A 288,358-nucleotide genomic window follows, 5' to 3' on the forward strand; every position below is an offset into this window, starting at 1 on the left:
CGACGAGACATTTGATTTGTCGATATATCCGTTGATACGTGAGCCAAACTGAACAGCTAACATGTGTTTGACAGGCGTTTCCTTGCCGTTGATACCGACGACACTGGTGGAACATCGATTTCGACTAATACCAAGGAGATTAGCCATTGCCTCAGTAATCAGGTGCAGCTGCGATCCGGAATCAAGTAAAACACGGCACAGCTTGCTCTGTCCATGTACATCGAGTATGTTCACGATCGCTGTTGATAGCAGCACTGCTTCTTGTTCGTTAGTACTTGTGGCGCAGTTGAGGGTTACTACGTTGCTCGTATTTGTCGAAGCTTTGCCGGTTTCGGTAGACTGAACATCAGTAGTTTTGCATGTATCATCACTCGGTTTCGGGATGTCAATGTGTAGAACCGTGTGATGTCGTTTGTTGCAGTCACGACAAGAGTGCTTTGATGAACATTTTGCTGTCATGTGCCCTTTTCTCAGACAATTGTAACATACGCCAGCTTGTTTGGCTTTGGCGTTTCTGTCGGTAGCAGAAAGTTTGAGAAGCTCTTCACACTGATGGTTGAAGTGCGCCTTCTCGCAGAACACGCATTTTGTTTCGCTTGTCACCGTAAGCGTCGTAGATTTTGTCTGTAACTTCTGCGCGTGCTCTGGCGCGCTAGGTTTTTGTTTAACCTTCTGCTGACTGGCCTCTACCCGTTCGAGAACCTGAGTGTGTTTTTCCAGGAGGGAAATCGTATCAGCGTATGTGGGAATCACACCGTGCTTGTTTGTAGCTTCCCACATCTTTTTTGTTTCGAAATCGAGTCGAGAGGCAATCACATTTACCAACAGAATGTCTGAGAGGCCTAGTACATCGTACCCGTAGTATCTGAGCGAATCGACATGCCTTACGCATTCTTCGATTAGTTCTCTCAACTGCTTACCACTTTCTTGAGTCATCGGTTTGAGCTGAAGCAACCGAGATGCATGAATGTCTACGATTTTCCGTTTATCTTCGTATCGTTGCTGGAGAAAGTTCCATGCACCGTCAAAATTGTTTGCGTTGATAAACTGCTGGTTAATCGCACCGGCCGCTTTCCCGATTAGACACTTATCCAAGTGGTATAACCTTGTAGCAGCATCCTCGGACGGACACTTCTTCATGATATCTAGAAACATCGACTTAAATTTGAACCAATGCTCTGGTTTCCCGTCGAACATCGGTAGCGGTGTATGTGGTAACACGGACTGTTGTACTCGAATCTGTGGCGCATTGGATACCAGCTGTAGACCGGAATGCACCTGTAGCTCCTGTTTTTTGTGTCTATCCAACTGCCTGCATACTTCCGCTCGCACTTCCGTGTACAATTGTTCGAACTCAAAATACTCCTGTTCTTCTTCCTCCTGCTTGTGTGGCGTAGCAGCAAACAACTTTGCTTGGCAATCGTTCATGTCGAGGTACGCAGCATCAATCGTACGTAGAAATGTATCCAGCACATATTCGTCGACAGGAATCTGCTCATCATCTGCTTTGATGAGGTTTGTTTTGATGCGTGCGATCTTCGCCTTAGTGAATTCGCACCGTCGTTGAAGTGCTTGTAGCTCTTCCGCCATTTTCTTTCGTCGCTCTGCCTCGGCCTTCGCCACTTTCTGCTGCCTCACTGAAGGAAGTATGGGAATTTTCGAGCTGCGACGGGTGTTTACCGGCATCGAAATTACCGACGAAAACGATCGATTTTTCGCGTTATTCCATATCCGTAGTTCGAAGGACCAATTATGTACGGTTTCGGAATGGAATTCGTTGAATGGACTGTAAATTGATCGGAAAAAAGAAACGTGTTTATTTTCTGTTTGATATTGCGTGTTAATTTCGCGACGAACGGCGTACGAATCCCTTTTTGTTACAGGGTTGCCAAATGATATAGAAATACATATGTTATCAATAACATACAAAATAGGGTAATAATAGGAATTTGAAATAACCGTTGCATCCGAACACAGGGTATCATCCAAACAATATGTGGAATCGTTGGACTATATGGGTTAAAGTTTGTGCATAATATTTTTTTTATTTGGTCAGTTTTGCTGCTTGAGAAATTTATTGATTGGGGATCTGTTATTTCGTCGGGAAAACACTGTCTGGTCTGTTATGGCGAACGACAGACAGATTTTTTTTGGTGAAACCAAAAAAAGTTTAGCTAGAACCGTATAATAATGTCCTATTTTTATCAATTGTGAATAAAGAACCACTCTAATCTAGGTCGTGATCTGATTGTGAGCGATTGCTAATTTAAAGCAATTGGTTTTGAATTTGATCATACATTTAAATTTATATTAACATTCTGAGGTCATTATTTTAGCCATTTATTATACGATGGCGCATCGTTTAACTTTTTCCTATTGAAAACAAATTTTAAATTTAGTGGAAACAGCAATGTTTTTTATTAGATAAGGTGTTCCTAAATCATAATTTATGCTGATAATGTTGCGGTGAAAGGAGAAAAGTGAGACTAGTTATGTAAGCTATGCAAGCTAGGCTCAATGGAGATATCCAAGTCAGTTTTGGATCACATACATTTGGAGGAGATGTTGCTTCAAGCTGTCCTCAACTCCTATTTGGCAGTTTTCACTTCGTTTTCTGACGTATTCTTAATGGTCACATCATTAGCGTTTCCGCATTAGAATTGGCAGACAGCCTTTGTTGATTATAAGATTAGGGAATGTGGGGAATAAAGTAATATATAATATCTTTTTTTGCGCCAGTAAAGCTCCTTGAGAGTCTCATGTACGAGTTCCAAAGGAAATTGAGGTTTCGATGAAATGCCGGAAGAGATGAGGAGCAGTAAGCGAGTTTTACAAGAGGGACTGAGACACTTACTACTACTGAAATGAAATCTGTAAGTAGCACTAATACATATATAATTTCAGGAACGGTACGGGATAGCGCTGGACCTGTGGCGTTCGATTGGCATAGTCTGTTCTCATTGGTTCGGAAGTCTTCTTGGCTGGTTTTGGTAGATGTATGCAAGTGGATAGATCAATTATCGACAAATATATGATTACGGCCTAAAAGCCAACTGTCAAAATCTACTTTGAATGGAAATTCCAGACAAACCGTTACTAGTCGAACACAGTTGACAACAGTTTATGAAAGAGAAAACTTTTCTCTTTCATTTACTACCAACATCTGTGATTAGCGTGTAACGGTTTGTCCGGAATTTCCATTCAAAGTGGATTTTGACAGTTGGCTTTTAGGCCGTAATCATATGTTTGTCGAGAATTCACTTGGGTGGGGGACATGTGGATCCTGCTAGTTGTCGACTCTTTTGACCTTTGGTATTAAGCTAAATTAGGAAAGGTTATAGTGCAGCAGCTTCTAGAAATGCTGAGTAGCCTTTTCGGGTCGGTGTCGGTGTGATCTGTTCGAGCCGAACCAGATGGACATTCGGTTCGAGAAAACTTTATGGGGAATTGCGAGTAAATATTATCCAAATTCTTTATGGGCAGAGATTCTTTTTGTGAAACTTTGACATGTCTTCACCCGTTCAGTTAGTCAGAATAATGATAATAGGAAAAAATGAATATTTGCCTGATCTATATCCTGACAATCACCACTATTGACTAGAACAGGGACAATCGAATTCTGGTTTAAGATGAAGGTGAAACAGCACAGTTGTGGGACAAAGTATTCGCGAATAAGGACTAACACTGCTAGTATTTTTACCGCAACCATGAATAGTCGATTGATCCGCTTCGAACCTAGGAAACAAAAAGAAAATTAAGAAGAAACGTAAGTGGATTCAATGCGAAATTCTCACTATTGTTTGTTTTGTTGTATTGGCTACAACGAAAATGTGCAGTTAAGGACGTCCTGAACAGAGTCACAAGGTGGCAGCTAAAATGGCTGCCGTCGTTTCTGCTTCTTTTTATTTCATCGTCAAAATCAAAACATTGCATTGGCTCGCAAGACAAAATCGTTTGAAACTTGAATGTCTTAGCTTAGATTGCTTATAGATTTTATCACTGTATGTACGCATGTTAGAATAAGCAGATGAATAGATTCCCGTCACGAAATTCGTTTTCGTTTAGGAAATTTGTACCTGTTTGTTTTTCAAAACAAATGAAACAGGCGGATAAAAATCAGCCAGCTGATTATTGAACGATACACTTGTGTGCATCCCATCTACTACCGTTATAACACGCTCTAGCTGCACACAGATGTTGTAACGTAAGTCGAACATACCCGAACCTTTGTTGTGATTTTGGCATCGCTTCACCTTAAATAAAATATGCAAAACGAAAAAGTTGTTGCCACTGATATATGTCAACAGAGATATACTTACAGTACAGAGATTTGCGTTCCCACTAAGCAATTACATGTACTTACTATCTCTATGGCAAGCACAGAACATAGCAATGAACCTAAGTAACTATAAGCATTGCACAATATTTTCTATACATTTGCACTAATGTTATTGTTATTTATCAGTGTGCAATCGGGCTGCCTCAATAACCTGTTTTTGCAACCTATGTACATTAAATGTACATCTATCGGCTCACCGTTGCACATATCATTGTGTGCAGTGCTCTGTGCATCTAGAACTTTCCCCCTCCCCTCATGAGCGTTATGGTGGCTCAGAGTTTGTCCTTTCGTGTTGCTCAGGGATACATTGCCCCTATGCACATCCACACATAGGCACACATGCATACAGAATTTGATCATCCCTGTTGCAATCAAAATTCATATTTTGTTACGATCCTTAATTTTTTCTATCATCATTATGCTGAGTAGCCAGATGGGAAAAGTTCTTTTAGGGTTTCACAAAAAGAATGCCCATAAAGGACACAATGCCCATAAAGGACATGAGAAATATTTATCCACCATTCCATATAATTTTCTCGGAACAAATGTCGCTCTGGTTCGACTTAAACAGACCGCATTGACCCGAAAGGGTTGCTTACAATTTCTAAGAGCCGTTGTGCTTGGTCGAGCTAAATGGTCATAAAAAAGTCCTGAATAATTGACTATTTTTTAGGTACCACTCGAGTACTCCTTTCCCGAACTAACCCGTACTCAAGGCCAAAGTCGATAACCAACAGGATCCACATATCCCTGCATCCAAGGGAAATGATATATCGATTTGTAGGTAGAAGCACACGTCTACCAACCAGCCGTGAAGACATTCGAACCAATGAGAATGGACCATGCCAGTCGAAGGTCACAGGCCTAGCGCCATCCCGTACAGTCCCTGAACTGTTTGAGCTGGAATAATAATGTATGTTAGTGCTACTTACAGATTACATTTCAGGGGTAGTGTATCACTTCCTCTTTTAAAACTTACATATAGGATTTTCGATTGATGCGCACCGGTGTAGTGGAGTGCACTGGTTTTGCACTTTCTAGCAGGTGTCAATGGAACATACCCAGTTTTCTGCACTTCTGCTAGAAAGTGCAAAAATGGTGCAGCTCCAGTCATCGAATCCGCCATTGTCTTTGGAACTCAGGAGTAGACCTGTGCGCCGCCGCGCCACGCCGCCGCCGCCGGTAATTTTTAGCGTACGCCGACGCCGAACGGTAGATCGGCGGCGCGCCGCCGATGCATTTTTCCCGCGCCGATAATTCGCAAAATCTAAAATTGTTGACTCTTAATTTTATCCACAAATCTAGGAACATTGTCTATGGACCGAATATACCACGTTAACTGATTGATGATTTATCACATCTTGATCATTATTTGGTATTAGGGGTCGTCAATTGGATTACTAAATTAAAATAATCTTGATATTTTCTCGAAAACCATTACACGACACTTACACGTTATATAATTCAAAGATCCATCCTTGCTTCGTCAACTGGTTATGATTGTGAGCATATAAGTTTCAATTCACCATTCGTGTGCTTGAAATGGTCCACAAATTAAAAAAAACTTCCACTTTCAAGATATATGTGCCTGAAATTTACGATTATGTGCCTGATCCTAATCTTTGCACGTAATTAATTTCACTGGAACGCAGTGTATTATTCATTGATTTTTTAACCGATTCATAATTCCTAATATGCTACACACGATTCACCAGTCGAGTTCGTGAAACTGTTCATGATGTAATCCATGAAGGAATTAATTTTCCACATAATCTTATTATACTTACGTAAACAATAACAAGGAACACATACCTCATCTTCCCCTATTCATGGATTATTCGCTCTGCTTTTTGGTTTTGAAATTTCTATGTGAGCTATTGTGTACAACTGCTAGCAACCAGTCTCATAGGCACGAGCATTAGATACAAAGACATTACTAGCACCTGTAACCCTGTTATTCTTTTGTTAAAATTCAGAGAAATGTTCGGAATTAAACGAAACTGTGCTGAGCAAAATACATTACCTAGCCACAATTCATGTCCGTGAAATAATTTAGAAAACTATAAGACACGTGACTCTGTGTAAAAAATCCAACGGTAAGCTCAAGACTAAAATATCATGATAACACGACGAGAATTTACGAAAATCGTTGCACGTTGTTCAATTCTTGACTGTTTTAGTCAATAAAGTCAATACAAATCAATGTTTCATTTTCAATACGAGGTTTATTTATAATTGATTGAATCGTGACCTATTTTAAAAAAAATTTCTCGAAGAATAGTTGAGCAAAGTGATCTTGACTTTTCGCGACGCTGGTGCACAGATGTGGCGATGCAGAGGGTAAGATTTATAGTCTCATAAATTATTCATCGTGTGATCTAGCCCCACTCAAGAAAGATTTTCAGTGGCAGTTGCACCAGCCCGGTATCACAGACAAATAAGACGTAACACGAGATGAATTTTTATCACTCGTAGAAATAAAAGGTCGATTTCAATTACAAATCGGTGGCGTTATTGAAGAGATTTTGACACAGAGCTAAATGCGTTACTTATTTTCCGCACCCACCCGAAAACGTTACGGTCTTTTTAATCTCACGCAAACCAAAACAAACAATATGGGCCGGAAATGTGAAATAAATTCTAGTCGAAGTGCCCAAGGTGGGAGTTGTTCACAACCATTTCTTAAGTTACAACACGATGCCGATCGGTGAGTAAGCACATAACAGGATGTTAGTAATTTAATTGATTCGGTGTATCGAATGGATTAGAATTTGTTGGTCCCCGGAACTGCTGGAGAAATTGGCGGGGTGCAGGTGCTACGAAAACTAGAGATACGCTCAGACCATTTTCAATCAGACTTGTTTTGTGATCAGTTTCATCCTAACAGGAGCTAACACGTCAAGTCGTGGAATGATTATGATTGATAGTAACTGTATATTTAGGTTTCGTCAGGGTGTAGATCTGTAGGATTCCAGCACATCGAGCATACTTTGCACTCAAGATAGAAGTAGACCGTACGTTGTAAGAAAATGTAGTGCCAGGGAATCGTATTTATTATCATCGTGGCGATTTTGTACTTACAAGAAGTAAAAGTAAACACCAGCCTGTAAAATGAAGTAATGTGTCTACCTTGAAAGGTGTCCTTACACGATCATTAAAAGTGACATTTCTGCGCAGTAATGCCAACAATAATGCCTTGTGTTAGGGTTTCTGATATCTGTGGGATTCTACAAGAGCGACGGTAAACAACCCAGGGACAACTTGACAGATAGTGCTTGTTTCATATATGCACCACCGATTTGATGGTGGCGCTAGTATGCCTTCTCGAAACGAAAAAGTTTCAAGAGAAAGGCGTTTTTCGTTACGTGTGTTATGAACGCCGTCAATGCGGCTAGAACAACATCTAGAAAAAGCCTATTCCAAAATGTGAATAAAGAAAACTATTATTAGAGAATAAATTTATCCCTAACTGATAACCGTCAGCAAAGTTACATAAATCTTATTATATATTTAGCTGGAAGTCGTTGTTTTTAACAACCGGCTTTCTTCCTTCCTAAACATGTTTTGGTTTTCTTGTTGTGAGAAGTTTGAAATCGTTAAATCATTGGTGCTTTTTATCTCGAGCAATGTAAATGAAAAACATTTTGGCCAGTGAGAGTACATCACCACCAAGCTTAACAATTCGTTTTGAATAGAATTTGTGTTTTTATCAGAATTCTTGCAGCAAAAAGAAATGGTAGAAATGCTTAAATTGATTATTTTCCACAGATATGGAAAATAATAAATGGGATGCGCCTTTTTCAAATTTTGCTCCATCCGAGCCGCCATGACATCACCAAATCACCCCAAAATTTGCTTATGAATTCAATATATGGGAGCTGTCAATTGTCTCCGGGCTTACGGTAAAGATGACTAAATAGAAACAAAAAACAATGGAACGACAACAACAATTAATTTCCTCAAACAAAACAAAAACTGTTTTACCGTTGCTTATTTTCCCAAATATAGAACAATAAATAATTATTTTGGGTCATTGAAATACAGTCGTTACTCTGCATTCTTCAAATTTGTCAATTGCAATCATTATTTCATGCAAAGTCGTAGTATGCGACATCGACAATTTTTCTATTTCGTTCTTCAAATTTTACAACTGTAAAAATTGTTCCACCTTTCATTTATTATCTTGCATTTGGCAAGCAGGGTGGGCACTATTGGAGCTTCAGCTGAAAAAAAAATTGATATGGTTGCGAGAATTACATTTTGTGCAATGTGTTCAACAGATGTCGCTAGTACATCGTGGGCGATGATTTTTTTAGATTTTCTTTAAGCTGTAACGTTTGTTTGTATGTGCTGTGAAGTCAGTTACAATAGAAACCGAAAATTTGGGAAAGGAATTGTACTAAGATTTTTTTTAGTTACCTAGGCGTCAATATTCGTCACGCCGACACACGCCGGCGCGCCGCCGCCGATAGGGTCCAACGGCGCCACGCAGCCAACGCCGCCGCCGCCGGGCAAAAATGTCGCTTACGCCGCCGCCGATTAAAAATGCATCGGCGCACACCTCTACTCAGGAGGCGTAAATATCAATTATCTGAAGAAAAAAAGATATTATATGTCAATTCATACATATTCCCTAATTTTAAAATCAGCAAAGGCATGAAACAGTAATGATGTGACCATCAAGAATACGTCAGACAGCCTTAATTGACCCCTTTCGACACCAGCCGTAACGTGGGTGGCGGCGTGAAAGCTGCCAAATCGGGGTTGAGAACATCTTGAAGCAACATCTGATGTTGCTCCAAATGTATGTGATCCAAGACTGACTTGAATAGTTCCATTGAACATAGTTTTCATACCTTACATCATTAGACTCACTGTTCTCCATTCACCCACGATTATACATTTGCACTAATCGGCCCCTTATTATAGCATTTACAATGCAATGAAGCTCAATCGGGATTACACATTCTTATCATAATATGACAATTTTTTTTTATAAAGGTATTCTGAAAATGCGTGCTTGCGTTGAAAAGTTCACGAAATCTCAGAAACCAATTTATCCATAATTCTAAAACTATTCCTGCCAGAAAATCCTATTTGCCAAGAAATATAGTGAGTGCATGAAATTGTTTTCAGCAAACTCACGCTAGAGCTCTCTGCACCCAATTATGCGAAAAGACATGGTTCTTCTACCAGATTTAACGGGAAACATAATTTCCTCAATTATCGTACCGGGCCACTGTAATTGATCGCAATGGTAGTAAAATGCAATCCCAATCGGTGAGGAGATCCACCATATATTTACTAAATGTTAACAACTGTTCAAATCGTTTCAATAGTCCTTCCCAAAATCAATATTTAAATTATAAGCGTAAAATATTCAGTCAGTCAACATAGAATGTCTGAAATAAAGTATCTATTTACTTAATCGGTCGTAGATTTTCATAAAAACACTTTCTCCCAAAGGGTTCGACTAAAATTCCATAGGATCCCCGCAACAATTTATGTTCATGATACTTCTGAAAAATGCGGCAATGAACATATAGAGTAATTACACCAATTATGGATATACTATGTCCGTCATAATAATGTTTTCAATTTGTTAGTAGTCATTATTTTTTCATTTTTTTCAATAGGAACACAATTTCCGAAATACATATGGTGGGATATTGAATTTTTGAACTTCTGAATCAATAGTAGACTATGAAAAATATATTTCATGCATGCTTATATAACACAATAATTTCATAGACTAGCTAGCATGGACTTAAGCTGCCGGTGAACTATATAAGGAGCAACACAGAAGTTACCTGGCACGCCCTAATCAATCCTAGTTCTGAACCTTGAAAGAGACAACAGGCCGTCGTCGCGGGCTACATAGGCCGTGTGTCGGGCAATCTTAGCTTAACACTCTAAACATAAAAGACAATCGCGCGCCTCGATGGCCCGCCGCAGCAGAAGATGTAACGTCAATCTACTTCTATCACTAGATAACACCGCGTGAAAACAACCACTCATTAACAGAAGTAAGCGGATAAATCCAGATCCCAAAACCTTATAACAACAAATCACGTGCCCGATACCCGAAGACCAAAAAGAGGCTTTCCATTCCCACCCCAGAACGTCAATACCAAGCGATGAGAATTAAGCAGGCCCCTTCCGGAATCGCAACGACTATCCCCGGGTGATGAGAGCAGCCGCGAACCCACAAACAGTAACAAAAATAACCAACATCTTACATGTAACGATGAGTTTATTTTCCCCTGGAGCTAGATACTCTTAAAAGATGATCTATGCCGTAATGGAACATGCTTTTAGATCCCATCAAAACATCTCTTCAATTGACTTTCAATACCAAGTAGAGGCGCATTCCCAATCATCTATATTGATTGATGGCCTAAATAAAATATATGTTACAAAATGAAAAAGCTTCTATGTTTATCCCAAAATGATATCCAAAAACAAATTTGTCACACAAGTCGTGTCTAATAAAAATGACTTTTTGTTTGTCAATTATTAGTACTTCTAAAAAACCAATAGCTATGTTGTTGTCATCTTCTATTTCATCAGTGCTTTTATGGTCGTTATCGTAGCTCAGAATAATATAGCGGAGGAGAATAACTCCAAACCTTTAACACATTCCCTCTGATGCAAATATTAATCAAAAAATCGCTGTGCAGCAGAGTTCCATTAGTCGCTCCAGTCGCTGATAAAAGAGGGTGGTGTAAGGGGAAGAGAGGGGGACGATGCTACCTTCCATTTGAGACTTGGTTTGAAAAAATCGGTTTGGTCATCACCGAAGAACCGATGTGACTTTAATTGTGGAATATGTCCCAAATCCGGAACTCCCGAAATTGTCGATAGTGGACAAAATATTTAAAGAATGCTTAATTGACAACTTGTGATCTAGACCTGCGAATCGAAGTAATTTGGTGACCATTTCAACAGATTTTTGCCCTGTGAGGTATTACGATTGTAACGGAACCAAAAGTCATAATCGAATGAAATTCAATTGTAGTCAACAGGATTACTGTATCTTTCATTTGAAATAAAGTTTGTATAAATCCGGGAAGCCGCCAGGCGACCCATCGGCGTACAGACCAATCTGTCTGATCGACATGACTGGCAAATTGCTTGAGAGGATCATCTTCAACAGGCTAACCCCGTAGAAGGCACGGACGGCCTATCAAGCAACCAGTTTGGCTTTCGGAAGGGTAAGTCCACGGTGGACGCTATCAATTCAGTGATAAAGACTGCCGAGATAGCGATCCAACGGAAAAGGCGAGGCATTCGATACTGTGCGTTAGTGACACTTGACGTGAAGAACGCATTCAACAGCGCAAGCTGGGATGCCATCGCGCTCTCGTTACACCGGCTTGGCCTACCGGTGGGTCTGTACCGGATCCTGGAAAGCTACTTCCAGAACCGCGTACTGGTATACGAGACCGATGCCGGTCAGAAAAGGGTTCCGATTACCACTGGAGTCCCGCAGGGCCCGGTGCTAAGGATCCTCATGCATGACGGGGTTCTAAGACTGAAGTTCCTACCCGGGGTCAAGAACGATGACGTTACCTTGGAGGTCTATGGGGAGTCAATCCCTGAGTAGTTATCAAGGTTATTACTCAACCGGCAGCGACGTGTACCGTTCCCGAACAATACTCTACTGGAGCCAAACTTTACGACCCCGTCACCTCGCAAAGGACATACTCGGGCGCAGTAACTCCACAGAGGTTCAGTAGGGTACACGCGATAGGGCTACATGAATCACATGAAGTCCAATCCGGCAGCGATCCAATAGATTCAACACGTGCCCAGCAGGAAGATCAGGAGTGCTAGAAAACCTTCGTCAGGTGAACGCGCTGAAAGGGCGGTTTGAAAGGAGAGAGCAACGTCGACCCTCAAATTCACAAGGATTCGACTCAGGAGCGACGCAGAAAATCGAACACAGTAAGCGTCATACCACAACCACTGTCGCAGAATCAACCGCGGTTGCACCAGCAGACTCCACTCATGTTCAAGAACCACACAGTGAATCAAGGTGCTCAACACTATTATGCTGGAACTGTGATGAAGACGGACATCGATTTATGGATGTTGTTTTGTTACCGTTGCGGTCGGAAACGTTACTGGCTTCGCAGCTGTCCCATCTGTTCTGTGGGGCAGGGAAACACCCAGGCGAGGAGTCAGTAATAGAGGGGCCAGCATCCTCGCAAAACTTTTACAGTCCCTCATTTCCCGAACTACGACACATCAACTGGTTAATCATAAATATGGATGAAGACTCTTCCTCCGGACTCCGCAGATAACATAAACGTTATTCAAAATCACATTCAATCTGCACTCGACATCGCCAATTCGCTAGAACCCCAAACCTCTCATTTGTTATTCGGAGATTACAACCAGCCTGGTCTTATCTGGAAAAGCACTTCCTTCGGCTACGCCTATGCCGACCCCTCTGACTCATCCCTTTCGAGATCTAGCAGTGCTTTACCAGACGGGATGTCTCTACTGAACATGCTGCAAATGTGTACGATTAAGAACGGACGAAATCGCACGTTGGATCTTCTGTTCATAAACGCAGACGCATACATGAACTGTCATGTGTACCAAGCAGATGAACCACTCGTTAATATAGATTCCCATCATCCGCCCCTCTTAGTTGAGCAGACTTGTCCACGACAGGTTATTTTTGATGAGATACTGGAAGATTTCAAATATAACTTTTCAAAAACTGGTTTTCTTGGACTCAACAACTCACTGCAAACTATTGACTGGATTACCTCGCTTAACAGTGCAACCGATGTAAATGACGCAGTAGAAATATTTTCGTCGATACTGATACAACTGTTTGAAATATATGTCCTAGACAGAAACCACTTTGGTCCAATCGACGACTCCGAGAACTTAAACGACTGAGAGCAGCCGCGCTTCGTCACTATACCAATCGACGGAATCCCAATATAAAACGTGAATTCATTTACGCCAGCAACAATTACAAAGCTTATAACCGCTTCCTCTATTCTCGGCACGTGCTACAAATGCAATCTAACCTTGAGCGAAACCCCAAACGTTTCTGGTCTTTTGTTAACGGGAAGCGCAAGGAGAGCGGACTTCCTTCCAGTATGATTTTAGCTAATGAAAGTTCTAATACGACTCGTGGCATTTGTAATCTGTTTGCAAAACATTTTGCGAGTGCATTTGAAACAGTTCCGACTACTCCAGTACAGGTTGAAATCGGACTACGCGATGTTCCCAGTGACGTGATGAATCTAGGTAGCATCCGTTTTTCCGAAGAAGATATTGTTGCTGCCATTGAAAAATTGAAATCCTCGACATCGGCTGGTCCAGATGGGATTCCTGCTATTATTTTAAAAAGATACGCTAGAGCCCTTTCTGCTCCTCTAAAACTGATCTTTAATCAATCGTTGTCGCAAGGGACGTTTCCTCTGTGTTGGAAAAAGTCAGTTATGTTTCCTGTCTTTAAAAAAGGTGATAAGCAGGACATAGCAAATTATCGAGGCATAACCTCTCTCTGTGTGGGGTCTAAGCTGTTCGAAATTCTAGTAAGCAATGTGTTGTTCCGGGAAGCCAAAACATATATATCGACGGATGAACATGAGTTCTTCCCAGGTAGATCAACATCAACGAACTTAGCACAGTTCACTTCACATTGTATTAAAAGTATGGAAGGCGGAGCACAAGTAGATACTATTTATACTGACCTTAAAGCAGCGTTTGATCGTGTTGATCACTCGCTCCTACTGGCGAAAATAGAAAGGCTGGGTGCCTCACTCAACTTCACTAAGTGGCTGGAGTCATACCTTGTTGGCCGTACCCTATCTGTCAAACTAGGAAATATCGAATCACATAACTTCATAAATTTATCAGGTGAACCCCAGCGTAGTAATCTCGGACCCTTGCTGTTCTCCTTATTCTTCAATGACGTTTGTTATATCCTTCCACCAGGATGCAAACTTATCTATGCAGATGACCTTAAACTGTTCCTCATTGTGCGATCTGAATTGGACTGCATCGAACTACAGCGACAACTAGATGAGTTTTGTAACTGGTGTGCTCGAAACCGGTTGACTCTCATGTCGTTTTTCATTGAAAAACACTGGGGCGATGGATTGCACTGGTTTTGCACTTTCTAGCAGAAGTGGGAATGAAACAAGTCTAGTGGCCTGCTCTTCTGCTAGAAAATGCAACACCAGTGCAATCCACCGCCCCGGTGTTTTTCAATGAAAAACCCCATCAGTGTATCTAAATGCTCAGTAATTTCTTTCACGCGTAAAAAATCCAATCTTGTGGTGTTATACTATCTCAGGGAGAATACTTGAAAGAGTGTCAATTGTCAGGGACCTTAGAATACTGCTGGATTCTGAATTGACGTTCAGAGATCACTATTCCCACATCATTGCGAAAGCCAACAGGAACCTTGGTTTTATCATCAGAATAGCCAAAGAGTTTACTGATCCATATTGCCTGAGAGCACTGAATTTCTCTCTCGTTCGCTCTGTCCTGGAAGCTTCAGCTATCATCTGGCGTCCGTATGCGAGTATCTGGATTAACAGGATTGAATCTATACAAGCTAGATTTCTCCGATTTGCTCTTAAATCTCTGCCATGGCGCAACCCGATAGAGCTGCCACCTAACATTGATCGTCGTCGTTTGCTTGATATGGACACACTTTCAAAAAGACGAAATATCTCCAGAGCAGTCTTTGTAGGAAAAGTTCTAACAGGTGAAATAGATGCCCCAAATATACTTTCACAGATAAATGTAAACGCACCCCCTAGAAGCTTAAGATCGTGGGATTTTCTAAGACTCGACTATCAAAGTACTAATTATGGACAGAACGAACCCGTAAGGGCGATGTGTAGTGTTTTTAATAGTGTGTATGAATTTTTTGACTTCTCTGTTTCATGTGATATTTTTAGATGTATTATTAATTAAGTAATATAATGTAATTTAACGTGCAATATTGTTTAATGTGTATGTGTGAAAAGATAATGAGGTTTTTACGCGCATTTGGAGGGTGTCACACTAACTGCAAATGGGCTTTTCCTCATTCCATATTTCATATTTCATGTAGACCTTGTAGGTCAGATGGAAAATCAATAAATAAATAAATAAATAAATAAGACAATAGACCTCACGTAAACATTTCGGTACTCGGAAGCCAGCTGACGGGTTTGCTAGACAGTGCACAGTGGTCGCAATGGTACCAAAACGTGCGTTTAATTAATGGTGATCTAGGAGTTCATTTTAGCGTTTTGGTGTGTTAGGAACACTTTTTCAGAAAGGAAGCCCCCTTCTTTTGATGTATACTGAATTGTGATTAATCCACCTAAAAGTGAGATAGAAAATTTATTTCCACTAACTTTCGAGATAGAGGCATGATGTCAATGACAAAGTTATAGAAAATTATCCTGTGAGAAAACTTGTTGAACATGTAAACTCTCCAAAATGTAATGGTGTTGTTTGTGGGAGGCACCCAAAAATCATTTTTTGATTATAACTTTTTTCTGAGATTTTTGCAATTCTTCAAATGTTCTATGAAGTAGTTGAAATTAAGAAATTACAGATATTTGTCGAAGACGTCAACATTTTTTATTTCAAAACTTAAGAGTTACTAAATAAGGTGGGTTGAAAATACCGCCATTTTGAACGCCAATTACTAAAAGATGTGGAAATATGTGGAAGACATTTTGATTCTATGAGAAAGACAATGACAAGTACTACAAGAAAAAAGACTTCTCACAACGGGCATCCACCGGCCTGTACATAAAAAATACTTTCCGGCAATGTATGTTTTGCATTTTGTAACAAAATAATTACGACATTTTAGGCATAACTTTTTTAGCAATTGTTTCTATGTGTATTTCTATTCTACGAATATTCTAAAAAAACTTTGGAAATGTCAAAGTACACATATGAATCCAAAACTCTTTGCTCTGTAGTCTCCAACTTACAAATTATTTATAAACTAACACATCAACAAAAGTGATCATCTAAAAAATGTGCAAAATTTTTTGACTGTCTTTACAAGAGTAAAAACCATTACATATAGTATTGGGGTAACTGCGCCCTAATTCATCTTAGCTCCTCTATTCATCCCACCCATTTGAACTCATTAGTTGGAGAAGTATCTGCTATCTCTATTCAATGCATTAGCTCAAACGCGAGCATTTTACAATTTTCAGAAAAAAAGTCTAACTGTACTGCTTCCTATAAACGAAGCAAAGATGATGATACTTATTTAAGCGCAATCCAGTCATTCTAAGTCGAGTTATCAACGAAAAAGTGTGACACCCCACTAATGAGATGGATAAGAGCTCGTCTACTCTATATGCCATTTTCATGAAACGATTACGTGGAAGGAATTGTCAATAATTCTTTTGCAAGCAAGCATTGAATGATTAAATATTTGAAATGAACCCTCAAAAAGGCAAGCGAAAATTGTGACTTCATAAAGCAAGAGCCTCTTTTTTGTCGTTTTACCAGGGAGAGAATCGAAAGCCCGAAAACGCTCGATCATTTGTATTTTGAAATACAAGTACATTGAATCTAGAGAACTGTAACTAGCCGAGCCTCTGAGACCCCTTGTCTTTTTGAGGGTTAAATATTAAAAGAGAGTAGAAAATATTTTTCTAAAGATTTTCTAGAAAGTCTGATCCTAAATAGCAACGTTGATATCTAATACTCTTCGCAATGGTTCCTGCTCATGAAAATACAGTAAACCTTTTTAAACGTTTCTAGTGTTAACTTTCCAAATACTGTTAATTTATGAAAAACTCGTAAGTGTCAGATAACAGAAATTCAAAGTTCACGATTTATATGCGTATTTATGATTTTTTAGAATATTCAACATATAGAAAGAAATCACTAAAAAAGTTATGTTTAAAAAGTCGTACTTACTTTGCTACAAAATGCAAAACATACATTGCCGGAAAGCATTTTTTATATACAGGCCGGTGGATGCCCGTTGTGAGAAGTATTTTTTCTTGTAGTATTATTTAGTAACTCTTAAGTTTTGAAATAAAAAATGTTGACGTCTTCGACAAATATCTGTAATTTCTTAATTTCAACTACTTCATAGAACATTTGAAGAATTGCAAAAATCTCAGAAAAAAGTTATAATCAAAAAATGATTTTTGGGTGCCTCCCACAAACAACACCATTACATTTTGGAGAGTTTACATGTTCAACAAGTTTTCTCACAGGATAATTTTCTACAACTTTGTCATTGACATCATGCCTCTATCTCGAAAGTTAGTGGAAATAAATTTTCTATCTCACTTTTAGGTGGATTAATCACAATTCAGTATACATCAAAAGAAGGGGGCTTCCTTTCTGAAAAAGTGTTCCTAACACACCAAAACGCTAAAATGAACTCCTAGATCACCATTAATTAAACGCACGTTTTGGTACCATTGCGACCACTGTGCAACAGCGTGTCTAACGAACCATCTGCGAAACTAGACGACAATCAAGAAGAAGCTGTGACAGCTGGATCGGTGAACTGTGCGACGTCGCTGATGTTGAAACAACAAGCACTACTTTCGACTGCAGAAGTGCTTGTGAGCGGATTTCGAAACACCAGTTCTACGTGTCGTGCTTTGTTAGACTCGGAGTATGACTCAAATCTAATTACCGAGGCGTTTGCTGTTAAACCTAATCATGGAACCTAGGAATGTATAATAAATTTGAATAAAATTAAGTAAAATGCATTTAATTTCAATTTTTGCATCAACTTTGTACTTCCTCGCATAAAAGATTGTTTAACAATCTTCCTACGCTGATCCACTTTGTTCGATGTTTTGTTGAATGTAGGGCTGGTTTTTGTAGGGTTTTGATGTCTTACACGCAACGCAAAATGCATTATGAATTTCTATTTTGATGGAAAGAAATGCATTTAATTTCGCTGATTTTAAAAATGCATCACAAGTGATCTGCCCCTAGATCCAGCCTCTTTCCGAGAAGCGCAGCTAGGCTTAACTTCGTTCTTGAGTTATGAGAGGAACTTAGGATAAAACGGATCCAACATTTCGTGTGAACAGCTATCTTCAATTGGTCGGTGTTAAGTCAGACCGGACTAAGTCGCAAAACATCAAAAAATGAGATAAAGAATTTCGTCAACTACATACATTCGACTTTTGCCAGATTTGATATATGTAACAATAAACAAGAATTATTGCAAAAATTAATTTCCAATCATAATGTTCTGCGGTTCAAACTTTAAACTCGTTTTTCTCGAAATGAATATTTTGTCACTTAGTCCGGTCTGACTTAAGGGGTTATATATGGTGAGATGCTGGAAAAAAGGGTAAAGTTTGAATTTTTATAAAGGTATGTAGCCATATTTTTATGAAATACTTGTTATACGTTTAGCGTAGTACAATGTCCAATTTGCAAAATCCACTTGAGAAAATAAAAAAAATATTAATAAATGTCGAAGCTATAGCAATTTCCGCAAAACGTGTTTTTTTGAAAGAGATTTGCCGTGACTACGATTCCAGCCCAACAGCTCAACAGAAACTATCGAACTAAAAAAAATCATTAGTATATGTACCTGTGGTGTACTTGAACGATCGATTATAAAAAAATCTTCTTTTTGGAAACGGGGACGATTTTTCCAAAAAAAATGATTAAAAAATTCATAACAACAATATGAAAATTTTGACGAAAAAATGGAATCGTTCAAGGACACAGCAGTTAAATTACGAACAAGTCAAAACAAAATTTTTTGAGATCGGTTGAAAACTTTTCCGGTAATCGTAGTCACCGCAAAGACGCTTTTGGGAACAGGCCCGTAGGCAGGATTTTGTTTCGGGAGGGGCTTAAAACTTATTGCATATATGTATTAATTCTGATGACTTGAGATAGTCACTGGAAACTGAACGTAATTATGAAAAGTTCTTAGTGAAAACAATTCCAAAACTAAGACAATAAACACTAAAAAAATATTGAACTCTTGAATATTCAAAAGTTCAAAGTCTTTAGGGCTGCTTGAAAATGCTACACATTCTAGACTACACGTTTACAAGGTTTAGAAGACGCTAAATTTGAATGAGTAGAAAAATATCCAAAAATCCGTCTCACGAAACTTTACACGCATTTGCTAATCAGGAACGAAACCACCGTCAAGGTTGTCTCCATGAATAGGAATATATCACTGTGAAATCCAAATTTACCGTTGCAAAGAATGTCCGAACAAAATGAATCTCTAAATTTGCTTCAAATCTTCTGATAAGGCAGGTGATTTGTAGATGCGGAAAATAGGTTCAACTCCTATTTTCAAGATCAGGCGTCTTGCTACAATTACTAGTTCTGTGACTTCATCCGAAGTTTGCGCTAACTCAACTTTATGAAATTTTCAATTTAAATTATACGTACGTACGTAATCATAACAATCCTAAGAAAAATACATGTTTTTTATGACTCTCGTGGGGGAATGGGTTAAAGAGTATCTTTGACAATATTATTAGGCAACTGAGAATAACTATCTATTTATATATTTAAGCAGATTCTTTTTCGATACTTTTTATATCATTGGACTTACGAATTAAAAATATCGTAGACTGATTTTCCTAGATCCCTGAAACTATAGTAAAAGTCAAAATGTAAAGTGAATGCAAAAACTACTGATTTCACTACAAATCAAGAATAAGAACCTTTGCTCTATTGACTTTCAGCAATCTTGCAAAACTGTTGGAACTTGTGAGGATTACCTAGATTAAGTTAATATTATATTTGAACATTTGAAGGTTTTATTTCGGAATTCATGGATTTTTGAACAATGTTCATTTCTATTTCGCTATTGTACATTTCCGTGTCATCATCGTAGTTGCTGTAGTAGATATCTGATTTCTTCCTTGCTTCTCGCCCTCAATAATTGCCCTTCCGAACGGATTCCATTTCTCCCAAATGTGACATTAATCTGCGAGTAAGCGGTATCCGATCTTGTAGCGGAACATTGATTTTCTCATCGTCCTCAGGATCTTAATTATAGAATTGTCACACACAACCATGTGCTCGAAATGAATGGTTTCTTCTGGGCTAATTTGTTGAGCGCTAAATGCCTGACATGGTAGAACTCGATTAAGGCGGCTTCCGAAAGTCTAACCTCCATTTACACCTTCAGGAAATGTTCCACATTATGAATGCTCGGTCCTATGGGAATAATCAATAATTTTATAATCACCGTATTTGGCTGGAGCACCACTTGTTGCTTCTGCTACTCACTGATCTCGACAGATTACTACAGCAACAATTATAGTAACAGTTTCTTTTATTCTTCAGACAAGGTACACCATATAAAAGTTACTATTTTTGTCGTTCGCTTCGCACTGGCTCGAGCAAAAGCATAAAGCACACTGAATTTCGTGACCATTGCCTTTTGTGGTTAGAAATAGTCTTCTTCAACTTTTTCTCAATAATTTGTTTAAACCAAATGAACAAATTTTGTTAAAAGTCACTGGTTTTTTAATTTTTTTTTAAATTTCGGGAGAGGCTTTAGCCCCCTAGCCCCCCCCCCCTCTGGCTGCGTACCTGTTTGGGAAACATGATTTCGAGATAATCGCGTTTAAAGTTTCAAGTATAAGCAACGTCTCCATAAGGGAGCAAGATGAAAAACGCTACAACTTTGCATCAACTGCTCCGATCTCTTTATAAATTTTAGGTAACATTCTTAAGAACCTTTACGATAGAAGAATAAAAAATTTCGATTTTTTGGGCGACCTCAACATATATAACCCCTTAACACCGACCAATTGATACCCTGGACTATTACCATCAAAAAATCAACTTTTTATTATTCGCTTTCAGCCTCTTTCTGATATGGTGGACGGCGGATGCTACACTTTTTGCAAGTCCTTTGTGCGTGAAAAATAATGTGATCTGTGGGCCGAATCTGGTATTCAGTCGAATATCGAGTAAACAGATTAGTGAAAATGTCAGCATCGGTATTGGTCTGTGGTTTGCAGTCAGACCAGCCACTCGGATCACCAACGATGCCTTCTTCGTCAACTTCATCTGAGATTTTTAATTGTTGCGGTATCCCATCTAAGCGGAATGCTTGGAATAGGTAGCATAACGGTGGTTCCTCAAGCCTGCACCTGTTATAGATCAGCCAAATGAATTTGGTGAGATCAATCTAATTTATAATTAATTTTTATTATCCATTTCCTTGAATATTATATAAATCACTCCAAACTCACATCCCATTTTTGTTCTAACATCCGTAGTGCCTATGGAGATTGTGTGGGTTTCCCGCATCTTCTTAAGTAGGTATTCAACTAACATTTCCTTCCCTTTAGCGATCGTAAGGACATGGCCAGGTGTGCAGTGAGTTCACGTTTCGTGCAGTCATTCTAACTATCTTCAATCGAATCCCCGGATTTTACATAAGAATTGATACTTTTGAAAAGCCGCATTCAGTTTCTTGCCGAGAAGCACAGCCGATCAGCATCAATCAGCCTCCTTCTGAAATGTAGAGACAGAGTTAATTTTATACTTAAGTTACGGGATGAACTGGGGTAAAACGAGTGCACACGTTTCGGGCGATCAGTCGTTTTACTATCAGTCTGACGAGTAGCAAAACCGCCTGCAATTCTGCTCGAGGAGTGGTGATAGCATTGATTTGTTCCCTTTCCATCCATAGTGGGGAGATTTACTGCAAATTAGTTCCAGTTTGATCGGACCGTTTTAGTATATTCATCTTAACAACCGCCACTCGGTTCCAATGAACTGTGAACGAACTGGGTTATCCCAATTGATTTACAACTCTACTACTTTTCGCAATATTAGCTTTGCAGTTGTTACAAGCGCATCGAATACACTAGACAGCTGAATTGGAAGTTTCCTGGGGATTACTTCGTTTAAGTCGTCCTGGTCCGAAACCAACACAAAAACCAGTTCCCTATCGGATTCCACGCCACGCTCAAAATCTTTACGATCATTTTTGAGTTGTCGATAACAATGAAAGAGTTTCCTCGTAGTTTTTCTAAAGTATCCAAGCGGTCAGCACACACCTTGTGAGCACCAAAATAGCCCATAGCTAGTAGGGTCGTCAGTTCGGTCGAGGTTATTAATCATAGCAACCCTGTTTGAATGGCTGCATCTGCCATACGGGAGCGTTAGGTGGTAAGCCTAGTTTACACTTGTATAATGATGGAGCTATTCAAACAGGATTGCTATGATTAATAATAAAATCCACTTGTTTTGAAGTCATGTTGCTTTTTTAGTCAATAACTTTTCTCAGCGAATTTTCACAAACTTACAATGGTCCACGAATGTGTTCAGTAGACGAATAGCTTTAGAAATATATAGTGCTCTCATGAATTGATTGATGAGGTGTTAGAAAATCGGCACCCATCAGGATATTGTCCACGTAAGTTTCCTTGTCAACGATGGTGGCTAAGACACAAAATCAAGATATATTTATTTTGAAGTGGTGAACAGTCTGACAATACTCTCGAGACTTGTACAAGCGGTCGCAGTAACTGGTAAATCTTCGGAGGTTTACCAACAATAAGGTTGCCGAAAGTTGGACAGTAGAGGCAGAAAATATTGAACTAGAGGAGTCGTCGAGAATCTGGTCCAGGAGTTGGATTCGAGAAGCAACAGTCAGGACAATACCTATGGATGAGTACAGTGGCTAATCTGGTTATGTTGTAGAGTAAAGCACCCTCTCTACTACACATAAGGCAGCCAATAAAGATTATTAATAATGAATTAATTTCTATCAACATACTTCGGATATGAAACAGATCGAATTAACGAAAGACAATTTTATTACTGACATAAATATCATGAATATATTTCTACAACTTTTCATTTTTAATAGTATCCTTCCAAGTGTTTTATTGAGAAAAAATCGCGAATTCGCAAAGCTGCGACACGTTACTAGTTTAGTTTGTTTGTTTTTTTTTTCACTATCATAGTACTCTGGAACAGTTTGCATTTAGACTTTTGAAAAGTGAATCCTCATTTGCTTAAATAATTGTTTCCAGTTCGATCTATGTGCTTTCTCTTTAGTTAAGTGTAGCTTTCTTCTGCTGACTAATAATTGGTTTTGTTCTGTTTTGTGTCAGAATGGAATTCATTAAAGTTTTGCTTTGTTTGATTGAACAGTAACTGCTTATCCCGGTTGCCCCGTTAAAATTTAATAATTACACAACTTTGCTGTATTAATCGATCAACATTTACACGACTGGCTGCTTGCAATGAATACAATATAGTTATTGTTCGGCTAGTCGCGGCTGTGGTGGGCAGCAGGATTGATTTGCTTTCTAGATTGTAATCAATAGTATAATCCAAAGTCAATATAAATAATTGCTGTCCGTTCAGCTCGAAACTATTTTGGCTTTCGTATGCTTCACGAGTGTTACTTAATTACCATCATAAGTTATTCTGTTTTTTTTTCAATTACTTAAATTTTTGTGTATCTCAAAAGTTTTTTAAGGTTAGTTCACCTCACTTATCGGCTAGTAACGTAATTGTTTAATTGTACATTTCGCAAATACCTAGCAAACACCTGGCGTCCACTTTGTTACTTTGTTCTTTGTGTGTGTGTGTTGGTTAGGCGTAAAGCTTACCGCAACCCTGCGTTAGTCAATTTATTATTTGTTTTCCGTATCGGACATTTGAGTTTTGTTGATTTAGAAAAATCGTTGTTCTACTACAAATTGTGTTATAATTCTGTTGTTCAAATTTGAGTATGTTTTCCCTGACTCGGCTAAGCCGAGATACGTTTGCGTCGAATGAAAAGAAAAAAATCTTCAAATATCTCAAAACCTCGAGAAAAGAACTTGTCGCTTGATAATCGAAGCAAGCTTTGCTCGATTCGAGAGATGCTCACGTCAATTTTGCTTCGGTACAGTGTGTGTGTGTGTATTATTGATTCATTTGAGTGTTTTCTAATGCTCTGATACGCGATTGGGGCACTGAATTCCGTTGACAGATTGAAGAAAATTCCTTCGCACTGTTTGTTGAGGTTCCAAAAACAAATTGATGGACTGTTGATCACCAGGCAATTGTTTCCTCTTACTAGAGAATTTCAACGATGTCACATTGTTCTACATTAAAATCTGCTCATTTAGCTACAACAAATTATGGGTTTTTGGACAAACCTGATTTTTCTTCTCCTTCTCCCGTAGTACGGTATGTGTAGAGAAAAATTCTCCCTTTCAGATCCCGGCTCCTGCTAAAACCTACTGCTGCTGTTCGGAGGATGGCGACATTTGGCGGTTTTGCGGTTCAATCGAAGACGACTGCAGTTGGATCGGGTCTGGAAGAGTGAATCTTTTCCCTACGGCAAAATCTCATTTGGGCGTGTCACTACTAGGCGTCCAACGGTCGAACTCGATGCCGGAATCGGGCGAGATGCCGCTGCTGAACGGTCCCAGCAGTTCGATGGCTGCCTGGGTACATTTGCACTCGACCTCAAAGCAGGTACAGCTGTACTTGCCCATGTGTGTGCGTGGACCGGAACCACCTCGATCTTGTGATCCAGGCTGATCACCAGATAGGTTACGTTGTAGGCCCAGCCCGCTGGAGGAAGGGAAATCCGCTCTATTGAAAGAGGATGAGGAAGGCGTTGAGGAGGAAGAACAACCACCGGTGCCACCACCACCACCACCACCACTACCACCGCCGCCATTGCCTCCTCCACCACTTGGAAGCAACTTGGACCGTTGGCTCGAATCAATGTTCAGCTGGCGTTCGAAGGTATCCAGCTGCTCCATAAAGTGGAAGTTTGGCGAAACATCTGGTTTGCGAGCTCGAACCAGCGAGAACGCATCGTTTAGACTAAGCGTTCGGGCGAACATGATGTAAGCCAGTGTCACCGTCACCGACCGGGAAACACCCGCTAGGCAATGTACCAGCACACCGACACCTTTCGCACGGGCTTCATCTGTGAAAAAAGAGGAAGATAAGTATTAAGACATCATTGGAATCGGTATCATGCGATGAACTTACCGATAAACTTTATGGCATTGGGGAAATGTCCCGCCAAGTCTTGGGACCAATGATCGGTGATCGGTATCTGCAGATACTTTATATGTCCGTCGCGTTCAAAAACATTTGGCAAATCAGGAGTCACATTTAGAATATACTGTAACGAAAGATTTGAATTAAAATCGCAGGCAGAATTTTCGAAGCAAAAACAAACTCACCTTAATGTTGTACTTTTTCAGCGACTTAATATCCTCGCTGTGGGAAGCGTTTCCGAGGAAGAGGCCAGTCATAATCTCCACCGGTTCGACCTTGACCGGTTCTGCGAGATAGTTCGTTGTACTTTCGCAATCGGATGATTCGGTGCTGCTGCTGCAGGCCGAATCCGAGAACGGAATGGATATGCGGAGCGATCTGCAAAGGGAAAAGAAAGAGATAGGCTTAATAACGTACAACGTACTGCTGGCGGTCGGCAAGGGAGAGGGGGCAGAATATTAAACACAAATGAAGCGGGGCGAGCGGACGACCATGCGTTCACATTATAAGGTCTGAACAGGCAATCGCGCGTCAACATCGAAATTCTAGCAACGTGTTTATGAGTTTTTATCGTAGCAACCTGCGACGATTTAAGTTTTTTTTTGCAAAATAATTCCACTCTTTTGGTGTGTTGTTTATAGGGAGTAACGATTCCGGGGAGTTGAATTTTGAAGTACACATTCTGTCGAAAATGTATTGGAATAAAGTTTGTTTGCAGATTTCGGGTTAAATAGAGCGTATTTCGAATATATTAAAACAAAAAAAAGAGACAATATGTGAGTTCTGCGACTTTTCGTGGTGTATAAATGCGAAATCTCAGTGTACATACTTTGAGCGTCAGATATCTCAATTGTATGAGAAAAGGATAGCAAAATATTCATCAAATTACTCTTGCCGTTATTACAATCAAAACTACCGAAATCGGCAAAGCTTCGACAAACACGTAATAACTATGAACTGCGTCGTGTATACAAAAGAACAGGAAGCAGTGCTACGATCAACAGCGATCGTGAATTTTTCCTGGTTCCGGATCACAGCCAAAGGGCGAACACGAAATTATTGCGACACCGAAAATGTCATGCCAATTTTCTTATAATGTTTAATATCAAACCAAAATTTTAGGGTATTTGTATACATATATTTACCTCAAAAATCAAAAGAAAAGTTAATCGATGGAGCCTTGAGTGTAAATTGAACGCATTTTCGCTTTTTTTTTTTTATTCATTTCGTTTATTTGATAGGCACAAATGCGTTAGCTTGGCGGTGCCAAATTCTTTTGTTTTTACATTTTGTATATTTTAAAACTAGGAGGTTACAATGTTGAAATATTTTTTTAAAAAAGAAAAATTTTACAGCTATCTTAAGACTAGAAATAAGATTCTATATACAAGAGAGGGGGCGAGTTTTTTTTTATGAAAAAATTTTAAAACAAGGAATTCAATAGTAATAATTTTTAGGAAATATTTACACTTATCTTAAAACTAACAATATAGTTTGGTACACAAAAGGGGGAACAAATATTTATGAGAAAATTCGCATGTGTTTTAAGACTAGGGATACAATTCTATTTACAAGATGGGGGACAATAGTTTTAACAAAGAGGTAAAATTACAACTATCTTAAAACTAGGAATACAGAATACAAATTTGAACTTTTTTAGCGGAGACTTATGCTTGGTCAAGATATTCAGAGGGGGGCTGTAGAAGCAGTTGTATCAAGGACAGGGGAGAGAAAGCGTAGATGGTGACCGGGAGAGAAGAGCAAAACTTGCAACTTTCGCTCAAACGGGAGATCAGCGAAAGATTACCGCCTCAGTCTAGTAGGTCGGATTGGCGGATGGTATTCTTCGGACCCGCGGGGAATCCTTCAAAAGTCATCGGACCTTGAGTCGCTCTCGCTTCAGTTTCCGTAGTGGTAAGTGCGACGGCGGTTACATAGTTGCAGTCTGGAGCTGATCGGTCCCACAAGGCAAGAGAAAGCTTCTAAAACGAGAAATAAAAAGAGAGGGGCTAAATTGGGATATTTGTCGTTTTTATGAAAGTATAAATAAGGGACATATAGGGGAAATCACGATTTGCCAGTATATCTCGGACTGGGACATTGGGTGGTCTACCTCGGGCCCGAAGGGAATCCTTTAACTGAGACCTGGCGTCCAAGTACCCGGCGCATACCCAGACAACGTGCTCGATGTCGTGATAGCCCTCGTCACAAGCGCACAGACTACTCTCCGCAAGCCCAATACGCCGCAGATGCGCATCCAAGGTGTAGTGGTTGGACATAAGTCGGGACATTACACGAATAAAATCCCGACCCACATCCATCCCCCTGAACCAAGGCTTCGTTGATACCTTTGGGATAATGGAATGTAGCCATCGTCCAAGTTCACCATTGCTCCACGAGGTTTGCCAACTGTTGAGTGTCCTCTGACGACAAATACTAAAAAATTCGTTGAAGCAGATTGGTCTTTCGTATATGTCACCATTTAATGCGCCCACCTTTGCTAATGAGTCGGCCTTTTCATTGCCCGGGATAGAGCAATGAGAGGGGACCCAAACAAAGGTAATTTGATAAGATTTTTCAGATAACGTACACAAGGACTCCCGTATCTTCCCCAGGAAATATGGGAATTGCTTTTTGGGCTTCATCGCACGAAGAGCCTCGATGGAGCTGAGGCTGTCCGAAATGATGAAGTAGTGATCTGTGGGCAGAGTGTCGATGATCCCAAGGGTGTACTGAATTGCAGCTAACTCTGCGACGTAAACTGAAGCGGGATCATTGAGCTTGAATGAAGCGGTGATAGTATTGTTGAAGATACCGAAGCCAGTGGACCCATCGAGATTTGATCCGTCAGTGTAGAACATTTTGTCACAGTCGACTTCTCGGAATTTATTATAAAATATATTGGGGATCACTTGAGGGCGTATATGGTCCGGGATTCCACGAATCTCTTCCTTCATGGATGTGTCGAAGAATACAGTAGAATCAGAAGTATCTAGGAAACGAACACGGCTGGGAGTATATGAAGAAGGATTAATGCTCTGTGCCATGTAGTCGAAGTACAAGGCCATAAATCGGGTTTGAGAATTAAGCTCGACGAGCCTCTCGAAGTTTTCAATCACCAACGGGTTCAGAATGTCGCATCGGATGAGCAATCGATATGAGAGTTCCCAAAATCGATTTTTTAGCGGAAGAACGCCCGCCAGCACTTCGAGACTCATCGTATGGGTCGAGTGCATGCAACCCAAGACAATGCGCAAGCAACGATGCTGGATTCTCTCCAGTTTGATGAAGTGTATGTTCGCATCGGAGCGGAAACAGAAACACCCGTACTCCATCACCGACAATATCGTTGTTTGGTATAACCTGATCAGGTCTCCTGGGTGAGCACCCCACCATGTTCCAGTTATTGTTCGGAGAAAATTGATCCTTTGTTGGCATTTCTGTTTCAGATACCTAATGTGACATCCCCAGGTACCTTTAGAGTCGAACCAGACCCCGAGATATTTAAATGTGAAAACCTGGTTGATCGTTGCACCCATTAATAGAAGCTGGAGTTGCGCCGGCTCACGCTTCCTAGAAAAAACAACCAACTCAGTTTTCTCCGTGGAGAACTCAATACCCAGCTGAAGAGCCCAAGCAGACAAATTGTCCAAGGTATTTTGTAATGGTCCTTGCAAGTCGGTAGCTTTGGGCCCTGTAACAGAGACCACGCCGTCGTCTGCAAGTTGCCTTAGCGTGCATGAATTGGCAAGACAATCGTCAATGTCATTCACGTAAAAATTGTAGAGTAGGGGACTTAGACATGAACCCTGGAGAAGACCCATGTAGCTAAATCGCGTTGTTGTTAAATCGCCATGCGAAAATTGCATGTGCTTTTCAGACAACAGGTTTAGCAAAAAGTTATTTAAAATTGGCGAAAGACCATGCTGGTGCAGCTTCTCTGACAGAATGTTGATAGAAACTGAGTCAAAAGCCCCCTTAATATCCAAGAAGACTGATGCCATCTGCTCTTTGTTAGCATAGGCCATTTGGATTTCTGTAGAAAGCAACGCAAGGCAATCGTTCGTCCCTTTGCCTTTGCGGAAGCCAAATTGTGTATCTGACAGTAAGCCATTTGCTTCAACCCAATTGTCGAGGCGAAACAAGATCATTTTCTCGAACAACTTCCGAATACAGGACAGCATTGCAATCGGCCGATATGAGTTGTGGTCGGAGGCTGGTTTTCCTGGTTTTTGGATGGCGATGACCTTCACTTGCCTCCAGTCATGAGGGACAATGTTACCCTCAAGAAACTTGTTAAATAAATTCAACAAGCGCCTTTTTGCAGTGTCAGGTAGATTCTTCAGCAAGTTGAATTTGATTCTGTCTAACCCTGGGGCGTTATTGTTGCATGATAAGAGAGCAAGTGAAAACTCCACCATCGAAAACGGTGTTTCGTTCGCGGTATCGTGAGGAGACGCGGCGCGGTACGTTTTCTGTACCGGGACAGAGTCCGGACAGATCTTCTTGTCGAAAGCAAATATCCAACGGTTTGAATATTCCACGTTCTCGTTGGTACTATTACGGTTACGCATACGTCGAGCCGTACCCCAAAGAGTGCTCATCGCTGTTTCTCTCGTTAACCCGTCGACGAACCGGCGCCAATAACTACGTTTTTTGGCTTTCATTAGACTCTTCATTCGCCTTTCTAACGACGCGTACTGTAGATAGCTAGCGGGTAACCCGTCTTCCCGGAAGGCCTTATATGCAGTGGACTTTTCCGCGTACAGCTCTGAGCACTCTTTATCCCACCACAGGGTGGGAGACCGTCCATGGGTATTCGCGCTGGGTACTGGTTTAGACTGAGCTTGATTCGCACTGTCGAGAATCAAGCCAGCCAAAAACCTGTACTCTTCCTCCGGAGGAAGTTCTTGAGTGGATTCGATTTTAACGGATATCGCGGTCGCGTAACTCTTCCAATCAATGTTCCGTGTGAGGTCATACGATACATTGATTGTTTCCGATGGTCTTGAACCGTTAGCAATTGAAATCACGATAGGCAAATGGTCGCTACCGTGGGGATCAGGGATCACCTTCCACGTGCAATCTAACTGTAGCGAAGTCGAGCATAGAGATAAATCCAACGCGCTTGCGCGTGCTGGTGGTGTAGGAATCCGCGTCATTTCTCCCGTGTTTAAGATGGTCATGTTGAAATTATCGCAAAGATCTTGGATTAATGTTGATCTATTATCATCATGAAGGCAGCCCCATACCGTACCGTGCGAGTTAAAGTCTCCCAGAACTAGCCGCGGTGCCGGTAAGGATTCCGTGATATTACAAAGCGTTCGGTGCCCTACCGAGGCTCTAGGAGGAATGTAGATGGAAGCAATGCAAAGGTCTTTACCTTTGATTAAAACTTGACAAGCGACAATTTCAATGCCTGGTGTCGAAGGGAGGTTAATTCGGTTGAAAGAATAGCACTTTTTGATCCCCAAAAGTACTCCTCCATAGGGGTTTTCTCGATCCAGACGAATTATATTAAAGTCGTGGAAGTTGAGATTTATATCGGAAGTTAACCAAGTTTCACATAATGCGAAAGCATCACATTTTAAACTATTTAGTAAAAATTTAAAGGAATCGATTTTCGGGAGGATACTTCTGCTGTTCCACTGTAGAACAGTGATCGAATCGGTGACCTCGTTCGATGACTTAGCCATCGAAGGATACGATCGCTGCAAGGAGGGGCCATTTAGTAGTCAACTGCTTCAAAAATGTTTGCACTATAGGGAGAAAACGTATCAGAAGGCTTTTAAGAGGATCAGTAACATTGAAAGCTGTGAAAATTAAGTCCACTATGTCAGAAAATTTCATTAGTCCGCTACTGGACTGAGTATCTGTTTGAAAAAAGGGGACACTTGGGGTTTTGGATGTCCCTGGAAGTGGTGGGTACTCCTTGTTAGAATTAATATTTCCAAGTCCTGGAGCAAATTGCTTCGGCTTTTGTGCATCACTTCCGTTGGATTTATTGATTGCGGTTGGCGCACTCTGAGTGGACGACACCTTGGCACCCTTACGAGGCAATGTAGGGGAGGCTGGATTTCTCCTCTTCCTGGATTCCCCTGGGTTAACCAATGATGTTCCCTCTTGTGGGTCGTCAGATTCTTGCTCAACGCCAGCCAAAAGAGCAAAGGAATTTTCGGAAGCGACAGATGGCGAAGCATTCTTTAGCATTTCTGCATAAGAGTGCCTCGAGCGATCCTTAAGGGAGCGCTTAATTTTATCCCCGCGCTGCTTGTACGCCGGGCATGACTTAAGAGCATGCGGAGGGCCCCCGCAGTAAATACACTTCTCAGTTTCTCCACCGCAAGCGTCATCCTCATGCTCTCCCTCGCATTTGCCGCACCGTTTTTTATTGCCACAATAAGTGGCTGTGTGGCCCAGTTGCTTGCAATTGCTGCAGTTCATTACCCGCGGTACAAATAGGCGAACAGGTAGGCGAACCTTATCCAGGAGGACATAGTTGGGAAGAGCAGATCCGGAGAAAGTCACCCGAATCGAGTCTGACGGAGAATAAGTTGTCTTATCATCTTCAGTTTTTGCGGAATACAATTGCTTGCATTCCAGAATTTTCACCTTTTGAAGTGAAGGGTCCTTAAAGCAGCCAACCCCGTACTTCAACAGGTCTTCGCACTTTAGACCCGGTTCGGCGACGACCCCATCGATCTCCACAACTCTACAAGGCACATACACTTTGAATTGCTTCGTAAAACGCTCGCTGCGAGCAATCTGGTTTGCCTGGTCGAGGTCATTTACTATAACGCGTATCTTATTAGCTCGAACACGTGTTATCTGAGCCACGGACGGGTAGTTGGCAGTCAGCTCCCGTGAGATTTCTAGAATATTGGGCGATTTCGTGTTGGGCCGGAAATACACCACCCAGGGTCCAGTCGAACTGGCTGGGTATGTTTTAATACGGGGAGGACTGGGGGAATCAGGGGAGGGAGTAATTTCGGGTTTATCCGGTATATCCATGGGAATATCATTCCCATCCAATGTTACTTCGCCCTCGGCCATTTAGGCACGAGGATAACACGTGGTGTAAACGAGAGATGAAACTTATATTCAGGGGAAAGGGCAGAAGTAGAGACCGATCGGGGAAAGGGAAATGAAAGAAAAAAAAATACTTAGCTTATATAGCGGCGATTCCGGCTATTCTGGTATTCACTTCACCAGCCTGGGCACCGGCGAACAAAGACTGCCTCGAACAATGGTTGACCTTCACTGACAATTTATTCTTGTTCACTTTATGCACAGCACCAGAAAACGAACTGCTTCGATCGAGAGCTCGGAGAGTTATGCATTTTCGCTTGATGCCCTCCATCAAAGTCTTTACAGTGTCATCCGGTACCAGTTTCTCAGTTTTTTCCATTTTCTTAACATGTCCTTCTCGTCTTTAACTTTCATCTTGCTCTTCCGAAGTTCCCGCTTCATCATTGCCCAGTACTGCTCCACCGGGCGTAGCTCCGGACAGTTTGGTGGATTCATGTCCTTTGGAATAAAATGGACAGAATTGGCCTCATACCACTCCAGGACACTTTTAGAATAGTGGCATGATGCCAAATCTGACCAAAATAGCGGAGATTCGTCGTGCTGCTGCAAGAACGGCAAAAGGCGCTTCTCGAGGTGCTCAGATTTGTAGATCTCGCCATTTACTGTGCCCTTTGTCACGAAAGGCTCACTCCTCAGTCCGCAAGAGCAGATGGCCTGCCAAATGAGATATTTGGAGGCGAACTTCGACATTTTCTTCTTCTTAAATTTGTCGTCCACATAGAACTTGCTCTTGCCGGTGAAAAACTCCAACCCCGGAATTTGCTTAAAATCGGCTTTTATATAAGTTTTGTCGTCCATCACACAGCAGCCATATTTTGTCAGCATCTTCTCGTAGAGCTTCCGTGCCCGAGTTTTAGCCGTCGATTGTTGCCGCTCATCGCGGTTTGGGAAGTTCTGTACCTTGTATGTATGTAGTCCAGCTCTCTTTCTTTGCATTCTGGACGTAGCTCTGCGACATGCCGATCTTTTTATCCAAATCACGGCTCGAGACGTTGAGATTTGCTTTAATCATCCGCTTCACCTTTCCCTCCGTCTTTTTGCTCTCCGGTCCCGGTTTTCTTCCAGCTCCTTTGCCGTGGTCCAACGTCAACCGCTCCTGGAACCGCTTCAACACTCTGGAGACGGTTGAATGGTGAATGTTCAACATTTTTCCCAACTGCCGGTGCGACAGGTCAGGAAATTCCAGGTGTTTGGAAAGAATTTGTTTCCTCGACTCGCGTTGGTTCACCTCCATATTCTCGTTGAATCGAAAAACACGACTTCGAGTTTGACAGCATGTAAACAATACACATCAACGAGAAAGTGTGCAAAATTTGGTTGATTTTTACCCAATGGTAAAAAAGTTATGCCCTGTTGAATGTGTCGCAATAATTTCGTGTTCGCCCTTTAGGCAGTTGAGCATTAGCATCAGATTATCAATAACTTCTGGGTCTCGACCAGGTTTTAGTACCGGCACTACCTTAATCATGTTCAGTGACTGATCTATTCGTCCTGTCTTCCACATTTTGTTCAGTTCAGAAATAAGCATATCTCGTATGTCCGGTTTTATATATTCCGAAGCATTTCATATGTTATTCCATCTGTGTCCGGTGCTGATTTTTTTCCCCGTGGTCTAGAATTTGGTTCCACTTGCATGTATCCAAAATGTCTTCTGTTATTGGTACCAGCTGATGATCTGGGTATTCTTCTCCTCGCGGGAAATGTTTTTCTAAGAATTGTGTAGCTTCTTGCTGATCCTGGAGGACCGTTTTATTGCTGTTCATTCTTCTTTTTCCGATCCTTTGCCACAAGATTTTGGAACTTGTGTCAGGATCGACAGTTGCTGCGAATTCTTGAAAATTCTTCGTCATAAGCTGCTTTTTTGTTGTTAAATATACATTCTCTTTTTTCAAATCGATTAGGTCGTAGAGTCCACCTGTGCGATTGAACTTTTTCTAGCCACGATCTTACTTTTCCATGCCTCCTCTACGTCAGTGCTCCACCAGTATTTGGGCTGATATCTGTTTTTCTGTTTACATTTCTTGATGATATTTTTTGTCTCGTTCTGCAATTCTTTCAAGCTGCTGACTGTTGTCATATCTAACTCTCGTATTCCTCTAGCAGTTTCTTTTTGTTAATAATTTTATCCTCTGTGTTCCTCACATTCTTCTCGAGGTTTGTTTTTATTGCCATTTGTATTCTCCCGATCCCGTATCCCAAGATCTGCATTTTAATTTGTTGAAAGATTGTTGGGGAGCATAGTACTAAGTCTATGGTCGACGGTCGTTTGTTCAGCTCTGCTTTGATATATGTTGGTTGTCTATCGTTCAGAAGGATAAAGTCCTCGTTTGTTATTATTTCGAATAGTGCTTTTCCTTTGTAATCCGCATGATGCTCATCCCACAGTCTACTGTGTGCGTTCATGTCCCCACCGATTATGTAGTTTTTGACTGCGCTCAGCTCTCTTATGATCTCCTGCATACCTTCCTTAAATTCAACGACACTAGCTCCTGGGGGTGTGTAGATGGAAACTACTGCTAGTTCCAAGTTTGTCACATATCTTCCGAGTGCTTGTATGTTCTTCGAACTTTTCAGCTTGATGCCTCTGCTTTGCAATGATCTGTGTAGGATTATCATTGCTCCTCCATAGCCATCTTCTCGTGATCTGTAATAATTGTTGTAGTTTGGTATTATTTATTTACTATTCTCAAACTCGTTATTGGTCCAACATTCCGATATTAATGCTATTTGATATTTTTCTTGTATTAACACTCGTATCACCTCGTTTTTGATTTTTGACAACTGACTGGCTTACCTGTGAGCGATCTTCGGTTATCTCTATCTCTGTATTTTCCAATCCTTGCTGTGGCTCTACTGTTTTTGCTTCATCTGGCTTAACTCGTTCATTCTATAGCGATTGAATAGTGCTACTCCATTATCCTCTGGCTGATTTTTCCGTTTTTTAGTTTCAGTGTAGGTAGGTCACTTTGCTCCGGTGCTGACTTTTTCTGATGTTCGCTTGTAGTTTGGGCTTCTCGTGCTTCGTTTGTCTGTGGTTTAGGTGTCGGTATGTTCGAGCTCACTTCAGCATACGTCTCTGGTAACATTGGGTATTCCTCAATTGTACTCCTCAATAGTACTAGTTCTCCGTATAGATCGGGTATGCTTCCTTGGCTTCCATCATCATGAGGTTGGCTCTCGACAGAATGATTTTTATGTTATTTTGTCGTTTTCTTTCAAATATCACTCCCGATACCGTGAGAAAATGCTTAGGGATATATGCTGTGTAGTTTTGCTGTTTCAGTGATTTATCCTCCTGCAGCTGATTGGCTGTGTATGCTATTTTCGTAAGTATAATCTGCTTCCTACGATCAAGTTGCTTAATGTTAATCACATTCTGACAGTTTATTTATGAACAACGATGGAAATCATCGTTGTTGTCCGTGAGCTCCATTAGTACTCGGTATGGTCCGCTATCCGTGTCCTTGTATGTGTAGATTGTTTTTGGGTACTACCCGTTCGGCTTTCACCCGCCTCCCGGGTCACCGGGCGGCATCTTTATCCTCCTTTACTTGTCTTCACTCCCAATATCTCAGTCTTTTTTCTTTTCCGACTCTGACGGCCTTTTTTCGTACTCTACGTTGATTTTAATGAAAATTTTCTCCGCGTTGAAAAAAAACCAGTATGACGTCGCTTTTCACTTCCAAAAACTTTAGGACACAATCTCTATCGAGATCCCAGAAAAATACGAGAAATACAGACCGGCTCAATTGTTGTCACATTTGCCAGTTCTTCAGGAAAATACATGTTGTTTATAAACAAACAGGAACGATGAATTTGCTGTTTCCATCGAGGGATTGCTCTTCCTATGATCATTCTCAGGGATAGACCGTTCCAACATCAAATTATGGTCTTGTCAAACTGCAAATGACGTGAAAACCCAAGATGATACCAGATAAGGTATAGGCATACGTAAAGCGAGAGTTTTGGTTTTACGATTGGCAAGATCGACATTGCGTAAATACTGATTCACTTCCCAAAAAAGAGATTAATAAAAACGAAATTAATTAAAACAATTTTTTGAATATAGAAACTAGTGCTTTCAGCCTCTCAAAGCGTTTGCCACCAAAAATATTATTGTACACACATGCATACACCTTATGCAGATTATCTTGAATCTGTTTTGCGTTTGTCAAATCTGCCACTCTTCTTATTCTTATCCGGACACGCTCTTTTTCCCTTTGGGGCAGACCCTCGGTTTCCATGGCTACTATGCTTAAGTTCAAGATATCGCAGTGGATTCGAAATTGTTGCTTTAGAAACAATCAATTTGTGTTTAAATGGTAATTGGGGCGAAACAAGAAGAGATAGGAACGAAGCGCAAAAGAACAGATTGTAGAGACCTTTTAGCGGCATAGTTTGGTGAATTGTAAATATTTTTTCTAAGAAAATCACAGATAATACCAATGAAAACAACCCCTTCAAATTTATTTGGTTCTAACTACTTGCATTAAATGAAAGGTACAAGTACTCAACCCACTAGAAAATTTTCCCAGCTTTCCAATGAATCTAACAGATTGGAGATAAGTAGCATGGTATTGAGATAACGCAGTTTAGAGACAAACATAACCAAAATAAGGAAAAGTTCAAAAAACTTCGTAACGTTTAAGATTTGAAAATGTGTGTGTGTCACGATTTTTCACCAAATTTGATCTTTTATCACCCATTGAGGGATTCCTAACTATGAGCCAAACAACTGGTATGTCACGCTAGTGATTGCGAAAGCAAAAATAGCACCATTGAAGCAAAGATCGATACAATTGTAATCAAACGTTACAGAAATCAATATAAATTTTTGTAGGTATAATAATGAACCAAAAACAAATACTATATACATTGCAAATACACAACAACACCGCTGGGACTCACTGCCACCAAGGCCCAGTGGAGATCGTCAGCAGCCCTACCAGGGTCAAATCATCGGAAACAGTGCAAGAACCGCCATCAAATAGTCGTCGCCGGCCACTTTCATACAGACGAGCGAATGCTTAAGAGGTGTTTCAGTTCAGTCAGTTAGTGAGTTAAACAGAGCGACCGAACATTAACGCCATTCAGGTAATCAGATTCGAATTCCCTAATCCATCCAGTAATTCTGGGATTGCTCTCCACTCACAGGACCGTTTTGATACCTACTATAATTTAGGAAGTTTGCGAACTCCCTGAGACACACCGCACACGCATCCGCCTAGGTGACTTGACGATCACCTACGTCTAACCGTAAAGGAGCAGTCTTCAGTACTCTGGTCTCGGGTAAAGGCCCTAATTACCAAGGAGAGCCACCTTTCTCGGTCTGGCAAAAGTCGGTCTCGTCCATCGCCAACCGATCTCGCCAACGAAGGAAGCGCCTGTTGGAAGCCTCACCCAGAACGCCTTTCTGGGACCGCCATTTTACCCATCACCCCAACATTGAACCCTACACCCAAGGAACAGTCATTGCCATCTTGCAGGAAGTTTATCGCAATTTCGGAACCAAACCGATCAGCGAGCGCTCGCCAGTCCATCTAGCTGCCAACAGTGAACCCACCAGTGATACGCGAAATATCACACACCACCATACAATAAACTTACAGACTTTCAGAATGTTGAGTGTTTTATATACCAACAGATCCGCGAAATCTCTCCAGTTTGCCCAGTACACGGAAAAAAAATCCGTCCCTAAATTCATGAACAAAAGATTATGATTTCGTGAACTGAACGATTTACGAAAATCGTGACCAAATTCCTGAAATTGTGAATAATGAACCTCATATTCATGAAACTATTTGTGTTTCTAAAAACTAGTTCACCCCGAATATATACATGGCGTTACATTCAAATGTTTGTTGGGGGTCCTGTTGTTGTTCCCTAGACATGTTTAGTTTTTGTTATGATTCTTGTTCATAATTTGGGAATACACAGCCGAAAGTCTAACGATGTTCATGATTTCAGGAGTTTATTCGCGAGACTGGCGTATTTACGTTCATGACTTCAGGATCATTGTCGTGCATTTCGTAATATCTATTCACGTTATTGTCATATTTTAGTGATGAGTAGAGTGATTCGTGTTCATGATCTCAGGATCTTAGTCACGATTTTTGTAATTTCGGTTCACGTTATCCTGATATAGTATACTACTTTTCAATTTGAAGCATGAATGGTAAGTCGTGACTATTATACTAGGATTCATGAACCAGTTCACGCATAAATAAAAATATTTTATAATTTTGTAATTTATTTCACGGACACGAACTATTTCACGAGCGCGGATATTTAATCGTGACTAATATGTTAGGAATCATGAATTAGTTCACGAGGACTGAAGGGATTCACGAATAAAACTTCGAATTTCGTGAACTAGTTCACGAGAAAATATCCAGAATGTTTTGATTTAGTGAACTAATGTTCCTAAATCTATGAACTAGTTCACGAGAAAATATCCAGAATGTTTTGATTTAGTGAACTAATGTTCCTAAATCTATGAACAACATCATGAGTTAACCTTTGGTTTGATGAATAATATTCATAAAGTTGTGAACAAGTTCACGTACAGAAAATCGATTTGGTAGTGACATGGCGAAAACTGTGACTGAAGTTCACAAAATAAAAACAAGTGTTTTCACTAATAAAAGCGTTATGCGAGTGTTACTGAAGGAAATTGAGCAAAATTAAAAAACACATGATTTTTGTTCATGGTCCTGTTTTCGTAACGTATAAACGTGATTGTTCCAGAATTCATGGCACTTTATTCACGATTTTGGGAAAAAAAATTGTCCGTGTAGCGCGCCGACCCTGCTAAGTCCGAGTCACGTGCTGCTGAAGCTTGTCGGGAAAACCTTAAGTTACACCATATTACTATGTAGGTCATACACAAATGCTGTACAAATGATAGTAACCGTGAACCGGTTGAACTCAATAACAAATTCAAAAAAATTGTAGTTGATAATACTATGGTTTTGCTACTCCTTCGTTAATAGACGTCGTTGATTACTAGCATGCGTCAACAAATTGCCATGGATGGTTACCAATCAAACATAGAAAATTATCTGCATTACATGCAACAACAGTTTACAACAGGGTGTCAAAATCATCGTGTAGAATCTATAAACATATTCAACTGGCCATTAAAGAGAGTTATTTTCAGGACATCGAATGACGCACTATTGAAGGTTGCACGTAAAAAAAATTCGTCCATAAATTCATGGACAAAAAATCACGATTTCATGAACTAAACGATTGACAAAATTGCTGAAATTTTGGATAACAAACCTCGTATTCGTGAAACTAAGTGTGTTTTCAAAAAAAAACTAGTTCACGCAAAAATGTACATGGCCATGCATTCAATGTGTGGTTGTTCCCTGGACATGTTTAATTTTTGTGATAATTCTTGTTCATAATGGATCGTATAAAGTATATCAACGAAAATGTGAACGATGTTAATGATTTTGGAATTTTCCGAATTTTTCATCACGTTACCGTCATATTTTATTCGTGAGTTTAATATCGTATTTTTCTGGCAGAGTAGCACGAGTAGTGTGACTTATATTCATGATTTCAGTATCTCAGTCACAATTTCTGTAATTTCTATTCACGTTATCGTGATGTTTCAGTCACAAGTAGAGTGATTTGTGTTCATAATTTCAGGTTCATAGTCACGATTTTTGATATTTTAGACATGAGTAGTGTAATTTATGTTCATGATTTCAGCATCTTCGTCACGATTTTCGTAATTTATATGCACGCTGTCGTGATATCTTGTTCATGAGCTCACTTTTGAATTTTACACGTGGTGTAATGTGACTCATATTCATATTAAATCACTATCGAACTTTTTACTCGGAGTAACGTGGCAATATGAATTAGATCATAAAAGTGTATCTTGTTCTGTGAACTACATCTCGAACACGATTTGTGGCTCTATAATATATTTTTGGTGCTTAGCACAGTTTTCGTTTTCTGTCCGGACATCACATTAAATCTTATCAAACGAATAATGATGTTCGAGGACCTAATAGTTTTCTTATATCTGCTGTTCGCACCTATTGCTAGAAGCTGGACAACTATATATTTCACGAAAAAGCCCAAATTTTGTGAAATGGTTCACGTGAAAATTTCAATACCATATGGAAAGTTGCATGAAATATACAATGATTGCGGCTGTCTTCTAAATATCACAAGCATTCAAAATAATTCGTGATCGTATTGATAGTACATACTACGAGTACATTCACGAACACATGAACAATATTTTATGATTTTGTGACCTATTTCACGGGCACGCATGGTCAGGTGTGTATAATACTAGGAATCATGAACCTATTTACGTTTCCATGAATAAGAGTTCATGATTTTGTGAACTATTTCACGAGCACGAATGGCCAGTCGCTAGAAATCATGAAACAGTTTACGGATACATGAATAATATTTTTCGATTGGGTACATCTAAGGAAGGTCCTAGCATGCGTCAAAACTGCTAGTGGTAGTGAACAGAGACAGCCTATAAAACAGGGTATCGATGACGTAGACGCTACCATTCGCCGTAGAAACTGTTACACATCCCGAGCAAAGTCGAACATCAAAATTACAACAAGTAGAAATCATATTTTGATAATAGCATCAAATTGAAATCTTATTTTGCTATCAGTTTTAGATTTTTTTTTAATTATGACATCAAATTATGATCTCATTTTGCTATCCTTGTTTATTAGAAGAATTTTCCATGTTTATATTTTTTTGGTGAAACAGCAAAGTGAATACATATTTTGTTATCAAAAAAAAAATCAACATCTCAACGAGCTTTCAATTTACTCTCACTGATAGCAGAATTAGTTTTCTGTTTGATGTCACAGGACAATTTTGCTGATCTTCATTTTGATCTTTTGATCGTTGAAACGACCAAAATGACAATCATTTGCCGAACATTACAACATCAAGTTTAGTTTTCAATTTGTTGTCAGATTCTGCTCGGGATACCAGCACAGAGGCAGTGTTCGTTTTGACGCATGCTAGAACGTTCATATATAATAAGGGCTTTGCGATTTGGTGAACTATTTCACGAGCTCCAATGGTAAGTCGTGACTATTATACTAGGAATTATGAACTAGTTCACGAATACATAAAAATTATTTTATGAATTTGTGAATTATTTCACGAGCATGAATGGCAAATTGTGACTATTTCGCTAAAAATCATGAATCAGTTCACGTATACATGAATAAAATTACGATCCAATATCCGTGGATGAGGAATAGTTCATAAGGTCATCAAATAGTAGTCATATATTTCAGAACTAGTTCATGCTTTCTAGTATAATAGTTACGACTTTCTAAACTGCGGTACGACGAGTCTGTAGGTAATGTCTTCTCCTCCTTTTGTTATATACAAGCCGGGTCAAGGGGAATTTTTGAAGGTTTTGCGTTCTCATGTCCAAACCGGGCAATAAGCTTCTCGATGTAACCCACCTGACTCAACGTGTAGTGTCCGAGCACATTTTTAATGTGAATTCCCAAAAAATACCGCAACTCGCCGAGGCTGGATATCTTGAACTCTTTCTTCAACATAGTTTCAATCTTGAGAAACTCCTGTTTGGATTTGCAAAAAATGGCCATATCATCTACATAAATCAGGATAAACGTAAATTTTCCTTCTCGTTCCCTCAGGTACAGGCACGAATCCGCCGTTGTTTTCCGGAAGCCCATTTGTTTAAAGAAGCTGTCAATTCTTTGGTTCCACACCCTTGCAGATTGCTTGAGCCCGTAGATGCTTCTTTTTAGGCGATACACCATTGTCTCGTCTTTTGCGAAACCAGGAGGTTGCTTCATGTATAGTTCTTCGTCTAGATTAGCATATAGGTAAGCGGTTTTAATATCCATATGCTTTGCTATCATCCCGTCACGATTTGCAATAGTTAATATCGTTCGTAGGGTCGCTTGGCGTGCAACTGGAGCGAAAACCTCGTCGAAGTCTGTGCCGTATTGTTGCGTGAAGCCTTGTACAACTAATCTCGCCTTGTATCGCACAACGTTACCTGTCTCATCTTCCTTATTTTTGAACATCTATTTGAAACCAACTACTTTTCTTCCGGGTGGTAACTTAACCAGTTCCCACGTTTGGTTTTCAGTAAGTGACTTAATCTCCTCCTCCATCGCTAACTGCCAAGTAGCTCTCTCTGAACTTCGCATCATTTCATTCGAGGTTCGTCTGTTGAATGCTTCATTAAGCTGGTAACCTCTTGATATCGTTCCGGCGGAACTCCCTTCGTAACTCGTTCAGATCCTCTTGGTGTGGTCGGAACTAGATTGGTATCATCCGAAAATGTGATCTGAAGAATTTGGGATCGAATTGTAAACAGAATTATTTTTGGCTTACAACCAAACAACGTTTTTGCTAATGCTACGTTCTCCTTGATTTTATCTGGCACCTCAGATTTCTCTTTTAGCAAATATTGCGTACAATAACGCGAATAATCATCGATGATTGTCAAAAAATGCCTGTATCCGCTTACCGATGGTACCTTTATCGGTCCACATACATCCGTGTGGATCAGATCCATTCTCGCATTCGTCTTCGATTTCGATTCGTTCGGGAAAGGTGTTCTCGAACTTTTACTTTTAAGACAACATTGGTTCAACATCGCCGCACTTTGAAATTTCCAAACCGTTAACCAATTTTTCTTTCTGCATCTTTGTTATCGCATTCATGTCTCGGTGTCCTAACCTTCTATGCCAAACATGTCCGCAGTTCGAATCGTGTTCACATTGCGCCGTCAGTATGGCTTCGTTCTAAATAGTAGAGGCCATGATTTTGCTTCGCAATTGCCATGGTAATATTACCGCTCTTGATCCGACATCCGCTTGATTCGAAAATCACCGTTGCTTTTTTGTGAGTTAGTCCTGACACCGATAGTAGATTCATTGCCAAACTAGGTGCGAATAAAGTAACACTCAGCTTCATTGTTCGTCGTTCGCCGGTTTCATTGGAGCATGTGATCTCTACAGGACCCTCACCTTTTACCTTCGCTAGTTTACCATCAGCTAGTTTTACAAATTTAACGTCGCTTTCGTACAGCTTATTGAAGAATTTTCGCTCAGCAACTATGTGGCTTGTTGCACCCGAATCCACAACCCAGGGTTTGGTTTCGTCCGCGCTTTTCAGTCCTCCAGTTACAAATGCAAATGATACTGTCTCCGCTTTTCGCTGCGATGGTTTCTCAGCTTTAGATTCCTTCGGCGTATCTCGTATAAACTGTCTGCAATCTTTCTGTTTATGTCTTGCTCTTTTACAGTAATGACATATCAAAGTTTTCCTATTCTTCCTGTCATGCCCAACTTTAAGTACCGAATCATTCTCCGGTCCTTGTCGCTTTGCTGCTTCATCAAGCAACTTTCTCTTGACCAACTCCAGTGTGAGGTCTTCGTCTGAACGGCTTTCGAGGGCAGTGGTGAGAGTATCGAAAGAACTGGGGAGGCTTCTCAAGATCATCGCGACCATGAGATTTGCTGCCAATTCTTGGCCGGAGTTTTCAAGTTGAGTGAACAACTACTCCATGACGAACAGGTGTTCCGCCATATCTTCACCTTCTGTGTACCGTTTATCGTAAATACGTTTCAGCAGCGACACCTTCGATGTTAGACTCGCTTTCTGATGATGATTCTTGAGCGCTACCCAAGCTTCTTTCGCCGTCTTCGATGTCCGGATAAGCCCGTGTTGCTTGTTGTCTATGAGTAAACCAACAGTGGCCCTTGCCTTAGCATCCCCAGCATTTCAAATGGCTTCAGCTTCCGTCGCTGGTTTTACTCCTGGCTCGATGAATCGCCAGAGATCTTCACGGATAAGGAGCAGCTCCACCTTGAAACGCCAACTTGAATAGTTGGGGTTATTTAGCTTTTGCAGGCTAAATTTATTTCCTTCCATTATTTCCAACGAGCAGGCCCAAAACCTGTCGGCCTACGTAGAAATCTTATAAAATAGCATAGCTACTAAACTTCGTTGTTATTGTACTCAGCATACGGTTCAACACTTGTGATATTCAGAAGATATCCCTTATGGTGTTTAATTTCATGCAACATGGTAATGAATTTTTCACAAATTTTGGAGCATTTTTCGTAGAATCATTTTTGTTTCATACACTATTCATTGAAATGTCCTACATGTCGAGCTGCTAGCAACCAGAAACACAAGCAGTTTTTCATTCATGAAAGTTCATTGTGATGTCTCAACAGAAAAAGAAAACTGTGCTGAGCACCAAAAATACATTATAGAGCCACAAATCGTGTTCCTGATATAGTTCATAAAACAAGATCCCACTAATCAGTAACAGTTTTATGTCCCTGTTCATATTGTCACGATACTCCGAGTAAAAAAATATAAATAACCAGATTGCGATAAGGCGAAGAGAAATTACGAATATCACAATAAAATCTGCTGATGTAATGGACATGAATCACATCACTCTACGTAATTCAAAGAGTAAGCTCTAGAATAAAATATCAAGACAATGTGCAAGTAAATTGCGAAAATCGTGATTAAGATTCTGATTCATGAACATAAATCGCCCTGCTCGTGACTAAAATAGCACGATAACGTGAATACAAATTACGAAATTCGTGACTAAGAATCTGAAACCATGAATATAAATCACATAACACGTGATTAAAATAATTAAAATTGTGACTAAGATCCTGATTCATAAACATAAATCGCTCTACTCGTGACTAAAATAGCACGATAACATGTATAGAAATTATGATAATCGTAACAAAGATCCTGAAATCATAAATATAAATCATATTATTCGTGATTAAAAATATATATATCAAAAATCATGAATACAATATCACGGTAATCCTGCAATCACGAACATCGTTCAACTGTCGGTTATGTATTCCCAAATTATGAACAAGGATCACAACAAAAACTAAGCATGTTCAGGGAACAACCACAGTAACCCCACCAAACATTCGAATGTAACGCCTTGTTTATATTGGGCGCGAGCTAGTTTTTTGGAAACACGTACAGTTTCATGAATACGAGATTTAATTTTCATAATTTTAGAAACTTGGTCACGATTTTCGTAAATTCTTCTGTTTACGAAATCGTGATCTTATTTTCACGAATTTATGGATGGATTTTTTTTGTGTACTGCGAACAGCTCGGAGGTTGTTGGCTACATCCGCGCCTGGAAGTTAAGGATGCGTTTTGAAAGCACTCATGACGACCTGGCGCATATTCTGAGCCACTATACCGCTTTCAAATGCAGCTTCAAGCGAACAAGCAAACGTTCCGTGAAACGTTTGAGCACAGAATAGACGGCGGCTATGGCTACTTTCGACTCAGATAATACTTGTGTATGGCTTTCCGACGAAGCAGATTAATCTGATTCGTATAACGGATGGGATGGGAAAAAATCAGACCGGAGACTCGTTTGTAATCGGTGGATGGATTGATGCAGACATGCGATGCAGACCCGTGCGCAAAGGGAGGGTTTTAGGGGTTCAAACCCCTCCCATGGGGGTTTTGAATTACTTTCAAAATATTATAAACTTCCTGTTCAGGGATGAAATTATACAGCGAGCCGTGTCATTCGAGTTCGGTCACTCTGGAAACAAGTCGTTGAAAAAAACAAGGAAGAAACCTCGCGAAGGTGGCTGGTAAGGGGTGTTGGTCGGCATCTCTGGATCGGTTCATGTTTCGGCATGTTTCGATATTAGCACTAGTTGTGAGTAGATTAGCTTCACAGCAAAGGTCGGTCAGCGGACTAGCAAAGTTATCTAAGGAAAAAGCATGATGTCAGAGAAAATCAAGATATCGTTATTATTATTTATTGCCGATGATCTCTTCATCGGAGTGACTGACAGCTAAATGGCCCGCGAAAATGGTCATCGGTATCGGGAGGAATACCGCCGCCGAAAAATTCTCAGCAGCAGCTAGCAAATAAATAGGAACGACTAACGCCAAGAAGGATAAGAAACCCTGCGAAGGTGGTTGTAAAGAGATGTAAATCATTATGGTCGACCTCTCTGGATAGGCGCATGTCTCAACAGATGACGACATTTGCAGCAGATCTTTGCAGGTCAGATATACCGAGAAGGTTGGACAGCAAACAAGAAAAAGCATCAATGGAAAAAACATGAACGATTAACACAAAATAAAAAGAGCATGAGTACAACCCCCATTGAAGTAGTGCCTACACGGAAAAAATCCGATCATAAATCCATGAAAAAATGATCGCTATTTCGTGAACTGAACGATTTACGAAAACCGTGACCAAGTTCCTGAAATTATGAATAATAAACCTCGTATCCATGAAACAATTTGTGTTTCCACAAAACTAGATCGTCCCGGCTATATACATGGTGTTACATTCAAATGTTTGGTTGGGTTACTGTTGTTCGCTGGACATGATCAGATTTTGTTATCAGTCTTGTTCATAATTTGGGAATACACATCCGACAGTCAAGCGATTTTGATGATTTCCGGAGCTAATTACCGATTTTTGTGATTTCGTATCACGTTACCGTGCTATTTTATTCATGAGTTTACTATCCGATTTTTATGCCATGGTAGCGGGATCTATGTTCATGATTTCATGATCTTTGTCGCGATTTTCGTAATTTCTAATCACGTTATCGTGAGATTTCAGTCATGAGTAAAGTGATTCATGCTCTTAATTTTAGGATCCTGGTCACGATTTTGAATATTTCATTAACGAGTAATATGATTTATGTGCATGACTGCAGGAACTTTGTCATGGTTTTCATAATTTCTGGTCATGTTGTCGTAATATTTTGGTCATGATTCAATTTTATTTATGTTCATAATTTCAGGATCTTAGAGACAATTTTTGCTATATTTGTCACGAGTTGTGTGATTTATGATTATAATTTCAGGATCTTAGCAACGATTTTTGTAATTTCTGTTTATCTTATCGTGATATTTTATTCTAGAGCTTACTTTCAAATTTGACACGTGGAGTAATGTGACATGATATCAGCAGTTTCATCGTGGTATTCGTAATTTCTTTTCGCCTTGTCGCGATCTGTTATTTTTTGGTTACTATCGGTTTTTACTCGTATTCGTAAATATAATGAAATCGATCATGAAATGCACGAATTCATTCGTCGTTTTCTGCAACGAAGTATTGTAGTGCATTGTAAACAGTAGGTTTCGTTCATTTCAGGAACAAGAATGGCCGCTTGGTGAATTTCGTAAATTTTACACATTTAATGTACACTGCACGAATGTTATCGTTGATAACATTATTTTTCGTGAATGAAACAAAATGCTTCGTTTATTCTAATAAACGGTTGTGTATATTACGAACGATTTCGTTGGTTGCATGAATTCATTCGTTCATCTTAGGAAAGTTGTCGTATTTAATATCATATTATTTTGACAATGTTCCGGTAGAGAAAAACTCAAACTTCTTCATACAAAACCAACGAGCAGTTCGCGATGGCTCAACTAAATCCGTATTGCTCCGGATTCTGGATCAACTGGAAGCGAAAGAGGATCAGGAAAACGCGAGATATTTTTGATAGTCGTTTGTACGTGCGTTCAGTAATTTTTGGTTTGCGGGGAAACGGAAGGTGTTCACCTTATTGGAATTGGAGACGGAAAATGAGACCGGTCCCAAATCGAGTCTAAAGACAACGAAATCCGCAGGCCAGGAAAGTGCCAGCGATTTTTATAAATCAGACGAGATAAGTTGCACATAGGTTGAAAGTAAAGTGACCAGGCGAGCAAATTAAGCCAATTTATCCGGATTTCAACGGTGTAGGTGTCTTCCCAGAAAAAAATCGCCTTCAAGAACCAGGACGAGTATGCTGCTGGAGATACATCGGACGAGAAGGATATAAAGAACACTATGGAACTTATTCCGATGCACTGGTACACACGTTGGATACGATTAAGATACAAACAAATTGACCAAACTGCCAGAGACTGATTCCATCGATTATTTCCTGAAAAAGATGGAAGATCCGAACTTTTGGCGAACAGTTAAGAATCCACAAACTGGTCAAAATATTGTGCTGAGTGACGAAGACGTTCGGCTCATGAAGCGTATTATGTCTGGGAGAAATCCGGATGATCAGTACGACGATTATCAGGTTAATTTTTAAATTATCGCTCGTTAGAGAATTTTCTAATATTAGTTTTTGCAGCCCTGAATTGAGTGGTTCGCATCAGAAGCAGAAAAGATGCACATTCGTAATATTACGGATCAAAAGCGTTCATTTTTGCCAAGTAAATCGGAGAAGCTGAAAGATGGGTTGGATTAAAACACGTGCCGAGGTAGAAAAGCAAGTCGCTTTGAACAAAGGCCCTAAGTTCTACATGGTTTGGGACACCGATCAAGGAAGAAATGCGTCGCATTCATGATCATGTTGTCGCTACTAAGAGACCGCTACCGGGACATGCTGAGTCCTACAATCCACAACTGGAATATTTATTTAACGAACGAAAACTGGCCGAATGGAACAGTCACGGGGAAGAACCGTGGAAAAGAAAATTGCATTATATCCCTCAAAAGTACAATTCGCTCCGAGAAATTCCCTAATTCAGCAAATACAGTCGGGAACGGTTCTTACGGTGCTTGGATCTGTATTTGTGTATTCGTGGTAAATAAACTCGGGTTACTGTTTGTTGTAATATCTAATTCCAAAACTTCCATCTCCGAGGGATTTGTAACCGTTCCCAACGCTGCAGAATTTATTCGTTCCATTAGCATTGTGCCGAAAGGAGAATAACTGGTAACTGGCTAAGACGATCAGACGGTCAAAAGTAAACGTGTTTGCTTTAATCGGGTCTCAGCTATCAATTCCTATCGTTCTCTTTTCAGTATGGGAAGCCTCGACAGAACGTCCCTTCAAACTATTCAAACGAGGGACATCGTTCGCTCGTGGTGTCCTGGTGCCCGAACAGTTAGTAGCAGTGGCATCGGGAAAGCCTAATGTTGGCGATAATTCAATCAATCGAAAAACAGACGATTTGCTGGCGGAGGTACCAAAATCCGAAATAGTTGACAATTAACGTATCGTCACTGCCGTCCAGTGGATGGAAGTTTCGGAAGATGAACGGAAATACGACGTCCGTATTGTTATCAATCATTTCAAGAACATTAAACAGGTTACGGGGCACGGGCGGGGGATTACTTCCCGCTGTCATGCTGGAACCTACCAATCGTTCAGTATTGATTCATCAGTTGTCCAAACGACGGCCACAGTTGCCATTTCCGAAGAGCAAGGGGCTGATTCAGTGTGTGTTGTTCCATCCGGTGAGATCCTGCGACGTATAACAACAAGGAGCCCATATTCTACCTCTATTGAAGCTCTTTTGACGTTGACTGTTTGACGAAAGGTGCTCGTAAATATTATTAAGTTTTTCGTAAATAACAGTGAACAATTCGTTTGCCTAATGAAGCCGTTTTGTAATAAGCCAACGAAAGTCGTTTCGTGGATTTCACGAAAAACTCGTAATAAAAAATAAGTGATTCAATGGAACTACGCATGATTCATAATATGTACGAAAAATTCGTGTATTTTATGAAAATTGTCAGTACGAAACTAATTCGTAGCGATATACGAATATATTCTATCAGTGCACCGGCGATTCCAAGAATGTACCGTCTGCTAGAGCATTGTCTCACTGCCTCTCCAAAAGAAACCTGCAACAAAAGATCAACAATTTTGGATTTTGGGGTTCACTGTTTCCATTTTTCCCTGTACTTTCCGAGTTCCCGTAGGCAGCATTATTTTGGAAGGGTCAAATTATTGAATAGTGTGATGAAAACCTTTCCTGCGTGTCTGAGTTTGAAATTAGAATATTTGTTAGTGATAACAACCGGGACAAAGTCCGGTTTGTACAGCTCACCTGAAGGTTTCGAAGCATCACGTAGTCGAAAAAATCTGGGGCTCGCAGCGTATAGCTAAGAAGGATACAACTGAACACATCTTTGAATCAGAATTATTTTTTTGCATCGGAAACGAAAAATATCGCGTCCAATTGAAATCACTGGTATAAGTACAATGAAAATTTTTCCGGTGGTACCATGGCAGTGCCTGCTACGATTTTGCACGCTATATTTCCGATGTTGTCATAAATTTTCAAATTAAATCATGACGTACTAATTCCGAGCAATGCTCGTGAATGACGACCATCGATTGCAAGTAATTTTACCCACGCCTTCTTAGTCCCATCTCACTATTAGTCAGAAAAATCGGTTTTAAAATGAATGCCAAAATTTGCACTTGAATCGGTGAAACGGGGTTCAAAAACGTACGGCAACGTGAAATGAAATCGGTATAAAACGAAAGCCGGTAGCTAAAAAATAAACAGACACTCTGTCAATATTACGTAAATCAAAAGTTTAAGTAACATTACACGATAGATTGAAACAAGTATATCAACATTCGAAGTCTAGTACATCTGTAGCGTCATGGTTTATACAGATATATTTTCTACGTATCAAATTTCATTAAAAAACACATGGCTCCTCCAAAATGAAACTACCCGGAGCTAAACGAAAGTTTCAAAATTTCAATGCAGCGGATAATACAAGCTTGAAAGCCACTATACTGAAAAACAACAAAATCCAACTACTTAAAACAAACGGCCGGATTATAGCTTACGGATATGCGAACAGCGGCAGCGCAGCGCCAACCGATCTCCGGATCAGCTTCCGATGGTGTTGCACCGGACCGCTTCCAGAGTGGCCGTCGGCTCTTGAATTGAAAAAAGAAGAGTTAATGATGTCAAAAGGAGTGCAGTAATCGAATCATGGTGAAAACTGTCAACACGCGAACACACGTACACACATCGGATTGATCAAAAGGATGCGGATTAATTTGAAATCAAATAGGAACTATCTCTGAGCAACGTTGCCGTAGAACTGTTATATTAACCGATTGAATCTGGTCTGGTATTTTAGAACGTGTTTCTGTGGTGATCTCTTATTTTGTAATTTAATGTTTGAGAGAATAATCAATCAATTTATCAGTTTCACTTCACAGTTTTGGATTCTCTGAAGGAAAAACCTAAATGGCAAACAATCAAAATCAAATAAAATGTCTCTCTATGAAAATTGACATTATGTTCGCCTCTTCTAGATTCCAAAAACTGGAACAGTCACACCATTAGCTGGTTTTATGAAAAACAAAAAAAAACTTTAAAAGGCGTCGAGTGAAATGCATTGGCACGGTGAGCTTTTATTTGCCAATTTTGACACGTGTCTCTATTGCACTCAATACTTCGACAGGACCTTCGCGTGTCCTTGAATTCGTTCCAACAGTGGGCGAACTGAGAGGGAAACACGAGTTTTTTTTGTCCACTGATCTGAGATTCCGTGAAGCCATTGATTTTTATCGATACGTCCGACCATTTCCCTCAAATTTATATATCGTTATTCGGGGTTCAAGCACTTGCATTAAAGGAGAACCGTGTGGGTGAGAGAAATTTGACTCGACGAAAATATGCTAAACATTTTTTTCTGTTCAAATACACAACAGAAATGTGAAACCTTCCAAAAATCGTACCGTTTGTTGAAAAGCCTGCCCGCAGGCGTTTCCTTCGGGTTCTTCTGCCACATAATCGGTTGAACAAATAACAACGCGGGCTCCATTGCGAGCAACCAGCAACGCACAACAACCACCTAGTCCAGTTGGTTTCATTGCGGGGCTACATTTTTCTCCTACTCACTAGTTATACTAATTTTATTGCACTTTTTTCAACACCAAAAAACTATCATAACCGTTCTAAACGAACTTTACAAACTTAATCGAAAAACCGGGTACGGAAAAAACAGCACAGCGCGCACAGCGAACCATCTAAGCGTCTGCTTTCGCTATGCTTAGCTAAACTAAGGTTTCTTACCTCAATCCCATCAGTTGTTCGGTAGCGGCACATCCCGACTGCAGGTTAGCGTTTATGACTTCATCCTCGCACCATTCCGGAAACGACTGCCGAAAGTTCGCATAGCCGCCTACGCGATCGGTTGCCAGTAGTAGCAGTGTATAGGGCAGCCGTGGGCGGCAGTTTTTTCATTGTTGTGTGTTGTTGGCACCACATCGTAGTCAGCAGCGGGTTTTCGTTTCACGTTTCACGCACGTTCACGATGACACACACAGGCACGGGTAACACGGGTAGGCGCCGCAACCGCAGGGCAGGAGGCAGCAGGTCATGTGAAAGAGAAAGTCAAAGAGTGAGAACAAAATGTTGAGTGGTTGGTTGGCATGGTTTTCGTGAAGGGAAGAAATTGACTATAGTAGATCGAAGAAGGCGGCGGGTGGATTTCGTTCTGGAAAATGAGCGCGTGGTGGGATTTTGTTCCTCTCCCCTCCCCGAGGGAACGGGACTTGAGTGGGTAGGAGAGAATCCCCTTCGGAGCTTTTCATTCATTTCTTTCTGGATGAAAGTGTGAGTGCGGCGAACGTTCGCCAGCATGCGGGTGCTTGTTTAATGTAAGATACGGGGGAGGAATACGGCGTCACGTAGGGACTGGAGTTAGACGGAGCTGAATGGCGTGGGTTGATGGTGATGGATGCGAAAGATCCGGTGAGGTTTTTGCAAGTGTCATTATTCTTGGTTAAATTGCGTTCAGAATTATGTAAATCAATGCCGGTTGGCCACGTGTTATTATCACATAAGCCTTTAAATTTTTCACAAAACTTCAAAATCGTGGTAAGATACTGGGGAACTGGACTACTGGAGGCACGTGGTGCAATAGGATTTTTTTCTCGTATACTGGAAATTCGAGAAAAATCTGGTGGGTAATCGTAGCTAGCGATGCAAACCTGCGATTGCAAGTCGGTAGGTTCACATCAATGTTTACGCAGACGAACAGGGCCGGCGGAACACCTTTTTCCCGAGTGGGTAGTAAGATTCGAAGTGATTTCTCCCCGTCTTAACGAAAGTTCAGATATTGCGTGTGTAAGTGAAAATGAAAATTCCCTGATAATATCTGGTGGCTATTTGGAAACACCCTTTGTTAACAGGGCTGCATGTTCGACGGCTCAGCGAAAATGTTCCACAGCTTAGTACCAACTATCAACTCCATTATTTTATATTTCATTGCATTTATTTTCTCTTCCTTGCTATAAAAGCTTCTTTCGCGGGTTCTGAAGCCCCCATGATAGTGTTGACTAATGGGAAGGTATCTCTGACCACCGACATCTTTTCAGGCTTAGAGGAGGTCGATTTGAATATTTCTCCGATTGCAAAGAGAATGCCGATAAGTCTAATTTTCGATACAAATTATATCTAATACAACCGGCCCCTGGATGGTCTACTTCCGCACCAAAGACAAACCATTTAATATCATCGATATATCGCGTGATCTAACTAAACAACACACGACCGTGTACGAAGAAGAATTTTGTCTACGTACCCGCCCGGGAAGTAGAGATTGATGGTGTGTTGTCCGAGAAGGGTCTTAATTGCGAAATAGGGGGTGGCTCCTTCTAGATCCCTGTGCTTCAGACAGTGAAAATTATGGCATGCAAGCAATTGGGTTCAGCAAAAATCGAGGAGTATAAGAAAACTTATTTTCCATCAGCCTCATTTCGAGCCTTTCCGAGCCGGATTTGTTCCTCTAAAATTTGTTCTTTTGAAAGGGGCTTGTCTACTTGTTCGCCGTTTTGTACCGTTGGGCATGAACTGCCGTCGTTGCAAACAATGGGCCCATTGTAGAAACAAGGCACGGTGTAGAAGATGCGGAAAGGATCAAGATTTTTTTTTGATCTGTGGTGAGACTCCGAATTAACCGTCGACATATCCCACATATAAATTATATTAGTTGCGTTAACAGTTTTAAATTAACAACAGTTATATGTATTACGCGTCCAGTATATCCGATACAATCGAATCAAAATAAGAAATACCTCCGGTGGAAGTGTACAACGTTTTGACTGGCTTGTTTTCCTACACTGTGATTAAAGGTCAGGCGAAACAAATACCCGGCGCGAACAACCATGGACGGTTTCACACTCCGTTGTGGGCAGGGAGTTCTCAGATATGCAAAAAGGTCCTATGAGGACTTTTTGAACGTCGGATCGCCCAAATTGTGCTGAATATATGCGATGTTGGATAAGCAAATGAAAAACTTGATGAAAACTGAAAAACGCGGTTATTGGCACCGGTTCGTCAACGGATTAACGAGAGAAACAGTCTTTCATCTGGTAGCTGCGACTTACGTTTTGTAGACAATTCAACCTTTGATCGAAATACACGGAACTAAGAATCCTTTATCGGCGACAACAGCATCCCACGTAGATTCACATTCAAATGATAGACGTTCCCGATTAAATTATAATAATGTATATAAACGTAATAATTGTTCTTCACAGACACAAATTTATCTGACAGCAAAGATACTCGCGCTAAGAGTTCTCCCCACAAAACGTATGGTTTTATATTTTCCTACGACCATATCCACATCGTTACAGTCCCAAGTAGCGCTTCGTTCGATGGAGCACGGAAAGCACTCCTTGTTTTTCCTGGAAAAAATATGGGAGTTCCTAGATTCTTTATGTTAAAATCGTTCCCGATTACCTGATACAAATATTAGTTTGAGTTATTACGCATTGCTCTAGCCCGGGTAGTGAGAAAAGAGGCACTTCAACGAACTTTTCTGTCTTTATTGTCAGAGGACCCTCGAAAATTGGCAAATTTCGTGGGATAATAGACGTTTAACAATCCCAAAAGCATCAATTGGTTAAAAAGGAAGGAGGAAGGTCGTGACTTGCTTCGGGTGGTATCTCGGATCACGTCCAAGCGTTATACGTGTAATGCTTACGTATTGGGGTCATAGAGAGCATTCTCTGCGCTTGCGGTGACGGCTATGGCGACATTAAATATGTTGTCTGGTCGTGCGCCTAGTGTTCTAGCGCTAGATCTCCGTTAAATGAATCCCTTCGGCCTGGTTCCAATCCGAGATGGGCTGGCTACACTCCAAATTTATTTTATCTTCTCTATTGGATGATCCCAACAGTTCCCTGCGGATCCAAGGAGGCCATTTGGCGATCCTGTTCATGATGTCCTGATAATAATCTTCCGTTTGCCACAAGGCTACAAGTTTAATTTCTTTTTTCCCTGTCATTTTTGTCCGCCCTCTCCTTACTTTCTATATGAAATTGTTTTACATCGAGAATTTAAGACGCAAGAATTTTGTGAGCAAGACACATACGCGTGGTTAATCTCAAGTTTTGGTTTGTTCCAGACTTTCGAGTGGGTGATTCCCTTCTCGGTAATTTTCGAGTGGGTAGTACTACCCATACTATGCACGCATTTTGCCGGCCCTGCAGACGAAAGTGACGTTTTCGAGTTCACAGAGTGCTATGATACGTTGCTTCTCTCTTTATGAAAACGTCTCACGACGAAAATATATAACTTGAGTGCGATTTGTTCGAACTGAGATTTGTATAAAGTACTAAAGAAATGATGAAAAACTGTATTCAAAGTTTGTCCCCTGCAAAAATGTTTAATTTATTGTTTAAAATGATGAATAGCACCACTATATTACGAATTTTTTTTCCCCAGAATCGTGAATAATCAATTCTGGAACAATCATATTTTTACGTTAAGGGCCCTGGTCCTGTACAACACTTTTATTAGTCAAGATAGAGTGAAGAGCCAATTTCCGCCATGCCATCACCCTTCCCATTTGAAGCCGTTGGTTTGAGCAGCGTCTGCCATCTTTGTTCAACGCATTGAGTCAAATGGTAGCACAACAATGGCGGCATTCGATTCGAGTTTTCGTTGCGCTCAAACACGAGAATTTCGCCGTTTCCAGGGCATTTGCGTTATTATTTTGATTCCTAATAACGAAGCAAAACTGTTGATGCCAATTTGTACGCATTCCATAGATTGTAGGCCGAGTAATAAATTAATTAGTGAGGCACCCTCCTTAGTATGGTGAAAATAGACACTTTACCCAGTTGTTTTTGTTTTGTGAACTTCAGTCACGGTTTCCGCCGTAGAAAATCAATTTTCTGTGCGTTTCCAATTTTATGAACATACCCAAGTAACCAATAAGCATTATAACGTAGCCTAATATCTGCTTTAGATCCACATATAAAGCTGTCTTAAAGAGCCGTGAAGCCAATACAAATATAATGCTGATACTATGCGAGAAAAGGCGAAATATAGTGCTATTACTGTGCAGAGATGGACAGCTCGTTTCTGCAGTACTAATGCTATTATATAGCACCAGCGTGCAAATGTCAAATTTGAAAGCCCAATATTGGCACTACTAATGCTATTAAAAAGCTTCGGTTGGCTGTCATTGTCCGCCATGGTTTTTAAACCATTTCTTATGTTTCCTTTCGGTATGATGAGCAAAAATTTTAAATATATTATTCGGTTTAAAACCGTAATTGACTCTCTTCTAATGCACTGTAATGAATATCCTTAATGGGTTTTCGTTCTCACATGTTATGAATGTGCTCCCTGGACTATATTGCATATGTTCAAGAAGAGTTGCATAACAATTAAAGCCACAGCTTCTCAATAGCATTATTTCGGCTTTGTATTTGCTCTATAGGGGCACTAAAAGCACTTGTAAAGCTTACATGCTTTAAAGATCCTTGAAGCATGTACGCGTTATATCAGCATTATATACGCATGTAGAGCAAGTGATAATGCTATATGTCGGCTGTGCAGCTATGCATTATTGATGCTTGTATAGAGCTTTATTGCATCGTTAATGCTGTAATAGAGTTTCTGTTCCGGCAGCACTGTACCAGATGGGGTATGTTCGGACTAGCGACAGCGAACTGACGTCTCATCGCGACACGAACCGACTGTCAAGAGGTGATTGGAGATCGAGAAAGGTCGGCGAACACGTGCGGATTCTAGTAATATTTGCCAATTTCATTTTCTAGTATTGAATATTCATTTCATGCAGCCTTCATTGCTGTATACTATTCCATTGAATTAGGTAACATCAGGTACAGGTTATAAGCCATTATATTTGGAGAAAATAGAATTAACTGTAGTCTGGATTATTCAGAAGACTAACGTAAGTCGACAACAATATAATTTCCAAACACTATAATCACTGCAATGAAACTTTTATAGCTTTGAGCTTCTCAAACATAAACGGTTGCTGCAAAGGGCTTCTTTTATTTCAACAGGGTCAATGCAACATTAGTGCAAATGTATAGCCAATATAGTGCAATGGCTTAATGCTTATGGTTACTTGGGTAATCCATAAACCAAAGCTTAACTCGTGATTGTATTCATAGATTTAGGAACATTATTTAGAGTCTGACTATCGGATGGGAACTGAATTGTGATTTATTACATATTAATCATGATTATGAGCTCACAAAATCAAGTCTGGATATTTTATTGTGAACTATTTCACGTCACTTTAGGTATTCTTTTCATCCTCGTAAACTATTTTATAATTCCTAGCGTATAAATCGCGACTTTGCGCGTGCTCGTTAAATAGTTCACAAAATCATAAAATATTATCCATGGATTCATAAATTGATCCTTGATTCATAGTACAATATTCTTATCATATTATATTGTTTGAATGTAAAATAATAAAATTTCTCATTCTTTATTTCATGAGCTGTTCTTCAAGGCAATTATTTTCTTCTTGGATTTAATCGGCGAAAGAGTCATTTTCAAAGATCATAAGAAATAAATTCCTTCTCAGGAGCTTACGATCGTCTAGGACGACCCTTTACCAAGTGGAACGTTCCCCATATGGAACATAACAAATTGTTCGTAGAATATCAGGAGTCTCCACAGCAACCTCAGAAGCCAAGAATCAAGATACTCGGATTATGCGATGAAATCCTAGAAAACGAAATAATTAAATTTTCCTTTTTTATTTCGACTATGTTAGTCACATTTTCATTTTTATATTTTAAAGACATTTATGAAAATTAGCGCCATAGTACTCAAGTAAGAGCAAGGATGTGAAGTATATAGATCGGAAAACTAGAAGTGGCAGGGTCATTAGAACAGGCCGAATATCTTACGGGCTTAACTTTTGTCTTCTACTGATGAGGGTCGAGCTCGACAAAAGTTAAGCCCGTAAGATATTAAGTCTGTTCTAATGAAGTAGTACTATGGCTCTAATTTTAATAACTTTCCCTACCCAGTAATCTATAGTTAATTGAATGTCTTTAAAATGTAAGAAAAAGTTAAGGTTGTACAGTTAATGGGCAAAAATCGAAAACGAAAAAAGCAGTTTTTTCCACACCGTGTGCTAGATCTTTATAAAAATCAATCAGCTTATGTAGAATGTTGTTACAGTACTGCTGATTGATTTTTATAAAGATCTAACACACAGTGTGGAAAAAACTGCTTTTTTCGTTTTCGATTTTTGCCCATTCTCTTTTCAACCTTAATTAATTGTTGTTTGGTTTTTTGACGTAAGTGCCAATGCCTTATTTAAGACTTTGTTTTTGGTGATATCCGACGGGGAAACCAGATTGAAATGATGAGTTAAGCCGAAAAGAAAGCAATTATGTGCGTGTGTGTTCTCCCATCATACCTCTATTAACTGGGTAAGAGACCAGAGATCGATAGTCTCCATTAGCTCTGTCACCCACCGAAGTACGATGGGTAATGAACTAAAATCAGACATCAGATAATATTAAAAAAAAAACTCGGCCTTGGTATCTAGTGGGGAAATTGAAAAGATCAAATGTGCTGAATGGCAGCGGCGGTTTTGTGTGATCTCGCTCTTGAGGCAGTGGTACGATCACTGTCACCAAGGCGATAATCATGTGTTCTTCTTGGAACATCCTCATAGCCCAGGGATAGCATAAGGGTTTGTACCTTGGGCCGGAGTCCCAAGGGTTGCAGGTTCGAATGCTGCCTCTGGGGGGAATTTTTCACACAATTGCTTTCATTTAACTCACCAATTCGATTTGTTTTCCCTGTTGGATACCACCAAAAAATTCTTAATTTTTCAGCATCCATCCAGCATTTCGATTCGGGATGTTAGCAAAAATGGCGAAAATTTCGAATAGTGTTGAACAAAAAATAATGAAAAGTCACCTCCTCTAGAATCAATTTACATTTCAAAGGTGGTTGAGTGGCAAGCCTGAATGTTTCTCAGCTCATTCTGTGTTCAAACGTTGGGATCATATCAAATGTAAAATTTCTGGTTACGTCATCCTTCGTAAGAGAAGTAATGCCGTCGGAACCGATCCATATGTTGATTGACCAATATCTAGGGTCCAGATGGTGGCGTTGCCTTTCTGGCGTCGGTGATAGGCATTTAGTATGGGAAGAGATCGAAGGAAAATTAGTTTGAATAAAAGTAATAAATAACTCGATTCACCAACCGGAAGAAGTCTTAAAAATCTTCATTGTTATGTAAAGTTTGTTTAATAATGCGTTTAAAACGAAACATAAATATTACTCGAACCAACTAATATGAGCGGTAGAATTCATTTTAATGCCCGGCATGTAAAACAGACATTGGAAAACACGTCAAATGTATGTAGCCGTGGCGCACAATATGTTTTTTCGATCGTTATTTATTCATAAACTGAAGTTGTTCATTAAACATTATAAATATAAGTACTACTAGAAGCAGAGCCGTAGCATGGTCTTTTGACGCCCTTGGCGGAGTATCAGCCGCACCCTCGCGTACAAATTCGATTATGCTAAACGACTTAGGATGTAATGAAACATCGAGATCTACTGTCACCCTGAATTTTGTTTTAACACTTTTGTGAAACTTGGAAAATTCTTGATTTTAGTTGATACTGGGGTTTGAAAAGGCTGTTTTTAATTTTTTTCATGCCAAATGTAGTAAATAAAATCATAAAAATCTCATAAAAAATTGTATTGGCAAAAGTTGCCTATCTCGTATTTTTAATTTTTAAACTGAGATAAAAATTTCAAATAAAAATCAAAAAACTTTTCGAATTGACACCAGATTTCAACATTTCATTGATTTCAAAAACATTTCGTGGTTGTTGTGCTATCTTATAACCATTTAGCACTTTTCGAGGAACATTTTTTTAAGTTTGTGATTGGCAATCGATGCCTTTATCTTTTCTGTAGTAATCTCTCGATTTATGCCCAGAGGATTTCATATTAAAAAGAATCATAACTGATTCGACAAGAACCTAGATAATGATTATGGTTGGTCTGTATAGGAATTACGTATGTCATCTGAGACATCTGCTGGCTTGCTATAAACTTTTTGGCTTACAGCAAGCCAACAAGCGAGGATGTTTTTGTGTATTTTTTCGTGTCATAAGATAGCCCAAATCGATTACTCGAGAAATTGGCGCTTGTCATAATCGTGTTTCGCTGTATCTCAGGAACCCAACAGAATTTAAAAATTCTGGAAATGTCACATGGTAGAGATTCAAATTCAGTAACATGGCATATCTAACTCAGTTCACCCCAAAATGGCGTTTGTCATAAGATAGCACAAAAGCTACGATTTGGTATACAAAAAAAAATAAAAACTGCATGGCCAAGCTTAAGTCCCATCTCAATTGAAAAATATTCCTTGTACCATAAAGACATTTTTTCAACATTACACCAGATCTCGACGCTTCATGACATTGTTTTTTGATTGCACTCAAACTTTGCAACTTTTTTCGAGGTACCAATGCTGTTGAGTTGCGTCCGATTTGAAATTTCAGGAATACCATAAATATTGGCACTCTACCGTATATTAAGTGTACTCCTCCATTGACTCAAATGATCCTAAAATGAATGATGAACAAGATTCGTCGCCAAAGATCCGAGCTTCCATTTGAAATCAAACATAATGAACTGGGTTCGACCGTATCCGTTCTTCATTCGGATCAAAGATAGTCTGCGAAGCAGAGCCTAAAATTCTCATACCTATTCAATGACCGACGAAATTCAGAGAATTCATTTTCGTCCTTTCCCTGCCTCTTTCCTCGCTAACTGCATGAAAAAATAAAACAATAAAGACGATGTCCCCTCCTCTCTCGATTCTATGAAAACGAGTAGCAGCAGCAGCGACTTTCGTTTTCCTATGACAATCCGAAGTTGCAATTTCGTTTTGATGTTTGGTCAGTAATTTGCGATTTTCATTCATTAAATGAAATTAATGCAGTGTGCATCTAATAATGCAACTAGAACATAGTTAAAATAAGAAATATGCACACCGATCAGGCTTCCGTCTTACAATACCATCATTAGCTCGCAAATCTACAGAATCGAGCATCGACAAATAAATATCATTGCTAGTGTATGTTCGTTTCCCCAGCAGTAAGTTCAATATCGAATGTACCAATATCATTCTAAATCTCAAAGCGAAAACGAGCGTGAGGAGAGAATAATGAAAACACTCTGCTACATGCTTGCTTTGTCCTAGCCTGTTGTCTCATTTTCGATTTCGCAAAGTGCTAGTGGTATGGAAAGAAACTTCGTTCTTTCGTCATTTTCGCCTGATTTTGGCAAATGAAAAAAACATTTTCCGACTCTGCTGCGAAGTATTCTAATATTCCGCAAGATGCAAAAATGTTCAGCTGTGCCAGATATCTCGAAAGTTCGCCTAGATAAGCTCAGGATTGTGATATTTTGTCTAAAGCTAACAAATGACGTTGCTGGCGACAAGACTTTAATGGAGAACTAACACATGTTTACAAGCCCGCTCACAAAGTTGAGATCGATGGTGTAGTTACCGATTCGGACATGGCATGCGTGGATCTACTAATTGAAGGAATTGGCTGTTTCAAGAACTCCTTGCCCCAGTGAACGAAGATTTTGAGTGACAATCGCATCGGGCGAGACTGCTTTGCGTCTTCTTCGACAAGGATCGTCTGCATGATCGGTTGTTTGTGCCACACGTCATGCCTGCAGTATTGCACTAATTACAAGCAAATCGGTCTTTGTAATAATAATCTCTTGAAAGGCAGCCAAATTTACCAGCAAAATAAAGCTCTGCCACAAATCCGAAGCAAACAGCACCTGGTCTTGGACAATTGAGAAGGAATATTTTCCAACTCTTCCAGGAACAACATTTCATGTGACATTATTCAACTTAGTGCAGGATTCGTTAGACCTAAGTTGGGAACCGGCAACTTTGTGATATTGCGGAGCTCATCCCGGCATCGAGGAGACTTCAATTTTCATGGTACGGCATAGGGTTTTCTTCTCGATGATAATTAATCTAGCTTACTCTACGATCATTGCTGGAGCTTAGAAAGGCGCTTTACTGATCATGACTACATTTCCGTTCCCTTGTTCCTATAAATTGAGAAAACGAGTGGAAAAAGTTTTCAATATTTTTCGCTATGTTTGTTGAAATTTTGAAGTCTTTGTCTTGTTTGTTGTTTATTCTGTCTGCTATGGCTTTCTTTTTCAGTTCGACTTTCAAACAATAATTTTGTGTGTTCCTGGGAATTCTTATCCTGTCTAATTTCATGACTTAACCTCACAAGCAGATCAAGCTTTTAGCGCCCCCCTAAGGTTGGCGCTAAAATCTTGTCTGTCTAAAACTGTTCAGGCGCAATGAAAAAAAAATGTCAGGTTTTCGTTACACCTCGATGTAGTGTCCGGACGAACCAGATACTGAACAAACCTATCGCACAACAGGAGAACTTTATTAAATTTTTTATTCCTTTTAATTCTTGGAGTTTCGGTTTATTCTCTTCACTCTTTTGTGTCCCTTTCATTTTTTTAGTATATCTTTCTCTCGCTCTATCTTAGTCCCTACACTCAAGAAGTGCATAAGTGGCAATTTTAGAGTATTCGTCCTTGTAGATTTCCGTCAATGGTCTCAAATGTGATGAACAACTGAATCATTTTACTCTATCTGCAGATGGCTTTCCAAACAAGAATTTTTGGCGAATGTTGACAGCTATTTTTTTTTATTTTCCTGTATAGTTTTTCCACCGAGTGTTGGTTTTAGCCCAAAACATTTCATTGATTTTTCTCACAATTTATTGAAACTTTAATCAAAATGTTGGAACGACGCACGAACTGGCCAAATATCATCCGCGTTAAAAAGTGGCGAGTGTTTAGTTACTACAATCGCTTGAATGTCTTGATCACATGGGATACGATTCAATATGCGATTCCGGGCTGCTACCGTTTCATTTATACATACGCGCTGGAGATCTACAAATATAGTGCTCTTCTTTTTTAAGAGTTTTTAATAGAATCATATGGCTTCAACATTCCGGAGCATAGCTTAGCGTCCATTATGCCTTTTTCAGTCTTTATCCATTGAACATAATCAAATAGACAATGTATGAAGTGCTAAAATGAGGAAAGATGGGGCATTTCGCTTACTCGAGAGTAATTACTTCGCCCTTACTGTCCACGGAAGTGTTTGAGAATGTCTTTCCAATGACTAGATCTCATGAATCAATAGCAAAGAAAGCCGTCGTAATGTTGAGCAGTTAGCAATAGCAATATGAAGCTTACATTTCAACTCTCCGTGTCCAAATCGTTTCGATCTGCCTACCTTTCTATTGGTTTCCATCTGTAAAATATTTCTGTATTTTCGCTACTATTTCCCAGTCAGTTCGTACTCCGACTGCCGGATCGTTTTTAACCAAATCTAGATCGAAATTTAGCGAAATCGATGATTCGAAAAATTCCTCTAACACAATCTGTTAGAGTACCTATTGCTGAAGCACAGTGGAATTTCGAAATAATGACTGGATTCTGCCGGAATTCAGGTACAACAGGTTTGGAGCGAATTCGTGTACAGCGAATTACACGTAAAGAAGCCGAAAACAGAGTGAATACGCCAGCACTCATCTTGACTTTCTGCAAGACCACATACCCGGAATACATTCAGATCGGTTTGCTTCGCGTCCCTACCCGCCCGTACTTCCCAAACCCGATGCTTTGTTATGGATGCTTCAAATACGGTCATACTCGTTTTCGCTGTCCTGGCCCGCAACGTTGTCCTAATTGCTCTGGAGAACATCAAGGTGAAGAAAAATTTCGAGCAGCCCAGTTCTGCCTAAATTATAAAGGTGATCACCAACCAACAAGCCGCCAATGTCCAAATTACAAAAAGGAAGTAGAGGTCATAAAAATAAAAATCCGCGACAATTTAACATTCCCGGAAGCGCGCAAACGAGCTGAACAGCAAAATCTTGGAAGTTACGCCCAGGCTGCAGCGCAATCAAGCGAGATCCTGAATAAATTGAAAGAACTGGAGCGCAGACAATGAAGAAGAAGGATGAGCAGATCGTTAAACTTCTGGCAGAGAACAAACGCAAGGACGAGAAAATTGAGCAAATGATGGCGTACATCAAACAACAGTCGGCCAGCCAAGAAAAAACATACCATAACAAAGAACAGAAGCAAACGAACCCGCCAATTGGGCCTGTAACGAGATCCAGGAACAACTCACCAGCGATAAATACGAACTCGAGGAAAACGAGGAAGACCACAGAAACAATACACCCCGTTCAGCAAACCAACGACAACCTCACCGGATAACCTAAGCCCACCACCAAAAAGAACCGCTGCCACTACCACCAACGAAACTATGGAATATTCAGACGATGAAATTGAGATTACCGAGACGCCTCCTAGCCAGCCTCTTCGATAATTCTCATTTTCATCAACGTTTGGATACCAACGACAACCCGCGCACGAACACTGACCACGAGATAGATCGGTTTGGAAGAGAGGAAAGTGCAGTACTCCTTCCAACGCAAGCACAGCAGGATGAAGGAACTATCCGGGCCGTCATACCCCAACCCGTTGATAGTGAATTAACTTGTGGGGCCGATAGGAACACCGACTTTACCACTACAACTTGTAAACCAGCAGACCAAAAACCCACGATCGACGAACAGAAGGAGATCAGCAGAACTACACAAAGTCTATCCCCAGTGCCGACCGCAGTCGGTGTTCGTGAGCATAATAGTGTAGTTTGTACGACAGCGGTTGGTACTGTGGGGCTGGACCCTCTACAGGTCAGTTCCGAAATTGTCAATCCCCTTGCAGGTACTGCTTGTTCTGATGTTCTTCCAGGTTTGTCTGACAACATCGACGACACGCTCCTTCCACAACACCACTCGCTGTCGCCCGGAGAAGGTCCATCGAGATATCCGTTTCGAGATGGAACAGCTGTCACCACAACAGTAGCGTCGAAGCGGACAACGAAAACTAACGAAAAGTCTTTCCCCAGTGCCGGTCGCTGTCGGCAATTCTGGAAGTAATCGTGTAGTAGTTTCGACAGCGGCTGGCACTGTGGGGGTAGACGTCCCACAGGTCAGTCCTATTCCACCTCGCTTACGAACGGATTTTGTTGCGGTTTATCCCGTTACAGATATGACCAGCACGCATCGAACGAGTAACCGGTTTGGGAAAGAAGAGAATAAATTAGCTTCCCCACTTCATCATGAAGGGATCGACCGGGGGAAGAGGACTGCCCTTACTTCCCAGATATACAGTCCTCGCAATTCTCCTCCTGGCTTTCCACCGGCGAAGATACACCGCAACAACAGCAGAAGCATCAGAGCACCGATATCACGGTTGAAATCAGCGCAACCACGTCCCGGTACCAACGAAACACACCGGCGAGAACTTGCAGGCAATCACCTTCGCCATCAACATCGTCTTCGTCAGCGACTTTCGCCAATCGAGACAGCAGATGCTTCGCCCTTCAATGGAACATCCGGGGCCTGCGAACCAACATCAGCGAGCTTAAACAGCTGATCTGCGAATACGGACCGAGTCTGATAGCGCTACAGGAAACAAAAGTGGACAACCGAGTAGTTCCAGCAGATTTCATCGGTAACAACTATACTCTGCTGCTGAAAATTGGTAGCTGTTGATACTGGCAACAAGGAGTAGGTCTTGCCATTCGGGATGGTGTTCCATTTGAACGAATTGATATCAACGACAGTATACAAGCTATCGCAGTTCGGATCCAACTGCCACAACAAATGACGGTGGTATCGATCTACGTCCCTCCCAATACTCAACAGTGTCAAGAACAGCTGGGTGACTTCCTCGAAAAGCTTCCACGTCTAGTGCTTGTACTAGGCGACTTTAACGCGCACCATATTTGCTGGGGTTCTACGAAATCTACCGCACTAGGCCACATCATCGCCGAAAAAACGCTATCGGAACGATTACTCATCCTCAACGACAGATCGCACACTCGGATTGATCCAGCTACCGGTATTACTTCGGCTATTGACCTCTCGATCTGCTCAGAATCGGTGGCTTCGAAATTTGTTTGGCGAACACTTCCGGACACCCACAGCAGTGATCACTTTCCCATTCTCGTTTCCATTCCCGGACTGTCGACTATCCCAACGAAAAGACAGAAATGGATTTACGACCAAGCAGATTGGACAACCTACGAGCGATTGACCGCCAACGCTATTCGACCGGGCGTCGAAATATCAATCGACTGTTTCGTTGACCGGTTGATTAGAGCAGCAAACACCGCGATACCTCGCACTACCGGCAGAGTCGGTCCCAAAGCGGTTCCGTGGTGGTGTTCGGAGGTGAAAGCAGCTATCAAAAATCGGAGAAAAGCACTTAGAGCACTGAAGCGTATACCAGCAGAGGACCCACGAAAAGCGGATGCACTGAAAAGCTTCCAGGAATCACGGGCAGCAGCAAGAAAGTCTATCCATGACGCCAAGAAAAAATCATGGGAAGACTTTGTCGCGAAGATATCTCCAAGTTCAACTACGTCGGAGATGTGGCAGACAGTGAACACGTTGAGAGGGAAACGCCAGCACCGCCCAACTGTCATCAAGCGGTCCAATGGTTACACGGATAAGCCAGAAGAAATAGCTGAAGAACTGGCGCAACACTACAGCGAAAGATCCGCAACCTCCAGCTATTCGTCGTTGTTCCAGAGGGAGAAAGAAAAGGCCGAACGAAACCGCATAAACTTCTCGCCAGATAGCGATGATATCTACAATTCGGACTTCACTCTGAATGAATTGCTGTGGGCACTCGACAGAGGAAGAAGTGGCTCTTCAGGACCGGACTGCATCGGCTATCCAATGCTTCAGCGACTGCCATTGTCTGTGAAAACTGCCATGTTGGAACTTTTCAACAGAATATGGCGCAGTGGCGTATTCCCACCCTGTTGGCGAACCGGAATCATCGTACCAATTCCAAAGCCAAGCTCGGATGACGCGGGTCCAGCTGCATTCCGTCCAATCACGTTAACTAGTTGTATGGCGAAGGTGTTCGAGCGAATTGTCAACCGACGGTTAACCACCGAACTAGAGTCGAACGGGCGTCTCGACAAACGACAACATGCCTTTAGATCTGGTCGGGGTACTGACACATACTTTGCGGAGTTGGAGAGGTCATTACCCGACCGTGACGAGCACTGTCTGATAGCGTCGCTAGACTTGGCCAAGGCGTACACTGCAGAAATGGCAAATACGCGGAAGGATGATAAACATTGTCAACAGTTTTCTGGCAGAGAGAACGTTCCAAGTCAACGTAGAGGGGCATTTGTCGCCAGCACATCCGTTGGAAAATGGTGTGCCGCAGGGCTCAGTGCTTTCTGTGACACTATTTCTCGTGGCTATCCAACCCATCTTCCGCGTGGTCCCGAACTCCGTACAAGTGTTGCTGTATCTTCTTGTGTGGGGAAAGAAAGAACAGTCGCTCCTTCGGAAACTTCAGGCCGCAGTAAAAGCCGTCGATAAATGGTCGAGAAGTGTTGGATTTACGATATCTGCAACGAAATCCAGCATCTTCTATTGCAGCCCTAACGTGCGCCGTGAACCCATGCAGGCGATAAAGGTAGATGGTGTAGCCGTTCCGACACTAACGCTGCTGAGAACTCTCGGTGTCACTCTCGACCGATCACTCAATTTTAAAGCGCATTGTAAAATGACGAAGAAGACGTGTGAATCCAGGCTGCGTATCTTGAAGATGATCGGTGCCAAGCTACCCCGTGGTCAACGCGCTTCTTTACTGCAAATCGGGTCCGCAATTGTTACCTCGCGACTCCTCTACGGTATGGGACTTGTAAGCAGAGGAGGAGATGCCGTCATCCAAACGCTCGCTCCTACATACAACAGGATGGTAAGGTTTGCATCCGGTGCATACGTCACGAGCCCAATCGTAGCCATTATGGCAGAAGCTGGAACCCTACCATTCGACCTACTCGTTCTTCAAAATATAGCCAGGTTGGCCATCCATACGATGGGAAAAAGCAAGGATAATGCCGATCTCCCCCTGGTACATCGAGCATCCGAACGTCTGACAGAGGTGATCGGAATCCCTCTTCCAGATATTTGCACTCGTACACGTTTAGCTGCACGAAGATGGTACGAACCCAAGCCCCAGATCGTGTGGGACATAAAGAGACGTGTGAAAGCTGGTGACCCCTCGGAAAATGTTCGGCCTGCTTTTCAGGAGCTCCTAGCAGGTCGTTTCAACCGTTTAACTATCGTCTACACGGACGACTCGAAAGACGACAATGCGGTAGGTGTGGGAGTGTATGGAGAATACTTCCAACAATCGGTTGGTCTTCCCTCGCCATGCAGCGTCTTCTCGGCAGAAGCGTTTGCAATCAAAACAGCGCTAGCAACACATAACACGGTCAGTGATTTGGTGGTTATGTCTGACTCGGCCAGTTGCTTATCGGCATTAGAAGCTGGCACATCGCAACACCCGTGGATTCAGCAGATTGAAAACATGCTACGAGGCCGTCCAATCAAGCTGTGCTGGATTCCGGGTCATGCTGGTATCCATGGCAACGAAGAGGCAGGCCGCCTCGCTGGAGAAGCCAGGGGTAATGCCCCTTTGCAAATAGCCGTTCCGGGAGCAGACGCGAACAACCGAATGAAAACAGCTATCCGAAATCAATGGTTCCGTCGATGGTCTGCGTCCACTGAAGTAAAACTTCGCGAAGTTAAGTTCGACACAGGGAAGTGGACTGACCGCGAGAATTCGGCCGAACAGCGAGTGCTTACCCGGCTTCGAAAAGGGCATACCCGGCTAACACACGACTTTCTTCTAAAGAAAACCTCACCACCAGTGTGCGACTGCTGTGGGACCATTGTAGATGTCCGCCATGTGATCCTCCACTGCAGAAAGTACGACGACGTTAGAAGGAAGCACGACATCGAGTCGACTAGTCTGCGAGCGGCTCTGCGCAACGACAGGAAAAATGAGGAGAGTATGGTAAAATTCCTCAAGGAAACTATCTTGTTTAATATGTTGTAACTTGTATTTTGAATTGTAACTGATAACTGACAACCGCATTGAAACATTTTCCAAGTAAAATATTTTTCTTTCGACACGAATGCACCACTTCTTGGTGTAAAGTGTCGTTAATAAACAACAACAAAAACAACAACTACAACAACAACAAAACTATTTTTTCATAAGATTAATATGAAAACATACGACATTTTATAAGTTATTGCATATGACAATCGTTTGAATTTCATTCGAGCATTCTATGACACTCATATCCATAAGAGAAATATATAATATTACCTTATGGAAAATCAAAGTAGCCATATGGAAAATAAAATCGTAGCAACCCGATTTGACGAAATCAATGCCGTTTCATAAGATAATCTTATTATTTACATACATTCTTTTTGTGGTTAAAAATTGTACGAAAAAAATCATGCGAAATTCACAATTTTTTGCCTGAATGTTAAACACTACACTACCCATGATCGCATATTTATCCCGTTTTCTATGCGGGATTTCCTACCTTTATGGTACTCAGGGCCGTCGAGAGCGGCGGCGGGCCCCAAGGCTAGTGTTACTGACGGGCCCTTCTCAACTTACTTATTTGAATCTTGATTAGAGGACTTGTATATATTCATTCATATATCAAACAAGCAACAGCAACATAGTTGCTAAAATTGCTATGGTTACGAGTTTTTCAATTAGCGGGTTCCTGGGTACTCTTTTGCCCTGTTAAAAATGTACACAATGATTAACAACCTTATTAGAGGTATATGGAGATAATCCGTGTATTCGCACCACGTTTGTGTCATCGCCTTTATATATACAGAGGTACTGACTTCATGTTGCCACATTCAATGATATATTTAATTTTGCGCAATAAACGCTTCTACTTGATTATTAGTTTGAAAAATAATCAGTACACTATGTCCAACTATGAAATTGTAAGGTATAGACATTGATCATCTTTACCTCCATTTGCAAATTTGATATTTTTAACTTCTCCAACAGATGATTTTAAGGGACACCTCGAAAAGTAAACAGGAATACAGTTTGACCACAGTACGGCCATTTTCCGCTTTGATCGTCATTCATTTTTATTCACGTTCGACACAGTAGCTTGAAGTAGGGGAGACTGGGGCTAGTTGGCGGGGTTTTTTGGTTTCAATTTTTATCGCCGATTTTTTTAAAGTGTTTGATGCATTGTCTCCATTTTTAGAGACAAAAATATGTGACGCGGAAAACCCGCTAACTTACATCGGCCCCGGGGTAAGTTGGCGGTATGTGGGTATACGCCAAAAACTAAGCAATCAAATGGAGATTCAATTACTTCAAGGGTCCTTTTGGAACGTGCTGAATGTCTTTTCGAGAAAACTGTATATTAACCGACATTTGCTATTATATTTCAGTTTCAATACCCCGCAATTTTGACTTTGACGCGTACTCCCTATACAAAAGAAAATTTTCGAAATTTTTTATGCAATTGGCCGGAATAAATATCTCCTACATTGGCGAGATACACAAGAAAAAGATTTTCTTACTTTGGAGTGAATTCCAGAAATAAAAATATTTCATGATTTTATTGCACTGTAAATAGTACCGCCAACTTATCCCACGTGCAGCACCGCCAACTTGCCTCAACCGCATATTTTAATAAAAATTATTTAAAAAATTAAAAAAAAAAAATTATTCTGCCTAAGCTCGACCCTCATTATCAGAAGGCAAAAATTAAGCCCGCACGATATTAAGCCTGTTCTAATGACCCTGCCACTTCTAGTTTTCCGATCTGTTTACTTCACATCCTTGCTCTCACTTGAGTACTATGGCTTCAATTTTCATAAATTTCCCTACCCAGTAATCTCTAGCTAATTGAATGTCGTTAAAATGTAAAAAGAAAATGTGACTAACATAGTCGAAATAAAAAAGGAAAAAAGTTAAATATAAAATAAAGCTCTGGTATCCACAATTTCGAATTCTCAAGTTATTAGAAAAAAAGGTCTTTCAAATTTTTCTCCGCTTTCATCATATGACAATTTAATAGGGTGAATAATTACAAAGAAATTACAATTCTTATTTTTCTTGCTCTTCTATGAATACCAGACGTTTTCACCCATCTTCCGGATAAAAATTCGGGCCCCCAAACGCGACCCGGGCCCCAGGGCAATTGCCCCGGCTGACCCCCCCTCTCATCGGGCCTGATGGTACTGACTTGCGATCATAGGCAGTAGTAGCAGTAGTCAATAATATTTAGTATGCCATGCCTGCTCTGGTTATCATGGGCATGGTGTTAGGAACATTGTAGTCTCGTTGCTCTAGATTCATTTAGCTACACTACAAAAGCCTGTTGCCAGCCAACATTAATGGCAAACATTAAATAAAAAAAATCTCTTTAATGAATTGACCATTTTTTATCCCTTCGATGATCAAGATCCTATGGATGAATACACATGCGTAGGTTCAATCGATGACAGCGCTTTAAACTACCCAGTGGAAGAGACACATGGGAACTAATTTGTCCCTGCCCCGTATCGTCACACGTATCTCATACGAATATTGACATAGCCGCACATAATTTATTGCTAATTTTTATTCATTTCCTGAAGGCGTTTCTTTGAGACACTCCGGCGGCGGCATATCCCGTGTCTAAGCGACAAAACCCCTTCCCAATTAGGCGAACGTTTTACGGAATGATTTATATAGGTAGTTCGGTTTTGGATGGCCCCCGAAACCGGTGTGGGCCACCGTATCCGCCGAACGAAAATAGTTCAAGCAGTTTTCGGAGCAGGCGGATCAAGCGAACACCGTCATTCAACTAGGCTAGTTTCCGCTCTTTTCGCCCGGATGGTTACTAGATTGCGTTTTGAGGTGGGCATACAACACAGTGGAAACAAGCAAACAACAACCACTTCTCGATGCATGGCTTGCTGAGGTTCATTATGACACATTTCGCAATGTGCTTTCGTTCTCTCATTTATTTCGGTTAAATACGACCTTCAGCGCCGTGGAACCTATTATTATTGTTATTATTTGTTATACCTCGCTGTGCTTCTATACTCAGTCTGCCAGTTAGCCGGTTCCACGTACCTAAAAGCGCACACAATTTATGCGGCAACGGGATTCGGGTGACGAGTCAGACGGGAAGTCTTCATGGGGTATGAAGCTCCGACTCGTACGAGGTTTCCTTTGTTTAGCTAGTACAGGGAAATGATGTTGAATCTGAATGAATGATAGTTCCCCTTTGGGAATAGTGTATGTGTGTGTACATCACAAATGTATATGCATAACTTCACGCTTCCCTCACGTAATTGGTGGAAAAGAAACGGAAGAACACTGGTATGCAGCTGTTTTTAACTAACTACATTTAACGGTTGAAAAATTGACCGGAACAAAGTAATGCAGTCTGGGAATTCCAATTGGTCAGTCGATATAATAAACGTTGCTAAGTAAAGTGCAGTTTTAATTTCCCTGTTGTCTCTAACTATGTCATTAGGGGTGATGGTAGCAGTTTTAAAAAACAGAAAAGACTCCAAGTTTGACAGTTTGAAATATAATTCATAGGTTTTTAGCTGTTATCACGTAAGCACACATGCTAAAATATATGTTCAAAATTTAAAGGTTATGTATTTCTGCATCATCGAAAAAATACGGTTAGGTATCGGAAACGTGAAACAGTAGGCTATGGTATGAACTATCAAATGAATGGTTCGAATAATTTCATCGAATTCACATCGATTTACTATAAAACAGAAAAAAATCGTTTTTATGGGGTTTTTTTTTAATGAAATTCTGTTGTCGACGCGTCAAAGCCTATGTCATTCCTTTGAAGTAACATCACACATCTTAGATTTTGGCAAATAAATGTGTTTGTATTAATCACGGATAGTTTCTCTGCCCGAAGAGTAACGTTGGATGCATTTTATATGAATTCGACAAATTTAGGAATTTGGTTGTAATCTGAAATTGTATTATCTTTCGCACAGTGTATAGTTAATTTGCCCTTTTGTCTAAAGTGGTATTCGAGTAACCCGCACCAGAAAGAATTAGGTCAGTATTCCAGTTCTCCAGTCTCGTAAATATTTGTGTCGGTTAAAAAGCCTAAGTTAGCAAAGGTTGGATTGCACAATCCAGCAGAACACTAAAAACGAAAATATTACGTAAAATATACCTAATATATAGTCGAATCAAAACAACGTGAAATAAAAAAAAAATTCCCAACACAGTCAAGAATTCAAACTTTGTTCGCATCAAAGCTACCTGGAAATCCCATCACCAAAAATAGCATAAAAGCATTACCACATCAGAGTGCCGTTTCAAATACGCACAATTCTATATAAACCACTTCTGAACCAAAAAAAGAGCCGTTCTCAACACTGCCAGTTACGCAACGCTTCTGAGAAACGAATTGCGTTTGACGGAGTGATTTTCCATTGGCTGTTGGCTGGGCGGACAGAAAAACACGCGTTGGCGTTCCAGGCAGAAGCTTCAGCATCCTTCGTTAGACGACCAAATATTTATATAATGTTCCAAAGCCCTATTCACCCACCACCACCACCACCAGGGTATAGTACCACCTCACAGTAGGCTGTGGGTGATAATAGTCGTCGTCGCATCGCAGCGCAGCCTACTCGAAACACGAAAAAAGATGAAAATACGTCAGACAGATTGTTGGTAGTCATATTCGAGTGGAAAAACCGGAGCTAGAATCAAACTTCGTCAGTTCTTGGAGGAGTGTGGGATGACCGACGAATCCTGACGGCTAGTGTAAGGTTAATTTGGCGTGGGTTTGTATATACAATACATGTGATTTTATGCTAAACAACATACACAGAGCTAGGACGATTGTTTAAGTGTCTGCCGTGTTACCAGCATGCTTTGTCTGAGCAACCATAACGCGCCGCTTGGTTACGTCCCAGTGTCTGGGTCTGGTGGGAGCTTACGAACGCTTATGCTGACAAAGGACACCGACGTAACGGTAACACAATGATACAAAACCTTCTCTTTGTACATAATGTATTCGCAATGGTTCACCCTTATATAGACGCCTGGTCGCCCACGTTCATTTCTATCCGCCCACACCGATGTTGATTCTATACTTACTACCCTTCAGAAGCACAACACTCCCGGCAACCCACGCAGCAATCGGATTTTTCTTTCATTTGTTTTCCGATCCTAGTGTGCTTGGTTTTCCTACCCCCAATAAAACCATCCGCCCGCCTGAGGAGGCAGACGAAGCGGCAACCCACGGAAAGTTCTTTTCGGGGGCGCCATAGCCGGCTCTAACGCTAGCGACGTCTGACGCCTGCCGCACAGTGGGCGCAGGAGAATGAAATCGTGGCAAAAATAGTTGTTCCGTTTTTTTTATTCAATTCGTTTATTTGATAAGGCCCGTTTGCGTTAGCTTAAAGGTGCTAATTTTGTTTTGTTTTACATTTTAAATTACTAAAGGCTAAAGGATTCCATATTGATTTTTTTAATGAAACTAATGAGATTTTATAGGGGGTATAGTTGTTCCGTTATGGAAGTATTGTAGTATTGTTCCCTCTCGCAGGTTGATGGGATTGACGGTATTGTAAACATCATCAAGCCACAATATATTCAATAGAGTTATCTAAATATAAGGACCTTCGCTCTTTTTAGTTTTTATTTGCACCAAGTTCTACTACTAGAGGTTAATTAGTTCTCATGTTAATAATCCACCAAACATTATGACTACTGAGGATTTGATTTATATAAGAAGCCCGCTTCAAGATGTTGATTACAATACGCCTCGATAGTGGTGTGTCGAGGAGGCCGGGAGGGCTGATATGAGCCTTTTGTCTGTTATATACCTTTCCTCTATTCACCAGCTCATAACCAACAATCAACCAATAACAAATAGATAATTGAGAAAGTAGTGTTTGAAGTACTAATGTATGTCTCATGTGATGATCATAACTTCAGCTGTATCTTGTACCTATCTAATCTATTACGTCTCTCATATATTGTCTTTTATTTCTTCTTTTCGAGTCCTATACTGCCATTCTACACCCGCCTTCAGCTGAATCAACAACGATGGTGATAGTGAACGTCTTAACACTCACACATTCTCAAACGCGGTCTCAGCGGGAACCTACAAAAATGCCATCGTGCACGCGATTACGAATCGGTCACGTCCGAAAGTCTATCCTTGATCCTAGAAGCCTAGGTCCATGCCTTCAGCTGGACCAATTAAGAAAATACGCCCATACCTATTAGACAACACGTCTCATGGCGACATGACCGGGAACCCTATCGATATAAACGATCCCACTCTCTGCCAGAATTCAAACCGCGCACTGAAAATTTAATATCAGACTCACGGTTCGCGCAACCATTCAAGAACACACGTTACAAAATCACGTCAGCGCACAAACGTTAGAGCCCCTCGCGATTTTCCAAGCAGCCTACGAACTCGCAAACATGATTACACCCCGGTGATAAGATGAAAATCTCAGCACTCATAAACTTACCAACACGATCTCAAGTGTCAACCTACAAACTCCCGCGCTCGCGCCATCATAAATCGGGATCGTCCGGAAGTATCTATCCTCGGTACAAACAATCTAGGTCCTTGTTAATTATTAAAAAAATAATAAAATTGAAAAATAACTACCATATCCACTAGACAAAACGTTCCATGGCGACATGACCGGAAACTCTAGTGATATGGGGTAACTCTCTCCCTGTCAGAATGTGATCCGTACACCGAAAACTAAAGATCAGAATGACGGTCCGCGAATATATAAATCGCCGCAGGGTTTCAAAATCGAATTTATACACGCGAAGTCACATACACGCGAGCACACAGGACAAACACGTCAACATACGAACGCTTAAGCCCTTCGCGATCATCTACGCACACCTATGCCCGCGATCGCGTAAACTTGATAACACTGCGGCAATTGTGTGAACGTTTTAGTACTTACGAAGTTACAAACGCGATCTCAAACGCCAACCCGCAAATGCGCGATCATGAATCGGTCACGTCCGGAAATCTTTAACCTTTATTCTAGCAATTTAGGTCCATACATTCAGTTGGACCAATCAAAAAAAATAAAGCTCATATCCACTAGACCACGCGTTCTACGACGACATGATTGGGATCTCTAATGATATGGAAGAGCCCACTTCCTTCTGGAATCTGAACCGTACACAAAAAATTAAGTATCAGATTCACGGTCCGCGCGCGATCATTCTAGAACACACGCGAATATGCAAAAGGCACACGGTTATGAAATAGAATTTATGCACGCGAAGTTACACGTTAGCACACGCGACATACAAACGCACACGCGATCGAGCACATTAACGTACAAATATTCGAGCCCTTTGCGATGATACACGCGATTCCGAGTCCCTACGCCCGCACATGCCTGAACCGTACAAAGAATATCACATTCAGAATCACGGCCCGCTACAATTGGCCTATTGCAGTGTTTTATTGGGCGACATTGCCTGTCTCGTCTGCAAATTGTAGTATGTGATTCTGACGGGGAGCCCTTCCGAGAACCTAGCTCTACAGCTCCAGTAGGACAACTCTCGAAAAAAAAAAAAAAGAAAAAAAAAAACTAATGAGATTTTATAGGGGGTATAGTTGTTCCGTTATGGAAGTATTGTAGTATTGTTATTGGAAGTAAGTATTCTGCACAGCGAAAAGAAACTTGAAACGACAAATCTTACTTGACTTTACGTGACTTTCCTACCCTTCCTCCATCCCCTTCTTTTCGTTGCCATTAAATGAGCATCTTACGTCATCTGAAGTGACTCTTCGGAATCGGATGAGAAAATATCGTTTACAGTGAAATGAGACGAATTGTATCATCTCTCAAGTCTCAGAGTCAGTATCATCAGCAACATATGTATGTATGTTGCGATGAAATCTCAAGACATGAAGATTCTCCAGCTGATTAAACTGATTAAACCGATGTTGAGATTCTTCAGGGTGAACTGAACGAAACAAACAGAATGGTATTAAACCTGAGCATATGCAGGAAATTCTCACGTTAAGGATTTCGGAATCATCATTGGGCACTTCCGTTCAAACCACATACCTTACACATAGTGGATAAGGCATCGCTTCTAATATCCAATTAAATCAAAAGCATCTTTTTTGTCGTTTTATCAGTGAGAGAATCGAAAGCACGAAAACGCTCGATCATTTGTATTTCAATTTACAAGTTCGTTAAAACTAGAGAACTGTAACCAGCCGGACCTCTGAGACCCCTTGATTTTTTGAGGTTTAAAAAAAATTGTCGTGGCAATACAGAGAGTGTTAGTATATTCATTCAATTTCCATGTAGTAATGTCACAATTGTGCAATATTTTCTCACAATTGCATTGCAAAATACTGAAACTTGAGCGAGTGACAGTGAATCTCCGGAGGCGCCTCGTTGAGAACTTGTTGTGCGGTGTACATTAGAACTCAAAATCTACTGGACTAATCGTTTTGAAATTTTGCTTAGTTCTTTTTCACATCATTCCTTCGGTAACTACGAGATGTTTTACTTTTTGCTAGATTTTTGAATTTTTCGTGGCACTTTGAAGGCACAAGTCCGACTTCGTCAAAATCTTCCGTAGTTACCTGTTCAATGATGTGAAGCCAAAATGTGCAAAATTTTGGAACGATAAAAAAATCGGTCAAGTTCCCAAATCGCGGCTCTTTAGAACTCGTTTTGAAACCTTTCATATCGCATTCAATCAATAGTTCGAGCTCCTTAGCTTACTAGATTTAAACTGCAATCGAACTATTGTTAAACAAATCATATTTTTTTCCAAACGTTCTCTATCGTAATGTTTCACATTGTCTCAGAAATCTAACAAGGAGAATCGTTGTGGTTCCTTCCTCCGTTCCAGAAAGTAGAACAAAACGAAAGTTCACCTTTTGACAAGAATTGGAGCTGAGGTTCCCAGCAAGCCATAGCCGATCAAGTGTGGCTAGTTGCACGATTCCGACTGGGTGGTCCTGTCAACTCAACCATATTTCGTAGTTTTCTATGGCAGTTGTCAGGGATTCGGTGACCTAGAGGCTACTATGTAGTCAAAGCTTTTCCAGTTTACAAAACTGGCTAAACAAATAATTGATTTGGAAACTACGGAGCACTTTAATAGACTGGGGCGAAGCTCTGTGATAGTTGTACGAGCCCAATCGATCACTGGTGTGATTCTTCCTCCTGGATGGTCGTTGAGCACAGACTAACAGACATAACACTCAAAAACAAAGCTTCGCCCGCTTTAACGGTCATTTTAAATATATTTGTATTTGGGACTGTGGCCACATTTGAAATTATGGCGCCACTGGCATATGCATATGGGGTATAGATCACTAGTGAAAAATTGTTCCCAATCCTGGTAACCCACCAGTACATGAGTGTTTGGGATCGTGAATAAAAGATAAAGCTAGTGGCATGGGAAAATTGTTGGATCCATGTTTTTAGGGGGAATTCCCTCATAGTGTTATGTCTGTTAGTCTGTGGTTGAACCATCGAGTTTAAAAAAAGGGTTTTCCACACCATTTTGACGACATCATCGACTACGTTCAGCATGATGATGATGGTCCCACCTCATACCCCCACAAAGGTGTGAGCTGAACGATTTATCTAAAAGATAATTAATATTTTGATCCATAACAAAACCAGTTAACAAAAAGAAACGGACTGGTTCAATTTGCAGACATAGCTTTCCTTCAAAAGAACGTAACCAGATACATTTCGAATATTCCGCCAACAATCAGGGTCCATCAAGAAAATTTCCATTCCGGGAAGATACTTGATAGAATCGGGAATTGAACCCAATAGCTTCCATTTCCGATAATTCTCTGTAAGACTCCTCCCGCCTGACCAAAACATCGGTACTACCACCTGCTAAGGTGAGCAGTGACGAGCCTAGTGGCAGTGCAGAGTCCGGTCGAGTTATATCATCCACATCAGACCCCTTTATTGAAAGTTTCCTACCATTAACCCAAGGCAATCAAGGGATACTTCTATCCGAGAACATCCTTGATTGATCAGGAATTGAACCCGATATCTAGTAGTTATCAGAAGGAGTCATCAAGCCCCATACTCAACGAGCTAACTCCGTTATTACCACTATCGCAGCAATAACCGAACTTAACTCTATTGTCGAGCAAAGTCAACACAACGCCATCATCAAATCAGACCCTGATCACAACAAAAGTCTAAAAGCTTCGATTCAACCCGATGAGCTTTTAGTGCTGGTCACCATGTTCGATTTCAAGTTAGTCTCTATCTGCTTAGCGCGCGCGTGGCTCAGACTTTTGTAGACATCTCATTATTTTTTAATAGCTTTAATAAACAAGTAACAAAAATCCATCATCATCATAGCGAATATAATAACTTAGTGTGACTAAATGCAAATAATAGAAGAGAAAAAAAAATACAATCTTCGTGGTATTACATAGTTATTCAAATAACTCCAAAATATAAAAATTCAAAAATCTGTCTACAAAGCAGATTTTACGTGTGAAATACATAGTGTTTTGAACTCCGCTAATGTTGCTGCACGTTTAATATGCCTAGGCATCGAATTGAAAAAACTTATTCCTTTGTACAACAAGGAGTTCTGTGATCTACTAAATAAAAAGTTTGGTGTTCTTGGATCCGACGCGTTTCTAGTGTTGTATGCACATCACTTCCTCTTTCAATTCGATCACACAAATATCGAGGCAGCATTCCATTAATAATTTTAAAAATGAACACCATTGTTAAGTAATAAATTCTTTGCTTCACAGAGAGCCATTGTAATGCGCTTAGCATGAAACTAGAGGAAGTGTATCTGTTACATTTTAAAATTAATCGCATGATTCTATTTTGCAATCGCTGTAACCTCAATATTTGTGTTTGATTGGCAAGAAACAAAATGGATGGGCAGAAGTCAATATGTGGTGAAACAATAGATTTATATAATAAAATTTTACTACTAATTGTTAAATCATTTTTCAGACGACACAATATACCATACTTTTTAGCAATCTTTATGATGACATTGTCGATGTGAGACTTAAAGGTTAACTTGTCATCAATGATTATTCCAAGATATTTTAATTCACTAACGCGATCAATAGTCTCACCATTTATTTCAACGTTAACGTCAGGCCTAGTATTAGTCGAAGAGATGATCATATATTTAGTTTTAGCAACATTTAACTTTAATTGTTTAAATTTTAACCAACGAGCAAGGGAATGCAAATCTTCGTTCAAATGCGCCACGGCTTCATCTATATCCTTAGCTGCAATGAACAGAACAGTGTCGTCAGCAAACAAATTTAAGTCACAAAATCGTAAAACTCGCCTCATGTCATTTATATACATAATAAATAAAATAGGACCTAAGACACTACCTTGCGGCACTCCAAGAGGATTGCCGAGAGGACTAGATACAAAATCGTTGAAACTAGTTTTCTGAGTTCTATCACATAAATAGTTTTCGAACCACTTATGCGCTATCCCTCCGATACCAAATCGCTCTAAAGTTTTCAAAAGTAATGGTCTCGAAATTGTCTCAAAAGCGCGTTTCAGATCCAAAAATACAGCAAAAATAGTCTCTTTAACCTCGATTTTCTCTTTCCATTTTGCTAACACTAGATTCAAAGCGGTTTCGCAAGAGTGTCCCTCTCGGTATCCCGATTACTCCGGAATTAGCAAATTATTATTATTCAAATAACTCATCAGCTGGCCCTTAACAACAAGTTCTAAAATTTTCTCTAATGTGTGCAACATGTTAATGGGGCGGTACTCTTCGGCTTTATCCGTCCCAGTAACTTTGGGAATAGGAATCACAAATGATTCCTTCCAAACTGTCGGCACGTGCCCCGTTTGTAGCGATTCATTTACAAGGTCCAGCAGATCGTGTCCGATGACATGAAAGCAATCCTGTATCACTTTTGCATTGACATTATCGATACCAGCCGATTTTCCCAAAGAAAAACAAATATCTTTCAATTGTTCAAAAGTGATTGGGTGAAATCCATCAAATCTACAGTTAATATTTATCGGCTGTGTTATTTCCGCAGGTTCACTGACCAGCTCAATACTTTGATTGATCAGTTGCATGGTGAGTAGCCAGTACCATTAACTTGTCTCCTTAGTTTCAAGAATCTTGCTGACTCGGAACGCCACGTAGTGAGAGTACCGTCAGTGATCACAACTTAGACAGTAAATCACTCCCGCGAAGCGGACCAGAAGACTCGTTAGAAATTGGAAATTAATGGAATTCTGCAAGTGAGTCTCGCATCGATCACAGCTGCCTGCTTTGGGTTGGACGTGAACTTTGGCGGACCCGCCCCCGTTTTGTATGAAACCAGTAATCACTCTATCACTCCACATACTTTAAAGCTTCTTGAAGCATGTTTGTTATATCAGTATTATATACTTTATACAGCTTTATGTTGAGCTGGCGATAATCGAACATGGAAATGAAAATAACCCGGTTTTCTGTTTTTGTTTTATTATTTTGTTTGCGGATCAATATTAGTTAAAGTCCCTTTTATTACGAAACTAGTATGCGTGTGAAATTCCAACATTCGTACGTGCCACGAGAAAAAGAGCACATTGCACATAAATATCTGCTGCGAAGATTCGGCATTTTATTCAAACAATCGCTGGGAAAAATTAACACAGACACGACAGAATACACGAAAAATACACCGCGTGATAAAAAATTGAGCGATTTCGTTTTTTTATTTTTTAAATACTCCTCATTGCCTGCTATCCGGATTTCAAGTTGCTTATGTGGCCAATCGTATTAATGCAACAAATGATAAATTCTCGTCAGCCGCCTGCCCAGGGCAATTCTTACACGATAACGCTGTTGGCACCATTACTTACAAATCTCCCCTTCCCACGATACATGTGGATATGCACAGGATTCCTCGGTCTCTAGCAGCGACATGTATCGGACTAACATTCCTTCCTCAGAAGATATGCATTCGAACGTGGCCGGCGTCGGTATTGATCAGCATGCAGGTATCAATATAGATTGTACAATGTGGTTCATAGTGTTATTCCCAAGCATGTTGTTCCAATTCCAATGCAATCTCAATTGCTTCTGGTCAATAGCGGAGTAGCAACCACGGGCGATCTCTTATGCTTATACTTATGCTTTGTGTAGAGCTGGCGATAATGTTACATTTCGGCGAGCCCTGTATGCATGCATTTACGATGCTAATGTAGAGCTTGTGCAACTGAATAGCCAATATTGTACGGTGGTTTTATGCTTATGGTTCCTTGGGAAGTGTGTAGGGGGTCAATGGTACTCTCGAATTTTGGCTCTTCTAAAAACAAGCCTGGTAAGGTGAAGGGAAGGATGGTTTTATTACTATGACAAATGTGGTATTGTTTTGATCACTTTAAGCATGGTATCCATTGAAGGAAACAAAAACGTCAGATTGTGGTAAGTTTTGGTGTGCAATACCAATCTCACCATTGATTCTTTCTATAGTTTTGTGGTAATCACCTAGTAAGCTGACAAGTTTATGTGAGTAGATAATGAATCCGAAAATAAGTATTATTTATGATTTTCATATTAGGCAATTAAGGGCGATTTAATGGCGTGTTCCGTAGGCGATTTAAGGGCGGGTAGGGCGGCAAAAAATTGTAATTGTATTTGTTTATTGAGGATTTCAACCAAATGGGCATCAAAAAAATGGCGGCGGCAAATCGCCTAAATGTTGCATTTGAGATCGCTTCCTATTTGTCGTCAATTTGCCGGCAAGTAGCGCATCCGAGTTGGCAAATAGCCACCCGTTAGCCAACAAATTGCCCTTTTTGGCTGGGTAAAGTCAATCTAGTAAAGAACAGGGATGCCAGGTAAATTCTTTATAAAATCTGTGCATGCAAATGTAAACATCTGTGTAAAGAAAGACGTAAAAGTTGGTCTCAAAACAAAAAGTCGCGACCTTTTTTTAAGTTTTAGCACAAGGTCAAAAATTAAGCACGAGGTAAAACATTGAAACAATTGAGAAATCTGTGCTAGTCTGTGCATTATAAGCGAAAATTGTGGAAATCTGTGCAGTTTTAACAATTTATGCAGTATATTAATAAGTTGCGAAACAGATTAAACTGTGCACCTGCCATCCCTGGTAAAGATCCACTGAGTCAGAGCCTGTCTAATTTGAAACAGTTAATTACCGGTTGATCTTATCAAAAGCGGCGGAGATACCGGTGTATAAAGCGACAACCCATAGATAACAGAAGTTTACGCTCGATTCGAAACTTGTATAAAAACCCGCTACTTAAATTTCGAATAAATCAGACTTTGAATCACGTTTGCCAAACGTCATAGGTAGCGCAGTGATCGACGCAATGCAGTTGAAGTGCAATTGTCAAACACGTGTAGCAAAAGTTGGGTAGATGGCAATAGTGAAACACGGATTTCCAACTTTTTATCGATTTGAAAGTTTACACAGGTTTTTAAAAAAATTAGTTCTAGCCTAAATGTCTGTTTATGTGGTCAACCTGTTGACGAGCTTGATGTTAAGGAAGCAAAATTCGTGGAAGTTGATCGGTGAGCAGTTATGAGAAATGGGATCTAGAACAATTATTTCATACAGCTGTGATTTAGCACACAATGAGGAACTCCCGCGATAATTAGAAATAATGAATTTGTTTTCAATTTAAATTCCGATATTTTCCATCTATCAGGGAAAGCTCCAGATTGCAGAGAGCTACTGAATACGGTTTGAAATGTTTTTCAGTACTATTTATGGAACTCCATCGGATCCAGGGTTTGGTAATGACTTCATTTTAGAACATACTGTGCTAGAAAGAGAGTATAGTAATTCTACCCAAACCTAACAGCGACCGTAGTAAACCAGACGGCAACCGTCCAATAACTCTGCTTAGTTGTCTTGGAAAACTATTCGAGCGTATGGTAAACCGCCGACTAATAACCGAACTACAGGCCACAGGATGGCTGAACCATCGACAGCACACATGCATAGCCGGTAGCGGCGTCGATTCTCATTTAGCATACTTGGAATCATATCTGAACAAAAACGACAATGAGCATGTGGAAATTGTTTCACTAGACACAGCTAAGGCCTATGACATGGCATGGCGCCCTGCCATCCTTCGAACCCTTCAAAATGAAAATGAAAAATACCAGCCGAAGCTCAGATCCTGCTATACGCTGACGATGTGTTGTTGATCGCCAAAGGAACCAACTCCAGTCAAGTGCGCCAGATCCTAAGAAAAGCTGTTCTATCAGTCTCAAAATGGACCGAAAGCGTAGGCTTTGTCGTTGCCCCGGAGAAATCTAAATTTATGAAGCATAAAACATCGAAACCGTGGGCGAACCATCAAACTGGTCAAGAAGAGCGAAAGAGTACTAATTGTCACCGATTCGGCAAGCTGTCTCGAGGCTATCCGTGGCGGCCATTCGGGGTATTCGTGGATTCAGAAAATAGAGCGGGCAGTTATGGAACGTAGCATAACCTTCAGCTGGATTCCAGCACCCGCGGGCATTGTGTGAAACGAGAAAGCTGATAAACTCGCCAATGAAGGTCGAAATAAAATACCAAGGGACATTCCACTACCTTCTCAAGATGCCATGCGCTACGTGAAGAAGACAATTTCCAACACTTGGAACATAGAATGGCACCAAACACAAGGACACTTGAGACTGGTGAAACCACTCGCAAATAAGTACATCGATCGAAAATGTGCATAGTATTTTGATCAGGCTACGTATAGGTCACACTCGTGTAACGCATTCTCACCTCATGGATCGGAGCCCATCACCAAATTGTTGTTATTGCGGAAAAATCCTCACGGTTCACCTCGTTAGCGGATTCGCCTCGATATGGAACTATTATCGAAATCCTGTCTAACGAACCGAACAAAGAAAAAACTGTGTTAAAATTCATAAGTAAAGCTAAGATAAGAATATAATAGAACTGTATTAAGCCCTAAGCTATTTCCAGCGACACGAATGCCACGTGTGTGGTAAAGTGTCAAAAATCAATTAAAAAAATCATATACGTTTGTTCTGCATCGAAAAAAAAAAGCAATTGAAACATTGAATGCCATATCGGTAATTTTTCTTTATACGTCTTTCAATTTTTGAGATGGTCTCCCATGGGTCAATTATCATGAGTCTGACTCAAAATTTAGTGTAGTTTTAAGATACATAGGCCACATCTTGCGCTCTATTAGAGTTCAGTTTCAGATAATTCCGGAGACGACGAAGGTGGGGTGTCTTGTAGTGCAAATAATGCGCTCTTAAATGAAGAGAGCAATATTTCGAGTTTCTTGAAAACGGGCCGTTTGACGCGTTTAGAGCCGTTTAGAGTTTGATTGGATCATGGCGGATGAATTGGTCCACGGCGACGATATAATGTTATGTGATTACATAACATAGTTTAACCAAGTCTCGGTTAACACTAAATGCAGTACCCATTGTCTGAAACTGCCAGGTTATATTCACTGATATTACTCATTATTATATTTATGCGAGAATTCATTATGTCATTCGATTCTTTAAATAATGTAAAGAAGATGGTGGTCCTAAAAAATTAAATAAATTTCAAATCTCCAATCAATATTTGTAAATCTTCATCATTGCTCAGTTTTATGCTTGCCAATAGGACAGTGCTGCAGTCACAGAAGTGTTGGGTGGCTGCTTCATCAATAGTTTATAAGTGTCCTTCACCTGGTTTTTATTCCTCCTGTCCATTTGATACGGCGTTAGTTTGAAGCTTTATGTTTTTCAATATTGGAGTTTACAATTTGAAAGCTAGAGCTAGAAACACAACTCGGCATACACATGAATTCTATTGGAACATGGGGGGAGCAATTAAAATCTATTTTGAACTCTAGGAATGTAGTTGGACATTTTAACATGATTTTTATTACTAGGGAAACACATTCAAATTTGCTTTTTGTAACAACGGCCGATGAGCTTTAGGAAACACTTTTGCTATCAGGTTTGATTCCAATATCGCAATAACAATAGTATCAGAAAGAGAAATTAAGGATAGCCTAGGACTGCCAAGACATCACGAACCGGTGGATGGTTTTCCGCGGGCCCATACGGTGTCCTTCAAATAGGCTCAGACCATAAGATTAATGCAGGCACAGAAGTACAGCTAAAATCACACCTAAAATAAGCTCTGAGTAAAAATCAACCATTTACATTAACTATCCAAAAAAACTCACGTTCTAGAATCCTAAAACCTCCTAACGAGATACTTAAAGCGTAAGCGTCATTCTTTTCGAAAAAGTTAGAAAAAGTGTGCTTCCAGCGACTCGGTTCTAAACTACATTGATATCACCACATGAAGGCCTAGATACCAAGCATTAACATTTGTTGAATCCCTTTACTGTCATAACGAATCACTTTACATTAACCATGAATTGTTCTTAATTTCTGCCACGTTTTCATACTGTTCCGACCACTGTGCGCCACCCACCCGGCTCATATTATTATCATCCAAGCAGCCACTGATCCTAGTCAGAATGGTAGGTAAAACATCACACACAGACTGAAACAAACGGGCCATAAAATTCTTGAGATAGTGAATTTCGCGTCACTTCAGTGGAAAACGGTGTGCCGCGCTATCAGAAATAAAAAGTTCTGCGCGGCATGGGCGGCCAACAAAAAGAAAAATGCATAGAACGAATCAAATGTTTAGTTATGTAAATACATAAATAGCAAAAGTGAGACCCTCTCGCAACCCTGCCCAGCCGCCGCTTACTTGGATGGGTTTGTTTAATGTTGATTTTATTTTCTATAGCAACCAACACACGGATGACGTCATTGCAACAATTTGTCTTCGGAGAATTCGGCTTCCTGCGGTTCTGATGGCGCCTGGGATGGGAGTATCCTCGTGTTGTTCCAAGTTTTTACGTCATCGCACTTTGAGGGGGATCTTTACAAGTGAAAGTTACCTTTTTTAAGTTGATATTATTGAAATGGCAAATTGGAGAACACTAGCCGAAGGGGGATGTGTATTATGTTAGGATAAGATAAAATAATGTGCATTATTTTTAGCTAGTAAAAACGTGTAGGCTTCTGAGAAAACGGTTATGGAAGCTATAATACTGCTCAGACTCAAATTTCCAATTTTAGGACTCATTCCCAGAACTGCTTGAAAATGTAAATATGCAAAGTAAATTTACTTTCGTGGAAAGCTCTTTGCAATCATTACCGCTTGGACCGTGCGCTGCCATCGTTGGGGCTGTTATTGGTGTTTAAAATTTCATAAACCATTGCCGTTGGGTTGGGATAGAACGACTCAAAGTTTTCTCTTCTGGCGTGTCGGTGGGAGCTTTACAGACACCGCCCGCCGATCGTAGCAGGCCAGGACTGTTCGAGCGAGAGCAAGATAGAGAGAAAACGAGATTACAACACGCCGGATATCGTTACAGTGAGCTATCAGCACAGCACCCATCACCGCACCGGTTGGATCCCAGCCCGAGAACGCGTGGGTGTGACTCTATATTGACCGAATCATCTCCGTACATGTTCAAGGTCAGTGTCTGCTACCGTAGCTACCTGCTATAATCGATTCGCGACATGTACGAAAAAATATGTACACAAATAGAGCTAATATTTCCAGCAAAACACTCGCTATTACAACATCGTCTATGTTATGGAATGGAACTGGAAATTGGATGACGTGCAAACATAACATTTGTCACAATTGTTACGATCGTGTATTAGAGCATCACTATTCCATCGGCGGCAGCAGTGTGCAAACAACGCAAGTTATACAATTTCGTAGAAGAAAAAAAACTCGATTAGACCCCTTCCTGCCCTATTGAGCAGAATCAAATACACTAGACGCCTACTTCGCAAGATAAAGCATGACGTAACCCTAGGCAACGTAAGTAGCTTGTGTGCAATAATCAAGATTCATTGAGCACATATCGAGAAGAAGGAGGAAAAAACTGGCAGCTAAAGAGCTGATGAATGATTGGGAACACGTTTTTCCTCGTGTGCGTTCTGCTGCTGACTCTTTATTTTGACTAATGAATACGTATATGTAATCACCACTGGGCGAGTAAGTGCAAACTGTATTATTTAGTTGATGGGAAAAAAGCTCCTTTCGGTCTGGTTTTAGGGGAGAGGAAAGTGGTGTTTATAGTTTGCTGGCTGGGTGGCTGGCTAAACCCACACAATGAAGACCCTGATGTGTGCGGCCCTGCGGTCGTTTTGCCTTAGTGAAATAGTGGAGACAAATTTTAAAATAATTGAGAGGGAAATATGTATTTTGCGGATTTTCTTTATGATCGAATAGAGAGAAACTATGTATAAACGAATTATAAAACCTTATCGTAAGACCGATTCTTGATTGCGTCGTTAAGCGCTCCTATTCGTGTTCGTAGATCGATTTTAAAATTAATTTTTTTATTAATATTTAGCGTAAGTAGTACCTGTTTCTCATGTACCAGCTTGTAGATTATAGTAAGCAGGAATATTTGAATACTCCTTAAATGAAAAATATTTAAATTACCCATTCTTTATTTCATGAGCTGTTCTTCTAAGACATTCGTCCCGTTGCACGTCTTCGACCTGATCTCAACGAGTGGAGAGGAGCTGCTTCTGGCGGCAAAGGACCGAGCCTCATCATATAGTTCAAGGTCACAAGTCATCGCCCAACAGCAGCATTTGACGGTAACTAGTTACGCCGAAATTTAAAACTATCTTTCTCGATCTGATGGCTCGCGCGAGTGATACTGAAGCTATGAAAACGAATGATCCCGAAAAGATCCTCTTAGGAGAAGCAACTGGAATATTAGACACTAAGGTTGTTACAGTAAAATGTGTAATTTAAATGTTAAAAGGGAGGAATAAGAGATTAGTGTGTACTGCAAGAGATGGGCATTTGACAGCCCGCTTGAAAACAAAAGATCGCTGCACAATTTGCTTGAAAACAAATCCCCGGAAGAACGGGTGACAAAATAAAAATAGGTAGTCTGATAAAAGGGTTGACCGAGTACGGTCGAGAGCGGTGGTGTGTCTCCCCGCTGTTCAGTCGGAGAAAATAGTTGACCGCTGGAGGAAAAAAAGGAAGAGCCCACGTGGGCGAGGACGGTGGAACCAGAACGCCTAAATCTTGGAACGTTATTGAAAAGTTTCCCAAAAGGCACTTTTCCCATCATCGGTCGCAGAGTCAGGCGAGAAGAAATAAATTTCCCGAACGTCGCGCGTTGGTGAATGCAGAGAGCTTTCGGCCCACGTGGAAGGAGGGGGACCTAATCCGCTATCTGGTCGGGACGATTTTCTCCAACCTCCATCTGTTCGGTGCTGCTAGTAGTGTCCACATTCGGCTTTGTGTCAGTTTTCCGCGAGCTGCTCGAGAGTTTTGGCCCCAGTTGTGGATGTGCTGGTATGCAAAAGAAATAGAGGGTAAGGAATCTCCGCAAGCAATAGAAAACCCCGCCGATACCACCGAACTAGGATTGCCAAATACAATCATCATTAATCCAGGACTAGACAATCGCCCACATGCAATCATTAGCATACTGGGCAAAGAAATGCAAGCGCTGCTAGATAGTGGAGTGAACTGCTCACTGCTAGGTGGCAACAATGTAGAGATCGTCGAACAGCTAAGTCTGCGCAAAGGAAACGTGATTAGAGGCATCAAAACAGCGGACGGCACACAACACAAAATTTCACACTTCGTCCGAGTGCCGATAGTTTTTAACAACCGGAACGAGACCATCCCACTGCTACTGGTTCCGACAATTCCGGATTGCCTGATCCTGGGCATGAACTTTTGGGACAAGTTCGGAGTCAAAGCAACATGCTGCAGTGTGGAAACGGAGCTGGAGGAGACGGAGCTGAACGAGGATGAGCCGATGAAAGTTCTGAGCGCAGCACAACACAGACAGCTTAAGGAAACGCTTGCGAAGTTCCCAACAGCGGAAGGAAGGCTGGGCATGACAACATTATATGAACACCGCATAGACGTGGGAGACGCACCACCACGCAAGCAGCGACACTATCCAATGTCTCCGTATGTGCTAGAAGAAGTGAACCGCGAGATCGACAGGATGCTCGCTCTGGAACTTATAGAAGAAGCTCTATTTTCTCCGTGGAACAACCCACTGGTAGCGGTTAAGAAGAAAACTGTGAAATACCGGGTCTGTCTGGACGCCCGCCACTTAAACTCGGTGATGGTGAACGAAGGATACCCTATTCCGCAAATCTCATCGACCATCAACAATCTCGGCGGCTGTGAGTACATTTCGTCAATCGATCTCAAGGATGCGTTCTGGCAGTTACCGTTGCAGGAGGCATCTAGGCCGTTGACAGCATTTACGGTTCCATCACGAGAACACTTCCAGTTCAAGGACTTTGTACAGCGAGTCAAGCTCTCGCGCGACTGATGACACACTTGTTCGCAGACATGGAACCATACGTATTTCACTACCTGGACGACATCGTAATCTGCTCCAAAACGTTCGACGAACACATCAAGCTGTTGGAAGAAGTAGCGAGGCGTCTACGAAGAGCAAACTTGACGATATCGCCAGAGAAATCCAAGTTCTGTCGTCGAGAAATCAGATATCTGGGGTACAGTTTTGAATGAGAGCGGATGGAAAGTCGATGAAGAAAAGATCGAGAGCATCGTGAAATTCCCAGCTCCAACGAACCGGAAGGAGGTGCAACGGTTTCTCGACATGTGCAATTGGTACCGACGTTTCATAGCAGATTTCTCTCGACTGGCAGTACCAATAACGGAACTGTCGAAGACAAAGAATAAGTTTCGATGGAGTACGCAAGCAGACGAAGCATTTCTAAAGCTCAAAGCAGCGTTGGTATCAGCCCCGGTTTTGGCAATGCCTGACTATACAATGCCATTTGCTATTGCCTGCGATGCCAGCGATGTTGCGATTGGAGACTGACGGAAAGGAACACCCGATTTGCTACTTTTCACAGAAGCTATCGTCTTTGGAACGGAAGTATTCGGTAACGGAACGGGAATGTCTGGCGATCATCCGCGCCATCGAGAAGTTCCGAGGGTACATAGAAGGAGTGAAGTTTACCGTTTTTTGCGACCACGCCGCACTCAGCTATCTGCGATCGATGAAGAATCCGATAGCCCTCATGAGCCGGTGGTTGTTACGTTTAAACGCATTCGACTTCGAGATCAAGTACCGGAAGGGAAGCATCAACGTAGTACCGGACGCACTATCACGGGTAGCGGCATCGGTGACCTTCGACGGTGCGAACTCCACTGATTCATGGTACATGCAGCTAAAGGATAAAGTGCAGAAGGAAGGCGATCGCTTCCCGGACTTCAGGTTAGCGAACAACGAGCTGTACAAGAACTGTCTAAGCAAGGACGAAGATGGAAATGCGATCCACTTGTGGAAAAAGGTGGTACCATTTGAAGAACGACGCGGGTTAATAGGCAAGTTCCATGACTCACCTACAGCAGCACACTTGGGTTTCCACAGAACTCTTCAGAAACTTCAAGCCCATTTTCACTGCGGGAGGAGGTAACCAACTACGTCAAGAGCTGCCAAACCTGCAAGGCAAGTAAAGCACCAAACACAAGGATGATGCCACAGATGGGAAACTTGAAGCCAGCCAAAATGCCCTGGGAGTTAATATCAATGGACTTTGTTGGTCCGTTCACACGCTCGAAGCAGGGAAACACAGTCATGCTAGTAGTCGTAGATTGGATCACGAAATACGTCGTCGCACATCCAATAAAAAAAACGCGGACGCTGCAAAGATGGTTCAGTTTCTGGAGCAGGAAGTCTTCTTGAAGTTTTCACGTCCCAGAACAGTTTTATCGGACAATGGAAAACAGTTCGAGTCGACGGTGTTCAAGTAAATGCTAGCTCGGCACAACATCGTGCATATGAAGACGGCTTACTACTGCCCAATGGTAAACAATGCAGAGCGGGTCAACAGGGTACTAATCACCTGAATTCGAGCATTGCTAGAAGGAGATCATCGAGAGTGGGATTCACAGCTTCCAGCAATGACGGCGGCCATCAACGGTGCGAAACATGATGCGACCGGAGTAAGTCCGCATTTCGCCAACTTTGGAAGGGACCTAATACTTCACACAGATCTCTACGTGCAACAAAGTCTCAACACCCCAGACGACCCCAAGGTAGCACAGGACATGCGACTGTCAACGGTTCAGCGGGTACAGGAATTCGTACTGCGACGCATCAGGAACAATCACGAAAAGGCGAAGCAGAGATACAATCTTCGAACACGAACAGTAGCATTCAAACCGGGAGATTTGGTATGGCGTAGAACCTTTGGACTGTTGTCGAAAGTAAACCACGTGAACCGCAAACTTGATCGCAAGTTCGTTCCAGCGATAGCCAAAGACGTCCTGGGCGTCAACCTGTACACTCTAGAAGACGTAGCCACAGGAAAGAGAGGCAGGTATCACGCAAAGGACATTAAGGCAGAATAGAGAAAATTTACGCAGCTATATCGGCAGGCTCCAACCTGCTAACCACGGGCATCATGCTCCAAAAAATACCGTTAGCCGATCGGGACAAATCATGCCCTGTCATGGTGCGGCGAGCAATAACTTTTTCAAACTACACCATGGCACACCACCCAGCGTCATTTGGATTCGAAGAGCTGGCCCATGACAACTCGCAGTCGCAGCAAGGAGCTGTTGTGACGTGGGGGACGGGACAGGACTTCCTCCAACGAGGACAGAAGCCTTCAGCAGGCAAGCCATTAGCGATTCGGGAGAAAATGTGTTTCGAGAAGCAGAAGCCTTCGCCGTTAGCGATTCGAGAGAATACGCATGTCGAGAAAGCAGAAGCCTAAAACAGGCGCGCCATTTCGGAACGACAGAAACCAGCCAGCGACCGCGCGAGCGCAATAGGAAGGAAAGCAGGTAACCGCAAACTAGAGACGGAACTTTTGGGGGGAGAGCCTCGGGAAAACCTTGAGCCGTTGCACAGGGGTGTAGGTCGACGAAGGCGGACTCCTCAGACACAGCGGAAGTCAATCTCAAAGGTAAGCTGCTTCATGGTGACACATCAAACCAAGATAGACCTGGGTTGTTGGCGCACATAACTGTATTCTTGGTTGCGAACGTCCTCTACAAGTCGATACAAAAGACTAGGAAGTCCACATAACGAAAATTATGGCTTCAAAGTTAAGAGAAATCTCATTTTGAAGAACTGCGAAGTCGCATCCCAGATTCAAGTTTCACTAGCAAGTAATCCAAAGCCAGCATGGCCGTATGGCCGGAGCTAACTCTGAAAAGTCTTAGCACGCCCAGTGAAATCAAGCTGATTTGTGGCTATTGTGATGGTTCCCATCGCAACCATCGGAGGGAAGGTACGAATCGCTGACCTACACTACATTTATCTATGAAAAAGGCACATCACCAGAAGTTGTTTTTCATCCAAATCTCGCCACAAGTTTTAGACTCACCATTACACTTTTCTGCACCCACGGTATCGAGCCCCAATCACAACCACCGTCCTTCGAAGAACCAAAGACTACCCACTACCACAGACCACCAGAAGTGCCCTGCTACAACTATTTCGTCGTCAGCGCGAAAACCATACCATTGACAAACATGGCCAACATCATCCCAGTAGCGTCCTACTCGTAGCGGCTTCCAAGTAAGCTTTGGTACGACATAAATTCACATCACCGGCACTTATGAGTTGCACCACAGTCGCGACAAGGTGATGGTCAAATTCTGATCCAGAATGTCCAATGAAGAGATCGAAATCATGATGCACCGGTTCTGGCAAATCGAGAAATTGCTGGATATTCCCAAGTGCTCCAAAGAAGCAGTAGTACGCGAATCAAGCTTCCTGTCCAGATACAAACCAGATCCGTCCAGTCCAGTAAGCATTCGAAGAAACCGATGCCAAGCTTGTTGGTTTAGCGTTGAAGAACGTCGAGCTCTAGGCGCAGTATATTCATCAGAGAATAAGAGGTCTTGAAGTGCCGAGTGTCGTACACCATTCGACTTTTAAAAAGATTCAAATGCCTGACCTGTAGTGCGTGTAGTCATTTAGCTCCCGTTTTCGAAAGCCAGTTTCCAGTTTTGTCGCGATCTACTCGGATAGTTAGCACTCGACCGCGAATCTACCCCTTTTCGACTGAGAGTTTCTCGGCGGCAGAATTTCTCCCCATACGGATGCCCGTTGTGTGAGCTACTTATCTCCCAGTTTTGTTGCGATCTACTTGGGTGTCGAGGTCGGTCCGGTGCTTCCGGTTTGCTGGTGTTCCGACGAGCCACTGCTAGCGCTTCACGCGACCTACTCGATCTAGTTCTCGGAGCTACTCAAGGGCTTCCCGGTAGGTTGACGAGGTCGGTCCGGCCATTCTTGTTAGAGCGTGGCATCTTGACGACCCGCTTGGTGTGGCGATTATCTATTGTTTCTTTTATCCACTCGCTTGATTACCCCGCTATTTTCGTCTTCGGGTGGAGAGAGGGTACTCGAATCTGTGCTGGTAATTCCTGTAGCAGCCATGGCCTGACAGAAATTGCTTCAGATGGAAGTTGACTCTTCGTGTATCCTGTTCATCTACGGTGTGTCCATATTTTATTTCTCTTGCCACTTCCTCATGATATCAATCCGCATTGTTCGTCGTGCTCGCGATCAATGGCGTAGGACTGAGGAACGCCCGTCGTAATTGTCATTCTTCTCTCACCTTTGTCCGTCTCGTTGATCAGTGTTCGGTTCTAAATGTAGCTCTTCAAAATGCTGCAGAGGTACTCAGGAGCTGTGCAGCGAATAGACGACGTGCACAAAAGCGGCATCCACTGTAGACCTGCCTTTTCGGCTGCTGAACTGTATGTTGAACAGGCCGCCCGTACTTGGTGAACATGTTCAGGGTTATTCTCACTAACAAATCCAACAAACATGTTGGCCTATACGCCGAAGGATCTCCAAGAGGTTTTGCCGTCTTTGGCAGCAATGCCTGTTTCTGTCGCTTCCAGCTGTCGGGGAAGCTAACTTAATCAATATTTTTCTGTGGTGTAGTCCAGAACATACCTGGGATCTCCTGGATCGCCGTTTTCAGTACCAGATTGGGGATTCCGTCTGATCCTGGAACTTTCTTCAGTTTGATAGCTTTCACCACCTCGATTAGCTCTTCGTCGGTTATTCAGGTTTCTTCGTCATGATTATTTTCCTCGCAGAACGGTGGAAGCGACCAGATCGTTGATTCATGCTGCGAGAACAGACGCATCTTCTCCGGACACCTTTCCTGTGCGCTTAAGCTTTTATCTTCGCAATGGCAGCTCTGTAGGCGTCTCCCCAAGGATTCGCGTTGACTTTGTGGCTAAGTTCCACAGGCTTTCTTGCGAGCCCTCTGACTTCTTCTCCAGGCTCGGAGGCAATTTACATGTAGATCGGAGATCGTCATTGCTGGGCGGTGACCGTGTAGCGGTTTTCCATTCGACGGACACCTCCTTGTTGAAGATCAACGTTTTGCACCTTCGCTTGCTTATTTGCCTCCAATGTGATTCAAACTGTGTCTTGTTCCCAATGCTGTGCACTGATGGCTCAATTCTAGAAGGTCTGGTTCTATGGACTGTCCAGCCCAGCCTAGGCATTGACAGCAATTAGGCTACCTCTAGCCAACGATATTACGTAAGATGTCTCTCTGCTTATTCTGTCGCTAAATATTCACGGCTAGATGAGTCGTATGACATAATCAGTTTTCTTGGAAAGACAAAATGAATGACGTTATCTGCCCAGATGGTTTAGTTTTACTGAATCGTACGCTGCCTTGAAATCCCACAAACGGATGGTGAGTCCACTAGGCTATTTCCGAAGTTTTTCCAAGATCTATCGCAAGGAAAACATCTTGTATGCACCCTCAAATATTCCAACCAGCAAGCGCAGTCTGCAAAACAGAACAGGTTACTTATAGGCATCGTCTGGGGTATGTTATGGCTAGACTATAACACTCGAGCTTAGGGCTCTTCTTGTAGATAGGGCATGAGACCATCCAACCAATCCGTAGGCATGTCTTCTTCCACCAAGATCATCACGATTACACAATGTGTTGCTTCGCGCAGCCGATCACTCCCGACTTTGGAAGTTCGAACGGGATTCCATTCTTCTATTTCTATTTCTCTTACCACTTATCAATCCGTATTGGTAACTTTGGTATCAATTTTTATATAATTCGTTTATGAGGAATTTCGCGCTAAATCGTATTCAGAGTTGGCAGCACCCTCTCAGATTTTAAGGAAAATTTCTATACGCGAGAATTTTGTCACAAAAAGCAATTTTGCATACATTGTTTTTCCAAAAATGATCTAGACTGTCTTCAAACGTCAAACGTCTGCCAAACTTTTTTTTACCAATTTAATTCAAACGGCTATAGTCTAAAAATGACAAATCCTACAAAAAAATGGTGATTTCATTTCATAAAATTTGTCAAATTTTTCAATAAAAGAATTGGCTCTCCCCTCGGGACTGGGTTCTGTTACTCTGGACTATGGACACTGAACTTTAGATTCTGGACTCTTCACTCTCATCGCTGGATGGTGGACTCTTGGCGCGGGCCTCGAATTTCTGTACTATGCACTCTGGACTCTGAACCATGGGCTCTGGTATCTGGGGTCTTGATCCTTCACTCTGGAATCTGAACTCTAGGACTCTGGACTCTGAACTTTCTGCTCTGCACTCGGGTCTCTGGATTCTGGATTGTGGGCTCTCTCCTCGGGACTCTGGATTCTGGTCTCTGGGCACTGTGCTCTGGACTCTCGGCTCTGAGCTCGGGACACTGGGCTCAGTATTTTGGGTTGAGGACTCTGGTCTCTGGACTCTGAACTCTGGTCTCAGGATTCTTGTCTCTGGATTCTGATCCACGATTCTGGACTTTGAACTCTGGATGCTACACTCTTCACGCTGGTTTCTGGAGTCTGAACTCTCGCCTCTAGATTCAGTGTTACGGACTCTGGATGTTGGCCTCTGGGTTCTGTTCTCTGTGCTCTGGTGTATGAACTTTTGCCTTAGTATTTTGGGTTAAGTACTTTGGGCTCTAGATTCTGGTCTCAGAGCTCTGGACTCTGCCCACTGTAATTTGGGTTGAAGACTCTGGATCCAGGTTTCCTGACTCTGTTCTCTGCACTCTGGACTCTGCATTCTTAACTCTGGATTCTGAGCTCTCGCCTCGAGATTCTGTGCTCTGGATTCTGGACTGCAGACTGTGGTCTCTGTGGTATGGGCTCTGGGTCTTGATTCTGGACGTTGGACTCTGTACTGTGGACTCTGGACTCTAAACTCTGAACTATGCACTCTGCACTCGGGACTCTGGATTCTGGACTCCGGACTCTGGTCTCTCTCTCCTCGGGACTCTGGGTTCTGGTCGCTGGGCTATGAAATCTAAACTCTAGATTATCGAATCTGAACTCTGGAATCTGGACTCTGTGCTCTGTAATCTGCTTGAGCTTGTGCGACCACCCCTGGCTGCTACTCCGTTATCGATCGGGACTAGCTGAAGTTGAACGTAGATCGCGGAAGGAAAGCGAGGAATGGTTAGTCCGATATTTGCTTTTGCTAGAGGCCGTATATACTACTGCGCACTCCACAAGTATCACGGGAGGAGGAAATTTTTGTTAGTAACAGTATAGAAGTTGGATCTACTTCTTCTTTACCGACGCCAGAGAGGTGATTCCACTACTAGGACTAGATATCGATCCACCATTTTCATGGACCGGGGACCAACGGATTTACTTTTCTTCCGAAGGACCACAGATTTTTTCACCACAGAAAAATCTCAACGACCTCGGCTGGAATTGAACCCAGGCCAACTGGAATGAGTGGCGGTCACGCTTACCACTCAACCACCGGCGCCGTTTGTTCTGGACTCTGGACTCTAAACTCTGGTCTCACTCTTTTGGGTTCGGGGCTCTGGATTTTGGGCTCCGGGTTCTGGATTATGTGCTTAGTATTTTGGGATAAGAACTCTAGACTCTGGACTCTAGGTTTTGGTCTCTGGGCTCTGCCATCTGAACTCTAAACTCTGGGCTCTGAACTCTGCGCTCTGGACTCTGAACTCTGCACTCGGAACTCTGGATTCTGGACTCTGAGCTCTATCTTCGGAGCTAAGGGGCTCTGATCGCCGCACTATGCTATGCAGAGTCATTCTCGATACTGAACTCTGGATTCTGAATTCTAGACTGGCCTTGGTATTTGGGGTTAAGGACTTGCGACTCTGGATTCTGGTCTCTCTCCTCGGGACTCTGGGCTATGGAATATATTTCTCTAATGTTCCACTCGATCTTTGTCTGACGATCATCGATCTTTTTTGACTCATGCATTGAGGTTCCATCCGAAACGTATTCCTTCCTACGCCTACGTCGAGCACCGCCAAGTTCACGGTTGGTCTCTCGTATATCCCACCGCTAAGAGTTTGTATCGTTGCTGATCATACTTGTTCGTCAATTGCAGGTTTATTTGCTAGGACCCTGTCCTTATGCCAACAAATTCGTGGAAGTTTAGGGACAATCTTGTTGACTTCAATAGGCTTGGTTGTAGTAAGCCACTTGGATCTTCTGGTGTCAATTTTTTTTTTGTCAGCAGATAATCCCTGAGCCATTGCCATTGCCATTCCAGAAGTTATTGGGCAGAATTTGAGAATACTCTTAGCTATTCTTTAGAACGCGAGAACTGTCGTCGAAGAAAACGAAAGGCTTCAGCCTATTGGAGAACTGGAGAAGGAAATGGTTAGGAGTTAGTACTGGAGAGAGGTCACCGTCAACAGGGATGTCAGTCGACGGTCGGGAGTTGATCATGTTTCCCATCCCATTTAGTGCATTTTCAAACACCTTTCTTAGGGCCATGATACTGAATGACTGAAACTGCTATCGACCCGAAGTAATCCATGCCATTATGGGAAGAAGGACGAGTATAGGAAGCTAGTCGCGCTTCTGGAAGGTTAGCCATCGCTGGTAGATATGGTGTTGCGCGATCGTTCTTGCTTGGTTGGTATTCTCTGCGCACTCTCCGGTAGACGTCCTTCAACCGTAGGATGTACTAGTGCTGTCGAAGCTCTTTTACCACAGTTTCGTGGTTTTGATGATGGAACCAGCGTTCTGCTTATCTAGGGTAGGGTAAACACAGTAAATTGAGCTGAGTTCGGAGGGCGAGTTCTTCCTCGGTTGTTCCGTACCGCCGCAATGTTAGTGACAACTGTTCCTCAGGTGTCCACAGGAAGGATGATACACGGAACCACGGGCTAAGTAAGATCCGGATCCGGCAAATTTTTCCATTTGATGCCTAGACCCAGGATTTCACTGACCCGAAAAGCGACAAATTGGTTATATCTTCTGTGGCTCGAGTTCAGCCAACAGCACACATCTCTGGCGTTTCTGAATAGTATTCGTTAACCGCATTCCTAGAATAGCTGCTTGAAGTTCGGCCCAAGGATCTCTTGTCTTAGCGGCTACAAGTGCGCAGGTCCTTGATGGCCACGCGGATAAACTGCTGGCAAATAAGTTCTCGCTAGCGTCGATGAAGGTATGCAGCTGTATCTGAGCGTTAACGAAGGTTAGTTGACGAAAATACCTTGGAATTTCAATGGCTTCTACACTGGGAACGGCCTACACCCAAAGCAACCACTCCTCGAACTCCTTGTCTCCGATTTTGTCGCTTCCGTATTTTAGTATTTTTTCAGTAAGTAAGCCGTCGGTCACCGGTCGGTCGGCTGGTCTCGCTATAAGGCTCGATGGGAAGTTATTCCAGGTGCCGGAAATGATTTTGTAACTCACATATGAAAATTGTTTGGAGGCGCAACTCTAGTTTGTCCATGGTACGCAGATCCGACATTGCGTGCTCCTCCGCTTGGTTGGATTCTCCCGAAATCACCAGGCTTATCTTCTCAGACTTGTACTCCGTCCTCTTTGTGCCTTCAGTCCGGCACTTCAGGCATAGGAGAGCTTTTTGCTCAGACACTCCTAGCTCTTCAGCACCTTTTTCGGTGGCCCGTATATAACTACAGGAACGAACCGGAGTAGGTTGGTTTTTGTTTGATGAAAGTTAACACTGCTCTTAGTTTTTCCGTCAGAGGTTGACGAAATGGGTGTACCAGAAGTTGTCGCTTCCGGCTCGATCCTTTTGGTAGCGTGGAGAAGAGGGTGATGTAGTAATAGTTGAGCATTGGGAATCGCTTGCACTTACCCACCGATGGCCAATTTCTCTTGGAGATGCTGCACAAGGGCTCCGTCTTGCCACGGGGTGGTACATCCACTTGTTTCTTACCCGACTCGCGATGTGCGTTGATATAATTCTGTATTACTAGAAGAGGAGGATGATGTGCGTCACAAGCAATTAACGGCTCAAAGGCTTCTGAAACGGTGCGGTTAATGGAAGCTTCATCGTTTTCGAACAGGATGTCCGGGGCTCGATTTCGTCTGTTGTTTACTGTGCACTAGACCTCTCCACATTTTGAAAAAGTTTTTATATATGCATGGGTCAGCTCAAATTTTGGTTCTAGGTGTGAATTTAAGAACTTTCGCCAAAAAATGGCTTAATTTGGACATGATTTAGAGGTGTCTCCAATCAAAAATCGTGTTTTTGCTATGTTATCATAGGAAGATCACTTACACTCTGATTTAATAGGACCTACATGCCCACATATCATCAAAAGTTGTTCCTTAGACATATCTTAACATGTTTTAACAGGTGAACATAGTTCTAATCGCAATAGAAAATTTGTTAACTGAATTTTTATATAGAAAAGAATAACAAAACCAAAAAAAAAAAAAATACTACAAATTTTTCTTGGTTTTGATATACTTTTCTATATGAAAATTCAGTTAACAAATTTTCTATTGCGATTAGAGCAATGTTCACCTGTTAAAACATGTTAAGATATGTCTAAGGAACAACTTTTGATGATATGTGGGCATGTAGGTCCTATTAAATCAGAGTGTAACTGATCTTCCTATGGTAATATAGCAAAAACACGATTTTTGATTGGAGATACCTCTAAATCATGTCCAAATTAAGCCATTTTTGGCGAAAGTTCTTAAATTCACACCTAGAACCAAAATTTGAGCTGACCCATGCATATTTCAAAACTTTTTCAAAATGTGGAGAGGTCTACTGTGCACATTTGCAGCATGTTCATTCCGTCAAGTATACCACACGTCGAGTATATTAGCATCGCGACCGCAAATATCTACCTTTGATCGTTATTATCAATTTTTTGTTTGAACGGGGACCGGCTGGAGACTGCAATAAGCACACCGCCACCACGTTTTTTCCCTGTACTGTCTGGATCGCGATCGTGTTGTGCATAATTCTCTCACGTTCTGGTAGTAGATAATAAGATGTTCCTGCAAATAGTATCCTGATGGTTGAGCGATAGAAAAGCGAGCGACGATCGTGGTGACGTTCGCCTTTAATGGGGGTCGGTTTTCAGTGGGAGCAGCATCTGTATGTCCTACTTCGGAAGAACATACACATTCATTGCATTTACCTGTGTAAACAGATGAGGAGACTGCTGTTATCTGACCGGTACAAATCGCAGTCATTGCTTTCAGATCTCATTGTTAACATACAGGGATTAGTGATGGAATCAAGCAGTTTATGTACGGCGGCAAACTGCAGTTGTGGATCGGATTCAGGCTGCACAGTGGCCTTACCTAACCGGGAAAGGTTGCTGCCACAACGTACAAGTTCTGTGGAAAGCAGATTGACGCCGGTGATTGAATTGGGCTGATTTGGATCTAATTCAAGGTGCCCAGGGTCTTGAGTAGCTTCGGGAGAACATATACCTTCCTTGGCCTTACCTGACTAGATGAGGTCGACGTCATCGTTGCCTCGTTGTTCTAACTGAGTTTGATTGTGGCTTGATGTCTCTGTCACAGTGATCGACAAGAACCGGATCTGATTCCACGAAGGATCATCGTGGTTACTATGGTTGATTTCACGTTTGACCGAAGTAACTATTGAACGAACAGCCAGGGAGCATGTTTTACGCTATTAAACATTGAAGACAAATGCCGTTGTGAAGTGAGATAACGTGATTCATAAATTTCAACATCATTTTTTGATGCTCGTATATGTCAGAGTGTGTTTGCTTCTCATATAAGGGCAACAACCTCTTCTGCAGACACTCAGGGTCATTCATAGTTCCGGTAGTGTAAAAAATGTTAGACTTCAAACCGTAGGAGCTTATTGCTTGCCATACCAGATGTTTTCGATCGAATTTTCCCCACTTGCATCGATCTGTCCGCATAGCTTTCATCCTGGAAAGATTTTTAAGTCCTCTTTTACATAGGTTTTAATTCACGGATGCAATTTCCAGGTTGCTTTTGTTCAGCACTTTGGCGATTTTCTGCTTTTTATTGGTCTTCAGGTTATTCCGTTTCTTGATACGTTGGATAATTTGGTCCCAAATCACGTATCGGTATTGATTTATTCGTCTTAATTATAGATACCACTTTCTCGTCCAGTTTCGGGTTGGAAGATTTGGGTTTTTTGCCTCTTCCTGTACGTTCATCCAACGTATAGTGTTCGGGATGGATCATTTCACCATTCCAAAGCACTTCGTCAATTTTCGCAAAAAAAACGAAAAATGGCAGTCCAACGCACAGCATACTGTGATTAGCGCATTTAAACCATCGGGATACAAGTTTGAATGAGAAATGGGATGGCTGTGGAGAGAAATTACGGGCCTGGGGGGTCTAGCTTAAGGGCCCTCTCCATCATTGTAGATTTTTCGACCACAGATACAGAAAGCCTACCAAATCAGATATTTCTGTGTGATCTTCGACAGTTTCATATGCTTGAAAACATCGGCCACTGTTCCTCCCGGTTGTCATTACGCTGAGTTAATTTGTTCACTTTTAATGGTTTCACTAATTTAACGTGCAAGTACTTCGAATCCGGGCAATACGCGAGTTAAATTTATCTATGTTTCTTCTCTTACTTGGACGACACTGTCCAAGAGCAAATGTCAAATGGTTTTGTGAATTTGTTGAATTTCATGCAAAGAAATCCGTCAAGTTTAAGCTGACCAAATTTTTACCGTAAATCCTTTTAAATATCTCTACTAAATTTGGAGTGGCTTTGAAAGTAGCCGATTTATCAATATTTTCATATTTATCCAGAAGTCGGCATTGCATGGATTTTTTCGTATCTTTGTCTGGTTCCACCTAGAATTTGTTAAAAAAAACAACACATTCGGCCAAGTCGGTGCGCTACAACATTGCCAGTATCTGAAAATACAACCTCTCATTTGTTCGGTAATGTTACTGATTATTTTTTGGCTTCAAGGAAAACTGATTCAGGTGATTATCGCGAGTTCTTTATTTATATATTTAGTGCAATATTATTGAAGAACTCATAATTAAAACCTGGCAGAAATTGCGAAAATAGTAGCAAAATGGAAATGTTGTAACAAAAACAAAAAGAACATTCAATGGGAATAGAATTTAAAGAATATAAATAACAAAAGGAACAAATGAGGAAAAACTAATAAACAAATACAATGAAACAAAAGAAAAAAGCTACAAAATGACATGAAAATAATGGAAAAATATTAAAAATATGCAAATAGTCTAAACCTGACTATATCAAATAAAGAAAAAGATCCCAAACGGAGAAACGACAGATAAAGAACAAAATTAAGACAATGTAAAAATTGAAAAAAAAACTTGCATGTGTGAAAACCAACTTGAATAAATAGCAAAATAAGACCGAATGCATAATTAAAACAATCAAACTAAACGAAGGAAATGAGAAAGAAAATTAGACAAGCATGACAGAAATAGAAAAATATTGCAAAATGGGTGAAATAGTGAAAAACGGGTAAATAACGAAATTAAATCTAAACATCATAAAGATGGAAAACATTAAAAAATTAAAAAAAGAAGAAAAAATAAACACAGCAAAAATATAAAAACAAGACTACAATAACAAATATAGAAAAGAACGAAACGTTTCCGCTGAGATAGTCGTAAAAATAACAATTATACAAAATATTTGAAATATAAAAATCAGTACCACATTTAAAAATTGAAAGCATGAAAACAGGAAAATAAGAAAATGTTTCAAACAGAAGAAATGATAAAGTATAAGAATGGAATAAAAAAAATTAAAGAACTTTGAAAAAATAAAAAAAAATCTCAAAGAAGAATTAAAAATAAAAATAAATGGGAATAGATTGCAGAAAAAATAGAAAGTGGAAATAGCCCAAAAACAGACAATGGTGAAATCATAGAAAACATGTAAAATCCGAATTGTTTAAATGGGTAGAAATGAAAATCCTAGCAGAAATTGAAAAAACAGGAATATTATCGTGAAGAAAAACTAGAGAAAATTAAAAATTTACATGAATCTTTAAAAAGTAAATGCTGAAAAAAATTAAATTTAATGAAATGGAAAAATAAAGTAATAAGAAAATATTCACTTGAAAAAGTAACAGAATAGAAAACATGGAATTCAAAATTGTTTAAATGCGTAAGAAAAGAAAATGCTAAGTGTAATGGAACATACCAATAAATAAAAATGGGTGAATATTGAAAAAATCCATGCAAAAGAAATGCATAAATTTCAGAACTGATAAATGGAGAACAGAAAATTTCACAACACGAAAAAAATTAAAACGAAAAAATAGAAAAAAAATAAGCAAATGAGAGAAATCTATAACGAAAAATATGGAAAAAAGGAGGATACAGAAATACTAAAATAAGTTTATTGGAAGATATGAAAAAATACAAATAAATAATGGAAATGAAATGTTGAGTTAAATAAATTAAATAAATTTAATGAAATCAATTAAACAAACGAATACAAAAGAAACGAAAAAGCGATAGATAAAATGCAAAAATGGAAAAACATGAAAAGATGAAACGAATTGACAAATTGGGACAAATGCAAAAAATGGGACATATTTTAAGAAAGACACAAAAATGGTAAAAATAGAAAAAGAAAAATACGGGGAAAAATATATAAAAAAGTAAAATAAGATTTAAACAAGAAAATAGAAAGCATATAAAACCTGGATGAAATGGAAAAAGAAACAGAAAAGCAAATATGAAACAAAAGAAAAAATTCAAAAATTCATTTAAATTGAGAAAGCTGGTTAAAGATGGCAAAAAAATGTCGGGTTCTCGTATTTAAACAAAAATACGAAAAATTACTGTGGATCGTTTTCTTCGTGGATTTTCATGTGCTTTCTTGATTTGTGGAGTTATTCAGAATTAGTTTCACGAATCGTATTTGAGCAGTCGAGCATTCTAAAAGAAGGTTGCTGAGATTTTTTCTTATTTCTAATACATTATTTTGTGAATCATTTAGCAACCGCGACGGATTGAAATAAGTAGAAATAGAAGCCACATGTCGTCCTGAAAAAAGTAAAAAATCACAATTGTACTAATCATTAAAAGCCACTGTTTTCTAGAGGGGTGAGCGTAGCGTAGTTGGTAAATCGATTGCCTTGTACGACCCGACCCCGCACATAGGGTTAGAATTTTTTCGTAAGAGATTTTTCTAACCCGAAGAGGCAAATGACTTTAAGGTTAAAACCTCTATAATCGAAGAAAACTGTTTTCTTGAAACCCATGCACAGATTGAAAGTTTCGAATTAATCAAAATCAATTTCGAGAGCCCAGAACTTTTAACTTTAACTAACTTAATTTTTCAAATAGTTGGTCAAAATTATGAGATAATTGTTGTAAAGTATGAAATATAAAAGAAATTTCAGTTTTTTAAAACACAATTCACAAAAAAAGATCTTGTTTTTTTGCCCATTGCGCCTTAAAATCGTTTTTGGGTTCTAAGTTTCAAAGTTTTCCTTTGATTAGTTTCATGCAGTATAAACTTTATAATGTAATAATGTACCATTAATTTTATAATAGAAATTGGAGGAAATTAAATCATACCAACATTGAAACTCTAATTGAATTTTCAAATAAATTGTTATTGAAAAAGTATTGGACAGAATATTTCCTTCTGTTCAAAGTCCGGGCCCCCTTCAAGACTCCGGGCCCGGGGGGAAACACCCCGTTCCCCCTCCCCTCTCGGCGGCCCTGCTAGTAGCTCTTTATGACTTTTGTGAGGACAAATTGAGACCCCGTATTAAATCAAAGTTAGTAAAATTTTAGGGAAAAAATAGTGCAAATTATTGGTATGCATTCCGATACGAAGTAAGCAAAATATATTCCAGTTACGCGTATATGGGAAATGTTTACTAATTTTAATTATGTTGTAACAAGGTTAACGGTGTTACAGGTAATGAAGTGACATAAGGCAACGAACGCAGGTTAGGAAGTGACATAAGTTGCGCTTAAGGACGGGTGAATTTATGAGATAGAATTATCCAAATTTCGCATATCACCTGTCAAATAATTTCTGCTCGTTCGCACATCACATCAATTCCGTCCAGACTTTTACCAGAGGGACATTAGCCGGTTCCATTTTTTTTTCTCTCAAAACAACAAACGTGACGGATTGTCCCACGACCACGGTGCAGCTACACACAATTCATGTCCCGTCACCATACTGCAACTATTAGAGCGGCGAGACGTAACGCGACGCGGCGCGCCGTTGGCAGTGATGACCGATCGCAGTAAGCCAAGAATGGACGTGAGAGAGTGCGGATTCAAATTAACTATCCCGCCTGCCCATCCGTTATGTACCGCCGGCAGTTGGATTCGGGCCGTAGCCAAGGGTGAGCGCACAGGCAGGGGAACGCGCACACGAAGGACGACGATATCCGCTCATTCATTCGCCGTCGCTTTGCAACTCATTCAGTTTTTTTTTCCTGTAGTTTGTGTGTTGTTTTTTTTTTATTTCCATACAGTTGTGTCGTGTTCGCACACCTCCCGCCACCTGCGATAGCTCTGCAACCGCTTGCCCGTATCGTTCGTCCCATATAACCCATTGAGCGGGTTTGGTTGGGCCGATTTACACCATGGGGACTCATTCATAAATATTCGTATCGAAGCACGCGAGTCGAGTCTATGACGACGAATGGGTGAAGAAATTAAATGAACCAGCGGATGGTGGCCTTCTACGATCGATGTTAGACGAGTGGGAAAAAATGTGCTCCACGTGGGACGGTATATGGCCCAGTGAAGGATAGGAAAGGCGGAGAGTTTATCAAAAAAAACCACGAAGAAATAAAATCCAACGACAGTACGTTGACAATGTCAATCGACCTCGCCTCGTCATCATGTGTTAAAAACACCGAACTGTGTGTGGTGTCAATTCGAACCGCATTTGAACCCAATTGACTTGCTTAGAGTAGAGTATAGAAGCGGCGGATGCGTGAACCGATGACGACGAACGACGAACGGCGACGACGACGGATGAAATAATGAAACGACCGGACGTAGCCGCCCTGAACAGAAAAGACACTTGTCAGTATTGTCGCTTTTGCGGCGGAAGGGAATCAATCAAATTAGTGCCGTTTGTAACGTGTGTTTGTGCGGTTTGCGATGCAATCATTACGATCAACAAAACTTCCTCTTCGGTAAAAGCTCACTACTCAAATTTCGTAGAATATCTATAGATCCAGTTGGGGGTCAAGGGTGAGATCTACTTGAGGTGCCTCCTCCGCGTATGTAACACAAATAATTCTAGGGCTAAATTTTCCATCAATTTAACATTATATTCTTCCCGTCTTGTTCGATTGAAGAACGAAACCTCAGTCCGCGAGTGAAAAAAAACTTCAGCGTAGTTTAATTTTCCGAATGCGATTAGGTTTTATAAATAACGTTGATAAATGGGGCAAAGAAAGCAAGCCTAGATGGCTTCCTTGGGTGTCGTATAATATTTTGATACACGACGGAACATTAAGTGATTGGATTGAAACTAGTCTTAGTTGCAGTTTTAATTTGTATAATTTAAATTCAAATCAAATTTCACACTACTGCAAGAATAAGATTATGTGTTTCCACCATAAAGCTCAGAGTTATGTAGTTTCTGAGCAGGCTTCTTACAAAACCTGCGTCGCGAAATTATTGACTATATTCAACCACTTTAATTTCAACTTATATACTTTGAAAACTTTCCATATTTTCAAACTTAACCGTTTTGAAGAACGCCTTCAGACTACAGTAGGCATAACTTTCAGCCAAAGCACAAACCCTCTGCACGACGACTATCCACAGTGACAACGTCCAAACTTGAATCAATATCCGCCAACCCAGCTCGCTGGCAAAAGATCACCTACGCGCAAAATCGTTTCAAAATGCTAGACGACGACGACGACGCCGACGGTAGACAAACATCAAAGTAGCCCACGATCCGGTGTGTGGTATCGAGCGATTGTGGTTACCGCAGTGAGTGATCTGCTTATACTGTGGCACTTTCCACGATCAGAAATAGTGCGGCCTACTACTATGCCGTGGTTTTAAAACTCACGCGCGCGCGCCAAGTTTCAACAACAATCGCTGCCGCCTCCAGAATGTATACTTGCGATTGCGCCATTTCCTCCGCAGTAGGTTGTTCAAAACGGTTTTGGATAAGCTAAATAAATCTTCGTACACTTCGTACGACTTTCACTAAATGACACCACTGGAAAGTCCACCGTGGGGGTCGCTATGTGCTGAACGTAACGTAATTGGTTTGTCCATCCGGTGGTTGTACTACAGAGTTCTATAAGGGAAGAGAGATAAGGTTTCCACCCGGCATCGGCACTGTCCTCAGCAGCGCGAAGATTAGATAGGAAGCAACTTCCGTTGGAAATTGGTTATGTACACACAGTGCTATTTTTTGTTGTGTGTACCCACGATTACTAGCGGGGTGTTTTAATAGAGCTGTTAGCTACCTGATAAGGGGTTGTATCAAGCTTGCACCGGATGAACAACGTAACGACGATGATGCAGCAATCGAGCGTTTTTAGTTTTGATTCCTTGTTCGACTTCCGGTGAGCAAAAAATAGTTATTGGTATAGTTCCGAATTGAAAAAAAAACCGTTAAAAATCTGTTTTCAATGGGACGGACATTTTTATGCTGTACACCACAGCTTTCGTTATGAGTACCAGGAAAAGACAGGCAGATGCGCCCTAGCCAAATCGTTTTTATTCTTCAAAAAAGCACACCACTAGACACAAACCCAGGGAAAAAGCGGCGACAAAGGAGACGAGAGAGAAAAAAAGCCAAAAAGTATGAATGAAATTCATCACATTCTTATACATACACAAACACACAAACAGACCATCATCAACTTACCCATGGGAATCACCGCGAGGCAAGCAAGCATACCATTCCAACTCTCTCCCATACAAAACAACATACCGCGCGGTCACCACCATCCAGTCGCATCGCATAACAGTATGCTACGATCGTGATGACAGCGAAAGATAACCGATAAAACCTGTCTGAACTTTGAACCAGTATGGGTGCTGGAAATTGATTTAAATTTCGTTTCCAGTAACAGAGTAACGTGCGAGATGGAATAGTTGGTTCTGATGAAATTGGGAAAGTTCAACTCTGTTCGCTGTTGGACAGTCGAAGAATTTTTACTCGACCAGCCAATCAATGGCGAGTAAAATAAGGAAGTCTGATTAAGCGTACTGGTGTGGCATTACTTTTGCTTCTAATTTCGGGTAAAAAATGCATTTCATTGCATATAGTAGGCTGGGATTATTAAAGCAGTTAAAAAGTTTGCAGTAGATTTGCTGCCTTTTGGTAGAAAAAAAACAGGAAACAAGCAAATTAATTGCAGTTATTCTATTTGTTGTATTGTCGTGTTATGTTTCCAACATGTATGTAGACCTATTTTTGTGTCTGGATTTTAGTCGAGACTCACGTCTTGTGGAATTGGCGTATATTTCCATAGAAGGGTATTGTATATAATTTGAAAGTGTATCCTTATTTCATTTGTAATAGATTCGACTGCTCCGTAGTGAAACTTTCTAGTTGGTTGAATAGCAAACTTATTTCCTTTTATAGGACACTTTACTTTAACGCATACCACACGATTATAGGACGCAAAGTAGCTAGCGAAACAGGAAGCGATCTATTATCACTAACCGAATCAATTGATGTTATCCTTCTTATCCTTCTCAACGATGGCTACGAAAATCTTCACTAACGCTCGATCATCATAGATCTCACCATCACTTCCAGTAACATTGCTGATTTTCTTAGCTAGAAAGTGTCTCCTGGCTCCCACGGCATAAATGATTATTCCATCCAATTAACCCTCAGCGATCAATCTCTACCATACATCGGAGTAAAATACTTCAAGACAGTGCCACCTGGGAGGACTTCTGAAATAATCACTTAGACCTTGCGCACCGTGATCATTTTTTTCTCCGGAAAAACTGTTGCTGCCAAAGTGTCCGAAAATTTTCAAGGCCAGCGGTGCATTTTTACATAAAGCCGTTCACTATTACGAAGTTCAGACAGCTCTCAAAATAGAACTTCCTCGACGGGATCCATCAGGGTTCGACAACTTCAGAGTTGATTCGATGTGCCTTAAGTAGAAAACGTCCAAAGGACGACCAAATTGCTAACGAGCTCGGGCATCTATTTCACAGAGCTATACTCGGGCAACGCTTATTGTGAACCGATCCGTTGACGTAAAGTAAATACCTCAAACAATCTGATCGATTGATCTGAAGATCACAATGCTCAGTATGATCAAGCATTCGTACCAACCGAACTGACTGACGTTAAGATGAAATTGGATACCCGATGCTGCATTAGTTTAAACCAAATCTGGGAAAGTGGATGTTTTCTAGAATCGTGGAAAGTAGCGTTCGGAATACCCGCACCGAAATGATCTACCGGACTACGATTTGTTCAGGACTTGCGTCCCAAAAACTTCCTAAGTTGTGTCGGTTAAGTGCTCGAGAAACTAATCTACGGTTGACCGGTTTACCTGCCTAGAAGAGAAACAACTACTGAATGTCAGACAATTTGCATTTCTCTAAGGAAGAGGTACTAGTATATACATACTATGGATCACTCACACAAAGCAATCGCTGAAAGCCGAACCGAAGGACATCATGCAGATATTGAATCTATTCATCGAGCAAAAGTCAATAATAATGTATAGCGAAATGGCGTTCTCGGATAGCTCTGTGACTGAGCTGCGCAAAGAAGTTTAGGTTACTAGATTAGAAAGTTTCTGACAAACCGACGATTGCATGTTCGCGTGCAGGGCACAAGCGTTTGTACGGTAACGTGTATAAACGTTTAGCCGTTTGCACATTCACGTGGGTTTGCGCTGTTATACTGATGTTAAATTTTGAGTGCACGCTTCAGATGAAATAGCAAAATGGGTTCTCCCATCTCACTTAAGTCTCCAACAATGGCGCCCTGAAACTTGTTGTCTAGTGTGCATAAGTTCCGTATTTTGGGGTGGGAGCTCCCGGACGAGTAGGATTCATGATCGCGCGAGAGCATGTGTTTGTGCGATGGCATTTGAGACAGCCAGTGTTTAGAAAATTCGTACGTTTTTATGTGAGACCGATGGAGTGGGAAAGCGTGAATGATCGTGTTTGCGACCAGTTTTGTATTATAGCGAATTGTGGGATCAACTTTCTGTTGGATATCGATATGAACATCTACAATCATGTTCAATAGAATTTGAATGACCATTTTCTAGTTGACTTATTGATATTAATTATTGATAATGGATGTACTAAGTTTATTCAAAGTGATCTCAAATAATGTATCCCTTAGCTTTGTGTCTTTTCGTATCAGACCGGATGTTTGCAGAGTTAAGGCTTGCGAAACTCACCTTTATTCAATTTTATCATATCAAACATACAACAATGATTATATTGAATAAACAACCAACAATACGTCGAAATCAAGATTCGACTACACGATCTGGTGCTTCGCATTTGCAATAAAAGTATCAGGTCTCAACACAGAAAAATTGAATCAGTTACAAAGGAAAAACATATTTGTGGATAATACAGTAGTGATGAAGTGGTTTAAATGCGACCTTCCGGCCTGATTCTACAATAGACAACACAAGACACTACCATTCCACAGAAAACGTGTTGCACAGCTCAAAAATAGATTGCTACCTGCCGGTTTTATGTTGCAACGGCGCACTACAACAAACCGTGAACAGCAATCGCTAAGAAAAACTCGTCTCCGATAATCAAAGCCAACACAAAGTCTTTAATATCACCACCTAATCCACAAGCGGTTGCTACATTTGTGGCGGCTGTTCTGGTAATAATGGCAACTACAAACCCGCAAAAATTGTGTCCATTAGCTCCAACTCAAAAGAGGACATCATCAGTGAGGAAACAAACGGCAACGCAGACGGATTCACACTCGTGGTCCAGATGTAAGGAAGAAGAGTCAACCGCTATCAACCAACCATAATCCGCAAGATGCAGCAGAATAGGAAGCAAATATTCTCCCACTCTCCGAAAAAGGATCTCCACGCGTCATAGTAAGTTGCATGCGCTTTTCCTTCTTCTGTGTTTGCATTTTGACACATCTCTCGGGGCCAGCCAGTTATTTAGACGTTCAAATAAAATATGTGATTTTTTTGAAGTATTCTCTAAAGGGTCCGCTAACTGAACTGCTACAAATTTTCATAAATTGCATTTACAATGTCATACATAATGCGTGGCAGCTAAAATTGGATTTTTTGTTCTCAAACTGTCAAAAAACAAGTACTTGCCAAAGATTTGATTTATTGAAATTAAAGATACGTTCTCCATGGTCGACAAACTTAGTGAACATTTGAAAACGGTCCGTAATCGGCTATTCTGCGAAGCTCCCGTTAGATGTCGGAACAGTAGCGTTGTAAGGCTTTCGTGTCAACTTTGCTAATTCATCTCTTTATTCTTCCAATCAACTGTTTGTAATTCTTGGCTCTTCAGTTATATACACCAAGGAGCTTAAAATCCCGAAAAAAATCTTCAATTCGGCTACACTGAGGCAGAGTAGTCGGGTTGTGGTTTTTGGGTACAATCGGGATCGAATGGGTATGCAGGTAAGAGTGTGTTGTTTTGGCGTAATGTAATGACGCTTTATCTGGGCAAAACATCCATGTGATATTTTTGTAAAACCGGGATCAACATTTTCTTCCAACATTCGTTCTGGTACACAACTTGATTGACTGGACGGTTTGAACCATGGCTTAGAAATACCTCTCACGGAAATGACAATGTATAACATCACTTTCTGATTAAACTATTGTTTAAACTTATATTTTATGTTCGAAGATACAGTAGTACTATTGTTGGAATAGAACTTTACAATAGTCCAAAACAAAATATACACCGGAATAATTTTTATCAACCAGAGGTATGAGATTTCAGCTTGGAAATCTGTTGCTTACTGAAATTCAGCGCTCTTGTCTTCTTTCGGCACTTTATTCCAGCGTATTTCAATGTTTTGCATATGTACTGGAGCAACAGTTGAACTTTTTTGCGGCATAGGGGAGAGTGGGTACGATTGATCCCACTTTTGTTTTTTTCTCATAACTATTCAATGAAATAAAAATTTTAATCGCGAAGTTCGCCAGTCAATTCGTATTGTAAGAGCTATGAATAATGTTCAAATCCGAATACTTGATCCCCCGCCTACTAGGGCTAAAAAACAAAGCACACTGTGAATTATAGGCACGAAAGTTTGGCTATCCTGACAAATTAATTAGGGGCCATGCATAAATGACGTAGCATTTTAGGGGGTAGGGAGGGTATACCTAATTTGTGACGAAGTGTGACGTGGGGGAGGGTAGGGTCAGGAGTTGTGCGACGTAGCATTAAGTTTAAATTTTTTTAAGAGTAGAGAAAATAATTTAATGTTCCTCCATTCCCAACAGAAATAAATTTAAATTCACAAGCTCGCAAAAAACAACGAAACATTTTGTACGCGGAATTAACTTACTACATTAATTAGCTTATGTTACTAACTGGTAGACTTAGTTTGGTAGCTTAATTAAATTTTCTCTTCGGATTCAACCAAACAAAATTTAGTAATTTAGATGAACGAATGCTTCATAGAATCAGGATTTTCAACCGTAAACACTATATTTGTGATGAAATGGGCTTATTTTGTACGCAATTTGCTGTTATAATGAAAATGCTGATAAAAGCCATCAAACCTGCTGTAAGGAACATATGTAATTTTTTTCGTCCCCCGGCAGCGTTGCGCAAGGAGGGGGGGGGGGGGTGTAGGAAAATGCTACGTTATTTACGAGGGGGAGGTTTGAGTTTTGTGACCAAATGCCACGAGGGGGGAGGGAGGGGTCGAAAATCGTCGAAAAAAAGCTACGTCATTTGTGTACGGCCCCTTAATAAAACTAACTTTTCAGATGCACGACAAACTTTAACCACAGTAGAAAGTCAAGACAAGTATTTGCGGTAAATCAGTGTGGTTTAACTTGCTTTTCCAATCGTCAATAACTTATTCCATATTTGTTCACAGAAAAAAAACATTTTAGATCAATTAATTGTGCCAGGTACTTTATGGAAATGATGTTTTTCTATTTCTATACATTTCGAAAGTGTTTGAGAAAACTAATGACAGGGATTAAGTATACCCAGCGTTACAGGGATCAAAGACACCTATTGTATGAGATGAACAAAATTTAAATTTTTTGTATGTGTTGTGTAACTTTTTATTCGAAAAACGTGGTTTTCTAGACAAAAGCCCTTAGAAAGTAATCGTACTTGAAAATATTCGCATACAATCAGTTCGACGATCACATACAACCGTTCAAAAACTTTGTAAAAAGATCGTAAACGACCAAATGTTTCATTTTCTCTCAATATTGTGATAACTTTATGCATATAGATTATGATGACAAGGGAATCAAATATTCCCAAGGATCAAGTGTCCTCACTCTCCCCTACCGTTGGCTCAGTGAATCCTTTTTGTTGAAGGTACGAGAAAGAAGACGAAGTCCTTTTGCGTTCATAATTTTGGCTGGCCTTCCACTATCCTGCTTGCGAGTAGTTGTTGGGATCTTAGGACGCAACATATTCGCTTTTAAAATGTTGTACAGTATACTTTTTGCCGGGATTTCTGCGCAGTTTACTGTACAAAGCGCTCGCGAAATGCTTCTTGATTTGACGGTTTTTTGAGCAAAACTTAGCAAGCATAAACAAAACAAAAATATACTAGCAGAGAGAGTAGAGAGAGGGCTAACACATATACGCTCTCATTTTAATCTGAGCTCGTTTGTGTTGTGCATGCACAGCAAAAAATATGAAAATTGCTTAAGCATATTTTATAATATCGCAGAAAAACTATTTGTGTAGTTATGTTTCATGAATAAATATACGCTATATATCATGCACATAAAATGAATCCTGAAAATCATGCAGATCTGTATGCTCCTGGTGTGCTATTCATTCAACTTTCTTTCATGTATCTTATTTTTACATGATTTTAAACGAAATGGTGATGAGCAGAGAGAAAAACTAACTGCGCTATACACATACACTGCTGGCCAATACAATAGGTGCGAGATAGATTATTTTTGTATTTCTCTTAATTACACATACCAAGTTAAAATAATCTTAATCACACCTACCGCACACAAGAGCCTTGGTAGCTGTCAAGTTACTAGTGGGTTGTTGGCGCTGATTATATTTGCAGTCTTTGTCAAGATGCAAAACAAGGCTGCCGCAGGCTTTTTTGTGTGGTCAATATAATAGGTGTGTGAAATATATTAACGGGTTATTATGTTACACAATTCCATTAAACGCTTTATTTGGTATAGTTTGTATTCGGCGTGCTAATAAATGTATTTAAATGTTAAATAAGTCAAAAATTTGTTATAGAATGGGACGAGCAGCTCACTATACTCAAGTGGAACGAGTGCTAATTTGGGTACTAGCTTAGATACATCGTCTAACTAGACACCCAGTTGGTGCTAGTTACTGACGAGGAGAATCCGAAACACTAAAACAAAAACCGTACTTTATGTAAGGTATGTGTCCTTATGCACAAAAAAAATTTGGTATCGTCCAAAATTTTCCCATTTGGGAATTTGCACAGGTGGAACGAGTTTTTCTAAGAAATTTTGTTAAAGAAGATAAGACGTACAAATAAATCGCGAATACACTTTGGCATTCCGAAAACTTCTTTACAAATGCCTTAAAACTTTTGAAAAAAGAGACCCGCAAAAAACCTAAGAAAACATCTTCAGCAACTGACAATTGTATTGTATTATTAGCGAAATCTGATCCATTCGCGTCATCCAGGACTATTACACCACAAATTGGAAATGTGGTAAGTCCGAGTACAGTTTGCCGTAGGCCGTAAAATTCCAATCTTCCAGAAGGAATTGCTAAGAAGGTTCCACTATTGCGAAGTAAAAGCCTTCGAAGAAATATACAATTTGCTTTTCAATAGCGTTAATGGGCCTGGTTCAGAATGAATCAAAAAATGGTGACATATCCTTCGGAGGGACGAATCGAAGATAAACCTGTTTTCTTCCGATGCACAACGAAACGTTAGACGTCCAAGGTACGATTTAAAGTTTGAGTTTGATCTGCGACACACGCAAAATATAATAAAGCACGGAGGCGAGAACAATGAGGTTTGGGGCTGCTTTTCGTGGAATGGCGCAGATCCCATTTTCCGCAACACCACTATAATGGCAAGATTCGAATGCAAGGCTAAAGGATGGACATCCTAAAGAATGTCATGCAGTCCTATGCCAAAGATAACGTGCCTTTATATGGCAGTTTCAGCAAGATATTGATCGAAAACACATATCGAAGTATGTAAAGGAATGATTTCAGGATAATAAAGTGACTATAATTTCGGACCCTGCCAATCTCCTGTCATCAATCCCATAGAAAATCTACGGAATGTACTTAAAAAGAAGCTATCCGATCAAAATTTCACAAATAAGAATCGTTTGTGGGAAGCAGCATTAAAGGAATGGTACGCTATACCAATGGAAACTTACCAGCGTTTGAATGACTCAATGGCAAGACGAATGGATAAAATTTGGTCGAATAAGGGAGGTTACACAGGCTACTAGTTGTTAAAAATAATAAAGTCTTAAAACCATTGGATTTGAAAATTTTTAATGCTATATATTACAATACACCTATTTTATTGACCAGGTACTTTTTGGATTTCATGGAGAAGAGAGAGTTACGATAAAGCATAACATTTAATTCACAAATAAAAGTGTTCCTTTTCATATTTACGACTGTGGCTAACTATAAAAGATTTGAATATAACAATATTTTTAGGGAAAACTCAAATTTTGATGTATTTTTATCTCACACCTATTTAATTGACCAGCAGTGTACATGCACGAGCCGCAGCTCAATGCGCTTAGATCGTTCATGCTCAAGCGAAACTTATGTACGTCACCTTGCAGTCACTTTGGTATGTGACGCTTTAGCTCAGTCGGTAAGGGGGTGTCTTTAGTGAGTCAATGATTGTCGGTTCAAGTCTTGGTATTATTTCACGGGGTTTTTTATGTGTGTACACACATAACACATACGTAAGTTAGGGGGGTAGAGAATTAAAAATATTTTCCATACCCGCACTTTTCAACCAAATTTATCCATTTGAATCGACCTGTTCGCATCGCTTACAACCTCCGTACGGTAGTATAATATTGTGGACCGCGGTGGATTTTAATTTTCATCGATTTTTATGACATTTTGAAATAAGAAAGTTTTGACTGTTTCTGCACAAGAAATGTTGATTACATTTATTTTTGGAAATTCATTATTTTTGAATAAAATTGCGAGCTTCTATAAAATATTATCTTCTTTTGAGCATGAGCTGGTCTTGGAAATAATTCTTTTGAACATAAGCAGTAAACAGTAATAAACTGTTATGAGAAACAACCATTTGAAGAGCAAGTGAAGTGGATTTGGCGCATTTCATGTTCTCATTGTGACGCATCGCGTGGATTTGGCGTAGATTTTATTAGCGGCCGCATTCAACTTTAATGGGATCTCTCTTAGGATGTTTATATATCATCTTGTTTAGTATACCAAAAGTTTTCATTGTAATCTAATATTACTGAGAATATGAACTATTGAAGGGACCAGTTTCGTTTATGATAAACACTTAGAGCCAGTTAAAGAAACACATTATTTAATCGCGGCTATATCCTATGATAATAGAAATCTAAATAAAAAAAAGCCGTAACTATGAAGGTAGCTCAACTGAACGATAATCAACCCAACGGAAAAGATTTATCTTACAAGTTAGACCTGTGTACGATCGGAATGATGGCACGATAACTCCATTCCACGAGCAAAAGTAGTATCCGACTACAAGAAATAATATTTTACATAGTTCATGTTCGAAGTCGGATCCATACCTTCAATTACATTTTCGATCAATTCAGCCACAATTCTGCTAGCTAACGCCCAAGTATGAAATTTTTTTAAAAAGAGCACTGGGGCAGTGATTTGTTATGGCTCCGCATTCCACAAAGGTGGACATCTAGAAGCACGCACAATCCGAAGCGGATGAGTCTCTTCGTATTCCGTTACCACGAGTAAGTTTGTCATATCCACGATCTCATCAAAATCACTTGATGAAATATTTGTTGAAAAATGCCAATAGAACCATGTCGTCATCTTTGCAGCGGTCCCAATTTATAAACCTGCTACGGTATCCAATGGAATGGTCAAATGGTCACAAAAGATTTATGTACGATTAGATAACGAAGATTTTCACTCATCAAGCGCAAGCTCATTACCCAGCTTATGCGTTATGCTATTTGTCGGAGCAGAGAGTTACATCTAATACGTCTCCCCTCATCAATTGTGCCAAAGTTGAGCGATCAATTTAAAACCTCCCAAATTGATATCAACCCCAAATGGACAATTGTATACCTGCTGATTGTGAGTGTACAGTGATTTCTACCACAGTGTGTCACAACCCTTTTATAATCAGCAGATGGTTATGATTTTATGGTGGCAAATATGGCGATCGATTTTTTTTGGTTATGTTATTTTTGTTGAAAGCAAATGTTTTAGAATTGTTTTGTGAGAAGGAAAAACTTTAAAAACTTTTCTTCGTGCAGATGGCTGGATATACTTATAAATGCTCTATGTTTATGCTGGAGATATATTTGAACTACTTTGACTGTTGTTGATCAAAGCATTGTGCACTTCATCTCCTGCACTCTCTGTCCAAACAACTAGAAGATTCCCAACATTTCGACTAATAATCACCTAAAAGGTTTACTAAGGCTACGACCATCATTCAAATCTGATAATTTGCGAAGAAGCAAACATTCACTGTGTTGGAGTATATTTTACCACAATAAGAGTTAAGCTTAGCTATAATTCGCTCGCGGCTGACATATCCAAATCTAAGCTAAACCTTGCCGTAAGAATTCCTGTTTGTGTCGCTTGCTACCTCATGGAATCAGGAATCAAGTGGATAAATTATTGACTGTGTTACTTCAACCCACGAGACGATGGAACGATTGGTTCGACGAGGAGTGCAGAGCGGTTTTGGAGGAGAAGAATGTAGCGCGAGCGGTCATGCTGCAGCATGGAACCCGACAGAATGTAGAACGATACAAACAGAAGCGGAGGCTGCTGACGGACAACCATGAGGTGATCGAAAGCTGGAAGCAGCACTTCGACGAGCACCTGAACGGCGAGGAAAATGTAGGTACAGATGACCAAGGCAACGGAGGCGGCATACGATCGTATCGACCGCGTAGAGCTATGGAAAATCATGGACGAAAACAGCTTTCCCGGAAAGCTGAATCGACTGATCAAAGCAACGATTGACGGTGTACAAAACTGAACTTTCCAGTTCATTCGAATCTCGACGGGGACTGAGACCAGGTGATAGACTCTCGTGTCTACTATTGAACATCGTTCTGGAATGTGTTATGCGATGAGCCGGGCTCAACAGCCGGGCACGATCTACACGAAATCCGGCCAATTTGTATGCTTTGCGGACGACATGGACATTATCGCCCGAACATTTGGAACGGTAGCAGACCTGTACACTCGCTTGAAAGCAATGAAGGTCGGACTGGTGGTAAATGCGTCCAAAATAAAGTATATGCTGGTAGGCGGAACCGAAAACGACAGGATCCAGATAGGAAACAGCGTTACGATCGACGGGGATACCTTCGAGGTAGTGAAGGATTTTGTCTACCTAGGATCATTACTAACAGATGACAATAACGCGAGCCGTGAAATCCGAAGACGCATCATCAGTGGAAGTCGGGCCTACTATGGGCTCTAGAAGAAATTGCGGGCAAGAAAGATTCACCCCCGCACCAAATGCACCATGTACAAAACGCTTATAAGACCGGTGGTTCTCTACGGGCACGATACTTGGACCATGCTCGAGGAGAACCTGCAAGCGCTAGGAGTTTTCGAGCGACGGGTGCTAAGAACGATCTTCGGCGGTGTGCAGGACCATGGTGTGTGGCGGCGAAGGATGAACCACGAGCTCGCTGCACTCTATGGCGAACCCAGTATCCAAAGGGTGCTCAAAGCTGGAAGGATGCGGTGGGCAGGGCATGTTGCAAGAATGCCGAACAACAATCCTGCAAAGATGGTGTTCGCTAATGATCCGGTTGGTACAAGAAGGCGAGGAGGCGGACCAGGTGGAACGTGATTTGGCGAGTGTTGGGCGTAACCGACGTTGGAGAGCTGCAGCTACAAATCGAGTATTGTGGAGGCAAGTTGTTGATTCAGTGTTATCATGAAATTGATGTTGAACTAAATAAATGAATACTTCAACCCACCGAATGCCACACAGCCTCTGGGCTGATTAAGCTGGTATGAAGATAACTTCCTCATGCACCACCGCCACTGGATGCCTCATACTTATGCCTATTAAGTCTAAAAGCATCCCAGACAATCAACACCGAAAGACTCTCGAATAAAGATTACGGAATAATGCTTCCTATACCAACAAATAAAGAATTTTCTGCAAAGATGTTACAAAATTATATCTAGATTAACTAATCTGTCTCTGAGAATTTATTTAAGGATAAGGTTCTATTCTTAGAAAACATCTTAAAAGTTGCCTTTTTCCACTAGACTATGTGAATGCGATTGCAAAACTTTCTGAGAGAAGTAGAAATTTAATCAGCAGAAGATTTACGAGAGCTCTGCACCATTGTTGTATTGTATTGAAGTTGAAACAGTTTCTGGATGTTAAATTAAGTTTAAACCTACTAGCTTTATAAATTAGATATGTATTACATTTGGTTTTTTCTCAATTGTCAATTAACAAACTTCAGCTTTACCCTAATGGAACTATCCGAGTCTCTTTGGTTGTTGTGAACAATCTTTTAAATTTTAATACGAAACTTTTTCGAATGTAGAATCGATTTTTTTTTAAAATAGCTTTGAAAATTTGGAATTTCATAAATAAATCGATTCAGTGAGCATGAGAAGTTTTCCTTAAATTTACATTTCCAATTAATCTTTGAAAAGATTTGAAGATAGATAGTTGTTTGGTTTTGGCGCCTTTTTATTTTTTTTTCGTTTTCCGTAATAATCCTGAGCTGTGTTCAAAAAATGGTAACTATCCAAATATCCGTAAAAAGAATGGCTTATACAAAATGAAAAATAGTTCTTATTACAAATTCATTGCTTAAATGGCATTATACAAACTTCCATATAATATGGCCAGGATAATTTGCAATGCGCACGTGTTCATAGCTCAAATTCTATGTTTACTTTAGTTTTCGAATGTAAAAAATGCAAAAAAAATATTTGGGGAAATGGTTCATGCAGTATTTCAAAAAATGACATACAATCTATTGTGACAAATTATAGTTCGAATGCAAAGATGATTTTTAAAAATTTTCTTTAAAATTTCCAAAGTCATGTCATTTAATGGCATGCTATAAACTTTATGGCTTCAATCTACAGTTGATAAGATTGAGAATTTAGCGCTTGTCACAATCTCGGTCATCATAGTAGCCAAGAAAAATTCCAAAATTCATTTATTCCGCAATAATGCTATCTAATACCATTTTCCGGCAAAACAAGTATATAACGTGACGTTATAACTAATAACTATATGGAAGCTCTGTAAATTCGTGGTCCCTGACCCTAACCCAGCATGTTTGTGGATGAAAATAGCACTGGTATATATTGTGAGTTCTGGGTCATTTGCTGTCAGTGAGCAATTGCAGAAAAATGTCCAAGTAGACATTTTCTTTATTTATTCCAATTGCTGAAGTTTTCTTCCTGTTCACGTTTTTAGACCAACAGGGAGCAAAAACTTGCACAATCAGATTACATGTCAACCGAGTGTCTATTCGTTATCATGGAAGCAGAAAAAAATCGCATTTGTATAAGGTAACCATTAGATAACAGTAGCAAGGTAACACAAAACCCAACCAGCAGCTGAAATTGATACCTTTCAGAGAAGGTACTTTGTTACATTATCACCCCGGTAACCACCGCCCATAATAATATGAGTGAGTGAGTGTGTCTGCGTTGATATAACTGCCAAACAAGCAATGGGACATACTACAGAGCGTCGCGATTTTCTCCATTCTTGGCACCCAGACCTGCAGGTCCCCGGAACTGCAATGGTTACTGTGATTACTCGATGCCGAATTCAATCGATAGCGTGCCGAGACAGAATAATGCTCCAGAACTTTCCGTTGCTGGGTTCAACTATGTGAATGAATCCAGGCACCGCGAGCGCGTCAAGGGTAACCGGAGGGAGCGACATCCACCCTATTAACATTTATAACATAGTGCGAGAAGCGATGAATGAAAATCATCGTATTGGTGAGCCTGAACCAAACAAAAAAAAATCGTGTTCGCTTTGTTCAATGGGGGAAACGTATGCAATAATGGCACCGCAGTAATTTACTACCAGCAACCATATAGGTACAGAGGGCAGTGCCTACTAGATGCTCGCAGGTCGAAGAAGACTGTCAGGGGTGTAGCTATTTATGTTTGCTTTCCCAACCTCCCGTGCGTGTGTGTCCTCTATTGTATTCGAAGGGGTGGGAAAGAAAATAGGCATTCCGGGTCGTGTAGTAGCTCGAAAAAACATGGAACACTACACCGTCCCGTCTGCTACTGACTGCTGCTGCTGCTCTAAATGCTTATTCGTTCGTGTCCCAAGTGTGTAGGTTGGTTGGTTGGTATGATAAAACTGAATGAAATCATGCCCGTAGGCGAGAGACAGTGGCGGAGGTCGGACAGGTTGTGTCGGGTGGGTGTGGGACAACACGGGATGGTTGAATAGAATACACAAAACTTGGTCGCGGAGAGGGCAACAACGAGGAGGTGTGTAGAGTAATCGACGGTAAATATATAAACAATGCGCAGGCGCGTTTTATAGCTGCTGCTGCTGGACTCAAATCCACTTCTGAGCATGGAATATAGGAACTGATACACGCTGTGAACAACCTGTGTGCCTTTATGCTGTCGGTGTACGTGTGTGTTCAACAGTATGTTGGGACAGGTTTTATAATGGAATTGACAGTTGGAATCGTAGTTGGCGTTGTGTGCAGGAATGAAAGTCTCATTGATATAGTGGCAACGCTGCTGCACTGGTGTTGGGTGTAAACCTATACCAACCCAGCAGGCTATGAATAATAATTGCTTTTCTAAACAGCACAGCAAATGATATTTCCTTTTAAATCAATTAATGATGAATGGTGATGACTAAGATCTGGATCACATCAATAAGGAAATGGCTTTAAATGGATACGCGTGGTGGGATGAAATGATGTTAGTCGGGTGGAATGAACGGAAACTGGTTAGATAGTACAGAACTAAACAGTGTTGTATATATTAACCTTCAAGACACACCACACGGCAGCCATCTTGCTTAAGTTTTCTGTGCAACACGTTGATTGTAGTGTCATTCGTCGTCTGATTATTGTATCCTGGATCGTTGATCACCACGTCGTTGCTGTTGTTGTACAACACGAAGGTACTCTCCTTGTAGCAGGACAGTATCCGTTCCTTCAAATCGCGACACTTGATCGTCGAGGTGATGTCGATCTTACCAGCGGCGAACCGCCGCAGCATTATGCTCGGAATGCTGAAATTGACCGCCGTACGGATGTGACTCTCGGCGAACTCATTTGAACTGCGGCAATCGAGGATGATAAAATTCTTGTGCGACTTTCGCAATTCAACGTGCAACTGGTCGCTTGTTATTATCTCAATATCGTGATCAGGCATTTTTACACTAAGCCTACTATTTGCACGTACAACACCCAAAAAAATAGCACTAATTAACTAGTGCAATGTATGATAGCGCACACCGTCTACTACGATGTGAAATCAGATGCTTTCTCGGTCAACGAAACAGAATCATCACCTCATCACTGGTAACAAATAGAAACTATCTTCACTATCGCGCTATGACAATGGTCACTGGGATCGTGGCGTCATGTTACTGCTCGGTGACACTTCCAAAGTAAACAAATTGCACAAATTACTCAACTCCCGTCTAAAACAGCTTACTTTCTATACACCGCACGAATTTTTTTCTGATGGAATTAACAAAGTTTACACCCGCAAACGATGGGCGATCCTGATTACATACTGAAGGCAAATTAATAGAAAATAATCTTGTGTACACATCAGTCAGAAAGCACGAAGCACCGCAAACGGACAGAAGACGCAGGCCGACCGAAGATGACCGAATTACGACGGAAGGAGCGACATCAGTACTGATCCACACTAGCGTAACGTTTGAAACGACTCGGCCCTGTCCAGAGCCAGTGGAGTCTACTGAACGAAATTCGAATCAAATAATGAATTAAAATCGAATCCCCTGGGTGTTGGTAATTACTAACACACAGGTTCAACCAGTGCGGACCGGAGAGAAGTGTGCGTCACCTACACACACACCGTTACGCGCTGATCGAAAACGGAACTTTGCGTGAGTGTGAACTTGCGGTTGTAGTAGTCTTCAATGAATTTTGACAGCACCGAGGGAGCGGACAGTAGCGAATCTCGAAGAAAAGTTCAAAACATCAGGGATTGTCAAACGATTTTCGCAATAGAAATCGTATTAGATCAATAACGAAGTGAAAGCAGATTTCCTCGGACTCCTATCGTCAAACTGATTGTTTTTGAGTCGATTTGTGTAAATCAGTACTTTTTTCGCTTTTCACTTCATCTTTAGCCCGTTTGCATCTGCTTCGGTCCTTTCAACACGCGCAGCATTCTGCAAGCTATGGGTTGATGAAAAAACAGCCTCACTTTTTTCACTGTTTTCTTTATCGAAAATTACACTTTCTGCTGCACTCGTTGTAGGTACTGAGGACACTTGAGATTTCTATGAATGCTAAACTGAAAAACTTTTGACAAAACTGATTTATTCTGCTAAAAACTACAACAACATCTCTCTTCACGAGCAGCAAAGCAATCTCTATGCTGCTGGGATCCACAGCCTGTGTTCCGACCGCCTGTGTGCTTCCATCCACGGAAAGAGGGCGTATGTTGGCTGTGTGTGCGTGCGCGCCCATCTCGAAAGGTATGCAACCAGTGTGACACATGCGCATCATCAACCGCCTACAGTTATTCTGCCCATGCATCACCGCACATACCGTCACTGAACTGAAAGGATTGCTCGGGCCGCTCGCTCGCTCGCTCGTCGCAGCGCAGCCTACTGCTGTGTAGTTGCTGAATGGTGCCAGGCCAACTGGCCCTATATCTATGCAACAGTTTAAAATTGCATTCTTATGTCCGTGGCAACTAGTATAGGCTACGACGAGAGCCGTTCTTGGTGTATTGGTGGCTCAGCAAATTTGAAGGACAAATTTATGTACCGTGCCGGCCTTCCGCCACCCACCGGCATTAAGCAGCGGCAGAAGCAGCAGGCATTACACTGCACATGCTGCTCTCGCCTTTTTTGGGGGAAAAACATGGTACATATGGCGAACAAACTGGAATATGTAGTTATGTTCCATGCCTCGACACAGCACGCTCTGTCGGATGACCTTCGGTTGCGAAATTTTTGCCGAGGATGCCGAGGCCCGGCTCGGCGTGTTGAGAAGGTCGAGATGCACTCCCATCAGACAGACTGTCTCCCGGGAAATGTACGTGGCACGGTTCGGTGAATGCAGCGAAGCGTAAGCATAGTAATATTTACTAATCGGTTCCGTTTAAAGTCAGGGATACAAGTTACTACAGTATCATTTTTCTGCTGTAGGAGTCCTTTAATGAGTTTGTACAATTTAAAGCGACTAAAACAAATATTTATTTTTCTTGATTAAAATTCTTATATTTTGTGCTTTACAGAGTTTCCTTCATGCAAATAGGAATTCATTTAAATTTGTATTCTCTTCTAACTTTTCTAGGGCCGAATTTAAAATAATACTCAATAATTGTTGATGGAGCAAATTCAAATCTTGCGAGTTGAAAAGTAGAAATAAAAGGGTGGGCGTTGCGTAACCGCATCGAAAAATTTTTTATTAGAAAATAGAAGTATAAGAAGTAGCTGTAATGAACATATTTGTAAAACGTGATTCCGCAATGGAATTTATGAATCTTACGAATTCCCAAAAAACCATTGGTTCTTCTCCCCACCGGCAGGTGAGTCCCGGTGTCCGTTGTAGGTTGTTCAAACTGACTGAACTAATATTCATATTCAAAAGGATATTTCAGGGTTTGTTTGAATAGTGAGTTGATAATTTCAAAAAAGTGTCCATTAATGATATATCCAACAGTGAATTCGAACAATTCATTAGTTGAACTTTGCTATCTTTCTACCCAAGGAAAAAATGGATTAATACCAATCTGCCCAAGCAACATTTTAAATTTTGGCGTAGGTTTGAAGTAGAAAACTCTGAATGCCCTAGTTTTATCTGTCTGCCCTGGTGTCCTAGGATATCAAGGAAAACTCTTGATCTGTCCTGGTTTTTTGACGTAGAACTATGTTTTTGTTTTCGATATGGTAGTGCACTTTGCAAATTCAACAAAAAATTTGTTTGGCGGTTAGGTCGTTGGAGACAGACTGTTATTATGCCGCTCTCAGCCGACTGCTTTCAGCTTTGGAAATCACAATGAAACTCCCGTACCCAAGCGACGGTTTTACTCCCGCTTACTGTGTGTGGGGAAGATTAAGTTAAGTTTTTATTTATTTGCTAAATCACGACTGGTCGTATCGAATGTTGTTGTCGTTTAATGCTGTGTTGTTGAGTTCTAGTTAGAGTTGTTATTGTATCGCTACTTACTTGAAGTTGTTGTTTAAAACAAGGAACTTATTTGAACTCTTTGCAGAATATAATGTTTTATCCATTCCATATTGTCGAATATGCAATAGTTGAGGTTATTTTTTTAATTTTTGATTGTAGAGGTTTTAATCGTAAGGTCATAAAATTGATGCGCGTTTCTTTGGTGTTAAATAACTCAATTTATTTTTGGAGAAACCGACCGCACAATATTTCGATTATTATTATACAACCAACTATATTAGCAAATTCATTAATATTTTCGTCAAAATATTCTATATTTAGAAGTACAGTTCTACGTAACCAATTTTTTCATTAAGCTGTCCCTTGTTGTTTTCCATTGAGTGGGCCCTGCCCAGTTCCACTACCCACTCTGCCAAAGCCCTCGTGTCCAATTCTACCGCCAAATACGCGCGAGTCGAGCTACTATCCGGGAGTATTCGCCGCTCAGAGTTTCACAGCGCCTTCGTGTGGCAAACAGATTATATCCCTACAGTATAGCCATCCTCTATCGTCACGAAATGCGCCAATCACCACGGCTGTTCGGCCATCTATGGAAGCTGTCCTTCAATGTCAGCTTCTTTCACCGAACAGCCTAGATAAGCCGTGTAGTGTCGGTAGTGGTTGTTTCAACTGGCTAAGAATTACACTACTGACTACCTGTTCCAGTGGTAAAAATACACCAAACAGGGAACCCCAATTCCATAGTGTCATGCGACCCGTGCTATGGGTGAAATTGTTGAGGGGGTTTAAAATATTCTCAATGGCGAACGGAGCCTGAGAAGAGTTGGGAGAAATCCCCAGTATGCTGCATTACGCAGCGGAACGTTCACTCTACACACCGAAGTTTTTTTCACCGATGATCCGCTTAATTTTTCCGAATTTTTGTTGGCTGGGGGTTTGCTGAGACTCTCGGTTGATGGTAGTTCGGTGAAGTTTTGTTGAGTTTTGAATATCAAATTTCGATGTGTACCGATGAATCTGCCCAGAGGCAAATCGTGGGGATCAGATGATCGTGTCCCATTTAAATCTGATATGGCTCGCTATATGCGTTAACATCCCAACTCGCTTGGTGTCCTCTAGTTGTTGTGAAATTTATGTTGGATATGAAATGTACAGTTCTCTAATCAACAATGGTTAGAATAGCACAAATCAATCTTCAACATAAACGTACAGCAACTATGAATTTATCTTGACTCATGCAGGAAGGTAAAGCTCCCATAGCATTGGTTCAAGAACCGTATTTCCATAAAGGAAACTTCTATTTTGGAAAGTTACTTTACACTGCCTTCATTGCTTACAACAAGGCAGGCATGACTAACCCACGTCAAATGCCTCGTGCTTGCATTCTTGCAAATAAGGCTATTGACGCGTGTCTCATATCGGAGCTCACAACTCGCGATATCTGTGTTGTCACAGTTACATTGACTATCGAAAACGTAGACAAAAAATATATATATATTGTTCAGCATATCTACCGCATAACGAGTCATCTCCTTCTGATGATTTCAAAAGCGTTGTATCATATTCAGTAATGCGAATGCTCATCACATCATTTGGAGCAGCTTAGACATCAATCTGAGAGGCTCTGAATTGATGGAGTACATAAGTAGTACAAATCTCCATATTCTGAATGTGGGAAACCGACCAACTTTTGCGAGGTCTGGGAGGGAGGAGGTGTTAGACATAACACTTTGCTCTGATAGAATTTTGCATGAACTGGGAAATTGGCAGGTTCCAAATGAAACTGAACCGTCTCTATCCGATCATAAATATATATTTTTCGATCATTTTGATGTCACCTTCAATGTGGTGACATATCGTAATCCTAAATCTACAAACTGGGACCTCTTTTTGGAAAACTTGGCGACTAAATTTCATGGATATTTTCCAACAATTAGTCATCTAGACGACTTAGATGACGTCGTGGATACGACAAACTCATTCATATTAGCATCCTACGAAGAAGCTTGTCCACTTCGTACTGTTAAATCGACTAGGGGAACCCCTTGGTGGAGGGCTGAGCTTGAAAGAATGAAGAAAGTTATGAGAAGAGCTTGGAACCGGCGTCAGCGTGATGACTCCAGGGCTTTCAGGTTAGCTCGTAGTGCATATAAGAAATGTCTTAGATCTGCAGAACGGGCTGGCTGGCAAAGCCAATGCACTAATGTCTGTAGTCTGAACGAGGCTAGCAGATTAAATAAAATTCTCTCCAAATCGAATGATTTTCAGATGAAATCCTTAAAAACCAGAGATGGTGTTTATGTGACGGACGAAAAAGATGTTGTTTATTGTCTCTTCGACACACACCCTATTCAGGTTGTATCGATCCGGAGTTGAACAATGTTCACAGATCTCATTCTGGTGATTCGGACTCGTAGGCGTTAGCACGCACATTGCTTTCCACTGGATCGGTCAAGTGGGCAGTTGACAGCTTTGTTCCATACAAATCACCCGGAAAAGATGGAATACTTCCCGTGCTACTGCAAAAGGAATTTGATATTCTTAAACCTGTCTTGAAAAATATTATGCTTTCCAGTCTTGCTACCGGGTATATCCCGAAAGCATGGCGAGAAATAACTGTTAGATTTATTCCCAAAGGGGGGCGCTCAAGCTATGAAGAAGCCAAGAGTTTTAGGCCTATCAGCTTAAGTTCTTTTCTTCTGAAAGCTTTGGAACGGATAATCGATCATCACATCAGGAACGTTAGTTTAGTTGAATATCCACTGCACAAAATGCAACATGCATATCAGTGTGGGAAATCCACGATCACTCTGCTTCACGATGTTGTTTACAACATTGAGAAAGCCTTTTCGCTCAAGCAATCTAGCTTGGGTGTATTCCTAGATATTGAGGGTGCTTTTGACAATGTGTCCTTCTCGTCTATTCTGGAAGCGACGCGCGGTCATGGGATACCTGCATGTATCTCAGGTTGGATAAACGCAATGCTTAGTAACCGCATACTTTGCTCGTCACTGCGACAGGCTGAGATACGGAAGTTGAGTATTTGCGGTTGTCCTCAGGGCGGCGTTCTGTCACCTTTGTTATGGAACTTAGTAGCTGACGGCTTGTTGAAGAAACTCAATGAGCTTGGATTTCCAACCTACGGGTTTGCTGACGATTACCAATACTAATTACTGGATTTTGCATCGGAACAATCTTTGACTTAATGTAACAGGCATTAAGAGCTGTCGAACAGTGGTGTCGACAAGTTAAACTATCAGTTAACCCAAGCAAAACTTCAATGGTTTTTTTCACGAAGAAGCGAATAACAACCGGGGTTCGTCCCTTGCAGTTCTTTGATTGTGAGCTACTGTGTGCAGATCAAGTCAAATACGTTGGAGTCATATTGGATTCCAAACTGAATTGGTCTGCTCACATTGAGTTCAGAGTCAAGAAACCGTGCATGGTCTTCGGGCAGTGCAGAGGAACTTTTGGAAAGACCTGGGGTCTCAAACCTAAATACATCTATTGGATTTACACGACAATTGTACGTCCAATACTGTCATACGCCCACATTCGTCGATGCCAGTGAGGATGGTTACGCAGCCAGGTGTATCTAGTGTATCTACGATTCTGGCAAGGCAGCCGTTTAGAGTGTTCAATCGTTGCGGCGAAATCACGGGTGGCCCCTCTCAAGTTTGTTATGATACCGAGGTTTGCACTTCAAGCAGCGGTTACAGGAGCGCGACTTGCGAATATGGTAACCAATAGTTTATCATTCAAGGTGAACGAACGGTACTTTTGGACTGACTCTCGTGACGTACTGAGCTGGTTTCGGTCCGATCACCGGCGATATTCGCAGTTTGTGGCCTTTCATGTCAGCGACATCTTGGAACCAGCGAAATATGCGAACTGGAGGATGGTCGGCACGAAGTAGAATGTGGCGGATGAAGCAACGTCTGCCGGACCTTGGAATTGACAGTCGATGGCTTAAGAGTCCGAATTTTCTATGGCAAGAACGTGACAACTGGCCAGTTGAACCATTTACGACCGGAACTACTAAGGAAGGGATACGTTCCCACATATTCCATTATAGAGTTATCATGAAACCGTGTGTCAACGCAGAGTACTTCGGCTACTGGAAACGATTGGTCGGTACAGTAGGTTTCGTGTTTCGATTCTTGAGCAACTATCGGAGCAAAGTAACTGGTATCCAACGTAAACTTGGCCTTCTATCCAGCATAGAATTACAGCAAGCATCGAACACCTTCTCAGAAAAGCGCAGAGAGAATCATTTCCAGAAAAAAGTGTCCATTCTTTCAAACAGAAAAGCTACTACAATGACACTCCCTAAGCAGAGCGCAATATACACAATGAAACCATTCTTAGACGAAAATCAGATGAAGCGAATGTTTGGTACAATCAGCAGGTGCGAGTATGCCATAATGGACGCGCAGAATCCTGTCGTACTTCCAAAAGATCATCACACCACGAAGCTAATTATTAGAGACTACCATGAACGTTTTCATCATTGTAATAATGAAACCGTGATTATCGAACTACGACAGGAATTCAGGATACCGAAGCTGCGAGTTGTATATCGAAACGTGAGGACAAACTGTCAGAAATGCAAGAGTCAGCGAGCAATTTCCCAGCCCCCTTCGATGGGTGATCTCCCAAAGGTTGGGCTGTCGGCCTTCTGCAGACCGTTCACGTTCGTGGGCGTACTTTGGCCCTATCATGATTTGCAGCTTTTGCAGTCATTATGGTCTGAGCGAGTTTTTCTTAGCGGTGCAAGCTGGGACTTACTAGAGTCCTCATCTCCAAGACTGTGGTTCCTCCCGTAGTGTGTGGCTTGACAATAACGGGCTCTCGTCAGTCACCAGCACGAGGCTCGCCGACTTTCCTCGTGGTACAGTAAACCGGGGAACTTCTTGGATTACGGATCACTTCGTTCGACGCGCGTAGTTCCTTCCCGTCCCGGGCACGAGGTCGTTTTAGTAACCGTCTACGCCGGATCACCCAAAAAAAAAACTCTTAAATCGCCACTCGTCCTGTCTTGTCACTCTTCGCTTCTTCGGCTTCTTCCGCGGGACCTTTGCTTACGACCGGTTTCAATTTTTGCGGGATCGGTTTGGCGGACGTCCGTTCGTGACCGTTTTCTAACACTTTCTGTCATGCTTTTCTGTCTTCACGTATTTCCTTCTTCCACGCTCTTTTTTTCCCCTTTTCTTTTCCCGGAACTGTCCCCAGAGATCAGGGGCACCACCATCGTGGATAGGTGATGTTCATATGGTAGAGATGTGAGCCATATATGCCGTCCACGCAACTATGTTGGTAATTAATTATTTGGCCTCCTTTCCGTGGGATATGTCATTGTTTCCCATTATTGCTCCCGATTCGTCGGTAACATACTGGGTCACGTAGGAAGGAATATATTCAAGAATAACGATTTTAAAATTTGTCGCGAAAATTTATTGTTTTTGTCAACATTGCAAATGTATAAGTAACAGCTACATTTTAACCCTAAATACATAAAGAGTACATTGGGAAGACAAAAAGCCCATATACTTCACCAAATAGTTAGATCTAACTATTCTGGTACTATTCACCAAATATGTTACTTCCATTTGATCAATCAATTACCTTGGTCTGTTAATTCATGTCCCATAAATAAGCTACAACGGTTTACAAAGGCGAAAAATTGACAGCTTAATGGGAAAAGCTCAGAACAGTGGTGTGCATTATGCTTTGCCAAATGAAAGAGTTTATAGTTTTCTCATTTAAACTCAGCAGGGAGGTCTGGTTTCAACGTATACTAGTGTTTCTATAAAAGCCTATCGCAACTCAGCTCCCTAACGAATTGACCGTAAAATTGTGTATTTTCTTATGCCGGACAAAATCTTAGAATATTTTAAAATATCAAAAAAGCCCAGAAAAGTTATTATGAAAAAAGTGATTTTCAGGGGTGTATCATAGAAAACTCCTCAAATGTCCATTAAAACCAAAACATAGATACAGTAAAGCAGTTTTTATTATATTCCCTATAACTTAACTGAAAACAGTTTTTTATTATTTATATAAATTCACTTCTCAGTTTTATTGGAATTAATCACCAAACTAATGCTTTAATAAATTGGGGAATATTTATGGACAAACTTTGCTGAAGACACTCTAGCTCGAAAATCGTTTTTTCGAGGTCAAAACAATTTCGATCACGTTTTTGCCCATTTGGAAACACTGTGCAACGGTGCGGTGAGACTCACTTCTTGTTTATTACCCAGCCCCCAGGCTGAAGCTGCCTGTGTCGAGGCCGGGAAGTATTCCGGTGGGAGGCGGCCGTGTTGCGCTCAAAAGAGCCCTACTTTTCCTCGAAAAAACATCCGGGTTTTGGGCTGACCATGGAGTGATCGGGGACCCAACATCGACATCAGCATAAATGGAAAAGTCAAAGCAGGCGATCCTACTAAGCTCGCACGTGTTGAATTGTTAACTCATTAACCAAAGGTACGCCAATCACCTACAAATCTTTACGGACGGCTCGAAGTTGAATGATGAGTTGGGAGCAGGCGTTAGCGGAATCGGCGCTGATCTTTCGCTTCGCCTGCCAGCATTTTGCTCCGTCTTCTCAACCATAGCGGCTGCAATCTTTGATGCAATCGCCAATAAATCTGCCGTCACTCCCACGGCTGTCTTCTCAGATTCGCTTTCGGTCGGCTTGATACGTGGACTTCCAGGCATCCTTACGTACAGGGACTTGAAGCATGATCTGAGTCATCGGACGCAAAGCTCGTACTCTAATATTCCAATATCCAAAAAAGATCCTACAGGACATCATTAGAGAATTTAAAAGAAAGATCGCAACCAACTTCACCATTCAATGGCAAGTATCCCAGGAATACCTACAAAAATTTAAAGGCGCTCATGAAAAATTGATTGATCCGGACAACATGCTGAATCAAAACGCTCTTTCCATACTCCGGGTGGGATATATACCAGGATCACCCACGCGCTATTTCACGTGTTGATCCACCGATATATATCATTTTCAGTCTGTTAGGAGCAAGACTTGAAATTTCAATATCCAGGCTGAAAACCATTGCTCTGGGCGACTGAGCCTCGAGGTTAAAGCCTGCAAATAAATGGTAAATGATAAATGCATTCGTTGGCGGATGCGGAAATCCAAATTCACAGTAAATCAAATTGAGACTACTGTTTACCAGGGTCGACTGCTCTAAGGTGTTTTATACTGACGGATCAAACCTTGAAGGGTCCACTTGCTTCGGTATTTTCAATCAAAAGTTCACCGCCTCCTACAAACTCAGTGAACCTGCTTCAGTTTAAGCCGCAGAACTAGCTGCTATTCAATACACCCTTGGGGCCATTGACACACTACCCACAGACCATTACTTTATCGTTTTGGATAGCCTCAGTTCCATTGACGCTATTCGCTCGATAAAACATGGAAAGCACTTCTCGTATTTTTTGGAGAAAATATGGGAGCTACCGAGTGCTTTATCTGACAAATCTTTCCAGATTACTTTGCTGCATTCCGGGCAATGAGAAGGCGGACTCCTCAGCTAAAGTGGGTGCCCTAGAAAGTGACGTTTATGAAAGACCAATTGGCTTCAGCGAATTTTTCAGTATTACTCATCAGAGAATCGAACGTTGGAAAACACGTGGAGCAATGGGAAGTTAGGAAGGTGGTTACATTCGATTGTCCCCAAGGTATCGACGAAACCTTGGTTCAAGGGGATGGATGTGGGTTGTGACTTCACTCGTGTGATGTTCCGACTCATGGCAAATCAGTACACGCTGGATGCACATCTCCGGCGTATTGGGCTCGTGGATAGTGGTATCTGCGTTTGGGGCGACGGCTATCACAACATCGAGCACATTGTCTGGGCGTGCACCGAGTACAGTTCCACCAGGTCTCGGCTAATGGATAACCTGCGGGCCCGAGGAAGACCAACCAACGTCCCGGTTCGAGATGTGCTGGCAAGCCGCGATCTCCTCTATATGTCCCTCGTATACACCTTCGTAAAAACCATCAATTTGCAAATTTAACTGCCGCTTCTTATCATTCTCAGAAGCACCCTCTTCCACCTGTACCATACACCCACGAAGGTTTGATGCGACTCCAAGGCGACACAAAACATCTCTGTCGAATGAGCCAACAAACACGGGACCTACAGCACGAACATCAAACGCGCAACTCGAAGTGTTGCTGATCCACATCTGAGCTGTACTACGAAATAGTCTAGAGAAACCTATGCCGTCTTGAGGAGGACCACCCAGCGTCCCAGTATGTGATTCTTCCTGATGATGGCCATCCGAGTCTGTAATCTATGCCGTTGATCTCACGATGCCTGAAACTGAAAGTTTATAATTTTCTCCCCCCTGTCATCTTTGTACACCCTACCTCCCCTGACTCTTATACGCAGTATAAAAAAGCAATATGTAATCCCCTAGTTTTAAATAATTTAAAATGCAAAACAAAACAAATTTGAACCTAACACAAACGTGCCTTATCAAATAAACGAATTGAATAAAAAAATGCTGTCTACCAGGGATGAAATCTGTGTTTCGGTCAAAAAAATCTATTTACCATCTGTGATGACTAAAATCTGTGATAAATTTCCAAAAAATCTGTGAAAAATCACAATATTTCCAAAAATCTTTAAAATTTTCATCAGAATATCAAAAATCTGTCATCTGTGAAAAAGAATCTGTTATCGAAAATTGTGAAAAAATCTGTGATATTACAGAAACATCTGTGAATATGGTAACCCTGCTGTTTACTAGTTTCTCGCATCTATGTATCTGTAGTCAAAGCAGGGGAAGACCCCTTTTCAAGAAGCAATTAAAAAAAGCGCCGCCTACCTCGAAGTTGACCACATTGTCAAAGGATGCTGTCGCTGGAGTGTCGGAAGTTAATTCTGTTCATCTTCTTTTCCCATATCTTGGCTGCTGCACTTTGCGTTGCCAAATCTTTCTTGCTGTCGGCTTCTTCGTGCATGACAGTATCAACAGCTGGACAAAACAAACTGAATAGCTGATGAACTGGTTCTTGCACGTCCTTTTATTGATGAGTCTGGAAGCCTGCTGCGCACAACAACCGATCGCCTCTTTTTACGGATTAGAAAAATCTATTTAAAAAACTACAAGGGGCAGCCCTATGGGGTTGCACGAACTGTAGACGTAGGACTATACTACTTAATGTAAAATATTTATTTTCTTAGTACTTAGTGTGTGGGAAAAACACCAGGACCGGTGAAGAAAAATCAAATTTTAGACAATATAATCACATCTCATGTAATGAACAAGCTCTAGTTGCTCTCAAACAGATCCTAAAAGTTCAAACACCCATGGATAACCCCAAGTTTGTAGATGTGTTTCGATGCCACAGGATTGTGAAATGGTTAATATTACGTCATGAAAATTCAATTCTTCCGTTACATTTTTTTTGCCTGCAAAATGCCCTGTGTGTATGCAAAGCTCATAATTTGTTGGGATTTCAGCATTGATCGGAAAATGCTTTCTAACGCTGCGCATTGCATACATACAGGACATTTTGCAGGTCACCAGAATCTGTTCATTTTACCCACTCGCTATACTGCCGAGATATGCATAACAGTCCCACCTGCATAGGAAATCCATAGCAAATGGGACTGTTATGCGTATCACGGCAGTATAAACATGTCTCATTTTTGGACATGTTTGAAAATCAAGAATCATGTTTGAAAAAATGTGTTCATGACGAAGTATTTTTACCAGATATGTACAAAACATGTCTAACAAGAAACATAAGGTGATTGTAATATCTCAGTCACTTATTAGTTAGAAAATAATGACTTTGCTGTTCATTTTACCGCCAGTTCCCCTACCTACCAACACATTCGCCCCAAACATTGAACCCAAGCGTACAATGCAAAATGAGTCAACGCTGATGATGATGGGTAGAGCGAAAGAGACAACTAGTACCACCACGACACTGTTAGCGCGTTTCACCAAAATTCCACGCGGCCTTTCCCAATTGAAAGGAACGGCCGCGCTTAGCCCATCTGTCATAATATCGTGATTTTGCATAGCGAAGGGATGAATGATAACACATTTTGTTCCAAAAACAGCCCTGCGTTATGCAACACTTTGTGCAGGTTGATTATACCAGTTGCAAGTGGGGCCAAATTCACCAAGTTCCGTAAAATTCCTTTTGAATTACAGAATTGATAAAATTGCTTAGATGAGCTAAACTAATTAATCAAATCCTGTTTTAAAAACTGTCCTTGCGTTTAAACCAAAATGGGAAGCTTATTACTACCACTACATTACTTAATTTCAAGCGAAAATAGCAAATACATGTGCTAGTTAAACCAAAAATTTACTGGCAACATTACAGCGGCATTTAGCAAGCAGTTGGAGCGGTCGCCTGTTGGACGACACAGGGTAGCGTCCCTCCACAGCCAGTGTAACGGACTTCTAGCTCAGCTACACTGGCTGTAAAAAACACAGCGCAGTGATCTGCTTCGCCAGCCGTTCAACAGGGAACTGAGCGTGTCTGGCCAAGTCCTTTCTTTAAATAGTCGATGATGACGTCATTCATAGAAGCGTTGCGCGCTAGGTACACCAATCCGTCGTACAGGGCTTGGGAAGCGCTATCTTCTGTGTGTTAATGCGCGATATTTTGACAAGGTTGTATATTATTTAATTTTTTAATGCTATGATATCAAAAATCCTTGGGTTTATCTATTGGAATCTATTCTTAGAAGTATTTCGGGACGATTTGTGCAAAAAATTTGAAAATTTATCGTGAGATGGCTGAATTATATGCGTTTAAAATTGGACCACTTTTCGTTACATACCATTTTTGTAGAATTTGCAGAGTGCACCCCCATATCGAAAACAAAGACGTAGTCCTACGTCAAAACTGTATCGCTTTGTGTAGGTTGGGACTCGAACCTAGATGAACTGAGTACAAAACAACCGATTTACCAACTACACTATGCCCGCCCCTGCATTATGTAGTTCGAATATAATCATATTTTTCCGTATTTGTGGTGATCGCACGCAATTCAATCTTGGAACTATGTTCGACCCTATAGACTGCCGTTCTATGCATAATTGTCCCATGTTCTATGGGATTCCTTATACAGGGTGTTTGGTTCTTGAGTAAGAATCTCTCGAAGGGTGATTTACTGTCATATTTGGAGAAAAAAATCGTTCTACACATACCATCAAATCTCAACCGTTACAGAGTTATTGAAATTTTTGTGTAAAAATACTTGTTTATCTTAAAACACCTTTAACTCAAAAAGTATACCTCGTATTTCGTTTTAGTGCCATTGGAAAGGTGAGCAATTTTTCTATTGAATAATGCTCTCATATATTTCAGATAATTAGTTTTAATTACCTTTTAGTTGTAAAGTATTTAAAAGTTTTTGTGTGTTTTTGATGAGGTTTTTGTTAATTTTCTCAAAATAATGAATTATGATTATAGCAATATCTATTATCCAAAAGTTGGGTTTGAGGACGATTCATAATTTATTCTTTAACGTAATATTCCTATCTCTTCTCGTTTCCTTGTAATTTGACTTCTAAACTTTACCTGCAATTGACTTGCAAGTTCTTAAAAGACTCTAATCAAAAAAATATGCTTCATATCGCTATTACCAGGGCTTTATTGGAAAGCTGAGAAAATTTCCTTTCGATGTATGTACAGATATCTTTTAGTTAAGTGTACTACATGACTTTTTACTAGCAAAATAACTCAAAATTTGCGTTTTTTGGAGGTTTTTGTAATTATTGTAATTATTAATCAACTAAATTTATCGTCACTATTGTTCATTGGGTGCTCCTTAATATTTTCTACAACTTGTAATTTGACACTTTATCCCTATCGCTTTTCATTTTGCTGCAATTTAATAGTTCACACAGCATGACCTCATCACAAATGTAGTGGATTCGAAATCATCGTTTTTGCATATGAAACGAGGTGATAAAAATGATCTAGCTTCAAAACTAAAAGAGATATTTTAATGAAGCCAAAGAAAAAATTGTAGAACTTGCTGAGATGCATTAATTCCATGATAATAATGGTGCTGTTTCTTATTTACTATTTTAAGAAAATAACGAAAATGCAAATAATAACATTAACTTCAAACAAATTAACTTCTAAAAGAATACTAAATTCACTTAACTGAAAGGTATTTATACCTATTTCTATGCAAAATTTTCCTGGCTTTCGAATAAAAATAAGAAAAGGTACAATAAGTGCCATACTTTTTCAAAAAGAGCTAATATAAGTGAATATGAGATAAAAATATCCAAGTTCAATAACCCAAACACATGAAAACAAGAAAAGATAAGTGTATCATGTCCAGGTACAGATTATGCAACTCTTCAATACTAAAAATTTGAATTATTAAAATGGTGATGTTAACTATTAAGATTTTCGCGAAATGAACGAAAAATCGATCAAAATCGGTAAATTTTAAATAAATTACTGTGAAAAAGTTACTTAACCTCATTAGCTGAAACATTTGAGGACATTTTTCAATGCAAAATTTTCTCACCTATCCAATGGATCCAAAAGATTCGAAATACAAAACATATTTTTTGAGTTAGAGCTATTTTAAGACAACTAAGTTTTTAACACAAAAAATTCAATAACTTAGTAACGGTTGAGATTTGAAGATATGTGTAGAACGATTTTTTTCTCCAAATATGACAGTCAATCATCCCTCGAGAGGTTCTTAACCATGAACCAAACACCCGGTATATATAGGACAATTATGCGTAGAACGGCATTATAGGGAATCCCATAGAACATGGGACAATTAAGCTTATCACGGCAGTAGAGGAAAGAAGTAAGTCACTCCGTTCAGCATATCTGATTGTATTGTAGTATACGTACAGGGCAGCCATTGCTGATATTTTGACACGGGCCCATTTATTGAAAGCCTTAATGTAGATGTATAGTTTAAAGCAATATCATTTATTTAAACTAAGTGTATTCAATTGAATGCAATTATCTCTTTTTTTTTATTTTTTTTATTTTTTTTATATTGTAACGACACATAATTAGCAAGGGAAGAGCAAGGATTTGAAGTAAGAAAGTTTAGAAAAGCGTGAAGTAGGGTCAATGAACATGCTTAGAGTTTCTCGGTTACTTAACTCTTTGTCTTCTGCAACGCAGGAGTCAGGATGCGAATCACCTGAGTCTGCGGCATGTCCGGACAAGCGTAAAGTCAATTTAATGACTTATGCTGTCGGAACCGACAAAAAGTTAAGTCGCGGAAAATTTTCACCCTAAGCATTTTGCGACGATGAAACTCATTGAATGAGTTAGTTTTTGTCCTCACTAATTGCGTGCCGGGGTGTTTTATTTCATCGACTATTGTGTCTGCCTCAACAAGTTGTGCATATAGTCACTGTGTGTTGATTGCACACGGCGTCGGCAGCAAATTCCCGACTACATACGGGGAACGTGCCATTTAAACCAATATATTCTGATTCCTGATATACCTCAAATCCTTGCTCTTCCTTGAGTACTATGGCTCTTAACCCTTTCATGCCCAACTTTTTTCTAGTGCGTATGGGGTTTCAAAACTATTTTTTCTTGAGAACGGTGAGATCAAGAAACACGAAAAGCCTTTTTTCATAAAGATAGGTGCTTCCCTTGCAGTGCTAGAAGTTGTTCAATTTTTACCTTCCAATGCTTACTACAATGCTCCTAGAATATTTACAATAGTCCAATTGCCTGGAAAACGTAGCCATAGACAGTCTAAATTGACAAGTTTTATCAGTTTTCAAAAATATTGCACCATAACGAAGATATACGAAAAATTCATTTTCCGTCGTCAACGTAAACTGTCCCTTGCAGCACTGCTCCACCGGAGTCCAAGCAGACTAATTGCAATAACTTCAGTTCTAGAGCTGATGCTTGACGCTCAAATAAAAGGCAATAGTCACATTTATAAGCCTTACTTGTTATTGTGAGCAAATCTTGCATCAATCAAAAGTAATAGCTGTTTAACAACGTTGTTGTCCACAAACAACATGGGCATGAATGGGTTAATATTTGAAAAATACTTCACCTTCCAGTCCCTTGCTAATTATCTGTCGTTACAATATAAAAACCTGTTTTAATCCACCTAGAGGTGCACGCAATACTCAACTGCATACTTTGCCTTCCATTTGAGAAAAAAAAAATCGGTTCGGTCATCACCGATGAACCGATGTGACTTTAATTGTGGAATATGCCCGGAATTCCGGACTTCCGGAATCGTCGATAGTAGACAATGTATTCAAAGAATGTTTGATTGGCAACCAGTGATCTAGATCTGCGATTAGAAGTAATTTGGTGACCATTTCAATAGTTTTTAGCCTCTGAGGTATTACGATTGTACCGATTTATATGGGAAATTCCAGTGTATCCTTACTAACACCCCTGTAACTCCGGAAGCAAGAGTCAGAACCGAATGAAATTCAGCAGCAGTCAATGGCATTACTGTATCTTTCATTTGAAATCAAGTTTGTAAAAATCGGTGGAGAATTCGTTGGGGAATGGGTGTGATATTAGCTTAGGAACTTGGCGGGTTCCCCGGGGGCGTCATGAACCGTCATAGGTGGCCAATGTGGTCAAAGCTGCTTTGATTGATCATTAGTGATCCAGACCCGCAAACTAGAGTAATGTTACATCAATTTTATGGCGTTTTCGTTTTTTCTTGGTGCTACACCGGTGTAGTGCAAAGAAAGAGATAGACTGATTACACCCAAGTTTGAATGAGTGTAGCACCGACTACACCGGTGTAGTGCACTATCAAAAACGAATATGACATTAATATGTTTTACATCATTTGAACATCATGGTGGTACCAGTTTATATGGGAATTTGCTGTGTGACCGCACTCTTCAACCCGTAACTCCCGAATCGGAAGTCGGATCAACTAAAAATTCAATAGCAGCTTATGGGAGCATTACACCTTTCAGATGAAACTAAGTTTGCGAAAATCGGTTCAGCCATCTCTGAGAAAATTGTGTGAGTTTAAATGACACACACACACACACATACACACATACACATACACACACACATACATACACACACAGACATCAGGGTGCACTAAGGCATATAAGTGCCTTATCTGCACCGCTAAGAAGCAAGCCCATAAACATGCTATGGGCGGACCTTCGTGTCCCTTCGGCGAGTTAAATAAGAAGAAGCCGTGAGAGTCACACAGCTAAATCTTAACCATTGTGCAGCAGCCCAACAGCTGCTGTGGCAGTCGGTCTCGGAGTCGAGGACAGATGTCGCCCTCTTATCAGACCCGTACAGCATCCCTGCCAGCAACGGCAATTGGGTGTCGGACGGGTCTGGAATGGTGGCAATCTGTACAACGGGACGGTTCCCGGTTCAAGAGGTAATACACCCCTCCGCCGAGGGTGTGGCGATTGCCAAGATCAATGGTGTGTTCTATTGCAGCTGCTACGCCCCACCAAGGTGGCCAATAGAACAGTTCTACCAGATGATCGACAGGCTCTCGTCGGACCTCGTGGGCCGGAAACCGGTAGTAATAGCGGGAGACTTTAACGCTTGGGCAGTGGAGTGGGGCAGCCGCTGTACAAATAGCAGGGGTCAAGCGCTAATGGAAGCGCTTGCGAAACTCGATACTGTGCTAGCTAATGATGGCTCCGCTAGTACATTCCGTAGAAACGGAGTGGAGGCGTGGATTGATTTGACCTTTGCCAGCCCGAGTCTGGCTCCAGGCATGGAATGGAGGGTAGACGAAGGCTACACCCATAGCGATCATTTAGCAATCCGCTTTAAGATCAACTATGGTGTGCAGCATCCGAGGGCGGGAGATCCCTGTCAGGTACGCGGGTGGAAGTCCAATCACTTCGACAGCGAAGCTTTCACCGCGGCCCTGGGACTGGAGGCCAACACCGACAGTCTAAGCGGGGATGCGCTGGTAGCTGTTCTATCACGCGCGTGCGACGCCACTATGCCGAGAAAAACACTGCCAAGAAACGGTAGATGCCCGGTATACTGGTGGAGTGCCGAGATTGCAGCTCTACGGTCAGCCTGTCTCAGAGCTAGACGTAGGATGCAAAGAGCTCGCACCGAGGATGCAAGAGAGAACCGCCGTGAAGTGTTTCGAGCTGCGAAATTAGCCCTTAACAAGGCTATTAAAAGCAGCAAGAGAGCGTGTTTCGACAACCTGTGTGAGAGTGCCAACGCGAATCCGTGGGGTGACGCCTATCGGATTGTGATGGCCAAGACCAAAGAGGGCTCCTCACCCCCAGAACGGTCTCCGGACCGGTTGGCAACGATTATCGAAGTACTCTTCCCGTCTCGAGCCACAAGCCCCTGGCCACCTGCACTACGAGACAGTGCGGGCACGGTCGAAATGGTGGCTCCAGTGACGAACGAAGAACTACTCGCAGTGGCTAAATCCCTAGCAATGAACAAAGCTCCAGGGCCGGATGGAGTCCCGAACAACGCTCTCAAGGCAGCGATCATAGCGAACCCGAACATGTTCAGGCTAGCTATGCAGAGATGCCTTGACGAGTGCCGTTTCCCCGATAGATGGAAAAGGCAGAAACTGGTGCTGTTGCCGAAGCCCGGGAAGCCGCCAGGCGACCCATCGGCGTACAGACCAATCTGTCTGATAGACACGACTGGCAAACTGCTTGAGAGGATCATCCTCAACAGGCTCACCCCGTACGCGGAAGGTACGGACGGTCTGTCAAGCAACCAGTTTGGCTTTCGGAAGGGTAAGTCCACAGTGGACGCTCTCAACTCAGTGATAAATACTGCCGAGATAGCGATCCAACGAAAAAGGCGAGGTATTCGATACTGTGCGTTAGTGACACTTGACGTGAAGAATGCATTCAACAGCGCAAGCTGGGATGCCATCGCGCTCTCGTTACACCGGCTTAGCCTACCGGTGGGTCTGTACCGGATCCTGGAAAGTTACTTCCAGAACCGCGTACTGCTATACGAGACCGATGCCGGTCAGAAAAGGGTTCCGATTAGCGCCGGAGTCCCGCAGGGCTCGATCCTAGGCCCGGTGCTATGGAACCTCATGTATGACGGGGTTCTGAGACTGAAGTTCCCTCCTGGGGTCAAGATCGTCGGCTTTGCCGACGACGTAACCTTGGAGGTCTACGGGGAGTCAATTCCTGAGGTAGAACTAACCGCAGAACACGCGATTAGCACGGTGGAGGAATGGATGAGCGCGAGAGGCCTGGAGCTCGCTCATCATAAGACGGAGGTAGTTATCGTCAACAACCGCAAGTCGGCACAACATGCAGTTATCCATGTGGGAGAAGTCGCGATCACTTCACAGCGAAGTCTGAAGTCTCTCGGAGTCATTATAGACGACAAGCTGACCTTCGGCAGCCATGTCGACTATACGTGCAAGAGAGCGTCGACTGCTGTTGCGGCTCTATCGAGGATGATGTCCAACAGCTCAAAGGTGTGCGTCAGTAGACGTAGGTTACTGGCAGGCGTTGCCGTATCTATCCTCAGGTACGGCGGCCCGTCATGGTCAAGAGCACTGAGGGTAACCAGTTACCTACAGAAACTGGAGAGCACCTACCGCGTGATGTGCCTCAGAGTGATATCTGCCTACCGCACGGTATCACACGATGCATCCTGCGTGATAGCGAGCATGATGCCAGTCGGGCTGGTCATTCGGGAAGATGAGGAGTGCTTCGAGCTACGTGGAAATAGGGGAGCCCGCGAGCGCACCAGGGTGACCTCAGTCGCCAGATGGCAGCGTGAGTGGGACAACTCCTCGAAAGGTAGGTGGACCCACCGGCTGATACCTAGCATATCGAGCTGAGTGGGAAGACCCCATGGGGAAGTTCACTTCCACCTGACACAATTCCTGTCAGGCCATGGCTGTTTCCGACAGTACCTCCACAGGTTCCGGCACGCGGAGGTCCCAGTCTGCCCGGACTGCCTAGGTGTAGATGAAACTGCCGAACACATACTGTTCGTATGTCATCGGTTCGACGTCGAAAGAAGAGCAATGCTTGACGTCTGTGGCTGGGACACAACCCCTGATACCCTTACTCAACGGATGTGTCAATCGGTGGAGAAGTGGAACGCAGTCTCGGCTGCTACCATCCAGATTGCCAGTAGGCTACAGGTAATCTGGCGAACCGAGCAACAGACGACGGGCACGGCTAACTAGTGATTGGTTAGCTGGAGCGAAAAAGGCCAAGCGCAAAAGAGGGAGTGAATGGTCTGTTCATGCCGAGGCAGGTTTGGCGCAGCGAATGGCAACCGCGTAAGGGGTAAACCCAGCCACCCCGAAGCAAGACAGAAGAGTGAGTGTATAGGCGTATAAGTGGACTGCCTCATGCCAAGACGGGAGGGTCGTAGCGTAGTATGTTGGAACTTAGCTATCGATGCCTCATGGCGTGGCAGAGGAGTGAAAGGGTGAGCATCCAAGTCAGTCTCACACGGCATGTTAAGGGTGAGCATGAAAGTCAGCCTCACAGGTATGGTAGAGGCTAGCACAAAAGTCAGCCTCGCATGGAACGTAAAAGGTGAGCACAAAAGTCAGCCTCATGTGGGAGTGTTTGAGAGTGAATCAAGGTGCGATAGAGAGAGCACTCAAGTAAGCCTCATACGTATGGACGTATGAACGCGTGAGTGAGAGTGAATGAGTACATTTAGTACAGCCATCCCCCCAGAAGTAATACCGAGAGGTAGTTCCTGGGAGGAATGATGGCGGAGCCCAATGGAGTTTAGTCGGTATTAATGGCTGGTCACCATTCGTGTCCGACACGCCCCCAGTGCACCCCGTGTGGTAGATTGGACCCTACCAATAGCACGTGTACTGGGCTAGGTCTTCTCCATTGTAAAAAAAAAAGAAAAACACACAGACATTTGCCGATCTCGACGAACTGAATCGAATGGTGTATGTCACTCGGCCCTCCCGGCCCCGGTTAAAAGGTCGATTTTTACAGTGATTGCATAGCCTTTCTTTATATGAGAAAGGCAAAAAGAAAGCTATTATCTCTGAAAACATGTGCACCGAGTAGCATATTCTACTTGAACAGATATGCACTTTTATGAACAGTTGAGACACTTTCAAATTAGCCAACCAGTGTTAACATAATAAAAGTCCTTGTTTCTTTCATAAAATAGTTTTGGAAATGTCAAGCCACCAAGCGTGTCCAGTAGATTGTTCATTTCTCTCCCCCAACAGCCTCGGAAGAGCAGTAGTAGGCCAGTCTCGGACTGCAAAGGCCGAAGAATCATCCCACGTCACGATTTCCACTGCAAAGAGTTACAAAATGTGACCACTCTGGCATGAAGCGGTCGGTATCGGGTTCTGTCCTCGTATATGATGTGTGAATGTGCGCGGAATTGCAGTCAGTCATTCAAGTCACCGAATCAGTCATTGCATTGCAGACTGTGAACGGTGGAAACTAACCTGGCGAAGAAAGGGGAGAGGGGGGATTTAACGTTTCTTCCCCAGTTCTCGAGAGATGGCGCAAAGCCATGGATGAAAACCGTAGCAACCAGCCGCATCTCAGCATCCGAAATAACGTGTGCTTTTCGCACTGCTTTCCGATCCGTGCCACAGGCCTACTAAGTAATAGGGGATGCAGGAGGATGCCGAACGAAGCCTCGCAAAGGGGAAAACCGCCTCAAATAGGTAATTCAATCCGTTTTTATTATTTCTTCATAATTCTGCCTCTCGTTGGACGGTTCGGTGTTCAGTGAGAGAGAAAAAAAAACACAAGCGCATACAGAAACTAGAAGAGGCTGAGGGTGATTCGACGATATGCGACGAAACGACATTGATGTGATTCCTCCGGTATTGAAGTTTTTGGTGGGGGGAGCCCACTTCCCTCTACTACCTGGCGCGTATCGGGTGTCTTTTTGTTCTAGATTTGTCACCTGTAACATCTAAGTTTCATTTAAACCGACCTTTTTGCGTCGAGCTTACCGCAGTCGAGGACTGGCGGTGGCCAGGCTTACAACTTGTTTTCGGATAACTTCTCCGTAGTATGGTTGGGATTTGACGGTAGTGATTTGTTTTTTTTTTGGATAGTAACAAAGTGCGCGTGTTCTTTCTTAAAGGAAGTTTCTATCACAAAAATATTTATTACTTTTTCATCGAGAACTTTACACTTATATAGCTTATTATTTTTTTCCAGTGGATGGTAGTTTTCTGTTATAATGTGTGTATGCGTAAAACTTTTTTTTTGATTTTTCCTCACTTTTAGTTCGCATTAAAACTTATCACTAATATTATTCGATAAAAAAATGAAAAAAATTAAAATATCAGAAACACAAAAAAACTTTTCCTGTTCCACATTACCATTTGAAGTACAAAAAGAAAAGAAAAAAACAAATCTAAATAAACTCAATTGCAAATATTACGAATGGATTTTGATTACAAGTTTTGATATATTGGTTGCGGCGGTAAAACATCTTCCCAAGTACTGGCTTCCAAAGGTGAATAGATTGCGTTCGATACACTCTAGCACCATTCGAAATCAGTACTGAAGCGAAGGAGTAGTTCGGCCACTGAATGGTTTTTTTTCCGTGTACATCACTCATCAGACTGCTTGGATTATAACAAACGGGCCATCGCCTACTGTGTTGGCTCGGTGACGAAATTTTTCGCCGGTGATGTTGCCAGTTCTGAACATTCAACGAGTAAGTATTATCACCAACGTAGAGACATTTTTCGTGAATAATCAGTGGTTTTAACTGAAGTTTTAAGCAGTTGCTAGGCGGTTAGATTTGGTGATAACTGTGTTTGAATGATTGACTGTTACACTGAACCACTTGAGCGTTTCGTTTAGCAGTTCAATGAGCTCTCCCAAACGTTTCTTAGTTGATGAACCACACTTATTTGTTTTTAAATATCCTTTAAACAAGAACAAAAATCTAAATTTATCACAAAGGGAACTCACTAAATTGCGGTTTGACCTCATACTTTGCAAATAAACAGTTCGAACTACCTGGTTTTTGGGCACATATATGTAGTAGCAAAAAGGGTCTTGGATCTGTATACAGTTCAAATTTCGGATCGCGTAGTCCCTGGTATGTAAGTTTCGTTAAGTGAGCCAAGCTCACGATAATCTCGTGCTTGTTTAGTAGTTTTAGTAAAGATCGTAACTAACTTCTGAGCTTAGCAACCTTTTTCCCCATGTAGAAGTAATTTGATCCGTCGTAACTATCAGAATCCGGATTGCTGTTTGTCGGTGGCTTTTCGTCGAAAGACTGAAGCTTAGCCACAAGTTATCGGAAACACAGCGTGTGTCACTAACTTGTGTAATGTATTGTAAGACCTGTCTGTACACAGTCCATGATCATTTGGTGATAGAATGAGACGCAACAAGGAAATAAGTCGATGGGAACCACAATAATCAATTACAACAAACAAGGAATCAGTAAATGCGCTCGTTTTAAACAAGTGGCGATTTTTTTAAAAAAGGTAATATGTATAAAAGAGAAGCGTTCCTAACACAGACATCAGCATCAGTTAATATAGTACGAGAGTAATTTAAATGAGAGGTATAAATGTGTGAACAATTAACCATCATTTCGATCGGGGCCGTCGGAGCACAAGGACTGCAGAATTCTATTCTTGAAATTTTCTGTTATCTCGATGAGATAGTTCTTTTTTTCGAGGTACCGTTTCCTTCTCTATCTGCGGCAAATCTGCTGCTGCTTGCTACCGTAGTAGAGTCCTTACCCTAAAACATAACCTTGCCTAAAAAAAATTCCCGTCCAACATGTGTTTGTGTGTGTATGTATGTTCTTAGTTGCACTCACAGTCGTACTCTCGCTCACAAATTCATTTTCTTCTCCTGTATCATCTTCCAGGTATCGTTTCCGAGGGCCTTTGCGAAGTGGTCATCAACTTCCTCCTCCGAGTCCGGCCTCACATGCTGCATCGTTCCTGGCTGCTCTTTCTTTATCTTCGACTCCTGCTGCTGTTGCTGCTGCTGCTGCAGCAGCAGTCCGGTGTCGGCTTTGACAGCTAGCAACGATGCGACCTCCAACTGTGGGCTTGCTTGGCTTTGTCTGGCAGCCGTGCCAATACCGGCCAACTGGCTGCCAACGCTGAAATTAGTCAGACTAATGCTACTGCTGCCACTGACAGCAGTACTGATTCCGCTAGAACTGTTCAGGCTGCTGCTAGTGCTGAGAGCGGAACCACTGTTTCCGCTGCTTGAACTACTGCTAATACTGCTACTGCTGCTAGTACTACTGTTTCTGGTATCACTGCCACTTTTCGGTTGATTGTTGTTATTGTTGGATCCATAAATGGAAGCATAGGTATTACCAAGCGATCTCCGGAAGTGTTCCTCGATGAAAACGTCACAATTGACCGGAGACAGATTATCACCCACAGCGCTTTTTATCACTATTTCACCTACGATTAACCCAGATAATCAAAACCATCAAATCACCCTAATCAAATCAGTGACTTACCATTGCTATGCATGCTGCTGATCCGCTTCTTGATTGGCGGTGGTGGAGCTTTCGTTATCACACTCGGGCGCACGTTGAGATTAATCGGTGCATCTGCATTGTTTCGGCCACTGTTGGATGTATTTGGCTGATCGGCTGCCGAACAGGAATCCGTCTGCCGATCGGAATCCTTTCGGCGAACTGTCATATCAAGCGGTGTCTCTGGGTCTACTTCCATGGCCGTCGGTGTTGCCGGTAGTCCCGCAGAACCCGGTGGCCGGTGAATGTCATACGCCACCCGTTCATACTTGATCGCTGGTTGCAATTCTACGACCGAAAAAAAAAATCAAATGTAAATAATGACACATTTTAACCACATTAAATTTACCGGGACTCTCGCTGTTCGTTCCGGCGCCCGGATCCTGGATCATATTGAGACGTGTTTGCACTAACTTCTTCAGTTTTCCTGCTTTACGGGAACCTGGTTGCTAGAAAAAAATGAGGCTTTTCACCTCTTCAGCCACCTCTGCCGAGCTGTCACGCAATAACTGTCGCCGTTTTCAAACTCGTTATGTTAGAGCACCGACGAAGACTTTGTCTCTTACTTTCGTTTCTCTTTCCCGGGAAAAACACTGAATTTATCGACACCGAATCTTTTCTCCAGCTAGAAATCGTCTCGGAAAGCTACGATCAACAGGAAAACCCCTTCAATCACTGCAGCGAATGTTTCACAGCATGCAAGACAAACCAAAAGATAAATCAAAATGTCAAAAAAGAAATCTTCTTCTTTCCCTTTGAACGATGCACTCTTTCGGAACTTTATAATACTTCTTTCGACGAACGATCGTGATCTTGCTCTCTTTTTCTCGCACGCTTCGTTTCTTTTGTGTGTGCAGAGGAAATTTTCCTTTTCTCTGCCTTTCACTTGAACGATCAAGGCGATTTGATTTGACAAAAGGCAAATAAAAGTTAAGATGCAGCAAACCCAGTTGCTTTAAGTAACAATCGGAACAACTCGTTGGAACGGCTGCAATCCAGCACAAACGAAACGCGTAACGCGCACCAATAACATACAATTTTGCCCGACTGAGTGGAAATTTCTGCTCGCAAACTGCTGAAACTAAACGAAGACAACGAACCTCTCGTAAGAGACTGTACAAAATTGAACTTGATTGTTTTGTTTTCTCTCTCTTCGTCTGTTGCTGCTGCTACTACTACTGTGCTCGACTGCGGCGCGCGACGGCGGTGACAATTCGTGGCTTATTATACCAATGAGGGCTACATAGCAGGCGTTGCGATTCAATGGTTTCCTTTCTCTTTCTTGTTTAGTCGGTTTCGGTGCACCGTGTGTCTGTGAAGGGAATAGCAATATGTTATAGGGGCGAGAAACGCAGTCTTGAGGTTGTCAAACTGTGCGTTTATATTTGCGAGCGCAGACATCTTGGTGGGAGAACGCGTTTTACGAACTTTTAGCTCTTCGGTAACTAAGTTACTACTCCTACACAATCCACATTGAGCAAAACTTTGCGCTACGTTTCGTGAAGACACGGATTACTTTCCGATTTCATCGTATTTTCTATAGGAGATACAGAAGAAATGCAAATTAAGATAAGGGCACGGTGTATATGACACCATCACGGTGGTATTGAAATTGGTTGTATGTATTAACTATGGTTTATCATGAGTAGGTAGGCTACATTCAAACGTTTTTGATTGGGTTATTGGATGCTGAATAAAATTGTTCTTTTATTACATACATCGATCTAGTTTTACTTTCTAAACTGAAATAATATATCATCGGCTGTTTTTCAAAAGGCTTTATTGACAATTTACTCGAACAGCGATAAATGAGTATGAAGTTTTGCGACCATAAATAATACATAATAAGAAAAAAAAACTAAGTTTTATTTGCTTATGTGTGATGCAATTAAATGAAATTATGACGTCTATTACAAGAGTCAAGCAAAACTTGGATGTTATAGTTTCAACTCTACGATGCTCAGTTAATTAAATCATGTTTGGCTATCTCCGATGGAACTCGGAAGCTTCGAGAATGTCACAAAGCTCTTGAAATAAATTCAAATCTATTTCTTAGCAATTGTCGACTGGATTTTGACAAGCAGGGCCGGCGGAACACTTTTTTCCCGAGTGGGTAGTAGGTAGATTCAGAGTGATTTCTACCCGTACAGACGAAAGTTCAGAGATGGCTTGTGTAAGTGAAAATGAAAATTCCCTGATAATAGATGGTGACCATTTGGAAACACCCTTTGTTAATAGGCTGTATGGTCGACGGCTCAGCGAAAATGTGTTTGTCGCTTACTGATACTAAATGGAACATTTGTAAACTAAGTATCAATTACTCCATTCTTTTAAATTTCGTTGCATTGATTTTCCGTTCCCTGCGATAGAACCTTCTTTGGTGGGTACTGAAGCCAGCACGATAGTATTGACTAATTGAGAGGTATCTTCCACGATCGACATTTATTCAGGTTTAGTGGAGGACGGTTTGAATATTTCTCCGATGGCAAAAATAATACCGATAAGTCTCCTTTTCACTGCAAATCATATCCATCTAATACTATCGGCCCCTAGATGATCTTCTTCCGATATTTCGCGTGATCTAACTAAACAACACTCGGGCGTGTACGATTAAGTATTTTGTCTAAGTACCCGCCCGGAAAGTAGAGATTGATGGTGTACTCTCCGGAAGGAGCCTTAATTGCGAAATATAGGATTGGCCCTTCCAGAAACCTTCGATTTAGTCAGTGAAAATTCTAATATGCAAGTAATTGCGTTAAGCGAAAATTGAGGAGTATAAGCATTATACAATTATTTTCCTATGTTTTGCACAATGCAATGCAGACACTTAGGTAATAGAATGAGATATTTATGGCAGATCGCGAAGCTTCAACTAGTTTTTCAGTATTTCTTGTCAGAGGGCGCTCGAAAATAGGCAAATTTCGTGGGACAATGGTATTTTAAGAATCCCAAAGGTATTAACAAACCTTGGTTAAAGGGGATGGATGAAGATCGTTACTTCCTTCGGCTGATAGCTCGTACGTTTAATGCGCATATTCAGCGTATTGGGGTCGTAGAGAGCGATCTCTGCGCTTGTGGTGACGGTTATCACAACAATAAACATGTTGTCTGGTCGTGTGCCTGGTGTTCTAGCCGCAGATCTTCGTTAAACGAATCTTTTCGGCCTCGATCTAGTCCAAGATGTACTAGCTGTTCTCGATCTCTCCTATATGTCTTTCATACACATATTTTTAAACATGACGGATTTTCAAATATAGATATCTCTTCTCTTTTGGTTGACATGCTAACAGCTACCTGGAAATCTGATCCAAGGAGGCCAGTCGGCGATCCGGTTTATGATGTTCTGAAAGGGATCTGCCGTTTGCCAAAAAGATGCAGGTTTTATTCTTTTTTCCTTGTCATTGTTGTCCGACCTCTCTTCACTTTTCCTGATATGGTCTCTGTTACTGATGTTGGAATCAATATTTTTTTTGTGCTTGTGTATGTCTTATATCTTCCTTATAAAAAGTCTACTAGTGTTTCTCCTTGTTTCAATTTTAAATCAATAATTATTCTTGCTTAAAAATTACAAATTGTTTATCAAATCTTTAAAAATATTTCTAGCTTTATTTCTAAAAAATCCATTGATATTTTTTGTAAACATAACGAAAAAATCAAATTTTAAACAAATCCTAATTGTTATCCCATATTTCCACGAAACTTTAAATTTAAAGAAATTTGTATCTGAATGACATTGTTGCACATCGAAAATATCAGATGCATGCATTTTGTGCGCGAGACACATAAGTTGGTAATATCAGGTTTTTGTTTGTTCAAAACTTTCGAGTGGGTAATTACCCCCTCGATGATTTTCGAGTGGGTAGTAATACCCATACTACCCACGTATTCCGTCGGCCCTGTTGACAAGCTTTGTCTCAAAGCAAAGGTAAAGTATCCTTGCTGATTGAATTTAATTAAGATCGGATTTCTGGTTTCGGAGCTATGAGTTAAAGAATATGATAACACGTCATATTTGCATACAAACTTGAACCTTTTGCTGCCTTTCTCATTTAGAAAGAGTAATTATTCACTCTAATAATCGACAACCTATACGCTGTCAATTATTTTTGACGAAGAAAGGTGACGTTAAAATTGAAATTAAATAAAAATAAAAGTAAAATAAAATAATAAATAAAATAAATTGAAATACATTATTTTTTTAAGTGACATATAGAGGGTACTAAGTAGCAAAATTGAAATAATGATACCATTAGATAGGTTTATCAACCGTCCTTATTTTCAAGGACATGCCCCAAATTTCGAGGTTTTTGGGAAGCGAAAGAAGAAAAAAAGAACAGATAACATTTGACCGGTGTAAGCTTTGCGACCTACAAAATAGTTTTTCTACAACATTTACATTTTCAAATTCAAGACTCCTAACAAGGATACGGATAACATATTGTAGGTGCAGGGGGCCCGCCTCCCCACCGGGTAAGTCCCACCATTCGTTGTATTTTGTCCGAATGGCCGTACGGTCTTGTACTCATTTCAGACAGCACACCACAAAGCCCGCCCGGTCCCCGGCCTAATAACAGCAACGGCTTCCGGGAACGCTCCGCAAAATCCTCTTTGAAATCGGCACAGCCAATCCAACATTCTACGATGGGACCGCAGAACACCGACACACAGTGGAACGCCGTGGGCCAGAGCACTGCGGTTACTGTCCCCGAAGCTCTGTTGAACGGGCTTCAACAGAGCCTCGGGGACCTCCAGGCCATCATCGCTCGCTACAACCCCAAAGTGCTCGCCATTCATGAAACGCACATCTCCGAGATCACCGGGACTCCGGACCGGTGGAAACATTAACTTTCAAACCATCGAACTGGCCACCCGATCCGACATCCCTGGGGACGAAATTCGACTAGACACACAGCTGCTTGCGATCGCAAGAAGAATCCAGGTACCCACCCCATGCACCATCGCGACTGTTTACATACCCCAAGAGGTCCAAGCAGTCGGAAAAAAGCTCGATCACCTGATTCGTCCACTCCCAACCCCACACCTTATTATGGGCGACTTTAATGCCCACTACCTCGCGCGGGGTTTGCTCCGTCTCGGCGGTCGCGGAAAAGAGATACTGAAAGCCGTGGAAATCAACGGAGCCATCATATGGAAGCCCGATGTTTGCTAGATGTTTGCTAGAGGCCCAGCTTTAACAAAGATCGACCTCTCCATATGCTCCAGCTCTCTAGCACATGGCTACCTGTGGTTCGTGCTTTCGGATTCCTGCAGCAGCGACCACCACCCGATCCTGGTCAGACACAAAGGCCCCTTCCAACAACAACCCGCCGGCGTCGATGGCTCTACAAAGAAGCTGACTGCACTTCGAGGAGACTTTCACTGACCAATTCGACCCACTAAAGTCGTACACCCCCGATAAACTCTCCGACATTATCCACATCGCTGCTGAGTCGAGCATCCCCGGTACCAGCGGGGCCCCATGGCGGAGAGCGGTTCACTGGTGGTGCACCGTGGTGGCTACCGCTATTAAAATCCGCCGTCGAGTTCTTCGAACCCTCCGAAAAACACCAATCGACAGCCCACATTGGGCCACCCGGTCCAGCCGTTTCCGGCAGCTGCGTAGTGATGCACGAAAAGCCATCGCAGAGGCTAAAACCGCCAGTTGGAACACCTTCCTAGATGGGATCCATCTCGACTGGCCAACGGAAGAAATCCGGCGCCGAATCAACGCGCTCAGTGGAAAGAGGCGCAATACTGGATTTTCGTTCGACATTGGAGGCGCCGCAACCATACAACCCCGCGAAATAGCCGAAGACCTGGGAAGATATTTTCACAAACGCCTCGCTACCCCCCGCCGAGTTCCAAAAATCGACTCGAGGCCAACCCCCGTTAACTTCCCCCGGTCAAGAAAATAGCCACCCGAATAGACAACATTGGCTATCCACGCCTTCGAAATCTACCGCCATCCGGAAAAAGAGCCTTACTCCAGTGTTACAATCGAATCTGGGAGAGCGAGCCCCTTCCGGATTCGTGGAAGATGGCCTTGATCATCCCGATCCCCTAAAGGATCCAGGGACACACGCACGGCCAAAGACTTTCGGCCCATTAGTCTACTCTCCTGCATTTGCAAAACTTCCAAGAGAACTGCCAACAGAAGGCTGATTGATATCCTGGAACAACGCCAACTACTGGATAGCCGACAACACGCCTTCCGGAAAGTGAGGAGCACCGGATCCTACCTGGCATCCCTGGGAAAGAATCTCGAGCAGGCCAGTATGGACGGCCTTCACGCAGATATCGCTGCGCTCGACATTGAACAGGCGTACTACAACGTAAGGCGCGAGGGCATCCTTCGTCAACTCGATCGCTGGGGAATCAGAGGAAACCTGGACCTCTATATTCAACGTTTCCTTCACGACCGTAGATTCCGTGTAGGAATAGGCGGCAGCGAGTCCGGAGTCTACACAGAGGAAAACAGAGTACCCCAGGGGCGTACTCCGTTTTACTGGCGGTCACCATTTTCGTCATATTCATGAATTCAATATTCGCCACCCTTCCCAAGGGAGTTTTCATTTTCGTATACGCCGATGATATTGTGGTAGTCGTGATTGGAAGGACTGGCAACCGAAATCGGATTCCAACTATCGGCCAGCTTTTACACCCACCTCTGCGATTCGTTCCACTGGGCCACCGACTGCCCGATCCGCATAGCACGTACCCCGATCGCGTACAGGATGAAACCGACCATCCTCGGAATTACCCCTGATCGCAAAACCTCCTTCGCCCCCACTTCCGGAGGGTGAAAGTCGAGTGCGCCAACCGCAGGCAACAGAGGAACCGCACTGCGGGTTGGCGAAGTCCTCATCCACAATCGAATTTATTACGGGATTGCGATAACCGGGAAAATTTTCGAAGGCATCAACAACATCCTGGCCCCGCTGTACCGCTTCCCAACTTCTACCAAGCACACCAGCAGAAAGCGCCTGAGTGGAGACCGGCATGCTGCCGTTCTGATGCAAAATCGCCCTCGTCATTCTTCGGCGGGCACTGGGTGTACTCGAGAGGACCTATGGAAATGACGAATCCGCAACACTTCAAACGCTCGAAACGGCTCGAAGAAAGCCGGGGAGGTAGGGGTCGGTGTTAGCCCAACTGGCTCCTCCTTCCGGCTTCCTCCCGAGTGCTCGGTGTTTTCGGCTCAAGCAGCAGCCATCGGCCTGGCCCTAACCCAAAAGTCCGAGGACTCATCGATCACCATATTTACAGACTCCCTCTCAGTGCTCCACGCACTTGAGACCGGCTAATCTCATCATCCTTTTATACAGGCCATCGGACTTGAAACCGACTCCCTCACCACCATCTGTTGGATCCCCGGACACTGTGGAATTCAGGGGAATTCTCTCTGTCAAATGGGACGACCGCCAGGACTGAAGAGACCAGAAAATCCTTTTCAGGCGGCGGACTGGGCACACCAAAGTGCCCCGTGCGCACACGGTGTCCGACGTCCCCCCCACTTGCTGTACATGTGCGACCCGGCAAATCGTAGAGTATATACTCACCAACTGTATCGAATATCAGGACCTCCGGACAAGGCGCGATCTCCCACTGTCTATCCGAGATACCCTGTCTAATGACCCGGTCGGGGAGGATATCATGATCAGCTTCATTAAGGACACCTCAGTATTTAAAGCAAACCCAGTCAGCGACCATCCAGCACGGCCAACCAGCAATCTTGCCACCTACAACCGCGGTCCTCTCGTCACACCTGGACTGAGTGATGGGAGGGTTAACCGTGGCCCACCAAGATACCCACGACAGCGCAGCCTCCAGCGCCTCTAACTATCCAACATGAGCCACGGAGCAGCCAGCAAGTTAACCATCCCCAACCGTGGGCCCATCGCTACATTCGGGTGATGGGAGGGTTCACCGACCTCCCCCCCCCCCCCCAAAGGACCAATCACCTTACGCCCAAAATTTGGCAAGACACCCAGATTGAGCAGATTACTACAATCCCGACGGCATCACAAAACACACACGCTCCCTCCCAATGGAAGTTGAACCGGAACCAAAAAACAAAGAAAATAGCAGAGCTAGGAAAAAAGCCCCCTTCCCTACATTGGCCCCGACCGCGGACGTACCGGCTCAACCCGACGAGACTCCGGCGGCTGCTGGTGCAGCAGGCCCAGCTAACCCCCGGGTGAGTACGAATACAATATCCCTTCCCACCCGACAGACATACGGCTCCGAATCCTTTTCAGATTTACCATAACCACGAACACTCCAGCACCTCAAGCCAACCTGTAACTCGGGAACCAAAAGTCAGAACTGAACTAAATTCAATAGCAGTTAATGGGAGTACTATATCTTTCATTTGAAATCAAGTTTGTAAAAATCGGTTATGAGTTTACTGTGAAATTCAAACTTAGTTAGTTCCCCAGGGGGCATCAAGAACCATCATAGGTGGCCAATGTGATCAAAGCCACTTTGATTGGTCATTAGTGACCTAGACCCAGTGGCGGTGCTAAGGGGGGGGGGGGGGGAAGGGGGCAGCAGATGCTACTCAACATAATTATCTATTAGTGATTATCATTGTTCATTAATTGCGATAAACGTTAAGTTCGTGTGAAACGTTTGAATTCATATTGTTTTGGCGACTGTAAAAGATTAAGAGTGTTAATGATCACAAATACGACGGATCTGACGGAACAAAACAATATATATCTGGACCTGAACCTCAAACGTAACGATCTTAGCAAATGCAAGCGAAAATTGTTTTTAAAAAATCCTTTATTAATAACTTAACCCATTTTGAGAAAAAAAAAACTATAATGGCCTGAAGTTAACAAAAGGAAGAATAAAGCTGAAAGTTCAGTTTATGTCTCACAAATATGGAACAAGAAAAATTGGATTCTTACTGCTATAATTTAAAGTAAATTTGATGTTAATTTTTTGTCTTATGTTTATATTAACACTGTCTAATTGTGGCAAATACATCCCACACGCTATACGGCGTTTTATTTAATTTCAATAACGTTTCCAAACTCACAATAGCAATAGGTTTTTGACAACGGCGAAATTTTTGAACTAATCCCTTTAACTCTCTTGTTACCTACCGTATCAATCAGTCTAATACCACCAGTCTCAGTTTTGTGCCCTGAACACCACTTTGACTTTCCTTTGTTGTTCGACTTTCGAACAATAACTGAGTGTGTAATTGAAAATCGCACACTTATCGTGACTTACTTTATGACTTATCTGCACTTAGTTTATAAAGTAAATAAAGATATCGAAATATGAAGACTTTTATAAAAAAAGCACGAATTTTTTTTTAGGAAATCCTTGGAAAGTGACACGGAAAATCGAAACCATCAATATAGAGTACCAACAGATCACTAAAGTTTGAAAACATGTAAAAAATAACTTCACTGCAGATTTGTTTTTCAAAGGTTAACTGCTTGATGCCGAGGGCCGGAGTATTTTTTCAGGAGACACTATGACGGACTGACAGCATCTAAATGTCGGTTTAAATAGTTGCGATCGACGGTGTTGTTACCGTTTCGATTAGGTGATGCGTGGGGTGAAGCGGTTGCTTGTTTCAAGGACCGCTTTCTCCAGTGAGTGAAGATTTTCAATGACGATCGCATAGGATGGGACAAAGTTGTATGTCCCTTCGAACTCGTATCCGTTCGCAGTATTGCTGTGTTGGATTTGTTCTTCACAAGGTTGGTACCGCGCGTCATGTTTTGCACTAAATAAAGGCAAATAGGCCATTGTAGTAATAAAACCGCGAGTGGCTAGTACGCAGAGAATCAAAGTCCAATCAAAGCCGCTCTAAGCACTTTTTTACAGAAATACTAAGGAAGACCACGTCTCACCATGACAAATCGTTATGCTCTCTTGGCTCGGGAAGAGTATGACTCTGATGATCCACATCGTGAGACATCTGTTACTGCTCCTAAAAACTGTAATCGAACGAGATTTTTTTGTTAAGGTAAAAACATTTGTTATGAACGACCGAATATAACAGCTACAGGGATCGCTGACACAAAGCCGAAGCAAACAGCTCCAGGTCTTGGAAATTTGAGAGCTTTCAGCATTTCAAGAAACACCAAAAAGTGGGTTATCTTCTCGCTGATAAACGATCTAACGTTCTTCATGGTCTTAGCTACAATTTTAAAGAGGTGACTTGATTTACTACCCATGATCAAATATTTGTCCCTTTTTTGTTGCTATCTAACTAAGAAAACGAGCGTTAAGTTTGCAACAAATTTCACTATTTTCAATTGGAAGTCAGTGCAGCTCGTTATTTAATCTTCTATCAACTTTAGATTTGATTTCAATGTTATTTATTGTGAAGGACTCTACTCCTATTCAGATAGGGCCGTTGCGTACTCTTTTGACACTGTTGGTGGAATTTCAGTTCAGTGCCCCATTTTCAATTCGACTCACGAACAATAATTTAGCGTGCATAGCGCATTTATCATACTTATTTTAATATTCATCCTTACTTATTGTATACAGCAGATTTCAGCGTGCCTGTAAGCTTGGCGCCCTTAGCAGGGGTCAACCTGACCAACCAAGCACTACAGGTCTGCATAGCCCATTGACTAACCAGCTCAATGAACATTTTGTAGCTGGTTTGCTTCGTACCGTATCGTACTTTGTTCGACCGAGTCTAAAGTACCTGCCAGAATACATCTCTGAATTTTACTGCTGGTGGGCTCATCGGCGGTCACCATCCTCACCATACAATCCTCCGGTAAAATCTCTTCCTCTTAAGTCTTCTGAATCATCCAGTGAAGTGCTCTACCCAATTACCTCATTTGTCATAATACTGTTTCCACCTATCGATAATTTCAAACATATCTCCCGTGACACATAGCCTTCGCGAGTATAGCTCTATCGCCACGTTATCTGGATCTACCGTTATTTTCGTCCGAATACCGAGTTTCTTCTGATCCGTGCTTGTTTGTATCTAATGTTTCAAAGATTTTCTTCCATTTAATTCCACTATGTTGTGGTGGATATTGTTACCGTCGAGGCAATTCAATTAAAATAAAAGAAAGCATAATTAAAATAAAGAATAAAAAAATGTTAAATGTTGTGTTTGTATTTAGGATTAAAAAAATATAATTATACACGTATTAAAAATAATAAAACTTACCTTACTTTAAAATCAAAAATCACACTCTAGGAACAAAATTTAAAAGACAGTTAGGAGATAGATAAAACAAAATTTGTTAAAACACATTGACAAGATTCAACCCTGTTGTTGCTACCAACGTAATAAAAAGGTTAAGACTGTCGGAGTCGAAAAGGGAATAAGAAAAGGGAGCTAAAAAAAGGGAAAAAGGAAGAGCTACTGGGTTCTGAGCGAAGGGAAAGGGTTATTCCGGTGCAACCATTCGACGAAGCACATCATCGAAGTTTTTTTGACGAAGATTTTTAAAAGTGAAAATTAACACCGCAGTTGAATAATTAGTTATTCACCACGGTTCAAACTACCAACGATTCGGTGGAAAATAGATACGAATCAGGACCCGAAAATCTAGCCTTCAAGCAAGTGCTGCGGTTAGCAGAAGCGAGAATCCGCCCAGAGACAAACCCGTGGGAACCGATCGGTCTGGAAAGACGATCACGGGACACCCGAAAAGGAAATTCGTCCGACACGGGTGAAGCAAACCACGAGCTCCCAGCAGGCACACGACGACCGCTACAGTGTATTCCAGCTTCTCCCGCCCAGCGATCTACATAACGCCACAGCGTAGATCACTTCCCGCCTTCAACATCACCATCACGAGCAGCATCAGCAGCAGCCAGCCGGCCAACATACACGTCACACCAGATACACATTGTAAGTTGATAGGGAATAAAAGTGTAAATTAAAAAGAGTTGTTTTACGTTTCTTCCCGGTCCCTTAATCAGCATCTATATTAAAGAGCCGACCCTGAGAGCAAGCGTGCTACTCACGATCGAGCTAGCGGCCCGAAAAATAAGGCTGTTGCAAAGCCCAGCCTCGCTAGATCCCCGTGGCTTGACCAGGGATCGAGGTCCTTGCACGGTTAACCCTTCTGGACCGTAGAGTAACAATATATAGTGGAATTAAATGGAAGAAAATCTTTGAAACATTACGTACATTCCACTAAGACCTCCGTTCGCGTATATATTGTTTGTATCGTTTCTCGTTCACTTTCGTATGGTGCTGCATCATTCTTGCCTTTGCTGTATTCTTCTCTTTATCTCAATAGTGCTACCTGTGGTGCTTCATAAGTTGCTCCAGCCATCAAGAGTAGTCACACCTACCTATTCTTCCGTTGGTAGGGCCGTCTCCAGCTTCTGCACGTATTTCTGCAGCACCATCGTAGCTGCCAGATGTTGAGCCTCGGCGTCCATGCTCACTAGTGTTGTACTAACATTTCTGTGGTTGTGAATATCACGTATCGTTGGCCGTTGTCGTTCGTAACGGAGTGCAGACTGTCCGGTTCATTCACCGGTTTGTACCTACTAACCTATCTGGGCGTTTATGTCGCCGTAAATCAGTTTAACATCCCATCGTGAGCAGCTGTCATAGAAACGCTCCAGATCCGCCTAAAATGCATCTTTTTCATTCGCTGGTTTGCCTTTATGTGGGCAGTGAACGTTGAAGATACGGTAGTTGAAGAAACGGGCTTTTGCTTCTTACTACACACATTCTCTTGCTATTACTTGTGCAAGCGTGGACGAATCTTTTCTAGGTTGTTTGTTGTGCCCAAGGATGCAAAATGCCTACCTTTTCTACGGCTGTAATATTTTTGCCTACATTCTCCTTTTTATTCTTTGACGCTGCTGCCGTTCGCTACTGCAGGACGCTCAGCGCTGTATGGCAGCCTGTGTGTAAAGCAATAACATGATAAAAAATACCACCCCTAGTACAGCCACCAGACGCGAGCAGTACAGTTTCTCTTTCCTTGAATTACACTTTTTAATATTTTTAATCTATTAATTATTTTTAACCACAAACAACGACAATGAATGCGGTTCATTTACGACACGACCGGCATCAACTCTTTCGTGTGCTATCTCTTTGAATGGACAGAGAAGAGTGTACAAAGCGAGAGGTCAAACTTTACTGCGCCACACTCTCACCGAGCAGCCGGAGTACAGCAGCAAATTAAAAATGTAGTTTACTTCTGTACGGAAAAGTGTACTCGGTCTGGTTACCGTTCTGGCAGCAGCAGCAGTGATGTGTCGCTGTGACGGGCTATCCGGCTTGTGTAAATGTAAATATACCGGGTATATGTAGTTTACCGGTACCGTCCGCATCCCTGGTTGTGCCGCCGCTCTGGTAGAATGTGGCTGCTCGATGTTAGCTTTTTCACACCTTCTGTCCTGCCGAGCAAAGTTTGTGCAATGCTACGACCCCTTAGTTACGAGTTTACAGCCCGTCGTGTAAAATTCGGTCGATCCCCTGGAAGTCAAGCGCCTTACAGTTCCAAATTTCCAATAGCACTTTTGTCATAGCATGACTTAATTGATCCGATCCGTTCGCAAAGCTGTGTTTCCGAACGGCTTGTTACACCTGCACAAACTTACTATCTGGTGGGAGGCTTCTCATTTCGCTACTGAAGGTGACGATAGCCCACAGATTATGTGTCCAACAAAAAGAAAACAGGCCGTCCCGGGTAGCCGCCAATTCAAAAGTTTTTAGATATGTCAATTTTTAAATGATTTAGGACACCTTTTGGATGTTTTGAATTCAGGAAATCATCCACTTTTAGAATCAGTGAAATTGAACACGACGAATATATCTGGTTAATCCTGCTAATCCGATTTTCCAGTACTTAGAAACAATTTGTAACCTTGGAATTATTTCGGAGGGTTCTTATCGTTGTGGGATCATATGACGATTTGACCTCGGAACGGTCACTCACGGCCTTGCGGGTACCTGCTCCAGAAAGAGCGTTGCGGGGTCAATTATATTATTATACATTTTATATCCCAGTATTGGGGCTTACCTCCAGAAATCCGAATAACTGTGATCCAGATGCATTTTTACAGATTTTAAAAGTGGTTGAGTTCTGAAATTCAAAACATTCAAATGTGTCTATATTGGAGAAAAAATGCCATAGCTACGAGTATTTCGGTTTTGGGGGTACTCGGCTACCCTGCCGGGCTGTTACGGGTTAAATAAATCCAAAAGCCCTTCCTCAAACCTCCGATCACTGTATCATTAGTTTTTTTTTTCACAAAAGCGATGCTTGGTATTATTCCAAGATGTCACTAAGTTGCAATTTCCAGTTTGAGAAAAAGTACTGCAATTTAATGAATTAAAATCTGCAAAGGGGTTTGCTGTTGGACACATAACGGTTAAATGCGACCTTGTGAACAGAGTTGTAACCTCACTTTGCTCATCGTGATTAATACGCAACGCTGCCGCAAAGCTACTTGGTCAAGTTTGAATACGTTTTATTCGGTTGATTCCAAATGGATAAAAAGTGTATTCATTTCATTATTGGAAGTTTAATAAAAAAAATAAATCGTTTTTAGGTGCAATATATTTACAACCGCGGAAAACTCTATTGATGAGATAGTTTGGTTATTCAGCAAAATGTAAGGGAGCGGCAAATTTAACTTTTAACCCCGAGCGGCAAAAAGCCTAGCGCCGCCACTGCCTAGACCCGCTAATCCAAGTAATGTTGAGCCCATTTGAATATGCATTACATCATTCAGACATCATAGGGTTACCAGTTTATATGGGAATTTGCTGTGTGACCACACTCTTCAACCCGTAACTCCGGAACCGGGGGTCCGATCAATTAAAAAATCAATAGTGTCTTATGGGAGCGTTATACCGTTCATTTGACTAAGTTTGTACAAATCGGTTCAGCCATCTCTAAGAAAAGTGAGTGACATTATTTGACACACACACATACACACACAGACATTTTGCGATCTCGACAAACTGAATCGAATGGGATATGACACTCCGACCTCTGGGACTCGGTTGAAAAGTTGATTTTTGAAGTGAATTCGCAGGCTTTCTTTATATGAGAAAGGCAAAAAGCTCTACATTACTTGGATGTTCCAGTTCCCGCTTACCGATGGCACCCAGAAGCTTCGAGAAAGTCGCTAAGTTGCTAAAATAAATTCAAAACTCTTTATCGGAAATTGTTGACTCGATTTTCACAAACTTTGTATCAAATCGCATTTCATTAGGAACGGAGTTCTGGTGCCGGAGTTATGAGTTAAGCCGGAGGCCGATGTCGTTGAGATTTTTCAGAGGTGAAAAATCTGTGGTCACGCCGGAAGGGAAGTAAAGCCGTTGATCCCCGGTCCACGAGTTGATGGGCCAATACCTAGTCCGGCTAGTAGAGGCACCTCTCTGGCGTCGGTGTTTTCCATCGTTGCAGATTGAGGAAAATAACTAGGACATGAAGAAGAAGAAGAGCGCAAGGGGACTACTTTATGTCAGAAGGTTTTTTTTCCAAAATCATGTTAACTTCTTGATTTATTGTGTGGATGCAATTGAATGTCGCGCTCGTAAAAATAAAAGGGTATGTTCAAAAACTGCGTAACACGCATCTAGTAATCTTGTTTTGGAGAGTCAAGCCGAGAAAAACGCTGTTCAAGATATACTTTTTCATTGAGCCTTATGAATTAGACAACCTTGTTTTAGTATTCTTCTAAAAGTAGTTTTGATTGTTTCCGGAATACAAAGACATTTCCGACAAAAATTCGAATAGTACTGTTATATTTAATATGCAGGTCAGTTCATCTATCTGAATGATTCCACAATGAATTTCTTCAATACACATAGTTTAAATGCTTCTAGAAACGATAGCGTTTTTATATTTTTGCACCATTGTAACTACACTACTTAACTTGCCAATTATCGATTACAGTTTTTTTTCAAGGCTGTCAAACTAGTACGCTAATAAAAATCCCAAAATAAGAGTAAATTTTAGATCATATAGGGTAAGTGTACCAGTTATAGCAATAGTTATTTTAGTCTAGCATATTTTAACGATTTTTATGCAAACCAAAAGTCACATTCTTTGCAACTTTTCAATTTCAGGAAGTTGCAAGTATCCGCAATGAGTAAACAATCAAGAAAAATATAGATATTACTCATTGTCGTTCTTTAAATGGTTTTGTTATCCGTTTCGTTTTACACCAGTTATGGCAATACTGTTCCTTTACTAACCACAAACATGTACCAGTTGTGCCATATGGTGTGTGCCATTTGTGGCATTACTGTGTACCGGTTTTGCCCGAAAAAATGTTCTTTAATTAATTAGCATATGGTTATTTTATCCCAAATCTGATTCACCTTTGTGTTGTTTGTATTATTCATAGTTATTAGTAGCCAAGGTTGACGAAAGGCTGTGGTACGAAAGTGTGGGATGAGTAGATGCAGCATGTAGTACTTGTTTATGTGCAATGCATTTAGTATAATCTACACTATCAGCTCTAAAAGGGTAAAGGCCACAACTTTCAAAGCCATTGTGAATATGTGAAGCGCCAACTTTGAACCATACGTCTCCATGCATCTTTTAGCGGTTTGAAAACGGCAACATCCGCCGGCTGCGTAATATGAGTGGTGTTTGGATAAAGTGATACCAATATAATACCCAACTCTTGACAAAGGTCTGCTATCTCCATTGCTTTATGGGAACGGTGGCCGTCCACAAAGAAATCCACAGGAAATTTGACAGCTTGTTGCACAAGAAAGGGATGAAACACTTATTTGATGTAAAACCGAAAATTATCAACATCCATCCAGCCACGATCACTAAGTCCTATAGCCCACTCGTTTGGAAAACTTTCTGCTACTTCTTTACGTATTCGTTTTCCGGGTAGGATTACTTGAGGAGTAACTACCGCACTGAAGGAGAACATTACCGTCACATTTTGTTTCCCAGGAGCCTGTTCTACTTCATAGACGTTACGGGACCCAGTTCGAGCAATGACTTCTTTCGTTTTTGGATGAAGATAGAAGGAAGTTTCATCGCCATTGTAGATCCTAGTTGGGTCTTCCATAATATCAAAGAATTCATTTTCCTGTAACCAATCTTTAGTCATGGTGAACCATCCACGGATGTCTTCTTCACTGACTCGACTACTGGCCGTCGTTACCGCTTCCGGCTTACGCAGTGAAAGACCAGGATTTCTTCTTAAAAAAGCACCAAACCATTTACGGCCTAAACCAAAAAATCTTGTTGTTAACATGAATATTAAGTTTGGCTTACGTGACTGTACCCGGTATGTTGTTTATAATAGGCGTTTGGCGTTACATGCGAGCCACAACATAGCTCTTGCGCCGCACACAACCCTCTCCTTGCCTAACCATGTATCTGATATGAGCTAATATAAAAATACGTTTTTCAACACACTAACCTTGCTGGTGTGCCAAGAAAATGCTACTTAAGGAAGCTAGAACATTTTCCTATACAATCAATCCGAGTTTTTGACGGAATGCCATCTGTAGCTCCTATTTTGTGCGAAAATATCACCCCTCTTCATTTGGGGTTTCTTTTCGAAACACTCTTATTTTTCTTCTTCTCGTTTTCATTGCATTTTTTCAAATGCACTTTTTTCACACAAAGGAAAATGTTCGTAAACTCTCATTTGTGCGTTTGAATTTTCACTTCAGATTTCAGTTTTTCTCAATGTAAACAAGCGAGTTGGTGCCTAGCAACGTGGTTTCTACATATCTTCACCTTGATGGTTTCTTCCGAGCATTTTTCACTGTCGGGTTTTCGCTTAGAACCAACCATTGTACTTTGAAGTTTATACTGAACAGTAATTAGGTATGCACAATCACACAAAACACTAAAAAGTTATGCCTAGACAGTTATTTGCAGAGTCGTAGAATGTACACAAGCTTATAGCCACAACTGGAACAGTGAAAAAACGGCCTACTTCGCACGATGCGAAATAAGGAACACGGCTTGTCAAGTGTACCAGTTGTAGCAGTAGTGTATGAACAAATAAATATGGATAAATGGTGTATACTTTTTATTTATTTTTACTAAAACTACTTGTATTAAATTTGCCTAGAACGTTATTTGTTAATATTTATTGTGCGTATTGTACTCATTTTTTATTGAATTGGAAACGTGTATTCTTAGCTGAACTAGTAGTTTCACGGCGGGTATGATAATTTGAAATGAAATAACGATAAAAGATTGCAAGACTTTTGTAATGTTATCAAAAGCATCCAAAATAAACAGTACATGTATTATAGTTCCACTCTGTAACAATGAATTTGGTAGTAACCAAAGGTTTTGCTTGATAAAAGTGTTTTTTTTCAGGAGACGTAAATTTAAACGATTTTTTCTAAGTATGTTTCTCCCTGCCTTTTCGCCTTTTCAAACCAGTGGTAGAACTTATAGTTGAGGAACAAAGAGTCATCGAGGAATGTTAACGTTACACACTTTTCTTCAGTACACCGTAGATCTTCCAAAAAAGTTTTTTAATGTTTTTGTTAATAGCTGATAAACGGAAAAGGTGTTTTATTTTTCTGTAATTTACTACTTGCCAAGAGAAAAAGATTCTCTTAGTACTTTTTCATCTACGTCGACACAAATATTTTCTCTGGGTAGTCATTTACATCCGCACCTCAATATTTGAACAAAACATACATACACAATGACGAACAACATTATTGTGACTGTAATATTGATATATTACTTTTTGCTTTGAGAAAAATAACATAAGGTTTGGAATGATTATCAATAAAACAATGTAGTTTATGTATTGTCTCCAGTGCCAAGGCAAATATAATAAAATACGTTAGAAAATCGTCCTACAAATGTTACTAAAACCACCAATCATTTCATTTTGGTTAAGTTTTTGAAGAAATATTAGAAGAAAACAAATTTCACACTGTTAGGTGGATTTTTTATGAAAAATGTGCTCAAAATCAAATATTTTAGCTTCTCTTGAATTATCATTGAAAAATAATATATAGAACAGCTGAAAATAATTTTGTCCAGCTTTTCGACCTAGTTACCCCATAGTGCGCTTATCTTCTTTAATTTTGGTGTAATGTAATTCCAGAGGACGGTATTTGAACTTTAACAGCTTATTAAACAGGATTTTTGTATTTCGACTTCGTCTCATCATTTGCCTTGTCCAGTTCCAGATCCAAATTCGTTTGGTCAAATCAAATGCTGAAAATGTTTTTTAACTGTCATTTTGAACTACCTACCAAAATGCGTTAGAAACCTACCCACACAACACACAAATACACAGCCTACTACCCAAAACGCAGAAACAGCATAAAAATCCACCCACATGTGTGAGCTGTTCTCACCCGCGGTAAGCATAAACACTCACCAAACATTGCGAAGAGAAATCGAGCAATATTTTGATTTTTGACACTTGCAATCTAGAGCTGGTTCTGTGGAAATGCCGAGTAGGGTACTTACATATTAGCAATGAGATACGAGCGAATGCCGTATCCATACATAAACCGAGTGAAGAGAAAGAGAGAGTAAATACCGCATCATAGCTGCCTGCCATATAGCCCACACACAGCACCGCCTGCTTGTGAATGCTTTTCGGTTTGATGAAATGACTGCCACCAAAGCAGAGCACAGCATACTTTTGCTGCATGTTGAGCAGTGAGAACATTTCTGTAGGTACGTAGGATAGGTACACATTGCTCCGAAAACAAGTCTCGTTTAGCCACATTCCACCATCATCGTTCGAAGTGCGGAGTAAAAAAAGAAGTCTCTCACCTGCTGCAAAAGTTAGATTGGATGTCCGAAAAAAGATAAATATTTTCACACAAAAATTTGCCTGCTTGGACACGAAACGGGGTCCCACGTTTCATTGTGATGATTGGTGCAATTGTAGCCTTTACCTATGGTCATACGTGACTTGTGATCTTTAAAGTGCGTTAAGGTGGTTCGGAACGAAAAGTGCTATCACAACAAAAAAAATGTCAATAGATTTGGAGAAACATCGAGAATCCATCGTACGGGCCTGGAAGACGGTGGTGGACACCAAAAGTTCCACCAACTGGGCCCTATTTTCGTACGAGGGTCAAAGCAATGTGCTGAAGCTGCAGGAAACCGGCGAAGATGGCATTGCCGAACTGGCCGCCGAGTTCAACTCTGGAAAGGTGCAGTACGGATTTGTACGGGTAGATAACAAAGAGACTGGAATTGCTAAGTTTGTGTTTATAAATTGGCAGGTAGGGAGTCATACTGATATCACTGACTGACTGACTAACCGGAGATAAGATAACAATCGGTTTCGGTTTAATTTTAGGGTGAAGGTGCTCCCACCTCTCGTAAGGGGTCATGTGCCAAGCATGTTCGGGACGTGAACAACCTGCTGAAGGGAGCGCACATAACAATTCATGCTGCCAACGAGGATGATGTTGAGGAAGCTCGGATCATGGAGAAACTCCAGAAAGTGGTGGTCAACGATTTCAAGGTCAAAGATTACTCGCGAGCCAATGGTGAGTTGTGTGGTGTAATCGGTTTTAATTGTTTTATGAGTCGGAAAGCGGGTGTCGAACCGTACGAATTGAATCACAAGTGGGTCATCGTGCGTTGGGAGTGAAAATAACAGTTGGTGCATTAGTCACAGTGTGCGGTGATGTTTTGCAAGTCGATTGAGGCGTAGTAGTCCGCTGGGGGGAAAGGCAGAAAGATTTACTGAACTGAAAGGCAGCAGCAGAGAAAAAAAAATGAAGACACCTCGACTCTTTCTTTCTCTTTGAACGCTCGGCGAATGGGCGAGAAGTTACTGCACATTTCAATAATTAATCAATTTTAATGCTTTCCAACCGGTTCACGTGATTTTATTTTCGCAAAGCTGCATTGTTCCGGTGCTGGATGGGGCACTGTTATTTACGATTTTTCCGTGTCTCAATTTTCTGCATTGAGGAAACCCGTTAGCGATATTTTAATGATCTTGGCTGGATAATGGTTAAGATTAGCTGTTTGATGGAGCTTTGTTGATTTGTGTGTTTTGGATAGTAAAACTTATCCCTTAGAATATTTGTTCTGTATGAATAGTCAACGGTGGTGGTGGTGGTTAAATCTGGTTTAGTTATAATATTTCTGTTGAAAAGGAATTCTGTTAGCGCTAGTTTATGCAATACTTCATTTTCCCCTAGATTTGCACTGATTTTATTTTTAAATTACATTACAATTAAATTATGGGATGGGAAAATTTAATCTAATTAAGTTGTGCTCGTGGGTAGAAATCGCTGGAATTCGCTGCGATAAACTTGAGATGGTACGCATAACAAAAAATCGTTTTGCTGCAACGGTGTTGAACAAATTGTATCTGATGCAAGTGAGCGCGCTGAAGTTTTTAGGATTTAAATGGAAATTTACAAATGTTTCCATTTTTTCCTATAGCTCTACGAAAGATATGATAATAATTAGGCTGACCAACTGTGGACTAGAGAAAAATCCGTACACATCTCAAAATTGAGATCAAATATTTTCTGAATTCAGTGTGAGTGAGTTACTACTTTGGTGTTCTGATCGGTTTCCATTTAGTATTGTTATTTAAATAGCAGTGCGCATTCATGAAACCAAACTACAATTACCTAGCTCGATCATTCCGAGACATCGTTTCGTTCATTGCATAATGCTTTTAAAATATCCAGAGGAAAACGTTCTCTACAAAACATTTTTCATGTCAAGTTCAGAACGAACTTGAAGTTCTTGCCATGCAGGAAGGTTCCTAGAAATTATAAGGGTTCCAAATGAGATACTCCGGTTGACATGAGTCTACGAAATTACAACGAACTGTTATAATTGAATCAAGCGGGATATCAAATTTCTTAGCATCGGGATAGGTAATTTTGGATCATGGCATTTGTATATCAAAACGTGAGGAACTGGATTCAAAAGGTTATTGTTTTATTTTCAAATATACATAAATGTGAACTGTTGTTACGGCATTTTATAAGCAAGGGACTGTAAGGTGAAGTACATTTTTCAATATTTAGGGCCATAGTACTCAAGGATGAGCAAGGATTTGAAGCGAGAAAGTTTAGAAAAGCGTGGAAGGGTCATATGTACAAGCTTAGAGTTTACCGGCGACTTAACCCTTTGTCTGCTACCGTAGGAGTCAAGATCTGAAAAAAACTGATTGTGAATTTGAATTAACATGCGAGCTGACCGAGAGCCTAAGGAGCTGGATCGTCTCACCGACAAAATATGAATTGTGAAAAGGAGAAGGATGCTTTCCATCAGGGGCAGCGCTAGGCTTTTTGCCGCCCTCATATATATTAGGGCATCGCAAAAAATTTTTTTTTTTGATCTCTCAAAGGCCCCCTTCTCATATTGTGACAAATGTCAAAGTGCTACAACTTTTGAAGTAGCAATCAAAAAATTACAATTCCATATCAACTTTTGAATAGGGCTAATAAGATTTGTAAACAAACTTTTGTTTTGCTAATTTCTAACATTGAAATCATTTAAAATTGATTCTACTAAGGGTAAAGATGCTGATTCATGTGAATTTTTCATGAAATTCAACTCGGCAGCGGAGTAATGAGCGAAATAAGTTTGTTTACAAAAATCTCATTAGCCCTTTTGAAGAAATAATATTGAATTTATGCCTCTTTTGGAAGGAAATAATCTTAGTATCAGAGGTGGGAAAAAACCGGTTTAGTACCGGTGCGGTAAACCAAATTTTCATACGATTTTGTGTTTCCTTTACATCGTGTGCGGTCTTACCGCTGGTTGTGTTTCAACGAGACACGAAAACCAAACCGAGTTTCGTTTACACAGCACCGTGGTTTGGTTTTGATTTTCGTTTACCGGTGCACGAGTATGGAACGAAACACGAGAATACCGAAACCAAACTTCGGTTGTGTTGCGGTTGTGTATTCGGGTTGATGTTTATCGGCTATGCTAGTGCTGCCAGAATTTTTATTAGAAATTCAGTGCATATTTATTTTAGATATAATGTCAGGTATTTTTTCGGTAATTGAAAAATTGTTCTGAGTCATCTTCCATGTACAACAAAAATATTCCTCGTCATTTTGGAAGAAAATAAATGACTTACCTTAACTCAATATTACGGCATTTTCATGATGATTTATCATCAGGAACTTTGCAATATGGGTATGTTTGGTATGGGGAACTGCCCAAAAATCGAAAGTAAAAGGAAGATTATTAGCCTTCACTATTTTTATATGAGAGACTGAGAGCAAGAGTGGATTAAAATTTTGTTCAGAACAAAAGTGGGTTAAAATATTCCCTTAGATCCGAAATTGTATATTTATCAAAACTTCAGGCAAAAGCGGGTCAAATATCATTTAGCGCAAAAATTGTTCGACAAAATTTTCAGAGCAAGAATGGTATAGAATATTAACCCATTTTTGCGGTACGAAAATAATACATAGGTTCATAACAGGTGTTCAGAATATTTCTTATTCGGACTTGTGAACAGAAATCGTAAGATTTTGGATCCGTATAAATCAGCAGACACCGAAAATTGACCATTACCGCCATTTTAAAATCCAAGATGGCGACTTCCGGTTACCACAAAATAGTGAGCACCACCATCAATATGGTTGTCATTTGAAAGGATATGGTCAGCAGACACCGAAAATTGACCATTAGCGCCATTTTGAAATCCAAGATGGCGACTTCCGGTTACCACAAAATAGTGAGAACCACCATCAATATGGGTGTCATTTTAAAAGATATGGTCAGCAGAACCAGAACGTCCTCATTTATTGGGAAGGTTTAAAAAAATGTGAGCCTGAGCTGTACGCCTTGGCTCAGGTGGCATTGGCCGTCTCATGTACGCAAGTGTCAGTGGAGCGTTCTTTTAGTTCGCTGTCCCTAATCTTAACAGACAGAAGATTAAAGCTGAACGATAAAAATTTGTCGAACATTTTATTTGTAAAACTTAACAGAGACCTTTTTGCACGGAAATAGACATGTTTCATTAATTCTTAATAACATGTGGAACTGCATAAATATAACAAAACATGTAACTTAAAATAAATAAAGATTTATTTTTACATCGATCACCTTCGATTTAATCATCCATCTTCGGGATTCCTTTGAAAGTTTGAAAGTACCTTGGAATTTCAAATATTGCATATTTTTAGGTTTAATTGTTTTCATTGATTTCAATGATTTGATTGGTTTGATTGATTTGATTGATTTGATTGATTTGATTGATTTGATTGATTTGATTGATTTGATTGATTTGATTGATTTGATTGATTTGATTGATTTGATTGATTTGATTGATTTGATTGATTTGATTGATTTGATTGATTTGATTGATTTGATTGATTTGATTGATTTGATTGATTTGATTGATTTGATTGATTTGATTGATTTGATTGATTTGATTGATTTGATTGATTTGATTGATTTGATTGATTTGATTGATTTGATTGATTTGATTGATTTGATTGATTTGATTGATTTGATTGATTTGATTGATTTGATTGATTTGATTGATTTGATTGATTTGATTGATTTGATTGATTTGATTGATTTGATTGATTTGATTGATTTGATTGATTTGATTGATTTGATTGATTTGATTGATTTGATTGATTTGATTGATTTGATTGATTTGATTGATTTGATAGATTTGATAGATTTGATTGATTTGAATGATTTGATTGATTGTTTTCAATTTGATTGATTTCATAGACTTCATTGTTTTCATTGATTTAATTGATTGTATTGATCGCATTGATTTCATTGTTTTTATTGATTTCTTTGAAGTCATTAATTTCAATTTCAACATTGTTACATTAACATCAACGACTTTCCCGAATCAAACATATCTACATTTATCGGTTTCATACGATTATTCGCCAAGAAAGATAGCCATTTTGAATTTCGTGTCCGTTATCTTGGTTTTTAATATGGTAAAGAACATCAATTGTGAAACGTTAACAATCGCCCAGAACCTAACATTTCGATATTGCCCCATCGACTCTCAACAACTAACCTTATTCAATTCAGTTGTTCGGTTGTTTATTCGGCAGCACTGCACATGAATTTACTGCCTCTTCTTTCAACCGAAGCACCGCGTACAGAAAAAAACCAGGTTCGGTTTTCTAAAGCCGAACCGATACCGCTGTTTAGAATACATTAACACGAGTTGAAAATCGTGCACACATGTAAACGGTGCTGAGTGACTCGGTTTAGTTTTCAAAACCGACACTCGGTCGAGGTTGTCATTTCGTTTACCGTGTGAACGAAATCAAAACCGCACACGATGTGGATCGCTCGTTTACACGTGTTGAGACTTTGAGCACCATACCAGTGACTGTGCGTACCGGTTGGTTTTCTTACCCACCTCTGCTTAGTATTTGAATGGAGATATTTTTGTTTCTAGGAAAATACGGGAAATCCCCTATTTTTAATGATTTTTCTGCTCCGTGATGCAAATCATACATATTTTGTAGTTTTTCTAATGTGAAAAAAATCTCAGAAATCGATCGGAACCCTTTTGACCTTAATCCAAATACGAAAAGATGGGGTTATAGGGCTTTTTATCATTCATATTAAATTTTATCATTTTCTCATGCATATATCTCTATTATTCTTCAATCAATTTTCATAAAATGTAACTTGTTGAACGTGTAAAATTCTGAGGAATAAAACAAAAATAAAAACGTTAAAGGTAAAATTCAGAAACATCAAACTTTTTGATATTTACTCTATAAATCTCATTTTTTCATTATTTGTCCTAATACCTCAACTTCCCCTATTTTTGCAGGAATGAAACTTTTCTCGTGTGATCCCTAAGCATGTTTTACACTAAAAGTAGTAAATTAAATAAGAATTTTGTTGTTAAATGATAAATGTTGTTAAATGATGATGATGATGATGATGATAATATGATCATAAGTTAATGTTTTATGATAAAAATGTGAAATCGACACTATATGTCAGATAATTTGATGTTCCTGAATTTAAACGGCAACCAACCTTTTTTTGTTATAATCCTAAGGATTTTCCACGTTCAACAAGGTATAGTTTATGAAAATTGAGTAAAGAATAATAGAGATATATTCACGAGAAAATGATTAAGTTTAATATGAATGACAATAGGCCATATAACCCCAACTTCTCGTATTCGGACAAAGGTCAAAAAGGCTCCGATCGATTTTTGAGATTTTTTCACATTAGAAAAACTACAAAATATGTATGATTTGCATCACGGAGCAGAAAAATCATTAAAAATAGGGGATTTTGCTGCCAAAATGACTTTTCCGTATTTTCCTAGAAACAAAAATATCTCCGTTTAAATACTAAGATTATTTCCTTCCAAAAGAGGTATAAATTGTAATTTTTTGATTGCTACTTCAAAAGTTATAGCATTTAATGTAGGGTAAGGTGGGGCAAATCCGACCTAGTAAATGGTTTTGGCTGTAAAATTCTCATTTTACATCGGATCAAGGCGTTTTATAAACCAAATTAAAGGTTAGACTCTTATGCAACTTTCTGTATATAGCATTTCATTTGGATTTTCGGAATATCTTGAGATACAAGCGTTTTACAAAAATGTTCATTTTTGCAGTTTTCAAAAATGGTGGGGTAAACCCGACCCCCTATGTTTTTGGTTGATTAAGTTCAGATATTACTCAAATTTTATGGTTTTTCAATGATAAATCAATCAATGGTGTGTTATTGAATTGTAACATGAAAAAAAATGGAGTTCAATATCAATCTTGGAATGCTGAAATCACGAGTAGTAGCACGTAATGATATTCCCATTTGCATCGGAGCAATTGCTTGACGAATACTATAATCATCATGTTTTTGTGCCTTTCGTTTGTAATGATGAACCATTTTGCATAAAAATAATAAATAATAACAATAAAAATATATTTCAATTTGATAAATTTTCTTAGCAAAAAGCGGTCGGATTTACCCCAATATTTAGAGGTCGGATTTGCCCCACCGCGTCATTTTTCATTACGATGCGATGAAAAAAAAATATGAAAAAGGTTGAACTAAATTCATCTATGCACTTTGTAGGACTTAAATCAAAGAATTTTAATCAACTTACATTTTGTATGCAATCGCTTTAACAATCAGAAATATCCTGTAGTCAATGATGCACAAAAGTCAAATCAAAAGTTGTAAAAACACACTTTTGTCGTATGAGCATCGTAGACTAATAAAATGCTGTCATACCACCATTATGATTATTTTCGATGCTCTACACGACAACATTGATATTAGTGCGCGTAGTGCTTCTGATTTTCAGTAACAGAGGGGGGTCGGGTTCACCCAACGGTCGGATTTGCCCCACTTTACCCTATTTTCCTCCATATTTTCCCATAGTACCAATTTCAAAAAAATTCAAGCTAAGTGGGCGGGGGTCTAAAATTGTCCAAATGATGTAAAATTTGGCATCTGAGCTTACTTTGACATTTATCACAATATGAGAGGGGGGGCCTTCGAAAATCAAAAAAAAAATATTTTTTTTAAAATGCCCTAATATATATTTTTGACTAACCAAACTATCTCATCGATACAGTTTTCCGCGTATATAAATTGTTACAAAATAGTTAACTTAGGATTACTTTGAAATGTATCTAGTTTTTTCCACTCGTCCACAAAATATGCTCGAAACATTAGCAGATGATTCTTTGAAGCTTGGTGGTGTCGCCAAGAATTGCAATTTTTGGTAGACTTTTCATAAACCATTTATAATCTTTTGAATTTTGATACCCACAGAATATTATTAGTATTTACAAATTGTTTCCCAGTACAAGAATATCCCTCCGGAAGTCCGTATTCGCGAACCAGATGCATCTGCCGGGTTCCAACTTCACGAATTCCAAATTCAAATTTCCAGAAATCAAAGCATCCACGTGTTCTAAATGGCTTAAAAATTGCCATCGTTGTGGACCTGTTTACTTTTTGTTGGACACACAACGGTTAATCTGTGGGCTATCGTTGCCTCCTGTAGCGAGAGCTTCCGACTAGATAAGAGGTTTGTGCAGGTCTAACAAGCCACCGCATTGCGCACGAATCCGAACAATCAAGTCATACGACGAAAAACGAGTGATATTGGAGAATTTGGAACTGTGAGTCGCTCCAGGGCATCGACCGAATTCTGCACCACGAGCGGCAAACTCACAACTTTGGGGTCATAGCTTTGAAGTAATTTTGCTTGGCGGGACAGAAGGTATTAAAAAGTGAACATCGAGCAGCCACATTCTATCAGAGCGCAGAGCTGGACAATATCAGTTCAGTTGTATCAGAACACGTGAAGTTGATAGGCGAACAAACTGAACCATCACTCATTTTACTGAATTTTCAGTTGAATGCATCAGTCACTGACACTGACTGCCAGCGAAGTGATATTTTATACAACATGGCAGAGCGGCGGCGCAATGAATGAGCTGGGCTTGATAGTGCTGTACAAGATTCGCCCAGGCATGATCAACTAACAACGAAAGAATGTGTGTAGTTAGAAACAAACAGAGCCGTAGCAACCTAAGGGGCAAGAGGGGGCTTTGCCCCCCCCCCCCCCACGCGTTTTGCGCCGAGCGAAATTATAGATTAATCAAATAAAAAGCAAGAGGACTATTTGTATATTGTATACTGTGTTAATTAGTATCGACCCGAAATTTCATCGCCGCAAATGACCGCGCTTCACGAAACACCGCGCCTAGGACGATCTGTCATAATATAGCAAATTGCACAATGAAGGGCCGAATGAGAACACAAATTGTTCAAAAATTAGATGCAGTCTTGTCGTTGTGCGGCTGCTCCAACTGGTGTGGATGGGCACCTTGCACAGCTAGCCACTTCCACTCTGCACAGTGTTTTAAAACGTCGTTTTCGTGCTCAAAATTAATAGCGTCTAAACCCTTTAACTTTAGAAGTATAGATTGTTCGGAGAAGTTGTTGCCCTTATGATTGTGCATCTCCAGAAGTACATCGTTTAGTTAATTCACCTAAAAGTAATATAATTGAACGTTATGTCGGAGCTTAAGCCAGATGTCGGTGTGGCGAATCCCGGGGAGCTGCCGGAATCTGATATACTGATATGATTCGCCTCGAATCGTGTCTCGAATCATCTCACCATCGTCGATCTCGCAGTCTCCAGTCTCGACCAATCGCCCTGATAGTAGCGGAGTAGATCGGCATTTCTCTAGGTCAAACGCTATGCTGATTTCACCACTAATTCTTTCGGCTAGTTTGATGACTACACCCAGTCGTTCTGTCGAGTCAGCATAGAGCTTGATGTCGTCCACGTAGAAAGTATGGGACGTCTCTTCCGGTGAGCTTTCTCTATACCTTATCTGATAGTCATTGAGGTGTCCTACTGTGCGGGATAAAAGAATCGTCTTGGAAGGTCCCCCTCAAGATGCGAAGCATTCTAGACCGCAACACGTCTTTTCCACTTCTGAGCTGAGCAGTTTTGTCGTTCCTCTCTCCATCACCTGCCGTAGGAACCTTAGACTACAGGATCAGCTTTATACATCTTTAATACCTTGATGAGGAGCGAGTGCGATATGGAGTTGTATGTCTTCTTGTAATCGGTATACTAATGTTCCGTTGGTTACACACTACTTCTCCAACAACATCGCAGACCTCTTCTCCATTCTCGATTGGCTAAATTTTCTGGACCCCGAAGATGTTGATACGGCAGTTCAAACATTTTCCAACGTTTTGGGTTATGTTATTGACAGGCACGTCCCGAAATTCATCATCAACAAATTGGCCATCCTTGGCAAACGAGCACGATGCGATGGCTGAAGTCCATTAAGAGAGCTGCTCTGCGGAGGTTGACCAAGTATCGCACAATTCCACTTAGAAACTATTACGTCAGTCTCAACCATGCTTATAAACGAGCTAGCCAGGATTGTTTCTTTCGATATCAGCAAAATATACAGCGTATTCTCAAGTTGCACCCCAAAACGTTTCTGGAAATATGTGAGTGAGCAGCGCAAGGAATCCGGACTGCCGTCGTCTATGACTTTCAACGGCCGCACAGCTATCACATCCCAAGATATGTGCAGAATTTTTTCGGAGAAATTCGCGAATGTGTTCACTAGAGTGCCCAGAAAAATAAAGAATTTTTGAAAACTCACTCGGCCCACCACTAAGTCAATTCCTAGTCCCACCAGGAGTACTTGCTCCAAATTTGAAGCAAATCGGACAAGTCTAGCTACCGGACCAACGTGCCTGAAGTTTGTATGGGATTTTTCGACAATTTACATCGAGAAAACCCACTAGCTCGCATTTTTCACCGCTAGATGGCATTGTATGCATCGTATTATCACTGTAAGTGAAAATAAGAAAGATAATTTAATTGTCGACAACTTTGTCGAAGACTGATAGTCAATCCGGCTTTGTTGAAAGAAGTTATTAAACTTTTAGCGAAGTGATGTCTGAGTCAGTTTTGCATGGGGCCTAGCAGTACATGGTAGTGTATCAGTACTAGGTTCTAACAAACTATACATTTTTGTGGAATAATGGTTAGATTTAGCTGAATAGTATGTTCGGAAGAATTGCAGTACATAATACGAGTTATGTTTTGGTTAGAAAATTTTAGTTCCACCTGTGACCGCATAGATGGCGCCAACACTAACTTTTCAACGGAGAGAGATACAATATCAAGATGTTTGGAAGATTTATTGCAAAAGGCTTGTTCTACAACTTTGTAGAAGACACCTAATTTCTATCTCTCTCCGTTGAAAAGTTAGTGTTGGCGCCATCTATGCGGTCACAGGTGGAACTAAAATTTTCTAACCTAAACATAACTCGTATTATGTACTGCAATTCTTCCGAACATACTATTCAGCTAAATCTAACCATTATTCCACAAAAATGTATAGTTTGTTAGAACCTAGTACTGATACACAACCATGCACTGCTAGGCTCCATGCAAAACTGACTCAGACATCACTTCGTTAAAAGTTTAATAACTATACTTGTTCGAGTCGGATCGCTTTGCAGTCTTCAACAACGTTGTAGATAATAGAATTATCTTCTTAAGTTTCACTTTTGGTGATAATCTGATGTATACAGTGCCACCTAGCGGGGAAAATGTGCGAAAGTGGGTTTTCTCCATGTAAATTGTCGAAAAATCCCATACAAACTTCAAGCACGTTGGTCCGGTAGGTAGACTTGTTCGATTTGGCTAAAATGTGGAGCAGACACTCCTGGTGGGACTAGGAATCGACTCAGGGGTGGGCCGATGGGGGTCATTTTTTTCTGTCACTCTAGTGTTCACATATGAGGCCTTAACAGTTGATCAAATTGAACTCGCTGTTAGTCAAGTTCCGGTTGTGAGCCAAACTCTAAGCGCTATTGATGTCAATGAAACGATGATTACCAGAGCTTGTTCTCGGTTAAAATCGTCTTTCAATCCGGGACCCGATGGTTTCCCTTCAGTACTTTAAAAAAGGCACATCGACGTTTTAGCACTTCCCCTTCTTCGCATCTTTAGAGCATCTATTGCCATTAGGCAATCCAAGAGGTATTTCTGATCAGATGATTATTTCTTCTGACGTAACTCGGGTGGGTGCGATGTCTGACAAAATCGCCGATTTGATCCAACATCAAACGAATCGGGCTAACGAAGTATGGTCGTCGGACGGGTTTTTTCTGTTCGCTGGAGCAAACTTGTTGACAAAACCACTCGCTGAATTGTCAATCAAACGTCGTGGTGGATTGCCTAATTGGCATCTTTTCATCCTGCTGGAAGTCCGCGAACATGTTCCCAGTCCATAAAAAGGGTAATAAGCGAGACGTCGATAATTACCGGGGAATTACTTCATTGAGTGCTGTCTCGAAGTTGTTCGAGAGTTGGTGATTATGGAACCTCTTCAGGCTCACTGCAAGCAGTACCTAAGTGACGATCAACATGGCTTCATGTCTGGCCGTTCGACAACGACTAACCTGCTTTGCCTAACATCATACATAACAGAGAGTATGGAACGTCGCGCTCAAACCGATGTTATCTATATAGACCTATCTGCCGCTTTTGACAAAGTGAACTATGAAATAACAATCGCTAAAATGGAGAGATTTGGAATTAACGATAGTCTGTTGCAGTTGTTTCGATCCTACCTTTGAGGTCGAGAAATAGTGGTTGTCATTGGAGATTGTCAGGCTCCCACATTTATTTCTACGTCAGGAGTACCCCAGGGAAGTGACTTGGGACCGCTGATGTTTCTACTTTACTTCAACGACGTTCATCTAGTTCTGAAGATTCCACGCCTGTCCTTCGCAGACGATCTCAAGATGTTTCTTCTCATCAGCTCTACTGAAGATTGCAGATTACTCCAACAACAGTATGAAACCTTCGCTGACTGGTGTAACACGAACCGTATGTGTGTAAATCCAAAAAAGTGCTAGGTGACATCGTTCTCACGAAAAAAAGACCCAGTTTGTTTTAACTACTGTCTACCTGATACTGAAATTGAACGCGTTAGTCAGGTGAAGGATCTAGGAGTGTCTAGGAGACTCGCAACTTGCGTTTAAACAGCACGTCTTCTATACATTTTTTTACTGACATGTATTGTCTCAAAGCGCTGTACTGCTCTTTGTCGTGGTCAATCCTGAAGTACTGCTGCGAAATTTGGAGCCCAAACTATAACAACGGTATTGAGAGAATTGAGTCCGTGCAACGACGCTTTTTACGTTTTGCGCTTTGTAGTTTGCCGTAGAGAGATCCCGTCCGTCTGCCAAGTTACGAAAGCCGGTGCCAGCTGATTAGTTTGGAACCCTTCTTGTTGGATGGAATACAGCAAGGGCTTTGTTTGATGCTGATACTTTGTGAGGTTATCTGGATTGCTCAGCCACCTTGGAACAAATTAACATAAATGTTGCACCTCGAACAACGCGTAGCAACCTCATGCTCCGATTGCCATTTCGACGCACTAATTATGCACGGGGCCATTACGGGCCTACAAAGGATCGTCAATCGAGTCGCATCAGCTTTCGACTTTAGTTTGCCTCGCCCAACGCCAATGATTTTACCTAGCCTTCAACGGACCCGATGAAGGTGCTCATGATCTTGTGCAGACTTGTTAGACAGGTAATTGGTATGTCCTTGGGGATGAGAATTGTGGTACCACGGGTGATGAAATCCGGCGATAAACGGGGTTCGCGTAACGCCTAATTTCTAAGATACTGTGTACCCTCGCATACATCATTGGTTTCGACAGAGACAGCTGACATCTCGTCGATTTCTTCGCCTGGTCATTTCTCCACGCGCCTAAGCCACTGTTGTCCTTCGCGATATTGTACGGGGACCTCCCAAATACTGATTCAAAGCTATAACATCGCTGATATCCGGTAGACCTTCGCTGAAATTGGGCTTCTTGTGGCTGATTTGGTCATAGAAGTGTAACGCCTTAGCCGTTTCGATAAAACACTCCATTACTGAATTAGTGTGTTGTGTTTTTTCGTCAGCTGGCGAGCTCCCAGCATGCGAAGCTCAGTATGTGAAATGATAGCGGCAGAGTTGTTCGAGATCCGACTCTCCAATCTCCGCTACCTTGTAGGTAGTTCAGAATATATTGGATCAAATGGCACGTTCCCCGTACATAGTCGGGGATTTGTGATTTGTTGTAGGTAGTTACTTTTCCCGGTAATATTGAGACGGGTTGCCTCTAGGTGTAAGTAGGTATCGTAAACATCTTACGGTTGCCACTGTAGTAAGTTCTGCACAAATTCCAGGTGAATTGGGAGCACGTTACCATTCATGACCTGAAGTTCACAGGTCTACTTAAAAGAATACTTCAGCTTCGGGATCCTGGGGCGTGACATTGGATCCGTGTCGCGACATTACGCAATTGCTTCATCCACATTAAACACCAAATCATCTTGAGTACTGTGGTTCTAAATATTAAAAATATTTTTTCTTCCAGTCCCTTGCTTTAAATATACGTTAAGTTTAATAAAAAAAATTGCGCGCAAAAAAGGATTGCTACGGCTCTGGAAACAAAAGCCCGTTTCCTCAACTACCGCATCATCAACGTTCACAAAGCGAGACTATCGAATGGAAAAGATGCATTTTAGGCGGAGTTGGAGCGTTTCTATGACAGCTGCTCACGGTGGGATGTTAAGCTGATATACGGCGACATGAACTCCCAGATAGATCAGCAGGCAGTTGTACAAACCGGTGATTGTTCTGGATAGTAAGCACTCCGTTACGAACGCCAACGGCCAACGATGCGTGATCTTTACAGCCTTCCGAGAAATATTAGAACAACTTTTGTCGAGCATGGACGCCGATGCTCAACATCTAGCAGCTACGATCGTGCTGCGGAAATACGTGTAGCAGCTGGAGACGGCACTAGCAACATAAGAATAGGTCGGCGTGGCTACTCTTCAGGTTGGCTGAAGCAACTAATGAAGCACCATCAGTAGCACTGCTGAGATGAAGAGAAGTGTACGGCATAGGCGAGAATGCTGCAGCACCGTACGAGGGTGAACGAGAAACAAAGCTCGGCATTCGGACGAAAAAGCGGTAGATCATGAAAACGAGAGATGGAGCTATATGACGATGATGGTAGTGCGCGGATCAACCCGTGGACGCGAGCAGCTGACGACAGATTCCCAACACCGGATCTAGATGAGGCTCGGAAGGAGATCGTATGGTTGAAGAATAATAAACATTAACTGGTCTAACACGGACGGGGGTAGTTGGCTATAGCACTCCACTGGGTGATTTAGAAGATTTAAGAGGAAGAGTGAGATTCGTATGGAGCACTCGGATATTGTATCAGCAGCATCCAAGCTTAAAGCATCGTCATCTCCTGGGCCAGATAGTGTCCCTGCTGTGTTTTTGAAAAAGTGTATATCTGGTTTGGTAGAACCACTCTGTCAACTATTCAAAATGTCACTGACAACCGCGATTTTTCCTCAATTGTGGAAAGCAGCTTTCATCTTTCCTGTCCACAAAAAAGGTGATAAGAGAAACATTGACAATTATCGAGGAATTTCTGCGCTCTGTGCCATTTCCAAGCTCTTTGAGTTAGTCGTGGTGGAGTCAGTGTTTTTTCACTGTAAGGAATATATTTCTAAAGACCAACACGGATTCATGCCGAATCGATCTACGTCGACGAATCTACTATCTCTAACCTCTTTTGTGTCCGAAGGGTTCGATGCGAATCAACAAACTGATGCTATATATACTGACTTATCTGCAGCTTTCGACAAAATCAATCACGACATCGCAGTCGCTAAATTGGAAAAACTTGGCTTCAGTTGATCACTCCTGCGATGGTTTCAATCCTATCTCGTTGGCCGTCAACTCAGTGTGAACATAGATGATGCATACTCCAAACTGTTCTCCGCAACGTTTGGTATTCCGCAAGGAAGTCATCTCGGACCATTCATATTCACTCTCTATTTCAACGATGTAAACTATCAGCTGAAAGGACCACGGTTGTCGTATGCAGATGATCTAAAAATTTTCAACAGAATTAGGAGCCGAACGGACGCACAATATTTGCAGCAGCAATGCGACACTTTCAGCAGATGGTGTGAAAAAAACCGAATGATTCTGAATCCGGCGAAATGTTCTGTGATATCGTTCTCCAGTAAAAAAGATCCCATTGAGTTTGAATATAACTTGTCTGTAGCTCTTGTTTCCCGGGTGAGCTGCGTTAAGGATCTTGGAGTGCTGTTAGATTCGAAACTTACATTTAAGAATCACATTTCGTATGTTGTTGGTAAATCATCGCGAAGCCTGGGCTTCATTTTCCGTACGGCTAAATCCTTTACAGACATTTACTGTCTCAAAAGCCTATACTGCTCTTTAGTGCGCTCTACGCTGGAGTATTGTTCGGCGGTCTGGAACCCGAATTACATGAACAGCAGCGATCGAATTGAAGGCGCTCAACCAAAATTTATACGGTATGCTCTTCGACGCCTGCCTTGGCGCGATCCTGTTCGTCTACCAAGCTACGAGAGTCGGTGTCAACTCATCCAGTTCGATACTCTCCATCGTCGTAGAGAAACTGCAAGAGCCTTATTCATGTCTGATCTTCTGTCAGGACGCATCGATTCTCCAGATTTACTAGAGCGAGTTAACATCCAAGCAAGGTCCAGAACGTTACGCGGAAACGTTCTTCTGAGAATGCCTTTTCGACGAACTATTCAAACAGCTAATGCCGCTATCACGGGACTACAACGCCTCTTCAATCGTGTGTCGCACCTGTTCGACTTTCATTTGTCTCGAATATCATTAAGAAATCGATTCCTGCAGTTTTTTACATGTAATTAGTTTAAGTTTCCATCATTGGGGCCGAGTACGGCCTGTTGATGTGCGTGATAAATAAATAAAAAAAGAGACTTTAAAAATCCCGGAAATACCGACCCATTTTTGGTACCGTAATACCGGTACTGAACAAAATCCAGTACCGGTATTTTCGGTACTATACAATTTTTTATGACAAATATGTTAACTTTGTAGGGGGATATGTTTCGAAATATTGGTCTGTAAGATAACGTTTAATTATAATAATTTGCCTTCTAGACAAATCGTTGAGATAACACCTTTGTGTGGGAATGAGGTGGGGCCATCATCATAATAATTCTAGAAGTTAAAGTTTTAGCGACATTCTGATTGGTTTCCATTATTCACTGGGTGGCGCGTAATAAGACTATGGTCTAAATCATGTCTGTATTTGGTTTGCTCTTAAACCTTTATCTATAAAATAACGAACAACGATTTAGCAGCTAACAGTTTTAGACTTGGTGAACTGCTTCAAATCGGGCGATTTGTAATTATTGGTGATCGGAAAATTCACCAAAACTCCAGAGTTTACAAAGGAAAGCAAGGAGCCTTGATATGCATTACAGAATAGTAGGCAAACGACATAAAGGTCGAAACCGATTTTCAAAAAAGCAAGAGAGGAAATGCGATTAACCTTCTCGGATTTACTGCCATTCTCGCTTTGATTTACTGTTGTTAATAGGGTTTCATACATTTACCATCTGTTCAAGTCGATGAAAGTCGCACCACTTAGCAGTTATTGATTTCAAAGAGGCCTAGATTTCGAAATAAAAGAAGGTACCCTATACGAAAAATATCTTCTGTGAAATGAGTCATGCCATTCCGAAACAATTAAAAACAAAAAACAAGTTTTTTGATTGGCAAAAATCAATCATCTGAGAATAAGATCATCAGTTTCAGCATTCAATTTCAGTTTGAAACTTTTTTCGAATTTTTAAAAAAAAATATTCGAGTACCGGTACTGAGGGCTTCAGTACCGTAGTACCGGTTCTCGCCAAAAAGGGTCGGTACTGCGAAACCTAGACTTTACCTGAGGATTGTACGGTAAGCATTAGAGTGGGACAAAATTAGATTAATGAGCCCCCTCCCCTCCTCTCTCGTAGACAAACATGGACTTGCTAGACCCCCGTCCCCCCATAAGTCTACGTGGTTTGTGAATGGCCCCTTATATGTATAAGAAAAAAAATTAACTTCAAATTTACTTTTAATTACAGCAGTACCTTTTTTCTTTCTTTTGTTTAAAGAGACTATTACAGAATTTTTTCTGCCAAAAAGTTAAGCTATTAATAAACAAAGATACACCCCAGGATTGATTTCAAACGTTTCACACGCTCTTAGCGCTTATTGCGATTAACGTTTATCGATGATTAATGATGAAACTCGATAATCGCTAATAAATAATTAAAATATGTTGAGCAGCAGATGCCGCCCCCAAATTTAACCGCTCGGGGCGGCCTTTCGCCCTTCCCTAGTGCCGCCACTGGCTTCTTCTGTGCGGAAACCCACTTGATGTCTTTCTCAAATTTGACCTCCTTAGGATGCCTCCGTAGTGCCTGCTTCATAATTGCCCAGTATTTTTCAATGGGTTCCGGTACGTTGGGGGAGGGCGGGAGGTCACATTCTTGGGTACGAAAGTGACCCCGTTGGCATTGTACCACTCCAGGACAACATTTGAATAGCAGTACGATGCTAGATTCGGTCCGAAGATCGTGTTGCTTCAACAGTGAAAGCAGACGCTTCTGTAGACACTCGTTGATGTAGATCTACCCGTTTGCAGTTCGGGTAGTCACGAACGGCGCATTCCGTTTGCCACACGAGCAGATTGCTAGCCAAATCATGTATTTATTGGTAAAATTTGAACGTTTATGTTTCCTTCCTTCTTCCGAAACATCAAACTTGTGTTGGGCGGTAAAGAACAGTAGCCCTGGAAGCTGACGGAGGTTCGCCTTGACGTAAGTCTCAACGTCCATGATGAGGCTTCGTCTGCATCTGGGTGTACAATTTCCGGGCCCGTAACTTTTTCACTGTATTTTGCTGTTCATCATAATTTGGAGCTTGCTGCACTATGTATGCAGTCCCTTCCGGTCCTTGGCTCTCTGAACGAAAGACTTAGACAGATTCAACTTTTTGGCCACATCCCTGATGGAAGAATTGGGATTCCGCTTGAACGCTTTCACTACACGCTTGCGATCCTGTTCACTAATAGAACATCCATTTTGACCTCATCTCTCCTTCCGTTCGATAGTCAGAATGTGGTAGTAACGTTTAATCACACGACTCACCGTTGACTGCACGATTCCGAGTTGTTTTCCGATGTCCCGATGAGAGAGTTGAGATTTTTTCGGCTGCTTGCGCAAAATCAATTCGCGATGCCATTTTTTCAATTTTCGAAAAACTGACAGCGATAAAAATACAGTATAATCAATACACTCTATTCTATTTCTACCCATATTTTCTTGAGAAAATATCCAATGTATTATTTTCTACAGCGTTTGTTTCCGTGATGCAATTTGATGTGGGACACCCTTTAAGATTGTGAGTTCGGCAGCGAAAGCAGATTATACAGGAATGCACCACCTGTCGTACCAAATTGCGGATGCGAAGTGGCCAATTTTTTCCCAAACGCATGCTACGAGAAGCTGAGGCTCGGCGTGAAGATAGTGTATCATAAGAGCTTCAGTAAACGGATGTGGTGCTGGCAGGATCATTGTATGTTTGTATGTTCTCAACCTTTTTTGTACCACGAACCCCTTAGAAATAACTCTGGGTTGCTGCGGACCCGCACGGATAAACATCAATTTTGTTTGCTATGAATATGTTATTTTCAGTTTGTTACGAAACAAGACTTGAAATTTCAAAATGCACTCGGAAAATATATTTTTCTTTGCCGACCCCCAGAATTCCGTCCCAGAATCATGGAGCCTTGGTTTTCACCGCAATAATATCATTAGAGAAAGCCTCAAACTGTGCCAATCGAAACAATGTTTTGGCGGCTTCGTCTAGTTTCACTGCACGTAGAAATCCAAGCTTCCGATTATTGCGATTTTCGGGTTTGGCGTTATGATGGAAACGACTGCACCTGAACAGGAAGCGATACTGGTCTTTCTTCTAGTATGTCTATAAAGGCAAGTTAACAACTGTTTGTGGAATCAGCGTGAGCCAAATGCGAGATGGTTGATCAAGCCCTGGCAACATATTCCAGTAGGTTTTTATTTTCTTAAGTTGAGCGGGATGCACTACGTGAGAAATTGTATCTGTCAATAAAAGTTTTCCATCGTGATGCACAGGAACTGAGCCAACGAAGAGTAATCATTAAGTCAGTCCACAAAAATGATTTAACGTTGAGTGCGGTGCTCTTGTGGTAGAGGTGGCTCAAAAGAAGCGCAGCCGAAAGCCTAACTTTGGAATACAGGGACGCTTTTGCTTCTTCGGTAAGGGTTTCCATGGCAGCGAGACAAAAAAAAACAATTCGCGAACTTTTTTTTGGAAATTTGTGTGGAGCGAATTGATGAAAACTTTTGTATGTTATAATGTATCATACCAATTTCAATTCTGTAATATTTCCATGCAAAAATTTCGACAAGCGACTCGATGACGAAGATTTCTTTAGAACGTCTCTGGAAAAACACGATTTGCAGTATTAACCTTCCAGAAGTCTCGCTAGTGCACTGCGTGCACCAGGCATGCACAAGAACGGTGCTGCTCTGTGTCCTATTCCTCTGCACTGGCTCATAATGTGTCAGAGCTAAATTCCTTGAGCTAGTGTTTGTGCTGGTTTCCAATGAGCTAGAGTTAGCAAGTAGCATGAGCACCGATGAGAGAGAGCTCTCGCTAGCACGGGGGTAGCTAGCACGCTGCACGGAGCTATAGCTCAGCTATAGCAAAGTAGAATAAAAAAAACAATGCGTTAGTGTATAGCGGCCCATACACGTTCAATATTTTTGTCAATACACAATATTGACGATATTGTTATAATATTTCAATCCCATTTAAAATCCACATCGTCAATACAACTTTTTCCCATTACACGTACAATGATTTTGTCAATACTCTCTAGTATTGTCAAAAATATGGAAATTGTAAGGGTCTCTTATAATGATGCCTGCATCGTTTTTTCAGCAACCTGTCACATATTTACCAACGCATATTTCTTGCTTTGTCTTATTCTTTCGTTCCATAGCTTACACTACTGCGCCGTTCTAGCTCATCGGACAAGCTTACAGCGGGCCTTACACGTTCAATATGTTTGTCAATACTAGAGATATTAAGGCAAAGTTTGTATGTATATGATTTATGGACTCCCAAACGGCTTAACCGATAGCCGTAAAAATTTATACATAGTAGGCATATGTTACGGAGCGTGTTTGTGTGCTATTAGTTGGACATTATCTGCCCGCCAGATGGCGCTTCAGAACAAATTGTGTTTATCTCCCACTGTCTGGTAGCGGTTTACAGAACAAAGATGTTTGCATGCATTTATATGCATGCATGCAAATAACTTGATTCCAGGATTTAGGTAGGTGCTAGCTCAATTGATTTTCCGATTACCCATTTCGTATATAGGGCAAACCGTGTTACGAGGTAATCGTTCCATCAACCACCCCCGCCTTAGTGTAATGTTTGTATCAAATGGATTTTAACATTACAATAAGACTTTCGATTCCTTACATGCGGTAAGAAATCGACACGTATTTAATTGAATATAATATAATTGATATATAAATTAGAATATATGTATAGAAAAATATACCAGTTTTTCTATTTTACCAATGATACACAGAGAACTTCATGCAGTCATCGACAGCAAATCCCTCCATCCGCTCCTCGTCTACCCCGCTGCTAACCGCAGGCACTGGACATATGCGGTCCATCCATTCATCAGAGTACGCTCCAGAAATGCATAAAAATCACAGCAGAATAAAAGAGACCGAAGCAGAAAACATGCAAAGTCTGCATATTTCTGTCTCTCAGTAAGCACCGAGAAACGAAAACATGCAGAGCCCACACATCCTCTACTTCCGTCTAGAGGTGTGCGCCGCGCCGACAATTGCGGGTAAAAATAGTAAGCACGCCAGCGTGGGGCCGTTACCTGAAATCGGAGGCGCGGCGCACACCTCTACTTCCGTCTCCCACACTTCGCCACGACTCCCATGCACCCCATAGAGTACACCTTCAGTAAGCACTCACTGAGTGAACAGGCCGAATGCGCCCAAAGTGCAAATTCCACAGCAGAAAGAACGAGAGACAGGCAGAAAAACACACCATTGATGACCAAACAAAGCTCTCCGTGTAGTGTGTATACGCTCTTTTCAGTGGGTTCGTCCGTCTCACTTTTGCAATAGCTTGGCTCTTCTCACACTCTCGTTCGCAGCAACAGCGTTCGTAGAGAAGTGCTGAGCGACGGGCGCGGAGGTGTATTCGCTCGCACTGCTTGTCTACTCTCCTGGCGATGCTTCTGTGGGGAAGAAAACCTTTGAGTAAGGCTTTTTCGAGTCATCCCACATCAGGAATCTTCGATGCATTCCACAATGTCCGACTGTTCGACGATCCCTTGGTACGCTTTTCCAACGATTAAACGCTTAAAAAACATTTCGAAATGACAGCAATTTACGGTAGAGTTTTTCATTTCACGCGTGACGAATCGACCGATCTCCATTCCTCATATAACATTTCTTTTCAAGTGTATGTACAAATAGCCCGGGGACAACTTGACAGCTCCCATATATTGGACTCATAAGCAAATTTTGTGGAGATTTGGAGATGTCATGGCGGCTCAAATCACAAATTGTGTTTTTCTCCTATTTCATTGAAAGTCGCAGCAACGCGCGATGGGTGTTAGCTAGTTCTATATAAAAGTACCTAACCCCTACGTTGAGTTTTCGAGATAAGTTTTCAATTAAGAGGTTTTTTTTACTCATTTCAAATAAAAATTTATATTGTCACAAAAAATTGCACTATTTTATGAGTATGTTTTGTGACGACTTTATCTCTGTTTTATTATCATGGGTAATGAATAATTAAGATAAAAAAACCTATTTTAATCCACCTAGCGGTGCAATTGTGCCTTTCTCAATCATGAACACGTGAATGTTTGCGTTGTTTATATTCATTAAAAGCTTTCAAATGAATATATTACATTTTATTATTATACATGACATGACAAATATACAAGAAAAAATCACTATTCGAGTTCTAAAATTTTGTAAAAGAAAAAACAGCTACATTAATATTAAATTGAAAAAAGGTGCGAAATCGGCAGTCCCAAAAAGTTGATTTTCATAAAAAAAAATTTTTCGAGATAACATAAAATCTCGACGTTTCATGCATTTTAAAGATGTTTGGCATCAAAAACGAATTTGATTTCTGAAATTTCATGGGGTCCCCCCTTTGAAAAAAAATTTAGTTCCGGCTTATATGGGAATTTCATATGTGACCGGATGGATTAGTCTATATTTCCGGACGCATCCAAGCGATCCGTACGAAATTTTATAGACATCTGTGGGGATACTATAGCTATCATTTGGGACAGTGTTTGTGAAAATCGGCCCAACCATTTCCGGGAAACTGATGTGAGTATGTCAATTTTGAAAGATGGCCGCTTTTCCCGGGCACTTCCGGAACCGTCTATGGTGGTCAATGTAGTCAACGAAAGTTTGGTTGGCCGTCGATGACCTAGAACAGCAAATTTAAGTTGTTTGAGAGACATTTTAGCGAAATTTTTACCTTTTTTGCTTTCATCGGAGTATCGGTTTGAATCGCAATTTGCTATGTGATCGCACGCCACAACCTGTAACTCCGGAACCGGAAGTCAGATCGGGATGAAATTAAATAACCATTTACGAAGGCGCAACACCTTTCATTTGAGACTAAGTTTGGTTGAATCGGTCTAGCCATCTCCGGGAAACCGATGTGACTGTTATTCTGAATTTGGATACTTCCGCCGGGGCTTCCAGAACCGATGATGGTGGCCAATGGGGCCAAAAAGACTTTGAATGGATGTTAGTGACCTAATACTACAAATCGAAGCAGTTGTGGTCATATTTTGGAAATTTTTCACCTTTATACATTCATTGCAGAATTTAATAAAGTTCCAGTTCTACTACAAAAAGGATATGAACACTTCAAGCATATTTTGAAAAAGGTTCTTACTTGCAGTCTTGCAACAGGATATATTCCATTAGCGTGGCGGGAAATAACTGTCAAATTCATTCCCAAAGGTGGCCGCGTCACTTATGAGGAGGCAAAGAGCTTTAGACCGATCAGTCTGACCTCCTTTCTTCTCAAATCAGTGGAACGTTTAATCGACCACTACATTCGGGATGGTAGCTTGGGCGAGCACCCGCTGCATGCAATGCAACATGCATATCAGCGGGGGAAGTCTACTACCACCCTGTTACACAATGTTGTCTACAACATTGAAAAAGCTTTTTCACAAAAGCAATCAAGTTTAGGAGTTTTTCTCGATATTGAAGGTGCTTTTGACAACGTGTCTTTCAAATCCATTTTGGAAGCAGCACGAGATCATGGAGTACCTTCATTTATCACGAACTGGATACACGCAATGCTTAGCAACCGACATCTGTGCTCATCGTTAAGACAAGTAGAGATGAGGAAACTGAGTGTCTGCGGATGTCCTCAAGGTGGTGTGCTTTCACCACTTCTATGGAACCTTGTCGCCGATAGCTTGTTGAGAAAACTAAATGAGCTTGGGTTTCCGACGTATGGTTTCGCCGATGATTATCATATAATGATCACCGGTATTTGCATTAACACACTTTTTGATTTGATGCAACAAGCCTTATATGTTGTTGAGCGGTGGTGTCTTCATGTTGGACTATCAGTTAATCCAAATAAAACCTCAATGGTGCTATTCACGCAACGAAGGATTACAACCGGAGCTCGTCCATTGCAGTTTTTTGACTCTGAAATTATTGTCGAAGACCAAGTTAAGTACGTTGGGGTAATTCTCGACTCAAAACTTAATTGGACAGCTCACATCGATTTCAGGATCAAGAAAGCTTGCATGGCCTTTGGCCAATGTAGACGGGCTTTCGGCAAATCTTGGGGACTTAAACCCAAGTACATTCAGTGGATCTACACAACAATTGTTAGACCAATACTGGCATACGGGTGCCTTGTTTGGTGGCAGAAGGGAGAAGTCATGACAATCCAATCAAAGTTAAACCATCTTCAGAGGATGGTCTTGATGGCGATGACTGGTGCGTTCTCGACAACACCTACTGCTGCTCTCGAGGCACTCTTGAACATAAAACCACTACATGTGTTTCTGAAACAAGAAGCACTTTCTTGTGCATACCGTCTTAAGGTTACTGGGCTCTGGAACAGTAACCCAATAGATCGTGTAACTAGCAACACAAGACTGTGGCCCCAAATGGTTACTTGGGATGAATATACACTTGCTCCCAGTGACCTTACACTCACATGTAGTTTTCCTTCTAAAACTTTCAATGTGAGAATACCTCTTCGTGAGGAATGGCTGTCTGGCTGGATGGAGCGACAACTTGAAGAATACGTAGTTTGTTATACAGACGGTTCTTTGTTGGAGGGCCGAGCCGGTGCTGGTGTCTATTGTCATGAAATGAGATTAAACCAATCTCATTCGCTTGGTAGATACTGTACCGTATTCCAAGCAGAAATCTTTGCGATTCTGTGTGGCGTACAATCCGCACTTCAACAGGGAATTTGCGGTAAAAGAATCTATTTTTGCTCTGACAGTCAGGTTGCCCTGAAAGCACTTAGTTCGGCAGATACGAGATCGAAATTAGTAATCGCATGTCGAACTCAAATCGAAGAACTTAGCATTTCAAATGCTATCTACCTTCTATGGGTACCCGGTCATTCCGGTATTACTGGAAATATGAATGGGCGGACGAATTGGCTAGAGCTGGCGCTGCGACTGATTTCGTTGGTCCAGAACCAGTTCTACCACTGTCAATAAGTTGGATAAAGCACAAGATTCGCTCTTGGGCTGCATTCGAACATGCCAACCATTGGCGTAGCTTGCAAACTTGCGTTCAAACAAAGGCTTTTCTGCCGGATGTGAGTCCGAAAATGTCAAGAAATTTGTTGCATTTTTCCAAGCACAACTGCAGTATTCTGGTCAGGGCACTGACTGGACATTGCAAACTCAATTATCACATGGCTACTATTCAGCGCGCTGAGTATTATTCATGTGATCTTTGTGAATCCGATTACGGAACATCATATCATTTGATATGCAATTGCCCTGTATTAATGCAATTGCGCATCCGGATTTTTGGTTCTCCATACATAGATGAACCTATGTACAGAGAGCTGAAATTTAAGGATATGCTTTTGTTCCTAACCCAGGGTGGTAATAAGCTAGTTTTTTTAGCCGTATTTGAATGACAATATCTCTTCGGGGGTGTTGTCGTTCTGTTATCTCAATATCGCCTCGGGAGTGTTGATATATCCGCTCACTGTTTGAGTAGAGGTTCTAAATCCCTCCGGGGGTTGGAAGTTTTATTCCTGCTGTTGTAGCACCTGCAGATCGTTCAGCATCACTCCGGGGGTGCAGAATGCTCTGTTTTAATTGTTCTGTGTCGTTGTTTACCTTACTCCTAACCTTACCACTTCCCCAATCCTTCCCATCAGGAAAATGATGAAAAGACGATTCTTGGCAAGGCATAAATCTCCGATCAACATGGGGAACGTGCCATTTGAGCCAGACGCTACTGATTCCCGATTCCGCCGGGGCTTCCAGAACCGATGATGGTGGCCAATGGGGCCAAAAAATTAAAGGGTTGTGTACAGGACACGACCACGGTGACATTAAAAATATAGCTTTTTTATCTATCACACATATCGACACACGTTCTTGTTCACTCGCCTGTTTTCATATGTTACAATTTGCTATATACCCTCCCCATTAAAACATAATTTATTGAAGGTCTTTTAACGGTAATCTATTAATTAATCAAGTATCTCACTAGGTGATTGGCATTATTTGGCTGATCCATCTAGTAAAAATAGGCTGGTCTGTCCAGAAAATATATTCAAAAGAAAAATTCCATATTGAGAGCTGTGATGAGGAAACCCACGCCCGCCAACGGAAATATACAGATTCTCCCTAAAATATGCAATTTCATTTTCCATTTAAATTTTCAATAATGTACTAATGAACTTAAGTAAACAATCTTAAGTGTAAGTATTTCTTGATCGATTAGTGGTGGAAAAATGAAATTATTTGATAAATTACATTGTTATGCAACGTGCGCACTACCAGTTAAAACGGATTTTTATGCTATCTTGGTGACATTTTTCTTGTTGCTAATTATTAAAACGTGTTATAACTCTGTAGTGTAAACCTTGTATTATTAAACCAATTCTGCAGCGTTTTATGTTATATAGGTGTTTTATGTGGTAATAGGACTGACATAATTATATCTTCAGTACAGCGGTTTGTTTCATAATTTAAAACAGATTTATTTTAAAATTTAAATTAGTATACCCAACCGTTCTATTTGTTGTATACCTTAAAACGCAATTAGAACTGTGTTTTAAATACATAGGGTAGGACAGATATTCTGACTGGTTAAACTGGGAAAACAATTTTAAGTCCAGTAACGCTTAAGACATGGCTTGAATTTGAATCGAAAAAGAACGCCCGCTTAAACTGCTGCTGGGACGGCAAGTTCTGTTTTAAAATTTTCCGTTGTGTGCAGTACGAAACAAAAGTGTTTGAAATTAGAAAACTGGGAATGTGATTGTTTCCGATGCAATTACACTCAGATTTTTCACGCAGGGGATACAGGCCGTGTAAATGAAAACCGCGTAAATTAAAAAAAAACGCGTTAATGAAAACCGCGTAAATTTCAAAATCCGCGTAAAAAACCTGAGTGTACTCTCCTATATAAAATACTACGCTGCTGAACAGTGCAATAACTACAGAAGCACGTTGTCAGATGCCTTACTGATAAAAAACATATAACCGAAATATGAAACATGAAAACCAATAGGCTCTTTACCCTACGCAGCTACAAAGCGCCGTAAACATGGACACACAACGCACACGCATGCATAAAAATAAATATATTTTTTTTTCAAACGCAACACTTAAGCAGGACACACCGTATTGAATGAAATCCAAACCACCCCGCCCACCCACTTTGCAAATCATTCTGTGACACCGTGGTGGTACCCGAAAAATCCGCACACGGCCACCGCTGCCGAAAATGCATAGCGTCTACCGCTTATTGTAGTGCCCAGACGCTGCAGCCATGATCTTACCCGTTCGACATAAGAACAAAAACTGATTCAAACGGGTACGCGTCACCTCTATTTATAAACTAACCGTATATGGTTTAGTCACTTAGGTGCGAGTGTGTGCAAATGCGAACGTTACCGAAAATCGATAGCGCTTATTGCATCGCCCGGAGACGACGTTGCTCGTGTGGGATAAGAGCAACAACTGATTTAAACGGACATGCGTTGCTTCTATTTATGACTTTTCGTGTTTCATTGAGAAACTAAGCTGCCCTCTTTTGACGGCTGTGTCTGAGAAATCTGCCTCACGAATGGTATTTTTCCCGTTTTTTGTGAACTTTTTAATTTTACCAATTTCCAAAAGTCTACTTTTATTGGGGAGATATTAAATTATTACCAATATTTAAGTTAGGTGTCTCTGAATCGGTTGGTGTATGAATGATTAAAATCCATCTAGTAATATCGGAGTTATAAGCGTGCAAACCTTACATAGTTTCGTTACATGGGAGATAGTTTAGATTTTAGAATGACACCTAGCCCCAGATAGTGGAGTAAGACATTTTTAATGTCAAAAGACTTTGAATGGATGTTAGTGACCTAATACTACAAATCGAAGCAGTTGTGGTCATATTTTGGAAAATTTTTCACCTTTATACATTCATTGCAGAATTTAATAAAATTGTCAAAATCGGTTCAGCCAGCTCTGAGAAAAATGAGTGACATTTTTGGTCACATACACACACACAGACGCACATACACACACATACATACATACACACATACATACATTTAGACATTTGCCGAACTCGACGAACTGAATCGAATGGTATATGCCACTCGGCCCTCCGGGCCTCCGTTAAAAAGTCGGTTTTCAGAGCAATTGCAATACCTTTCTATTGAGAAAGGCAAAAATTTTACCTTTTTACATTCATCGCAGAATTCGTTAGAATCGAGATTTGCTGCGTAATCGTACGTTTCACCCTGTAATTCAGGAACCAGAACTCGGATCCACACAAAATTCAACAGCAGCTGATGGACCTTCCATTTAAAATCAAGTTTGTCAAAATCGGTTCAGAAAATTCCGAGAAACCGATGTGGACAAATCAACAAATTTTGTTTTGTAACCATACTCTTCAACTCGTAATCCGGAACAAGATGTCGGTTGAAAATGAAATTCAATAGCAACCTATGAGAATAGTATACCCTTCATTTGAACCTTAGTTTCTAAAAATCGGTTCAACCATCTCCGAGAAACCGATGTGGACATTTTGTTAACAAATCCGCACATACACACACATACATACATACATACATACATACATACATACATACATACATACATACATACATACATACATACATACATACATACATACATACATACATACATACATGCACACATACATACGCACATACAAACACACATACATACACACAGATATTTTGCGATCTCGGCGAACTGAGTCGAATGTTATATGAGACTCGGCCCTCCGGGCTTCGGTTAGGAAGTCGGTTTTTGGAGCAATTGCATAACCTTTCTATATGAGAAAGGCAAAAGAATAGTATTTAATTAACTTAATCAGCATGAGTTCAATGTTATCTTCATGTAATTATATTTTGAAATGTTGGTGGAATGGGTTTGAAAGTGGAGGGAATGGGGGGGTTAGTAGAGTGAGAGTGGAGGATGCGTCAGAAATCCTTCATCTTATTTCGGTATACGGGGTGGATGAAGGAAATGCGGGCGTGAGGGTGGTCCAAGGGGAGGGGAGTGATGAAGGAGGGAGGTGTAAGGGCAAGGCGGGGGTAGGAGGGGCGGCGACGTAATACTCAACTGCATATTTTGCCTTCCATTTGAGACTTGGTTTGAGAAAATCGGTTCAGTCATCACCGAAGAACCGATGTGACTTTAATTGTGGAATATGCCCGGAATTCCGGACTTCCGGAATCGTCGATAGTGGACAATATATTCAAAGAATGTTTGATTGGCAATCAGTGATCTAGATCTGCGATTAGAAGTAATTTGGTGACCATTTCAATAGCCTCTGAGGTATTACGATTGTACCGATTTATATGGGAAATTCCAGTGTATCCTTACTAACACCCCTGTAACTCCGGAAGCAAGAGTCAGAACAGAATGAAATTCAGCAGCAGTCAATGGCATTACTGTATCTTTCATTTGAAATCAAGTTTGTAAAAATCGGTAGAGAATTCGTTGGGGAATGGGTGTGATATTAGCTTAGGAACTTGGCGGGTTCCCCGGGGGCGTCATGAACCGTCATAGGTGGCCAATGTGGTCAAAGCTGCTTTGATTGATCATTAGTGATCCAGACCCGCAAACTAGAGTAATGTTACATCAATTTTAATATGTTTTACATCATTTGAACATCATGGTGGTACCAGTTTATATGGGAATTTGCTGTGTGACCGCACTCTTCAACCCGTAACTCAGGAACCGGAAGTCTGATCAACTAAAAATTCAATAGCAGCTTATGGGAGCGTTATACCTTTCAGATGAAACTAAGTTTGCGAAAATCGGTTCAGTCATCTCTGAGAAAATTGTGTGAGTTTAAATGACACACACACACACATACACACACACACACATACATACACACACAGACATTTGCCGATCTCGACGAACTGAATCGAATGGTGTATGACACTCGGCCCTCCGGGCCTCGGTTAAAAAGTCGATTTTTACAGTGATTGCATAGCCTTTCTTTATATGAGAAAGGCAAAACTCCCTCAACTCGACCACAATGATTTTGCATTTCTTCACAACCACCTTCGAATGGTATCTTATCTCTCTTGGCGCTACTCGTTCCTATGTATCTGCTAGCTGGTGCTGAACGTTCCTCGGTGGCGGTATTTCTCCCGATATCGGTGCACATTTAGTTGTTAGCCATTTCGACGGAGAGCAATTGGTGGTGAAGCTTCTCTAGATAAAGATATCCACAATGATGTGGTCTACTCATGACTGTTTCGTATATTGAAACTCGTCGAAACGAGAACCTTCTCAGAAAAGCCGACCAACTTGACATACATCGCTTTCCAGCCATCCTCGCAAAGTTTCTTCCTTGGTTTCTTCAATCACTTGTTTCTAGAGCGACTGAACTCAAATGACATATTAGGTGTCCAAACGGTTTGCAGTAGATTTTTTCCAATGCACTAGATGTATGTTTTTCTAAGTATAAAGTATCGCCAAAGTTCCCATGAAAAAATTGGAATGAACATGTGGTGTGCTTGAAATAAGCTTGTTTTGTTTACTGACTAGCGTTGCAAGTGCAAGTCATATTAATATTTAAAGTTCTAGATCAATCAATCGCAGAACTTCGAAAATACCAAAAACGCATGTTAATAGAATTTGAGGTATTGTAAAGAATATTACGTTACGGTGATGGTGAAAGGTATTTTGATGAACAGGTTGGGTTTGAGGTTTTGAATTGTCTTCTCTAGAAGGTAAATGTGTGTTTTAGTGACAATATGAGCTGAAAAACAAACAAAAATCTTTCAAAACGAATCCATTCCAGGGCAGCCACGTGTTTCTTCTCTTACAACATTGTGGAATGGCACAGGTAGATAAATACTAAAACTACGTAAATGTGTGTGCCTTAGATTGATCACTGAACTAATACTTTTTTTCCCGCCATGTAATATCGATGATAATACTCACTCATAAAATTTCATACGAGATGATCGTTCCATCATAACTCATCGGTGTACTGTGAAGAATATGCGAAAAGCTATGCTTTTTTTTGGGGCGTTACTCAAACGAGATGCTTTGATTTGATTGCAATATTGAGCTGAGTCGGATGTATTTTAATTAATAAATTTCATCTCACAGACGCCCAGAAACCGGTTGGCACTAACTACAGTCGGGTCATTCCAACGAAGGAAATCAATCCGGCCGAAAGGGACGAGTTCTGGCGCAAAGAGGAAGAGGAAGAGAAACACCGGCTGCAGTTGGAGTACGAGCGTAAGCTGAACGAAACGGTGCAATTGGAAGAGGTATTTTCTTGTTTGTTGACTAAACTGACAGTGGTTGAATTTAAGATGTGATTTTTTTCTAGGAACGACGTCGCCGCGAGGAACGTGAATTTGAGAAACGAGAAGCAGCGCTTGGAGGTCCGCCAAGTCCGGACAAGAGCTACACACGACAGGTATCCGACAGTTCCCGAACGGAACGGGATCGTGAAATCAAACAGGTCGTAGAGGCCAGCGGCAAGGTGAGCTCTGCCAAGGCACGGTTCCTTAACAGTACTACCCAGCTGAGCCCGACACACATCCAGCAGCAAGCGATAGTTCCGGAACTGGTCATGTCACCGGCTTCGTCCAACGAGGAGAAGAGTCTAATAAACGAACTGAAGGCAGAGTTGGAAGCAGAGCAAAATGGTCATAATGGGGCGCAGTCAGTGAAACAGGCGGAACCACAGGAGTACTTCGATCCGAACGCTACGATTGATCTGTCGGATGAGGACAATATGATCCGTGCTAGAGCCTTATACGATTATCAGGCCGCTGACGAATCTGAGATAAGTTTCGATCCGGACGATATCATTACGCACGTCGATCAAATCGACGAGGGCTGGTGGCAGGGCTTGGCACCGAATGGCACCTATGGACTGTTTCCCGCCAACTACGTTGAGTTGATTTAAGCGAACAAAAAGTGGATTTGAGATAGAGAGATCAAGTAACAAAACATCACGAAACATACACGCTCGCATCGTTAAATGTATTAAGAGTGTCGTTAGAGGATCATCCCCCTAAGTTGTATTCTAATTATTGTCATACCGTAACACGTAACAGGCGAACGATGGGCGGTGAAGTAGTATTATAATATTGTGTTTCGCCGCGAAGAAATTATTATTCATCACATTAATCGGAGTCGAATATGATTCGCATAACATTTTGCAATGAAAGTCAAAGAAAAGGTTCAAGTTATAATCAATTTACCATTATATCGTGACATTTTACAAGAAGAACGAACAACATTCATGTTTATGAGCTGTTATTAGATAATAATAAATAATCTTCAATTTCTCTTCGAGATGTAATAAAGTGTAATACTTCTTCCACAATGAGTATTGACACCTGAAATGGAAAGAATATGTTTCACTGATGACAAAGCACTGAGGAACTGGTTCCACATTTAAGCAAATGTTACTCCTTCAAGCCCAATATCTATCAAGGATTTTCGTTTATTTTTGGGAACAGTGACGAAAGTCAAACAACAAACCCGCCAAATGCAAATCTTAATTTCAACATCCGCTATTCAGAATCGGTATCGTAGTTCAAAGAAAGCGCTCCCATATCAAGAACGATTTCAATTTTCTGCCAGCAGCACCAGCTATTCCGATTGTGCCCTAAATCTTCCAACCGTTTCAGGAATTCATTAAACTGACACTCCTGGTGGTAAGGAATGTAACCGGACCGTTCATGTTCCGGCGCAGGTACTTCTGGATCCTTTAGCCAGACGCGATTGTCAGGTTTGCTAACTTGGTCCGAATTTGATTTACTAAAAATAGAAAATCGGATTAACCCATTATATCCTAGCGTATGAAATTTCATACGCAGAACTATCCATCGTTTAACGCGTATTTACTGCAGAATTTTGGCATCTAACTGCTTTATTATTGCACTAATGGGATTATTGCACCTCATATTTCATTGTGAAACAAGACAACTGCCATTTTTTATAATTTTGTTTACATTTTTGAACCGTGTATAGTTGGGGCAAATGGCGGCTGAAAAGTAAGCAATACATTTAATTGAATTTTATTGTTGGAATTCGTGCTAATAATTCCATTATGTGACAAAACGTTCCTACAGGTGTAAAAGAAGTATTGTCTATCAGAAAATCCGAAGAAATATGTCAAACAACTTAAAATTTGTTGTTTTTATTTAGGCGTGCGAATTTTTTTGCACGAGATATTTTCATTCTCAAAACCATTTTAAGCGATGATTTTATTTTTCCCATAATCTTTGATACATTTTTTGGTGGAATTGAAGATATCACTGCATTTGGCTCACTTTTTGAAACCCCTGGGTTATAATGGGTTAAACAACCTTAGATTTTGGTTGATGCTATTTAATGTTACCACAAATTAGCTAGTGCCTGAGTGGCTAGATTCTGCGTGACAGCATGCTGTAAAATACCAATAATCCGCTCGTCTGTGTCGCACCCGATCAGAGCGGATAACAGAGCTGGACTAAAAAGTAGAAAACGTACCAACTTTATTACATCACCGACGTGTTCGTTGCGAGCTTCCCAATCGTAAAGTAGCCAAACGGCAGCAGCGTACAGAACATCCGCTTCGGAAAACACGCCGATACTATTGGACTTCAGTAGATAACTCAGATCCTCCAACGGCAGTTCCACAAATGCCTCGGAAGCAACTAACGGCAGGAAAAAAATGCATATCCTTTTCAGCATCATATTCTGTATAACAGTTTGATTAAAAGGAAGTGCCTCAGTGTATAATTGAAAGGCCCGATCCTCCAGTAATGCTTCTGTATCACCAATACAAGTCCAGCACTGGTCCAGCAGCGCAGTGATCCGTAGAAATTCTGCCGCTTGAAACACCTCTATGAAATGTTCCCGCGGAACATCGGGTTTCGGTGACAAAAGCCAATTGTATACGATCTGGAATGCTCTGGGGGTGACCTTTTCCTTCGGTAGCGTTACTTCCGGTACGTTGCCCAATTCGTCGAAAACTTCCGAAAAACACTGTAGCAGCAATGTGTGACAGTTGAATGACATTTCTCCGATATGGATTTGAATATTTGTGTGCTTTAGGTTATTAAGCCTTTGATTAATGAGTTGTAGGCAGTTCGGCCTTTCCCCGAAATTTCCTCGACAAACTAGTGTATAAATTGAATTTGAAAAGAGTTGCCTACTGCGATGTATATTCGGAAATATCTTTTTGATCCAACAAGAAGAATTGAGCAGAATTAACACATCAGTCTGAGAAATTTTTATTAATTTTCATTGAATTTCGAAGTATGTATGACGTTTATAAATAAAGTGCGGAAACTAATCCTCACACAATCTTTAGAAAACGATGTGAAACTCCGAAATTTATCACCTTATTTCGAGCAAAACCATGAACATGAATCAATAACTCGTCAACAACAGAACACTAATCGGATGAAGCATTTTCTCGGTAGACTTTGTGAAATCAGTTGACAGTGTTTGAAGGTGACGGATTTGTCCGGAAGACTGTACATGCACATCGGCTAACTGAGCCGACAATTTCTTTTTGCCAACATCCACCTACCTCTATAATAGCAGATTCGTATACTGTATTTGTACACGGAAAGACAGAAATCAGTTTATTTCCTGTTTCTGAATTTAGATTAGTTGAAATTAACAAGAATTTCGGAAAAATAACTAACAATTTAGTTAAAATTTAGCTCGCAGATTTCTTAATGTATTCCTTGTTTTCAGGGAAAGCATTTAGTTGAATGATATCCTGGACACAATCCAGCAAACCAAAAACTTAAAACCTAATTTGGTTTTTTAACTATGTATGCGGTTGAAATCAGAATGTCAAAAATTGATAGTAACTACATGGATTTTAGATTCAGCATTGCTTTTAACTGTGTTGAAAATATTTGCTGTCAGAATACAGCCCATCAAAAAACAACCACCATAAGCCGGTTTTGTAACCATAAAAGTGGTTGGAAAGAACAGTAAGGTTATTCACTAATGTGAAATAGACATGTTTTATTAGAACACTCGAGAGTGAACGTGTATAATTTTAAGAAGTTAAAAACAATGTATTTTATCGTATCGTCGAGTTGAGGAATATTTGTAATGCAATAAGTGTCGTGAAATAGTGTAGTGCTGTGAGCAAACACAAGATTTGAGAATAACTGTTGTGCTGAGAAATATATATCAATTATCGAATTGAGTGTTGAATTAAGTGTAAGTAGCATGGACATAATCTGCATTATTCTGCATTACGACGGATCGCACTAATAAATCAGCAGCACTATTTGTTGAAGCAACAGGTCAAGTTCCGCAATGGAAAATGATACCAAGGCTTAAAATGGTACATTGCTTTGTTAAAGTTGGATTCAGCTGTAACGAGGCAAGTCTTCGGTCAGCTGCCTTGAGCAGTACACAAAACACTAATTTATTCGCATTGTTAGAGTACTACATACTTCAGGGGCACTGATCAGCAAAGCTTCTCATTGACAACGGAACTTAATGACATTTTAAAAACAATCATCAATCCGTACTGCACAGCAAAGCTTGTCTCCATACATATGCGCACACCCAGAATAAAATTCATACGAATCTAGTGATAAAAATGTACTTTAGTGCTACACAGCCCATAATCGCAAGTCATTCCCATGTTCTATGGGATTCTCTATCTACAAGAGACTAACTTGCGATTATAGGTATTCGTATAGCAAACCTATATCGGTTGCATTAATAGTTATCAGTGGCGTAGCCAGAAATTTGGTTTGGAGGGGGTTTTGATGAAAATCTTAGATTTTTCAAAAATGTTGGCAGGTCTATTGATGACATTTAATCTGTAGGCCGCGATCGACTGGGTACTACCAGGTTCTGCAGTAATAGCGAAATGGGATGGTGTGAGCGGGCATGGGCGCTATAATCCTACCGTAGGCAGAACTAAATACCTGTCGCAGGTGTCAGTTATGTTGGGTGGCGGACTACGGGTTAGGACAGGTTAGGTCAAGTTCAACGAGTAGCCCAAAAACATCAATTAACTAACAATCAAGAAGAATAGGATGAGCTGAAAATTCGCAACTTCGAAACCGTAGTATTGGAGGAGCTTTGCTAGACGGGGCAGAAGGTGTGGATATGTGGATGTGTGTAGTGTGGATCAAAGGCCATTTCTTCGACTAGAGCATTATCAATGTGCACTGACCTCACGAAGCCGAGAAAGATGCATTTTATGTGCAGCTGGAGCATGTCTATGATAGCTGCCTATGGCGGAATGTTAAGCTCGTCATCGGTGATATAAACATCTTGATAGGCCGGGGGCATTAAGTAAACCGGTTATCGCATAGGATACACCTTATAAATAATGTGCAGAAATTCTCACGATTGATAAGTATATTATTTCGAACACCTAAATAGCGAAGCAATAGACGACAAGAGTATTGCAAGAATCAGCTTGGAGACGTGCGCAGTCTACCTAAGATTCATGAAAAAATAGGACAGTTCAACGCCTGGCAATGATCAACTGTCATGTAAGCTACTCAAACACAGAGTAGAGGAATTGGCTAGAGCACTCCACTGGGTGCTGTTGAAGATCTGGAAGGAGGAGATTTTACCGAAGTATAGGATGTAGGGAGTAGTATGTCCCATTTATAAAAATGTTTTTAAGCGAGATTTTTGCAACTAATTACCGATTAATCACATTACTGAACTGCCCTTGTATGCAAAGGTGACGTAAATGCCATCGAGTATATTTTTCAGGAAATTAATTTTCAAATCTTGCATGGTGCGGGTAAAAGCATGCTTTCGCCACTTTGCTTTTCGCATTTAAACAGGTTATTTTTTATTTATATTTGAAGTCGTCTGCACTGAAAGATGCAAATTTTCGTAGTGAACCTCAAGATACGAAAAAGTTAAATTTGACCAAAGTGTCAAAGCGTCATCTACAAGGTGTTCTTCTAAATTCTTTATTGCCGCCTATAATTCGGAAGGGAATTCGTAGTGCAATAGGGCCTATAATGCACAAATATGGGTTGCATTCATATCTTCAACCAAGCTATTTGCAATAACATTCTTGAAAACTTTGCTGAAGACACTAAATCTCAAACTAAATTTGATTGGAATTAGTAATGCATCCAACTGGAAAAATTAATCAACAAAATTATGCTGCTAAATACTAAACCTACAAAAGCTGATGGTTTCCAAATTATGGTATCACGGCGCCATTCAATTTGATACCCAAATGTACATCATAAATAGCGAAAAACGTGAAATTTTTTAAATTTTTTTTATTACCAATCTTAGCTAGTGGCACTTTATATAAGTGATAATCCAAAAAAATCAAATGCACATATAAACCGATTCTGGCCTGTTAGAGACAAGCGTAAAATGCCATTTTTCATCAGTTTCTATGTAGGCGTTTTCATTGAGCTATTTTGCTTGATATTTACATGATTTATCAGCTATAGGATCCTCACTAAAATATTAGTTACGAGATCCCATTCTCACAATTTACAAAAAGTCCCCATAACGTTTAAAACATTAGGTTCTCAATGTAATGAACAGAAAATAAACTTCCAAAATTATTATTTGAATATTTAATAAACTAGTCAGCATCAAACTTTTTTTCCTAAGTTTAAATATTTTGGTTTGGAGGGGGTTTTAACCCCCAAAACCCCCCCTTGGCTACGCCACTGATAGTTATCAAAACGCATAATGTGAGGGTATTTTCAACTTTGTTAAAGCAGAGCACAGGAGCAACAGACACTATATCGTGTATCTGCGAATATTCAACATGAACTTTGCTTTGTAATGTTGCCGCTTATGATTAGCTCGTAATCCATAGTGAATATTCAAGGACATACGATGAGGAGTATGTTGTTACCTTGTCTGTAGCTTATTCAAAATCGGAGCAATTTTCATGCCCACGTACACCAATTGATAATTGGACAACTTGTCCGCGATATGACATAGCCATGCCTATGCAGTTTGTTTTTTCATTCCGGCCATCCAAAACCAGTGTTTGAGGGAGTTTTCTTGGGAGGTCATATTATTTAACGGTAATATCAATTCATGAACTTATGAATACACAAGTAACACATACTAGATTGGTGCAACGATGTCCTACTTCGACAAGATATCCAATAATATTAAAATCTTCATAAGGACAAGAAACCAAGTGAAATGTTAAATTCCTCTGAATTGTAATTTATTAATCAAACGGTAACCCACCTTAATAACCCACCGAACTCAGGATACTTGCGTCTACCTTCACATTCACAGAAGTTGGAAATAGCCAATCTAACCCTCGATCGGGTAAACCGATTGCATGGTGAAAAGCACCACGGTCTTAGCCGTATATTTCCCGGCATCATCAACAAAAAAGAAACCCGATTGGATATGTGCACAAAAACTAAACGTCCTGTAATTTTGTGAAACGGAATACCATAATCTGTTTTTCACTAATCATCAACCGTTTCTTTCCTACAAAATTTAAATACCAAACTTTGAAATAATCAGTCCAGAGTAGAGGCTAACGACCTCAAAAACTATTATGAACGAACGAATGAAAAACGACAAGAAATAAAAATGACAATACCACCGCTCTCGCAAGAATATTGCGATATACAGGTTTTGACACATGGTGGGCCTAACTCATGCTTTTACATTGGGTTCCCGGTCAAACCATTCGGAATTTGATTCGGAATCCTGAATAGAGTTAGTATGGATTCCAAATCAAATGCAACAACCGATTCCGACTCAGAATCGGTTGTTGCATTTGATTTGGAATCCATACTGACTCCATTCAGGATTCCGAACCGGTTCCGGAATGAGTTTAACTGGGTTGTTTCAATTTTTACAAACGTTGCCGTGGAGAAAATATCGCCTGCCAGAGACCTGGACGAAATCGACGAAACGAACAAGCATGATGCAACCCTCTAAGAACGGTTGGTTTCAAAATCGTCCAATGAAGGACGTTCGTTGGACCAATCTGGACAACGTCCAAATAACCGTTCAACGAACGTCCATCATTGGACCCGTGTTGAACGATTTTGAAACAATTTTTTGGACGTCTCAGTGGGAATACGAAGAATAATGGAGTGTTCCTGTTGGTTCGACGTGAAACTCGTCGAAAGGCTGAATTGCCAAACACGAGTTCTACCATGGACGTCTGCCGAACAGTTATTTGGATGTCCTCCAACGTTGGTCTTACATTGGACGATTTTGAAACGAACCGTTTATGTTTAGAGGTGCGCCCAGAGTGAAGCCATGACATGTTCGATTGGTAGGTCAGATGTCTTCCTATCGTGCAAAGTAAACAAATAGCTTGTAAAATCTATTTTTTGCATCCGATCTTTTAGGTTCGATGTTTGACAACATCGATTTTATTGATTCAATTAATTCGTTTCGGTGAAATCGATTTTTCTCTCAAAATTCCTATTGAAAAAGCCGCGATTTTCCCCAAGTCGATTTTTCGAGGTAAAAGGATCGATTATCTTTTTACCTCGAAAAATCGACTTTTTGCATCGATTTTTCTCGGCTTGATGTTTGATAACATCGATTTTTTCGAATTAAAAAGGTCGATGTAGCAAAATCGATTTTATTTTTAACAATACCAATTAATATCCTCTAAGAACGGTTGGTTCCAAAATCGTCCAATGAATGACGTTCATTGGACCAATTTGGACAATGTCCAAATAACCGTTCAACAAACGTCCATCGTTGGACCCGTGTTGAACGATTTTGAAACAATTTTTTGGACGTCTCAGTGGGTACAAATAGTAGCAAGAATGTACTTTGAACAAAACATCCCCCACCCTTTATGTATCAACCTATTGAGAAGCCTAAAAATTGTTTCAAAATCGTCCAACACAGGTCCCAGGATGGACGTCACCCAGTGGTCCAAAATTACTAAAAAGAGGGTCACAAGTGAGGAATTCCATGAAGATCCGTCCGAAAATCTTCAAAATCGTGACCGACCATCTTATTGCCCATCCCGAGATAAACTAGCGTTTCGTCGATTTGTTGCTATGTGTGACACAAATGAGTGCGAACGAAACAAAAATAAACGTCAAACCGTTTTTTCGCTTGCACTAATGCGAAGAGAAAATGCGCGCAATTCGGCGCACGGCTTGGTGGCGCATGGCTGAAATGTCTCGATGTGGATTTTAGAAAAGATTTGCAATAGAATTCGATGAAACTTTACAGGTTATACCGGCATGCAAGACTAAACATTTTCCACAGTTAATAAGATTATTTTGACTCAAGAGAAATTTTTTAAAAGGGCGTAGACGTTTCTACGTGCATCAATTTCAAAATTTTCTTGTTCGATTACCCTATTTTATACAGCAATGTTATTGGCATTTGTTGTTGATGGAGAAACACGAATAACTTGTGAAAAGGTCGTAATAAAACTAAATAATTGTGTTGTTAAAACAAAATTGAAAATATCTCGAGAGCTACTACATTTAAGATAATTTTTATTATGAGCATTTTGATTTAAAATACCATTTAGAATCATATTCAAAAATAAAATTGTATTTTGACTGCAAAAAGTATGAATTATAAAAATATGTCAAAAGTTTTTGTTAAGAAAACTTTTTTATTGAAGGTTTCTCCATGATTAAAATACACTGAAAGGGTTTCTTTTACGTCTTTAAATTGATAAACATTAGATTGTTGACATTTTATGATGAGGTAACGCGAATAACTTTTAAAATCTCGAAAACTATCGCATTTTCGAAGATTTTTTTACATGCATTTTGATTTAAAATGATACTTAGAATTATATTTTGTAATAAAATTACAGTTTTGTGTGTCAATTAGTATGAAATTTAAAAACATATGTAAAGTTATTGTTTTTTAGTTAAACTTTTTTACCGGTAAGTTCTCCATCATGTAATCACATTCAGAATGTTTTTTTTTCTCCTTAGGTTTTCGTTGACAAAATATAAAAAATTAAAAAAATAAGTTTTTTTGCAATTTAAATTTTGGACATAAATTTTAGTTTTTGTGAAAAATGACGCAGCATTTTTTTCAGTGCATATATTTTTCGTGAAGAATTATTCATTCCCTGTAACTCGTTCTCAGATAGTTTTGCTGTACAAAATAAAGGAATCGAACAAATGTATACGCCCTTTTGAAAAATTGTTCTTGTATCAAAACATTTATTTATTTATTTATTTTTTATTTAATTTATGTATTTATTTTTTTTTGTTTATTTATTTATTTATTTGTTTATTTATTTATTTATTTATTTATTTATTTATTTATTTATTTATTTATTTATTTATTTATTTATTTATTTATTTATTTATTTATTTATTTATTTATTTATTTATTTATTTATTTATTTATTTATTTATTTATTTATTTATAACTTTTTCGTCTGATTTTCGTGGTCTACATGAAACACTATAGAAATTGCCAGAGAAAATCATGGAGATTCATAAACCGAACACAACTGAAAATTTTGGTTCGAAACGACGATGGACACATTTTGCGGTCGGCCAGTTTCTCATGGAATCCCTCAAGTGTTTCCTGTCTTCCAGTTACGTTTTTTGCTTTGGTGTCTTCAGAAAAGTTTTGTACTATATTGTTAGTTTTAAGATAACCGTAAAATATTTCGTAAAATACTATTACTCCCCCTCTTGTATATCAAAGTGAATCCCTTGTTTTAAATTTTTTCATAAAAAAATCTTTTGACCCTCTCTTGTATATTGAATCTTATTTCTAGTCTTAAGATAGCTGTAAACTTTTTTTCCTTTGTAAAAAAATATTTCAACATTGTAACCTCCTAGTTTTAAGATATCCAAAATGTAAAAACATAAGTATTTGGCACCGCCAAGCTAACGCATTTGTGCCTATCAAATAAACGAAATGAATAAAAAAAAAAAAAAAAAAAGTTTTGTAGAATGTGTTTACGTATTTATTGAAATATACTCCTTAAACTCACTAAGGTGTTATTACAAGTTTTTAATCACCTTTTTATTACATAATCAAAAACAATTTCTTCTGTTAAGTTTTGTAACCATAAATTTGTTGTAAGTTTCCTGTAGAGATCATGTATCTATATATTTTTATAGGCAATATATAGTTGTGCGATTATTGCTAGCAGCACAGTGTAAACCCGACAGTTGCCAGATTTTATATTAGCCACGTTAGCAGAACGGGTGCAGAAAGGGTTCAACAAAATCTCTTTTAATAGATACACCTAGGTGGTCCAGCTTGCTTAAGACTATCTCGTCTACGAATGTAAATCATTATTTTAGATTATTTAGATGTAAAGATATGTTTTCTATATCACGTAAAACCAAAATTAATATGTTAGCCATCGACAACTACCCCCTAAAATAAAGATAATTTTCATCATTATCTTTTAGTAGAAATATTTATAAAATCTGTATAAATCTGCTTGGTGTGTTAAAAAGTTGCATAAAATCTGTATTTTGTATCAGATCTGTATCTGGCCACTCTGGAAACCTTTTCTAACTGCTGAAAACTTATATGGCCAATTTCTTCACTGGATGAAAACCGGTTTTCACTGAAAACCAGTTTTCGGGTTGCTGGTGGCCAATTAGCCGAAAACTGGTTTTCAACGAAAACCGGTTTTCATCCAAGTGAAGAAATTGGCCGATAATGTTGACTGAGTTTATGTTAGTAGACGATGATGGCTGATAAATCCAGGATGGCGCGATAGAAGTGAATGTATCTTTCATGCGTATATTGATTGAGCTCAAACACAACTTTACCGGTAACTTTAATTCTATAGAAAACCCGTATTTTTTTTTACTGAAACGTACTTTTATATCCAATATTTCACAACAAGCAGCATTAGTGTATTTATGAATGATATGCGTTTTACTGCAATCTAAAACTTTCTAGAACAGACCAAAATGATTAAATCTGATCTTGCAAAGAAATCTTCAAACATTTGGTTTTCGAGCACAATCATAATCGCACAACTATATCCTGCCTATAGATAAATCTCGACAAACATATGTTTACGGCGTAAAAACCTACTGCCAACATTCTCTTTGAAGGAAAATTCTAGACAAACCATTACTGGTCGAACATAGTTCACAGCAGTTTATGAAAGAGAAAACTTTTTTCTATTATTTATTATAAACCTCTGTGATTGGCGAGTAATGGTTTGTCCGGAATTTCCCTTCAAAGTGGATTTTGACATTTGACTTATACGGCCTTATCATATGTTTGTCGAGAAATGATCATTTCAGCAAAGTTTCACCAAATTAATGGTTATAAAACTTAACAGTAGAACTTTTTTTTTTGTTTAATAAAAATGGTTTGAACTTAATGGGAATTAAAGTGTATATCTCAAAAGACACAACTTTTATGAAGACACCAAAGCACAAAAACTTAAATGGAAAAAATTAAATAGTCTGATTACATCAAAGTTTGAGTGAGTATAGCACCGACTACACCGGTGTAGTACACTGTCAAAAACGAAAACGACATTAGTTATACATATTGACTGGTGTATTTTAGCGTTATCTGTGATAAGACGAATCAAAAGGGTAAAGTTACCGGTAAAGTCATCCATGTATTTTTAAAACAAGCGCTTCTATTTGTTGGTATTCTCTTTCGTGTACAAATCGAAAGATGATGGTTTTCATTCGTATATTATGCAGCGATAAGGAGATAACGTTCAAATGATCGTGTTATTAACAAGAAAAGGTAAAGAATCACATTCATTCTCAATTTCATCATGGTCATGGTGACTTCAACAGTTTTCTATATAGTAATGAAATTGCAAATTATTGAATCATACAAAATTATGATTCAAAGGATAAGGAACCAACAATTAAACATTAAACTTTATGGAGAATTTAACATAGTATAGCATTTTGAAAATATTGGGAAATGTAATTGTCCTGTTTGTTATTTTTAGTAGCTAATTAGGATATTTTTGATTATTTTCCCTCCTGCTTTAGAAATTTCGTTACTAGTCAAGGAAAGTAGCGAATTTTCTTCCTCCTTTAGAAATGACAGGACGCCACTCAAATAATACGAAACGTGGTCGTTAGCGATTCAAATAAGCAGTAAGTACTTCTGTAATAATTTAATATAGCCTGAATTTTTTTCGATTGTTGGTATTTTTAGGATATACTCGACATGCCTTTTTAAATGTGTTTTTAATTTTCAAATATGTATTTACTGGCAATAGTTTAGTACTATTGGTATTCTTGTTTTTAGCACCACAACGCCATTTGAGACATTTCTGCAACCCTACAGGGTTATCCAGAATCTTCTACGAATTCATCATCAAAAAACGTGTGCTATAAACTCCGTTTTGTGCTACAGAAAGCCTTTTTATACACTAAGTATTACTATCACTAGAAATTTTGTTAGTTAATTAGTTGTTAGTTGCGAGTATTTCTATCCAATGAATATATAGGAAATATGAGACAAAATTTCAGAATATTTTCACTTAATTATCATATATTGAGATTTATTTTTGAGTACAAGTAACGAATGGTCTAGATAGGAAATTTTAGGCATTGCAATTTTTTAATGCAAGATGGTTTAAGCATCAACAATTTTGATAACATTTAACATAATAGTATAAGACAATAGATACAAAAACTGTGATCATAGAGGTTCGAAAGAACTAACCATGAACAGACAATATCTAATTCTGCAGCTATATTTTTCACAACGTGTTAAAGTAGGGGAGGAAATCCAGGATAGTAATGAAAACCTGTACAATTTTAGTGTATGTAGCGTGATAGAAATTGACAGAAAAGGTCTTCGGCAGCGCGGTTTTAGCAGCCCAAAAGTGATAAGTTATCACTGATAACTAGTATTTCAAAATATTCACCAAGCTGCTATATGTATTACAATGTTCAAACATGAATCAGAACAGGATTTTGGAAAGAATGAAATTGAACATGCATTTTTTAAATGAATTCAAAAAATAAAATATCTGATATCAAGAAAACAGTGTTTTAATAATATCGAAAAACAAAGCTACCTGCCCTTAAATTCAAACAGTACATAAGTTGAAACCAACGCGAAAAATATTATTTTTAACAGAATTTTTTCTTAAAATCAACCAAAATTAAGCTGAATGCAAGAAGCAACACAGTTGAAATTAAAACCCTACAATGGTTGAAAACAACAGAGATAAAACTGAATTTAACCAGAATTATGGTTGAAAAGATGGGGTGTGTGTCTACACTAAAGTGACAGCATATCTTTTTTAGCAAAATGAACTAGAAAAAACAGTAATTTTGACCAATGTTTTAGACGTATTTAGGGGGAGCGAAAACAGGAAATTGAAATCAGCAAATTGAGAATTTTGTTAGTTGTCCTAAATTTTAACTAATAAAATTCAGAAATTCAACTAAGGTTTTCGATTTTGAGCTGAATTTTGGTTCTCCGTGTATATTCATTCCTTGATCAATCGTTATATTTACTTCCGATGGCTGGAAAATTGCCACAAACGCTGGAAAATTTGAGCTGTAGATTTGTGATGGTGATGTGGTGATTGTAGGCAACGGATTGTCATCCAGTCATACATTGAGAAAAGTTTGGTAACATTTTTGCTCTACTACACATGACTCGTCTTTCAATGTCTCATATCTCGTAATTTCTACCGCTTCCTTTGAGCTCTGAAAGTTGGTCGGGCTCTGGCCCCATACATAAATGAACTCTCCTGAAAAAGACCTAAGTGATGATATAATGTATGCCGCACAAAAATCGTCATCGAAGACTCCGACTACCTATTGAAAATCACACACATTGAACTCAGCCGAACCTTATCTGAACTTCTTTCAGATCGAATATAATTCGCTAGATATTATAAAAGATTTCGCAGATAAGCTTATTATAGTAATATCCAATCTAAAGTAAGATATTACTGACGACAAGTATTATATAAAAAACTAGCGCGTCTACATCCCGCCCATAAAGTTGAGATCGACGCCGTCGTCCCCTATTCGAGTTTTTGTTGCGTAGATCAATTGACGCGAGGGTTTGCTGTTTCAAGGACCACTTGGTTCAATGAGCGAAGATTTTGAACGGCAAAGGACCGGTGTGGCAATGGTGCAGAGAATCATTTGCATTAGGTGGCGTGCTTATTATGAGGAGAGTCCACCTGAAGTATTATCCTGCTCTATGTACAAACGGCACCCGAAGAATTCTAAGCTTTTCCTTTAAAAGACGCTCTAAGCACTCTTTTGTAGAACATAAGAAAAGAGCTACACCATTCACCGCTACAAAATATTATGCTTTCTTGGCTCAGAAAGAGTGCGATTCTAACATCTTCTTGTTGGGACTGCACCTAAAAACTATAGGCAGATTAGTTTCCTTGAAAAGCTAAAATTTTTCTCTTAAAGGTCTACCAAATATAAAAGCTCGAGGAATCGCTGCAACAAAGCCTAACCAAACAGCCTAAGATCATAGAAATTCGTTATCAAACGAGAAGTTTCCGTTCCATTTGGCATCTGCGCTTACTTTGAAATGTGTCACACATTGGAGGAGGGGGACTTTTTACCAATGCCCTAATATATATATATATACAGGGTGTTTGGTTCATGGTTAAGAATCTCCCGTGGGGTGATAGACTGTCATATTTGGAGAAAAAAATTGTTCTACACATACCATCAAATCTCAACCGTTACAGAGTTATTGAACTTTTTGTGTAAAAAACTTATTTGTCTTAAAATACCTCTAACTTTAAAAGTGTACTTTGTATTTTAAATGTTTTAGTTCCATTCGAAAGGTGAGAAAATTTCGCATTGAGTGATGCCCTCACATGTTTCAGCTAATGAGTTTAAATAGCCTTTTCAAAGTAATTTATTGAAAATTAAACAATTTCAAACGATTTTTCGTTCATTTCTTGAAAATCCTAATAGTTAACCTCATCATTTAAATAATTCAGAGTGTTAGTCTTGATGAGCTGCTTAATTTGTTCTTTGACATGATACACTTACCTTTCCTTATTTTCATGATTTTGGGTTATTCAACTTGGATATTTTTATCTCATTTTCACTAGTACCAGCTCTAACTGAAAAATTACGGCATCTATTGTACTTTTTTTTCTTTTTATTCAAAAGCCAGGAAAATTTTACAGTGAAAAATGTATTAATACCTTTCAGTTAAGTGAATTTAGTATTCTTTTAAAAGTAAATTAGTTTAAAGTTAGTGCTATTATTGGCATTTTCGTTAATTTTCTTAAAATAGTAAATAATAAACATCACCATTATTATCATGGAAATAATGCATCTCAGCAAGTTCTACAGTTCTTTCTTTGACTCCATTCAATTATCTCTTTTGGTTTCGACGCAAAATCGTTTTTATCACATCGTTTCATATGCAAAAATAATGATTTCGAACCCACTACATTTGTAGGGAGCTCATGCTGTGTTAACTATTAAATAGCAGCAACATGAAAAGAGATATAGACAAAGTGTCTAATAAAAAGTTATAGAGAACATTAAGGGGCATCAAATGAACAATAGTTACGATAAATTTTGCTGATTAATAATTAGAATAATTAAAAAACTCTCCAAAAAACACAAATTTTGAGTTATTTCGTTAGTAAAAAATCATTTAGCACACTTAACTAAAAGATATTTGTACATACACTGATAGGACATTTTCTCAGCTTTCCAAAGAAATCTTGCTAATAACAATATAAAGCATATTTTTTAGATTAGAGTCTTTTAAGCACTTGCAAGTCGGTTACAGGAAAAGTATAGTAATGAAATTACAAAGAAATGAGAAGAGATAGAAATATGACGTCCAAGAACAAATCATGCATCGTCCCAAAACCCAACTTTTGGATAATGGATATTGCTATAATCATACTTCATTATTTCGAGAAAATTAGCAAAAACCTCCTCAAAAACACTAACTTTTAACTACTTTACAGTTAAAAGGTAATTAAAACTAATTAGTTAAAAGATATGAGAACACCATTCAATAGGAAATTTTCTCACCTTTCGAATGGAACTGAAACATTTAAAATACAAAGTATACTTTTTAAGCTAGAGGTATTTTAAGACAAATAAGTTTTTTACACAAAAAGTTCAATAACTCTGTAACGGCTGAGATTTGATGGTATGTGTAGAACAATTTTTTTCTCCAAATATGGCAGTCTATCACCCCCCGAGAGATTCTTAACCATGAACCAAACACCCTGTATATATATATATATATATATATATATATATATATATATATATATATATATATATATATATATATATATATATATATATATATATATATATATATATATATATATATATATATATATATATATATATATATATATATATATATATATATATATATATATATATATATATATATATATATATATATATATATATATATATATATATATATATATATATATATATATATATATATATATATATATATATATATATATATATATATATATATATATATATATATATATATCGTGCAAATATATAGATATAGTACCGTTAATAAAGTTGACACACATTAACTATTACACAAGGCTGTGAAAGAAAAATATTTTGATATTGTTGAATAACATTTCTAAAAACAGAAACTAGAAAAGTGAATGATTGCAAAATATTGCAAAATTTATTAAAATAAATGCAACATTACTTAGATTTGTCAGTCTAGATCAATAATGACTATCTAAAGTCACTTTGACCACATTGGCCACCTACGAGAGTTGTTGAGAACTGAAAAATGGAAAATTAAAAAATCGAATTTGTAATTTGAGGCCAAATGTCTTCAAAATGCATGAAATGTCGCGTTTTGATGCTATCTCGAAAAAAATGAACGAAGGTTAACTTTTTGAGTTTAATTGATTTGGCATATTATTGCACGTCATATGTGTGGCCATCACTCTCACCAAGAAAATCGTCAACCTAATTCAGGCAATCCACGCAAAAATTTCCCTGGATTTTATCAGGTGTGCTTGGCGGTGGGTTACTGCTCCCACATTTCCCACAATCGCTATGAGCGGTGGCACAGTGGCACAGTTCAACGCGCACAAATTTACGCTGAATGCATTCGATGTGTTGAATACTGTTCTGGTAGAAAGGAGCCTAAACGACTGCACCACAGCCAAGTGTAGAACGAACAAACGAGCAGTGCAATGTTTTTAAACACTGTCCGTTGGTGAGTGCTTAGTAACCCTAAAACCTGTTTTAATCCACCTAGGGGTGCAATTGTGTCTTTCTCATTTGTCCAAACTACGATTCTATGGCTCATTATGGTTAATACAATGGTAGAAAAGTATATTACAGATCCGGGGGGTCCGGACCCCGCCGAAAATTTTAAACTTGTTAAGAAATTTTAAACTGGTTATAATTTTATAGTAGCAACACTCACTGCATACTCCTACCGTCGGGATTAGGTTGACGATTTTTAGAGTGATTGTATAACCTTTCTATATGAGAAAGGCAAAAATGTGCCAAAGTCCAAAAAGTTAATTTTCGCCAAAAATTTTATTTTCGAGATTATCTCCATGCATTTTAAAGTCATTTGACATCAAAAATACAAATTCGATTTTGACTCCTCCCTTTGAGAATTTTTCATTTCAGTTTATATGGAAATTTGCTGTGTGGTCGCACTCTTCAACCCGTATCTCCGGAACCAAAAGTCCTATCAATAAAAAAATTCAATAGCGATGGGAATGTTGTACCTTTCATTTGAGACTAAGTTTGTGCAAATCGGTCGAGCCATCTCTGAGAAACAGGTGACATTTTTTCACATACACACATACAAACACAGAAATTTTTCGATCTCGACGAACTGAGTCGAATGAAATATGACGCTCGGCCCTCCGGGCCGGGATTAGTTTAACGATTTTTAGATTGATTGCATAACCTTTCTGTATGAGAAAGGTAAAAATAAAGACTAATGCTGATTTCGTTTTTAAATCAGAGCTGCTCCAGGTTCGCTCGGAGCTGTCACTTTTGTATAGAAACTGTAAACATTAGAGCGAACCTAGGGCAACTTGATTCTAAAACCGAAAACAGCATAAGTTTCGTTCATGATGAAATAAAAGTAAATAAAAAGATTTACTTTGATCAAAGTAAGCTGGAATTTCGAACAAAGCATTTACTCTGTCAAACAACCATATGCCATCGGTTAGTTGTGTAACTTGTTTATACATTTCTTTAGATTTTCTTCCCTTACGAATTTTGTGCTTATCCGATTCCAGTAATGTTATACGAGGAGGAATATTTAAACAGCGATGCTGATGGTAAGTGCCATATTTTTCTTGGATTATCTGATTGAAATGTACGGTATTTGTGTATTTTTGGTAGATTACGATGAAAACGTTGAGCCGAATACCATCCCCGCTGAACCAAAAAAAAAACGCAAGCGTGGAAATAAAAGTGATGATGACCTTCATTTCGTTTCAGTGCTGGAACAGTTGGGAATAATTATATTTGAGAAATCTCAGTCGCTTGCAGTGAAGAACCAAAAAGCTACTGCAATATAAAATATGTGCAGCGAAATGATGATCAGATACGGCATTTCGAGGAACTGTAAACGTGATATTTATTTGCACCACCTAAATTATTTTCAGTTAACTGAGTCGAAAGAAAACGCTTATCGGCTTACATTCGCTATATCGAAGTAATGGAATTGTTCATATGAGTTTCTCGCACATGTTTCAATTTTTTAACGCATTCTTTTTCTATGAAATAGTGCAACTACCAATGTTTTTGTATCTTCTTCATGCATATTATTTTATAGGGGGAAGCTGTGAAACGTAAACCAAATCTTAAACAATTGCAAAGAATGGTTCTTTAGGAACAACTCAAACTTATTCAATTACAGGATCAGTTCATTAAAGAACAACAAAACCAAACGCTTCACATGCAGAGGGAGAGGCATAGGGAAGAAATGCAAGTGATTGCAATTAAAAAGGAGATTGCAGAATTTAAGCTTCAAATATTGAGAAAAGATTCTAAAATTTTGATCTCGAATATTTTTTTCAGTAATTTTACTATGATCCAGATTCTTTTTTTTCCTTAACTGGAAACACGTAGGACGATTTCCAAACGGTAACAAACTCTCCGGAGCTCAATGATATGTTAAAAACAAAGCGCTGACGAGCATTTTTTGATGATTAACCTTCCGGCAGTCGCGCTTGTGCACTGAGCATAGTTGGAACCTGTGTACATTTTTCGCGACATGTCAAGCCACCCGTACATTCACGCTCTGCTGAAAATGTCTCATGTCTCAAACAGGTTAGCTTCCAAGCCTCAATGGTTGGTCTCGTGACATGTCATGGAATTTAAATGCGTCATCGGTCTTGAGACTGGTCATGAGGATAATTTACCTGTCGCGCGTAAGGCGATACCAGTCACACAGTTTACGAACCTGTACAAAGATGAACATTTTGTTATGGTTTGCTTGTTTGACCTGTATCTTATTCTTGATCGTTTAAGTACCGTGCAGTGGCAGATAAACGGAATGGTAGACGCTATATAAATTGAATTATTTTGAACTTTTTCAACTTTTTGATAGCAAATGTAGCGAGTTACGAGGAGTTAAAAATCAATAGTTTTAGACATTTTAAACGCACACTGGGAAGTAAATGCGTCAAAATAAATTTTTTTTCATCTTTTCACAGATAAATATTGTTCGTTATTGCAAGCTACGAGGTGTTGAAAATCAATAGTTTTAGACATTTTAAACGCACACTGGGAAGTAAATGCGTCAAAATCGAAAAATTTTCAACTTTTCACAGATAAACATTGTTTGTTATTGCGAGTTAAGAGGTGTTGGAAATCAATAGTTTTAGACATTTTAAACGCACACTGGGAAGTAAATGCGTCAAAATTTGAAAATTTTCATCTCTTCACAGATAAACATTGTTTGTTATTGCGAGTTAAGAGGTGTTGAAAATCAATAGTTTTAGACATTTTAAACGCACACTGGGAAGTAAATGCGTCAAAATCGAAAATTTTTCAACTTTTCACAGATAAACATTGCTTGTTATTGCGAGTTAAGAGGTGTTGAAAATCAATAGTTTTAGACATTTTAAACGCACACTGGGAAGTAAATGCGTCAAAATTTGAAAATTTTCATCTCTTCACAGATAAATATTGTTTGTTATTGCGAGTTAAGAGGTGTTGAAAATCAATCTTTTTAGACATTTTAAACGCACAAGGGGAAGTAAATGCGTCAATATTGAAAAGTTTTCATCTTTTCACAGATAAATATTGTTCGTTATTGCAAGCTACGAGGAGTTGAAAATCAATTGTTTTAGACATTTTAAACGCACACTGGGAAGTAAATCCATCAAAATCGAAAATTTTTCAACTTTTCACAGGTCAATATTTTTTGTTATTGCGAGTTACGAGGTTTTGAAAATCAATAGTTTCAGACATTTTAAACGCACACTGGGAAGTAAATGCGTCCAAATCGAAAAAAATTCAACTTTTCACAGATAAACATGGTTTGTTATTGCGAGTTAAGAGCTGTTGAAAATCAATAGTTTTAGACATTTTAAACGCACACTGGGAAGTAAATGCGTCAAAATCGAAAAATATTCAAGTTTTCACAGACAAATATTTTTCGTTATTGCGAGTTATTAGAAGTTGAAAATCAATCGTTTTAAACATTTTAAACGCACACTGGGAAGTAAATGAGTTAAAATTTGAAAATTTTCATCTCTTCACAGATAAATATTGTTTGTTATTGCGAGTTACGAGGATTTGAAAATCAATAGTTTTAGACATTTTAAACGCACACTTGAAAGTAAATGCGTCATAATGGAAAAAAATCTACTTTCACACAAATTTTTTTTTTGCTATTGCTAGTTACGTGAAGTTGAATAACGATAGTTTTGGACTTTTTAGACACACATTAGTAAGTAAATGCGTCAAAATGGAAATTTTTTCAACTTTTCGCTATTTTTTTTTTGTTTTTCGAGTTACAGTAAGATTCCGTTTTGGCACGTTCCGTTTTTGGCATGCTCCCATTTTGGCACACTCCGATTTTGGCAACAAATGGGTTCCGTTTTTGTCAACATTCTTGTTGTACATAATAAATCTTTTAAAAATGTACAATAGATATTTTTGTATCAATTGACATTACATTTGACTTTGTTTCCAAACATGGGAGTCATATTAATCCTCAAAAGCCCAAATCATTTTTTTTAATTTTGTTAAAATTGTCTTACAGTTTCAATACTTTACTGTGATAATTTTCGCAATGTTGTTTTAAAAAAGCGTTATGCATTTAAAGGTTAAGGTGAAGATATGCGGAAGCCAGCCGGATGGTTAGGCAGGGGAGAGGGGTGTGTGTGGCGCAGCAGCTATGTTGTGGCTCGCATGTATAATGTCCTTAACTATGTTTTACACTATATGTGTCGTATTTAATGATAACAATAAGTATAGAAATGTATTGTTTATGTATAATACAAGTGGTAGCAGTGTAACTAGTGTTAGACGGAATCAATTTTTATAGTCGAATGCAGATGAATGCGCTACACCGCATAATACAACGTCACTACAAAACTTGGCACTAAATTTGCAATACATATCGAAAGCCCGTATTTAGGAATACAAAACTGATAGCTCCCAAATAGTTTACGATGTCTTTTTGAAAATGCATTTTCAGATATAGTGCACTTTATATTCGTAAATGTTGATTTTGCAAACCTCCCTAGGTGGTAAAATTTTCGGGTAAAAAGAAATAATAAATTAACACCAAACATGAATTCAGCGACGTAAAATTACCCCAATGTGAAGTTTTTATCAAATTCGGATCCCTTTTGAGGTTTTGACCGACTTTTTTATGGAAGGTGATCACTGTGCGAAGACTGAATTTGATAAACATATGAATAAAATTGAATTTTCTTATTTTTTCCTTTCATCATGGTAAAAATCCTTGAAACATTTTTGAAGTCGTAAATTGAAAATCCAAACTTTAAAAATAAGGTTCAATTTTTGGCACGGTTCCGGTTTTGGCAACAGCAAAAAATAAAATTGTTGCTAAAAACGGAATCCTACTGTACTAGAATATGAAAATCACTAGTTTTGAACATTTTAAACGCACATGGGGAAGTAAATGCGTCAAAATCGCAAAATTCACTTTTTACAGATGAATGTTGCTTGTTTTTCCGAGTTATTAGGACTTGAAAATCAAAAGTTTTCAACATTTGAAATGCATAACGGGAAGTAATTTCGACAAAACGGAAATTTAAAAATGCGTTTAAAATTAGAGGTGTGCCCAGCGCCGCCGCGCCGACGGTTGCAGGTAAAAATAGTAAACAACTCGTAATAACAAACAATGTTTATCTGCGAAAAGTTGAAAATTTTTCGATTTCGATGCATTTACTTCCCAATGTGCGTTTAAAATGTCTAAAACTATTGATTTTCAACACCTCGTAACTCGCAATAACAAACAATGTTTATCTGTGTAAAGTTGAAAATTTTTCGATTTTGACGCATTTACCTCCCAGTGTGCGTTTAAAATGTCTAAAATTATTGATTTTCAACACCTCGTAACTCGCAATAACAAACAATGTTTATCTGCGAAAAGTTGATTTTTTTTCGATTTGGACGCATTTACTTCCCAGTGTGCGTTTAAAATGTCTAAAACTATTGATTTTCAACACCTCTAAACCGCAATAACAAACAATATTTATTTGTGAAATGTTGAAGGAAATACAATTATCTCATTTTCTATATTTCCAATTATCCGCCAAAGTACGGTATCCAATATTTTACCCATTTTCAATACCGGTTCATTGTCGACATGTCACATAACAAGCAAACCTGTTTTTCTATTGTCGCGACCGTTCGCAAACGAACATACATGTCACAGTTCAGTAAATGTACAGCCGCTTGACAAACCAGTTTTGTTTCGAAACATGTACAAATTTTATGACATGTCACGGGGAAAATGTATCGTGTCATAGTACACGCGCTTGTGTCACATGTCGCAAGAATCCGCAACTTGTACATGTCACGAGCAAACATGCGACCAGTCACCAGATGACTGGTCATAACCATGACATTTTCCAGCTATGGCACTGAGTGCACGCTGCTCTGAAAAGCTAGTGAAACTGTATTAGCACAGCAGCGGCTAATAATTCTATGGGCCATTTGCACGACTTCCGGAGGGTTGAGGGGACCTGTTCCTGGATTCCGCCGAAAATCAAAGCAATATTTGAGATTTTTTTGCGGAAAAATGGAAAGATATACGAATTTCTGCTTTTGATAATTTATTCGTTAATTATCGATGACACGAAAATGATTTTTTTTTTTTGAAAATTTAAAATGGCGATTTGAAAATGGCGTTTTTTCTCGAAACCATGTTTCTGATAACGTCAAGAAATGATCTTGTTCTATTGATTAGATCTCCTTTATTCAAAAAATGTTTGGAAGTATATATTTTTTTTGTCTAACTTTTATCTAACATTGGCATGAAAAATCATTTATAATTTTTAAACGAGGTTACAGTAAAAAATAGAGACAAATTTTATGTTTTTTCTTTAACGTCTATACAATTGTTTTACATTTCTTACAAAAGAAATGTATAGGATTCGCTCATAATTTGAAAACTTTTTCCGAGGCCCGGAGGGCCGATTCTCATATACCAATCGACTCAGCTCGACAAATTGTGACAATTTCTGTATGTGTGTATGTATGTATGTACAAAATGTCATGTAATTATCTCAGCAATGGCTGAACCGATCTTAATAAAACTACATTCAAATGAAAGGCCTAACGTTGCCATTTGACAATATTATTTTTGTTTTTCGATATGTTGTTTACTCTCTGATATGTGGGTCATTTTGTCAAAACTTCGCAGGTTTTTAGTAAATAACTTTCGAACAAAGCAACGTTGTCCCACAACCTGCGCATAGTTAGAAAGCTTGTATAAATAGCTATCAAGCTATATATTGTCAAAATCCGTTCACGAGCGACGGAGATAATAAACATTTTGTATTTCCATTCCTCGCTTACCAATTTTCACTAATTAAAAAGGAGACCGTTTCATTTCTTGCTTTGCTGGTGTTTTAGGGGTAAAACTAAACCGATTTCGAATATCGGGGTATGAAACACAACTACGTGATTCAATTTTGAAAATATTTTGTGAATTACCAATATAATAATTGAACTATTTCCCAAAAATCAATATGTAAGTTCACTTCAAAAACAAAATAATGTGTTCATGGTGAATTTTTTTTCTAGAGTTCATGTATTTATCCCTTGGATTGGGCGTTGCGTTCAATCGTGAAGTAAATGTTGGATGGTATATAACTATACAGATCATCGAGTAATTCATCTAGTAGTGAGATAAAAGACTTCTCATACAATTATACTCGTGGCATCACCGAAAGAAACTATATTTTTGAAACTCTAGCAAAAATTTAGCTCTTTGCAAGATTTAGATTATATTGATTATGGCGCAAAAATTACTACTTACATTATTTATAATAATGATGTATCGCATAATATAACTATAAAAATAAGGTCTCGGCATAAACCATCACTTGCCATTCCTCACATGCCCCCCATCTCTATCTCACTCTCGCTCTCTCTCTCTCTCACCCTTCGTGTTCATGCCAACTGTCACGACTCACATATATCTTGTTATTTCTGTATCCATTTCTAAGTTGTGTGATAAGATCCTCTGCTAATCTTTATTATTATTCAAGCTAATTTCATGTGTGCGATGTAATTGTGAAGGTTTGAGAAAACAAAACTATTTTTTGTTACCCTATTATTTTCTTTGCTGTTACCCTATTATTTTTTGCATTTAAGTGTAGAAGAGACTCGCGGAAACAAGTTTAATAGTATATCTTACATGTCAAATAAAATATTTGTAATGCCGAGAAAATTTGCAAAATATTTGTCTTATGGGAAAACTATGACTATTTTCAAGGTGAAATAGGTATTTCGAAACGTTGCACTATGTGTAGACAGGTGACCATCGAAAACTACATTACCTCAAATTTAATTAATTTCTATTCAAAGCTATTATGTACACTATAATAAAGAAAATTCATGGCTATCTCAGCAAAATATGTGGCTTAACTGGGTGGTGGGACATTCCACGTGCGATATTTCAACTCTTCGTATCTCTATTGAATTTTGAATAAAACATATGCTCAAATATGTCATAAGAAAACTAAGAACACCTTTCTGCGATGATATTATTGAAAATGCACATACGTTTTATTGGTATGAACTTTCATGAAAAATAACGGATCAAAGCCCAAAAATATCCATGAATTAGATCCGGGAAAGTCCCCACTCTCAATGGGGGATTTAAATACAATGTGTCTTCTAACTTATCGTCGTCCATATCTGCTCTATACTGAGTACACTTCAATTGAAGTTTCAATGACAGTTACAATTAGTAGTGAGGCATTGGATAATTCAGCACAAGTTTCGTTCAAGTAAATTGTACAAGTAAATTAGCGAGGATTACAATCAGAGTTTACACATTGGACAGATAGTTGATCTGACTACATTTTTGCCATCCTGATAGTTTGAACCATTTCTTTTTCACAGCATTGGATTGAACAGGGCTTATTTATCCATATTTCCTGAACGAGAATTCCGAACGAAACAATATGCAAGCTATAAGGATGACTGGAAAGAGACTGTATTATAATCAACTGAATGCACGCCTTTGATGCTATCGACATAGCCTGGACAATGCACACTATTTATTTTAATGCAAATGAATACTTTGAAATATCTACTTGTCTCTTTCACGAATCGCATTCTGCATCTTTCGCTCAAAGGGCTTTCGTGAAATTTTGTCTACTTTCCGAATCTGTAATAAGTTTTGCTGTAGGCGCTCATTTGATAAAGTTATGACATATTTGTCGAAAGAAGATTCGTCAAATCGTTGTAAACGTCACGAGAGTATGTGTCATGTGACCTTGTCTCACCTTTCTATATTCAATTGCGCGTCAAATTACTGGACCAGCAAATTCTATTCTGCACAATTTTTTCGGGAATATGTGACCAAAAAGTACACTTTGAATTCCAAAGCAAATTGAACGTTCCAGGTTCCGGATAACTAATTAAGGTTCATCAATAATGTAGAAACACCAGATAATCTTAAAACGACGCCGTCAAGTAAAGAAGCGTGAAAACGAAAAGACTAAAACAAAAAAAAAATGGATGGAGGCCCTAGAAATCCCATTGTATATTAATTAGTATTTTCTCAGACGATAAAATTTTCAGACATTTCATAACTTTCTGATGCAATGGTTCTCAAATTCGTACAATCTGGATTATCTATTTTCTTATTTCATTCAAAAATGTTTTTTAACTTTAACTTTAAATGATCATTGCATTTTGATTAATTATTTCATTCAGCATCTTTTTATTTATTTTGTTCATCTGAGTTCATTCTATCTACTTTATTCGTTTCATCATTTGGATTGACTCTGATCAGTTTATTCATTTCGTGCATTTTACTCATATCATTCATTTCACTTATTTTATTCACTGTTTTCATTCAAAGCATTCTATTCATAACTCTCCGAGCTCTCGATCGAAGCAGTTCGTTTTCTGGTGCTGTGCATAAAGTGAACAAGAATAAATTGTCAGTGAAGGTCAACCATTGTTCGAGGCAGTCTTTGTTCGCCGGTGCCCAGGCTGGTGAAGTGAATACCAGAATAGCCGGAATCGCCGCTATATAAGCTAAGTATTTTTTTTTCTTTCATTTCCCTTTCCCCGATCGGTCTCTACTTCTGCCCTTTCCCCTGAATATAAGTTTCATCTCTCGTTTACACCACGTGTTATCCTCGTGCCTAAATGGCCGAGGGCGAAGTAACATTGGATGGGAATGATATTCCCATGGATATACCGGATAAACCCGAAATTACTCCCTCCCCTGATTCCCCCAGTCCTCCCCGTATTAAAACATACCCAGCCAGTTCGACTGGACCCTGGGTGGTGTATTTCCGGCCCAACACGAAATCGCCCAATATTCTAGAAATCTCACGGGAGCTGACTGCCAACTACCCGTCCGTGGCTCAGATAACACGTGTTCGAGCTAATAAGATACGCGTTATAGTAAATGACCTCGACCAGGCAAACCAGATTGCTCGCAGCGAGCGTTTTACGAAGCAATTCAAAGTATATGTGCCTTGTAGAGTTGTGGAGATCGATGGGGTCGTCGCCGAACCGGGTCTAAAGTGCGAAGACCTGTTGAAGTACGGGGTTGGCTGCTTTAAGGACCCTTCACTTCAAAAGGTGAAAATTCTGGAATGCAAGCAATTGTATTCCGCAAAAACTGAAGATGATAAGATAACTTATTCTCCGTCAGACTCGATTCGGGTGACTTTCTCCGGATCTGCTCTTCCCAACTATGTCCTCCTGGATAAGGTTCGCCTACCTGTTCGCCTATTTGTACCGCGGGTAATGAACTGCAGCAATTGCAAGCAACTGGGCCACACAGCCACTTATTGTGGCAATAAAAAACGGTGCGGCAAATGCGAGGGAGAGCATGAGGATGACGCTTGCGGTGGAGAAACTGAGAAGTGTATTTACTGCGGGGGCCCTCCGCATGCTCTTAAGTCATGCCCGGCGTACAAGCAGCGCGGGGATAAAATTAAGCGCTCCCTTAAGGATCACTCGAGGCACTCTTATGCAGAAATGCTAAAGAATGCTTCGCCATCTGTCCCTTCCGAAAATTCCTTTGCTCTTTTGGCTGGCGTTGAGCAAGAATCTGACGACCCACAAGAGGGATCATCATTGGTTAACCCAGGGGAATCCAGGAAGAGGAGAAATCTAGCCTCCCCTACATTGCCTCGTAAGGGTGCCAAGGTGTCGTCCACTCAGAGTGCGCCAACCGCAATCAATAAATCCAACGGAAGTGATGCACAAAAGCCGAAGCAATTTGCTCCAGGACTTGGAAATATTAATTCTAACAAGGAGTACCCACCACTTCCAGGGACACCAAAAACCCCAAGTGTCCCCTTTTTTCAAACAGATACTCAGTCCAGTAGCGGACTAATGAAATTTTCTGACATAGTGGACTTAATTTTCACAGCTTTCAATGTTACTGATCCTCTTAAAAGCCTTCTGATACGTTTTCTCCCTATAGTGCAAACATTTTTGAAGCAGTTGACTACTAAATGGCCCCTCCTTGCAGCGATCGTATCCTTCGATGGCTAAGTCATCCAACGAGGTCACCGATTCGATCACTGTTCTACAGTGGAACAGCAGAAGTATCTTCCCGAAAATCGATTCCTTTAAATTTTTACTAAATAGTTTAAAATGTGATGCTTTCGCATTATGTGAAACTTGGTTAACTTTCGATATAAATCTCAACTTCCACGACTTTAATATAATTCGTCTGAATCGAGAAAACCCCTATGGAGGAGTACTTTTGGGGATCAAAAAAGTGCTATTCTTTCAACCGAATTAACCTCCCTTCGACACCAGGCATTGAAATTATCGCTTGTCAAGTTTTAATCAAAGGTAAAGACCTTTGCATTGCTTCCATCTACATTCCTCCTAGAGCCTCGGTAGGGCACCGAACGCTTTGTAATATCACGGAATCCTTACCGGCACCGCGGCTAGTTCTGGGAGACTTTAACTCGCACGGTACGGTATGGGGCTGTCTTCATGATGATAATAGATCAACACTAATCCAAGATCTTTGCGATAATTTCAACATGACCATCTTAAACACGGGAGAAATGACGCGGATTCCTACACCACCAGCACGCGCAAGCGCGTTGGATTTATCGCTATGCTCGACATCGCTACAGTTAGATTGCAGGTGGAAGGTGATCCCTGATCCCCACGGTAGCGACCATTTGCCTATCGTGATTTCAATTGCTAACGGTTCAAGACCATCGGAAACAATCAATGTATCGTATGACCTCACACGGAACATTGATTGGAAGAGTTACGCGACCGCGATATCCGTTAAAATCGAATCTACTCAAGAACTTCCTCCGGAGGAAGAGTACAGGTTTTTGGCTGGCTTGATTCTCGACAGTGCGAATCAAGCTCAGACTAAACCAGTACCCAGCGCGAATACCCATGGACGGTCTCCCACCCTGTGGTGGGATAACGAGTGCTCAGAGCTGTACGCGGAAAAGTCCACTGCATATAAGGCCTTCCGGGAAGACGGGTTACCCGCTAGCTATCAACAGTACGCGTCGTTAGAAAAGCGAATGAAGAGTCTAATGAAAGCCAAAAAACGCAGTTATTGGCGCCGGTTCGTCGACGGGTTAACGAGAGAAACAGCGATGAGCACTCTTTGGGGTACGGCTCGACGTATGCGTAACCGTAATAGTACCAACGAGAGCGTGGAATATTCAAACCGTTGGATATTCGCTTTCGCCAAGAAGATCTGTCCGGACTCTGTCCCGGTACAGAAAACGTGCCGCGCCGCGTCTCCTCCCGATACCGCGAACGAAACACCGTTTTCGATGGTGGAGTTCTCACTTGCTCTCTTATCGTGCAACAATAACGCCTCAGGGTTAGACAGAATCAAATTCAACTTGCTGAAGAATCTGCCTGACACTGCAAAAAGGCGCTTGTTGAATTTATTTAACAAGTTTCTTGAGGGTAACATTGTCCCTTATGAATGGAGGCAAGTGAAGGTCATCGCCATCCAAAAACCAGGAAAACCAGCCTCCGACCACAACTCGTATCGGCCGATTGCAATGCTGTCCTCTATTAGGAAGTTGTTCGAGAAAATGATCTTGTTTCGCCTCGACAATTGGGTTGAAGCAAATGGCTTACTGTCAGATACACAATTTGGCTTCCGCAAAGGCAAAGGGACGAACGATTGCCTTGCGTTGCTTTCTACAGAAATCCAAATGGCCTATGCTAACAAAGAGCAGATGGCATCAGTCTTCTTGGATATTAAGGGGGCTTTTGACTCAGTTTCTATCAACATTCTGTCAGAGAAGCTGCACCAGCATGGTCTTTCGCCAATTTTAAATAACTTTTTGCTAAACCTGTTGTCTGAAAAGCACATGCAATTTTCGCATGGCGATTTAACAACAACGCGATTTAGCTACATGGGTCTTCCCCAGGGCTCATGTCTAAGTCCCCTGCTCTACAATTTCTACGTGAATGACATTGACGATTGTCTTGCCAATTCATGCACACTAAGGCAACTTGCAGACGACGGGGTGGTCTCTGTTACAGGGCCCAAAGCTGCCGACTTGCAAGGACCATTACAAAATACCTTGGACAATTTGTCTGCTTGGGCTCTTCAGCTGGGTATTGAGTTCTCCACGGAGAAAACTGAGTTGGTTGTTTTTTCTAGGAAGCGTGAGCCGGCGCAACTCCAGCTTCTATTAATGGGTGTAACGATCAATCAGGTTTTCACATTTAAATATCTCGGGGTATGGTTCGACTCTAAAGGTACCTGGGGATGTCACATTAGGTATCTGAAACAGAAATGCCAACAAAGGATCAATTTTCTCCGAACAATAACTGGAACATGGTGGGGTGCTCACCCAGGAGACCTGATCAGGTTATACCAAACAACGATATTGTCGGTGATGGAGTACGGGTGTTTCTGTTTCCGCTCCGCTGCGAACATACACTTCATCAAACTGGAGAGAATCCAGTATCGTTGCTTGCGCATTGCCTTGGGTTGCATGCACTCGACCCATACGATGAGTCTCGAAGTGCTGGCGGGCGTTCTTCCGCTAAAAAATCGATTTTGGGAACTCTCATATCGATTGCTCATCCGATGCGACATTCTGAACCCGTTGGTGATTGAAAATTTCGAGAGGCTCGTCGAGCTTAATTCTCAAACCCGATTTATGGCCTTGTACTTCGACTACATGGCACAGAGCATTAATCCTTCTACGTATACTCCCAACCGTGTTCGTTTCCTAGATACTTCTGATTCTACTGTATTCTTCGACACATCCATGAAGGAAGAGATTCGTGGAATCCCGGACCATATACGCCCTCAAGTGATCCCCAATATATTTTATAATAAATTCCGAGAAGTCGACTGTGACAAAATGTTCTACACTGACGGATCAAATCTCGATGGGTCCACTGGCTTCGGTATCTTCAACAATACTATCACCGCTTCATTCAAGCTCAATGATCCCGCTTCAGTTTACGTCGCAGAGTTAGCTGCAATTCAGTACACCCTTGGGATCATCGACACTCTGCCCACAGATCACTACTTCATCATTTCGGACAGCCTCAGCTCTATCGAGGCTCTTCGTGCGGTGAAGCCTAAAAAGCAATTCCCGTATTTTCTGGGGAAGATACAGGAGTCCTTGTGTACGTTATCTGAAAAATCTTATCAGATTACCTTTGTTTGGGTCCCCTCTCATTGTTCTATCCCGGGCAATGAAAAGGCCGACTCATTAGCAAAGGTGGGCGCATTAAATGGTGACATATACGAAAGACCAATCTGCTTCAACGAATTTTTTAGTATTTGTCGTCAGAGGACACTCAACAGTTGGCAAACCTCGTGGAGCAATGGTGAACTTGGACGATGGCTACATTCCATTATCCCAAAGGTATCAACGAAGCCTTGGTTCAGGGGGATGGATGTGGGTCGGGATTTTATTCGTGTAATGTCCCGACTTATGTCCAACCACTACACCTTGGATGCGCATCTGCGGCGTATTGGGCTTGCGGAGAGTAGTCTGTGCGCTTGTGACGAGGGCTATCACGACATCGAGCACGTTGTCTGGGTATGCGCCGGGTACTTGGACGCCAGGTCTCAGCTAAAGGATTCCCTTCGGGCCCGAGGTAGACCACCCAATGTCCCAGTCCGAGATATACTGGCAAATCGTGATTTCCCCTATATGTCCCTTATTTATACTTTCATAAAAACGACAAATATCCCAATTTAGCCCCTCTCTTCTTATTTCTCGTTTTAGAAGCTTTCTCTTGCCTTGTGGGACCGATCAGCTCCAGACTGCAACTATGTAACCGCCGTCGCACTTACCACTACGGAAACTGAAGCGAGAGCGACTCAAGGTCCGATGACTTTTGAAGGATTCCCCGCGGGTCCGAAGAATACCATCCGCCAATCCGACCTACTAGACTGAGGCGGTAATCTTTCGCTGATCTCCCGTTTGAGCGAAAGTTGCAAGTTTTGCTCTTCTCTCCCGGTCACCATCTACGCTTTCTCTCCCCTGTCCTTGATGCAACTGCTTCTACAGCCCCCCTCTGAATATCTTGACCAAGCATAAGTCTCCGCTAAAAAAGTTCAAATTTGTATTCTGTATTCCTAGTTCTAAGATAGTTGTAATTTTACCTCTTTGTTAAAACTATTGTCCCCCATCTTGTAAATAGAATTGTATCCCTAGTCTTAAAACACCTGCGAATTTTCTCATAAATATTTGTTCCTCCTTTTGTGTACCAAACTATATTGTTAGTTTTAAGATAACTGTAAATATTTCCTAAAAATTATTACTATTGAATTCCTTGTTTTAAAATTTTTTCATAAAAAAAATCTTTCGCCCCCTCTCTTGTATATAGAATCTTATTTCTAGTCTTAAGATAGCTGTAAAATTTTTCTTTTTTAAAAAAATATTTCAACATTGTAACCTCCTAGTTTTAAAATATACAAAATGTAAAAACAAAAGAATTTGGCACCGCCAAGCTTACGCATTTGTGCCTATCAAATAAACGAAATGAATAAAAAAAAAAGCATTCTATTCATTTTTTCCAGTTCATACATTTTGTTTAGTTTCTTCATTTTATTAACCTGACTATTTTTTCAGTTTTATTCATTTCATCCAAATAATTCATTTGACACAATTTATTTTTTCTATTAATTTATAACCTTACAACATCGATTAATTTATCATTTCAATCAATGCATTTTCTTCTATTTTATTCATATTGTCAATTCACTGCATTTTGTTTATTTGGTTCGTTTGTTTTATTTATTCATTTAATTTATTTTTTATTCATTTTCTTTTCTTTGTTCATTCTATTCATTTTATTCATTTGAACCATTAAATTAAATTGATTCATTTAATTCATTCGTTTTGTTTGATTCATTTAATTTATTTTGTTCGTATCTTTAATTTTATTCATTTCAGGTTCCGTCATTCCATTTTTTTTTATTTCATTCATTTTGTTAGTTTGAGTCAATTTATTCTATTAATCTTATACTTATTTCTAAATATAGTCTAAATTTTCATTAATTAAGCTAATATAATTTGATTCGTGTATTTTATAATTTAAATTTACTACCTCGCATGAGTTCTGCAAACTAATGAATGATTCAACAGTGATATGTGTAAGAAATGTCTCATCTCACTGCTAGGTGTATTAAATCGGTTTTTTTCATCAAAATTTATTGTATTTAGGCATAGGAAATTTTATCTATTTTAATAGGTCTTATTAAAAGTAGGGTAGTAGTAGGGCGATAAGTAGGGCGATGTTTCGCGCGCAGAGGCCGAAGAGATCCGCCATTTTGAAACCATCATTTTGAATTTTCGAAAAAAAAAAAAATCATTTTCCAATTAATAAAAGATCAAAAGCAGTAGTTCGTATTTCTTTTCGTTTTTCCACAAAAAAATTCCCAAATATTGCTTGATTTTCCGCTGAATCCAGGAGAAGTTCCCCTTAAAGTTTATCCCCAGGCCAGTAAAATCTCTGGACCAAAGTGTTGCCAAATAGTGCCCTCACGTCAATCTACATTCGAGTACGGGACGCTCGCATCGAATAAAAACAACAGCTATTTTGGTTTCTTTTAGTTTATCAAAGCTAATCGATCGCTAGTTGACTAGTGTTGGAAAGTGGTGATAGTGAAAACTCTATCAAAATCGGCGAATTAGAGCCGAAAAACGCTTTTAATCCACCTAACAGTGTGATGAGACATTTCTTATAACTCTTATCACTGTCTTCGGATATTATATCGTTTGAGAACATTTAGAACTTGATGCTTCGCGATGTTTTTGATAACACATACTACATGGGATAGTGGCAGGACTCAGAGAATCACTCAAATCAGCATAGGACAACATCAGTGCTAGAAATCTCAAACCAAATCAATAAGAAGGCGAAAAAATGGCCCATAAAATAGACATACAAACGAATTATTGCTAATGCTCTGTTAATAAAATATCTAAATTCCTCAATCAATGCATTGTGGTGGGAAAACTGATTTTTCTAAAGGGGTTATGTATATTGTACTGAGCCAAAAAAAAATCGGTTTTTTTTTAATCGATTTGAAGTTTATACTTTACTCAAATTTCCAACGCGACTGAGAATTAAGAAATCAACGCTTTTTCTTTAAAAAACCCACCATTCCACTATGGGTCACAAGGGCGGTTCTTCGGTACAAAAATCAATAACTTCCAAACCGTTCATTTTAGAGAAATTATGTTTGAGAGAATATTTTTGGAAATTAAATTTTCTTACTTTTAAAGCAAAATGTAGCTAGGGTGGTCCTCTCAAACATTATTTTCGAAAAATTATGTTTAGAACTAAATGGTATAGCAAGGTACTTACTTCAGCAAAGTTGTAGAAAAATGTTTTTCAAGTAACATTTTCAAATGCATCAAAGTTATAGCATTACAGCATTATCGGTTTTCATGTTATAATTATTTTTCTTCTTTATCTTAGGGTGTCATTTTAGTGTTTCTGAAAAAGTCAGTTTTTTAACTATAACTTTTTAAATAGTCTATCTTCATGCTCTCTATGAAGCAATTTTAGTACTTTTCATTGCGCATATTTCTGCTGAAGAATGTGAATCGATATCATTTTTCGTTATCGAATTACGATCATTTTTTTAAATAAAAATGATAGTTTTCAATGACCTCTAACTCAGAAGGTTGCAAAAACTAGCAGCTAAATTTGTACTCTTTCGAAGGTGCATCAAAAATACTGTAAAATATCTCAAAATCAACTTTTGCTTTTTTGTCATTCAGCGAAAAATGTTGACATCAACATTATGATTAAATGACATCAGCATACGGCTGTTTTTAAGGGTCTGGTCATTGCCATTTAGAACCTGCTTTACTAGATCAAAAAGTCGAGTTGTTAAATGATTTTTTGAGCTTGTCAAATATATGTACACAAATATTGAAAACGTTAGGCTCAGACAGATATTTATTTTGCTATTCTACGTAACTACTTTATTATCATCGTCATCCTCATAATTATTATAATCACAATCATCAACATCATCAGCATCGTCGTCGTTATAGTTATCTGAATCGTGTCTCTTTTCTCAAAGTGCTAACTCATTTAATATTGAACTTATTTCAGTGCGTTTACTGTATCGGGATCTTCTAACTGCAAGAACCGGATTAGACGAGTCCATTGCTCTAAAGAAAACATCTTCCATATTCGCGACTCTTGAACAATTTCTACCGTGACTCAATCGATCGTTCCGAGCCTCAGCTCCTTGTTCGCTCATGAAACTTGTTGGTAATGGAAGTGTTGACATAATATAAAATATAGCGCATTTTGCCTTAAAAAGCAAATGAATTAAGGATTACCCTTCATTCTGTTCTAAGTAAGCGACGAATTTCTGTGAATGCTGGTTTGGGAGGAAGTGCAGTTTGAATCTTTTGTAGGAACTGTTAACGGCTTCTCAAAATATTTCGAATTTTTATCGAGCACTTTCGTCACAATTCGATTACTGTCTTTCCAAAATTGATCAAACCTTTTACATGTTTTAATTGTTACAGCTTTTGCATTCTGAGTGAACTTATTTTTTTCATTTTGTCCCACATCAAATTATCTCATTATTTCCTCAAACACAACTTTTATTTTATTTTTATTTTCACCTTTGGCCACTTTCCAGAGATCGAACAACTTTATTTTATCCATTTTAACAGCACTAATAATACAAAGCACTACACGCGTTGATCAAAGCAGTCGTCGGCTACTGCGATTCGATTCATGAATGAGATTGATACCAATTAAACTGTCACGACTCGTGGTGTTGTTGTTTATATTTGACATCGAAGGGCAAAAATGCTGACTTTGATTTTGAAATATTTTATAGTATTTTTGATGCACTTTCAAAAGAGTACAAATTTAGCTGCTAGTTTTTGCAACCTTCTGAGTTAGAGGACATTGAAAACTATCATTGTTATTTAAAAAAAAATGATCGTAACTCGATAACGAAAAATTATATCGATTCACATTCTTCAGCAGAAATATGCGCAATGAAAAGTACTAAAATTGCTTCATAGAGAGTATGAAGATAGACTAACTATTTAAAAAGTTATAGTTAAAAAACTGACTTTTTCAGAAACACCCTAAGTTAAAGAATAAAAATAATTATAACATAAAAACCGATAGTGCTATAACTTTAATTCATTTGAAAATGTTAACTGAAAAACATTTTTCTACAACTTTGCTGAAGTAAGTACCTTGCTATACCATTTTGTTCGAAAAATAATTTTTCGAAAAGAATGTTTGAGAGGACCACCCTAGCTACATTTTACTTTAAAAGAAAGCGAATTTAATCCCCAAAAATATTCTCTCAGACATAATTTCTCTAAAATGAACGGTTTGGGAGTTATTGATTTTTGTCCCGAAAAATCGCCCTTGTGACTCATAGTGCATTCAAAGAAAATCAACAGTGCATATTTCCAGACTTGGTTTTATTTCCAATTTAGAACTATTGTGTTTTTTACATCCTAGATTGCATGATTCAGTGATCGAAACCCAAAACTTCATGAAGTATTTGAAATTATTAAATTAAAATTTGTGTTTGCTATTGAAATTGACAAAATGGTTGTATATATAGTATATAGTCCCTTTGGCGATTGTTTACTTTTTCGGTCCCACCTATCAGCATTGAAGTATCGCCCTTACGTTTTTTTACAATACCAATTTTACAATTGGTGGGGGTTTGGTGAAAATCGATCTTAATGTCTAAACGGCATAATTCCGAAACCGTAATTTTTGAAGTTTTAAAATTATGCAGAATTAATTTTTCAGAAAATAGTAACAGAGCAAATAAGTACCAAAGTCCAAAAAAATCAATTTTTGTCAAACGTTATTTTTCGAGTTTACATCAAATCTCAATGTTTCATGCATTATAATGTCATTTGGCATCAAAAATACAAATTTGATTTTGAAAAAAATTCATTTCAGTTTATATGGGAATTTGTTGTGTGATTGCACTCTTCATCTCGTAACTCCGGATCCGGAAGTCCAATCAATAAAAAAAAATCAATTACAGCCGATGGGAAGATTGTACCTTTAATTTGAGACTAACTTTGTGCAAATCGATCCAGCCATCTCTGATTAACAGAGGTCACATTTTTTCCACATACACAGATACACACACATACATACAGACATACATACACACAGACATTTCCCGATCTCGACGAACTGATTCGATTAGCATATGACACTCGGTCCTCCCGGTCGGGATTAGATCGACGAATTTTAGAGTGAATGAGAAAGGCAAAAACATTTTAAGCAATTGTTGAAATTTATGCATTTTTTGTTGAGCAGTTCTATGTTTCATAGAATTAAATCAATTTTAACTTCGCTTCCTATTAAATAAAGACCCTTATTACAGTACATCTCTACAAAAACGAGATCAATTTGAAAATAAATCTGAGGATTATGACTGATTACAGAACTCTGGAATTTTCTATTGGAATGTTTTCAGACAGGAATTTGATATTAATGCTATTAGACAACTGTGAAATCAAGACCAAGAGATCAGTTACAAATCAGGACCCCATTCCGACAATTTATCAAAAGTCCTCATGATGTTTACAACAACAGGTTATCAATCTACGGATCAGATAATTGTTATTGTAATATTGAATTAAATCAGTCTGCATCAATAAATTTTCAACTTCAATCCAATATTTTTTTTGGGTGTTGTGGGGGGGGGGGGGGGGTTGTATGGTGTTAAACCCCAAAACCTTCTCTTGGCTTCGCCGTTGCTTGGAGTTATTTATTTCGCTTCTCATTTTCCGATATGTTTCAGATCGATCCGATGGTTATAAGTTAGCAAAATTGCAGTCAGAAAGTTCGCACAAATGAACATTTTTGTACTGATAAGTTATCAAGTTCCTTCCAGATAACTTGGAAGTGTTCGGTGATTATTTCTAGCGGTTGTAGATAGAAAAATGAAATACAAAATTCGTTTTATCGAAATAATGTTTGGCTTATTTCAATGGATTATTACTATATTGAACAATAAATATGCGACAAAGAGTAATCAACAAACAACAAGCCATAACTTTTAAAGTATTCAAAATAGATATTTGAAGTCTTCAGTAACGTTATTCGCTAAAGTAAGAGCTACAAATTTGCTGAAGGCATCATTTCGATATAATCACTTCCAAAAAAATTTGTGAAAATATCTCACTCATAGGGGGATTAATCAGCAAAAGCACAATACCAAAAGAAAGGGCATATTGCCTCCATTAAATTCTCCGAAGATACTATTGACCTAAAATAAGCCGTTTTGGCGTTAATAATAGATTACATGTTTTTTGGCATATTTCTGGCTATGGAAAATGATAAAAATCTTTCGTCCGCATTTAATGTTAAATATCTCTTTTGATAATAGTATATAATAGTAATCTATAGCTTGTTCGAAAGGTATTCGTTAAAGCTGTATAAAAACATATAAATTGTTAATCTACATTGTCAATTTCGGCAGATAATTTAAAAAAACTGCAAAAAACGCCATTTTTGCGCATTCAAACATTCATATCTTGGAAACTAAACATCAGAATCAAAAACAAATTAATAGCGTTCATACTGTTTTTTAGTTCTTTCATTTAAAATCGGTTTGGATAAGATCGGTTCAGCCATTGCTGAGAAACACGAATGAGAATTTGTCCGTTACATACACACACACACACAGACACACACACACACACACAAACATTGTCCCAAATCGTCGAGCTGAGTCGATTGGTATATAAGACTCGGCCCTCCGGGCTTAGGAAAAAATCTTGAAAGTTTGAGCGAATTCTATACATTTCTTTTATAAGAAATGTAAAAAGGATGAAGAACAACCTCTATACCGTGCTTTACAAGCCGCATGGAAAGCAGTCGATAAGTGGAGAAAAGTGTTGGCTTCAAAATTTCAGCAGAAAAATCCCGCATTTTCTACGGCAGCCCCAATGCCCGTAGAGATTCCAGTAACACTATCCGTATTGACCAGGTAGCAATACCAAAAACGAGACTGCTGAAGATCGTTGGTGTCACCCTTGAACGTACGCTGACATTCAAGCAACATTTAGATCTCCCATTTGCGCAAAGAGCTTCTATTCGACTTATGGAAATCTAGAGAAAATTTTCAATAGAACGTAAGTAACAATGATAGATTCTCTTTGGAAAGAGAAAGACTCTGTTCATTACTCGGCCATTTCAACATTTACTACTAAACTCTTTGCATAATATTTTAGTAAAAACCGTCGCCTTTCGATGTGTACTGGAAAATTAGTGCAAAGTGTTGTAATGACGTCGTAATAAACGAAAGAGAAAGTAAAAAAAGAGGGGCTCTCAATATTACTTACGTCCTATTGAAATTTTTTTTCTAGAAATGACTGGAATGCAACTCTCAATCATCGCTGTGCGGGCACGTCTCGGTAATCGTATGTGGCATGCACCCAAGCCACGAGTTGTGTGAAATGTTAAACGGCAGGTCAGATCAGGAGATCCCCCGGCAGTAGTATAACCTATCGTACAGGAGCTATTGGCCAATCGGTTCCATCAAGCCACAACAATACGGTTGGAGCAGGAGTATTCAGCAAAAATCATCAGCTATCGATAGGGCTCCCGCAACCCTCAAACGAATTGATCATACTGTCTTTCGAAAACGAGCAAAATGGGCAAAAATCAAAAACGAAACAAGCAGTTTTTTTCCCACACTGTGTGTTAGATCTTCATAAAAACCAATCAGCAGTACTGTAACAACATTCTACATAAGCTGATTGATTTGTATGAAGATCTAACAAACTATGTGGAAAAAACTGCTTTTTTCGATTTTGATTTTTTCCCATTCTCTGTGCAACCTTAAGAAGCATCCGTTTCTTCTCAAATGCACGTACCATCTGCATCTCATCCTCCTTCAACAACATCCTCTCTTCGAGCTCCTGCTCAAGACATCTTCACTTCTCCTGCCAAACATTTCGTCTCTGTTGTAGAGAGAGAAAGAGAGAGAGAGAGAGAGAGAGAGAGAGAGAGAGAGAGAGAGAGAGAGAGCGAGTACGTCGGACTTCGAAACAAAAGCTCCCGATGACTCCGATGCCTTCTTCGGTCGAGGCTTCTTGCTCTAGACACGTATTTGCAGTGGCGTAGTAAGAAAATTTTTCGGGGGGGGGGATATGATTTGTTTTTATATATTTGAAAAAATGTTCAAAAATATTCTGAGCAGGAGAAAAAAATGTTCAAAAACCAACAACTCAGGAAACGGGTTTGGGTAGTCAAGGTAGGAAAGCTAGCTGTTGGTATAGAATAAATGCTCTTCCTCTACGAGGACAATCTGGGCGGCAAACTTCAGACTGTCTAATTTACTGAGCCCTTCAGTTCCCTTGTGCCATTCAGTACCACTTCCTCGTTGAGCTTCCGACTGGTTCGCGAACTACTCGGTCTAGTTTCCGACGCTAGATCTAGCCTAATCCGACGAAAAGTTCCCCGGCGAGATAAGTTCGAGCCAACCAGCCAGGTGCTGCGGTCAGTTCGACGATTCCGGTAGAGTAGGGCATCCGGTTTGCTGGATCCCCGGCGCGACTGGTGGTGTATCGTCGCGGTCTCGTTCCCGGCGGTGAATCTGACTGTAAGCTGACGGAGGGGTCCCAGACGAAAGAAGTTCTTCTGATACCGATTCTTATTTGGTTTCAGTACCACAACTTCTTGATACCTTTGACTCCGTAACCGGTGCCATTTAGCACCGCAACTCCTTTAAGCCATTTAGTTCTCTTCTTGGGCCATTTAGCACTACTTCCTTGATGGTCCATTCAGTCCTCGACTTGTTCGCGAACAACTCGGTCTAGTCCCCGACGATGGACCTGACCTACTCCGACAGAGAATTCCCCGGCGAGAGAAGTTCTCCCGAGATCGAGCTAATCAGCTAGATGCCGAGGTCAGTTCGGCGATTCTGGTGAAGCAGGGTATCCGATGCACTGGTGCGCCGATGACTCGCGACTAGTGGTGTCTCGTCGCTGTCTACTCAGTCTAGTCCCCAGCGGTGAATCTAGCTTACGCTAACGGAGAGTTCCCTGGCGAAAAAAGTTTTCCCAATATCGATTCTTCTTTGGTTTTCGCTATTTTTCTATCAGAACAACCGGTGGGGTGCCGTGGTCGGTCGGACGAATCCGCATGGAGCGTGACGTCCGGTTCGCTGGCGTTTCGACGACTCATACTCGCTGCTCTGTTGCAGTCTATTCGACTAGTCCTCGGCGGTGGATCTAGCTTATACCTGCGGAGAGTTCCCTGGCGGTGATTACTCTCCCGAAACCGTTGTTCGATGTCCATTCCGCTGTAAGACGGTGTCGATCTACATCAGCGGTTCTCAACCTTTTTCGTACCACGGACCCCTTAGATATCACACTGGGTTGCTGTGGACCCCCACAGATAAACATAAATTTTGTATGCTATCAATATGTTATTTTCAATTTGTTGGGAAACAAGATTTGAAATTCAATATGCACTCGGAAAATATATTTCTCTTCGCGGACTCCCAGCAATGACTTCGCGGCCCCCTAGGGGCCCGCGGACCCCAGGTTGAGAATCACTGATCTACATCATATCTCTGTTTACTGCGTTCCACGTCCCTACGTCGCTTGTAATTCTGTAGGCTACATTATCCGGGTTGATGTCCGGTCCTCCCGTTTTAAGTAGCTCCCTGCACGTCCCTTCAAACCTCGGACATTCAAAGACTCTGCTCGGACATTCAAAGACTTCAAACCTCGGTCATTCAAAGACGCTCCGGTGTCTCCTCGACGTTCTCACACTCCCGGCACAGTGTTGACGTTGCGTACCCACACCGATGAAGATACTCCTTAAGCATCTGTGGCTCGGTAGGAGCTGTTTTAGGTGGAAGGTTATCTCTCCGTGCTTTCTATTGACCCACGTCGACAGGATTGGATGAGCCGGTTGGTCCACTTTCCTTTCTCCGTATTATCCCATTCCTGCTGCTACGTCACCATCGAATCGATTCTCATCATCTTCCGGACGTTTCTAACGTTTCATCGATTGTAGCACTTGATATCCTCCGTCAGGGTAATGCAGATGGGAATCATCTCGGCGTCAAGGCATACTGCCTCCGGTACGCAATCGCAACTCGTACGACCAGTAGTCGAAGAGTCCTGTTCAGCTTTTCGCGGTTTCACTTGGTTTTCAGCGCCGCACCCCAAGCAGGAGCCCCATATCGCAGTATCGATTACGAAACACTAGATAAAGACCCGACATTTCGAATGTGTATTCAACGTGGTTGTAGCTCAATCAGTCGTCGATTATCACTTCCAATTGCTTCAGTGCACGCTTCGATGCATTCACTTGCCCTTCGATGGTGATCTGTATCCGCTGAGCCGCTTTGCAGTTGCTGTCCAACAACAAATCCGTCTTATAGTGAGCTGTTTGCAGCTTCACCCGTTCATCCAGCTCTATTGTCTCCGTCACCGACACCTCCATTTCTTCAAGTGTCTCACCGTTATTGACACATCGTCCACGAAACCAACGATTTTCACTTTCCTGGGCAGCCGCAGTGTTAAGACCCCACACTAATAGAATATATTCGTAAATCGCTAGGAATTAATTTCGTACAAACAACTTTCATAAAATATACGAATGATGAACCGTTCGTAGTTCCATCGAAACTCTTTTATTTTGTATTACGAGTTTTTCGTGAAAACTACGAAATGACTTTCGTTGGCTTATTATGAAACAGCTTCATTCAGCAAACGAGTCGTTCGCTGTTATATACGAATATCTTTATAATATTTACGAGCACCATTCATCAAACAGTCCACGTCAAAAGAACAATATGGAGCCATTGTTGATATTCGTCAGATAATTGTTGTTGTCTGACTATTTGGTAGTCGTATCCGTGTCCGCCGGTTGCAGGAAGATTCCTTGAACCTCTTTCGCTTCCAGTTGATTCAGAATCTGGAGCAGTACAGAATCGATTGAGCCGTCGCGAACTGCTCGTTGATTTTGTATGAACAATTTTGAGTTTTTCTCTGCCGGAGCAATATCGGTGCTGTCAAACATCGATCCTAAAAGATCGAATGCGACCAACGAAATCGTTTGTAATATACATAAACGTTTATTAAAATAAACGAAACATTTCGTTTCTTTCACGAAAAATAATGTCGATAACTTTCGTGCAATGTAAACTAAATAAGTAAAATTTACGAAAACTTTCGTTCATCAAGCGGCCATTTCTTCGTACCACAATAAAATCGATTTGGCAACATCGATTTTTTTAAATAAAAAAACGATTTTGTCAAACATCGATCCCAAAAGAACAATAAGAGGCTAATAAATACGAAAACTTCTAAGATAAACGAAAAAATTTCGTGCGACCAACGAAATCGTTCGTAATATACACAAACGTTTATTAAAATAAAAAAAAAATTTCATTCACGAAAAATAATGTCGTTATCAACGATAGCATTCGTGCAGTGTACATACATTAAATGTGTAAAATTTACGAAAGCTTTCGTTCACCATACGGCCATTCTTATTCATAAAATGAACGAAACTTACTATTTACAGGGCACGAAAATACTTCGTTGCAGAAAACGACGCATGAATTCGTGCATTACATGATTCATTATACTCACTAATTTATATTATCAGTGCATCCCATTCCAAAGTGTTGGACAGAGAATGGAGCCCTGAGTAACGCCCGCTGCGACTCGCATCGCCTTCTGCCCTTTTGTTCGTCTGGTATAGCAGTGCTCTACTCTGGAAGTAGCTCTTCAGGATGCCACATTCTTTTATGCCACGCTGCGCATTGGTCTATTCGAGGCTGAATGGCCCGGTGACTTCCGCCATGGTTGGCATTCCATCCGGACCGGGGGTTTTCTTTGATTTTAGTCACATCGACGTGTCTTTGAGCTCGTCGTTAGTCACTTGCCACTCGACTGTTACCTCCTTCTTCTTCGCCGTACGGTGTCGGTGACCAGGTATTTGTATCGTGATTCGGGAAGAGACCCTCAACGATTATCTTTAGCTTACCCGGGCATGTTTCAACTGGTGTCGACGAACCCTCGTCTTCGTCATGACGACTCAGTACGCGTCCCCCAGGGATTGACGTTTATTTCTCAGCACAGATACTTATGGCAATTGACTTGCTAAGCTTGATCTCCCGTTTTGAAGAGTCCCTACCTTCTAGATGCGCTCCTATCTCAGTCTCCGATCTTGCGCTCTGAGCCCGCCTTCTGGCTCTAAGACAAGCAGCGTGTAGCGTACTGAGTTACTCATTTAACCAGTAAGCTGCACGCCGTCTACTGCATGGCCCTAGTTTTCGTGACATTGTAACGTCACAAGCCGTCGCAATCCTTCTTGTTAGCCGTCAGCCGTATCAACGTACTTGATTCCGTTGTTTTCCGAAGTAACTCAACAAAGAGGTTTTCGTTAAAGGCGTTCGTCTTCCACTTTAGCTTGCCGCCCGTCTTTCTTCGTGCTGCAGCAGGGTTCCATTGGCCGATGCGGTAGCGAATCGCCTGGGGGTCTCTATGGGGATACTTCTCTCACACTCTCCAGTCCATGTTCGCCGTCAGTCAAGGACTACAGAATGTGGCGAAATTTCTCTCGGTACCGATATCCGTTTCGTGAACCATTAAGCTCCTAGATCCTCGCTTCGCCGCGATCTACTCGTTATAGTCCTCGGCGGTTGAGCTAGCCTCCACAACGTGCCGAAAGGAAGGTATCGAGTCCGCAGCCAATTTTCACTACAAGGAAATATTTTCACAAGATAACTTTTGCAAATGAAACTTTGAGAATTTCATTTAAAATATTAGGCATTTTTTTGTTCAACATATTCAATTTTCTCAAATTTCTCCAAAATATTTCGGGGGGGGGGGGGGGGGGGGGGGGGGTTTCGTCCCCAACCCCCCCCCCCCCCAGCTACTACGCCACTGCGTATTTGGCAAGCATCATCAGTCCTTTACATTCTTTTCTCCTTTTCCACCGTTAAGATCACTCCGGGGTATCAGGAATCAATGCACAGTGGTCCAGATCGCTAATTTAGGAGGAATTTTTACTTTCTGACAAACCTGTATAATTTAGCCGTATCATGTCTTAGGATGAATTTGTGTACTTTAGAAGATGCTTCTTTTTATTGGAATAGTTATTAGGGTGGTTCTAATTTATATAAAATACGAAAATAAACTTTTTACTGATGAAAGATAGAGCTCCACAGTCTTCCACAAAGTTGTAAAGTAACTTATTTTGAATAAATTTGTTGAACATATTAAAGCTCTATCTCTTTTAGTTTTTGTTATACAAGAAATTTAAAAAAAAAGATTAGGGTGTTCCTGAAAAAAACGTTTTTTTTAGTATAACTTTCGTATCTTTTACTTTTTGTTAACACAACCTATGAACAGCTTATTGAAAACTTCAAGCCGAGTATTTTTCTCCAAGACACCGAAGGTCTAACTTTTTTCTTTAAAAAGTTATGGACACTTTTCGTTAAAAAAATAGCCTATTTCAAGGCTCAATATCGCTGATGCGGGCACCTAAAATTGAATTCTGTTTCCACCACATGAAAGACCATACTTATTAGTATATTTGAGCAAAAATTGGCGAATACGATATTTTTTTAAAATTTGCAATTTAGATTTAAAGTTTGTAGTTTTGCAGGTTCAACGCATTAAAGCATTTACACACATATCGTTGTATTATGAAAAAAGCCACTTTCAAATATCATTCTCTCATCGCAGCAAGCTTTGCATAAGTGAAACGACTGTCAAAAAAGGTTTCTGATTTTATTCGTTTTAAATAAAACTAGTAAATATGGATATTAGTCGAAGAGAGTTGGCGAATTTGCTTATTGCTGGTAAAAAGACAGATGAACTGCTTAAGTTCATTACAAGTAGTAATCCAAATGTAAAATTGAGACTTGTTAGTGCTCGGAAGAAAATAAAAATCTTCATGTTGGAATTTAGAAGGTTGTGGATTCGGAGTAAGCGCACGCAAATTCGGTTTGAGCTGGAAAATTTTGTGTGGCTTGAAGGAAAGCTAAGATTCGAAGTCGAAGGTAAAGGTAAAGGCCGAAAGAGGAAACCATTTTCCGAAATATGTCGCAGAGCCAAAATAAAAAGATTAGGAAAGTTGCGCGATAAGTATTCCACGGAAGAACTTGGTTTAGCGTCAGCCGTCAACGCTAATTCTACTGGTTTCCGTTTAGTTGGCAGACAAATCGAACGATTGTCGAAAAGTCCCGTCAGATCTACCGTAGAGAATTTAGGATCTATGGCTGTCCCGATTGCAGAAGCGTTTACTGCGGAGGAGGCACTTAGATTTATTTGTGAAAATGATTTTTCTAAGGCGCAGTACCAAAACATACGCAGCTCAGTTATGCAGAAGGGTTTGGACATTTATCCCGCGTATAATAAAATAGTAGAAGAAAAGAAACTATGCTATCCGATCGGTATGTACTATTCTCAAAGATTCGTCCCTGAATCAACAATTTTTTTCAGGAATTTCTGTTCAGCCTTCTTGTGCGTATGTTCCCCTTCAAGCTCTTGTTAACCATACCGTGGAACGACTCATCTCGTTTCTGAATATTGGAGTTCTACCACTGCATCCTGAGGATAATACGTTTGTTATCTTTAAGTGGGGCTGCGATGGAAGCAGCAACCATTCCCGGTAGGCAACATTATTTTTCTTCTAAACTTTGACTGACAGTCTCTTTTCCACTTGAACATAGATACAAGCAAATGTGCGTTGACGAAGATGAAAATGGAGAACTATTCGAGTATAACGATTCGCATATATTTGCTCTATCTATAGTACCTTTACGTGTAGTTAGTCGCCGGAAAGATGAGTCAAGAGATTGCATTCTTTGGAATAATGATTTTCCATCTTCAGTATCCCTGTGCCGACCAGTAAAATTAATTCAAGAAGGAAAATCCTGAACTAACAAAGGATGAAGTTGCCGCGATGAACAAGCAAATCGATGAATTAGTCCCGACTATAGTAAATGTTAATATGCGCAAGATTCCGATTAGTTCAAGCTTCATATTTTCCATGGTTGATACGAAGGTAGTGAATGACGTAACAGGCACACCGTCTCAAGCGTGTTATATATGCAAACGCTCCGGAAAGCGATTGAATGATCCTTTACTGGAAGCCAGCGATCCACCGGATAGTTTATATGTTTTTTCACCTTTACATGCATTAATACGAGCAATGGAGTTACTATTGAATATTGCTTACCGTTTAGCTCTAGCAAAACCGCGTTGGCGCGTAGGCAAAAATACCAGCGAGCTTAAGGAACGACAAATAAAAATTCGACAAGCGTTACGTGACCGTTTAGGTCTTCGTATTAGCGAACCTTTGCCAGGTGGCGGAAATTCTAACGATGGTAACACAGCTCGAAAATTTTTCAGAAACCGAGATGTCGTTGCAGAAGAAACCGGGTTGGACGAAATGTTGCTAGAACGTATGTATGTGCTATTAACAATCATCAACAGCAAATTGGGAATTAACGCGGATGCTTACCGGAGTTACGCCGAAGATACACGATTGCTTTATGTACGCCTGTATGGTTGGTACGCTCTCTCACCAACCGTGCATAAACTCCTGGTCCATGGAGGAAGCATTATTCAACATAACATGCTGCCAGTAGGTATGTGCAGTGAAGAAGTTCAAGAAACCAGGAATAAAAGTATTCGCAGATTCCGAGAATTCCACGCACGCAAATTCGATCGACTCGTCAATCTTGATGACGTTTTCAAGAGACTTCTTGTTTCATCAGATCCTATAATTTCTCTTAAATGTAAACGTCGAATTCAACGAGCACCGCTGGATATACCTGAAAATGCAATGCATCTACTTTTGAATTAATTGGCATTGAATAAATTCTCCTTATATAAATCATAAATTGTTGTCATAGCCAAATTATTTTTAATGAACACATTCTGTATTGTTGATATGTAAGCAAAACAGAAAAGGAAATACAAAGGCTTTAGGCAATTTCTTTTATGTCGCTATGCGATAAAATTTAAAACTTTGGTTAGTAAATTTAAAATTACATGCTTAAAAAAAATAATATTTTCCAATTTTTGCTCAAATATACTTAAAAGTATGTTCTTTTCTATGGTTCAATCCGAACTTACTTTTATTTGCCCCAATCAGAGATAATGACATTTGAAAAAGGGCTATTTATGAGCGAAAAGTTTCCATAACTTTTGAAAGTATAAAGTTAGACTTTCAGAGTTATGAAAAAACGTGGATTGAAGTTTTCTAAAAGCTGTTCAAAGGTTGTTTTAACAAAATATAAAATTTGTTTCGAACATTAACAAGTCTCAATTTTACATTTGGATTACTACTTGTAATGAACTTAAGCAGTTCATCTGTCTTTTTACCAGCAATAAGCAAATTCGCCAACTCTCTTCGACTAATATCCATATTTACTAGTTTTATTTAAAACGAATAAAATCAGAAACCTTTTTTGACAGTCGTTTCACTTATGCAAAGCTTGCTGCGATGAGAGAATGATATTTGAAAGTGGCTTTTTTCATAATACAACGATATGTGTGTAAATGCTTTAATGCGTTGAACCTGCAAAACTACAAACTTTAAATCTAAATTGCAAATTTTAAAAAAATATCGTATTCGCCAATTTTTGCTCAAATATACTAATAAGTATGGTCTTTCATGTGGTGGAAACAGAATTCAATTTTAGGTGCCCGCATCAGCGATATTGAGCCTTGAAATAGGCTATTTTTTTTAACGAAAAGTGTCCATAACTTTTTAAAGAAAAAAGTTAGACCTTCGGTGTCTTGGAGAAAAATACTCGGCTTGAAGTTTTCAATAAGCTGTTCAAAGGTTGTGTTAACAAAAAGTAAAAGATACGAAAGTTATACTAAAAAAACGTTTTTTTCAGGAACACCCTAATCTTTTTTTTTTAATTTCTTGTATAACAAAAACTAAAAGAGATAGAGCTTTAATATGTTCAACAAATTTATTCAAAATAAGTTACTTTACAACTTTGTGGAAGACTGTGGAGCTCTATCTTTCATCAGTAAAAAGTTTATTTTCGTATTTTATATAAATTAGAACCACCCTAATAACTATTCCAATAAAAAGAAGCATCTTCTAAAGTACACAAATTCATCCTAAGACATGATACGGCTAAATTATACAGGTTTGTCAGAAAGTAAAAATTCCTCCTAAATTAGCGATCTGGACCACTGTGCAATGGTTGTAACCGTCACAGCCTAATTTAATTTTTTGGTGGAAATTTGACCACAGACAGCGTACAAAGTCAATGTCAAAATAACCCGAAATGCCGGTAAATGAGGTGGGGACCGTCATCTTCCAAAATTTTGAGATTGTTCAGAGAGAACTAGAACCCGTATTGTGGCAGCTTCTCCGGCCAACCGGAATGAATCCAAAAGCACCAGCCATACTCGCTATGGAGGAACAAATGACCAAGCATTGCTAAGTTCTTTGATAGCCGTGATAATCGAAATAGTACAGGAAGAAATAGTAATAATAACAGTAATCCCAAATCCAAATAAATAGTCACTAATATCGACAAAATTTACGATGTTGTTTTTTGGAATTTGTATTAAAAAGGTAGTAAATTTACGGAACATATTGGAAGGTTTTGTATTGATTTGAAATTTCGTGAATCAGTATTACTTATCTAGTTTACCTCTAAACACGTCTGGAGTCGAAAGAGTGAAGGATCAGATAATTGGAAAAGTTAGAGCTGCGGTCTTGAACCTGTTGGAACCTCTGTCCTGACTGATTCTTTCCACTTATCTGTTAGCAATGCTCGCTCGGTTTATCATCCAGAGCGAGAGTGGCTGCTGCTTTTGGATTCTATGTGGCTGGCCAGGGAAGCGAAATCCTACACAAACAAAGTTTAAAGATCGGCACAGAACAACATGTCACTCTACGGTGAATGTGGAAAAAGTTTAATAATTTTCCACCCATACGTGTTATTCCATTGTCTTGAAAAGGTATCATTTTTGAAGGATATTTTTAAAGCAACTGCTTTCGGCCAATTTTACGTAAAACATAACTTTATCTTTGTTAAACAAAACATAATCACTTTACACTGAACGAATATGGAAACTGAAAACTTGAAAAAGTGTCCTATTAACTGTACACCCACCAGGCTCGCAAAGCCATATCGACTCTCATCGCCACCCTATAATCTACCGGCAAACTATTCCGTCTCAACCGTCGAGCACATGGTGCAGTCTGTCTCTGACCCAACAATGCACATCGATGCTACCAGGGCAACCGCAGCTCCAGCCAGTTGGTTCGATATCACATCAGTGAGAAAATTTGCGTTTCATCTGCATGGCACGCTTTGACTCGGTCCCGTTTTGAAAAACTGTTATGTAAATCTGTGAAAAAGTGATCCCATCCGATCTGGCAGCATGGGAAATACCGAAAGTAATGTCACCAGTGGTGTAAAAAAGCAGGCCGGGGTTTCCACACAAGAGCTGTACAAATTTGTAAACCTAAAAGGTGGTGGCCTACTGGTAGACATGATGAAAAGAGCGATCCAAAATAAACAGTATGCTGAGATAGATCATGCACTTAAAACCAAGGTGGAACCGTTCCTATACAATAAAGGAAAGGGAAAGTATATTCCGGTAGCGCAGTTGGTCCTGTTGCGAAATCGCGAGAGACCCAGACATAAGCAATTACCGGAGATTCGAGCGTTGGAAAATCCAGAGGAAGACTACGACATTGATGTAGAATGTCCGAATGTGACCGAGGGCGAGTACCAGCGGAACCCATCAGGGTACAGGGAGGTGTGCTGGAATATCAAGGTGAGTTGATGGTGAGAAGGACGCAAGCGCGCCAAAAATGTGATTAGCGAAGAGATTTCATTGCTCACATAAAGTGAATCATCTGTTGCTTGCATCTCATATTCACTGGGGTTGCTTTGATTTGTTTTGAAATAAATCGTTCACTTTTGTAGGAACGAGGCGCTGTCGGTGAGACGATACTTCACCTTTGTTTGCTCAACGCTACCTCTTTGCATGCAGATCTTGCCAAACGCCTGCTTCGATTTTACCCGAAGCTAATTAATGATGTGTACATGTGCGACGAATACTACGGGGAAAATGTTTTGCATGTAGCGATCGTCAATGAGGATCCGGCTATGGTTAAGTTCCTGCTGGATAGTGGATCCAATGTGAACGAACGTTGCTGTGGGACATTCATGAGTCCCGAGGATCAAAAGGGAAGTCGGTTTGATACGATCGACACGGAGATTGTTGGTGTAACGCCAATGACTAACTATGACGGGTACGTTTACTGGGGAGAATATCCGTTGAGTTTTGCCGCTTGTTTGGGTCAGGAAGAGTGTTACCGATTGGTACTAGCCCGGGGAGCTGATCCGGATAGTCAGGACTCGAACGGAAATACTGTGCTCCATATGTTGGTGATTTACGAGAAGGTTTCGACCTTTGATATGGGTTACGAAGTTGGATCATCATTGGACATTAGAAACTTACTGAATTTGACGCCGCTAACGTTGGCAGCACATCTCGGGCGAGTGGAGATGTTCTTTCACATTATGAACATCGAGCGGGAGATTTATTGGCAGTTGGGTAGTATTACGTGTGCCGCCTATCCGCTGGCTTTGATCGACACGATTGATATCGAGACCGGTAATATTAACAAGGATTCGGCGCTGAATTTAGTAGTATTCGGTGACAAGGACGAGCACTTGGATCTGCTGGAGGGGGTGCTGATAGATCTATTGAAGACCAAATGGAACACTTTCGTCAAAGACAAATTCTACCGCCAGTTTTTTGTGTTCTTTTGTTATTTCTGCGTTTCTTTAGTAAGCTTCACTTTACGCAATGGACCAACGAAACTCGAGGACGCGGATGCGAATCGAACAGTTACGCATCCGAAAAATGATAGCCTCACTGATTATAGCAACGCAACACTGGCCACCCTGATTGGTATCGCTGCTAGCGGAAAGCTGATCGGTTCCAATTCTACGGATACACATTTTGATCCTTCCAGTCTAGGAAATAATATATTTTTCAACTCAAAGTGTCCAACCATGGCGTACGATGGCATCAAAGGAAAGCTCCGTCTTGTTTCCGAAATAATAATTCTAATCGGATCGTTTCTATATCTGGTTGCTGCTTTTAGAGAGTCTCGCTTTTTGGGAAGGAAAATGTTCATTGAAAATTTGGTAAGTGATGAGACTTTGGTAGTAAAATATGTACTTATTACCGTATGTTAAATATTTTTTAGATGACTGCTCCTTCCAGAGTGATGTTTCTGTTTTCTTGTTGCATCATGATGATAGTGCCATTCTTGAAAGTTCTTTGCTTCACGGAACAGGAGGATCACGTCGCAGTGGCGATCATGCTGACTACGGCTCCGTACTTCCTGTTCTTCTGTCGGTAGGATATTTTTACTGAATAAATAAACTTGTAATTAATTTTGTCAACATCCTGCAGAGGCTTCAAAACCGTTGGACCGTTCGTGGTGATGATCTATCGCATGGTGATCGGAGATTTGTTACGATTTGTCGTTATTTACCTCGTGTTTGTGATGGGTTTTTCACAAGCCTACTACATCGTGTTTCTGTCGTACAAGAGTGACGAGGAAGGAGACGAAAATCCAATGCCTTCTCCGATGGAGTCGATTGTGGCGATGTTTCTGATGTCGTTGACCAATTTTGGTGATTACTATGGTGCGCTTGAGAATACAATTCATGAGGGGTGTGCAAAGGTAAGATCCCGTGGTCAAATTAAACTAATAATATCGTATTAGTAATGGCTTAGTAGTTGTTTAGCTTTGTAGAACCACTTGTACTATTAATTTGGCTAATTTTTGCGCAGATTTTATAAGTTTTACACTTAGCAGTGCGCTTTCGAAACTATGCCCTCTACATTAATTTAGACAGTTTCGCATTATGATTAATAATATTTAATATAAGTTAAAAATAATGTGTGATGCAACAAAGGGAAAGGGATAACAATTCCAGACTTTAGACAGTATGGCATTTGAAGTTAAGAACTGATCCTCTAAGTTCAGTGACAACAAAAAAGAAACCATGGCTGGGAGTGGGCGTAGCGTATTGGTAAATCGATTGCCTTGTACGCAGCGCACCTGGGTTCGAGTCCCGACCCCGCACATAGGGTTAGAAATTTTTCCTAAGAGATTTTTCTAACCCGAAGAGGCGAATGACCCTAAGGTTAAAACCTCTATAATTGAAATAAAAAAAAAAAAAAAAAAAAAAAAACCATGGCTGTCATCTTTTTGACTCTATATCAAAATTCTATATCATCTAGCACCAATCTGGCACTGAGTCCGTACCAGATTTTGATGATACAAATAGGGGCCCCGGGGCAGTGGATTGCACTAGTGTTGCATTTTCTAGCAGATGAGCAGGCCACTGGACGTGTTTCATTCCCACTTCTGCTGGAAAGTGCAAAACCAGTGCAATCCACTGCCCCGGTGTTTTGACGTAGGACTATGTCTTTGTTTTCGATATGGGGGTGCACTTTGCAAATTCTACAAAAATGGTATACAGCGAAAAGTGGTCCAATTTAAAACGCATATAATTCTGCTATCCCACGATAAATTTTCAATTTTTTTGCGCATATCGCCCCGAAATACTTCCAAGAATAGATTCCAATAGATAAACCTAAAGATTTTTGATATCATGGCATTGAAAATTTAAATAATGTACAACCTAGTCAAAATATCGCGCATTTACACACAGAATATAGCGCTTCCCAAGTCCGGCACGACAGATTTGTGTACCTAGCGCGCTACGCTTCTATGAACGACGACCGACGTCATCATCGACTATTTAAAGAACGGATTTGGCCGGACAAGCTCAGTTGCCTGTTGAACGATAGGCGGAGCAGATCACTGCGCTGTGTGTTTTCACAGCCAGTGTAGCTGAGTTAGAAGTACGTTACACTGGCTATGGAGGTACGCTACCCAGTGCCGTCCAACACGCAACTGAGCTTGTCCGTTCAAACACTATGCTTTCTTTTGTCTTGTGCCTGTTTTCCAGCACACTTTTTTGTACAATCTCGAACACAATTATTCGTACACAAAATCGCTTTACATTCGGGCTCCATTTGCAAACACGGTTAACATAGTGTCGTGGTACTAGTAGGTACTAGACTCATTTTGCTTTGTGCGCTTGGGTTCAACGTTTGAGGCGATGTTGCGATATTAAAATACACCGATACTTAGATCGATACTGATACGATTCGATTCCACACTTTTGCAGTAGCTTAATTTCCTAAAAAATAAGATAATTTACAAACCGTTTGCTTGGCAATTCAGCCATGGGTTTTGTCAGCAAATGTTTTGCTTTGTTCCTGCGAACAGAAAAAAACGGTCCGTCAAACAAATTTATTTCGTCCTATTCGTTTGATGTTGAATCCAGTCGACGATTAAATAGTTACTCAGAAAATCTTATGGATTGCCTAATAATGGGCAATTTTTGCAATTGATTGTTCATTAATCATCTACTCGATTTTTCCATCAAATGCGATAGGTGCTCCAAATTTTTCGCAACTCAAATGCAATAACCGATTCTGCAACGGTTGAATCTGAATCGGTAATTGCATTTGAAATGGAAATCATTCCACAGTCGTTCAAAATTCCGAACCAAATTCTTCCACCTACTCGTTGCTTCGATTCTGTTCGACGCGTGAATATTGTATCGATATCAGGAAAGTATCGTGCTTGAAGTATCGATATTAAAATATCGAAAACAGAAGTATCGATTCCGTACTAGTATCGAAAGTAGCGTAACGTCCCTAGGTAGGTATATCTAAGTTGTTAGCGGTTGTATGCGTAACCTGTATGATAGCAATCTGTGCTTTCGTTGCGCAAAGATGAAAACTTTCTTAGCAACAAATTCACGCGGATCGATGGAAATCACAACGAAAGTTTATTATTTACGTTCAATCAATTCATTGATTCATTTCCACTTCAGGTGATTCATTTCCACTCAGCCTATCCTATTTTGATTCTGCTAATAGGTACATACTACGGGTGCGTGACGTTTGGCATACATACGTTAGGCATAAGTATATTAGGCATAATTCACAAAAATGTAAAAGTGAAAAAATACCATGCGACATATTTATCCCTTGCCACTGTAGGTTTTTTTTCTATTTTTTTTCCGTGGCCGAGATGAAGAAAGTATCCCTTGATTTAAGTCAACAGTTTGGTACAAGCACATTTCAAGCCTATTATTTGTATAACCAATACAGTTGAATCCAAATATTTAAAAAATCCAAACAATGAACAAACATTAAGTGTTGGAGCCTATGGAAACTTGCACTGTTTTGTGCAGCAGCAGCCTAAGGCTACATATTGTGACGATACCATTTTCGTTTCGGTACCTCGTCACGGTACACAAATAAACTCTCTCTCGTATCAGACAGTTTTCGTAGTTCTATTTTGATGGCCTCAAGAATATAATCATTGAACTTAACAATATAGGAGATAATCAATATTGAAGCAGCAATATTCTTATATTCGTTGAATAAATAATAAAATGCATCATTCTTTCTTTCATGAGCTGTTCTTCAAGAGCACATATTTTCTTCTTGGACAATTGCACCATACATGTATGTAAGAGCTAATCTAAGTTGATGTGAGTTATTCATACCTTAAGGGGTTATATACAAAGTTGTGGCGATAAAATGAGCTAAGTTCGTGATTTTTTTTATTTGAAAAAGCGAAAGACAGTTCGTTCGGAGTACAGCAAGATTCTGTTTTAGGCATGCTTCATTTTTGGCAACAAAAAAGTTTCGTTTTTGGCAACATTATTTTTGTTCATAATAAATCTTTTAAAAAATGCTCAATGCACATTTTGTTATAATAGTGGATATCACTTTTGACTTTATTTCCAAACATAGGAGTCATATTTAGTATATTTTATGGGGGCGGGCGTAGCGTAAAAAATTAAATTAGCTGATTTTTTCACATATTCTAATATAATTAATGTTCTTGTAACGTTTGTTATGTCACAAATTGAAAATATAAGCTTTTAAGGTAAGGTTCCATTTTCGGCATGGTTCCAGTTTTGGCAACTGAAAAAAAAATATTGCTGCCAAAAACGGAATTCTACTGTACTATCAAAAAATAGAACACAAGTTGAATTACATTTATTTTTACCAAAATTCAAAACTTTTTGAGCAACTTGGCGGAATGTCACAATTAATCTTCTTAAGACAGATGCCTTCCGTTTAATTTCACTATATTTATAATAATGAAAAACAATTGTTTTTCACCATCAATCAGATACTAGTATTTCAACTATTACTTGTAGTCTTCTTCAGTGTTCATATCAGTCTAAAGAAAATTGCTATTTTAGTTATTTGAAATTTATAGGTTGTACATAGATAAATTAACGCAAGCTGAGTTTCTGCATACCACGCATTTGGTCTTCTTCTTTCATTTGAGTTCAGATTTATTCAAGTATATATGAAAGAATAAAATGTTGCTCGAGTTTGATAAGCTTCCAGAGTAATTCTACCACATCTAAAAAGTTCAAACATTTACGCTTTATCATTCTAGGCCATCACCGCCAAAAATTTACTTTCTCGATAATTTATGCCTATCGTCCATTATGCCAATCGTCCATTATGCCTAACGCCCATTATGCGTAACGTACAGATGCCAAACGTCCTTATGCCTAACGTATTTATGCCTAATGGGGTACACCCACATACTACAAAGCTTACTTATAAATGAATACACTGATACCCGAAAACCCGTTGCAAAAACGCATCTAAGTCCATATATAAAATTGTTTAGACTCTTATATATTTATAGTTTCGATACACGATTAAGATCACTGCATTCGCTACATTTGTATGCGTACTTTAGAAAGTTACAATAATGGCAAAATATAACTACAAAGCTTGGTCTATACATGAAATGTGATTATATTGTCTAAAATTTGATTTTTCTTCGCCGGTCCGGGCTTTTACCACACACACAATTGAAAAGTTTTTACAATTTTTAAAAGATTTAGTTCCAGATATTAGTTCGGTCACGGTTTTCTGCCTTCTTTCTTCAGATCTTCACAAATCAGTGTGACTGAACGTTTAACAAGGCTCTACGGTAGAAGCGACACTATTGCTGGCATCGCAGGGTCGGCTAGCTACCGGGTAATCAAGGGCTACGCGGATCAAGAACAAAGATCTAAGAACATTCATTTTTCTTATCACAGTTTTATTGCGGTGTATTTGTAGTGTGTGGGTGTGGTGTGTTATTTATAATTTGTGTTCTAATTGTGTACACTACTCTATCACTCAGCGATGATAGTTCACAATGTAGCTTTCGTCCTGTGTACCGGGAAAAATTCCAGTCATCAGCGAATTTGTCTGCTGAAGTCACAGTAGAGTCTAGATGGAGCGGCATAATAGAGCGATCAAACTCGTTTCTCTGGAGGAATGTAAACTGCTCCAATAAAGTAGTTCTTCGTTTCCGTGATAATCTTCGTCTAAATTCACAGGAGGCAAGTGCGAAAGAATTTGCACGATAAACCGCGTAAGAATCCCCGAAGATCTGCATCGATGTAATACGACCATCAAGCAAAGTTTGTGTCAGAGCGAAAACATCCTAGTCACCGTCAACAGCAGCCAAATACACGTCCTCGATTTTCGTCCTTAGCCCTCTGACGTTTTGATAGTACACTCGCAAACCGTCAGCACCACGTGTTAAGTGTCCTGACGTATTTCAAGGACGTGATTACATAATAAAAACTAGAAGGTTTTCAGGACGCGGATCGTCATTCAAAGCAAAATACTCACCTGACTCACGCCTGCGAGGGGAGTTCGAAAGACTACCTCACGACCTCCGAACTCAGGGCCAGAAAGACTAAGCTGGTCGCTGACTGGAGGCAAGGCTGCGTCGGAGCGCTCAGGTGCTTCCGCAGTACGGTATAACAGGCGTTTAGGAGATGGCGGCGTGGATTTTTTGGAGCAGTCTCGGCGATTTTATCATTGTTAGCAACGGTTGCATGTTGTGTAAGAAAGAAATTCGGAAGTCGGCGCTGTGACCTACTCAATGATTCCGAACTCTCAGTAAGGTTCCGTCGTTTTTTTCCGGTTCCACGATTGGGTTTTATTGGCATGTCGATGAATTCCTGAAACAACAGGCCCTCGGATCAAGTAGATGCGCAGTAAGTGCTATAAATGCTTCAGTGCTGGATCAACGCCAATCTTGAACAGGGCCGGCAGAACATTTTTTTCCCGAGTGGGTAGTAAGATTCAAAATGATTTCTACCCGTACCCGTGAAAATGAAAATTCCCTGATAATAGCTGATGGCCTTTTGAAAACACCATTTGTTAAGGGGCCGTATGACCGACGGCTCAGCGAAAACGTGTTTGTTGATTACTGATACTACATGGATCATTTGTACAGCAGAGTCCCAACTACTCCTTGCTTTCAAATTGCGTTGCATTAATTTTCAATTCCCTGTATTAGATATCTATGGTGGGTACTGAAGCCCGCATGACAGTGTGGACTAATGCGAAAGTAGCCCCCCACGATCCACATCCTTTCAGGCTTAATGGGCTTTGAATTCCAAAGGCAAAAATAAACCTTTTCAATACAAACCATATTCATTAAATACAACCGGCTCCTGGATGGTCTATTTCCGCACTAAAAATAAGCCATTTAGCATCGATATATCGCGTGATCTCACTAAAAAACACTCGGGCGTGTACGAAGAAGTATACTGTCTACGTACCCGCCCGGGAAGTGGAGATTGATGGTGTAGTCTCCAACAAGGGCCCTTATTACGAAATATGGTGGTGGCTCCGTCCAGAAGCCTTTGCTTTAGTCAGTGAAAATTCTGGTATGCAAGCGATTGCGTTCAGTCTTTCGTCAGATCTGTTCTTCCAAACTTTGTTTTTTTACCGGGGCTGGTCTACCTGTTCGCCTTTTTGTGCCGCGGATCATGAACTACTGGCGTTGCAAACAATGTAAGTGTGTAGTCCTATTATTTTTCTAGGTTTTATGCATTATGTAAAACTTTGTAAAGTGCCGACGTAGATCTTCCACAATTATAACATTATTCGCCAAGGCCCAGAAAACTTATGGTTTTATATTAACCTATCAGCGACCAAAACCTCAGTAACGGTAGTACCGGTAAAATACCGGTACTGGAATATTTTTGTTACAAAACTTAATAACACCAGAGTGCAATAAAATGTTAAAAAATATACATTTATTAGTAAGCTATGCTTTTGTCTACCTTCTGATCTCGCCCAGAGTAGAAGCAGAAAAATACTCTGTTGCTGCTATCAATCAAGCATGTCTACAAATAACGAAACATATTCTTTTCTACCTAACTTTGGGTGCAAATCGCATATAATCAAACAACGCTGATCATAAAGAAAATATCCCTATGTGTCTTATTCGGATCGAGGTAAGGTATTAAGTTAGCCTTCGCTTTTATTTAACAGTGCAATGCGTACAGGCGTGACTTAGGCCACAACCTTATTATGTCGGCATACATCAAATAATGCGAACCAATCCGAATGTCGTTTATGAAAGATTCTAATAACAATTGTGTTTTTATTCATACTAGTTCTAAATACAAAAATTTAATGAAATATCATTTTAAATAGTTGTAAATAGTTAAAATATCCAATTAGTTATATTCGTTAATCTTCTTATGCCACATTGCCAGCCGATGTTTTGAAACAGGCCACTATATGTGCCAAATTGTTAAGTTAATTATATTCGTCATCAAAGGCTTTGTATAGTACCGAAAATACCGGTATTTATATTTATTCAGTACCGGTATTTCAGAAACAACAATGGGTCGGTATTCCTGGGATGAATCCTATGCGAAAGCCAATTGCAAACAAAGCGTGGAGCTCAAATTCTACAAGGCTCCTGTTCGCGGTGATATTCCTAGCAGATTCTAATTTTTTTTTCGCAAAAAAAATAATGATTTGGCAAGCGATCTGTTCCTGTCATAAGAAAAGCAGTTTTTTGACGGCAAAACTATGATTTTAATAATTTAAATTCCGTTATTTTCAAGCAAAGTATATACATTTCATAATAGAAATGCAAGGAAATCTGATCTCATTTCTAGTATGTCTTTTGTTAACATCCCAACCACTGGCCGACAATTAATAGTAAAAAATAACTGTTCAAAATGATGGTTCTTGGTTCACACCGAGAGAATAGCACGCCAACCTTTCGTAGCTTTTACTGACATCAAATCACAATCATAGCAACCCTCACCTGATAATAAAATTCCCGATTTTTATTCCACTTCCCAACAGGTCCTATTCGTCATCTACATGGTGATCGTAGCTGTGCTGCTGGTCAACTTGTTGATCGCTATGATGGGTAACACGTACACGAAGATAGCGGAAACGAAAAACGAATGGCAGCGGCAGTGGGCCCGGATCGTGCTGGTGGTCGAGCGAGGCGTTCCGCCTGCCGAGAGGCTGAAGAATCTCATGGGATACAGTGAACCGATGTCGGACGGGCGGCGGGCCCTGGTGCTCCGATTGAGCATGACCGTAATGATAACGATTAAAAATTCATGGCAACCTTGATGGTTGCCTGTTGGTTTTGGTTACTTAATTTAAATTGGTTTTTTCTTGTTTGCCTGATCTTTGATACAGGACGAGGACAAGGAGGAGATGAAGGAAATCCTTGAAATGAAGAGGGTACATGAACGGATGAAGAAAAAGCGAATGGTTGAAAGAGAAGCACGAGCCGAGCAGCGCCGTTTAACTATGGAAAAGTACGCAAACGTACCCTAGCTTAAGTTTAATCATGGTTTACTAGACAAAACAATATTTGTTATTTTTTAGCAGAATTGTTTAATCGTTAGCAATAAAGTCCATTTTCCATTGTTAGGTAAAATATCTCTATCTACCAAGCGTTTCCATCGAAAGCCGATTTAATGGACATCCGGGGTGGTTTTTAGTTTTTTATACCATTTCCCTCAAGGTCTCATCGCAAAAAGGAAAGTTTCAATTAAGAACAACTGAAAAGCCTACCTTTACATACGTCATCATCCTTGAAAAGTACTCTTTTCATCATTATGGAGATACATTAACGCTTCAACAGCGAAAGTGAAATGAATGGATTCCATTACCACTACCTACAACGATGATGCACATTTCGGTACGGTTAACGCTATTCGAATGCAACAGCATCAACAGTTTCCATCGTATCCCCTTCAGTAAACAGTAAACTCAACTGGGGATGCTTTTCATGTGGCCTTCATTGAACGATAGAAAAATGGGGGGAGAATGCGGTCAGCAACAGTAGCGATGAATGAAAAGGTTCGCCGTTACTTTCTACGCCTACTAGGATGATTTGCTTGCATTTTTACCCCTGAAACGTGACGATAGGGTGTATTTCCCGGATGGTTTCGATGCCGTGACCCGATAACGGAAAACAACTTGATGTAGGTATGTGGTGCAGTTTCGTGGTTCTCTTTGTTTGGTGAAATATTGTTTCTGTGAAAATATAATTATTTTTTAAATTATATTCAACAAGGTTCCCACGCTTAATTTCATAATTTTTGGGTACCTTTCGTGACTTGGTCCGTAACATAATATTACGCCCTTTGCGTGACAACAATGTTCCACTGGAACGATTTCAGGCTTCCATGTTTTCACATCACCTGTTTCAGGTGAGTACAGCCATCGAGGGGACTCTTCTACAAACGAGAACAAACGTCGCTTTGTCGTTGCTAGCCCGCGGGAGAATGAAACCACGGATAATGATCCTTAATTATTTGTGCGATGTGCAGGGTGATAGTTTCTACACGACAATGGTACTCGTTCTCGTGTGCTGAAACGGTGATGGAAGGAGCGGGTTTTCTGCGATTTAATACCGACGGGTGACAACCGTCATTTAGCATAGATTGGCATTTAATTAATAACGTTGACCGGCAGGACAAATGTAATTACGGAATGGGGTCGTAACCCAGATTTCTAAAAATTAATAAGCAGAAAGCAAGTTGGCAGTTGGGGTCAAATTTTTTTGAGTGGATAAAGTAATTTCAAGTTGAAATTTGGCTGAAATTCAATTTTGATGCACTTTAGATTGGAGTTAATAAATGATGGAATATTGAAGAAACTCGGCTGAGATATACGGTTTTATGAAACGTATGCCTCTAAACGCAACGCGTGATTTGAAATTTAGTATGGACGGTCATCGATTTTTTTCGGTGAAAATTAAAACAAACTGCATTTTACCGAACGTTTCGACCTACTAACATGTTCAGTCATCCTCAGCGGCTTACTATAATATAATATTTGTTAAAATCTAACACTAAACACAAATTCAAACAACATCACTTACATGCTAACAACATCTACACAATGAACAATCACATTATCAACTGCTGTCTTGTCTTGTACACTCAATCTCCGTTGGTACTTTCTTCGGACGCACGGTGCTCTTCAGCTTCTCTATTAAGCCGTTGTATGCAGACCTAAACTTAATAGAATCCCGCTGTAGATTGAACGTGTTCGACTCTCCTTTTATTTTTATTTGGAACATTTCCACTATCAACCGGGTATCGGTCCTAGGCACCTCGTCCGATACCCGGTTGATAGTGGAAATGTTCCAAATAAAAATAAAAGGAGAGTCGAACACGTTCAATCTACAGCGGGATTCTATTAAGTTTAGGTCTGCATACAACGGCTTAATAGAGAAGCTGAAGAGCACCGTGCGTCCGAAGAAAGTACCAACGGAGATTGAGTGTACAAGACAAGACAGCAGTTGATAATGTGATTGTTCATTGTGTAGATGTTGTTAGCATGTAAGTGATGTTGTTTGAATTTGTGTCTAGTGTTAGATTTTAACAAATATTATATTATAGTAAACCGCTGAGGATGACTGAACATGTTAGTAGGTCGAAACGTCCGGTAAAATGCAGTTTGTTTTAATTTTCACCGAAAAAAATCGATGACCGTTCATACCAAATTTGCTAGCGGTGATGAAAACAAAGCAACAGATTTGAAATTTAGCGGTTCCATCAGACGGGAAAATAGTTTTCCCTCCAATTATTTCCCATATAACACTGTTCAACTCTAGATCGGGGAGTAGAAAAACGGGGCTGTTCAATGGGGAAGGTACCAATGAGCGGCCATCTTTTTTATCCCACCAAACCATGTAGAAAATTTTTATTACCTCGAAAAAGCAATTAAAGCAATTTTTCAGTTTATTCCAACAACATTAAGAGGTCGTTCGAAATGCAAAATTTTTTTGATGACTGAAAGAAAACAAGGGGGACAAATTTATGGTCGTCAACTATTGATTGCTTTTGAGAAGAGATAAATACAAGACAAATAATAAAGATCGCGGCTTGCGATTACGAACTAAGACTTTGGGTGGTATTCCTCGGGCCCGAATGGTATCCATTAGCTGAGACCTGTTGGAACTATACTCGGTGCACGCCCAGACAATGTGTTCGATGTCATGATAGCCGTCGCCATAAGCGCAGACACCACTATCCACGAGCCCAATACATCGAAGATGTCCATCTCGCGTGTAATGGTTTGCCATGAGGCACGACCCACATCCTGCCCCCAAGGTTTCGTCGATAGCTTCGGGACTATCGAATGTAGCCACCTTCCTAGTTCAGCATTGCTCCATTAAGTTTGAATATTCCACGCGCTCGTTAGTACTGTTCTGGTTTAATAAGTGCAGGGCCATGCCCCAAAGAGTGCTCATCGATGCTTCTCTCGTTAGCCCGTCAACGAACCGGCGCCAGTGGCTACGTTTCTTTGCTTTCAACGAACTCTTCTTTCGCGTTCCTAACATCGCGTACTGTCGATAACCAGCGGATACTCCGTCGTCCCGGAAGGTCTTATACGCGACGGCCTTCTCCTCGTACACGTCTGAGCACTCTTTGCTCCACCATGGGATGGGAGGACGTCCGCGAGCATTCGCGAGAGCTTGAATCGCGGTATTGAAAATCAAGCCAGTCAGGAACCCATACTCTTCCTTCGGAGGAAGCTCTTGTGTGAATTCGATTTTTCCGGATATCGCAAACGCGTAGCTCTTCCAATCAATATTTCGTGTGAGGTCAAACGAATCATTGATTGTATTCGGTGGCCTTGAACCGTTAGCAATAGTAATTACGATTGGCAGATGGTCGCTACCGCGGGGATCAGGGATTACCTTCCACATGCAATCTAACCGCAGCGATGTCGAGCAGAGGGACAAGTCTAAGGTGCTCGGACGCGCTGCGGGAGCAGGAATCCGTGTCATTTCACCCGTGTTCAAAATGGTCATATTGAAGTTGTCGCTACACTTACGGATTGAGATAGGTCGATTATCGTCATGAAGGAGTTGAAATCGTCTAAAACTAGCCTTGGTGCGGGGAGTTGTTCCGCAATATCGCAAAGCTGTCGGTGGTTAACTCGGGCTCTAGGAGGGATGTAGGTGGAAGCAATGCAAATTTCTTTGCATTTAATTCTGGTTTGGCAAGCGACACCTTCAATACCTGGTGTCGAGGGGAGGTCGAATCGATTGAAATAATAGCACTTTTTGATCCATATGAGTCTTCTCGATCCAAGTGAATAATATTGAAATCGTGGAAATGTAGGTCTATTTCTGAAGTAAGCCATGTTCCGCATAATGCAAATGCAACGCATTTTAAATTATTTATTAACATTTTTAAAGAATCGATTTTCGGGATAATGCTTCTGCAATTCCACTGTACAATAATGATAAAGGAGGGGCCATTTCGCAGCGAACTGCATCACAATTGTTTTTTTTTGCGGGGAGGAAGCTTATCAAAACGCTTTTAGGAGGGTCAGACATATTTAAAGCTGTAAAAATACGGTGCACAATGTCAATGTTATTAAGCCAGCACTAGTTTCTTTCTCTGGATGAGATAAAGGGATACTTGGGGTTTTTGGTGTCCCTGTAAGTGCTGGAAACTCCTTTTCTGAGCTCAGGTTTCTGAGAGGTATCTTTAGTATTTCAGCAAAAGATCACTTATAGCATCCCTGAAGGGAACGCTTAAGATTCTCCTCGCGCTGTTTGTACGTGGGACATGCCGGAAGGTCATGTGGGTTTCCCCTACAGTAGAGACACTTTTCGACATGCCTTCCACAGGAATCATCCTCATGATTCCCACCGCATTTCCCATAACGATGCTACAATGTGTCCCAATTGTTTGCAATTATTACAGTTTATTACCCGCTGCACCAAAAGGGCGAACAGGTAGACGAACCTTATCAAAGAGGAGGTTGTTAGGTAGGGCAGACCCGGCGAAGGTTTCCCGATAGGAGTCTGATTTGACACATGTCCTCTTTCTGTCGGCTGCGACCGATGCTTTACTAATTGAAGCAAGGGGTCTTTAAAACAGCCAGTCCCATGTTCAGCAGGTCCTCGCAACTCAGATTCGATTCGGAAACGACCCCACAGACTTCAACCCTATCAGCTGGAATATACACTCTGTACTCCTTCGTAAAAGGCCCGTAGCCAGCAATATCATTTGCCAGAGTCAAACTGTTAACAGCTTATCAGGACAATTTCTCGATATCTCTGTCACGGCCGAATACCGATCCGTCAGAACCCGAGAAATCTGCAACAGATTCAAACACTTTTTTTTCTTTGGTCCGGAAGAAGATCACGAGCTTGGATATACTTTGAGCCGGAAAACCGATTTGTTTCGACATCCATCCTACCTTGAGCTCAACCACCGTTAGTCGAAATCATTTTTGCACGGGCTCACGTTAGTATGAAAACTAATTGGCCGGATAGCGGTACTCAGAAACAGAAACGCAAACGAAGGGGAAAAAACTGAAACCTCGACGAGGCGGAGAATGCGCAAGATAACATTGAACGCGGATTTGCACTATTCTTTATCGCTAATTCGCTATACACTGCACGGACTGGAAACAAAACATTTGTGTCCGGACCGAGCGCTCGAAAACGAATGCTGTTTAGACTATATTGCATAAGTTCGAATGAAATGAAATATGCCGAATATAATCTGCAAGAGAAGGTGCGTAACGAATAAACCCACGGCATTATGATAGCATTATTTTTTTTATTCAAATCGTTTATTTGATAAGGCACGTTGCGTTAGCTTAAAGGTGCCAATTTTGTTTTGTTTTACATTTTAAATTGCTTAAAACTAGGGGATTACATATTGATTTTTTTTAAAATGAAACTAATGCGATTTTATAGCTATCTTATATATCTACACAAGGGGATAATATTGTTTTCGTAAGATTAGGGGGGTCATTTAGTTTTTGTGGAAATATGGTTTGACATTTTTATCAGTGAGATTATTGGAGCAATAATGTTTAATTAAGGGGGACAATTTTTTACGACTAACTTAAAACTAGGAATAACTAGAGGGCATGATTGAATTTTGTAAAGATGCGTAATTATAGTTATTTTTGTGGGTAGTAGAGTTGGGCAATTTCAACGAGATTATATAATATAATAGTTAAAACTAGAAGAGACAAGAAGAGCTAAATGCTTCGTGATGATATTGGGGGGGGGGGGGGGTAGGGGTGTTACTTCTGGGTATAAGAGTCAGGGGAGGGAGGGTAGACAAAGATGGCAGGGAGAGAAAATTATTTCAGTTTCAGGCATCGTGAGATCAACGGATGGATTACAAACTCGGGTGGCCTTCATCAGGGGAATCATGTACTGGGACGCCGGGTGGTCCTCCTCAAGATGGCAGGGGTTTTTCAAGACGATTTCGTAGTACGGCTCAGATGTGGATCGGCTACATTTCGAGTTAAGCGTGTTATGTTCGTGCCGTAGGTCCCGTGTTTGTTGGCTCATTCGATACAGATGGTTTGATACAGGTGGAAGAGCGTTCTGAGAATGATAAGGAGATAACAAGGGGCAGTTAGACTTGTATATTGATGGTTTTCACAAAGGTGTATATAAGGGACATATAGAGAACATCGCGGCTTGCCAGCACATCTCGAACCGGGACGTTGGTTGGTCTTCGTTGGGCCCGCAGGGTATCCATTAGCCGAGACCTAGCGGAACTGTACTCGGTGCACGCCCAGACAATGTGCTCGATGTCGTGATAGCCGTCGCCACAAGCGCAGATACCACTATCCACGAGCCCAATACGCCGGAGATGTGCATCCAGCGTGTAATGGTTTGCCATGAGTCGGGACATCACACGAATGAAGTCACGACCCACATCCATCCCCTTGAACCAAGGTTTCGTCGATACCTTAGGGATTATCGAATGTAGCCACCTTCCCAGCTCTCCACTGCTCCACGAAGTTTGCCAACTTTCGAGGGTTCTCTGATGAGTAATATTGAAAAATTCGCTGAAGCAAATTGGTCTTTCGTAAACCCCCCCCCCCCCCCCCTTAGCTAAGGAGTCTGCCTTCTTATTGCCCGGAATGGAGCAATGAGAAGGGACCCATACCAAGGTAATCTGGAAAGAGTTGTCAGATAAAGCACTCAGTAGCTCCCGTATTTTCCCCAAAAAATACGAGGAGTGCTTTCCATGTTTCCGCTTAAATGAAAACCGCGTAAATTTCAAAATCCGCGTAAAAAAACCGCGTAAAAAAATACCGCGCAAAAAAAACCGCGTGAAAAAAACTTGAGTGTATTAATCATAGCAATCCTGTTCAGGTGGACTTCAATTATTTAAATACAAATACAAGAGAATGTCAAAATTCGCTACAAATCTTCTGATCAGGCAGGCGATTTGTAGATGCGGAGAAAGGGTTCAACTACTTTTTAACTCAAATTTATAATATTTTCAATTTAAATAATAATACATCAAAGTCAATTTTCGACAATATTATCAGACAAGTGAAAACAACTAATTATTTAGGGGGAACTGGGCTTATTCGGACCTAGCAAGAGTTCTTTAGCTACAGAATGGAACCTTGTCAACCGATTCACAAAAAGATTTTTTTTCTGAAAACCTGACCGATTCCCCCAATTTTTTCTCAGATGACTTTTAGCTACCTTTTATCAGAAAGTACTCTTGATCAAAAGATTGCAAAAGGTCCTAATTACCACAACCCTGGTCAAATTCGGACCCCCCATGGTTCAATTCGGACCGCACTTTTATTTCACAATAGAAGTAATGAAAAATCATTTCAGTAGGTTTCAAAATCCTTTAAGTAGTTTTTAAGAAAATTTCGATTCAAACTATACTTAATAAATCAATCAGAATTCTAACTAATTCGCTCTACAATATCCATCCATATTTCAGTTTGACAATCATTGTGATTATCTGGTGGAAAGGAGGGTCCGAGTTGAACCATGACAAAAGGTCCGAATTGTGCCAACGTCTTTTTTACTCATCTCTCATCGACTAAGCGAACACAGCAAAAAGCTCTACCAAAACAAAATATCAGATGAAACATATTATCGAACAGTTTCAGAAACACAATAGTTTCTTTGAGTCAATTTAATATTGACGCAAATAATATATTAGCTACATAGCCGATAAACGTTACGTTAGAGCACTCCAAACCAACATGTTCCTCTGGTTCATAATGGCTGATGGTTGATAAACTATTTGTATTATTAGACAGGCTGATTTTTCTAGGCCATTCTTCTGCTAGATCCTTGAAACTATGACAAAAGCCAGACCAGTAATTTTGCTTGTTAACATGAAACGTGTGTACAAAAAAAAACTACTGATTTATCTACAAAGCATAATAAAGAACTTTAACTTTATTGACTTACAATCTTGCAAAACCATTGGGCTCGATAAGATTACCTAGATCAGGCAAATATTATAGTTGAGCACACGAAGATTATAGGATTTATTTCGGAATTCATGGATTTTTTGACAATACAAAAGATATATTTCAATGAATTAATCTACCGAACTAACCGGAATTTTGTCTATTAAAGGACTGTTCATTAATCGAAAGGAAATCCCTTAGTACTGATTACTGTTATCTTCTAATTTACGTAATTTTTGATAAAAGTAACATTGATGACACCACTAAAATATCTAGAAACTATAAATATGGGCAAGCTCTTTAATTTTAGCATCACACTTTCTTCCGAAAAATCAAAGAGAACATATCGCAATGGCTTCTCCTGTTCCGATTTTTTTTTTTGTAAAATTTTTGTCATCGGCTGTGTGCATGACCTATTGTCTAGTTCCTTCTGGCAGTTGGATTTGCTATGATGGAAGAGATGTATGACTTTTGGAAGGAAGCTGTAATGCTTTTTGATTACAGGTTTGTTTTACAAAAAATTGCAAAATTGTTGAAGCTAACGTTAAACGTTGTGCGGGCAACGAAAACATAAGATGCTTTCGGAATTGCCGTTTTATTCAAACCGAATTGAGAGGATCAGAGTACATTCCGAAAGCACTCGTTCTGAGTGCATAGATGCTCTTGATGCGACTTATATTAGCTGATTCTTTTTTTTTCCTCCGTGATATCTGATCATCTCTCACATTTTATTCTAAAACGAACAAAAAACAGACCAAGAGACTGCCATATACTGAAGACATGAAATCAAAAATATTGGACTTATAGATTCAACTAGTCACAACACTTTAGTCGCAATAGTGTTTTAATACGGAACGAATTCCTCGCATGAAAATAAAATTAAGTGCCAATGAAAATGATATTGCGTTAAAATGACTCGAAACAAGAACTTTCGTCCAGGCTATATCGTTCTCAGTAAATTGAAAAATTTGTTTGCTTAGAACGCTTAAATGTAATGCCTAGTATTTATACTAAGAGTACAGAGTGCAAGCCCGGATACAGAAATGCCAATATCGAGTATTACATCTGAGTTTTATTAAACGTGACAATTACTTACGATGAAGTGTTCACTTTTGGAGAAGTTTAGTGCTCAGTCTTCAAAACTTCTACTTTTTTTAAATAATTTGTTTAGTGGACTATGTTCAATGCTTTAGCAAATTGGAGCAGTGGTTCTTTTATCTATTTCCAATAATAAAAATAATAAAACGAGCTTTAATGGTTGTCCAGCAGATCTCGCACAAGCTCTTTACCATTTCACGTGGATACCCCCCCCCCCCCCCCCCCCCCCTTCTGGCTACGTGCCTGACAAGCGCACATAGTGGAGACTCCTATCACGACAAAGCAAACCGCCGAAAGCATTCTAACAATCTGCTAACTGGTCAAACATCATTCGTGCATACTGTTCTCGATTTTAACAAAGATTTGGGAGGATTTTATTTAACAGGGTAACATTGTCCTTCGTGACTGGAGGCAAGTGAATGTCATTGCCATAGGCGTGCGCAGCCTTTTCCATTAGGGGGGGCTAACAGCTTAAACATTTTCAGTTATGGTAAGCCTTCATTATCAGTTTGATTTCTGGTAGAGGTTGTAAGACAGTTATTTTATTTTGTTATTGAAATTTACGTTGTTTCATTTATTTCGTAAATATAGAAACTGGTTTTCAAAAAAATTCAACCAAAGTATTTTTGTGTCTTATTATCATCCCATTTTAATAAAGCTTTAAAATTAACATTAAACATTTTCAACATCCTCGATTTTTTTTGTGGTTTTTAGCGCAAAAGAATCCTCACGTTTTTTGCAAAATGATTTTTTTTGATGTTTATAACATTGTTCAATCCCAGATAACTCGTAAACTTGTAATTTTTTTTCGAATGCAGTTTCGACCCATTTTCATAAACATTCGATGTTATGCACCCCCTTTTTGTACCCGATTTTATCAATCTCCCGTCACATTCTTATTATAGTGGCTTTTCGCCAAATCTGGCAAAAAGTTGAGAGAAACCCGGTGATACCTAATTAACCACTGGACGCTTTTCAGGCAATTGATGATGTATAACTCGGTTCATATTGTTGGTTGTGATGACAATCGGAGTCTTACGGCCATAACTGCACATTTATTGCCTGATCATAGACTTTTTTCCTGCAAACTTGTCTGCAACAATAATTTTATACTTTTTGGGATCATCTCTGCGATCTTTGGTAACATAAAGCTTCTGTCCCGGAAGCTGTTCAAAGTCAAATTTGACACACGAATTATTGAATTTGTTCAGATCCAGATCATACATCTTTCAGATTCGCGATTTTGGCCGTAATGTTTTGCTTTACGTTCCAGTTTGATTGCTTGATTGCCCTATACTTGAAGAAAACTTCCCATGCCCGAAACCCTTGGATTAGCTTTGAAAGCCTTCATGAAGTCCTGACGTAGTTTCCGGTACTGCTTCGACACCACATTACTTGAAATCTGTTTGTACTGCTCATATAGAGCTTTGGCCATTGTGATCATCATTCTCGGGTTTTCATTTCTTTTGTGCAGAATTAATTCTCTCTTTTTCCATCGCGTGACAATTAATGAAAACATTACCTTTTTAAAAATGTTTGCTCGAGATCCTAAGAGAAAGACATTGTAAGAAAATTGCATTCAAAAGCTTCCAGAATCGAGAACTGTACCAAATAAGAGGAAGCATAACGATACATTCGCAGAACTTCAAATGTTTCTTACTTGGACTTTTTGTAAATTTTTAGAATAATGTTGGGAAAATTTGGTTTAAAAATCAGAGTGGATTTCAACATACGAACTATTTTAATTATAACAGGCCGCCTGCCTGTTACCTAGCTTCAGTTAATATAAGACCAATTAAGTTTTTCTTGAAACTTCAAAACTCAAGAATGTTTCAATGAAAAGAAATAAAATCAATAAAAAATACTATGAACTGAAATCGAAGGGTCGAAAAATTCATAAAAAAATCATTGTGAAATATAAAAAAACAAAAATAAGTTTTTCTTCTGAATTTGCATAATCAGATCAAAATAATTTAAAAAAATGTTTTATTTCTCTTTCTATAAATATTATAATATAAATATTTGTGATATATGATCTACACCAAAAAATTATTTTTTCTATTTATATAAAAAATCTCTATCCATAGTATTGGGAGAATCTCTAATGGATTTATAAGAAAAACGAAGACAAACAAAAACTTCTGAAAAACCTGTAAGCAACTGTGAGAAAAATCAGAAAATTTTGTAGGAAAAAATAATAATAAAACCTAAGCATGCGTGTATAATCCGTACAGCTCGTTGTTCGTGCTTCAAGACCATTTTCCATTATCTTTTCTTCATCTTAGTATTTAGTAGCAAATATTTAGTAGTAGTTTGAATTTATATATCGTCATCTTCGACTGATCTGTGTTCGACGCTAATTTCGAATTCTTTCATGAAGCCAAGAAGCATATGATTATGGTTTCGTTTTTTCGTACGCTGTATAGTATTGTATTTTCGAGTGCATCTCCATACTTCAATTTGTCTTTTAATCTGATTACGCAAGTAGTATTGTTTTTTTTTCTTCTAATATATTTGACAACGCGTTTTTTGTTCTAATATATTATTCTAATATATTTGAAAATGCATTAGCACAACTGAGCAGTGGATTTTTCGTGTTTTTACAAGATCTAAAAATAAAAAAAATAACGTTACAGCTTGTCCGTCGGGTCTTGTTGACGCAGCTTGCTGCTGCGTGTTGAGATCCTCTTCTTATTTATTGTTTGTGCTTACGGGTCGCTGTTGTGAATCCTTCTTCATCGGTATTTGATTCCTTATTGGTGGTGTTGGTTGTTGGTTTGGAAACATTTGGTGTAATCGTTGTTACTTCGATGTTTGTAATGACAAATGTTTAGCGGTACTGGGCCCGATCTTTGTTGAGCTGGTGTTTGTTACTGCCCGGTCCGCAGTCGTTGGTTTACCAACCGGTTGTGGTTTAGCATACGACAACTGTATACCGGCTTTGGTCGTAGCAGGTGGAATTTCCTTAGCAGTCTCTGCGCAAGGTTTTCCATGGTGTAGCAGCTGATCACAATATTGGCATGTAGGAATTTACCCTGGGTACGTGACTAGTGTACGTTGAGAATATTCAACCCCGTGAGGTGATTTGCATGTGAAGGTCATGTAGGAGGGAATAGGTTTTGTCGGACGCATTCTAACCACACGAACGCCGTTGCGCAGTCCTGGGAAGAAGTTCCTCCAAGTGTCTTCCTTAACACTATTCACCTCTCCGTATTAGTTGTTTGATAGCAGAGGAACTAGTACTTGGTGCCAGGTCATGTAGCTTTATTTCAATACTGTCAACATCTATATACTGTATAAAATGTCATTACATTCGACGACATATTTCAAATTGTTCTGAGAAGTGAATGATTCTGCTTGACTAATGTTTTTAACGTAATCAGTACGGCATGACGCAAATGGTGGAATTGAACCGCATTAACTTCTGCTACGTTGAGCTTCGTGTTCACCTTCAACATTTGCTTCACTTCAACAATTGATGGTCTTATCGGACATTTCGTGTAGTCAACAGCATCATAGTTTGCCCGCAACGGGATACAAACTAGGTTTGCATTGTTGCTCATTGTTTGTTCACGTTTCACACACTAGGTAGGTAGCAAGTTTTTCTTTAACAAAAAGACCAGGCGGTGCGCGTAAATTCTATTACTTGCCCTGCTATATCAGTGGAGCGATTTCTAGCTTATGAACTGAGCGAGATGAGAAACCGAACTGTCAAGTAGTATTGTCATAAGGCAATGTTCTGTCGTTTGTTTTCTCGTAGCACGCTGTGGTAATCACTGACAAAATATTCTGTCAATGGGCGTTGTTTGCTAAACAGAACACGGAAGACTAGCTTATAAGAGCTATATTGAGGCGCGTCTTGATAATTATCACAGTCAATCATGTAAATAAGCCATATGAGTCCATCCAACTATTCGTGCCGTTTTTCAACTCGTGAATATCATTTTACACCGACTCTGACAGGCTACTCCGTAATTCTCAAGCCTTATACACCCCTGTCATGATTTCAGCGGCTTTAGTTTCACTACATTGTTCCAACATATAGCCAGTGCGAGCAATAAGTTCCTAGTCTGATTTATCTCATCTGTTGCTCGTTGGCATTCCACATCGAACCAGTTATCCGTGTGTTATCCGATGTTATACTTTTGCACTGATCACCTTATGAAGTTGCTGCTACGTTGTGATCAGGCAATCTCTTGTTGGTCGTTGCTCGAAACTTTTTATCCTAAAGGCGGAATATTATATCTCATGCTTTCAATGAAATAAAAATTTATGCATATATTTTTTGGTATTCAATATTATACTATGTTCAATGATATATTTTTTCAGTTTCCTAAAGTATTCACCGGAATCTATTCAGATGTTTCAGAATTTTTTCTGTAAAACCGTTTTTTTCAAAAATACGCCCCGAAAACCTATTTTCATGTTTCTCATTCGTATAATGAAGAGATCTTGCTCATTTTCCTTTTCCTTTTAACGACATTAAATTAGGTAGAGATTACTTAGTAGGGAAAGTTATGAAAATTTAGAGCCATAGTACTAAAGTGAGAGCGAGGATTTGAAATATATAGATCGGAAAACTAGAAGTGATAGGGTCATTAGGAACAGGCTTAAAATATTCCGGACTAATCTTTTATCTTCTGCTGGTATGAGTCGAACTAGGCAGAGTTACTACGAATTGCTCAAATATACCAACATGTTTTACGGCAACAGCAGAGTCTTCCCTTTTTACCATGAGAACCGACAGCTGTCCTATCTGAATATTCCAACTCCTTTCATGGCTAAATATAACTTTTCTTACTTAGTAATCTGTAGCTAATTTAATGTCATTAAAAGGAGAAAAGATAGAACTAGAATAAATTGGTATCCTATCAAATAACATCTATATAATTTCAAAAGTGTTTCTAAGATTATATTACTCTTAAATTGTAGAAGAAAGTTGAAAGATTCTCTTGTTATCGCTTTTCATGTAATACTTCCAGGAATCGCCATATATGTGTTTAACGACTGCATTAATCATTTACAATAAAAAGTTTATAAATTTTAGTCAAGGCAAAAAATGAAATTGATCACCAGCACACTTGTATTTTTAAGTCGGTAATCTAATCTTTGCTGCAGTTACCGCTTCCTCTCAGCAACCTTATCTTGTTATCGATAGAGATTCCTGATTTCAACGAACTTGCGCCAAATTTTGCTTTTGTGGAGGCGTTCTAAGATTACATGGCTTGCTTAAAGAAAATGAGATATGCAGCAAGTTTCACATATTTCTCGTATTTCTTCAATATTATAATTATACTTATTAATTTTGTTTTAAAAAATCACGAAGCATTAGGGGGCTGAAGCCCCCCCTAGCCGCCCCTTGCGCACGCCAATGGTCATTGCCATCTAAAAATCAGCCTCCGACCACAACTCATATCGACCGATTGTAATGCTGTCCTGTATCCGAAAGTTATACGTGAAAATGATCGTACTCTTCCTCGGTATTTGGGTAGAAGCAAATGGTTTCACAATTTGGCTTCCGCAAAGGCAAAGGGACGAACTTCAAATTGACTGTGCTAGCAAGGAGGAAATGGTATCAATTTTCTTGGTTATTAAGGGGGCTTTTGATTCAGTTTCTGTCAACATTCTCTCTGAGAAGCTGCACCAGCATGGTGTTTCACTGATTTTAAACAACTTTTTGCTAATGTTGTTGTCTGAAAAACATGCATTTTTCGCATGATGATTTATCGACATCACGAATTAACTGTATGGCCCTTCCCCAGGGCTCATGTCCAAGCCCCCAATTTTGATGTGAATGACATTGACGTCATGTCATGTAAATTCCTGCACACTAAGACAGCCTGCAGATACCGGTGTGGTCCCTATTACAGGTCCCAAAGCTGTCGATTTGCAAGAACCATTGTAAGATACCTTGAACAGTTTGTCTGCTTGGGCCCTTTAGCTGGGTGTCGTATTTTCAAGGAAGCGCAAACCAGCGTAACTACAATTATTGGGTCAAAATATTGCTCAACTTTCAAATATCTCGGGGTAAGGTTCGACTGTAAAGGTACCTGTAACAAAATGTCTTAAAATGTTTTAATTTTTTAGTCAGTGTAAACACTCAATTTGAAGTAAAACGATGTAAACGTAAATTCTAATTTTCCGAGCTAAAAAATGCACACGTTCATGAATCACCCATTCCCAGGCATCCATAGAAAAATTCAAATGGAGTCAGGAAGAAAAAAAATACAAGCGCATCCGTTTGTAATACGGGTTTGCGGCAATTTGCACCAGGATAAACGAACCATTGAGAAAGAACATGTCAACGTAATATGAAAAAAAACAGTTCCACTGTCGTCGTCAAAAGGTGCTACATGCCACTTACCCAAAGATAGGTAATCTGGTACGGCTTGAAATATTTAATTCAATTTCTCAGCTGTAATGAATATCGTAACGTAAAAATCTCACAATGAGAGCAAACTATCCTATCTCGTTTCCTGCTGGGGAAGCTATTTTGTTCCATCAGCGTCCCCAAGCAGGAAAAACGAAAGCCGGCCTATTTAGCAGGACTGACTAGGAAGAATCTCTCTTTCTCTCTCTCTCTCGTAGCTCGCTCGTCATTTCCGCTCACAGTTTTTTTCTCTCTCTCGCCGCTTTCCCAGCAATCGACCGTGCCGTGGCATCGCATACCTGCACGTCATCAGCAGCAGGACTCGACGATCCACCGATTCTCGCGTATGTACATCGCAGGAGGCCTCGACCCGAGCTTCCGAAGGCGACTCCCGTTCAGTCTTCTCTGTTCCATTCTCACTGACTGACGCACTGACTGAGCTAACAAGCTTGGAACACACTCACTATGTAGAGCTAGCATACAGCCAACCCATTACAACACAGGAACGCACCATAATCAACTAAAATATGAGCAGAACCCTGACTGAAAGGAAAACCTGAACTTTCCCAGCACCTCTGTTGCTCGCTTTTGTGTGTATTGTTTTCAAACTTTCCTAATTCAGTTTAGTGCGTGTTTATTGTTTTTGCAAAGTAACCCTCAACAGTCAATCAGTTGTGATATGAAGAAAATACCTGACACCCTTTGGGGCTTGTCCAGCAGTGCAAAAATTTTCCTGTAACAAAAAAGAAACTGTGGAGGCATATCGTTACGAATGATAGAATGTGATTTCACTGAGTGATATTCCTGTTTAAAAATAGTGCTCGATAATAATTGTTGTAAAAATAAAACAAAACGACTTTCGTGACCGACAACTCTACTGGAAATCACAGTTTCAGTTACGTTTAGTATTGTGATCCTACCTCCGGTAGGAATAAAGCTGGGACCCGATAACACTAGTTCCAGTTGTTTGGTATTGAACAGTACCAGTAAGCGGAATCGATTCTTGAATCGGCAGTGGGCGGAATGGATAGGTTGGGCTGCCCGAGGGTAGCGGAAAACTAAACAAAGGGCCTGGGAAAGTGAACAGTGCTTGCCCGTCGCTGATCGCAGAGCAAAAGTGTGATTATATAACCCATCAGCGTTGGGTAGCACATCACACTACCGAAAACGAAACCGAAGAGCCGCCACCATCGTCACCGGACGTGGGAAGAAGTAACCCGCAGCGTTCCCAGGGGCGATCCCAGGAAACGTGTAGTAGTTTAGCGTGAGAAAAAAAAACAGCAAGAAAAGCGGCTGTCGTAAAACTGTTAGGGATGAAGTCAGATTTGTGAACGCAGAAGGCGGTGATTATCATATTTCTACTACTGCTGTTGGTGTTTGGATTTGGATGTGCATTGGAATAGACACACCCGGTGTTAGCTCGGTAAGCAAACAGTATGATATTGGATACACGACTGGATGCTGATTTATATGGGCTGACCGATGATTTATTTCGTTTGCGTCAGTTGGTGGTCAGTGTTGTCAAATAGCACCGTTAGCGCTGGGAGTTTTGTATATTTCATGTATTCATTTCATATTTATTTTAGGTCACCGTGCGGTTTAGTGAGTAGTTATGCATGAATGGGGACGCATGGTAATAAATAATTTACTTATGGAGAAGTAATTATTTATTCTTTTCGGAGATATGTTAATAATTAAACTAGTCATGCATAAATACAGTCTCCAGAAAATAATTTTACGATGATCTGTGTATATCATTCTCAGTTATTAAAGACACTTTAAATCAATACTAAGTGGTCGGCAAGACTTGTACATGTGAACAAAATTGTTTAATCATCCTTGATGTTTTGAAGCATTTGCTCTTTAAGGAATATTGTTTTGTCAAATTTGATTTCACTACTCAGACAATTTCCTTCAAACTTTATCATGATTATTGTTCAAAGACACTTACGCTTCCACATATTCATCGGACACGGTAGAGCAAGGAAGTCTAGTCCGCAGCTTTAAACTGCTTGCCGAGCATGCTATTTTATTATTGGCACGTAACTTGGAGGACTTTTCGACTTTGCGCCGATTTGATATTGTTTTCACGATACAGATCCCAAGTGACACGGGTGAAATGGCGACAAGCCAAATCCAAATCGGGCTGTAATGAAAGTTTGACCTCCGTGTTTTCAAATCAGCGCTAGAATACGTTTTTGAAGATATCCATTAAATTTTCATAGATTTCCATTCAAAATGAATGTCCAATGTGTAGTTTCCTGCCGAACTTGATGGATGAAGGGTAGCTTAAAATATACCAGTCGCGCACAGAGCATTTTGGGTTGTGCCCTTACTGCGTTACACGAATCTCTAACACAGTGAACCGTTACATGCGTTTACATCCCAACTTGCTTTGTGTCCTCTAGTTGCTGTGCAATATATGTTGGAAATGAAATGTACAGTTTTCTAATCAACAATGGTTAGAATAGCACAAATCAATCTCCAACATAAACGTACAGCAATTATGAACCTATCTCGACTTATACAGGAAGGTAAAGCTTCCATAGCATTGGATCAAGAACCGCACTTCCAGAGTGAAAACTTAAATATTGGAAAGTTACTTAAACTGCCTTCATTGTTTACAATAAGACAGGCATGACTAACCCACGTAAAATGTCTCGTGCATGCATTCTTGCAAATAAGGCTATTGATACGTGTCTCATCTAGCGATATCTATGCAGTCATAGTTACTCTAACTGTCGGTAACATTGACAAAAATTATACCTATTGTTCAGCAGATCTGCCGCATAACGAGTCTTACTTATGATGATTTCAAAAGCGTTGTAACATATTGTAGCAAAAATGAGCCTCCACTCATTATCGGTAGTGATGCAAATGCTCATCACATCATTTGGGGCAGCTCAGACATTAATTTGACAGGCTCTGAACTGATGATGTTCATTAGTATTACAAATCTCCATATACTGAATATGAGAAACCGAACAACTTTTGCGAGGTCTGGGAGGGAAGAGGTGTTAGACATAACGCATTGTTCTGATAGTTTCGCTTAAGCTGGGAAACTGACAGGTTCCAAATGAAACTGTATCCATCCTATCATAAATATAATTATTTTTCGATCGTCCTGATGTCACCCCAAATGTGGTAACATATCGTTATCCCAAATCTTCAATCTGGGACCTCTTTATAGAAAATTTGGCGACCAAATTTGATGGATATTTTCTAAAAATTCGTCAGCTAAACAACTTGGATGACGTCGTGGCTACGACTTCTTCATAGTAGCGTCCTACGAAGAAGCTTGTCCACTTCGTATTGTTAATCGACTAGAGGAACCCTGTGGTGGAGGGCTGAACTTGAAGGAAATGAAGAAGGAAATGAGAAGAGCTTGGAACCGATTTTGAGGTCAGCTCGTAGTGCATATAAAAAATGTCTTAGATCTGCAGAGCGGGCTGGCTGGCAAAACCTGTGCACTAATGTCTCTAGTCTGAACGAGGCTAGCAGGTTAAATAAAATTTTCTCGATATCGAAAGATTTTCAGATGACCTTAAAAACCAGAGATGGTTTTTATGTGACGGATGAAAACGATGTTCTTAATTGTCTTTTCGACACACATTTTCTAGGTTGTATCGATCCGGAGCTGAACAATGTTCATAGATCCCATTTTGGTAATTCAGATTCGTGGGAGTACATTGATTACTACTGAATCGACCAAGTGAGCAGTTGACAAATTTGCTCCATACAAATCGCCTCGAAAAGATGGTATCTCTCCCGTGCTGCAGCGAAAGAGAATTGATATTTTCAAACATGTCTTGAAGATTATGCTTGTTATTCTTGCTATCGGGTATATCCTGAGAGCATGACGAGAACTAACAGTTAGATTTATTCTCAAAGTGGGCGCTTAAGTTATGAAGAGGTCAAGAGTTTTAGGTCTATCAGCTTAAGTACTTTTCCTCTAAAAGCTTTGGATTCTGTTATCACATCAGGAACGTAAATTTAGTTGAATATCCACTGCACAAAATGCAACATGCAAATCAGTGTGGGAAATCCACGATCACTCTGCTTCACAATGCTTTATATAACTTTGAAAAGGCCTTTTTACCCAGGTTGCTTGGGTGTATTCCTAGATAAGGAGGGTGCTTTTGACAATGTGCCATTGCAGTCTATTCTGGCGGCGACGCGCTGTCATGAAATATCTCCATATGTCTCGGGTTGGATAAACGCAATGCTTAGTAACCGCATCCTTTGCTCGTCATTGAGATAAGGAGTGTTTGCGGCTGTGCTCAAAGTGTCGTTCAGTCACCTTTGTTATATCTACCTCCTTTTACGATATAGATAAATATGCAAATAAAAAAATATGAGTGGGTAATGTTTGAGACATAACCGGAATGAAGTAGAATACAATGGAAATAACGAAATATCGGTACACGTACATCGAAACCTAAAATATTCCAACATATTTATCCTCATATGGTAACCCTGAAAAGAGCATTTAATGAGAGTGAAACAATTCATTTGGTAACAGTAGAGAATCGTACATACGTGTACCGTTATTTCGCTATTTCCATTAGAAATTCCGAAATAACTTATTTTAATAAAAACTTTCGGAAATTAGTAAAAATTGCAGTATTCGTATTAACAACTTAAAATGTTTGCTATTTCATTTCGGTAATGTCGTTGACATTACCTACCCATCTTTCTAGTCTATAACAGAATAATTGTTTTGAAAACCTGAAAATTGCATAACCCAAAACGATTTTAAGCTACTCTTTTGTGAAATCACGACAAAAAACATTATTACGTGTTAGTCCAACGAGCTATCTGTCCCGTTGTTGTTGTGAAAAATTTGGAACATTTTTCAAAGCGATATGATTGCATTACAGGGGGAAATGTTGTTTGAATGATATTTATTAAATTCTCTCAATTAATGTCCTATTGCTAAACTATGATCATATTTCCTTAGGAGGCGCGTTTTACCCCATGTTTTCATAAATAATAATATGCTCGAGCCTCAACCAAGCAGGTATCTTAGAGTGGAGTTTTCACAATAATGGAGCTTTTCACTTTTGTAGCCGCGATATTCGCAAACAAAATAAGTAAAATGCGCATGGCGTCATCTAGCCGCACATAAAATAAGCCGAGCTTAATGTGGATACAATTAATCTGTTTTACGAACCGTTATTTAACTATGTTTATAGCATGATGATACGTAAAACTTTTTCTCAGTTTGCTCCGAGGACCGAGTATTTTAAGTTTCCCCTGGTAGTGTAAAAATGCTCTATAAACTCGTAAATAAACTTTCCGAAGTAACTCGTATCAAATCATCAACAGAAAATCATAATATCAGCATCCAATAAGCCAACACCATCTCCTTTACACAACGAAACAACCAGTACGCACTACAGCTTGCCAGAGGAAATACACAGATAAATTCACCACGGCGCACTCTGGAACGCGCGCCGTGATGAATTTATCTGTACACGCATCTGACGCCACATATAATTTAAAAAACAAGAGAGCGCGGCTCTCGACCACCCCATCGCCAATCCATTTATTCAACTCTGTAAAAAGAGCTTTCTGCTTTTTCTGTGGTGTGTCATCATTGTATCTTCCGTGTATGCTTGAAACTGGCACGTCATTTCATGATTAGAATGAAATGCTATCAGCGCCTGGCGGCAGTCATGGTATCTATTACCTACCATCAAAGAATGTGAGCAGACATGAAACGCAGCAGCTGCTACGCTTACAGCGTCAGAACACAAACTAACGAATTTTTCTTGTGTTCCCTTTTTATACGCGTCGCAGTTTATTCGATGAAAAAGAGGCGACCAGCGACGCTTGCTTTTTGAGTGAATATTACCGACCAATCATGGATCAAATAATTACTACTTTCATAAAATCCATTTTTTCCGCTATTTTCAGTAATTGTACGTACTACCGAATTGGATACAAAATTGTTGTACATATTTCCAATCAGATAGCGTAATAATCTTATACTCAGTTGCGTTTCGGCTTCGCCTCATCAGAAGTGAGAAATTTTGTTTTTTACCAAATTTTCCTCCTTAGGGTTAAATATAGCATAGTAATAATCGTATTTTTCCATTCAGTACAACGGCAGATATTCACGTTTAAAATATCGGGTAAAATTCCGGCAGCAAATTTTGAAACGGGACCCCTATATTGAAACGTTAGAAGTATTCTACTTCAAAAATGTACAAAAACCAACAACTCAGGAAACGGGTTTGGGTATAGTCACCCGACCCGCTAGTACAACAAATCTTGCACGGAACCTGATTCCTCTCCGGCATTACCTTACGGCATTACTTCGACAAGAGAATTTTTGAAGTAGAATACCTCTAACGTTTCAATATGGGGGTCCCTTTTGAAAAATTTCTGCTGAGATATTTTCCCAGTCTTCAAATGCGATTAACATCCGTTGTACTAATCGAAATCGCTATATTTTTGCATTATCTGAACGGAAATATGTGCACGTATATTGTACTTGATCCCGTAAAATGTACGTCTATGATAGATAACGAAAATAATGTAATTTGTAAAGGTGGTAATTATCTGCGCTGATTGGTCCGTACAATTCGACCAAGCAACGAGCGTTGTTAGGACTGCCTCTTTTTTATCAAATGAACCATTCGCCAGGTATAAAAACGACACATAAGAGAAAATTCGTCAGCTTGCTTTCTGACCTCGTAGTAGCTGCTGCGTTTTGTGTCAGCTCAAACACTTCGGTTGGAATATATTCAATGACTGCCGCCAGGCATCATTTCTTTTTTCGGAGTTCAATATGCGGATTGCAAGTGTGCGCATGCGAAGGGGTGGTTGAGTGCGAAAGACCCCGATCTCTTGCTCTTTAAATTATGCGTGGCGGGCTCAGATAAATTCATCATTTGGTTAATTTTCTTTTGGCAAGCGGTAGTATGATTGACGATGACGATTTTAATAGCATTGGTTGTTGTGTTGTGTGAAGGAGATGATGTTGGCTTATTGGATACTGATATAATATGTTTCTGCCGTTGATTTGATACTCGGAGCAAACTGGGATAGCTTTTTACATATCATCTATGTATATGTTGTTATAAACACAGTTTAATTGTATAACCAGCAGCGGGGGCTGACTGCGGGTGTGGTAGGACGAGGTAGTGGGCCCTATACGTTCTAGGCCTAAATACCACATGCCCTAAAGCAGCCCTGACAAGGCGAGCCAGCGCCGCCTTTAAATAAGCGCTTAGCCCAAATCCCTCTCGTCCCGTTATCCTTCCTTCCTTCCTTCCTTCTGCGGCTGTTCGCCCATCTAAATATGGAAGCTGTTCTTCAATGTCAGCTTCTTTCACCGAACAGCCTAGATAAGCCGTGTAGTGTCGGTAGTGGTTGTTTCAACCGGCTAAGAATTACACTACGGACTACCTGTTTCAGTGGTAAAAATCTACCAAACAGGGAACCCCAATTCCATAGTGTCATGCGACCCGTACTATGGGTAAAATTGTTGAGGGGGTTTAAAACATTCTCAATGGCGAACGGAGCCTGGGAAAAGTTGGGCGAACTCCCCAGTATGCTGCATTACGCAGCGGAACGTTCACTCTACACACCGAAGTTTTTTTTTACCGATGATCTGCCTAATTTTGCCGAATTTTGTTGGCTGGGGGTTTGCTGAGACTCTCGGCTGATGGTAGTTCGGTGAAGTTTTGTTGAGTTTCGATTATCAAATTTCGATGTGTACAGATGAACCTGCCCAGAGGCCGTGTGGTATCCGGCCTAGAATTGAGCCACTGGAGTCCTGCTCCCATGTCGTAGGAGGCGACTGAAAGTAGGAGACCCTAAGTCATGGTGTAGTGCCGTGCCGAGGACTTAATGACTGGAGGGTCTAAAATATGCCAGTCGCGCACGGAGCATTTTGGGTTTTGCCCTTACTGTGTTATGCGAATCTCTGACACAGTGGACCATTATTTTCTTCGCAAATCGTGGGAATCAAATGATCATGTCCCATTTAAACCTGATATGGCTCGCTAAATGCGTTAACATCCCAACTCGCTTGGTGTCCTCTAGTTGTTGTGCAATTTGTGTTGGAGATGAAATGTACAGTTCTCTAATCAACAATGGTTAGAATAGCACAAGTCAATCTCCAACATAAACGTACAGCAACTATGAATTTATCTCGACTCATGCAGGAAGGTAAAGCTTCCATAGCATTGGTTCAAGAACCGTATTTCCATAAAGGAAACTTCTATTTTGGAAAGTTACTTAACACTGCCTTCATTGCTTACAACAAGACAGGCATGACTAACCCACGTGAAATGCCTCGTGCTTGCATTCTTGCAAATAAGGCTATTGACGCATGTCTCATATCGGAGCTCACAACTCGCGATATCTGTGTTGTCACAGTTACATTGACTGTCGGAAACGTAGAAAAAAATATATATATTGTTCAGCATATCTACCGCATAACGAATCATCTCCTTCTGATGATTTCAAAAGCGTTGTATCATATTGTAGCAGAAATGGGCTTCCGCTCATTATCGGCAGTGATGCGAATGCTCATCACATCATTTGGGGCAGCTCGGACATCGATCTGAGAGGCTCTGAACTGATGGAGTACATAAGTAGTACAAATCTTCATATTCTGAATGTGGGAAACCGACCAACTTTTGCGAAGTCTGGGAGGGAGGAGGTGTTAGACATAACACTTTGCTCTGATAGAATTTTGCATGAACTGGGAAATTGGCAGGTTCCAAATGAAACTGAACTGTCTCTATCCGATCATAACTATATTTTTCGATCATTTTGATGTCACCTTCAATGTGGTGACATATCGTAATCCTAAGTCTACAAACTGGGACCTCTTTTTGGAAAACTTGGCGACTAAATTTCATGGATATTTTCCAACAATTAGTCAACTACACGACTTAGATGACGTCGTGGATACGACAAACTCATTCATACTAGCATCCTACGAAGAAGCTTGTCCACTTCGTACTGTTAAATCGACTAGGGGAACCCCTTGGTGGAGGGCTGAGCTTGAAAGAATGAAGAAAGTTATGAGAAGAGCTTGGAACCGGCGTCAGCGTGATGACTCCAGGGCTTTCAGGTCAGCTCGTAGTGCATATAAGAAATGTCTTAGATCTGCAGAACGGGCTGGCTGGCAAAGCCAATGCACTAATGTCTGTAGTCTGAACGAGGCTAGCAGATTAAATAAAATTCTCTCCAAATCGAATGATTTTCAGATGAAATCCTTAAAAACCAGAGATGGTGTTTATGTGACGGACGAAAAAGATGTTGTTTATTGTCTCTTCGACACACACCCTATTCAGGTTGTATCGATCCGGAGTTGAACAATGTTCACAGATCTCATTCTGGTGATTCGGACTCGTGGGCGTTAGCACGCACATTGGTCTCCACTGAATCGGTCAAGTGGGCAGTTGACAGCTTTGCTCCATACAAATCACCCGGAAAAGATGGAATACTTCCCGTGCTACTGCAAAAGGGATTTGGTATTCTTAAACATGTCTTGAAAAAGATTTTGCTTTCCAGTCTTGCTACCGGGTATATCCCGAAAGCATGGCGAGAAATAACTGTTAGATTTATTCCCAAAGGGGGGGCGCTCAAGCTATGAAGAAGCCAAGAGTTTTAGGCCTATCAGCTTAAGTTCTTTTCTTCTGAAAGCTTTGGAACGGATAATCGATCATCACATCAGGAACGTTAGTTTAGTTGAATATCCACTGCACAAAATGCAACAAGCATATCAGTGTGGGAAATCCACGATCACTCTGCTTCACGATGTTGTTTACAACATTGAGAAAGCCTTCTCGCTCAAGCAATCTAGCTTGGGTGTATTCCTAGATATTGAGGGTGCTTTTGACAATGTGTCCTTCCAGTCTATTCTGGAAGCGACGCGCGGTCAT

General features: G+C 40.2%; 7 protein-coding genes and 1 pseudogene across 9 annotated transcripts in view; 4 read left to right on the forward strand and 4 right to left on the reverse strand.

Annotated features, from left to right (window-relative positions):
• LOC131693750 (uncharacterized) overlaps positions 1–1,590 on the reverse strand; it is a 4,145-nt gene extending 2,555 nt beyond the window's left edge. Inside the window, exon 1 of the mRNA XM_058981869.1 lies at positions 39–1,590. Coding sequence (XP_058837852.1) covers positions 39–1,590 — 1,552 coding nt within the window. The remainder of the gene's footprint in view (positions 1–38) is intronic.
• A 21,542-nt stretch (positions 1,591–23,132) lies between these two features.
• LOC131686692 (dual specificity protein phosphatase Mpk3) lies at positions 23,133–126,007 on the reverse strand. 3 transcript variants are annotated; one of them, XR_009305172.1, is made up of 8 exons: positions 125,625–126,007; positions 124,205–124,961; positions 52,310–52,418; positions 51,070–51,162; positions 25,522–25,714; positions 25,325–25,460; positions 24,475–25,259; positions 23,133–24,391 (listed from the first exon to the last, which is right to left on the reverse strand). XR_009305172.1 is itself a non-coding variant. In XM_058970587.1 (7 exons), the coding sequence occupies exons 2-7, from the start codon at positions 124,593–124,595 to the stop codon at positions 24,667–24,669; spliced, it is 1,515 nt and encodes a 504-aa protein (XP_058826570.1). In that variant the 5' UTR covers positions 124,596–124,961; positions 125,625–126,007; the 3' UTR covers positions 23,133–24,666. The 3 variants fall into 3 exon arrangements, 2 of the variants coding, with proteins under 2 accessions (XP_058826570.1, XP_058826572.1); XM_058970587.1 differs by having other exon boundaries at positions 23,133–25,259; XM_058970589.1 differs by lacking the exon at positions 51,070–51,162 and having other exon boundaries at positions 23,133–25,259; positions 125,625–125,998.
• LOC131686693 (ribosome biogenesis protein BOP1 homolog) lies at positions 48,291–49,843 on the forward strand (annotated as a pseudogene).
• A 21,627-nt stretch (positions 126,008–147,634) lies between the features above and the next one.
• Positions 147,635–151,299, reverse strand: LOC131689856 (uncharacterized protein DDB_G0271670-like). Its single transcript, XM_058975195.1, has 3 exons — positions 150,385–151,299; positions 150,018–150,323; positions 147,635–149,958 (listed from the first exon to the last, which is right to left on the reverse strand). The coding sequence occupies exons 1-3, from the start codon at positions 150,425–150,427 to the stop codon at positions 149,369–149,371; spliced, it is 939 nt and encodes a 312-aa protein (XP_058831178.1). The 5' UTR covers positions 150,428–151,299; the 3' UTR covers positions 147,635–149,368.
• An 18,126-nt stretch (positions 151,300–169,425) lies between these two features.
• Positions 169,426–202,601, forward strand: LOC131689138 (drebrin-like protein). The gene is made up of 4 exons (XM_058974006.1): positions 169,426–170,217; positions 170,295–170,487; positions 201,349–201,512; positions 201,575–202,601. The coding sequence occupies exons 1-4, from the start codon at positions 169,963–169,965 to the stop codon at positions 202,157–202,159; spliced, it is 1,197 nt and encodes a 398-aa protein (XP_058829989.1). The 5' UTR covers positions 169,426–169,962; the 3' UTR covers positions 202,160–202,601.
• A 171-nt stretch (positions 202,602–202,772) lies between these two features.
• Positions 202,773–208,527, reverse strand: LOC131693783 (kelch-like protein 18). The gene is made up of 3 exons (XM_058981912.1): positions 208,503–208,527; positions 203,603–204,365; positions 202,773–203,019 (listed from the first exon to the last, which is right to left on the reverse strand). The coding sequence occupies exons 1-3, from the start codon at positions 208,525–208,527 to the stop codon at positions 202,773–202,775; spliced, it is 1,035 nt and encodes a 344-aa protein (XP_058837895.1).
• A 44,019-nt stretch (positions 208,528–252,546) lies between these two features.
• LOC131692110 (transient receptor potential cation channel subfamily V member 5) lies at positions 252,547–263,155 on the forward strand. The gene is made up of 6 exons (XM_058978978.1): positions 252,547–253,105; positions 253,258–254,490; positions 254,553–254,704; positions 254,762–255,035; positions 262,592–262,834; positions 262,940–263,155. The coding sequence occupies exons 1-6, from the start codon at positions 252,707–252,709 to the stop codon at positions 263,078–263,080; spliced, it is 2,442 nt and encodes an 813-aa protein (XP_058834961.1). The 5' UTR covers positions 252,547–252,706; the 3' UTR covers positions 263,081–263,155.
• A 15,678-nt stretch (positions 263,156–278,833) lies between these two features.
• Positions 278,834–288,358, forward strand: part of LOC131689139 (uncharacterized protein DDB_G0271670) — a 25,007-nt gene continuing 15,482 nt past the window's right edge. Inside the window, exon 1 of the mRNA XM_058974007.1 lies at positions 278,834–279,873. The gene's annotated coding sequence lies outside the window, so the exon portion shown is untranslated. The remainder of the gene's footprint in view (positions 279,874–288,358) is intronic.

The sequence above is a fragment of the Topomyia yanbarensis genome, chromosome 3 (genome assembly GCF_030247195.1).
Source record: "Topomyia yanbarensis strain Yona2022 chromosome 3, ASM3024719v1, whole genome shotgun sequence".
Classification (NCBI taxonomy): Eukaryota; Metazoa; Arthropoda; class Insecta; order Diptera; family Culicidae; genus Topomyia; species Topomyia yanbarensis.

What these genes read in the sequence shown, in the direction of transcription:
- LOC131686692 (XM_058970587.1), bottom strand. Translation starts at nt 124,595, where the DNA reads ATGCCTGATCACGATATTGAGATAATAACAAGCGACCAGTTGCACGTT. An exon ending in CCGTGTGGTGTGTCTTGAAG is followed by an intron (nt 52,419 to 124,204) that starts GTTAATATATAC and finishes CCGATCGCGTAG; the next exon opens with GCGGCTATGCGAACTTTCGG. An exon ending in CTGCCGCTGTTCGCATATCC is followed by an intron (nt 25,715 to 51,069) that starts GTAAGCTATAAT and finishes TTCCCTTTGCAG; the next exon opens with ATCGCTCCGCATATCCATTC.
- LOC131689856 (XM_058975195.1), bottom strand. Translation starts at nt 150,427, where the DNA reads ATGATCCAGGATCCGGGCGCCGGAACGAACAGCGAGAGTCCCG. An exon ending in AACGAACAGCGAGAGTCCCG is followed by an intron (nt 150,324 to 150,384) that starts GTAAATTTAATG and finishes TTTCGGTCGTAG; the next exon opens with AATTGCAACCAGCGATCAAG. An exon ending in CAGCAGCATGCATAGCAATG is followed by an intron (nt 149,959 to 150,017) that starts GTAAGTCACTGA and finishes GGTTAATCGTAG; the next exon opens with GTGAAATAGTGATAAAAAGC.
- LOC131689138 (XM_058974006.1), top strand. Translation starts at nt 169,963, where the DNA reads ATGTCAATAGATTTGGAGAAACATCGAGAATCCATCGTACGGGCCTGG. An exon ending in TTGTGTTTATAAATTGGCAG is followed by an intron (nt 170,218 to 170,294) that starts GTAGGGAGTCAT and finishes GTTTAATTTTAG; the next exon opens with GGTGAAGGTGCTCCCACCTC. An exon ending in AGATTACTCGCGAGCCAATG is followed by an intron (nt 170,488 to 201,348) that starts GTGAGTTGTGTG and finishes TTCATCTCACAG; the next exon opens with ACGCCCAGAAACCGGTTGGC.
- LOC131693783 (XM_058981912.1), bottom strand. Translation starts at nt 208,527, where the DNA reads ATGCAATCGGTTTACCCGATCGAGG. An exon ending in ATCGGTTTACCCGATCGAGG is followed by an intron (nt 204,366 to 208,502) that starts GTTAGATTGGCT and finishes TTTATACACTAG; the next exon opens with TTTGTCGAGGAAATTTCGGG. An exon ending in CAGGCACTAGCTAATTTGTG is followed by an intron (nt 203,020 to 203,602) that starts GTAACATTAAAT and finishes TTCTATTTTTAG; the next exon opens with TAAATCAAATTCGGACCAAG.
- LOC131692110 (XM_058978978.1), top strand. Translation starts at nt 252,707, where the DNA reads ATGGGAAATACCGAAAGTAATGTCACCAGTGGTGTAAAAAAGCAGGCC. An exon ending in AGGTGTGCTGGAATATCAAG is followed by an intron (nt 253,106 to 253,257) that starts GTGAGTTGATGG and finishes TCACTTTTGTAG; the next exon opens with GAACGAGGCGCTGTCGGTGA. An exon ending in AAATGTTCATTGAAAATTTG is followed by an intron (nt 254,491 to 254,552) that starts GTAAGTGATGAG and finishes AATATTTTTTAG; the next exon opens with ATGACTGCTCCTTCCAGAGT.